Consider the following 247,958-nt stretch of genomic DNA (forward strand, 5'->3'; position numbering starts at 1 on the left):
TCCAATCTGGAGGGAAATAATCCTACCAACTGACACTTCTGTCTCACCAGGCAAGTCTAAGAACAAGTATGTGCCACTGAATATTCAAACTTGGAAATGTGGAGTGTTTCTAGTGCCAATGTTGTTATGACTCACAGTATGGGCAAGGCATAACAAGTGTGTACTTCCCAAACTATTGTATTTGCTCTAGGTGAAAGTGATATTAAGGATTGATCTTTTTTCAAAGCTTCATCCATGTTTTCAACATGCCTTGCTAAAATGAATTCATTACATATTGTAAAAAAACCTTACTTTGGAGATGCCTGTGATTCTTGGTGCTAACACTGATTTCCATATCTCTCTCCATCCATCACAACTGACACAACTGCCTTTGTGGTAACTCTAACAAAACATATTCAGTATGTAATTCAGTATACTATTAATTAACTTACACCACTTGAAAAACACAAGAGCAGAAGTGTTTAAGGACTGGTCAGCTCTAACATAAGCTGATCATTAGCGTGCCTGTCTAATTGGCATACCAACAGTTACCAAAATTACTTTCATGACCAATTAACTAAGTACATCAGTTTGTGGGGTAACAGATTACAGTGAAAAAAAAAGTCCTGATCATGACTCACGGACCCTCTGTGTTGTGTTTCTTCAATATGTACAAGCTGCTCATGGATGCAATTAGTTTAAGTTAACATTAGCTGCTCTGTCCTGCTCTTTATTGGATTTGGAGTGTCACACCGTGGTGAGGTTGTCTTGTCTTGGGTTTGTTTTGTCCTGTCATTTCCTGTTTTATTTTGAAAAATAATTCTCCTCTCGTTTCAGGTCACTTGCCCTTCCTCATGTGTCTCAGTCTGATTGCCCTAAGTGTTTCCACCTGTTCCCTATTTCCCTCCATGTGTTTAAATAGTCTGTGTTCCCCTTGTCTTGTGCCAGAGTGTCTTCGTCCTTGTCCTGCACCAGAGCCTTGATCCATGTTCACAGCCATCGCCATAGTAATCCGTATTCTCCTCGTGACGAGTGATTTTTTGTTTGTAAATTTTCCAATAGCTAAAGTTCATAGCCCTTTGTTTTTCCTCATTAACGAGTGATTTTTTGTTTGTTAATTCTTTCCATAGTTTAGAGTTCTAGTCCTTTGTTTTTCCTCATCAACGAGTGATTTTTTGTTTGTTAATTCTTTCCATAGTTTAGAGTTCTAGTCCTTTTGGTTTTTCCTCTTTAAGAGTGGATTTTTGTTTGTTAATTATTTCCATAGTTTAGATTTCTGGTCCTTTTGGTTTTTCCTCTTTAAGAGTGAATTTTTGTTTGTTAATTATTTCCATAGTTTAGATTTCTAGTCCTTTTGATTTTTCCTCGCTAAGAGTGATTTTTTGTTTGTTTGTTCTTCCATAGATTTGATTCATAGTCCTTCGGTTTTCCTCCATTCGGAGTGTTCTGTGTTTCTCGATTTGTTTCTTTTGATTAGAGTTTTTTCCTCCTCCTGGAGAGGTTTTGTTTCTCTGTTTTCAGAGTTAGTGTCTAGGATTTTATAGCCATTTGTTTATCACTCTGTCTGAGTTCTCAGGAGAATTCAATAAAAGCATCTTGTTATTCTAAATCTCTGCATCTGAGTCCTGTTTTGAGTCTCGGCCTGACATGGAGATGTTTACACGTCCAGCCAACACTCCCTGAGGTAGTGTTACAATTGTATATCCTATAAGCTTTTTCTCTTGTAACATCAAGAGTTTTAAGCTAACAGGCTTTTGTTAGAATTAAATAATTATAATACAATTTACTTAGTAGTGCTATAAGTCTACACTGCAATACAAAAACATTGATTTTCTTTCTTGTCTTCTCTGTGGATTATCAGCTTTAGCCTCAGTCTTTTTACGTTATTTTACATGTGTAAGACCCTTTTAGTGGGTTTTATATTTAAAACAGCTGGGATGTTATAGGTGAAGTCAGTTAAAATCAAATTAAAAAAGTCAGCTGGAGACAGCTTTTCAACCAAATGGTGCTAACGTTCGCTTAACCAACAACTGGCGACAGCTATCTTAGCTGGCAAAATTCATGATGGCCGGCTAGAAATATAAAGCTGTTTTTGTCTAACTGTCTGAAATCAAGGTCCCATCGTGTCACAATACTCATAATTTTTAAGTGTTAAATCTGCCTCTGTTATTATAAATTGCATATAGAACAGAAAGCTTCACAACAGTAGCTGGATTTAACTAACTATGCAAAAGTGAAACAAAGTTTGACAGAGTCTTAATGAATAGAATAGCTAAATAATGAAAAACATCAAGGTGGCAAATATGAATTTGTCACAACAAATATACATTTTATGTACCAGAAAATCTTCAATCAGCCCATGCTATCAATTTTACTGCTTGAAAATAGTAAATGAATGCAATAGAACATTTCCTGCCTTAAACTGCATCACTAAATTTGTTATATCTCTGAAAAATATTGATGCTTTACTTTGTAACGATGCCATATGTTTTGTTGAAGTGAGAAACATGTTTATGTTTTACTTGTTTCTGACAAAAGGACAGCAGCCTGTGAATTCAAGCATGTCAAAGTTTTTATTCATTTGCAGTTGAATAGGCAAAGAAAGTTTTAAGACTGAAAAGCTGTTTCCTCATTCAATATTACATCTTGTTGATGGAAAATATCTGTGAAATACATACATATATTATCTTCAGTTACAAGAGTGGCAAAGCCTCGGAGGCATGTGGTATAATGACACAGAACTTTTTTGGTGACAACCCCTTCTTCCACCGTTTATTCTCCCTGGAAATAAGGCTTATCTGGTTTCTCTCTGCTTACAGAACTGTAACTTTCCAACAGGAATTGAATTTCCATTGATTCTGCACCTCCTGTGACATGCTGGTGGTAATATGAATTTCAGGAAATCTATGTGGTGAGATATGAGTCAGGAATGATCATATGAGCCACTCTCTCATTTGGAATTCATAGGAAACGTTAACTCACATTGTCAGCACCCTCTTAATCCCTCTGGGGTTTGGCGTGTCAATACATAAATATTAGATTTAATGCCATACTTCCAAGTTGCTGTGGGATTAAATTATCAGTCTTTTTGGTAGATTGCAGGGAGGAAATTACATAACATTCATTAACATTTTGTGTGACTGATGTAGGATGTAAACCATGTAGGATTCAATTGTAATAAAACAGATACAAAGGAGATTTTATATAGATGAAACAGAAACAGAGCTCATTTCTGTGTAGCATTTTCAAATCAAGTCCATCTCCAATTCCTTTACATACAGGTAAGTCTCCTACTGCTTTTCAGACAAAAAGGATGTTATTTCAGTAGCAAATTTCTCAAAATCCTGCAGTCTTGCAGTTTGGTCTGCATTACGTCATGTTAGTCACTTTCAGCATGTGTGGCTTTTCATGTTAAGAAAGAGAACATTCATACGCTTCCCTACAGGTGCGCTGTCAAGAGTATAAACTTTGTCAGTTTATGAGAACATGTTTTATAGAGCTGGAAAGGGGACAATAATAACCATCGCAGTGCTGGAATGGGAATAAACAGCCCCACATACCACTTACTGTACCTAAATCACAACATACTTAGACTGGTCTGCTTTCGCTCTCGCTGTCAGTTTTTCTCTCTCTTTCTTCTCTCTCTGCTGTGTAGACAGTAAGTGGGATGTTTTTCTTGCAGCCCTGGGGTTACCTTGGCAACCCAGCAGAAGGAAAACGTGCTCGGAGGCTGTGCAAACTGAGGCGTAGGCCGAGTCATGTCTTTTACAAGCTGCAGGGTCCATCAATGAGCCAGCCGGCCAGTCAACCAGCCAGTCAGCCAGCCAGCCAGCCAGCCAGCCAGCCAGCCACATGTCAGGATACATGGGCACCAGCCAATATGTCTTTCCAGTAAGAGCTTTCAAAGAGAGACCTGCCACCGCTCAGGTCCTCAGACAGACTGTCAGTAGGTGCAGCTACAGAGAAAGCTAATATGAGGCTTCATATCTCAGGAGGACCCAGCTGCCTATACACTATGACGAATCCTTACGCCCCCGTGACTTTACAATTCTGATGTTATTTGACTTCCATTCAAAGCCAAAGGGAATAAGTGAAAACAGATCATGACAGCAACATTAAGTCATGACTTTCCCACCATAGACAGCATTCAAAGAAAGTGAAACATCTGCTGCCGAGGTTCTCCTTCAGCTACAGAGTAGCTGAACAAAAACGTTATCTGATCAACTTGTTGAGTGATGATGACTAAGGTAGTAGTTAGATCACTTTCTTTAGATTTTTAGTGCTTTTAAAATATGGCATGTCAATGGTCTTAGAAGATCTGTCCTCCCAGTTTCTCAACAAATCCCATCCCATGTTATCTCAAGCCAACAATGTATTGGTTAATCTCTCAGTTGTTTCTGATTTCCATTCCCTCCCTATGGTGCTCAACACCAAATCTATTCATACTGACTGAAGACCTTAATGTGTTTAAAAGCTTATCACATGCCAAAACACTGCACAACAGTTTGCAAGACTTATAAACAAGTTTTTGCCATGATTGTGAGGTAAACAGTAGAAATATGGCATTCAAATTATAAAGTAATCTACCTGAAATGTGTGCTTGAACCCATGTGACAGGCCAACACAGCACCTTGCTAGATGATGTTATGTTATAGCAAAAGTTGAGTCTGTATTTTTAATTTTTCTGTAGTGGCACCGCCTACTTCGCTGATGGACCAGCTCCATTCAAATGAATGAGAGGGCTACGTTTTTTCACACAGGGTTAAAGTCGATCTGTACATAGCCTAACTCTAAAACAGCCGTGAATAGGAAGACACTTGCCAACTTTAAGGCTACAAACAACCCATAATGCAACACATTCTGTAGGAGCTACAGATGTAATATATATTCGAGCCAATATGGACGTTTCTTGAACAACACTGAGGAGCTGAGGCCACAGAGGAATAAGCTTTATACTTACAGGGTGAAATCTAAGTTTGTTTTAGTCTTTTCATGCGATTTGCTGATAATAAAAATATAGTATATCACCAGCCTTATCCTTTAAGTACAATATTTATCACAGCTGAGCCTTGTCTGGCATGAACACTATCTGATCAATTCGCTGCAGTGTAATGAGAAGACTGGCAGTTTTTTTTTTGGCATTTATTGCTTCTGAAATAAGGCACTTGAGAAGTCTTTCACTGAGTTGTTTAGTCTATTGTTGTATTGAGATAAATTCCTCAGCACAGAGGGGTGAAATGACACCACCATGTTTTGTTGTCACACAACAACTGAGTCAACCAAAGGGCTGCAAAGTCTGTGAAATCTTTAATCGCATCACTGAACATTAAAGACACATTTCCTTTCAGGTTCCTTTTTGTGCCAGTAACTGCTGCTCAGTCGCTCGGCATGAAATCTCCACCAGCTTTAATTTATAATTCCTTGATCCGTCTCTGTCCCAGAAATCAACCTTCCATCCTGATTGGCTGCCGTTCTTTAACACTCCCTAACGATGTATTTTCACCTGTCACATTCGTCAATGATAATTGCATATATATTTTCATAGATGTTTTTCTTTTCTCCTCTGTTAAACAAGCCACTAAGGCGTTCTTTCGTCATGATCCTAATTTCATTTGATCCCCCTCAGAGCTATTTAGAAAGACGTTTGAAACCAACATGTTTTCTTGTACATCGCTTCACCCCTTCCCACCGCCGTGCCACTCTCTTTCCAACATCCAAATGGGACGCCAGTACTCATGCATTTTTAACAAGAGCGTAGGGACATGCTTGTTGGAATTTCTTCTGTGTCTGTGTGTGTGTGTGTGTAATGCGTATTCATGTGCATAAATGCTGCTCATACTTGTTTGTAGAAGGAGAAACACTGATGAAAGCAGCCACAGAGTGGTATCAACTCAGCTGAATGCAGGCTATTTTGGAGTCTTCGGATGGTAATGTTACCTTGCTGCTCTCTATTTAGTGTACATGTGAATGTGTGTATGTTTGCAATGTGGAATAGGCCTCTCATGACATTCATGCACCACAACATCCTGTGTGTCAGATCAACCTGCCCTCACCACTGTTATTAAATGTGTGTGTGTGTGTGTGTGTACCAAAAATACGCTTGATTGTTTGTGCTTGTAAGGTCATCTTGCCTTATGTCATCATCTCCTGAATCGTCACGGAAAAAATCACTGTGTACTGGAAATGGAGAGACAGGGTTGAGCTTTTAGCTGTCCCATCTCACAGAAGAAGAGAAGAGAACAGACCTGCCCCCCCTCCCCAAAAAAAGATCTCTTTATTCTGCTTTCAGTGTCATCATCACCCACAAAAGCTCATGGGAGCTGAGCTGCATCTTGGGAACAGCAGCGCAAAGTGGTTATGGGAAATTTCAGGGTGACACTTGAGGTTTTTAAGAGCTCAGTGTAGGAAATGTTTAGATTTAATATGAAAGGAAATGTTGAAGCCTTTACTGTGTGTTGTTATTTCTACAGAGCCCCCTAAGATCATATGGTAAAATAAAATATATGCAGAAACAATGCAAATGGGTGTGCATTTCTAAACCGTGTTTACATTTCCAGAACATGCATATCTGGCATTTGGAATTAAATATAATACAGTATGTCAAACCAGACCAATAACTGGTGTCATAAAATACAACAGTGCCCTGTATACACTTCCAGTTGACTGGAAATAAGTAAGCCACGGCATGATAGCCATTGTACAATTCCTCTGTGATTGTTAAAGCACAAGTTCTCCCTCAAAAAGCCTCTCCTGCTCCTTACTTTATTCTCACTAAAATAAAGTATTACCAGTTAAATAGGACTTTCACAGTGTCTGATTTATATGTACATTGCTCTGAATGGCTGATTAAAGACTACAATGGGTACAGTTCATACAGAACCCATTCTGACACCAATTACAAATCCTTGCTTTCATTTGGTGGGTAGAAAGATTAAGTAACAAATTACATTAGCTTAGAACTCTGTAACCCTCAATTTCACCCATTTTATTCTGAAGGTAGGAAGAGGTCCATATTAAAAGTCTCTAAGGTCCCATATTTTCACTTTTCCAGTGCTTCATTTGAAGTTTAAATATCCATAAGAAGATATATTTGTGGTTTGAAGAACCAAAAACCATCTCAATTAAGTTTTACATCTCCGCTCTCAGACCTCTCTCTGGAGCTCACAGCAGGTCGGTGAGACTGTCGGCTGACTGAGTGATTGAATGAAAATATAGCAGATGACTGCTTTATCGTTGTGACATCACAAAGTTACGAAAGTCCTGACGGCTCGTTTTAAGGCACAGTTCCTGAATACAGGCTGTGTGCATTTCTCTGTGGACTGAGCGCTTTGATACTTTCACACTATTAATATAGCACCTAAACCTGCTTCACAATCACAAAGACACATAAATCTCACTTTATACAATATGGGACCTTTAAGTTCTCAGTTCACCTCAGATAAAGTCCTCGTACTGGACTGTCTGATTCTTAATGTTTGAATAACAAACAGGCCAACAGTTTTGCTCACTTTACACAACCACTGGCCCGGGATGCAAAGGTGTGAAAGTAAGTAGGGTTTGAACTTCTCTCTTCAGCTCTTCCCTCATTCCTCACACAACTTCCATCTGTGTGTGTGTGTGTGTGTGTGTGTGTGTGTGTGTTGTGTGTGCAACCTAGTGCAACACATTGAATCCCTTTGAGGAGAGGCTGCTTCAAAGTGTAACATTATATATCTATTTGTACAATTTGTGGTGTTGAGACTAGAAAGACATGCAGAATTCTTGGAGAGAGATCAGGGAGACAGTGGGATGAAGTCAGGAGGAGGCTATGATAGCAGGCTTTCCAACCACCGTCGTGTGTGGCCTTTTGGTACAGGTGTAAGCATTTTTGCCTTTAAGCATGGATGACAACTTAGCCTACTTTATATAGGCTATTATCATTCCCATGAACACATCCTGATGGAGAGGTCTTTCAGATATTTCCTCTTTTTTTCTTTCTTACAGTACAGAGTACAAACAACACACAAAATTATACAAAAAAAACCCAAACACACACACACAACACAATACAAAACTACACGCAATAGGGCATCACAAATGTCGAAGACCATAAGATAGAATATCAAAGTCAGTGTGTGCAGAGCTGAGAAACTTTCAGCAGACTTTTTTTTTAAACTTGGTTTTGAAAGTGCTGATAGAGCTGCAGCCCTTCACGTCGCTGTGCAGGCTGTTCCATTGATTTGTGGCTGTTACACAGAAAGCTGATTGCCCAAATGCAGTGCAGTGAAATGTGTATGGGACAATCCCGTATAGGGGATCTAATAGAATTTACTGAGCGAGTGTACGCAAAGTCATGCAGTGGAGGAGGGGCCAAACCATTTAAAATTTCATAAACCAGGCACAAATTTGAAATGAATCTCAACTTCTCAAGGCTCAGTAAATTGTATTTCTCCAGCACCTGACAGTGATGGAAATGCATTGGCTTTTTGTCTAGAGTTTTTACAATTTGTTTCTGTAAGGACTGAAGAGGATTTATGGCTGTTTCACCAACATGTCATGCAACAAGACATATGGGAACACATCAGCATGCATAAATATCTTTAATACATCCAAAGAGAGACACTTTCCAATATGTCTAAAATAAAGTTGTACTTGTATTCAACCCCTGTGCCTTTGATGAGAATACCAGCGTTAGGAGGTTGTGCCATGGTTTTAGAGGAAAACATCCTTTTGTCTTGTTTATGTTTAGACTGAGACATGATTTATCGGGCCGATGTGTGATCCTTTCCAGTGCCATTGTTAGCTTGGCAGCTGCTTTACACCTTATTAATCTATCTGCACCTATTGCTGTCTGAATACTCTACAAGCATGAATTTTTATTAAACACTAATCCCTGCATAATAAATAGTGTTATATTATAAGCACCCAAACATACTGTCTTTCTGTCAAATATCTACAAGTGATATCACTATTAGTGAAGAGTTAACTTGAACTTTTTGCTGCCATTAAAAGGTGGTGGTCCACTGGGTTCATTGGGACCACGTCCATTATATCAAAGCCATTTATTCTGGCAGACAATTCATTAGATAGCAGAAAGCAATCAGACTGTGTATCCGTAATTACCAGTCATCTCTCCGATTGCCTCCACACCATTAAATACCACACCAATATCTGGGCCTTGTATCCCCATTATGCGCTGCTTAATTAAAAATGCTAATTAAGGTCCCTCTAATTACACATTAACTGACATGCAACTGGACAAAGCATTGTGTGTGTTCATGCAGGGGTGTGTGTGTGTGTGTTAATGTCTGTGTGTGGGGTGTGGTGTGGGCTGTATCAGAGGAAGGTGAGTAATCTAACTAATGGTTTGAGTGGTGAGTTGTGAGGTTTTATGAAAATTAAATTGCAATGAAGGACAATTAATGAAACTTTGTTAATGCCAGTCAAACTTTAAAGGATGAAATTAATCCCTGCACTGAGTCTGTCAGCAGCTGATATATCAAGTGCCTACAATTCTGTGGGGGCAGTCCATCCACTGTTATATGTCTTGAGGGAAATTGCCCTAAATGGATCTAATAAATCGGTCAGAATGCCCTGAAGTGCACCCTTCATCAGAGAGCTACAAATGCTTTAACCCTTGTATGTTTCTAGATTGTCTTATACAGTTATTAGAACCATTAAAAAACCAGTAACTCTGTCAAATTTGTTTCTCTGCCTACATAGAAATACCTGAAAACACAAAAATGGCTAAATCGCCTCCTCTTCACATATATCAGCTGGCTCCACACATAAACCCAAGTAGCAACCCTAACGCTGAAAAATGAGGCCAACATGGAAGTGCCAAAAATTGCAGTTCCTCAAATGACCACTTGAAGCTGGCTCCAAAAGTAGGTCAATCCCCATAGACTCGCATGTTAAAATGCCCAACTTTACATCAGAAATAAACATGTTTACAGCCTGGTACAAAAAAAGGTTTTGGCCTCCAATGCTAATTTCCCGCCTTTGTGGCAACTGTAAGAGGAGCGAATTTTTATATAACTCACCTGTTGAAATTTTACCAGGCCTAAAGTTCTGCATAATTGAGTGGCTGCTTTGAGTGACAGGTGGGTGAGTGTATTCTTGTCACAAACTGGCATGCACCAAAGTTTTGGCTCCACACACGTGCCACCTCTTTGCCCATTTTTCGATTAGCCGGGAGTCAGGCACTGCCAAGATGATGATGGCGGATCAGCTCTCTTCAGAAACCTATGGGCGACTTCACGGAGGCTACGTCCATCTTTATATATAGTCTATGGTTAAATATGGGTATAAATATGAGATGTGTGGTTAAAGATGATTTGGAGTTTAAAGTCACCTTTGACATAGCTGGGGAGCATAACGAAAGTCCAGTAATGAGAAAAGTAACTCATTGCTATTGCTGTAGAGTTAATTAGTGAAGTAAAGTAACATGTAGTAACTTACCTAGAACTAAAGAAGACAGATATTTGTTTAAGTTTTAATTGCTATGCACATCAAGTCCTAGAGCAGAAAGGGGGAAAAAAATCTCTTCAGTGGTAGTGATAAAACGGCATGTGACATATGGCAAAATATGAGAAAAAGACAACTCTACAGATGTAGTGATACGCCAAGCACTGGAGTTTAAAACACACAGTCTATCTGCTGCTTATTTATATGGAAATGATTTCAAGAGAAAGTCAAGCTTGTGGAAGCTCATCAAACCCAGCACAGCCAGTTGTAGTGAGAGATGTCTGTGCTGCCGAATCACTGTTTACTCCTGCTAAATATTACTTTTAGTGAAATAAATCGGAGGACGAAAGAGAGAATTGTGTGATCAAAAATAGAGAGTGAAGTAAAGAGAAGAAAAAAGGGAAAGAAACAAGAGGAAAGGAGGATTAGGACGAAGGTTTTTTACATAAAACATGAAAATATTAAAGGAAGACATGGGAGTTCATCTAGCGGTTAAAATTGATTTGGAGATGGACACGTGGAACCTTTAACTCACCCCACAGCCAGACTTCACCACCTTTCTTTCAAATCAAACATGACAGGCTCAACAGCCGTTACTGGAAAAATAAGTGACGCAAGGAAAGAAACAGAAAAGGTACATGGTGAAAAGGAGAGCTTTGTCCAATACTCAGCTGTCCGTACCAGTAAGAAAATGGCATGAGTGCACAAGTGTGTGACTGACCTTTAAAGACTGACACTTTACTCTGAAATGAGTGAAACAAAGGAGAAAAGAGAAGAAGAGAAGAACTCATATGAGGATACTTATATGTGTGCTGAGCTCTCAGTCAGAACTTGTCTCAGTTGGACGACCTCCAACTCACACAGGCCCGTGGGCTGCAGCGCTCTGCTGTATCTGCGTAGGCTCAGTTTCCTCTTTCTCATGGAAACAACAGGGTTCTAGTCTACCATGGGAATTTCCTTGGACTGCAAACATCTCCTATTGAACCTACACTGTGAGCAAGATGGTTTTCATTTTCTGAGAAAATCAAACCCTTTCATAGGTATTTGTGGAATTCCATTCTCTCGGCTATTCCCGCTTAGCCTCTCTGTCTTGTTATTGTTCAGGAGATTTTGCCAGCGTGTACACGGTTTACAATCATTGCTATTCTGTGTCATTTCATTTTAGGTTTTCAGATCCACACTGTCAAAATGTGTTTGCCTGATTTTCGCTTCTCATTCCTCTGCTATCTAAAAGCCATGCGGGAGAAAATTTTCATCTTTGTACTACAAATATTCATTTATTAAATCCTTATTTGTCTCTTATGTTGAAATGGAAATTATTCATCCAAGTGTTATAGCAGGATGGGGTCCTGTCACTTCAGCATGCATCATGTCCGTAATGAAGCTAAAATCTTGGATGTACTTTATAAGAGGCAGACGAAAAACGATCTACTTCAGGGACCATGACAAACTCAGCAAACACTCTTCTGACAAGGAAACTAATTGACAAGGCTTCAATGAGACACTACAAGCTGTAGATTTACATCAAGCAAAGCTTTTACTAGGTACAGCATCACATGTTTAACAACTACTGCATACCATGCTGCTGATATTAAACACAGCAGTGTTTTCAGTCTGTTTAACTAGCTTGAACTCATCAAGTAGCAAATTGTCTTTAAGGGAACCACACTGATATGGATTGTTTACCTACTTTGCAGTATTGCTCTCAAAGTAATGTCAATTAAAGTCAACTCACACTTGTACCTGCTGTCTTTTTAAATCACCAGTATTGTATTGAAAAAAAACTCAACCAAACTGAAATGCATTACAGCGCCTCATTACAGCAACGTATCAAACCACATTATCCTATACGGCACAGAATAGACTGTAAGGTAAAGAAACTGCAAAGATGTATCATAGTCTGGTCCAGCATTGGTCACTGTATATGGGAAAAGGCTGAAAGAAACTAGGCCACTCTTGGGTTATAATTTACAAAATGAAGTCTGGACTATTCCCCAGTTACTTTGAAGGAACCCACCTTCTCTGCTACCCACCAAATCTGTGAACCAGAAGACTTTGATCTCTGCCAGTCAACAAGTTGGGATAGCAGAAGTCCTGCGCCAGTGTGTGTGTGTGTATCTGTGATGGTGGGGAAGCCTCACTTCTCTCTCATGTGGCCATCTGCCCCTGACCCCAGTCTGTCTGTCTTAAAAAAAAAAAAAAAAAAAAAAAACCCCACCAGACACAAGACGGAGCGAGGCACAAGAGGCGCTCAGTGCAGCCTGTCTGAAAACCCATGCTCGGCACAGGCATCCTATCAAAGCTCAAGGAACGCAGTGCTCCAAGCTAAGTCAACCTGGCTGCATCTGAGCTCAAATATTTGAACAGTGCTCGGTGCCACTGGCAGAGCATCACAGGATCATACGTCCAAAACTAAAATGTTAGGAGCAGAGTCGAGCGGTGGAGAAGTGGGTGGAGAGGGGGTCTCAGTGTTGGGAATGTGCATAACAAATGTTTATACACAGGTCTTCAGTCTCCCTTCTCCCTATTCCAAAATTATTAGACAGACTTGAGAAAGTTTTCGGCAGACTGGATATACTCTAAGTTAAATGATGGTTTTTGATTGAAAGGTCTGTTTAGATGATCGTGACAAAGTTCTTTTCAGCATATTAAAACCATCTGCCTTAATGAATTACTGTCATACTCAGCAACAGGCTATATGCTTGAGTGAGTGAAGACCTTAATTTGACTTTCCAACATCTTTTTCAGTATATAAAGAATTATTAGGCCATAGGAAAGGATTATTTCTAACAGCTAAGCTCTGTTGCACATACTGGTCTTTCTGCCACAGAGAATCAGCTACTTAACAAACTAAAGCAAGAGAGCTGTATCAAGCAAAAGCTAGCCGGTGGGAATAGCCACTAAACTAAATTTACTTGTTAAATAATTTAACAAATAAATTTGCTGTTATTTGTAATTAAAAACTATCAATTGTGATGAACTTTGGTAATTCTATTAGTTATTTCACATAACTAAATCCAATTACGATGGAGAAAAGCTAAATGAATGCTATAGCTAACTAGCAAAGTAGCAGTGACTGACATCTCAGCTTTTGATTTTAGTGGAATTCATACAATGTGATACTTGATTTGATAAGCTGCCTTTAAATCATACACTTAAATGTATTAAATTGTAAATTAATTTATCATATTGATTTGATCATTAGTATTGGTTATTATTCATTTGGTTATTTTGTTCTTTGGTGATAATATTTGTGGTAAAAAAAAAAAAAGAAAAAAGACTGGAAACTCTAAACCTCCATTATATCTGTTAAGATAATTAGTTTTTTTTAGTTGCTTTGCCATATCGCCAAGCTCCAGCAACAACTCCAAAAACATGCTGTAAATCAAAATCACGACTGTCACTTTACTATGTCTCATACTGAAATATAAGGCCCATAGGGTGAGTGCATGCTGAAGCAATTCACACTAACTTTCACTCACCTATTCAGATATCAAGTTTCAGGTTTGGCATTTATAAAACCCATAACAGAAGAGGCCAAGGCCTCAGTACAGCAGAGTGTAACATTAGACTATTGTGTTCCTTCTCCTCTAAAATAGTAAAATAGCCGTTTTATTAACAGTCACATAGCTGGAGGGTGGGCATAGATTTATGCTCTCTCCCGTTGTGCCACAAAAAACAGGTAAATAAAATGCAACTCTCCTTCATGTATCTTTTCACCCACTCACCTTCCTTGATGCTCCCTTTGGAACATCAAACACACAAAAGCTTTTCATATGCAGATGCCTTGTACTATTATTCTGCATTTTAATATGATGTATGTCCTTCTCTAAAACTCAATACAATTTCAAAAACATCTGATGCCCACCATATTTGATATGACACTAAGATTAAACAGCAGACTTTCCATAGGTTGTCAACATCTTGAGATTATTGCTTTATATGTCCTTGTGTGGTGGATGTGCTGTTATCAACAGTAGGTGTGTATGGACAGAGATATACGGCATGTTTTTATGTAGAATACTCTACTGCCATCTAGTGGTTAAGAGGTATAATTCTATATATAATTCAATTGATTAAATCTTCTCTCTTAAAACAGACAGACAGACAAACAGACACACACGCATGCACGCACGCACGCGCATGCACGCGCGCGCGCGCGCACACACACACACACACACACACACACACACACACACACACACACAGAGAGTAAACCAACACTAGAAAAAGCTCTTCTTCACACATCCCCATTTGTTCCTACTCACAGTCTGGTTTGTGTCCAACAATCCAACAGGGGATATTTTGGGACATTCTGGGCCTTGGTTCCCCCCTTAAGGAAGGATAGACAGGACACAGGCAGCCTAAACACCAAACCTACCTCTTTGTGGTGCAGCCCACATGACTCTGGGACATAAAGAAATCCCTCAGGGGTGAAGTAAAACGCAGTTTCCTTCAATTCTGCTGGATACATGAGAGTGAAATGGGCACTGTGTGTGTGTGTGTGTGTGTGTGTGTGTGAGAGAGTGGGAGGGAGTGTATTTGGACTTGTTCTGCCAAGACCTACAAGATAAATCATTATTGGACTTACAAGAGACAACCTAATCCTCTGTCTCTACTCTGAACCTGGCACAGCAGCTTCTCTTTAGACACAGACACTGCATTTAAGAGTCTGTTAGTGCTGACCTTGGGTTAATTTTGGCTCTGTTCAAAATACAGAGAACCTAAAAACCCTGAATCTCATACTATTTCAAAATTACATGCACCTTAATTAGAAAATCAGACTGGTTTTCACAACATCTCACAGGGTTACTTGTTGATGGACAGAAAGATTTCATCTTTCATCAAAGATAATTATCACCCATTTTGCAGCTCCCCCTTTTTTTTAATAGAGTTTGAAGCTATTCTTTTGGTTTTTCAAATCTGCACCTTTATTGTTTTAGTTCAGTCTCATTGGCAGCTTCGCTAGCAGCTAGCTGATGAACAGCCACCCCACAATGGTCCTAAAATGAGTAAATATTGCTATGTCTTCATAGCCATATTGGGTAAACCATGTGGGATTTGGGAGATGTATAAAAACAGTTACAATTTTTTCAGATGCAGATGTATATACCCTGAAATTAGAGCAGAGAGTCAGCGCGTTAAACTCAAAGTGATGTTTCAATTTTAAATCCAGTGTGCTGGAATAAAAAAGCCAAAATAAACTGTCCTAACACTTATAAGCTACAGTGTAAGTAGATAGGATATTCATGAAGCAACGGTAAATCCCTCAATAATGCAGATGCTTCCTCTAATAAACAACATGAACTGTCGGTAGATACTTCCTGCCCTGCAGAGTGGCTGACAATGATCATATACTGAACATATAAAAACTAGTGTATACACACAGGTATATTTCATGTCATACAAGGCTTGAGTACAGTATATGGATGCATCTGTGCACAAGAACTGAAAACATAATGAATCATAAAACCCTAAGCAATGCAGCAATTTCCCATAATACCCAACACAGAGGACCACATACATACACACTTCCTACACACATGGACACACTCACTTGCACAAAAAGTTAAACCCCGTAATAGCCCCACATTTACAACACACACCCGGCAGCTTAGCCCCCTAGGCTGCTGAGTGATGAGCCCTCTTCCAGACAGTGTGTCTGGGATTTAACTCCCTCAGCTATGACATAGTTCAGAAATGTGTATGCGTATGTGTGTGTGTGTGTTAGTGTGTGTGAGTCTGTGTGTGTGTGTGATCATAAACTCACTTTATCAGTCAAACACACAGAAGGCACTCAGCCATTATACTGACCTTCAAAATATTGTGATTTTTTTTACAGATTTTACTGAACTTGGCGAGATGGAAAAATTGTTTATGTTTCCCATTTACTTATGTCAGTTTGACAAGACTCATGGAGGGATGTGGAGTGTGTTTGTTGAAAAAGCAAACCAAACTGTGGTGTGGCGAGTAGAGAGCTATTTAACAGTGATTTCAAGCTTTTTTTACTCGTGCTTTCTTCTGTCCAACAGGTGGCACTCATGCTTCATTGTGCCTTATATCCTTTTTTTTGATAAGTCTCCAAGAAACACTTGACCTACATTTACAGCAATTTGTCATGTGAAGAATGTAATTAAAATGGAAACACTCACACAGAAAAAAACAAGCAAAGATATGTATCATAATAAAAAATGAAATGTTATTCTAGTTTTGTGTTATATTTCTCATTTTGTTTTTGTATCCTTCTTGGCCACCACATATTCATTCATGGTTTCAAACTCACTCTTACCGCGCCAAGAGTTTATGTGTTTACTTTTTACACACAATTCTGTAACAGGCAAAATGATGCAGATGCAGAGTCCAACTACTGTTCATTACCTGAATGAAGAATATCTTCAACATAGGACTGATGTCGAATATTCCCCTGTCACAGCTCATATCTGTAATCTCTTCCACAGCTCTGATAAATCAATAAATCACTGCCTCGTCTGTGAATGTTGCATTCATACTGATACTATTCCCACTACAGCAATTTACAATTCACTTCACTCATCCATTTTTTATGATATATGTGGAATTCCCAAATAGACAAAAGATACAGGGAGGTAGAAAAAAAAAAAGAAAAAAAGATAAGGCATGCAGGTCGATGATTTATCGACTACTTTTACTGGCTCATTTAGCGCTGGTTGGCCGGCCATAACCCAGTTCCTGCAATAACTGAAAGAAATCATCTCTCTGTTATTCTGATTTTCACTGAGATCCCCCCTCATGGGTTATCCCCTCGCTATCAGCAGCACTCTCTTTTTGTCTCTTTGTGTAGATAATGTAGGTCTAATAAATACTTTCCATCCTCCTCAGTCCCGCCCCAGGGCAGTGGCTATCAGAGGCCTTCATGACCCAACTGCCCCGAGGGTTTGCTGGACCATAGCTGGAATACACACGCGCCTTTGATCACTGCTACACAGCACTCAGACACTGTGAACTTCAGATTAGATTCCCTCCCATTTGCATAATGCCTCCTTCAGTCATTTGTAGAACAGACTGCGACTCAGGGGTAAAGCAGATGCCAGGCTGCGCAGTAACTGCAAGATCTTTTAGAATGCATGAAGGACAGTCATGGTGTCATTTACAAACATAACTCGTGCTGTGTTTAATTAGTTTTTTTTATGTTTACTTGTTTTCATGTTTTCCCCTAAACTTTAGAGTGCCTCAGCGATCTCACATTGCTATGTTTTTATTTCCTTGAAATGATTCCATTTCTTTCCGCAGCTGTCAATAGTAATTGACATGTAATGGTCAAGAGAGGCACTAATTGTTGATGTGTGAGGAAGTGTGATGAATTATAATTTGATAGTGTGGTGGAGGCAGCTTTCCATCCTGAGCAAATGGCAGCTGGGAGGGAAAGGGACCTCGATTAAGACTGGAAGCAGAAGAAAGCAGCTCCAGCACGGAACTCGAACTCTTCACTAAAAGTGAATAAGCGTATTTCCCAAAATGTTGAACTATATTAAAATTGAAGAAAAGTTAAGGAGATACCAATCAAAGACAAGAGAGTTTCACCAGTGAAGTCAGACTACGTTCAGTCAGAATTTCAGACTGAATTTTCTAAAGAACAGTAACAATCATACTCATGTGTCTCTATCCACTCTGACATATCACAAGGATGATTTTCAGGGAGTTTGTCTCAGGCCAAGTGGCTCTGTGCCTATCACTCACGTAAACCGTGGTTCAGACTTAAAGCAGTCTCTGTCCGCTCTGTTGCCCTGTGCACCGCACTATTATCAGTTGTCTGGTCTGCTTCCTACACCATCCCATCTGACACACACACTGACACACACACACACACACACACACACACACACACACACACACACACACACGACCCTGTGACCTCCTCTCAGCCGCGTGCCTGGAAACTGGTGAATTAAAGGTTCTGGACACAGCAGGCTTCAGTTACCTCTGATGGTTCACTCTGGTTGTGGTGCCACTAAATTACACCCACAGCCGCGCCCATACACTCACATACAAACACAGGGCAGTGAAGATGAAGTATGATAGCTTGGCATTGCATCCATTACATCATTTGAAACAGAAATATTTCCTTTTCTCTGTGTTTCTCTAATTCTCTAATGAGTAATCTGTGGAGGGAGAGAACAGTGCTTCTAATCAGACTCAGGTTCATCGTCATACAACATATGGATGTGATCCACTATAGCTGACCTACTACAGCTGGTACTGTCCTTCTCAAGTGGCACAGTTTCTTTCACAAACAGCTTCCCATTGAAAACCACTGGCTGTGGTGACAGTGTGAACAAATCGGGTCAATCAACTGATCATAATCCCACTTGATAGGTGAATTGGTAAAATGGTTGTATAGATTGAATTAAAAAATTAATAGAAAAAAACGATTAACAATAAATCAACATTGAACTACTGTAACACTGTCAGAGATTATTGAGTCTTGACCATTGTCAATTCCGCCTATGCTTACAGGAATTAATGTAGCCTTGAGTTGCTAACCACATGCAGAGATGAGGGGCAAGCCAAGGACGGGGACCTCTGTATTTTGTGAAATACTGAAATAATTGCCTGACTTTAACTCTAGATGGTGCTGCAAAGATATCGTACAACGCCATGATAATTGACTTCATCTGATCACCTGCGTCATTTCTTTTGCCCTGTGGTGGTGAGTGGAGTGAATGATCTTGTCCTTAGGAAAAAATCTTTACTCACCACGGTGGTTGTTGTGTCAACAAACTGGACAGGCAGTTGAATCCATCGAAGCGTGATACAGGTAACTAGAGGACTTTACTGCTTATAGTTCAATGTTTGTCAGCCCCAGCCAGACCTCATCTGACAGAGAGCTCCTGTACGTCTCGATACGTTCAATAGTGACCGTCCATCATGATGCTAACTAGTGGGTGAATTGGCTAACTAGCTAAGAGTGAATTGGCTAGCTGGCTAACTAGCTAACACTTATTCCATCCATTTAATGTCAGACTGATAAACTTTAAATGATAGTTTAAATGCTGTTCTTCTTATATTTATTATTACTGCGAGATTATCTTAGCGAAGGCCTTTAACATTTACACAGGAATGTCAACTGACCCTTTGTTTACTTTCTTCACTGACGCACATGAAAATAAAAATACTGCATCAGTCAAAGCTCAAGCTTTGTGGAGTGACAATATGAGAAGACGGAGAAAAACAGGAGAGAATGGATTGAGATGACAGAGGAAGCGCAGGTACACAGAAAGTGTAAATCTACATAGCATTTCACTTGTTTCGAGCTTTTTTTTTTTTTTTTTTAACTTTTCAAAATCTTTGCAAGTGAAATTTTCCTGTTCTGTTTGCAGATAATTTTGCTTGTTTTAAGTAGTCGTTTCCTCCATTTTACATGGAGTTTGCAAGGCAACAATAAACAACTTACACAGTATATAACTAGCCTGCACTTTCAGACTTTTTTGCTTTTTTGCCAAGAGTAACATGGGAATATGGATACTACTTTATGTTTGCACTATGAAGCTAGAGCCAAGTATGGTTAGCTAACAGCTAGCCCGGCTGCAAAGGTAAAACAAAACACCAGCATCAGTGTCTTGCGTCTCGTTTGTTTAACCAAGGTGCTGGTAGGTGAATTTTTTTTTTAACCTGTGGACATAGCCAGGCTAGCTGTTTCCCCGTGTCCAGTCATAATGCTAAGCTAAGCTAACTGGTTGCCATCTCTGGCATCATATTTAGCAGACAATTGTGAAAAAAGTATCAATCTTCTCATCTAACTCTTAACAAAAAAGCAAACAAATTATGTTTTATCACTGTCAAGGCCACGTATTTTCCTGTTTCACAATTTTCTTTAGAACAGTATCAACAAGTTAATACAAGTTAAAGGTAAAATTCAGCAGTTTCAGTGTCTTTACCCCTAAAAACAATAGAACAGTATATGTTTTCCTTTCCTTTTATAATGGATTTATCAGCTATGTATATTTAACATGTAAACTCGATCTCAAGAGTTGAGGTTGGTGTGGTTCAGTGGTATTTTTGGATGCTGTGTTTTATAGCAGCTCTGTTTCCATCAGTGATGACAGATATGGGGTAAATGATTGAATGAGAACGAAACCTCCAGTTTCACCTCCCTCTCTCAAACACACACAGACACACAACAAACTTGTCAATGTTAATTTGACACGAGTGTTAAAAATATGCAATTTGCCAGTGTTTCTGTTGGTTCACACCCATCAGAGTTGATTTAACACGGTTGCTAGTTTTGGGCTGCTGCCTCAGACCCTCATCAGCTCTGTTAATGGACAAACAACCTTCCAATCAGCACTTGAAGTAATTGTCCTTAGAAATCAACACTTATTAAGAGCAGAAAACTTGCTGTGCACAGACCGCCTCACACATACTTAACACTGCACATCGCAAATCATTACCAGCTGATTATGAGCTGTTGAAATAATTCAGTATTATATTCCAAAACACTTAAGCATTGTTCAAAGAATCTTAAATCACAGACAGAAATTCTCTTGGACCTGTGAAGTTATGCTGCTCAGTAGGAAAACTTTCCTTCCCCAGAGGATGATGTAGATGACAGAAATGTGACTTTGTCCTTCCGCTCCTTATTGGGACACAAGGCAGCTTTTTCTTCAGGTGCTGCTATTTAGATGGAGCCCTTACAATGTCAAGTGGTGGTAGAGCGCCTGTAAAACGCACTGCTAATCCCTCTATCTGCCTCGGCATTCCTGTCACTGGGCTGAAAGTGAAGTTTAAAGTTGAATGTGATTGTCTGCTAAGATACTACCTTCAACAGTGAACTGAGTTGTGTGTGTGTTCATGTATTACTATCAACATGTTATATGGACCAAATGTCCCATTTGTCCTGGCAAAAATGTGAAAAAAATCCTTATTTTCCACTGTTCCACTTTTTTTAGTTTGAGTTTGGTTGGGTTAAGAATGAAGGTTTATTGAGGACCAGAAATAATACTTTTAACAGTGTTATTCTTTGTATCCGACAGAATAGGAGGCAATGGAAAGACAGGTAGGCCAAAAGAGACTCTCATGTGGGGGCTTTATTGATCTAGTGTTATTTCTTTAATGTACAGAGACGAGAGGAAAAAGGAGCGAGACTGGAGGTACATCCCGGAAAGAATTGAAGTTGACCTGGTGACTTCTGAGATGAGTCAGAGGCTGAGCTGCCACACAAACACAGGTACGTTGCTAGCTGACATACACCTAATGTCTGCACAGTTGTTACATTAGCTGTGCAAAGTGGTGAGGTTTACAAAAATTCTCTTCACTTTTACTTTCTGTGTGAACACACCCTATTCTTATGACAAAAACTCAATTCTGTTACACGAGATAAAAAAAAAAACTTTAAAAACTATTTCTAAGAATACTGAAAGCTGGCAAATAAAAAGACACCAACTGTATTATCAAAAAATTGGCCAATAAAATAGCTTGTGTTCTACAAAATCAGACTCATTCTGCCACCACTTGGTTGCAGTTGAATGTTCTGTTGCTATAACAACCACTAATTTTCACTGTTCCACAGCAGTGTAACTGACATTGTGACATCCACCATTTGGTCAGATCTCTAACCAAAAAAATACAGAAAGGCATCTTTTATCCTTCTTCCAAACGCCCTTGTTGCAAGATTATCAGTTGGTACTTATGCACCTTTTGATTTTAATTGTTGATTGTGATTTGTTGATTTAGTCAGTTTACTGCTTACCAAGCTAGCCGTTATACTGTGTCTGTGGCTAATATGTTGCTAATACGACATTCTCAGTGACTGATGGACTACTTTTTCATAATTGTTTCGTGTTTTATTGCTGTTACACTTGTACACTAATTAGGCCTAATATGTTGTACTTCTTAAAGGGACATACCCTTGGTTTTTAAATGTTGATAACCAATTTGACAGCTAATCTATACTTTATAAATCCAGTTTTCTTGTTACTGGACTAACTCAGTTTTACCTATGTTCTAATGATTGTTTATGGTATCTCATCTTTTTTTGTGATTTGCAATCACTATCTCTGAATTTATTTTGTTTCATCCAGTACTGTTTTCACTGCCTCCAGTAAAAATTTCAAGGGCCAACTTCTACCCTCAACCTGTACTGGATGTGTGTTTAGTTTTCTATGTATCTGTGCAGAAGACTGATGATGTACATGTATACTGTGCGTGTGTGAGTATGTCCTCACTAGGAACAGCCTCACCAAACAGAAGGTGATGGGAGACAAACAGCAGGACTCCCAGCAATGTATACCTCCTGGTGCTGACCAGCATATGACTGATGATATCTTTTTTTCAGTCTTTTATCTTTTATTATATAACTGTGGACAGGGATGCAAGATCCAGGGGCACACAGAGGACATGTCCTTAACAGTAGTTAACAACTCTATATTTAATTGTTCCCATGGGGAGAAAAAAAAGGTTTCTGTACTTGAACTGACTATACTGGATGAATGCTGGTTTAGAATGGGACTGTTTTTTTTTTTTTTTCCCTGAGATTTATTGCACATTTCAAATATGCTAGAAGGCAATAATATAATCAGCCGTAAATCTGTGAAACCAAAAACATGGACCAGTGTAAGAAAGGTGAAATAATGTGGACCTCTTCTGCCAGATTCGATGCATGAGGACAAAATCAATCATCTTCCAGCTGGAAACCAAGTGATGAATATATATAACAGGATCTATGAAGACTGTGTTATGAGTTTATTCATTCTCAGACAATCTCCTCAACAGTTATCTCAGCAAAAAGTAGATGGAAAACGCCCTGTAAAATAACCCAAATAGAAATTAAATGAAAGTTTTGAGGAAATATCTCCGCTAAGAATGACACCCTTTGATTATCATTACAGTGACAAGATTTACCTGTATACTCTTTTACAGTTGTGCAATTCCAAGTATTTTTCCGTACCTACTATGTGCTTATTGTGTGGAGGCTTGAATTCAAGTTTAGAGGGGCAAATAGAGGTGACATTGCTGTTGCTTCAGATTGGCTGCCAGTGCTGAGAAAAGGGATTAGAAAGGTTTATGCATGGACGAAAGCAGAATTCTTCAGTCTAATAAAAAGCTGAATTTCCAATGGAAGAAAAAAAGACAGTGAATTATTCCGTTGAATATTATGTGTATTCAAGAGGCCCTTAAAGTCCCTCGCTCCACCGGCTTTGAATTACGGAAAACACTACTTAAAGTTCTATCATTACAAGCCATCTGATTTTAAAGAAAACCAACACTAATGAAAACGTAATTTTCAGCTGTCCTCAGCCCTAACAGTGTGACTCACAATGACAATATTTTAAAACATGATGCCAGAATGTAAAAATGGCCTTCAAAGGGGTGACAAATCACCTACAAGATCTAAGATAGCACACTTTTTCCTCTTTTCCCTCTAAAAGTCTGGAACTCATTTCTGTCTGTTTTCAGATAAGGACATGAGTAGAACTTTTTCGTGACACTCTGCAGAATGCAGGTTTGAGCTGGTCACACAAAGAGTCCATTCAACTACCAGGGCAGAAATATCCTTTCAACACAGATGCCATCTCTCCAGCCACGTATAGGACACTCAGGAGAGACGTGGCAGTAATAAGCTTGGAAACTTTTTGGCAGCTCACAGCCAGACATGGCTCAGGTATGTGTGGTCAAGAGAAGAGGGAATAAAACAAAACACTAGAGTGAAATGAAGCGGCTCTCTGGACTAAACCGCTAAATTGAGGTCAGATTTATTAAGGGCCACTCATGGGAATGCGTTGGTTTTCAGATTAATCACATTTACTCACGGTTACATGCGCAGACACACACCATGTTGGCAGAGTCGAGAGACTGGTCTGTGATTAGACTGGAAATCTTTAGCTAAACCTCTTTTCATCGATCACGCTGACACTGAGTGAGCTTATTGGCACACGTTCAGTGATTCCCTTCACATTAGAGATGTCAAGTAGACAGTTGTGTGCATCCTGATGCCAAATCAAATACATCATATCATAGGTGGAGTGTGGCATGGTGCAGTGGGCTCCTATCAAGGCTTGTGCAACAAATTGACCATAATGCTGAGCAGCTGTGAAAGTGATTGTATAATTGCAGATAAACAGAGACATCTCGCACTCTGGATCTCCCAAAGCAACGCACACTGAAGGGTGGTCTGTTAACACAACGTGACTTCCTAGATAAATTAGGGTAAATTGGTCATTGAAGTCTATTATTTGGGAAATACAAAGGAAGCCCGTCCTAATGAAACACGATGGCTGATAGTGTGTTTTTTATTTACTTTATTTTATTGTAACCACTGAGAAATGAGCTCCCAAGTCCCGTGGGTGCAGTTTGAACTGATGAGGATGTTGTAGAGGAACTTCACTGGTCTCTGTTTTACACAAGGCATGAAAGCGGGACTATATCAATATTTGCAAATCAATTAATCTGCAGTGGTTGGATCAGAGCGGATAGGCGTCTGGCATTCGGTTGTTCACGACCTGCTGGAATAGATTCCATGTGCTGCACTGAACAGCTGTCTGTGGCTGGTAAAAATAGAGGGTGTAAGAGAATTTAAAGACACTCACGCCGCTCTGTCCTGACACCTTTCAGCAGATATGAAACCAAATTAATTGAGCGGTTCTTCCATACACACTTACATTAGAAGTATGTGGGTATAATCTCCTGACACCTCAGTGACACCAGGCCATGGGGATGGAGCTGCACAGTGGAACAGGCCACACACGTTTCCCATATGTCAGGTCTTGATTTATCTCATCAAACAGCTGCAGACATGCACAAATCAGTGCATGGACATGTACAGCCTCACCCTACACACTTCAGATCATATGAGTAGAGTAATGGAAAGCAATATTACTGTAATACATTATTTTGTAACATGCTTTTTTTCAGTAAGTATTAAGCAAGTATTGTAAAGGGTTACAATTTCAACTGTTACTAATCCCGGTAATGCTCTGTTGTTGGGGGTCAACTTGTTTGCTGTCTTGCTGGTAGTTAAATTGAAGGTTCATCAGTTTGGGCGTCCTGCATTGAGTGGACAGTCTGTTCTGGTATGTGCTAGCTTGGTGCTGGGGCTGGAGGTGTGAAAAAGAAGAGAAATGTGATTCCCAGTAACTCCGAAGTTCCCTTTTTTATGTGTTGTGTCTTCTTAGCAGCGTTGCTAACATCACCCACTGGTACATTCAGGAATTACCTGACTTTTGTTAGAGTTGCGGTTTGATCGTGAGGACGGGACTTCATGTAGTTATCGGGGCTAATGTTAAATAATCTGCAGATGGTCAGTTAATGACTCCAAACTGTAGCTGCTTGTTAAATCACAACATCTCGTTTTCTGCAGACGAGTAATGTAACTAATGATTTTTGCTTTTGAGTAATTCATGTATGGTAGTTACTTTCTTAATGATTAATATTTAATTGATTACATTTGCAGGATAACTTGCTCAATACTGGAGGAAAGTAAATTTGTGTTTAAGTTTGTTTTTTGTGTTCTATTTCCATTTTTTTCTGAAATAGTTACAAGTAACTATTCAAATTGTGTACTTGCAGTACATTTTGTTGTCAACACTTCTTGTACCTAAACTGGTAATGGAACACTTTTAGTGTGTTATTGCTACTTTTAAATGATCTGAATACCTTTTCCAACCACGAGAGTGTAGAGTAGAAACAACAAATCAAGCCAAAAGGTCCCTTATCTGAGACATGTATATTGCTTTTGAGATAAAGTTTGTTCACTCTATAATCACAGAGTTTGCCCACAGCGCCGTTTAGGCTGCACATTATCACCACAGCAACGACCAAATAGCTTGGCGGCAGTGCCAGTGTTGTATCACAGTTCTCAGTTTCCAGGCAGACGCTGGACTGCATCTGGCCGTTTATCCAGCTCCAAGGTGACAGAAAGACTGTGGTGATTTCACAAGAGGGTGCCAGTCACCACACACCACACAAGCATAACGCTGCATGTACTTTTAGGGAATTTAGTTACAGCTGCACTCACAGATACCCAGTCAGGCACAAAGGTGAGCATGATGATGAAAATTAGCCTGATATATTTCAGAATTCACTGTCAATTTCAGTGTCAATTTACTGCAAACTACATCTAACTTACATTTCATACATTATTTTCTCATATATTTTTTATTTTAAAGATGCAACAGCAGTAACAACAGTAATTTATAACAAGTTACTGCTGTATTTTATGATTATGTTATTTAATCTTTTATTTCTATTGATTTTAATTAATTTCTATACACATGCTACAGGCTAATGAATGAGCCCTGTAAAAATTTTTAAAATTTGATTTTTCTTGGTAAAAATGTGTTTTATGCATGTTGTATAATTTAGAAAGGGCCTCCACTTACTGCAAATGCATCTATGGTGACTAAGTGTTGTTGAGCACGCCACAGTATCTGTGACTCTGCTAACGTTAGCTGAATTGTTTTCATGGCTCATGTAGCTTCAAAAGAAGTCTCTATGGTGTATGTACGCTTGCTATCGAGCAGTTGGCTAAATCTTTAATGTTTTTTCTTTTACCACAAAGTTGGCTGTGGGAGACTTAACTTCATTCTGCTGTTAGCAGAGTAAATGGCTATTTGGAGCCAAAAGTGCTAGTTTTGACTGGGCTGCTACATTAGCACAAAGTTTACAAACAGAAGAAAAAAATCTTTTTATGTTTTGTCTAGGAAAGATTCAGGCTTACTTGGACGTCTTGGATTATTTTTAACCTTGTATTTGTGAAAGACACTCCCAGCGTTGATCCAAGGTTAAACTGTCCGTGACATGATGAATAAGTTAGCCATGTCCTTGCCGGTATTAATCGCTGGTTCTCTGCTGAAATCCAAGCCTTCGGGTTGGAGTGGAGCAGACTCATTTACCAAAGATGAAGATTTACTCCTGCTTCTTAACGTGAGTCAACATTAGCTTACTTTAGACTTTGTCCTTGGCAGGAACCTACTCTGTTTAACATCTGCAAGAGCATGATGCCAATTTCTTATGAATAACTTGAGGGCTTTGACCTGTTTGATTTGTGGAGAATTTGTCACACTTTCTTACTCAAGACAGTACCCAGATCAAAAAAATGATATTCATTTTCGGCCTTTATATAACATCCGTATATAAAACAACGTTATAGGCGTTTTTTGTTTTTTGAACACATGCAGCAGCACTGGTCGATTGGATTTCATAGCTTTGTTTTTAGATGTATTTTGTCTCTCTCACAATCACCATGGGGCCAAATCTTGGCTTTTCATGTTAAGCCCCAGCATGAGAGCTTATCCTCACGTCAGAAGTCTCCTGCAGCACCAAATGTGTGTAAAATGTGTGTGAGAGATACCAAAAATAACACACACATTAATGCTTTGCTCTTCCTCCATCTGCAAATTTGTTGCCTTGGGGCAGAGTTACTGAAACTCAACTGGTGCCCAACATGTTCCTCATCTTATTATTTATATCTCCAGAATCTTGGGGGGGCTTGGAGAAACAATTATGACCTCATGGAAAGTCTTGTTTGCATTTGCTTGGGCAGTTATAAACCTGGAGGATTTGCAATCGTAACAGAGTCCTTACCAAAGTCTATTGTTACTTTGCTTGTTTACAGGCTGATGTATATCAACAGTCATGGTTACAATAGACTTAACTATGAAAGAGGACAAAGCAAAGTTATGTAAGGTAATGTGGGACCACTGAGTCTATGGCATAATAGTTTTAACTACCTGAGAGACCACCAGTGTCTGGTTATATTCAGCAGACTTTGTGCCTTCTCACAACATAACGACTTCCCAGAGGACAGAATGAATGAGAATCTTGGCTACATACTGATTATTTGCAATCTCAATTCAATTTTTCGTCCAAATTTAGTGCAAATTTTTACTGAATTTCCAGAAAATCTGCAAAAGAAAATGCAAAGTAATCCTTGTTTCCACCCATTTCCATGGGTACATTGACAGCTGGTGATGGCACTAATTCTCCAGTCAGGTGCCATTACACCCTTGCAGAAACTTCCGTGATTAAGAGAACACCAGTCAACATCTGTCTTTAAATGCATCGAAAACAATGTGGAAATTGTCAAAGAAATATCGCATTTACATGTTTTTTGCTAACTTTTTTTCCATTGCACTTCTTGCATTTTGCACCACCGTTTCCAACTCAGCTAGGAAACTTTTTTTGCAGTTTTGACCTTTTTTTTTCTTTTAATTTACAGCATGTTCACTTTTCCTTTTTTCTAAACAAATTGAAAATACACAGTAAAAACAGATGGATGGTAATGTACTTTCAGTTAATTCAATTTTTAATTTGGTAAGTGGCACTTAACTGCAGATATATAGCCCCTCTCAGTAGAGAAACAAATATTCCATTTACTTAAGTAAAAGATACAATAACACACTATAAAAAATACTCCATATTAAAATTATGTCTTTAAGTTAATGGTGAACACAGACACACACAGTCACACACACAGTCACACACACACTCACACACGCACCTGCCCAATGCTCTTCTGGTATAATTTATAGGCCTGTGACCCTTGGCTACCCTTTAATACAGATTGGACACTGGTTGCTTTTTCCAGCACTGTGCTCCCTACATGCTATTAATCTGTTTGCCCTTCACCTTCACAAAAGGGGCTGTTTGTTTTAACTGAACCAAATCATTTACTTTTCTGTACATATTTGGCTATTTTTAAACAAACTGAATTTTGTTTTTGCATAGATATTCAAGCGATTAAAGTATGTATGTATATGTACTTGTGCAGCTAGAGTAAGACCAGTCAGCAGCAGAGATGCTCTGTGTGGATGTCCCTGTACCCTCCAATTTGTTGTGTCGCATGGACACCAACTGTGCATGCGCTTCTCCAAGCAGCAACGAGTCCCTGGTGTCCACAGCTATCTTATCGTATAATTGAGGCTTTAATGTTGTGGGTTTGAATCCAGCACATGATCCGTCATGCATTTTTGGTGTCTTGTCTTGTCTATTAATTGTCTGTCTATTGAGGCTCTCCTCTACACCCAGGTTGAATCATGATTGGTTGCTCCCCTGATTCAGTGAATAGGAATTTCGCCCAAAAGACAAGCGCAGAGAGAGGGTGGCAGACAGGGAGAAATAAAACTTAAATTGCCTAATTAGAGAATCATGTATTATGGCTATCTGTGGAATACAGCTGTGAACTGTGATCTGTCTGCAGTCTCATTTTAATGGGTCCAACCTGGTTTAAACGAGACCAATTTCATAAACGTCCCCTATATGAAAGAGCATTTTTTGCTCATATTACCTCAGCTATAATATAATATTCCACATGCTATAATATTCCAAGTGCTAATAGGAATAGTAGGAGGGAAACATTATGTACTTTTCTGCATTTTTCTGCATAGTATGTATTTGAGGCATGGACAGATGATTTTCCATTAAAGGAAAGCCATTGTGTAAGACTTCAAACTAACTCTATATATCTAATGAGTGAAATACTATAAAACCCAAAAAGGAATAATGGACAAAACCACAAAGATACGACACATTTATTTTCTCTCATGAAATGTCACTGAACAGAAAGAATAAAATATGTCAATATGATCAAACGGCTGAAAGTTGGACCCGAGCAGCAGTCACAGGGAAAGGTGAACAGTCATTGTTGGTAATGGCTACAGTTATAAGATATAACAAGAAGTAAAACAAGCAGCTCTACATTTGCACAGAAAACCCCCTCTGTACAGAATTTCCATGGCATATACTGAAAGTCAAAAATACAAATTCCAAGCGTGATCTAACATAGCTTTACACAATCCTTTCCAGAGAAAGCTTTTCACCTCTTTCTGTGAAATGAATGTTTAGCCTTTAATCATTTTAGATGTTTTTGTAACTTGCACAATACTAACTAAAGTGAGCCAATTTCCCACAAACTAACTTAAATTTTTGAGTGAAAAGCTGTGTTCTGAGCTTGTTGAGCCAAAATAGAGAGAACAAGGATCTGTCAGGCTGTTGTCTTTTTTTTTTTTTTTTATTTGGTTTTGCTCTTCTTAAATCACAATGATGACCACATACTTCTTCAGACGTCCAGAGGTCTACTGAAACCATATCTCTGCCCGGCCTTCCCTCTGGGCTGGATATAATCCCACAAAGGTACACACTGACTGACGAGTCATTCATTACAATTGCATCTTTAGATACTGTTGACAGCTTGCTCTGCAATTAAATTATTATTTCATGTTGAAATCCCCGGATGAACATCATATTACTGAGGTCAAAAGCATATTCTGTATCAAAGGTAGGAAGGACAGCTGTTTACGATATTACGAGATGTTCCTGGTGTGACGTTGCCAAAGAGCTGGGTCATCACCCTCTCTAATTGGCCCACCCTGCTGCAGTGTGAAGAGAAACGTACTCATCACTAGTAACACAGGGATTTACACCTTTCCTCTTCCTCTGTTTGGACATCCAGCAGAAAAGTGGCAAAAAAGTGGCATTGACGGGCCAACTTTTTAATAAGCCATAGAGAGGCCTAGGCCAGTCTCCATACGTGGAGAGCTTTTCTGGCAACCTGAACGCAGCATATGAAGGTGTTTAGCACAAAATGTCTCCCTCACCATGGCAGGGGAAGCAGTGGGGAGGAAGAAAGAAAGGAAAAAAAAAAAAAAAACCTAGCATGTTAAAAACAGCATGGGTGGGTGTAGTGTTGAAAGGCTGGCTGGTTTCCAGTGTCCTGTGCGGTGTCGTGTGATAGACAAGCCACGGATGATATAAAAGGTTCTGCCCTACACATTCGTTATTAATTATCTGCGCAGAGGGTCCGGGTGGATGCATATGTATTCTATGTTCTCGGATAGACCACAGAAATGGTGAAATATGGCATCATTAAGAAGACTTACGACAAATGTTGTATGGCCAAATAATGTGATAACTTTTAAGCGTAAGAATATTCATATATGTTTCACAATGTTCTATCAAAAAAGGTTGCCATCATAGTGATAGACTGATTAAACATGATGATAGCAAAGTATAGAAAGGCACTATCATTATAAAATTGTTAAAAGGTTATCTCAGGCTTTGGTTTTTAGAAAAGAACCAGTTGCATCCATTGACTTTGACAGATGCATTTTGGACATGCCAAAGCAGAGGAGCTGAACCTTACTTTTGCATCATATAAAACTTTGTGTGATTTTTCCTTTCAAACGTCATTTACGAAAACTAAGAGCTTTTGAGCATTTTATCAGTATTCACTTTTTGGAAGAAAACTCGTTGAACTTTCAACCTTCCAGGCAGCGATACAGTTGGATAACGACTAACACTACAACTTGATGCATCACTGTCAGTAAACTCGTTTTTTTTCTCCGAAAACATGACTCTAGTCCGTTTGATTATTAATTTAAAAAAAACAAAAAAACACAGTCAGCATTGACTTCTGCCACAGAGGCAACTCTACATCATAAAAAAAACAACTGTGGAATTTAATTTTGAGAGCAGAGAGTCATTTTTCCCATCTACACCCAACAACCTGGGGTGTGGTAGGTCAGAGGCTTCAAACAAGACATCTTCATAACCGCATTTTAAATGTGTTCCCAGCCATTTCTTTGGAAACCAGCTAATGTGCTTCACATCAATCTGTTGGCCTCTCACCAACAGTTCTGAAAATGTTGTTCCAGATAGGAATGATCTGTGGTCACAACTGTGACAGTAAGACATCACCAAACCACACCATTTATCACAAATTTATAGATGCCGTAGAATTTCACACTTAATCGCACACGATTTAAACATTTAAAATGTCCCTCTATCCAGATTTTAATTGGTACTGAACAAAAAATTCCACGTGGATTCAACTGTTTCTACTCTTCATATGTAGAAGAAAATTATTATTTGCTCTCTTGCCAAGAGTTTCACATCCGGCGCATAACCCCCCTGTGAAACAACTACATGTCGTCATTACATTTCAGCTTGTTTACATGTTGATTATTTAATGTTAGAGGTGCTGGTAGGTGGGTTTTGTTGTTGACACTAGACTGAATAGCTGCTTTCACCTGTTTCCAGTCTTTGTGCTGTGCTAAGCAAAGCTGCCGGTGGTAAGTCTACATAAACTTCTTGACTTCTCATCTACCTTTCAGCCAGAAAATGAATAAGCCTATTTCCTGAAATGTCTGTTCACTATTCTTTTAGCACATGAGTGTTATTTTATGCAAAATAATTACAGAATGATGCAGTTTGAATACATGTAAATAATGCAAAATATGTTGCATGGAAATAAAGGAATGACAAGCTGAATCCATGCTTTAGAAGCTCTTTAAGAAGTTAAGTTCGCCTCTAGTGATGAGCCCCAGAGGCTTTGGCAGTGTTAGCTGTTTTTATAACTTGTCCTTTTCTCAGTGCAGAGCATGGGGTGGCTCTCACTGGGACACGGTGGGGATATCAGGGAATGTGCCACAGCTGTCTGCCCATCTGTGAAAGGTGGGAAGCACTGTGAACCTCCAGGCCCCTGTTCTGTCAACTGTTAGCCCACTAGGAGCAACAAACAGAACCAGAGAGATCAGCGAGTTGGTCAAACCCCGGTGTCACAGGGGTCGTGTACCATGTGGTGGTGCTTTTGCTCCCCATTTGCTAAATTAGTTTCCATTTATTTTTACTTGGTAATAGCGGCTTTAGTGTGTGACAGGTTCATAGACACATACACATAATGGCGCTAAGGACCCTCACTGGTGTGTCCTGGAGGCGAGGCAAGAGGGCCAGTCATTGATTGTGTTTAGTGTTGGCCCCCTGACCCATACAACAAAGTGACATGATGTAAACCATTGGTGCACTTCTGGCTTTATTTGATGTGACAGACCTCTGGTAAACATATACAAAGCATGGCCACGTTTATACCACTGCTCCACCTTCCAGGTAATTTCCTGACATGAAATCAATATGGTCATATTATCAGTCGTGTGTGAGTGGAAATGACTTTGATTTAAGGGAATCAATTCATCAATCGTGGCAGTTTAATGAGTCGTTTGCATTTGATGAGCAGCTTAGGAATTCACCTCCAAGAAGCAACTCAAAGTTTTTTCTCCATGAAAAGTGTGGAGCGGGGGTGGGTGAAGATCTGGTTTGTAGCACAGTCAATGTTTCTGACAGATCAGTGAAACAAAACGGCCCAAATCACCAGGTGAATAACTGCCAGTTTGCTGTGAGACATGTTAGACACGCTCTTTTGCTATTTGAGTTTTAATAGGCAGCTAATAGCCCTGCTTTCTGTGAGGTGTTTAAGGTCCACGGTACACTCTGTCACTCACTCCCCTGACCTCATTGTGTTTCTAATGGTAGAGGCAAGCGTCGCCAGACACTGACGCAATGATGCCTCACAGGCCATTTCCATATTCAGAGAAACTAGAAAAGCATCTCCGCTTCTCTAGGTGGAAATTCTCATTTTTACATTTGGGTTACGTGTTTTCCTTTTTCTCTTTTTTTTTTTTTTCTTTTCCCCCCCTATCCTTGTCTTTATAATTTAAGTCTATAAATGTCTCCAGTTATCAGTGGGTCTTGTCAGGCACACCAAGAAGTGCTATCAACAATAGTGATATGTGTTATTTATTTATTCATATCACTTTGACGTTACACACGATCCCACGCACTTGCTAAATCTCAGAGAAGTACTGCATAAGATCAACTGTGTGGCAAGAGACAAAAATTTATTGCTTTGGCTCAGTGACATTTAACTTTATGAGTGTGCATAGGGATGTGGTCATATCTGTTGGGTGCTGTTTTCCATATGGTTGTCATAAAAACATGATCTTATAAGTTCAAAACATATCCTTTCAGAGTGTTATAAATCATATTTTGGCACAGTAGCAGGTTTGGCACCAGTCAGCAGAAAATCAATGCAGCGCTATCGCAGCTTAAATGGGTGGTCACCATCTGATATTTGTGCAAAAAGAAGATAACCACCCTAAATGGTTAAAGCATGTAATATCCCGCTATATTTTTAGTTTAATGTTTAGGTGCTGAACCTCAATCAATAGCTATGCTTAATGTCATTTTGGAGGCAGATCGGCCTGTGGATATCGACTCGTGACTCATGCGACTTAAACAGACCTAATAAATGCTTGACTTGATTTTAAAACTTTTCGGAACTTTATAGTCACCAGGTTCAATTGAGCAATGCCAGAAGATATGTATCACTGATCTATATTTTCCTTCAGTTTAGCTGCAGTGAACTTGTGTCATAGTCACAATACAGTCTGGAGACAAAAACAGAAAAAAAGGAAAAACCTTTGTGTTACATTTAAGGGTCATCATTGTGGTGAAAGGCAATGACAAAACAAAAGAAAAACAGCCTAATTCGTTCAAATTACAGCGGGAATGCATGGCTTGATGTGAAAATGAGGGAAAAGGTCAAAACATGGAATTATTCCACTGACAACAAACAGTTTTTTTAACCCAGTTCATTTTTGCTCCATTCTCCTTTTGTGTGGTGACATTTCTTCATGATGTGAACCAACACAAACACAGAAACATGATGAGACTTCCACAAATGAAAATATGGAAATATACATATCATATGAAAATATTTTCTTATTGCATTGCATTCATCAAACTTAGTGTAACTTAAACTACGGGAATGAGCCTGATGTGATGACAGCACATTGTGCAGCAGTTTACCTGTCCAGGTGATGACAGATATGCTTCACTTTTGATGAAAAATACTTCTCAATGGCCTTATTTTTGTGATCTCTCAACATTGACGGTAGATTTTTTATATGAAATAAGAAAATTTGCAAAAGCCTAAAAAATACAGGCTACTTTATTATCGCCTTTCACAAAACTATAAGTTAACAAAACCTCTATATATTTGTTGGCAGTGAAGACCACAACTAATTTGAAAGGTATAGACTTGACTACTACAACTGCTGTATAATCGATCAAGTTAACTGATGAACCAGCTAAACTGGCAACCCAACCCTGAGTGTTATCACCATCTACAATCAACAAGCTGCTGATTAATGTCAGGGGTGCAGAGATGGAAATATATGGGAGTCACTTTGTGTTGTCATCAGGTGATTTGAATGTAGAGGTGGAAATTGAAAACAGACCATTTTGTGGGTGTGTGAAAGAGAAAGAAAGAGGGTGGGAGAACAGTGGGAGACAAAAAAAGAGATAATTTCAAAGAGATGTTTTTTTTCAGAACAATTGTCCTGTTTTGTATAAGCCACCCACCTCTTCAAACGCTGACCAAATCCTGCACATGTTTGAAAACATAAAAATTAAAAAGTTTATTTTTATAGCAGTTTTCAAGACCAATGTTGCAAAGTGCTTTAATTTACATACACTATGAGAAAAAAAACATAGGAACAAAATCAACAAAATACTGTGTAAGTAAAACAGCCATAAAATTAAATCTGCGATGGGTGAGGGAACTGAACCTTTTCTCTTGCATCATCATTTCATTTCTGAACACACCCCTTAAGGTACATTACATTAGACAACTCTTAGCTTTGGTTTATGCAGATTGCAGTCAATCAGCTGCATAGGAATTAAGGCATATGTGATTATTGAAAATCAAAACTAATCTACTATAATCTGCGAATCAGAACTGGAAGAGCTGGTTAATATAGTTTTCAAAAGCAAAAATAACACAACAGGTTCTAATAAAAAAAATGCAGATTCATTTGACCAATGATAAGAATGAAGATTTTTTTCTTAGACATTTGTCAACATTCAATTTCTTTTCATATCAGTGTGTGTGTGTATGTGTGTATATATATATATATATATATATGGCACACAGTTGATGGGCTTCACTTGAGAATATATCAGTGTCATCTTAATAATAACTGAATGCAATGCCATTCCTATGTATAATGCAACAGAGGGGAACCATATGTAAAGAAAATATGATTGGTCCCAGAATTGAGCCCTGAGGCACTCCACATATTATAGGAGCAAACTTATGTGAGTATTGCATCACCAAAAACAGTTGAGGGCAGATGGTAAACAGATTCAGATGCTTCTGTTTGTGTCTGAGAACATGAAGGACAGATTAAATTTAACAAGATTTTTCCCATGGGTCTCTGGAGCCATGTGCAGTTCATTTCTTCTTTTTTTTTCTTTTTTTTTTTTAAAAGCAAATATTTACATCTTCTGCACATGAAACATGACAATCGCCCAAGTTTTTGAGTTGTGTATCTACTACTTTTTCTCACAATAGTCAACATATTTGTTTCTTATCACAAACAAAATACATTATTGGTACTGTATGTGTCTTCATTATGTCACTATACATGGTATGTGTGCTCTTCTGTGAGCTGAAGGCTTGCTTTGCCTTTGTGACTTACTGTAGCAGGCTAGCTAACATAAATTTCCCGCCTTGCACGTTTTTCTTGAGCATTATTTAAACAGTTGGTGATTGATTTCACAGACCTTCAGCAGCATTTAATCACCGTTTAAGGGAACCATAACCTGTTTTTTTCCTGAAATTTAATAAATCAAACCAATATTCTCCACTGTGTTTGCTGCAAGTAAGCTGCATTAAGTTTTTATCACTTCATCACTCGTAGATAACACAAGTTCGAAGATGGATGTTGCATCAAGAACAGTATCGCAACGATCCATCTTTTCTCAAGAGTTCTCATATTATACACCTACTGATACAGCAAAGACTTTGTGGACATTCTTTGGCTCTTTGCAAACTAACCTTCAGTCCATTAAAGGATTAGCATTGTGACAGAATCGACAAAACCCTGCTCTGTCTGCTGTTGGCTGTATTATACTTTATAATATTCACAAACAGAGCTGTGAGGAGGTGTCGGTGGGGTGGATAGGGAAACACAGAACAACCCTTGTTCACCAGACCTCTTATCAGATCCCTTACCCTCCATCCTTCATACAGAATGTTAGGAGTCAGTTTTGGGGAGTGGGCTCTGAGGTGAACCTGAAGCTTTAAGCAGCGCCTTCCCCATTCATCTCTGCCTGATAGACTGCCATGCATCATCCCAAAAGAAAGGGAGAGAGACAAAGACCCAGAGGACTATGAAACACAGGAAGTGGACGTGTGGCAAATTGTGTGTGACATCCCTTTTCAGCGCCGCTTTACTGCTTATGTGTGTGATGTCATTGAATGTGATAGGCGACGTGCAACTGAATAGACCAAAGGCGGCGGGTCTGTATTTATTGCTCTCACATGTATGATCTCACTCAAGTGCAACACACACCTACACACTGACTCAATATGTGTTGTTGATTCCACAGGCAGGTTAAGTCAAGAAAATAACCATACGCTGATGTCATGCTCTTTTCCCATGTTAGAAGGGTTGACTGGCCCCATTACTGCAGAAGAAAATACAACATGACAAATGGCAGCAAGCTGGCTGCGCATTAAGATGAAGAGAGCAAACAAGGCTTGCCAGCAATGAAATTAGCAGAGTAAGTAAGAAGATATAGCTCGGCTTACCGCGTCTCCTCTGATGTATGACACTGGACAATGTAGCCTATCTCAAGCCAACAAAAGGCGTCTCCATCAGCGTCTTCTTGATTGATGTCAAACAGTGGTCCAAGTAGCCAGGCTAAATTGGTTATCGCTAATTAAAGCTACATTTATGCCTCATACCCACAGCAGATCAGGTTGCATTGTTTCATAAGGTTATGGACCGCTGACAAACACCAAGGCCGTGCAATCGCGGCAGTAACCAGGCGAAGTGTTTTTGCCCAGACTGACAACGAAGCATGTTTCTGTTTATGACCAGTATCTGATTTTGTAACCTCACTCATATCGTGAAGGGAACATGGTGATATCAGCAGTCATCAGCTTGTATCAGGTGTCAGCTTGCTGTTGTCCAAAATGCTAAACTTCACTTTATCTGATGTGGCAGAAGAGGATGGAGAATGTACACAGAGAATATTAGCTAAAGGCAGAGGAATGTGATGGGTGAGGGTCCTATAGTTACTAATGCTGGAAACAGACCTTGAGAAACACTGGAAATCCCAATACAAAACAACTTGTTTCCACAACATCGTAAATATAAAGGATAGTACACAGGAAAATGAGTGGACTTTTTATTTTTAAACTCAAATCCTTTATTTAAACAGATCTGTGTACAGAAATAAACAGTTACAGTTAATACATAGACAGACACAGATGATTAAAATGTTCCAGTCCGTTTGTATGCAGAATAGTATTTGAACCTATGTTTTCCAAGTGTGAACAAGGGGTACAGCTAAAGTTAAAGTGTCCTGTGACCTGACATTGTAAGAACTGTATTTAAATGTAACCAGAGAGCAGAGGTAACTAGGCAGTTTGTACAGTAGAGCCTTATAAATAAACAACATACAATGCTGCTCCTTTCTGTTTGTTAAGGAGGACCGTTCCACCTTTTCTGATTCAGTGGCGATTAGAGTCACATTTCTAAGCAACCCAGGACGTGTTCCACAACACACATCCATCAAAACAGTTTGTTTTGCTAATTTGTACTAAAACGTGTGTGAGAAGGAAAAAAAATATAGTAAAAATGCTATGAGCGGGGGGCAACAAAGAGTGATGCAAGTGAGGTTCATAAGACTGCCACTCTGCACTAAACACTGCACTGTTTAATCCTTTGCTCTCCATTTTCTGATGCTTTTTAAAATAATTTTATCATCTGTTGATCTGATTTAGATCATCCTGACTCTGGTCAAGTACATTTAAATTAATCTTAATCATAAATATCTGGATCAGAAAATTTGGACACACATCCATCAAAAGCAGGGAACAGGAGTGCAGGAACACCTGATCCAACTTTGTTGTGAAACGGATATCCTGCTTGCCATCACCTCAGAGGTGGTAACATATATTGTATAGTGTATGTACCTACTGCCCAGACTTGAGTGTTATGCTTTGTGGGGATGGTTGTGGTTCTATGCACATGTTAACTGTAAACTAAAGTCTTTCTCATAAGTTACATGAATCTGTTCTCCCCAGGTAGTCGGTCAGAGACACTGATCAATAAGAGAAACTTCTGGTGCCTTGATTTTGAGGTTTAGCTAGTGACAATGTCTTGTGTATGTGTTGTGCATTTTGTGTCTGTGTATGTCTTTTGACTTTGTTATTTTTGCACGTCCCAGTGATTTTGTGTCCTGCTACAGACCCTACATTGTTCAGTGTTTACTAAGCTCACTAGATAAGTGGAAGAACAGAGAGTAGCATACCCAGAGTACCCAGAGGGTTTGGCTAGACTCTGGGTTTTGCAGATACCCAGAGTCTAGCCAAACCCTTGTCTGACCTTTGCAACAACCGAGCATTGCAGCAGCAAAGGTCATTCTTTGTTTCTGCATTTGTTTTCACATGGGGTTGGTCAACCTTATGATTGCGAATTGAAAACAGGGCCCAAGTGACATCATCTAAACTTGATTGTGTCAAATTTGAGCTTAGTGTGCAGAAAATTACAGCTCTGTACACAATAGAGACACAAACTAAAATACACAATGCATGGCAGTTCATGATAGGACTTTGGAAGAATTAGGGTGAGAAGTTGGAAAAGGGCACATCAGATGGGACTAGTAACATGTAGTACACAACACTATACAGATCGTCTTAAGAAATACACACTTCAACTTCAACTTGAAATTGATTTGCTGTAATGATAAATTGGTGAAGCACGGAGGGAAAACACATGGGGTCTACACCACAAACGCTTTTGTAAATGGACCCAAAGGCTTAATTTCTCTTTTTGTTTTTCTTCTTTCCTATTGTTTGCTGATGTTTTTTCATTTATTGTTTTGTAGTGCGACCATCGTGCCATATCCTCAACTGTTGGCCCGGCAGGAGAGTGATTACCTTGACCATGGATGCCCCCTTTTTTCGTAAGTTCTTGTTCCTTTTTGTTGAGAGAAAGAAATGAGCGTGAGAAAAACGGCCCTTGGGTTAAGAACTGAAATAAAAGATTTAACATCATAATGACAGACAGAAACCTCCTTACTTTCCGTTCACCTCGCTCTGAACTTTGCCTCGTGAGTCGAGGATGGAGGGATTGAGGTGGGACAGGGATTGGGCATGGCTGCTTTGACAGCAGATAGAGGCCATGCCTGTGGTGAGCACAGACTAAGAGCCTGGGGGGAAAAACCAAGAATGACAGCCACCTTGTGCTAATGGCCCCGCGGTGTCACTCTTCCAGCTCTCTCACCCTGATGACATCATTGCTCCAGGCAGACACGTGTCACAATGGGTTTTTAAGGAAATCCATCAAATCATCTGCTTCTGCAGCAGAAATGAGTTTGAGCCGTTAGTCTGAGCCAGTATTGATGGCAATGAAACACATTAATTTGCATGTTTAGAAGCCTCAAAGACTTTTCTAAGCATCTATATGAAAAAACAACTTGGGAAAAATCTTTTGTAATTCAGCAGCCAATATTTATATTCATACACGAAAGGTACAAACTGAACTGGGGCTTTATTGTCATTAACTGTTTGAGCTAAGAGAATAACAAGACTAAATGTCTATCACCATGCTAGTGGTGTTGTACTTAAAAATACTAATATCAGCAGGCTAACATGGACATAATGGCAATGCTAATATGCTCCACTAATTTAGCAGACAAGGTAAGATTTATCATCTTGGTTCAGCATAACATCAGCTACTTGGCACTAAACACAAAGGACACGGGACAAAATAATCTCTAGAAAAAAGGCCTGGAGTTCACCAAAATCATAATGATTCATCATTTCATCTTTTATATCTGTACCAAAATTCATGACATTCATCCGACAGTTGTCGAGTTATTTCATTAAAAGCCAAATTTATCAGCCTGCTGGTGGCACCATCATATTTGGTGCCTATCCGTCCAGTAGCCTAGACATTGACATGTTTCACAGCATAAGTTAAAACTTTGACAGGGGATGACCGAAGTCATTAAGATCTATCCTCTGGGTACCAAGAATATCTGTATTAAATTTCTTGGTAATCCATCCACTGGTCAATGACATATTCCGCTCTTGACCACAGTGGTAGACTAACTAAATGACTGAACAACCAAAAGACTGACATTGCCATCCCTAGAGCCATAGTAAAAAAAAAACACAGAACCAAAGAATCCTATTTCAGTAATATATTTTCTTCATTGGGGATAACTTTTGAGGATTTAAGGATTTAACTTTTAATTCCATTCTCCAGAGAGTGTAGCAAAACTTGTGTTCTTGCTGGGCCCCTGCTTAACTCTCTATCCAGCTGAGTACCTACTTTTCCTCTTAAATCCTTTTTTGTTTGTCTCTGTGAGGAAACCGTTGGAGGTTGAGCCTCAGTATTATTTTCCAAAAGGATTTCTGTAAGCAGACTTAAAAACCTGAGCCCATTCTCTACAGGCTTACTGCAAAGTTGTTGAAGCGGCTTCAGAGAGTAAGCCACTGGTGTAACCCTTAACTCCTTTACACGTGCATTTCAGCACATCCACTCAGAGAGTCCTTCACAAAACCCAAATCCACTTAAAGCACACACAAATGTATGATTCCTTCACTGTCACCTCTGAACGGCAGTGTGTGAAAAGCGAAGTCATCACTCAGCCAAATGCTAACGAGGCTATTGTGCATGAGATCAAACGAACCAGACCGGACTGTGGATCTTTCAGATGGAGCTCAGAATATGACAGGTCCACTCCGAAATCAAAGCAAGAGAATAAAACACTAGAGGGACCTGTAGGAGCTCTTTCAAATTGATCTCTTCACTGGTGTGGATGCTGGCACTGGTTCAGCATTACCATGACACTGTGTTTGAATTGTGTGTGCCTGTGTGTTTGCGTGTGTGTATGTGTTTGACTCTAATCACCATCACCATGACAAACTGTGAAGCTTATGGGCGAAAGAACCGTCATCAGTGTTTTGGCTGGGTTATGCAACCATCTAATCACATTCAAATTTTCCTAGTTGAAAGAAACTGGTAAACACTGAGCGCACCGAAGCTATTCAAGCACGTCTGAATGAGTTGCTGCGGTTTGTCTTCGGAGTCAGACGGAACGCGTTTGCCTTTCAAATCCAGTGGCGACTGCATTTATTAACTCACTGTGTGTTTTTGTTTTCTGTTCTGATCAAAGAGCCAAATGTATTAACGGTAAGTGTCAAACATTTTTGAGATGTCACACAGTGAATAATGAATAATTTAGTCAAATTTCTTTTTTTTTTAATTCAAAAATCAAATTCAAGGGTATAAGTTTGGTTTCTGAATTCAGGGAAACCATTAAATTAGGGGTCTTTCGACCAAACAATAAGACAGACATATATATGATGATTAAATTGGCTGTCATGCTCTCTACTGTCAGAAAATTTATCAGCAAATATTTTGATAATAACTCCACTGTTTGAGTAAAATTGCCAAACATTTGCTTTCTCCATTCCCTCTCGTGAGGATTTGCTGTTTCTCCCTTTGGGTTTTGGACTGTTGGTTGAAACAAAACAAGACATTTGAGCTCTGGGGTACTGTGATGAAGACCATGAAAAATAATCAGCAGGTTACTTGATAATGAAAATAATCAATCCAACCTGATGCCAATGAAAAATAACGTCACATTTACTAAAGAGAACATTGTCTCATCAATGAAAATTAAGATGAAATGATTTCTTTCCCTGAAAAGCATTCAATATTTTTTTCAGCTCTGAATCATTTCTGCAATCTTCTGTTATGCATGGCCACAACAAGCTCCACTGATCAGGCAGAATTCATGTAAAAACATGAACACATCAAAAACATCTTCTTAACAAGCTTTTTAAATTACGCTATTATCTCTATTTAGCGTATGCGTAGCCCTTCTAACTAAAAGGATGATTGCACTAGTCACAGCAGGAAGGACTGAAAAAGCTGTAAAAGCTGTGATCCTCTCATGTTCCCACATCATACATAAAATTTTACATTACATGCGGAAGGCCGTGTCAGTCGGATTGATGTCGAGTTATACAAAATGTCCTCCCAAACTTTTCACAAGCAAAACATGAGCCAGATTCCCATGAAGGGCCGCTGCCTCGAGGCCTCTCGCAACTGACGTGACCCGCGCTGAGCTTGACTGTCACCAGCAAAATGATTATTGCATTTTACTAAAGTGGGTGTGCATAGGATATGTATGTGTGACAGGCCTGAATAGAACAGCATTCCCCTCCCCCAGGGGTGAGTAAATGATTATACTCTTGTAGCTTTCAAAATCAGTTTTTGTTCTCTCAATAAGTTTACATTCCAGTGAGAATTCAGATCTGATATTAGAGCTTGTGTTTCCCCCCACAAGTTCTGCTGCTTGTTCCAGTACTGGCTGAAGTACAGCAAAATATGAGAATGTTGATTTTGAAGTTGCAAAATGGAGGTTTAGACAAATTTCACTGGAAAGCATATGTACACAATTTGGTTATAAACACTAACTGTAGTGTGTCCAGCACAGCATAGCACAGCGGAGCACAGCAGATACAGTAACACTGCGGTTAACAGTGATAGCGGCAGATTTACCACTCGAAGTTCATGTTATATTTTGAAAGAGTTGGTCTCAGATTTTATCAGTTGAAGCTAGCTAGCAATAATTAGCTCTCTGAGTTGGTTTGAAAACGGCTTACTCATTTTAAAACTTCACATACAGAAGACTAAACATAACACCTCCCCTCCTGATTTCTTTTCCGCATGAGTGTTTTTTTTGTGTGTGTAGCTGTTCATAGAAGTGATGTGTAGTTTTAATTTTGCACACTTAAAGTTGCCCAGAGGTAGCAATTATCTCCCACTTAGTTTCCCTTGGACATAGTAACTGGCGCCCAGATTTCAGGACACCAAAGACAAGCTCTCCAGCAGATATTTGCTCATGCTTTGTGTCTTGGCCAGTCTGGGTTATTCAAGGGGTTTGTTATCTTGGGTCTCCTTCTTGCATTCTCCCACACAGAGGGCCCAACTTTGTAGCCCCCTGCTATCACTGAATATACACACACTCTATCAAACACACACATATGCAGGATCACAGAGACATATACAGTATAATATGTAAGCTTGAGCAGGCAGATTGGGGGCAGTAAAACGCATGTGCAGACATACATCACATACAAATAATAGCATGAACATGCACGTGCCCTGTCGCACAGATTTGGATGTTTGGGACTACAGAAGAATGTTGAAGTCCAGCCAGAATTCAGACAGCTGTGTCTCCCCAAATAGGAGATTTTTAATGGACTGTCCATAACAAGGACTTGACCTTTGACCCCAGGCCTTTCAGCGCTGTGTTTCCTCACTCTGCTCCTTCCTCTGGCCTGATGATGAAGAGACATTCCATCTTCCAGCGCTCATTCTTGGATTTCACTTTTGTTTTCTTGAAAACATAACAGCCGAGAGTGAGTGTGAAAGAGACTGTACTGTATATAAAATGAATGAAGATAGCGACAGTGCAAGTAATGTAGATGTAGTGGGTGGATGAAAGACAGAAAATAAATCTTGCAGGCAGAGGTTTTTTGCAGTCTCACACTCAGATTGGTGCTGCTATTTCTGGGCTGCAGTGATGGAAAATGAATATTAACGTCATTCAATCCCAGCCAATACTGAAGTTAAAAAGCCTCAGAATAAGAAATGCTTCGGGGACACCTGTGGTAACACTAAAAAACAACTTAATACAAGCCCCAGTGTTCAGTTTGAAATTACATGATTATCAACCGCTGAGTCATATATTTGTTCAGGCTCGATAAAAGTTTTATGTCTTTTTCAGACATCGCTGTCAGTTTGCTTTTACTAACACGAACCTCTATAAAATGCCCATGATCAGCTGTTCTCTTCCGGATTACGTCACTATATGTCACATATTCATATGCACAATGTATGTTTGTCACGTGCTCCTGTCTTACAATTCTTGTCCAGTATTTGCAAATCAAACATATTATAATCTCGCATGGGAATGGGCAGACAGAGCACTGACAATGCAGACGACTATATAGAGAGGGTAATGAATATAAATACATTTAATGGCTATGATATAATAAATGGCAGCCATAAATAATATCAAGGATTAATATTGAGGGTGAAAACTTTAGGGCGCCATCAAAAAGACAAAAAGAGATTTCCTCTATAAAGATCTCATTTGCCTTGATGATGGGTCTATCTTGTCAAGAGAGAGGTAAAAAGAGAAGCTGAGAATTAGACTATAAAATCATCTGGAAATAAACCTCTCTCCTGCCTACATGTAACAAAGCACCTGTCATTGTATAGTGTGAGAGGGAGTAAAGAAGTATCTCAGGAGCAGATAAATTAAACGCATACGCTTAGACAAGTTTTCTGTATCAACACACAGGCAAGAAGGCAGGTCAACCACATGAGCCTGCAGTCAGAGAGCCTGTAAACTGATCCTCTCAGTCTAAGCACATCCTCTGTGCTCGGGTCCCCTTTCTGCCAGGATCACACACACACACACACACACACACACACACACACACACACACACACGGTCGCTCGTGCACATGCATTCCTCTGCAAGCTCTGCAAGGGGCAGGCGCAGAGTGTGCTGGAAGCTTGGAACTGCTCTTCAGAGTGAGCGTCTCTCTCACTCTCCCCAGTCGTGAAGTCAGAGAGCAGAGGAGGAAGGGAAGGCAGAGAGACCGAGGGAGGTCTGACGACACCATCCCAGCTTACCCGCGGCACCTACTTTAAATGCACAGACTGATAAATGCAAGCACACAGCCTGGTCACATCTGGCTTTGATTTTACTGGAGGAACATCAAGATTTATTACCAAGCTGTCATTCTGCAAGAGGTGTGTGCCAGGACAAAAACTTAAAGGAGCTTTGGAAACATAGCACGTGTAAGTGTCCATGGCAAAAGAGTCGGCAGTAGCTCTCAATGTTGGAGGTCCAGTGTGAGGATGGATGACACATGTTCCAGGCTAACGGTGTTCTTCACCGTTTTCTGATCCGGCTTCAAAGGGAACATCCAGCCAGAGGAAGAAAGGAGCAGCTAAATACGTAAGAACTTAATTCACCTGCACCACTTTTGAAATGATGCTGTGGTACAACTTTGGCCACCACTTGCTCTCGCTGGCGGCCCTTCTGGTGATTGTGAGCTGCGGAGGAGGGGAGCAAAGGAGAGGGACGGATAGCAGCACCAGCAGCACAGGTGGCAGCAGCAGCGGCAGCAGCAGCAGCAGTAGCAGCAGCAGTGGAGGAAGTAGTGGTAGTAGCGGTAGTAACTACAGCAACAGACGTTTTCATAAGATCCAGCACGGCCAGTGCACCTACACGTTCATCCTACCTGAGGGAGATGGAGCTGGAGGAGGCTCCTGCAGGGAGGCGAAAGCCGGTAGCCCGCAGTACAACGCCAACTCTCTCCAGAGGGACGCCCCACCACCTGAGCCAGAGTTTCCCAGCCAGAAGATCCAGCAGCTCGAGCACATTATGGAGAATTATACCCAGTGGCTACAGAAGGTAAGGAGCAGCTCAGGTGGTGTGTCATCCAAAACTTTCATGACTTTAATAAGGAGGATCTGTTGTTTTCTAAATGCAAGATGGAAATAGGAATTTTCCTGTTTTTAATTAGATCCATGCTAAAAGAAGTGGTCGTTGAATTGCGTCTATAACATCCCTGCATTACTGTATCCATTTCTTTTGAAGTGGTCGCGGTGTAGTGCATAGTTTATTGAGATATTTATGTTTCTGTGGGTGTGTGGTCTCCGCAGAGCGTCTGTTTGTGGCTTCACTAGATAACTTGTTTTGGTTTCTGGATGAGGCTCTCAGACCAAAACCGAGCAGTGTTTGCTGTTTTCTCATAGTCAACGTGTTGTTTGCCAAAGTGTCTGTCAGTAGGAGAGTTTATGTGCTTTAGGAGTTGAACATTCTCTGTCATGCTGTGTGACCAATTTCAAAATAAAATATCAGGGAGAGGACATGTTCGCACAAACGACAGTGACAAAAAAGTAGAACTGAAAAGATCACTGATCCGTGTTCTTAAATGAACTCAAAAACACATGGAGTTCAATTTGACAAAATGGCTTTATCAGACAGCAAAAAAATATGTAGTTGATAATGTAGAAGCCAGCCATCATCACAATTTATATTAACTCTGCTATGTTGTTATGTAACTGTGTACATTAACTGAGCTGAACTTTTTGTTCTGGATGTCACACAGCTGTCTGATTTTTTCCTGCCTTCATAGACATCGAGCACATTGTGTCTCTGTACCCGTCCACCAAAACCTATTTTTTCCTTCTTTCTCTCTATTTTTTCCTGAGTAAATTACCCTTTGAGTAAATTCCACAGATGTCCAGTTGAGTTGCACAGAGCGTCGGTCATAGAGCAGAGGTAGTTACATGTCAGTCACCCCCTGTTCTCCAGTGGGCTGTCTCTTTAATGGCAGGAAGTCAGAAAGAGCCCCCAGAGACACTCAGAGAAGGAAAAGACATAGAAAGAGAATGCTCCCTTTATTTATTCAAGTCAAGGATGTGTGAGTATAACTGCAAAATCCAGACTCACATGTAAAAAAAAAAAAAAAAAAATCCATAACCTGTTTGATTTCTCTATAAACACAATCCTCATTATATCTGAGCTGATATGATGATGTTTAATTATTTCTGAATGGCAAAATTCCAATTTATTTATAGTGCCATGATGTTTACTATGTTCAAATATGGTTCTACTGTAATGTTAATGAGATGTGAATTGTGAGGCCATCGCTGATATGGTTTGGCAGCCACCCTGCTTTTTTAAGCTTTGAGACTTTGTGTCTCCAAAAAGAGTGAGACTATCTCCCTGAAAATGAATACATGAATCAAATAAACAAACTTCCAAATTCGGCAGAACCGGCTCTCCTGCTCCTTGACTTTCCACAATATTGCCCTTCTCAAATAAGATCAGCAGGTCCAATCTGTGATTAATTGCTTAGAGCTAATGGTTTATTTTTTGTCTAAAGAACAAGGTGGTGTAACACGAAGCGACTGGATGCACAGATAACACCTGATGGGATTTGATGGATTACAGTGGAACTGGGGAGGGGGGGTCAAATCAATCTGAACTTCATCAATACCCAGAGACTGTTCATTAGCAATAAGCGTATCCTCCCAAATCTGTCTGGCCCACTCCGCTGTGTGCCTGTTTTTCATTTACTCTCATATAGTCAACTTTTCACTCCTCAGGTTGGAGGAAATAGTCATTCCTCATCAATTAACCAGGTGCTGGTCAAAGTAAGTTACAACAGGATGTTGATTGAGTTTGTGTTTAGGGAGGTGCAGCGTTGGCGGCTACTCCGCCCTCCTGCAAATTCAGGTCTTCTTCCTAAAGCATACATTTCCAAATCTAAATGAAATATTGTATGAGAGAGATTTTGAGATTACAGAACAGAATCTGTACAACATCAGCTCATCATTGTACTGTATATCACTGCCTTTATCTCAGTTTAGCAGAGGAATTTACTGTACATGGTGTATGTCATGGGTTTAAGAGCGCTTGGTGTACCGCATATTTTACATAGGTGTGTGTTGATTCACTTTTATACAGCTTTATAGGACTGAAAAGAGATATGCGTTACCCTGATTTAAAAAAAAAAAAAAAAAAATTGCCCTTTTGATTGATTACTTTTTTACTTTTTTCACTGTTCAAGTCTGAAAAACCTGTGTCTTTCTGTACGGCTCCCAAAAGCAATCCATGTGTCAAGAAAGGCCAGGGGGTGAAATAACACCAGCTTTATCTTTGCTCAATGAACCTCATCTGTCTGTGATAGTACAAGTGATACTATGAAAACACAACAGCAGCATCGGTAGACTGAAGGTTTGACTAATGAGACCAACTTTCTCCTCAGATGTAAAAATGGGAGCAAGTTACAACGTCTGCCATCACCACTAATACTGACATGGCCGGGCCACAAGTATTTTTCATTTGAAATAGAAAAATCCAATATCGACAAGATATAATATGTTAGATTATAGGATTATATTTTGTGGGTATGTGTATAAATTAAATTCCCTAGATGCATGTAATTGAGATAATAAATTAGATTATGGAAAAACATAAGAAAAACTTAGACTGGGGGCGTCGTGTAGCGTAGTGGTTTAAGCAGGCGCCCCATGTGTAGAGGCTACAGTCCTCGCTGCAGTCCTCGAATCCCGCATCGGACGGCCTTTCGCTGCATGTCATTCCCCCTCTCTCTGCCTCCCTGTTTCCTGTCACTCTCTACTGTGCTGTCCATTAAAGGCATAAAAGCCCAAAAAAAAAATATATACTTTAAAAACTTAGACTGCATACAGCATAAGACAGACAGATAAGCATAAGAAAGAAATTGGCACAGGCATTTCAGGGGACGCTTAAACACACAGTGGTAATTCAGGCTAATTACACTGCATGGGGGGGACATCAGGATGCAGTTAACATTTTTCATTGGACAGAAGATTAAGTGTCCTGGCCAGTCTATCTATCTTAATCACACCAGCGTTTTTACTGCTTGTCTAAGAGAAAGTTTGCCCTGATGTTGCTCCAGCCGGCTCTGATGAAAGAGAGGGACGGAGGAGACCATTCCAGATAGCAACCCTGTGTCTGGGTGCCCAGTCCAGTGTGGGGGGTGGTCAGTTAACAGTGATGCAGCAAACAGCTGTTGGGGAAGCATTTTAAGTCTGAGATCTTTCCTTCCTCAACCCAGGATAGAGTATATGGACCCTGATAACATTCCTGACCAGTCAAAGGTTGCTCGTGTTTGTCCAAGGATTACTTCCCTGGCCTGCCTGCAAGGCCGAGGAACCTCAGACATCTTTGGCTCTGATCTCAGAGAGAGAATGCAGCAGGAAACAATATATTTCACACATAAAATGATAATTACAATAAACTTTATTTTTGCAGCACCTTTATTAAATAGTGCTTATACTGTGCTTTGCAGTAATAGGGATAAGAAAGCTAACAGCGATAAAATATAAATCAGTAGATTGAGAGAACAGAGCATATAAAACAGCGGGCGAATTAATCATAGTGGTAAAACTATAATGGAAATATGGTTCAATTTTGGGCTGTCTCAGACAAAAGTTGATGACTCTAAACTGGGGGCTGCATCAAAATTCTGACAGTGGAAGAATTTTAAGACCAAATTCCCATCAAGTCCTTGCTGCTACAACCCATATTTACAAACCAACCAATCAGAATACGACCTGAAACACAGGAGACGCACAATGTTACTGCCAAAATCATCATATTCACCACAAACTCAATGAGCAAAAATCATATTTCACGTCGTCCTCTTTTTCTTGGCTGGCAGCTTATTTATGTGCTACCTTTGTAAAACATAAGAGTAGAGCAGATTGTTGATGATGAGATAGTTGTTAAGCTCTGAGACACTTAAACCAAACCTTAATGTACAAAACCCTTTTTGAAAAGCCAAATTTCTCTAATATGTTTTCTGAACACGGACCTGTAACACTGGAGCTCTCACTAAATAAATGTAGATCTAAAATGAGAAAAATAGAGTAAAGAGCAGGTAAAAATTCTAACCAGCTTTTAATACTTGAAAGGTTTTGACACATTGTGGTCAGTTCCAAAAAAGCATTGAGTTTATAACTCAGGTAGGGAGTAGGACTGGTGAACAGGTTGGTGTGGCAGGTCATTGTTTTCAGTAGCAGTTATTCTAGCCGCTGGGCTTTTGGTGGGCTGTATCTCTTTTTGGAAATATGAGAGTGGCGATGGGTTATATTAGAAAAAGAACACGTTGTGCTGGATAAAAAGTAGATATAGCACACATCTTACTGCATGTCCTGACAACATCCCTTCTACTTTTCTAATATTTCAAGGACAATGAAAATTTGGCACAGGCATGAGTTCAGCAAGCCAAATTTAGTTTCTTGTTCTCGGGAGTGAAAGTAATATATCTTCTCATGTCCCTCCTGGTGGAGACAATAGAAAGTGGTTGAGTGCAGTGTTTCTTGGGAAGGACAGCCTGTGCCAAACTAAGCTGTTGCACGAAGGGACTGGGAAAAAACTATCGTCGTCTTATCCCTGTGAAATTCCCATCATTCTGCCTCTCGACGAACAGGACTATGCTGCATAAACAGCGGTTTAAAAGGATGTACCGACATGTTGGCAGCAGCTTGTTTCCCTTCCATACTGGGTGTTCATACGAGAAAGGGTGAATATGGTTCTCTACTTAATGCTATGAGAGGGCCACACAGCATGCCTGAGGATCCAAGGAGAAACCTATCTATTTTAGGGGTGACTTCCTCTATGAGAGTTTATTTTCACTGATAATGTGGGCCAAGACTAACAATTGGATGATGCAGGAAAAACTAGGAGATGCTCCGAGGAATAAAAAGCTCTTCCTTCCTGACCCCAAAACTTGTAAAAAGGAAGCCATGGAAATTGCTTAAGGACGTTAGAATAACGGCTTCCAGAAAAGTTGTTGGTTGCATTTGTGTTATGACCGAAAGTGAAAAGGAAGTAGAGCTTTCTGCCAAGCATGTTGTGGGAATAGGGAAAAACATTACGGCAATACTACAGTATTTCCAAATTGGACACGAAAATGGAGCCGAACATAGTTAACGTTGATGACTTTCAGGTGAAAGGGCATTTAGTAGTTTTGTCACGCTCAATATGGCAAGCCACTTTGTTTTGAGACCCTCTCCCTTTTTTTCTCTCCCAGAAATTATATTTCAGTGTAACCAGTGGCCCCAAACATGCTGGTGGTTTGATACTGGGCAGATGAGTATTGTAGACCTACATATGCCTCTATAAACCTCAATGAATGAAGCAGTAACTTTTATGGTAATTTCACTATGTGTCTTGAATCTGTCTAGTTTACCTTATAGCAGCTATAAAGCAAGCATATAGTTCCTTTTCCATCACTCATTTTAGTGGATCACTCTCTGGTGGGTACTTCATCTGGGATTTATTTTGTTTTAATTACAGGGTTATACATTTGGCAGGATTTATGGCATCCCTGCTTAAAACAGTGTTGCTAGCTTGTAGCTTGGCACCTACTAATGCATCTGTGGAATAAATTGAGAGTTTCCCCTGATATGTTTGTGTTTCCATATACCCATGAGTATATTCACTCCAGTAATGGTGCTAATTTTTCTTCATTTGGTAGCCGGAGGTATTATGAATGGCAGTGCCATGCAGCATGATTCAGGTATGGAAGGGATCTGTTTAAACCTACACTCATTTTTTGGGCCACTTAAGAGACACGAAACAGGCTGTAAATACAAACCTGACACATTATAAAAGACAGAGCAACAATAGTATTAATTTCGAGTCTTGTCTCTGGCTACCTGATGAATGTGAGTCCAATATTTGTTCTCCTTTTAACTCTGGTATGGTCTCCACCAACTCCAGAGGGAAATATCTGACTCCTTAGCTGCTAAATGCTCCACTATGTTCACCAGATAGTTGCCTACTGTGTCTGTCTGTTGTTTGCTCATGGTATACCAGAGCTCAGCCGCATGCTCAGATGAAAACGACACTGATAAGAATAGTGTGGCTGAAAACCTATCTTTCCTGTCAATCCAAAACAATGAGCTAAAAGACACTAAAACGCTCAGTAGAGCTGAGGGGAACTGCAGAGTTGACTGATACACTACTGACCTCATCTACAAGCGACCCCTTTCACACACACATGGTCATTTGATCTATCGTAGCAGCTTTAAGGAATTACTAATGTGAGTGTTCTGCAGTGTGCTGTTAATATATGGAGTGATATTTAGATATATTTTTTCTTATAAAATGTTTGAAAAAAGAGCAAAGCTTTTTTTTTCAAAAGATTGAGTATTAATAATATTATTTTAGGCAGGCAAATGGAAGCCATTAGTACTGAGTGTGTAAGTTATGGTCAGAAGAGTTGCCAAAAGCACAAGGTTCAAGGCTGTATCTCTGCCACTGCTAAGGTTGAGTGATTATGAGCCAAATATGAGATAGCAATAGCTTAGATAGAACGAAACATTAGACATTATAGTCAATCTGAGTGTACAATTAGTGGGCAAGTAATGTGGTGTTATCACAGCCTGCAGCAAATCACGACTGTGTTTGAACTTAACTTCAGTCGCTGAGCCGGCTGCTATCTTTGTTATATTTTTGTTTTATAATGACTCTTGATAAACAGAGCAGATGATAATATTACTCACTCGTATCTGTTGCTATTTTTTTCCTCCAGACTTCTGGTTCATTTAGGTTGTGAGCTGTAAATCAAGGTTTGATGAAGGTCAAGGGAAGTGGATCAAGCCCCGTTTGAGAATTTGAGATGCTTGCAGTGAATACTGCAGGACGTCTACACAGTGTGAATTTATAATAATGTGTCAGTAATGTTTTTTGGGGGTTTTTTTTCAGCTGCTTTACTTCCAGGAAACGATAACACTGAGAAACATGCATGTTTTGTATTGCTGATTCTGGCAGCAAGCAGGAGAGTGAGAAATCAGAATAGACTAAGTTTTAATGCTCTCGCTAAATGCCTGATTTTATGTTCTGCCAAGTTTGAAATTTACTGTATGTTCCCTTGCATCTGAATCATTAATCCCAAAGTTAATTCTGTAAAATCTCTGAGGTGGGGAGAAAAATTCCTAAAGCCTCCCCACATGCTATCTCTGAGGGCCGACTCTCCCCACAGCATCTCTTTGACTCTCCCTTACAGATGTTGCGTTATGAGTGGACGTCTTTGTCCGACAGGGCCGGGGGAGCCTTCAAGAGGTTTCAGAGGACACAACCGTTTCACCTTTTTTTGGCAGTTCAGCCCCGCGGATCGAGTGGTGCAAGGATTTCAGATCAAAGCAACAAAAGAATCACAATCAGATGCTCCATTCTTAAGAAGCATAAGCTGTAGAATCTGCTAGAACTGTGGATGACAGGAAGCAAGTAAATGTGACAAGAGTGAAAGGAAGGAGATAAGTACAGAGTGCAAGATACTGGGTGAAAGATAAACAGTTTCACTCCCTTGCAGTTTGGGCTAGATAGATCTTCAAATGACTAATGGTTGGTTGGCTCCGTTGTTTTTGTTTTGTTCCTGTGGCGCTGGGATAGGAGCCACTTGTTCTTAAAGACTTCATCACATCCAGGAATTACCTCACTTATTTATTTAGTCTTTTCGTCCCTTGGTGTGGGTGAGAGAGGAGAGTTGCTGGGTGAACGTAGTGTCATGCATTCACTTACAATTTCAGACCCACACATCTTGATGGTAGACAGTCTGGAGCTATGCAGAACGGCAGGCTGATTATAGTACGTGTCTGTTTTCTGCGGGCGGTTTGGACACTTGGGCGTGTTAGGTTCTCGGTTTATTGGTTAAGAGCTGTGATTGGTGCGACACCTTCCTCAGTCAGCTCACAGACAGACACGCAAAAAGATATAGGCGCTCATGCACACACGTATACACCCACAAATCTGCATATAGCCTGTGTTTTGAAAACAGAAACACGCTCGTAACCCTGTCCAGAGCAGTGTTTGCCTTGCCTGGGACCCGAGCCAGGCTTCTCACATTCCCCACAATACCAGAGCTGGAGTTGGCACAGAGACTGCAGAAGTGGGTTAGCCCCTGACATTTCTCTTCTGTTTAAAAATAACACCCTCAAAACATTGTACAGTACTGGTCAGAAGTCCTCATAGTCGTCGTAGTTGTTGACCTTTCACCACATTTCTTCTCCATTTTTCTCTTGTAGCCTGTTGCGCTTATGGTGACACCCCAGTCAGTGATGTCAGAGCAGGTGATTAACTGATGGAAAACACCTGCTGGACAGTCTGTGTAGCAGACGGATAGATGGATCTTCAGTTCAAGGATCCACCAGTGCCACATTTTCCTCTACTAATACTGGTTTCTGTACCTAAACTCATGGCCTTGGCTGACACCGCTGATACTTTTTCAATTTCAAATGATAAGTTGATTTTAGTGTTAAATTTAAAGCCCCTATTTGCAAATTATTTTGGTGACTCTCAATTGCAGTATCAAAACAGAACTTATGATAGATACTAAGGCACAATGAAATGAAAAAAAAATGGACTATTTTATCTTAATAGAAAAAACATATGCCAGACAAACTTAAAAGAGGCCACAATCCTATAAAGATCTAACCATAGGGGCTTTAATTACTGTCTTAGATCACTCATAAAATCTCTCCTTTGCATTTTGATATACTGACAGTTATGAAAATAAATGTTATTTATTGTGGATTGGACCAGTACCTAATCTGTTTACGCCTGCATTAAGGGATCTTCAGGGTGCTTTGGAGCAGCGAAACAAGCTATAAACAAAATGTTGACATATTGTCCTATTGGCAACTGTGCGTGCTTATTTACATATCCGGCAGACTTACAGCAACATTAGTATTCACGTTGAGTCATATGTCTGGCCACCTGTTGAATGAAAGTCCATTATTCACTCTACTTTGAGTTCTGCTTCGGTCTCCACCCACTCCCGAGTGAAGTATCTGGCTCTTTACTAAATGCTGCAAAATGCACCACTCGCTTAGTTTAGCTAAGCAGTCAGCGTGAACCAAAACAGTAAAGTTGTGGGCTGTAAAACCAAAACAATGAGGTGAAAGACGATAAAATGCTCCATGAAGCTAAGGAGAGCTGGAAGTTGAGTGATAATCTTAAATGGGTTTGCAACTATGAGCGACCCGTTTCACAAACATCTGGTCTTCTGATCCATTCTTTATATAAAAATAGCAGATATAAGATCAATTTTGTTGACAATATTGATCGTCTATATCAAACCAATACATCGCTAATACTTAGCCACATAAATAACTCAAAATGAAATTGTATGGAACTTAGTTTCCTAGACTTAGCTTCAGGTTGCTTAACACCACTGCATTTAAAAAAGCCGTTTTCCCCATTTACTTACAAGGTAGAACCTTTTATAGCAGTAAATGTTAATACTGTTGTGTTTGGCATTCATGCCTAAGACACCGGTTAAACATGACTGGTGCAAATTTAGCAAGTGATCGTGTTATCAGTAGTAATCTATGTGACGTTGACTACCACACAAGTCAGACTAACAAACACGCACGTGAGTATGCATCTTCCAAGAAGTCATGAAAGCAATTCTCAACTCAAACTCTTAAGTTTTATTCCCGCTGTAGGTTTGAAAGCTGGCTGTTGAATTTGGCTTTGGGTTTTGGGCACCATTTAGGGATGGAAAAAACGTACCATGAGTACAGGCATTTCTTCCCAAAAGTAAGAATGTATCACAGTAATGGGCAGACTAACTCTAAATGTGCCGCTATATGGCGACCTAACAGGAACTCTCCCATAAATCTGTCATTGATCGAACAGATGAATATGCTTTTTGCTCTGGGTTTACAACTAAAATACAAATGGTTACAAATGGTTCTTGATGTTTATTTAAATCGACGTGTTTGAAGCAGTCCTGAGATGGAGAGGCTAATCCTCCCGAGACCCGTGTGTGTATATTTCTGCATCTGTGAGCCTACGGACGAATCTGTGTCACACTAATGTCCAATGCTGCATTTGTGTTTGTGCATGACATTGTTTGACGCGCACATGAGCCTGTGTTTGTCTTTGTTTGGATGACACGACCTTCAGCTTAATTGATGGCCTGTAAAGGATCAAATGTGAGGTTCTTTCCCTGGGCCCATACAGTGACAAGTTGAAGTTGAAGCTCGGACAGAAAAGAGCCTGTCACATTTTGTCAGTGGCTTTCAAACAGCACTTCCATTATGAGCATAGATGAATACATCCTAGTGATGCATTGTGTCTATGCTGTCTGCTCTGCACAGCACAGGACATAACATTAACAGTTATGTCAAACTGGGAAATCCTTCCTTCCTCCCTTCCTTCAGTAGTGAGTCCACTTATAGCTGAGTGTGAGCAGCTTGCATTATTCCCGGCAAGAGTTTTAACCAAGGAAGCTTCTAGATGGCTGGCAATTTCAAGCAATTTTCCTATGTATAATAGTATACAGGTCCCCTTTTTTGTTCAATTTTTTTCCATCAGAATAGATAACTTTATTTAACTTCACTGCTGAATAACTGACAAAACAATCTCACTCTCCCCTCTATCCCTTTCTATCATATCACATGATCTTCATCAGCAGATAGAGTCTGCTAAGTCGTCATTAAAATGTTTTTTTGAGTCACGTTGGCTCAAAAGTTGAGTATTGAGTTGAGCCTTTGACAGAAAAAAAAAACAACCCTAAAAATCTCACCTCAAGGTCCATTTAGTAGCCAGAACTTTCATTTTAGCCAAGAATTACAGGATGGACTACAGGATGAGATTACAAGGTTGTTTGAATTTGGCGTAGATATGGCAAGACCACTGATCTGAGCTCATTTGTATGGTTGATGGTTTAAGTGTGGTTGAAGGCCAGGAATTATACATACGGTACACTGTGTCTTCCAAGCTTTTTCAAAATCGTCTTCCTCTTTCCCTTGCACCCACATTTTTTCCCAATAGAAATCATCCAAAATAAGTTATGACAAACTGTACTGACAGGTTGCCATGTTTGTTTCAACAAATTATAGATTCATGACTCATGAGTTCATTTATCTTTCAGCTTCTCTAAAAAGAGCTGTATCCGAGTGAGTAACAGACAGTAAAGACGCAGAAACACAAACCTTATCATCATTTTCATCCATCATCAGCTGAGGGTCAGACAGCAGCAAATGCTTCTAATGCTGCAGCATGGCAGTGATACAAATAGTGGCTACGGATGAACTGCACATTATCATTAACAGCAGCATCTATTTTCCTCCTCTCCAACAGCCGTGATGAGGTCAGGTCAGACTGAAGCGGTTCCATGTGGAGATGTTAGTCGGGCTACTGCACCTCGTCTTCCTGTTCATGTCTCTTGTTTAGGTTGAATGTCGGTTCAGCATCACTTAAGGGAAATTTAGGCACATACGCAAAACATACACACTCCATACTGCCTTAAAGTACCACCATCAGTACTTAAAAGTGCCTCAAGCAGCCATTGATGTGATATATAGCCCAGCGTGTGTTAGCCACTAGCAAAAGCAACAGTGGGAGAGAAGAAAATGAGTCATGAGTAACATAATCTGGATGTGATGTGATAGCGTCAGCCCATCCTTAGTGATTGAAGCAAAGGAAAGCAGAGATTGTAAGAAAGAAGGAGGGAGGGGGAGGGCAAAACACAGGGAGATAGAGAGATATGGAGGGGGAGGCAGAGAGAGAAAGTGAGAAAAACTGTAAGCTTGTGGTTGTAACCCTGGACGACTACAGGGATGGTTTATAAACTGAGGAGTCCTTGCTTAATGTGATATGTGGGATGTTAGGGTGAAAGATAAACACGAATATGACGTTGAAGGAAACAACCCCTGTCATTAAACGCCCATTCATTTTGATTAGAAAAGACACTCGGCTTGATAGAGGTGCTGGCACTCAAACTGGAACACTGCATCCATTTTTTCCCCTTAAGTTTTGCCCGGCTGGGAGGTTTAACGTACAACAGCATGCGTAGTAATGTCTTCTTCATGGCTGAGCTTGAAACAAAACATGTCATTTTGCATCTATTTCCACAGCTTTTTTGGCAGAGGGATCCCCTGCTGTGATGTGTAGAGGGTCCACTGGAATCCTATCTCAAACATTTGAATGTAAACGGCTCCTCTGTGGGATGGTGGGTTTGTGGAATCTCTGTGTGCTTTGGTAAAAAGGGGCAGACTGACATGGCCTGTAGGACTGACACACAAAAAAAGCCATCATCACACACACACACACACATTCCTGTCTGGATGTGTCCCTGAGGAAAGATTCTTTGTTGGACACAATATCTGCAGACAGCCCCTCTGCTGGTACTCACTGTTGAAGACCGTCGGATGAATGACCAGGTCTGAGTTTGTTTGGTTGTTTGGTTTTTCGTTACGCATTCCCATGTCTTGGGTGAATGCAAGTACTTCCTCTCCCATATGTCCAGATACGCATAATTAATTGGAGTAATTTTGGGGGCCATTTTGACATTAGAGAGCGGGACTGAAACTGGAGGATTTGTGAAAATATACATTCATGCGTAAGCTCTACTTCACTGTATTTGTTTTCATTTAACATGGAAAGAAACCACGTGACGTCTCTGATAGTGATCATTGCATAGGTTTGAGGTATGAGAGACATGAAAGAAATATATAACTTAGTACAGTGTTTGAGCCAAGAATGTCTGGGAGGAGGTGAAATGGGTCCTTTAGAATTTTAATGGGACATCACTGCTCTATTCAAGGGCTACAATAAACAGTATACTGTGGCCAGTGAGTGCTACAAAATTATATTAAAATGATAAAAATGATTAGATATTACTTATGTAATTTTGTTTTCAATTACACTGAAGAAATGAGAATTTTGATAGAATGAGAATATGAGTGTTAAGCAGGATGAAGTACTCCTGCATTGTGATTAACATTTATCAGCATTTTTCTTGAACCCAACTTCAAAGTTCATCATTCAACATTCAACATTAGCTGTTGGTACCATGGTCCTCGACTGTTATCTAGCCACAAACACTGGGCTGGAAAATGACATAGATAGATAGATAGATAGATAGATAGATAGATAGATAGATAGATAGATAGATAGATACTGCTACATACATATTTATCCCCTAGGGGAAATTCATGTGTCCATTAGCTCATTGTTGATGATGATAATAATAAAAACGGTTAATAACAAATGAACAATAATAATTAGATTAGTCCACTTCCTTTGGCTGAGGTGTTGTATAGCCTGATGGCAGTGGGAACAAAGGATCTCCTGAACCTCTCTGTTCTGCAGCGCAGTGAGATGAGATGTTTGCTGCAGTTGTAGCTGCTTCTCTGTCCTCCCCGAATGTTGTGGAGCGGATAGTTGGTATTGTCCAAGATGGCAATCATCTTACATTGCATGCGTGCCAAATTACTTCCTTAAAAATACGATGCAGGTTCACCAGATAGCAGCCAATAATTTTTTTCTTTAATTTGGCTAGGTCACAAAATGTGTGTTGATACAGTAAATCTTAAAATGAGAAGCCTGCTAACAGCTTTGATTTTACCTTTTGAGTTTACTGGGTGCTGGGAGGTTGTGTGGAGGTTTGTTTTACAGGAGTCATAGTCACAACGGTGTGCTCTAGCTCAAACTCTGTATAATACATTTTCATGCTTTTATTTATTTATCTATTTCTATAATTTCTCTACAGAGATATTAGACGACTTTTCCCCGCATGCAATAAGTGATTTGAGTTATACGTGTTACAGCTGGAATATAGTCATACAGGAGAGCCAAATCTTCCTTGTCTAGACCAACTCTGAGGATTCATTTCCGGATTTAAATTTTTATCGTTAAAACAAGCAACTGTCCGACACCACTGTACCAATATCAACAGAAGTAAAGCAAACATTTCATTTGGATGTGCTCACACCATAGTTCTAAAGAGTTCAAGGCAAAACATTTTGGCCATCTCTTCTGTTTTTTTCTTTTTTTTGATGCTGAGAGAAAGTTCATGCTTTTCATAACACTCCTGTCAAAAATTAATTTGTATACCCCGTTTGACGTACTAAGTGAATTGGCTTTTATCTTACATATTACAGACATAGAGACTTTCTCCAATTCATCTTGCACAGGGCCTTGTAGTTAATCATGCAAAGTATGTCATGTAGACATAACACTGTCAGAGCTTTTGATTTAAAAAGGCCTCTCAAGCTAGAAGATTCACACTGTGCGGTTCCTGGTAGTGATGGTACATTGGTCTTCATGTGAGAGAAAGCTAAAAGTAGATCAGAAATATGACTTTCATGTCTGGGGGGGAAAAAATGACGGTAATAACAGTAAAAGCAGATTGCCATAACAATGTTTTGAAACATGTCATTTATTTTCCCAAAGGAAACTAAAAACCGCAACAGCACATCCAGTTTCTCTTCATTTCAGATATTTGACCTCATATATAATTTTTTATATCTCAAATTTGACTCAACTGAAGCCACATTTCTGCCACTTTGTGTTTGAAAAACAGGATTTAGCATCAAATTCTTAATAATTTACGCAGTCTTTCTCGTATTCAAACCTCTGTGGGTCTCTGTTGTTGTAACTTGAAGTAAATTAGCCGTATACAAAGCTCGTTAATCATTTGAAAGATTCAACACGTCAAAATTTAACATCATATTTTCCACTCAGTTTTTACAGTTTGTAGTTTATTTGGATTTTTAACACTGAATAATGATTTAGAAGGTCATATAGTTTGCACATATTTGACACAATGACTGGAAAATCAATTTGGCTAAAAACATTTACCCTCAGGTTAGAAATTATGATTTGTTTTTCCAAAGAAACAATCAACCAGCCTTGAAAACTCTACCATGAGCCAAATATTCTCACATTCTTTTATTTTCTGTCCTGTTGACAAACCATTGTGACGGAAAACCTTTGAAGGGTGGAAAATGGTTTGCTTTTTAACCTGCCAAATGATTTTGGGCACCTCAAATGAAGCACCATGATTTACTTAGTGATTTAAACAGAGGATCAGTTGGTTTATTTTCAAGTTGTGTACACAATCCTCATTATGTCCTTGGAAATGTGCAACCAAAACACAATTGACATCAACACAATAGCATCCTGACAAAAAGACAAAGGGAGGAAAAAAAGAGGAAAGAAAGATGCAAAGCAGAGCAAAAAAAGAGCTTTAGAACGGCGGGTTCTGGCAGTAGCAGGGTTGTTTTTCGGATGGCAGTCAGTCTTTTCTGGCTTAGGGGAGTCCTGGAATCAACAGTTCGGACAGAGATGAGGCAGGGGGCTGGACCACCCACCTCACTCCACAACCATGCTCTACCATATATGATGGGAATTGATCACTAAATAGACTGATCGCAAAGTTAAGCTCTCCATTCTTGCACGGCACATAAGCCATCTACACGGATGACGATGGCAGATTTATCACTCAAATTTTTTTATATGTAATTTTTGAAACAATGGGTTCTTGATTTCAGACAGAAGCAGAGAAAAGCTGGCTGCTCATTTCTAGCTGGCAGCCACTGATTTTTCCATTGGATACGAAAGCGGACACAAGTGAACGTAAGATACATGGCCTGGTTGAAAACACTGACCCTCTGACTTTTTAATCTTACGAGTTGACTTTTCAACAAGAACTTCATGGATACAACGACGCTAACAAGACTGAGGCTAACACTGCAAGTCCCAGGCAAAAGGTTAACGTGGAAAACATGGAAATAATCATGTATTGCAGTTCAGATCTAATCAATCCTTATAAGAAGGATAAAGAAACATATAACAAGAGAAAGGGTTTTGAGGATGAGGACTGACCAATGAGTTTGACAAACAAGTTAGTTAAGGATGTACCTTGGCCTTGGAAGTAGGCTAACACTCTTTTTCTGTAGGAAGTAAGCTAGTTAGCCAAATATGCTAATAATTGCATCTTATGTTCAAGCTTATAGTCACATTGTTGAATCCATTAATTACCATTTTGTTCTTGTTCTGGTTTTGGAAAGGCTTAAATTCAAACAAAAAACTCTTTAATTTATTTCCACACACACTGCTTCAGCGTATCAACAATGCTTGACAGGCATGGCATACCCAGTTATGTTAGCAATAGTATGACTAGAAAACCACAGCTCAGGGAAGGTGTCAATTGATCCAAACCCTCATTTCAGAGTCAAGTTTAAGATGCCTTTTTTGCCCACCAAACCAAGGGGGAATGTCTGTTTCTTATTTTTATATTTTCGTCAGCCCTGTTGGCCATTCTCTCTCTCCTGACATTCTATGAGGAGAAAAAAAAAATGTGGCAGCAATTGAATAAACACATGGATGTTGGCCACCAGGGCGAAAGGTCACAGAGGTCAACTGTGAGTTCAGCCTGAGTTGTTACTCACCTAATCTTGACAGAGTTTAAGACAAGGAGCCTTATAACTGTTTCAAGGTGGATTTGTTTTTTTGCTGACAAGCTTTCTAAGACTGCACACATTGCCTCAATCTATAGTACATAATGCTGGAGTGTGACTCCTAAAGCCGTACTAGAGTGAATTATATGCCCAGGTTTCAAAGAGGGGTGTCAGATTCAACTTTAATTGTCAGTGGGTGATAACAAGGTGTAAGTGTATTTGTTGGCGTCGGACCCAAGGTGGCTTGTGATACACCAGGAGGTGCTGATTTGGGGGGTGGGTAACAGCCCCCATGCTCTTGTCCATTAAAGTGGTCTGACATGGATCCAGGCCTGAGCGTAAGGGATGCATCCCAGAAGCCAGACCTCCCCAGTAACACCATCACCATCACCTCCCACCACACACACACACACACACACACACAGAGCCAGAGATAAGCAGGGATGTGACAGAGCTACAGCAGTAAGTGCTTTATACAGTCCAGGCCCACCGTTTTCTAACTCTCACAGTGTCTCTCAGGACTGTCACGGCTGCTGTTTAGAAAAAGATCAAGACCCCCTTTGGAATGGAAGTTACACTAAATGGGAAATGTCAGAAAAGTGGTAAACATTTGCACTAATCTGTTACAATGTTAGTGAGGAGTACCATCTTGAGGGATTATACTGTTCTTGGCTCTCAAGCGGTGGCAATTTAGCAGTTACACCATGGTAATTTATAGAATATGTGTGTTTGGGATTTCATGCCTTATGGACTGTAATGCTTTCCATGAAAACGGACACATGCAGTGCAGTTCATTCAGTAAGCTAAACATTTGTCCCTCTACATGATCAACAGTCCATTTGCTTTCAAAATCTGCATCCTGTGACATACTTAATGATGTAGAGCTTGCCATTTATGTCCTAGACAGCCCAAAGCAGCTTGTTTAGTGAGTAACACTCAATTGTACCTCATAAACTGTCTAGGTGGACCAGTCTGTACACGTAGGGGTGCAGTGAATGGTTCTCCATAGCGGGGATGGCAGACAGCATCATCAGTAAAGTCACAGGCCGTCCACATGTGGCCAGCCTTTGCCAAACACTGCACCTTTAAACCTTTATGCCTCAGTATAAAGAAGGACTGAGGGAAACATAAACTTGTGTTTATGTGACTCTCTCTTAGCAAACAGTGATTTTGTGAAACCAGGGACTAGATGTAGAAAATTCTAAAAGCAGAATCTATTTTTATTTGACCTTCTGGAATGTCTCTTATAAATCACTATAAAGCAGATTTATTTTTTTGAAAGTGGTGTTTTATTTGAATTCTTCTCTGTTTTAAAAGTGAAATGCTCACACACAGAGAGGAACTGACAGAGGTTTTATACGTTTTCATTGAAACTTTAAAATCAGTCTTTTTTTGAAAGATTCTTTCTTTTACAATTGAAAAGTTAAATTCAGACACAATAAAACACACCCTCTCTGCAGGACACTTGGTAGATTTGCAGCTAAAGCCGTACTTGGTCTGGTATGACATTGGCTTGTGGTGGATAATCTTAGCTAACCTTAGGTAAACATTGCTGTATAAGGGACTGAGTCAGTTTACTGCTTTTATGACTGTTTTCCACTTCTGCGACTTTTGCTGTAATAGTATTTAGCATCATATTATAATTTGCATTTTGGGCTGCTGTTCAGCAAAAGTTTCATTTTCTTGCTTTAAAGATGTTGTTTAAAGATAATGTGCCCCCATTTATGTCTGACCTCCATTTTTAGTTAAACCCAAACTTGGTGGGCTTCATGTAGAGGTTTATCAAACCGTAAATCCTTTAAGCCTCAAGGTTTACTGGCCCAAAACCTGTTTCTTGTCAAATTCCCATCTGTGAGAAGAATTTACGAGCATTAGCCAAAATTACCTCTTGTCATTTAATTGGCTTTTTGACTTGATTGAAATTAATTGGTTCCAGTTCAGCTCAACTAGAAATGGTTAAATTACAAAATATTCTGGCGAGAATCATTTGCTGGCATAAGAACCTCACATCGTCCTTTGCATTCTCATTATGCACTCATATTTATTTCACCATCCCAATCCCACTCCCACAAATTTGCATTTCAGTTCTGGCAATGGAAGCAAATATTTGCTTTCAGCGCTGATAATAGTTTCTATTGGTAGTCACTGACTGGAAAAGCAAAGCATTTAACTGGAGTCGAGGTTAGAAACCATCAAAATAACCCGACACCCACATAGACCTATTTTATGACTTCCCAAGTAGTGATTTTAAATGATTGGGCGTGTTTGTGTAATCTTGTTCCTCCTTGGTACTTTCCATTTATGACCCCACTAGATCCAGCCATGAGTCAGCCACATTCCGTAAGAGACAAAAGAAATGAGGGGATCACTGCGCTTAAGTTTCCTTCGGACATCTGTCCCTTCAGTGACTTTTCTCCCAAGGTGACTTCCACTGTGCAAAGCCTATCGATGTCCTCAAACAGTGGACACAATAATCTCAGCAGATGAGCAAACGGCAGTGCAAAGCCGCTGGTGTAAGCAGTGAGGTTTACATTGAGGTTTTGAGCTTAGGCCTAAAAGGGTGTAAAAACAACACACGCCATCCACAGATTTCAGAGATTTTACATTTCTGGATGGACTGAAAACCATTTCCAAACACAGTCATATTCTATGGTTCATTATCAGGCAGAGTAATCCATCATTACTTGAGCTTTGTGGATTCCAGACTCCTTGTTTTCTTTCCAATTCCTGGGGCCAGACCATTGGAGGTTATGTGGAAAGTGACACTTATATCAGCCTTATGTAGTTCACATTTAGGGGAAGCTGTATTATGTCTGAAATCCAGCCTGAAAAAATGTTACATTTTACTTTAGTACTCTTGCCAAGAAAGGATATTACATTGAAAAGTTAATTCCACTTGGCAGACCTGTGCAAATGGCTGAGAAGAGAAAAGCGAAGAGATCCATCTCTGTTCTGTTTTATTCTCTATCAGTCTTTGATTGATTGATTGACTCGATTTAATTAATCTATTATTCATAAAAGCAGAAAAAGGTTCTTCTTTTTCTGCAAATGAATGATCTAAATTTCAAAATTGTAAAGATTTTATCCCACATACAGATAGGAATGTTTTTCTGTTAGAAAATATGGCTCCAAAATCAATATTTATATTTACTATATACACTGTAGCTTTTAAATTGTTCGTGTATGTGCTGTGGCATTTTGTCACTGATGTAATCATTAGATCAAACGTGAACTGAAAGCACTCCAGCATACATCTGTTCAGATTGGGAAATAGTGGAAAGCCCTGAGAGAATCTTACCAACACTTTGCTGACTTCAGCACAAAGTATGGCAAGCATAAAAGACTGTCTGTGGTTTTGATTATTTTGTGTGATGTTTGTCCATTTTTCTCAATGCATATTCGTCCTTTCCACATGGAGGCCGAATAGCACTTCAAACAAATGTCATAATATCCCTTTGACTGGGCTGTGGAGAAGTGTATATCAGACATCAGGACTAACTTGATAATTGTTACAATTTGTACCGTCAGAGAGATGGAAAAGATGAATAGAGACTTGTGCTGTCACCAGCTGCTTTCTGGTGAAGTGTTGCTCTGGCCTGCAACAGCCTCCAATTTACAATGTAATTTTTGTACAGTCTGCAGTGCAGCAGGGACTGATGCATAGATGTAGATGCAAGAGAATTTAGGGAATAAGAGAGTAACAATCTACAAATTTAATTACACTGTAAATGTTTTTAACTAGCAGGTATCTTCACTAAAGAGAGGGAACTTCATATCTTGTCCCCTTGAACTTATGTTACTTATACACTGTACAAAAAGTTAAAATGTAAATTGGGAATCCGAAGCATTTCTGTAGTGTCTTCTCACTAAAACAGAAGGTGCGGTGTAGCTCAGTTTCTCAGTGTGTGTAGCCCACAGCTGCAGAAACTGAACCGTTGCTAAGGACACCAACACATGATGTTCTGTTTGACACAGATTTGTCTTGGCTGATACGTTCTCTAGAAATGGCTGTTACAGCCCACTGATGGGCCAAAGCAAAAACTCCGAAAACATCTTTTATAGATCAAGTGTTTGAGAATCTCCCCACTGGCAGATTATTGAATCATCTCAGTTTGTGTTCAGACTGCGAGCCACCAGATGGACAAGTGGACACTTAAAATCAAATCAAGTTATGTTTACTGTATTTTCAAAACAACTATGCACAGAAAAGCCTTCCTGTATTTATTACAGTAATCACTCGAGGCAACAATATGATGTAAGACACAAGGAAAAAAAGTACAAGAAAATAAATAGGATTTAGTTAGTTTACTTAAACCTACCAACCCGAGCCTGAGTAAAAGAAAGAAATTAACATTTCAGTGAGAGGACAATGAAATAATCCAAACACATTGCACAGATGGTCCATATACTGTAGTTAATCTATATGAAGAATCTTATCCAACCTCAACCTCTATCTCCATCTTGTCATTTGTTTGCGTTTGGAGATAAGGATGAAAGAGCTCTTTCCAGACGAGCTTCAGTGAATATCTGTTCATCTCTGCCTCTTCCATCCCGAGCTAACCACCGACATCTGGCTGGGCCTGTATTGACCAAACCCATGCTTCAATATCAAATGATGGAAAACTTTTGTTTGTTCTTTCTTTTTCTGATGTACGTAAGACACTTTTTCCAGTGAGTGACCTTAGGAATGCTGACTTTTGATGAATCATGATTAAGGTGCATAACAAGTTGTCCTTTAAACCTGCTGGTTTGGACTCTCAACATGAATCTTAACCATTTTGTGCAATCTTTTTTCTTTTTTTTTTTTTTGGTGCAGATTGAAAACTACATTAAAGAGAGCATGAAGACAGAGATGGCTCAACTGCAGCAGAGTGCTGTCCACAACCACACGGCAGCCATGTTGGAAATGGGCACCAATCTCCTCTCTCAGACAGCTGAACAGACACGCAAGCTAACTGACGTCGAGACGCAGGTAACCACTCAACAAACGCACTCATGATAATGCTCCTGAACACACTTGTCCCACTCGATTTTCTCTTGACTTTCTTTTTCTCACAGACTAACAGTGAGAGAGGATCCATCCTCTGCTCCATTAACCCAGCCATTCCACACTCAACTGCCCCAGAAAGATTACAGAGAACTGGCCACAGTCAATAGTGATGCCATATAAATGCAAATCCCTTCTTTGAGTTATTCGACTCAGTTTCCTTTTAGTGTTTATGTGGAGGAGTGTGAGGAGGAGGAGGTGATGGAAAGTTGTAAAGTTAGTGGTCACTAGATTTAGATAACTGTTTGCTATTTAAAGAAAAAAAAGATAATCATAACAGAGATGAATATCCCCTAAGTATTACCATGTGTTGGATGAACACTTGACAAAATGAAAACAAAGTTACTGGTTTATATGCACCTTGAATGTGCCGTGCGTTTTTTCCTCCTGTGTCTAGAAAACCTTAAATACAACCCTGTGTGTTTAGGTTTTCCTCTTTTCCTCATTGTTTTTGTTGCAGATGTGCATGGTATTAGCTGCAGCTTACATAGTATGTATAGAGGCATAATATCATCTTTCATTGTATTTGTATTCTTTACGTCTGTGTATTTCCTGTCATGGTAGGTCCTGAATCAGACGTCGAGGCTCGAGATCCAGCTGCTGGAAAATTCTCTCTCCACGAACAAGCTGGAGAAAGAGTTAATGGTCCAGACCAATGAGATCAGCAAACTGCATGACAAGAACAGGTAAACGGACAACACTTCAAGCAAACAAAACACGCACAAGCTGGCTACCATCCATACTGCAGCACATTGGACAAAGATATTATAGAGAAAATAAAGATGATGTATCATCTTTATTTCTGTGCAAAAACTACTGCTGCTCTCTGCGGGGTTGCGTAAATGAAATCAAAAGCTTGCTACCAGCTCTCATTGACTACCGCATAGTTTGTCCATTTTCCAAAACAATTTTCAGTTGTATAAACAACTGCATGATAGAAACTTGTATTCTCTATGATGCTCAGTAAATCACTCTCAAATCCATGAGGCTATGCTTTCCATGTTGGACCGCTGAGCAGCTGTTGCAAAATCAAGGAGTTAAAATGTGGCTTTTGGATACATTTTCATGTCTCCAAAGCTTGTTCTTTACAGTGATTGGTCCTGTGGGATTGTTGTAGATGATCTAGTGTTTAAAAGGGTTTGGTCCACATTTCTCGTTGCAGTATCCATAGAGACTCCTTGCAATCACTTTGACAAAAAAAGAACACCATTTGAAAGCAGAGTCTCTGGTGATTCTGACTTTTTAGTTTTTCTTTTAGGTTGATGGAGATAGATTTCTGAGAGCAATTTCCCTAAGCTTCAGCAATTATGACATTATTCCATCTTGTGCGTGTTGTCTTTTCTTTTTCCTTTACCAAATCTATAATCGAGGGAAAGGTATGATTAGTTAATGAATTTGATGTCAGCTCATATCATCTTTCAGGCATTAGATTGTATAATGGTAGAGCTCAGATGCTGTAAGGGCTTATTCATTTACCCCAGATGAGTCTGTTAAGTGCATGATGAAGGGTATGTTTATACTGTGTGGGGAACACATAGCAACCGAACCTACAGCCAGAAGTATATGTCCTTCTATCTTGCGGAAAGTTCCTGAATTTTGACTGTCATTACTCACAGTGTCAATCGGAAAGAAGCAGCAGGAGCAGATGCATGTTACATAATTGGAAAATCATTTATCATCACCATAATTGCAAAACAATATTCAATCTATTTAAATCCTGTGAAAACATATCTTATACCAGTGGATTTGGATGCCCTGAAGGATCATGATAATTACCACTTCTCCACGTCTTCCGTGACAAACTTTTCTTGACCTTTTTTTCGTTTCACCCCCCAGCCTCCTGGAGCAGAAGATGTTAGAGATGGAGATGCGACACCATGAAGAGCTTGAGACGCTGAAGCAGGAGAAGGGAAGCCTCCAGACCCTGGTAGGGAGGCAGAGCGGGGTCATCAGGGAGCTGGAAGCCCAGCTGAGCCGAGCCACAGGAAACAGCACAGCCCTGCAGAGACAGCAGCAGGAGATGATGGACACCGTCCACAACCTGCTCAACCTCTGCTCCAAAGATGGAGGTAAGCTAACTGGAATCCAAGTCTTACATGTTGAGAGGTTTGGAACTTTTTCAGCAGTCCAGAGTGCAACCACTGTCTTATTCAAGTTTTGACAGTTGCATGGCGAAAAAAGGATGGAGATGAAGAAAGTCATAACATATTAGAAATGTAAGTATATGTTTAACCCAGTGGAGAAGTCTGATAGCCTTGCTAAGCCACTGAGAATGGATCCAGCAGCTCAAAGCTGGACCAATCAGTGAAAAACCAAGAGCGGTTTAGATGATGACAACAACAAGAAAAGCTGTGTTTTGAAGTTTTTCAAGAGCCAAGAAATCATGGACGACAATGTGCATGATTCACCTTCTGGAAGGTCAACTTCTCACCTAAAAGTTATGTGTGTTTTATTACAGTGGTTAGTTTAGGTGTAAGTTGACATTGGCAAAATAGCAGCAATGTTTTTAGCCAAGCTAGCGGCATTGCTCTAAGGATGCTCTGTCGCTCTGTCTGTCAAAAACTATTGGATGGACCGCCATTCTTTTTTTTTTTTTTTAAAGACATTCATGATACTCAGGGGATGAACCATCCTGCCTTGGTTTCTTGCCCACAATGAGGTTGAAATTTTTGTTTTGTTTTGTTCATGTATCAACAATTACTGATATAGATATCCATGCTCCCCATCCATCATAAGTTTGATTTAAAAATAATAAAAACTATTTTAATTGTTCCAATACTTAATGACCAATTATTCACTGTTACGTGCTAATTACCTAACATTAGCATGCTAACACACTAAACAAACATGGTGAACTTGATAAACATTATACCTACTAAACATCAGCCTGTTAGCAGTTTCGCTAAGTGCACTCCATTTCCTAAACACAGCCTCGGAGAGCTGCTAGTGTGGCTGTGAGTCTTGTGATTTTCATCCAACATGCACTGGCTCGTCCCATCCAGGAGAAGGAAGGTTTATGTTTATGTTTCAGTGGAGGAGAGCACTTGTCAGTCATCTGTCGGTTGCTTATAAACTGATCCCAATTTTGTTCAGCCCCACTAGCGATAACTCCAATCCAAGAAAAATGCCTTGAAGACCCTTGCCAGACCATAATGTGCAAAGGAAAGTTTGTGGATTGGCTGTGCAAGGCTTGAACCATGAGGCAGCACTCAACTTGTTTTGGATTACTTACTTCCTCTGGTCAGATGTTACAGCTACAACATCTTTGATTTTACAATCGTCATGAAATTATGATGACACCAGTTCTATAAACCTTACCCCATGCTGAGAAAGGCAGGGATGCACTGGCTATAAAATTCTGCATCACCGAGAGCAGCATGAAGAAAGAAACAGTTCTTATCGTAACATGGCGTGCCCCTGTTAAAGAGGTTTGGTGCCTCTCATAAACCAGCGTGGTGTTCTTTTCTTGCAGCGATTGCTTTTCACGCTTTAATTTTATAACATCTGTGCACACAGCTTCACTAAAACGTCAAGCAGGGTTCTGGTTATGAAGTAATAGGCTTATTTTTATTCCTGAGTCTCTCCCTTCTGTTAAGAGACCACGGGTTTCCCTTTTGGCTCAACATTTGACCCGGCAGCAATGCAACCTTTCTTGTTCGGTCAAATGCATTGAACTCATTTACCCCTATCTCAGGCATTTAAACACGAAAACCCACTTGATCCTTCAATCCCAGTGGTCACAGGAGATTTGACATGAATGTCTGTGTTTGGGGGGGGGGGGGGGTTGGTTCCAGTCTCATTTCCATTTGTGGATTTCGTGCAGAGACGCCTCAAGACCCCACAGTGCTTCTTGAGGATTCCCATCAGACAGAAAACAACAAGGCCATGAAGGGATGTAGGAGTCATGCACATGATTAACACATACTTTGCATTTGTCATTCTACTGCCTTTTTGTAATTTTAATGTGCCATGCAATAAATGTCACGGGTGGCCTTTAGTCGCACTCTATCTGTTTAGTCTGGAGTTGAGTTAATTACCAGACATCTTTTGAGACATCTTGGCCTGACTGCTCTTAATGCATCATCTCAACAGTCATCATGTTGAGATTCAAATTATGCCCTGGTTCAACATGTTTGGGTCTCTCTTTTGCTGCCGTTGTTAATGTGTCAGGTTTGATTTAATTCACTGTAAATTAGCCTTTAATTTGGCACCATGTCTGCCAGTTTAAGTGTCAGAAAGTTCAGTAGAGCAGCCCATACCCCTTCTGGTAATTGGTGGCTGCCTTAACGAGAAGCGATAGAAATGGAACGTGACCGCTGCTGCTCTGTGGTTGGTCTTTTCCTCTTCCATAGTTGTGTTGAAGGTTGAGGCGGGTGTGCAGGTCAGAGGGCTCGCCTTTCTTCACCCCAGTGCGAATAAGTCAAACTGTAATAGCTCCTGGGGGAAGCCTTGTCCAAAGGAAGTGAAGGAGTAGGTAGATCTCACTGATCATCCGAAGCGCTGCCCCTGTTTTCTGACAGCATTTAACACACATAAGCAGAAAAGCTCTACTTTTTTTCTGTGTTCAGGGGGGTGGCTGTTGTTTGTTTGAGAAACGGATCAGTGTTTTCATTTGAGGAAAGGGTTAGCGTTTCATGCCATGGAGTGGCGTCTGCATGCGTCAGGCTTTGTTTTGAAAGCTGATCCTGGGCATTTCCTTTTTAAAGCATTGACTCAAATCATCTTTGACTTTGCTTTGGGGAAGATGACAGATACTTAGAAAAGGGAGTTATAACACTAAATCTCTTAAAACTTTCTTCTTATTTTCCGTGTCTCCATGTATGGCTTTTCCTACAATTAAGGTCTCCAGTGTGTTTTCAACCACTGCAGTGTAAACCAAGGGTTGGGAAGATGTTTTTGATGTGGCCAGATGAAGCAGTGGAGCTCTTGTTTAGGTTGTAATCATTACCTAAACCTCATTAGGGTGCAATGAGCCACGTACTGTTATTAACAGTAATTGACCTCAGCTTTAGAACGTCATGTAAAAATTTCTGGCTGCTAAATATGATTTTTGTTTTACAGTGTTCTATTATCCCACTAAATGAACGACATTCATCATTTTTACAGCTGCTCACTCAGACTCGAAGAGAGTGGGATTATTTTAAGGTTCCATGCAAAGCTTTACAAAAAAAACCAAGGCATTTGCAGTGTGTAGCCGCCCAATGACAGTATGGCAAACCACTTCATTAAACATAAATTTACAGTCCAGATTAAGTTTTTAAGTGCTTCACATGATTATTTTCATGCATCACTGACATGGAGAACGAACTGACACCTATTGTTGCAAAATGTGTGCAATTATTTGCTAGACACCTCCTAAAAGTGTGGGTACTTCTCACCTTTATTCTCGCAGAGGGACCCAGACTATCCAATTATACGTATCGTTTGCACACATGTTCTGTTAAAACTGTTAAATGGAGCAGCCTTTTAATAAGGCAGTAGATACCAATTATAGTCATCAGGGTTGGTAAGTTATTTCACCTGGCATTTTAAATCTAAATCAATCCACGAACACTACAGGGCTGCAGTATGTAAACTGTATGCAGTAGAACAGCTGGAGGCTACAGCCAGTCGCTATCAGAAAGTGGCGCAGCAGGCTGGGGCTAGCTGTTTAATATACCAACTTCAGTTGAAGAAAAGATGTGATAGAGACGAGAGTTAAGGTTGGCGTTGCTTTCCACTGCTGGAGACAGCTCTTGGTGAGTAAAGGAATGAAGTTTGATGTTGAACTTGCAACATTTCTTCTAGACTGGTGAGTAAACAACTGTTAATGGTAACGTTAGCTATGCAGCAATAGCAAAATGTACAAAGAAACATATTTGCTCCAATTCAGGAAGTCTAATGACCTTTTACTGCACAGAGGTCATAGGAGGGAGGTTAGGATGTATGGTTGGGTGAACAAAGCACAGGACTATGACCCAAGAGTTCAGGTTTGACCAGGTTTAGGCTACCAAAACACTTTAAGTATAGGGAAAGATTGTGGTCAATGCATGTTGACTTATTCAATGTTTATCCAAGATCTAATCCATAACTGTAATGAAGTGCACTGAGTAATAACCATAAAGACATCATTCTCACAGAAGTTGCAAGGAGCAGTTACTGCAGGGACACAACTAAAATACATTAACAGGTTTTACAGACACAGGTAACATTTGTATTTCCTTGTTATCTTGACGAAAATTTTTGCTGATGCGATCAGTGTCTGTTTTCTACAAAGCAGTATATGGAAAGAAAGTAGGATATACAATATTGAACAAATATAACTTCAACTAACTCATGAATCTTACCCAGAAATTTTCACACAACCATAATCCTCCTCAAATGTTCAGCAAGGGCTACACATCATTGTTGTAATGTGAAATATACTGTGGGAATGAGCTGGTATTATTTTATAGTACTTTGCATCCTTCATATAAGAATACACCAGAGAAATTAATTGGTTCTTTTATGAATCACTTCAACTCTCAGCAGTATTTAAAGACTGAATATAGTCACATGGGAGCTGTGATGTCCATGGCAGTCCATTTAGCTCCATTATTCACTCTCCTTAGCTCCAGTATTTTGGCTCATTTGGCAAGGGTACTGATTTATGCAAACACCCAAGCCCTGCTGGTCTTTTCACATGAACCCCCTACTGAATACAAGTCCCCAGTGAACCACAAAATATTTTTCTGTAAATAAATATTGGGACATAAATAATATTTGTAGAGCTGGGCAGCAAGCTGTTCAAGGGAGCCGCTCCTACACTGGAGGAGCATCTAGTCCCTCGGAAGACGGTCTTCTTCCACAAGTCTCCAAGGCGATTGTGAAATAATTATACACGCTGTTACAGATCGAATTCCAGAAACCTCCCCTCTGGCAGTGATCTCTCTGGCCTCTAAAACGTCCCCCTGCTGTATGCCGGCTTGGGGTAAATTACCACCTGACAGGGCCACCCTTTGTAGCATCAGAGTCTGGTGCGCAAGAGCCCACTCTGTCAACCTGTCACAGTAGGAGATTCTTGTCACTGACACTCAATACTTTGTCAAAACGCTCTCATAGTACACCCAAATAAGCGCCCTGCTTCCACGGGGAAGTTCTCTGCTTAGGAGGAGGGATCCGAGCAAAGGCTAAGGATTGCTGAAACATTTCACTCTCCACTGACATCTTCTTTGACTTAACAACTCCAACAATACAAACAATGGTGTGAAAACTGAGATGAACCCCTTACATGACAGGAGAAAGGGAGGAAGAATGAGGAGAGAGAGAGAAAAAAGGGAAAATCGGAAGGAATTTCCATCAATACAACAAGGGCTTGGAAGGTAAATATAAACCACTTGTTATAACAGGAACTTGAAATTTATAGCTTGTAGTATTTTGTCCTTAGCCCCTTGCTTGGTTTCAAAATAGTGCCGCCATAATTATCTACAGATGGAGATGAATGCAGCTGGTCTGTCAAAGTCTGAGGCCTTCTCTCGGAGTGAGAAATCATCCAGTCGATGAACTGCCTGTCTCTTGTTAATACGTTAGTCGCCCTCAGATTTTATCTGGTGGTTACAAGATACTCACAGTGAGACCTCAACGATCAGCTTCTGCCTCGGACTCCTTTTGTATTTTCTCCTCTGAGATATGCAGATGTGAAATTGTGATTTCGTAAAACATTATCGAACCGTGATTTCCATATTTGTCTGACGTGAGGTTGCAGGAAGGGTAACAGGTTTTAATAGCACATACTTTATTTACAGTGTTTATTTGATCCCTTCTTTTATCACATTATATTGTGGCAACAACACCTGAGCTTTGGCATCCTGACATTCAAAGTCCTCTTTCAAAATTGTTCCTCTCTTCTTTCTATCATATGGTTGGCATACAAGTAATTAACTGTGTGCCCAAAATGCAACATTTAAAGCCACTTTCAAGCCAATTTTCAGAACAAAAACTCAAAATATAGTTGTTCATTGCTCATTATGATCATTTAAAAAAACACGTAACATTTCACTCTTAGTGAGTGTGCGCTACATATGGAGCAAAGAACCAGGAGGTGGTTAGCTTAGCTTAGCATATAGACTGGAAGCATGGGGAAACAACTAGCCTAGCCCTTTAAAAGTTTCAAAATGACTTCCCCAAGTCTTGCTTCATCACTGAGTTTCCCAGAGAACCAGGGGAGACTCCAGGAAGTCACTGCACCAAGCTCCTGTTTGCCAAGAAACAGTTTAGGCTCATAACTTCCAGTAAAACCACAGCCTTTTTAGATTTCCTGTTTGTGCACGGACTAAACAAACAAGATACGTATGAATGGATGGGATTTATAGGTACTGGTTGTCAGGTTTTTTTTTTCAACCTTGAATAGAGCCAGGTTAGCTGTTTTCCCCCTGCTTCCAGTCATTATGCTAAGCTGAGCTAATAACCTTCTGACTCTAGCTCCAAACTTGACAGACATGAGATCAGTATCCATTTTCTCATTTCACTTGTGGCAAAAAGTGAATAAGCTTATTTCCTAGTTCCTGTACTAGTCCTTTAAGATGACGGCACAGTGAAGACCTAAAACCATTTTCTCATTAGCGAGACTGAGAGAGAGAGAGAGAATGAGCATGTGTTTCCAGTGAGTTGGAAACACATTATGCTCATTTTGATATCTACCACAAGTACATTGCCTGAGATAAATTTGTCCTTGAGATACAGTATTGTACAGAGAAAATAGTCTTACACTGTGCACGTTATTTTGTTGTGTATCTGCAGTTGTTCCGAACAGTACGAAAGTTGTGGAGGAAGAGAAGAAGTTCCGCGACTGTGCCGACCTCTACCAGGCTGGTTTCCATAAGAACGCCATCTACACCATCCAGATCAATTCCCAGGATACCAAAAAGGTGAGAAGCTACAGTATCTTCCAGCCGGCAGTCAATTGTGATGTGAAAATCTCTCTCTTCATCAAGTGTAGGAAGCTCTTTCATAGGTTTCACTTGTTCTCTTTGAGTTGGAGTGGAACTCAACATTCTCTATGTGAGCTAAAGACCCTGAGGCGCTGAGGGACGTCAGCCGCTTATGAGTGTGAATGATGGGTGCGAGCTGCTGCAGGAATATTGAAAGCTGAAAATACACTTGGCACTTGATGTGAAACAGGACACTGAGCTGATCAGGATGGTGACAATGGTTCAAGTATGTGTGTGTGTGTTCGTACGCTCTCCACTATGCTTACATACTCTTGATTGTTGGGAGTGATGATTTAACATGTCGGGAGGTTGGCAAAAGGTTTGTGTGTGTTGATTTCTGTCTCGCAAACTCAAGCATGGTGCTGCTGGGCTGTTCGCAGAGGATTTAAGTCAAACTGAAATTTGGATTTGCTATACTTTTATGTAAGGACATCTAAATTATAATTATTAAGCTGAGTGCATTTTTTTTTTTTAAATTTTCAAAAGATGATATGGGACTTTTTGGTAATAACCAAGTTGAAACACTGTCGACGTTTCAAGCTATTGGGTGGATGTTTCCTACAAAAGTGATCAGTAGACCTGATGTTTGGAGAGCATCATATGAGAGCGCTTTATAGAAATTTTTTTCTTTTCTTTTCTTATTCTTCTTCTTCAGTTTCAACAAGCCCACATACTGTAGCTGTAGTCTGTTCTTCAGCATTTGGACCCATTGTGCTGTCCACTCAGACAGGGGAAGCTAGCAAGGGAGCCAGTCTAGCTAACTAGCGTCAACTTGTTAACATTAACACTGATTCCCACCACACGTTCTGTTTTGGTCATGTTATTTCAGTACCTGCTGAGTGTGTTAAGTGTGTTTCCATCCACCTCTTTTTATGCCAATTTACAAGTAACGTAATGTGTAAAACACCCATACATGTGTCTACGCTTGACTGAGGTGAAAAACTTGATGTAAATGCCAATAGTTTTGTGTGTGTTTATGTGCATGTGTGTGTGTGTGTGTGTGTGTGTGTACTTTTTTTGTACATGTATACCGTGAATGATGAGCTAGTCTCGGGGAAAGTGATTCTGTCAGAGGTACTTCCTTAATTATACCCAGGCTGTGGTCATGTGTGTTCAGCTGTGTTGGCTGGCTGAGGTGAGAGACCTTCTCTGCTCCACCCTGGGGTCTCCTCCTCAAAACAAAGAGCAACACTGCAGACAGAGCACTGGCCCTGCCTTATCAGCTTACACACACTGAGGTCCAAGGTTAAGGGCCACATTACACCCAGGTGTCTGCTGGTATGTGTCCGGCTCGGACCTCCACTTTGATCCTGCAGAAACAAGGCCCTCTGATGAGGAACATCTCTGGGGACTTGGTGAGGGATAAGGAGACACTGATTATGTTTGAGAAGGACACAGATACATTGCATTCCCAAAGATGATTCATCATGAAAGCTGGGAAAAGGGAGCGTCTGAAATCACATCACTGTCCAATTGACCCTTCATTGTTTGTTAACTCCACCGAGAATTGCACTGAATATAAGCACTACTTTTGTGCTTATATTGAATGTACCAACAACTATATGACCTTCATACATGTGTGTTTTTCCCACCCTCCCTTTCTTTCTCTTGTCAATGGTGTAGGTTTATTGTAACATGGAAACAGCTGGTGGTGGATGGACTGTCATCCAGCGCAGAGAAGACGGCAGCGTGGACTTCCAGAGGACGTGGAAGGAGTACAAGATGGTGAGACATGACGAATACGCAAGACACAGACACTCTCCCAGCTTCCAGACACTCATCTTCATCCATTAGGAATAAATTACGAAATTGTGCAGTGAGCAAAACATCCTGTTTCAAAAATACACTTTTGCAAGGGGATTATGACAAACAATGTGCACTTTTTGGCCTTTGAGCATGTTGAGAACAGAGAGGCAGGATCCGCTGATCCAAGACCATTTGGAGCACTTCGGCCAGATGTAATTCCTCCAGCAGCAACTGCTCCCCTGTCGTTTTTTGTCTTAGTAATATCGTCCACAGGGAGACAATATTTGCTCTGAAGCGTCTGTGACATGCTGTTATTCTTCCTTCTTTCCAACAGGAAATTATTACCTAAATCTGAAAACAACACATTTGTTTAGTCTCTATATCCCGGTGCCTGGTGTTTCATCTGTTTGTCATCAAGGAAAAAATCTATGCATATTTGCATTAAGGGTGTTAACATTTCCAACCTAAGCTGGGTTTAGACGGTGAATTGGGTATATTATTGTAGCAGTTGTATTGCTGGCGTTTTCTATGGAAGTCACCTGTGTATACCTTCCTCTAGCATCCACAGTTTATTGTTCAGTGGACTTCAGTGTTCATTCTATCCCCTGTAATATGCTTTCTGTTTAATTATTTTCTCTCTCTCCACTGCTCTTGATGGATGTCATGTTTGTGGGCTATTACAACTTCCACAGTGAAACAAATTAAAGAGAGAACTAACATAATCATTTCAATAAGAAATCTCCAAATCGGCTGTATAAAAGAAATATTTGTACAGTTTTTTGGATGAAAATCAACTCAACCAGCATATCAGCAGGATGTGAAATGTTTGGAGGAAAAAAAAAGGAACAGACAGGGAAATTAATGAAAAAGGAAACGGAGCATAGAGGGAGAAAATAAAGATCATATAAAGATAGGAACAGGTGTACAGACAGAGAACATGAGGTGCATTCCAGGACATGGACTGACACTCACAGATCTTGACAGACGCTGCTGGTCTAAATGCTCTGTTGGTCTCGTTGAAAAGTGCAGAGGAGATCAATTGAGTTTTATTGTCTTATTAAATTTCTCATTCTCGGTCTCCAGAGGCTTGTGCTCACAGATTTAATGCACGTGGAGGATTTGTAAATCTTTCAGTCCAAACTGAGATGCTGTCTCTTTGTGGGGCCACAGAGAGAGTTTTGGCAACGGGGATGTAGTGCACATTTAAAAATGAGATCTGAAGACCAGCTCAATGTTTGTAATTACATTACTAGGAAACCACACATCACAGGAGACCTCGCAAATTAGATTCAACCACTCCCTCTTTCATCTTGTTAAAATGTGAAAATAGCCCCCAAACATTGCTCTAGAAGTACGTAAAGCTCATCTAATTAATTAGTACATTTACATTAACCAATAAACTGCCCCTCAACATCAGTCAACACATTCACATCAGGGGTAGCAATTGAAAACTTGTGTGAAAACTAGTTAACATTAGCGAGGGAAGAAGTTGAATAGTTAATTCAAAGTAATGGATAAGCAGTTAAAGTAGTTATAATTGTCAGCAATGAAAAACAGTAGAAATTTTTAGCTATTTAGCTTTATATAATTAATAGTGTTCAGATAACATACATCTCATATATCCGTTCACAAGAACAAGAACATGGCGAGTGGTACAGATGTCACGTCACATCAGATAATAAAGGATGGGAACCACTGTTGTTGCTGAGTATTGGACTCTCACTGTAATTCTAGTTTATCTTTGTGTTTGTGCAACAGTTTCTAAGATTTACAGTGATCTGTGTTTACGATGAGTTTGAAAACCAAGCGCTCGATCCAACAATATGACTAAACGTCTCCTTGTCATTTCTGAGCTGAATGATGTAGATCAGGTTTGCGTGTGAAGAATCGCGAAGCACCGGAACTATATAAGGGAAAACTGTCAACATAGCTCGACTCCAAGCTTTCTCTCCAGCCAGAGCTCTTGAGATAAACCGCGGTCACAGTAGGAGGCATTGGACTGAGCTGAAAGCCAGTCAGAAGGGAACATCTCATCAGTGAGTGAGATCAATTGTAGAGAAAGAGAAAGAGAGAGAGAAAGAAAGAGGAAAAAAAGGGGAGAAAGCTGTTATGGGCCCCAGTAACTTTCTCTTCCACCCACTCAGCAGGACATGCCTAAGGCCCGAGGAATGCCCCATATTTACTTTCCCTCCTTCCCATTCCACATCACCACACACGCTCAGCACAAACACAGACTTCTCTCTGACTTTGCCTCCACCCTCCCGCTTTCCCAGTCTTTAATGGAGCGGTCCAGACCATCCTGTCAGAGCTGTAATGTCATCCCGCTTCGTGATATTCCCCTCTGCAATCTGCCGCTCTTGCTGCTGTCAGAAGCACTTTGCCTGTGACCGGCAGCCACTCTGATCAAATACAAACTTTTGCAGTTGTTTGAAGTAGTGTCCCTGCATGCAGTATATATATTGAGAAAGAAGTATTTAAGTAATAATGAGTTTAGCATGTGTGACAGAGGTAGAGATGGAAAAAGGTGTGCGTCTGTTTCAGATGGTACCAATTTACATCCACGTGGACGATAAAGCCAAAAGTGTGCTTATAAAAACCTGCATAAAATACGTTAATATACATTTTGAGTAATGTGTTTGGCTGTTCCACTGCAGTCTGGAGAAATGAATTCAAAAATGCTATGACAGGACAGACACATTACTGCTGGTGGATAAACAGCCAGGGTATTTATTATCAGGAACCATTTGTTCTCATCTTCTTTCTGATTGACACAAAAAATAAATTAGTAAATAAATTAGAAAATTCCTTCACATCCATTCCACAATCCTCTAGTGTTGAGATTTTATCATTCTGGGAAAAGAGAGGAGATAACAATGAATGATCACCTAGTTTATGATTTAGAAAAAGGATTTTCAGTGGTATTTCCATGCTGATTATTGTGTTTCTCTTCTGTCACTGCAGGGCTTTGGGAGCGTGTCTGCAGAGCACTGGCTGGGGAACGAGTATGTTTACCAGTTGACTAGCCAGAGACAGTATGCTCTCCGTGTAGAGCTGACAGACTGGGACGGACACCAGGCCTTCTCTCTATATGACCGCTTCCAGATCGGCAGTGAGAAACAAAACTACAGGTAATACTACTTTTTTTTTTTTTTTTTTTTTCCAGGCTTTTTATTTTCTGTTTTTTTCTGGGTTTTTTCAGGCCAAGGAGCACACAGCCAGCTAAACAAAGAAGAAAATTCTTTCTTTATTACATCTTTTCATTGTAGCTGGTAAAATTAACTGTGATCAAAAACATCCTGGGGACAAGGATTGCAGGATATTTGCACGACATGCTCAAGTGAGAATTGACTTCAGAATAAAAAATGAATAAAATACTGACGCTGCAAATAACGGAACAAATTATTTTTACCCAAATTGGCTCCATTGATGGCAATTTAGGCCAACTTAGGTCCAGAGTGAATATCTCAACAACTACTAGATAGATTGCAAGAACATTTAGAATAGATATTCATGGTCTCCAGAGGCTGAATCTTAATGACTTTGGTGATCCCCTGACTGTTCCTGCACCACCATGTGACTGACATTTGTGGTTTTGACAGAAATTACTTGACAACTATTGAATGAATTTTCCATGTCATTTGATACAACCATTCATGCCCCCTTCAGGATGAATCCTAATAACTGGTGATCCTGTTTAATCTAGAACCATAGTCAGATCAAAACTTTTAATTTGTCCAGCACTTTGGATTACAGCTGAATACCTGCAAAACTAAGAATAATTAGCCTCAGTTGTACTTTGTGTTTAGTGCTAATTAGCTAGCATGCTAAACAAGCTCATTAAACATAATGCCTCTCAAACAACATCAAGCTAACACTTTCATTGTGACTTTAGCATGATGTCTTTGGCATTCTGCTCAAAGCACTGCTGTTCATAAATACAGCTTCACACCTTTGCTAATATGTAGACTCAGTGTCTGCACAGCCTGCATAGTGAAAGCAGCACATTAGCAGAGGAGTAGCACAAGCTGAATCCTCCATCGGTGTCTCCAGAGGATGCATTCAGTGCTCAGAGCTCAAAACACAATTGCTGTAGTTACACACATAAAATGGAAGGGAATAGTTAAAGAATATGCAGTTACATGCAGATAGTTTGAATAAGATAAACAACTGAAACATTTGACTGAAACGCCTCCTGTGTAGACGAGCCTGTAGTCTTGTTTTCACCTTTTCTCACCTTGATCACTTCAAACTGTGTCTTCTGCATATGTCATTAATGGAATGAAGGAAGGAAGAATGAAGGTAGGAGGAAAGAAAAAATACTACAATGGAAGGACATAAGATTATAAAAGATTATAAACATGGCGAGTAACTGTGAGCTCTCCAGACACTTAAATCATCGTCGATTCAGTTATGTAAGTGTGGTGAGACTTTTCTCATTGCGAATTCTTTCCAGTCCAAATGTATCCCCTGTCATCGTCTCCTCGTTGCAAACTTTCCTTTGATTGACGCTTTGTCCTTGCATGTTGCGGGGGCGAAGGTTTCTGTTTTCTTTTGAGGGGGTTAATGATAACAGGCCTCAAACTATGGCAGATGCTTGGCCCTCTCAGATGTGGAAAACTACTGCAAATTCCACAGAGTTCCAAGCATTCACTGGCTTCACAGGCGAAGGTCTGACATCTCCAATTCTGCCGTTTTCACTGGACCGTCGGTTCTCTCTGATAAGAAGTCCCTTTTAGTTGCGAAATGTCTCGTGTTCAGCTTGGAGCGACGAAATAAGGAACGAGATTGTGCCGCTTAAAAGCCTTTACCTCAACCCTTCCATTTATCGCACCCAAGCTCCAGAGAATACAGAAGAATACAGGTTTCAAGTGTTTCCCTGCAGCAGGGAGGCCGTTAAGCTTGCTGCCATGTCGAATTTTAAAAATCGTCTTGTGATGACAGGGGTTTCACTTTACGAGGTTTCCATGTTGAGGAGTTTGAACCTGGAGTGGACTCTGTGGTTTTCCCTGAGGACTGGAGAAATGGATTTCAATCAAGCGGAAGAGATCAGATGTTTTTTTGTTTTGAATTTCACGCAGAGTTGGAAGTTTTCGATTGAACTCCGTCTGTTGTTACCTAGTCTTTATTTCTGGCTCTGGTCTGACTGCACTGAGGAGCATATTTATAGTCCTAGTATTAAACCAACCTCTTTGAAACTTAACCTTTTGTTCTTTTAAATTAGGGAAGTAATTATTGTTTTTGTTCCACTGAAGCCACCAAAGGGCATCCCCGGCCATCCTGGCCTGTTTTGGATGCAGGTTCAGACTGTTTACGACTCCAATCTACATGCTGATCTCTATAAATAGATTTGTTCTTGAAAAATAGTTGCGGTATGATAATCACACATTGCTCCTCTGAAACACGGGCCAAAACAAACCAGATGGCCTGGCCCCAAACACACCGACGCTGCCACATTCTCTGTTCTTTCTGCTTTGGCACCTCCTGGTTTTTAAATGTCAAACAATCTGTGACAAGTTCTGCAGATTATATTTATTACCCTGAAACATTAGAGGTAGTTGTAAGTGATATGGCTTGTCTTTGAGTTAGTTTTGGATTGTTCTCTGTCATCCGTGGTGGTTTACTGGAATACAGTCTGCGTCAGCGCAAGTCAGACAAACATTTACAAAGACCTCATATGGTATAGTCAATCTGCCTCTTGCTCTCCGTGTGTGTGTGTGTGTGTGTGTTTCACACATATACACACACATACACACACACACACACCGTAAGCACATAAACAAAGTCACGAACAGACAAGCATACCACTTAGACACCAGGGAGAACAACTGAACAGTCCAACATTGAACATTTTATTGAGGGGAGCCAGGAAATGTTTGCGTTGCTGCCAGCTTCTTTGTTTCATCTACATACACTGTAAAACGGAAATGACTCGACTTGCAGAGAGGGAGGGAGGTGGGCAATTATTCCTCTGTGACATATAGGGTCCTAATCCTTTTAAAAATGAAATTATGTACACAGAATAAACGTCATATTTATTACCAGCATGCTTAAACTTTGGAGCTGCCATCAATCTTTATTCAGTCATCTATTTCTTGTTGGCTATTTCAACCATAGTGACGCTGTTATATCAATACCTAATTTAAAATCAGATGATTAAAATAGTTTTGAGTGATATTTTCAAAATAAGGTGATTCTGTTCACCCTTAGGTTCCATTTGGTTGATATTTTCATTTAAATTGTAAGAATGGAAACCCATTGAGACTATTTATACTCTCAAATTGCTTTTTTAGTGTCTGGCAATGGTGGAGTGGTAGTTAAGGGTAGAGATATTTCAGGGGTTATTATAGATATGTTTGTGCTCGGCTTCCCAGGAAACTTATTTAAGCATCTCATTTAACAGCACTGGGGAAAATCTTTTTTTTCCTCAGTCAATACCATTAGACTGTTAGAGTTTTTGCCTGTGTTGAAGGCCTTTTTCATGAAGGCCATCCTGCACACCGAGAGTTTACCTCCATGAATCATAACTGATGGTTGAAGGTGACAGAAGATTGCAGCTTGTTAACGCTGCTGAGTCCAGCACTGTTAAATTCAATGACTTGCAGCTCCAAGGTTTTCTGAATATGGGCTCTATCAATCTAAATAGAAAAAAAACATCTGCTATACCTATTTGTTCCGGTATTTATTAACAGTGCAGCTGTAAATTTGTTGATTGCTTTATTAGCTGAGCAGTGGAAAATTAGTCAAAAACAATTACTCTCAGGTTTTCAAAACTGATTAAAATTTGAATAATTGATTCAAATCTGAGCAGTTACTGGTTTTCCTTTCCTAAATAGCATTAGGTTTTAGACTGTATACCTCAACTTAGGCTTTGTAAAATTTTGATTGTATTTATAACAGTATAGTAGGAACTGCATCAATACAATAACCGCCAAATTAAAGAAAAAAATCTACACTGACTACATCTGCACAGTGTAAGCTGCCATCAGAAATGTTGCTTTAATGCAAACATATGAATCCTGATGACAACACTTTAAAGGGTAAATTTGTGTTGACCCGGTTTCCACTCAACCACAACCTCTTCCCAAAGCTTTTTTTTCTTCTTCTTTTTGTCACTGTGACTGAGGTCACCATAATTGCAGAGGTTACTGTCCCCTATCATCATAGATAATTTGGCTGCTGTGGTGCAACATGGGTTGCAGAAAAGAAAACAATAAAATCAAATATAATTTGATGACCTGCAAATATTGTTCTAACAGCAGCCATCAGATCAACACATTCAGCTAATCACCCTCATTTTTCAAAAGAAAGAAACAAAGTAAAACAGTGCTGAGTCAGAGGGAAAATTATGGTACAGAATGACAAAAATTGCATGTTACACAAAACTAAATTATGTAACCAGAAGACAGATCCACAAACTGAACTCCAAGAGTTGAATCAAGGGCAACTGGACTTGGTTGTAGAAACCTGAAGACATTTAACCTCACATCCCATGGGCTTCTTCGGTTCTGCCTCTTGGATCAGAGGTGAGAATGATCTTGAAGTTATTTAAGCATTTTGATGTTTAGATTTTGCACACTGCACAACTTTTGATACCTGGGTCCTGGCCATGTCTGTATAGTTAGAGGTAGAGTATTATTTTCTCTACAAATAAGAATATTAAGTTTCATGCATCCACATCCGTGGAGTGGAATTTGGTTCACTGAATGTCTGGGGGTGTTTAATGCATCTTAAAACACTAATGCCCATGTGAAGATGTAGTGAAGTATCCTGGGCACCTGAGAGAACCATAATTTCCAAAGTTATCCACAATACAAACATTCATTCGGTTGAATATATGCACGGACACAAGTTGAGGTTTACAGAGGAAAGTGTTTTGTACGTATGTTCAAAGCCTCCAAGCTGCAAGAAAAGACTTTGTTTATTTTTGAACGAGCCATTACATATTTATTCAATATCCCTCCTTGTTCGGACAGCCAAGTTCTTAAATGCAGTGATTTCTCCATACTGTGTGGTAATGGGCCGAGTTCCCCATGGGATTAGATAGATCTAGTTTAGATGTTTTTCATGTGGGGATTTAGGAAAGAAATTGGCAGAGGTTTGGGTTCCAAAACACGGTGACTTCTCTCGTTTCCAAGACTCACACTGAGATAATCTTAGATATCTCGAGTTATGTCTACTTGAACTGCATCCATACGAGTTTCAGGTTCCATAGTTTCCAATTACAAACAAATACTAATGATCAAAATAATAATACATTTCTGATCACGGACAAAAACATTCCCAACTCAAGGTCCACCTAGTAGCTTTTTTCTAGAGCTTTCGACCATACCGCACCGTATTCATCGGTTGATGGAGTTTGTTCAGTTGTCGTGGAGACGGATCTGTTGACTAAAAATGGTAAGCAAACATATCAGCTAATGAACTCCCAGATCAACGGATCAATCTCCATGACAACTGAACAAACTGCTGTAAGCAAGCCTTTAGTTGCAATGGTTTTTGTCAATTTACTATATTTAAGGTCAAAAATGAATTTTTATGCTTAACTGGACACATACAACAGATTTCCAGCTTTTTTCTATGGAAGGTGGCACTACAGCAAGTGGAGGGGTTATGAATAATTACTTCTCTAATAATAATTATAAGTTCTTTTAATGTCAAAGAAAATGCAGGCTTTAAAGTATGAATCTTAAAAAAACTGCTTAATTTTACAAAAATGAAATAGGCCTAAATATGGTAGCTTGGCAATTCCCTTTTTCCGCTTTTTCTTCACATCCTAACAGTCTCAACTTTTCTTATGATAAACTATCTCAACACATCTTAACAATAGAACAGCTTTAATACTTCTTTCCCTTTTATATCCCACCCCCACACTTTGCCCATTTGTTTCTTCAACGTCTATCGTCTTGTCGCTCCATGTGTGTGTGTATCTCACTCTCTGATTCGAGTCACAATGATTGGCTGAGTAGCATCACATGACCAGTGTCGTAGAGGCTAGAAAAGCTGCTCTGGTTAAAATAGAAATGCTCCATCAAAATGTAATAATTCTAAATAATTTAAACCTCTATGACCTCTGATGTACTGTCTCAATGGAGCTATATGTATATGACACCCGGTGGCAAGAGGGCAACCGAGCAGGTCTCAGTCAGCCAGACACCACTGTGGCCTCGCAGTAGGAAGCGAACCATTGGTCAGGGTGATTAACCTTTACAATGGGCCAATCAGACTGCAGTTCAGGAGACTAACGACTACCAGGTGTGTAAAGCATGCGCTGGACTCTCAGCTGACTGGGTTGTTGCCTTCATGTAGGGAGATGAAAGAAAACAAGCAGGCTAGGCTTGTCAGTCAAAAGATGAAAAGTGACATATTTTTTTAAAAAGGTGCGGCAGCTACTTTCATTTTAGAGTTTCAAGAAAGACTCTGTGCATATTATTGTGATCATTCACACCTCACATTGCCGACGTTCTCTTTGAAGAATCGCTTGAATAAAAGAGAGTCTGCAAACAGGCAACATGTCAGCAAATCTATGGCCCCACGCCAATCCTAGCCCGCTGAGCTATAATCCAACACATCTCGCCTGTGTGTGGGCAGAGGGGAACACTTGGGGGTGAACTTCAAGGAAGTACTATGGCTGCAGTCGAAAAAGTCTTGGAAGGATCTAAGGGGCAGCCATGATGAGAGCAATTCGAAATCTCTAAATTGTAAGGAAAGGTGCTTTGATGCTTCCTTTCTTATTTCCGAGGGTACACCGGAACATTCTTTACAAAATGAAGGGAGATAATGCTGTCAAACAGTTCCTTGCAGTAGCAACATCTAAAGCAAATTACCATTGCAGGTCAATAACATCTGCATAATTACATAGCCTAGTGTAAGTGCAGGCGGATTCTCTCAGAACTGCAGTTGTCCTTTCCTAAGTCCTTATGAATTCTCCTTCACATCTTTCCTTGATGTTGTCTTTCGACGGCAAGTGGAAAAGTGGTTAGGAAAAGACTTTTTTTTTATTTCTCTCATTATATTAAGGTAACTTCAGTGCATGTGTATTTTTACAAATGCCAAGGCTGATTTGTGTTTGCTAACCTTTTTATGGTGCTTTGGTGTAATGCTGTGCCCATGTTTTATGTGCAAACTATAACATTTTTTAAAAAACGAATCAATGGAATGAAGATTTAACCCTAACCCTTTAACTGGAAAGGATCCATTGCTCTGGTAAGTGTAAGTGTAGATAAGTGTTAAATATTTTGATGTTTGATAACAATGTTTTTAAGATTCCGTGATAAAATGCCACTGTAACCTAGTTGTACTTGGAAATGGTCTCAGATAAACATATCCCAGTCATCTGATTCCTCACCTAATCCTGCTACAATTCATTTCCCACGTACACAGCAGCTGTAATGCTCCGCAGCATAGACTCATTATGACTGTAACTGAATCTGTATCAAAGCTTTAAGGCATCGGTTCACCCAAATAACAAAAAAATATTTTCCCACTTACCCCTAGTGGTATTTAGTCATGCAAATAGTTTCAGTTTTATATGCCATGGTTTTGTACTGGAGGCATTTGCAGACACCACAACACAGCAAGGGTGAGTTGAATGTCATTCATGGTACCTGACACACTGGTTAATCACTCTTTGTAGAAGCAGTGTCCAAATTAGTAATTTTAAGTGTCCTGTGACCTGTTTTCACTGGAAACAATTTTATCCAGAAGAGAGTTCTTATTAATATTTTTTTTTAAAAATATTGTTAATGTGGATCTAAGATTTGAATTTCACTTTTTGTGTAAGGAAATATAAACTACAATGATACTACAGCTATTGTTTCCCTTTTTTTTTTGATATATTTGTAGAAATAGTGTCATATCTTATTATGCTATAGCCTATGACTGCTGATACTAGATGTTTAGTTCTCCATTTATACCAACCAATAATGATTCTACAGCATTCAACTTTTAGGCGGACCCATTAATTTTGTATTCCAGTCAGAAAGTGGAAGCTATTTAGCCTAGCTTGCTAAAATTAGAACCAAGTCTTATGAGGCATTACTTTTTGCTTACATTATGTCAACATTTATTGAGTGTCACTGTGAGGCCCCTGCACACTGATGGTCAGTGTTTGTCCTACATTATACAAAGCTAAAGTTATTAGCGAACTAGTTTTACTAGCTAGTCCTGTAAACTTAAACGTTGACTGGAGTACTATCTGTGATGAGCAGAAGACTCAGCTCAAAAACCTGGGAAATATAAGCAAGATCTGCAGGTATATGCATGGCAAAATGCCGTAAAAGGAAAAATATGTGTTTTGTGAGGTGACCCTTTAATGATGACATGCATAAATACGTTAAAAGATCACAAACATGTCAAGTAGATGTTAAAGGAATGAGATGACATGGCACCAACCTCCCTCCCCTAGAGGCATTGAGTAAAACCTAATTATTCCCCACACAGCTCAATATTTTGGTTACTAATGAGCCTTGACCAATCGCATCACTAAATGACTTTAACAGAAACAATCAGATTAGCATGCATTGCATGTGAAGTTCCTGTTCCATCTGACCAGATGTCTGTCCCCTGATACATTTCATTAACATAAATTTCAAGACGCCTTCTCGCTGTCAAGCTCTGTGTCTCTCTGTCTTTTTCTCTCTCATTCTTAGAAACAGTCCTCAGGAAGAGCGTCTCTTCCTCTTGAGCTCATTACTTGGCCCATCTTTGGATTACCCCACTTATCATTCGAGTGCATAATGGACCCTGACAGGAAAAAACTGCAGATGTCAGTTGGGTTGGGGATTGTAGGTCTGGTAAATAGGCAGCGCAGGCCGTAAACACAGCCACAGGCTATTTAAAGCAGCCTGTCATAAGTGTCATGCTGAAAATCTCTCTTGATGACGGGCCTTGGCGGCTTGTCAGTGCAACAGTGATCGTAAGAGCTTTGGAAAATGGAGAGTAAATGTACAGTTAGGTCTGGTCTTTATCAGCAGTAGCAGACCTCATCTTTGACAATGCATGTTCTAATCCTCAGAATTCGGGAATAAGCTGATAGAAGTCATGCTACCAGTAAGTCAGGCAGTGTCTTGGAATTATGAGTTTTCTTTTAAACTGCAAGATTTCTCAAGAGACAACTGTTGACTAGGAGACACCGAATAATACCTCAGCATGTGTCATAGATGACATACTGTTCACAGGAACCGGCGCATTTATACAATCACACACACACACACACACACACACACACACACACACACACACACACACACACACACACACACACACAGTGCTTATGATATACTCACAGGCCCTTATCCAAACTTGCCATGTCCACTGGTCATTTGGTGCCACTGATTAGACGCATGACTCATACATACTGGTTTAGTGGATTTAGTGAATTCCCCACTGAAAACCCTGCAGTCACACTTTTTACTCAGCCATTTACACAGCTGTCCAAATACAGGAGTCTTTCACGTTCAACGACTCTCTCTCCTGGGGAGTCTGCTGTCTCTTTCTTTGAGATGTTCAACCTGATGCCTCACGGCCACAAGCTTCACAAAGCGTGGAGGCTGGAGCTGCAGGCGGAGTCTAAGACATCTCCTGAACACATCAAATATTGTTTTTGTATTTGTTACTTTCTCATCGGAAAACCCGAACCGGGTGCAAGGTTCACTACACACCCATGGTCCCCTGATGTTGAGGAATGAACTCAGGATATTAGTTTGTCTGAGAGTGAACCGTACGTAATAATAGAGACCTCGTTGGCAGGGTGCTGCAGTCCTGCTTTTTGGATGTGCAATCTCTTCTATTGGGAGAGAGTGAAACTGAGAGAGTGTGAGAGAAGCAAAGAAAAAAAGAAAGAAGGGGGAAAAAAGTGGATGTGTGATACGGCAGCGTAAGGGACCGTGTGCTAGAGCTGTCAAAGGTCTGTGACAGGAGTGAGTTCACAGTGGGACACACCCTGGAGAAATCTTCTTCCCAATTCATATTAACTTTCAATTTGGGTGTTGAGCACTGAACGTGTGAAGGAATTCAGTTCGGGATTGACTCGTCATTATCAGCCGGGTAGACATGGCGTGTCTTTTAATAATCTATGGAATGAAAAGATCTCACTGACATTTACATCAGATGGATAATTATCAAATGATGGTTCTCAGCAGCTGCTGACTTTATAGCATGATGATAGAATCAGTCCCTTCACTCCTGTATGACTCCATCCACTATACCACGTTTCATCTCTGACATACACTTTACATTCATACACATCTTACCACAAACTTAACGTTTCTATATGTCAGTTTGCTAGATGATGTGCCAATTTGTTTATAAACTAATAGAAAAGTGCTCAACATGATGCCATTGTATGGTTTTTGAACATGTATTTTTATTGGAGACATTATTGAATGATAGAGCAGTCCATAATACGAATCCCTTATGTTTCTCTTATTTTCTATTTTATTTTTTTACCTACTGATGCAAAACAACAGAACCATTGGACCCACACGTTCAGTCACCGGCTGAACAATCACATTGAACCCTGCAGCTCAGTGATCCCCTCCTCACGACATAATGATAAGAATAATGGGATTTACTAAATAAGAATGAATAGATATGTAAAATAAATTAATCAATTTTAAAAAGTAATAAATTGAGTTTAATAACGATTGCTTGTCACTCAGTGAAATTGTAGGCCATGAAAATAGGTGGATTATTTGACTAATATTAGGATTAAGTTAAATTCAGGGAGGTACGAGACTCGATATAAGCAATTGCAGAATCCCATCTTTTGTAAAAGTCAAAGAGACAAAAATCAATGGGCCCCATTTTATTCTAGAGGACACACTGGCATAAACTAATATGCAGTAAATATTAAGGAATTGCAGTTATAAATTTAAGATGTTCAGTTTTGGTCAGAGGACTCACATATTGTAGATTCTGCACTGTATGCACTCATGCTTTTTAAATATAAAATCCTTTAGACTGGGTCTGATATAAAATATTTCTGTTGTGGCAACAGAAAAATAGAGTATTGTATATGCTTTCATGGAGGAAATGTACCATCATGAAAAGAGGAAGAGCATTAGGGTTTGTTTACTTAAACACACGAAGAGACGACAAGGAGAAATATTGCTCACTTGGATCCCGAAGACCCACTGAGAGTATGTGCTACCTATACGGCTGTGGATGGATGATTGGTTTAACAGGCTGCCTATTGTGTGTAGCTGTTATAAGTCGGGATTTAATGATTTAGTCTGTTGTCGTGGTGTAAATTAACATTCTGTGGCCCTGCACACGGAAATGTGATTCACAGAAAATTCCTCATACGACATGCTCCTTCCTCTGTCCCTCTGTCTCCCTCTCTTTCCATTTGTAACTCTTTCATGTGCTCTCTCTTTCATTCACTCTTTATTTTTTGTCTACCGGGGTAATATTGTTCCAGGTGTTCTATACGTACTCAATCACAACAAAAAATAAATACCTCTCTGGAGACATTTCTTGCAGCGTGTTATGTCTTCTTTCTGTCTTTATTGCTTACACTGCACACGCCACACTTACTCCGCTCCCCCCTTTTCCTCCCTTCCCTGATGTGTTTTCATGTCCTGACTGCCTCCTCTTCCTCCTCCTGATGTCTTTCAGGCTGTTCCTGAAAAGCCACAGTGGGACCGCCGGCAGACAGAGCAGTCTAGTAATCCACGGAGCAGACTTCAGCACCAAGGACATGGACAATGACAACTGCCTGTGCAAGTGCGCCCTCATGCTTACAGGGGGTAAGTGCAGCAAACAGTGTGTTGCAGCGAGGATAATCCTACATTCATGGCAAATCAGAGGACCTAAATTACCATTACCTCCTGGTTTATGGATAATTATTACAACTTGGGTCTTGATTTTGTTCTTCGGCTGTAATAACGCTGTAATCACCAATGTAATTACTCAGATTGCGTAATTTACATACTCTGATCCAACCGGACTGTTGTTTTCTGGCATATGTGCCACCACCAGACACAGCGACAATAGCAGCAATTTGTTGCGGCGCATTAAAAAACATGTCATGGAGAACTGTGAAGCCAGAGGCCAACGACAACCAGCTTTTTCTCCATTGTGTTTATGGTTCCTTCGCTAAGTGGAGTGTAGTAGTAAACAACTGGGTCTCTGTTTCTGCTGGAATCAAGATGACAGTTATTGGCTGTCGTTTGATTTGCATCAGACGTTTAAGTTTAGCCTTTGTCAACTTTCCCCTGTAGTGTTGCTGGCCACTTTGTGAATCTGTCAAGCACCACTTCACAGTTTCACCTTTTGTTTTTTCTCGCAGTAAGTTTGGCTAACCTGGTCTTGTACAGTCGTCTTTGTGTTTCTTGCCCTATCTGACTTCTTTTTTTTTTAGCAATGTTGTCACATACCCATATCCCAGCAATTTATTTGTTATGTACAATGTTATTGTAAAAATTACAAAAAAAGGTCCAAACAATTGTCTCCATATCACCATGGACACAATACAATTTCAGAGCCGTGGTATAACTATTCCAGCTGCCTTCCCAAAAGCAGTTTTCTCTGATTGACTTTTATGACCAAACCTCACAATGTTCACGGCCCAGTCATTAGTTCAGCTCGTTATGATCATAACCTGCTCTTGCAATGGGCTTAAGTGGCCACTTATACATCTATCTGCAGCTATTAGACCATATTCTGCATCCCCATCCCCAGTTGCATTGTGGTTTGAAACGAACATAATATAAAAATCCCTGGGCGCGGCACCAAGTGTCAGAGAGATTTAAAATGACTCTGCTTCTCCTGCTGTGTAAGTGAAACCCAGCGACCCTCGCTGTCACCTCATGGCAGCTCTGTTGCTGCAGAGTCCTGACCTGGTACTAATCAAGCATTTCCAAGAGCAGATTTAAGATCAGCATTACCTCTTAGGTCATTTTGAATGCAGCGGGTTAAAGGGAACTGGCATCTGATCAGTGATCAACACCCCTGCTCTTCTTGATTCACAGCCTGCCTATGGCCATACACATAGGAGAAGCATGACAACATGTAGCCTGAGTCGAGGCTGGTCCGAACCCAGGGCTGTTCTAGCTATAATATATACAGTACATCATCTGATTTATTTCCCGCATTTACAAGAGCAGGGCTGACATTAAATGACGTAAATGTCTGGAATATACAAGAGGAAAATACTTCTCTGCTACATTTATGAGGACAACCACAGCATACCGTGTTAAGAATACGGAGGAGGATATAAAGCGGACACACACATAATGTATATATTTACCAGGCAGCAGAACATACAGTAGGGATGAAACACAGTAGGAGGTAGGGGGGATCCCTTTATCTGTTTTTCTTCTTTTTTTTCTTTTTGTGGTAGAAACCGTCCCCACTGTTTTTACAAGTCATTAAAAATCTCTTGCCTGGAAATAGAGAGGACACTGATCATAAATCCCAAACGATTGCTGCTGTGCACACTAAATATTTATGTGTGTGACGGCGGTTGTCTGCTCTGTGGTTTATCAACAAGGAAGAGGTGGCAAGTAGAACACATAAGCTGTATTCAGTTGTATGTCTCAGTATAATAAAATGAAACAGCAGCTTGCAGGTTGCACAACACACACTTTGTGAAATGCTATCAACAAGAAGAGCACACTGTCTCAAGTCTCAATTCCAGACACTTTTAAAGCAAAGGTCATGTGCTCCCATCGGAGTATCAACAATACTCCTACCAGCTTTTCTATTTGCACTGTCAACTGTCTTTTCATTACAATTATGATTAGTGTTGTAAACTATTTCCTGGCTATGTAGTGTGAACCGCAGCCTCTCTGGGAATTAAGTGGCTCACTCCCATTCAAATTTTCAGTTTAAAGCCGCTTTAATGGTTATTTTTGGCCATAGGGACATGGCAGCAACAAGCTATATACACAGCATTGACATCAGATTATCTTTAAAGTTGGCATGGTAAACTTATTGGTTATTTACACATTGAGCAGATATCTATGCCTTGCTCTCATAGACTGTAAATAAAGATGGACGTAGCCTCCGTGACGTTACCCACAAGTTTCTGAAGAGCAGTTTTGAAGCTCAGAGTGAGCTGCCCTGCCATTGCCATCTTGGCAGTGTTTGACTCCGCCTTTTGGAGACAGTCTCAAGTGGCCATTAGAGGAACTGCAGTTTTTGGCACTTCCGTGTTGGCTTCATTTTTCAGCCTTGGAGGTTGCCTGAGGGAAATATCTTTCGCTACTAAATGCTAACTTTGTCTGTCTGTCATTTGGAATTTACTTAGTGAAAACAACTGCCTGTTGTGGCTGGAAATTGATGAAAGCAGCGTGCGTGATCAAAACAATGAACCTGTGGGCTCTGAAACCAAAACAATACACTAAAATATGCTAAAACAGGCCTTAGAGCTGAGGTACACTGCACAGTTGGGTAATAATTTCCCTTGAGGTTGGTCACTTTCAGCAACCCATTCATATTACCCACAATCCTTCATTCCATTGCTAATTAGACATATTGACTATAGCTGCTTTAACCTTTAGTCAGGTGCAACGTCTCTTCTGAAAGAGCTCTCCAGCCTTAGGGCCATTCCTCATTGAATTTCATGTCAAAAAATTAAAGCGGAGCAAGTGCAATTTCATATTCAATTCCCACTGGCGCCAGCATTCTGACATTATATGCAGTCGTGGAAATGTAAGGAGGTGTCCGGCAGTTTCTCTGCTATACTGCGTATGTGTCTTTTGATGAAGCAGCAATCAAATGTGAAATTTATATGTGTGTGATCCATGCCAGCAGCAAGGGCAGAGCATTGCCCCTGATGATTGCTGACAGGTCTAGTGAAATGTCATACTGTAGTCCACTGTGGTATTCAGGTCTGTCGGAGGGGTGAGGAGAAGTGCTGCCATTTGTCACTGTGTGACTGACACATGCCATGCCTCGCATATGTTCTATATCTGACTGTATCAGTGAGGGTGTGTTTACCAGAGCAGATTAGTCGGATTGAATAGATTTTATATCCAGTAAGTGTATGTGTGTCATTTGAAATATAATTGCTGCCTCTCGGGTAGAAGAGGGGGAGACCGTTGACTAAGCATGAAGGTGCTAAACCATTCAGATCCTTGTAAACGTTAAGCTGTGACATTTTAAAATCAATTCTAAAAGAGACAGGAAGCCAACGTGTGGCTTAAATTATGTAAAAAAAAAAAAAAAAGAAAAAGAAAAAAAAAGACCTGTCCCCTGAATCCAAGCACACTCACCCTTTCTCCAAATAACAGATGCTCTTCAGGGAAATCATGAAATGGGAGGAGAATAAAAGTTTCCCATGCCATCTACTTCTCTGATGTTCCACTGGAGCCAATACACATAACCTGCTTTAAATAGAACGAGGTACAAAACGTGTTCGGCAACAGGTACTGGCATGCCGATGAACCCGGTGACAGTAACACATTGAGCAGATAGCAGTGAAATGGTGTCTGAAGCGTTGCCATGGACCAGTGGGAGAGGCCATGGGAAACTTTCAACCTTTATCAAGGACAAACTTTATGATTGAGGTGACTTTATCAATACCTTGGCAAAACAGAGATACTAACTCAATGCTTTATTTATTATCTTTGATGACATACAACAGAATTGCTCCATTGTTTAATCAGACAGTATCACCTTACTCTGTATTGAACATAACATTGTGTTTCTCCTTGTCCTTCTTCTGTCTTCAGGTTGGTGGTTTGACGCTTGTGGCCCGTCCAACCTTAACGGCATGTACTTCACCCAAGGACAACACATAGGGAAGTTGAATGGTATCAAGTGGCACTACTTCAAGGGCCCCAGCTACTCTCTACGAGCCACGGCCATGATGATCCGCCCACTGGACTTTTCTTAGTCTTTTGAACTCGTGAACCTTCATCTTCTGAACGGCTACGTAGCACATTAGAGGGACGCTTCCTATTTTAACCTCTTGTCTCATCTCATTTCGCCGGCCGTTGGGAGTCATCCAGTAAATCTTTTATTCAACCTGGTCCTTCCCCAGAGCAGCTGATACTGCTGCGCTACTGTTGCTTCATAACCTTACCCCTCATTGAACTGAAAAGCAGCTGTGGGGAGGAAGATGCGGTTCACCTGAACTGATTTCTGTTCCAAAACAAGATTCACACTTTTTTTTTTTATGGACAAATGTGTTCAGGTGTGTTTTCTCACACCTGGGATTTGTGCACATTTTGAGCACCATATAGGGTGAAGCATGATGTCAAACCACAATTCTTCCATGTTCCTGGGGACCTGTGTTGTAATAATATGGAGGGCTTGAACTCTTCTGAATGCAAAGCAGCTATCACAGAGCAGCAGTGACTCTTAACCTGCAGGACAGAACATATCTGGAACGCTTTAAGAAGACAAATTAGAGATATGGCTTCTTTTTTTTTGTATTAAAACGTTGCCCACAGAATACGGCTCATAAATATTGCAACTGTGTTATATTTTGTGTTTTTAGTACTATTTTTGTTATTCCAACTGTATACAATATCCAAAGTGAGATAAAGTGTCTTTTGTACTGTACAGTGTATACTGAATTTCTATCTGCATCATGTATCAAACGCATGTTCAGTTTTTAAAGTGACCTTGAATTCAAGTGATGACGTGCAGTCAGTAATAGTTACGAGGGTCACTTGCAGTGTTTGCTGGCAGTTACGCGCTTGCTGTCTTGACAGAGTGTGATTATTTTTAGAGTTCAAGATGTGAGGTTATTATTGGATTAGATTCTGGACTCGGATCCTTTTGCCTTTATTATTGGCTGAGAAACATCTAATACCTGCCAAGGTTCAGACTGTGAGTGATCACCTCACCTCTGCGGAACAGGAAAAACAAGGACATTATTTCAGTGGAATTTAATTAGTGATGCGGTACAATTACAGCTGTGTGCGTATGGGGGGTAAGAAAATGCACCTTTGCATAAACAAGTGATGCGTGTTGTCAGAAATACACAGATATGCAGTATATTCCTGAGTGTAATGATGATGCACCACGTCGTGACCCTTCTATAATCACTAAGATGTAAATGCTTATATTAAGCTGTTGTCACTCACACAGACACTCACAGAGGATGAGGTTGGAGTTTTTAACTGCATCTCATTTCTTAACTGCAGAGGACTTTATAAAACATCTTAGGTCTGGTCCTTTCAGTTTCCTCATATCCTAACCTCTGACCTTCAGACAAACAGCAGATCATTAAGACAAGTTACATCCAAGATATTTTTCACACACATATTATTACATTACACGGTATCACACTCCAGCCAGGTTCTGTTTCTCATCAATGCAAGTTAGAAGAAGAAAAAAAAAAGGAGCTGGAGTTGGATATGAAGCATGAAATTAATGATTCCACCAAGTGATCCATGTGAACACATATTTCATAACTCCAGCTTATAACAACAGAATCTACTGTGGAGTATTTACTAAAGGTACATGTGGCGAGAAGATAAAGTGTATCTGGAACTTGTATAACTACAATTGACATGTTTATTAGCATACTAAAATTGTATAATTTAACGTGTGTACGTAAATCAGCTTTCCTGAGGAAAGCTATTCTTTTTTTTCTGTTTATACTCTGCCAGAAGTACAATGGTGTTTTTGAAGTTGAGCATAAAACATAGGAGTTAAGATAATAACCCTGGAGAAATGTGCCTTTGATAACTCTGCTTTTACCTCATTCAAATCTAGATTTGCAGATTTATTTAAACATCTTTTTGTAACATGTGGTCAGTGTTGTGTTGCTAGATTAAATAAAAGAGCATGTGATGCACTAATGTTTTCAATCTGCGTTAAGGCTTCACTCTTTGAGCCAAATTGATGCGATGATAGACGTGGGTTTAAAATCAGGGCTCCAAAATTTGTTACATCTTTCTTTAAGCAGACATACTATAGCTTTAAAAAAAAAAGAAGAAAAGAAAGTCCTTTCATGATAATATCTTCAACATCACTTTAAATCTTCCTGCACAGATGCTATACTGTACTGTGTGTCGCACAAAGCAAGCTTATTGGCACAGAAAGACATGAGATAAATCACGTAGATAAACAGACGTGCTCTCTTCCGTCTTTTTCAGGACCAAACCAGATGGTGCAAAGATTAGAACTCCCTCTCTTGCCCGGTCGGTGCAGTGACTATTGTCTGGAGTGGTGACTGGCTTCGCTTGCTTGCTAGTGGCAATGACAGATTGCCAAAGTGTCAAAGGATGCTGTCGGGACCTGTAGTGTCTCTTCATAGTTGACATTCCTGGGCCTAATCAAAGGTTAAACAAATTACCGCAGCCCACGAACCGCTGTCTGTCCTTCAGCGCCTGCACTGACCCGACACCCCCGCTGGAATGTGTTCTATAGAGAGTCCGAGGCAGCGGAGGGTGAAGTGGGTCTGCACAAGCTGGCAAACACCTATGTGGGTCTTAAGCTCGTTGTTGTTGGTTGTCAGGACAGGAGGTACTGAGAACCACTTCCAAACTCCGGGGAAGTTTTGTCTCCAGTGGACATTCCTGTCATCTCGACATACAGTACGCACGTATGCACACACACACACACACACACACACACACACACCACCACCAGCTCCTTACATCTACATCTACGTAGCTCCGCTGAAAATGGATCCTTTCCTGTTCACTGAGGAAGAGCTGAGGGCTGCTGAGCCGATGAGTCTCCCACTGGGAGCTGGGGGCCCGAGCTGCACGCAGACGGACGGCGTTGGACCCCGACCAAATCAGATATAAGAGAATACAGTACCTGCAGTATGAACAGTCAGGGCGCATGAATCCCCTAAAGAGACCACCTGCTCACATGGAAATTAATAAAATTATTGAGGAGACAAAGGGAAAGGAAACAAAAGTAAAAACAGAACATGTCCCTTGCTCATTCACATGTAATCACACAATTGTGCAAAGAGATTTGAACAAGCACAAACCATTACTATTTGATATCTGAGATCATTGAACTTCAGTTAAGTAGAAAAGTCAGCGAGACGGTGGAAGGATCTCCTGTGGTGAGCAGAGTTTAACACCAGAGCCAGCAGACGACAGAGAAAACAAGGAGTATCAAGACTGATGGAGGGACCTTTAACAGGTCACAATATAATCTTCTGTCATTGGCAAACCAGTTTTTTGACAGGCTTTGCAGTTGAATTATAATCAAATGTGCGGAGACTTGCTCAGGCACGCCTAGTTTTTCTGACATTAACTTCCAGAAGCTTTGTTGTAGCTGTATCCATTATTACAAAGTGTACACTGATTCAGTGATGTCAACTGATTTAATACACTTAAGCAGCTGTTTATCACTGGAAGATAAAAAGGGCAGCGTAGGTACAGTCTCATCAACACCACAGAGCGAAAAGGTTATTGTCAGGCTCTGTAAAAAAAAAAAAGAAAAAGAAAAGAGGTGTCAACGGATCAGTAAACTCCTGCATACACTCCAGGTTTGCTGGACTAAAGTCTGGGTTTTATAGACCAGAAATGTCAGTGCAGAGGTCCACATACTTCCGTTCATCCCTGGTAATGAACCAAATCCGGATGTAGGCAGGTTATGTAAATGTACAGTGCGTGAACAGCCAAACAAAGCTCCCCTGTGGTCTTCTGCCAGGAGGATTTTTTACCCCTTCGCCTTTTATATGTGACGCCTCCGTGGCAGTCTGCTTGGCCTCGCTATTGGTCACTAGAGGCAAACTTTTACGGGTTGGTTTTAGATCTTTTCCACCTTTTCAAGCCATGAAAATCTCCGCATGCGATGTCTTTCCTTAGAAGTAATTTGTATCTGCTAGTTAAGGAAAACAACTAGAGAAGTGTCAACAATCCTGAAGCAAAATTAAGGCACTGGCAGTTAAATCTAAATAAAATCCCGTATATATTAAATCAGGAGTTAGACAAATTTTATTTGAATGTGGTTTCACTAGCTGAAGAACTGGTTCAAATGTATAACACAGCAGAAGTAGCTAATTTTGGACGATTTGTGATGGGGTAACCATCTTGGAATAACATGTGAACTGTGAGAATAACGGGATGTTTTCCTTTCCTATCCTTGTTACTGTAGCCTGATTCATTTTATATGACCTTTTGTCTATTGTTCATGGTATCTAATATTTTTTTTATTTGCAATCATCTTTAAATTTGTTGTTTATCTTAAAGTGTCTCCAGTAAAGCCTTCAAAGGTCAACTGTTATCTTCAGCCTTTGCTGGACATGCGTTTGCTGCATAGCTGTACAATTACATGCATAGTTAGGATAGAAAGGAAAGCCCCATGTTTTGGCTTTCTGTGACAGTGACATCATTTTGCCTGTGTTAAAATTAATGACTCAGTCTTAAATGTTTTCATGTTGCGGGGCAATCACCAAGAGCAGCAACTAAAGGAACCACAGAACTGGCCCAGAATCAAGCAGTGATGATGCAAAGTGTTTTAAAAAGCTGCCACCACACAGAGTATGGTGGTTAAAGGGCACCGGGGAATGAACCCGTAAATTAATCAAATGCAAGTCGACCTGAAATCATTATATTAAATGCTGACATCAGTGCGTGCACTTCCAAGTCATTCGCTGTGGTAGACCTGTGGTTCCTTCAGGATTATTGAGACTTGAGGTTAGATTGCAAACTAGAAGAAGCACTGCTTTTCCTCAAAAGAACATTTTATTAAACTGAGACAATTTCCACATCTACAGCATGTTATCTGAACTCTGATTTCTCAAGACTACTAAAGGCCGACTTTTATCTATCGTCTTGATATTTATAATAGAAGTTGTTGCCACTGATTATCAAATTAACAGATATTCTGTCCAGCTATAGAGAGGAAAAATCATGAGATTATTTAACTTGCAATTATAAAGCAATTTTGGATTGTACAATGCCGGTTTTGAGTAGAAAGTCCTGTGGTTTAACAAAATAAATGGAGAAGGATAAGAATGTAAACGTGAGTTGAGGTGAGGGACTCCCTCATCTAGAAAAACTCAAAGGGAGCACGATATGATTGATGGTCTGTGGGAGTTAGAATGACACTTGGTGTACACAGAGGGTGTGAAGCAAAGAAAGGCTGCAGGCCCCGGCAAGAGCCATTCAAACTGATAATAATGTGAAGGCTGTTTGGTTGCATGGATTACCTAAGAGCTTAAAAGTATCAGCTGTAAATTTTGAGGATTTTAGTAAAAGGCTGAATCAGCTGATATGGATCCCAGAGAGACTATAAATCACATTTAGACATCCTGGGAAGTTAAGGCAAGAGAGTATTCTCTTGTTTTTTTTTAAAATTCATATAGTGAAGTGTTATTTTATTTGTCGTTTCCTCTGACATTTTATTATGTTATAAATTAGCCAAAAAAACATGGGAAACCGGTATGGATGTCAGAAAGTATGATATGTTGGAAAGAAACAAAGAACGAATGCACAGGTCCTATTTTGAGCTTTTGATTTCAGAGCTCAGTGTCCATGACATTATAAAAGTTAATGTTACAAGTGAGAAGTGTGTGGCCAGTTATTGCTCCAGAGGCTGCTGTGGTCAGAAGTAATGAAGTGTGATCGCTGACTGATGCAGTGCAAGCCAAAAGTAACATGTTTTTATTAGATCTCCGGTAACAAGATCATGTCGCAAAAACAAATAGCCTATATGTTTGACTAACACATTCAATATCTCTAAAATGCAGATGATCGCGCATGCAATTCATCAATATTTTATCAAAAAATTAGCCCGACTTGATTTTGTAATGTGGTATTTATTGTATTTATTTCACTTGATGGTTCTAGTTTTCCATAGAAACCAAATTTCCTATAAAAACTTGTCATAATTTACTTGCTTGCATTCACAGGCGGAGCAGGGGGTGGGGGGTGTCTTATGGGTCTCAAGCCCCGGATGTTTTCCCAAAAACCCAGAAACTTATATGAAGTTTAAGATATAACTTCAACTTGGTATCATTTCTGCTCAATCTCTCTGACTGGAAAAGCAAATCAATGGAGCTCTACTGTACTGGGAAAATAGCCACATATACAGTAGGTCACTCGACACACTTGACACAGGACTTTATTAAGATGATCATGCAAACTTGAAAATGTAATTCCATGATAGCAATGTAATTTTCCACACACTTGACTGGACTTGACTTTATGAATATGAGCAAAGCAGGAGACGAAGTCAGCTGGTTCCATTTGAAAGTATTTCATCTTTTGCTTGTCAGTCAGGTGTGACTGGTTAAAGCTCTACAAACTAAAGAAAGTGTACGCACAGGTCAATAATCTTATTATCTTGAATAAAACAACAAACAATTTTAAATCAAAATCAGTACATCGATACATTCTCACTTTAAATATATAACCATGTGAGAACCAAACCGAGGATATTAGATGTTCTACTTAAAAACAAAATAAACATGACTTGAGGAAATATGATGATATAAACTCATTCAACACACTCAGGAACAAAGGGGAAATGACAGAGGGAAGCAGCTTAGCTGAAGGGCAAACAGAGAATGAGCTCAGGACACAGAACAAAGAACATTCAAGGCACCTGTGTGAGCTGCCCAGTCAGCACACCTGTTCTCCTGCTGCTCTTCAGCCCAGCAGAGTAAAGACAATTAAAACGAAAATGCAGTAATCCAAGCTGCATTTTCATTTTCACATACTCATGTGGGCGTACAATTCTTTTAGCTCAAAGCACCAGAGCCAGTAGCATGGCTGTAGACCCTTGATGCTATTCAAAGCCATTAGCGGTTATCAATGACACACACAGTAAAACACATCTAACACTAAACAGGGCAGTTTAAAGTTTCTACAACTGTAAACACTTGCCACTTGAAAGAGCTCCTGTTTTTATCTTTTATCATATTCCTTCCTCTTCTGCTTCCATCCTCTTCATCATGTAAAACATTGTCGTGAAACCCGTCACATAAATCCAGACCAGTGACCTTTAACCCTCTGTCGGCCTCTGATGAGTTCGTCTGGCTCCAGCAGTGCTCTCTGTCATCCTGTCGCTCCCTCTGCAGGGGACCAGGTTTTCTCTCAGCCTCCTGGCCGGCCCTCACTGACCCTTCTTAACTTTAATTTACTGTCTTTCCCATCTTTATTTATCAGGGCCAAGTGGCACAGCCAAACAATAACATACAGCCTCTTCGGAAGGAAGTATTAGTGGATTACATAGTGGTTTACTTTTCATGGGCCAGGACAGATTTGTGCGGCTGGCTTCCTTGTTGAGGTCAGCATCGGGGAAAGGCAATAACCCTCTGCAGATGTATCAAAAGTGCAGTTCATTGTAGTTATTTCAGATGATTTGTCAACAGCAATGCTTTTGACAGTTAGAGATGTTATTGTTAATTTGTCCCGGCAAAGAAAACACGTTAAATCAACTCAACTCTAAAGACAAGAAGTGAAAAAAACATTCTCTGAATCCTGGTTACAGCTGGTTTATTTAGTCTTTTTTACTGTTCCTACAAATAAACTCTGTCCAAACTTATACTGCTGCAATCCAGATGACAGCTCTGACCATCTCTGTCAACGATTTCAATCTGCTCGTTGCAACAACATTCCGAGTATGTACGACAAACATCGCCCGGAGCACAGCACCAATCTGCATCACGCATAAAAGGTCAGCGAAACAGCTTGAGAGAACCTCGCAAGATGCATTCCTGCACAATTAATGCACAATAATATGGATGGCCAAAAACAACAATCCCAGAACAAGAAGCGAAAAGTAAACAAAGCAGCAGCAACAGTGCAGATGTTGATAAGCAACAGGAAACACAGGTGCACTCAGACCTCGGCTGCCTTCAGTAGAGTCGACCACCCGGTTTATTTGGCCCAAATCATCAGAGCAGCCCATAATTGAGGGAATGTTATGAACAATGTTTAAACACTTAGGCAGGATGGAAACTATCTGAAGACATTGTTCCATTGCAGTTTTCAAAGTCCAATTGAAATGAATGGCTCATTAATTGCATTTTAATGGGCATGATCATCATATTTGGCACCAATAGATCCTATGTGTGGTTTTTTTTTTGTTGTTGTTTTTTGGTATTTTGTGCTTAATATCATTAGCAGAAAATGCATGTCATAATCCTAAAGCAGCCAAATAAGCCAAATAATTAATTCCTATAATATCAGCACAATAAACTGAGTACTGTGCAATTTGCTGCGCTCAAATACGTCCCTGAATCACACTATTAAACGTTAAGAGCTTCAGGGTCCATATTTGCTTTAAATTGTAGAGCGCCATACTGCCTCAACACTGAAGTCATAGCGACCTCTACTGGTAGACTGCCAATCTTACATTTACTGTAAAATTTAAAATATAAATGCCTTTTATTGGTTCAGTCTGTAATGCTGTACAACTATTTAACAATTTATATAGAATGACCAAAAAAAATCAAACTCATTATTTTTAGTTAATGAAACTCCAGCTGTGATTTTTATTGTGTAAAAGAAGGATGGATGATCCTCCTGTTCCAGCAGCTTCAACTGCCATCAAAACTGTCCCAGGTCCCAGCAGATCTGCTGTCACATAAAGATACGAGCAGCCTCGGGGGTAATACCCAGCCATGCTTGAAAAAGACAAATTTAGGAAATCCTCCAGGCACTGAACCAGAAAAGCTTGTCATGGATGTGACAGACAGACTGTGTGCCCCTAATGTGACATGTGACTATTTTTCTTGAAATCAAAAATATCTGACAGAGAGGAAGTATTGAAAGTTACCAGGGGAAGCCCAGAAGCGTAAAAAAAAAAAAAAAGGAAACGAGAACGGTTAACAATTCAAGCATTGGAAGGAACGAACCCTAACGTTAACATTACAAGAGAAAGTTTACATGTAAGTAAACACACAGCTCACCGGTGATTCATAGCCACGACTGTGTGTAGCTGTTTGTCCTATGATGGCATTGGGCCTTTGTGCTATAAGCTAGTCTTGAATAAAGTACTCAGTGCTGTGACGTCCCGCCCTCTTTGGCTCATTCCTGTGTGGTTGGTTTGGCTTCCTGGCTCAGAGGCCAATGGACAGAGTTGGGAAGGACATCAGGAAATGGCCAACACCTGAGTAAACTGGGCCTGAGCCTCATTAAAGTGGCTTCATCTGTAACACGTCCAACATGTTGTCTTCCTCCGAGGCCTCCATCAGCCGGTCTGGTTTGTTTTTGGTGTGTTTGTTTGATTTGTTTCAACATTCTTCATGTGTGATTTCCCTTTGGCCAGTTTGAGGCAGTCTAAATGTTATGTAATGTCGATGATGAGCAGGAACAAACTGTCACAGACCATACAGTGTGTAATGAGGTGATTTTAAAGTGAGACTGAGGAACTTTTGAAAGCACAAATAACACAATCTTCCTCTTACAAATACAAAGTTGAATTCATGAGCAGTAAAACTCACCCTGGGCAACTCATTACACTCAAGGGTTTTGCAGCTTCAGTTTTATTTGGTCTTGATATGACCAGAGGCTTTTAGTGGCCAAAATGTTTGCAATTTTAAAAAGATATTGTTGTGTAAATCACATTACTGAGTCTGATTTATTGTCTATATTTATAAAGTTATACTATATTTAACTGTTTTTCTATCATCTCATCATCTCCGTTAAGACCTATAACCCAGTGGTTCCCAACCTTTTCCACTTGACCACAAATCTCAAAAATGTTGGCAGCCCACGTCCGACCCTGTAGCAATACAGAAGCAAAGTAATTCATTCTCTGATCACTTTTTTTTTTTAATAGTAACGATGGAACATTGAGGACTGAACTGAGAGCAGGGGAATCCTAATTTTCTTTATTGATTGATGGGGCACTTGTTGATTCACCACCTGTCTCTTGACTCGCTTTCCTTTAATTATTTCTTTTAATGCCTGTTTGCTAACCAGCTATGCATTTTGATACTCACAGTTTTTGCCATGGATGTGATCTTTTAGAGTGCAAACAGACTGAGATAGCAAACAAGTCCGATTTATTCCGGCTGGCAACAACATAAAAATTCATCATTGGCTTAAATATTTTTATTTTTTTTTTACATTTTTAAGGTCTTTTTTTTTTTAAACATTTAAAAACATTATTTACATTTTCATTTTTTATAACTACATCTTTTCACCAAAAATTGTATTGTGTTGCAAATGATTGGTTGGCCCACTTGCAATCCCTTCGCAGCTCACCAGTGGGCTCTGGCCCACAGGTTGGGAACCACTGCTTCAGCCTAAAGACTAAAACTTAAACACAATAAATAAAGTTTCACATTCAGCTTTAAAGTAGTTAAGGGTGAAAAAATGGGGAAAACTTTGCACTAACAGGAACTCAGTTGATGCTTTCTTGAAGCCTGTGTGATTTAAATCAAGGAAACCCTCTGACATGGTTACATGGACTTTTTCTTTTTTTATAGCAAGACGTTGTAATAGCATGTCAGCAGCAGCATCTTATGTGTACAGGGTTTTTCTTTCAACCAAAATCAACAAAAGGAAGCTGGCAGGAGGTTTTTTTTTTTTAAGTCACTGGCTGTTGACAGTCTGTAAACAAGACACTACACCACAGTCTCCAACCCATGTATTATATTTTCATCACCAAGCCTGAAACTGTAATGAACCTGTTTGTCCTTGTGGAGGGGCACTAACCTTCCTGTTTGAATCTGTACGTTTTGATCGGTCTGACTTGGCTTGAGAAGACGTCCTGTGCTGATGCTCGATGAGTCACTTCCACTCTCCATGATGGACTGCCAACAGCTGCAACTTCATGTCTGTGTGCATGCGTGAGTGCCAAGTTCTATTTATATACAACCACCCACCTGCACATATGGATATTGAAAATCAACACACATAAAATAACATTCTGTATGTTCACATAAAACGCAGCTCTTAAAAAACAGCACTAAACACCTCTGTCCAAACTGAATCCTGCAAAGCATAATGTTGATGTTGATGGTGCTAAATGACAGCACTCTGCTCTCTGCTCTCTTCAGTGAGTGAGGGAACTGTGATCTCACGGCCAGCTGCATTGCAAGACTAAACCGCTTCATGCGTAAGCAAGAGATATACGTCTCCTCCAAGTATCACATTCTTCCTTGGTCAGAAGTTGTGTTTCTTTTTTCTCACCTCGGATTAAGTGTCGCCTTGTATCTGTGATACCCTCTGTTTCTCTCTTGGCTGCAGCTCCTTCAAGCTTTATAAAACACACACAAAGAAAAACAAACTGGTGGTCTTTTTTTTTGTGTGTTTTTGAGATTATTAGAATCATCATTCCTTTTATTTCACTCACAAATCAGAAATAAAGAATAAAATACAAGTATACAAACATAATAGTAGCAATAGGTGAAAATGGGACAACCCCAATAAGCTTCAAAAGCTTTTATGTAGGTTGCCCAGTCACTGCATTTATAAAATATAATTTCAGCCATGAATCCATAAATAATAAAATTTAGAGTCTCATTTTGATTCTGTTTCTGGATTTTTCTTCAGTTTCATTCGTTTGCAATTTGATCTTTAAACTTGTATGGAGGATTTTTCTAAACAATATGTGTGAAATGATTTTAGTATTTAAACCCTATTTAGATTTAATTGTGGGATTTTAAATCTATATGGTGCTCCAGGTGACAGAGGAAGGATGTCTCTGTTTTATTTCAACTTTTGAGCATCTCTCTTTTCCTTCCCTGAAACACTGAGGGCAAAAGTATGTCATCTCATTAACCTCCTCACTTCTCCCCATGAAAGCGTTACTATTGCAGCTGTCAAACCTGACAACAGGAATGACCAGTGGTGGAATGTATTACTGACTCAAGTACCGTAAGGAAGTGCAGCTATAAAGCGCTTTCACTTCACTTGATTATTTCCATTTCATGTCACTTTGTATTTTATTGTACTTTTTTCTCCACTATCTGACAGCTATATTTACATTAAGATACATACAAAGCACATGACAAGCATATAAAACATGAAGCGCTGTTAAAACCATATAAAATAGATACAATTCCAAAAGCTAATTATACAAAAATGCATGACTTATAATACAATATATTATTTCATGCTTAAGTAACATTTTCATTTATACTTTCACAGTGTATTGTTAAGATTATGTAACTTGGTGGAAAGTAACTAAGTGTATTTACCCAAGTACTGGACTGAAGTTGAATATTGAAGTTCTGAGTGTTTCATTTTCCTGCCCTAAAAGAAGTAGTACTGCTCAGAGGGCGTATTCTAACCTCTTTTATTGTAAACACAGTGATGGTTGAAGTTTTTTTTAAGCAACCATCATCACCACCCGCTCCCTGAAAGAAACCACATTCAGCAGCAGAGAAAACTTAATACTGAGTAGTGTATGAGATTACTTCATTATCTCCCAGTGCACAAGGTCATCAAAGTTTGTGGGAGTCTTTTATGAGTCATTATCACCCTTGATTAGAACTTATTTAATTTTCTTTACATATAGTATATATGTATTTTACTTGAATAATATATCATAAAAAGATTCAATATAAAATTTGTATAAACTAGAAAGTTAATAGGGGACATTCAGAGCAAATATCAAGTGTTATGTCTTTGATGATCTTGCATGTATCTGTGCACTTACTAATTAAACTTAGCACTCACAGATCAACTGCCCTGATTACCTCTAGTTACAAGCTCCAGAATCTGTGGTGAAACACGAGTACGTAGGGGTGACCAGTGTCAGGGAAACACGATCAGGTCTGTAGCCTGGGATGACTCGAATACTTTCCACTGTCATGTTAGGGTTTGCCCTCCCCATTTTAGAGCCGTAGCTGCAAGCGTAAGGGTAGACAGCAGTCGAGGGAGAAAAAAGTTACAATAAAAAAGAAATTCAAGCGGAGAGGAGATGAGTTTATTGTAGCGAATCTGACAGCTCACTTAGTTGTGCCTAAATTGACACATTGATTATGTCTGACAAACAGAGCAGCCAGGCATCCCAGAGGAAACCATCGACCAACAAGAACATCAAGAAGCTCCGCACAATTAGCATGGTGTGCGGCCTGACGAGCAGCTGGCAGCAGTGGGTGACGGCGAACAAGACAAAGCAGGCAAGCGAACCAACTGGCTGGGCCCCATCTTCACTGGGAAGACTAACAGAGGAACCCAAGAAGACATGGGTCCCCAAGAAACCTCCTACCTCTAAAACCCAGCCTACAGAAATTCCTCAAAATAATGCAACTACTTCTGGAGAAGCTCAAAAGACATCAACTCCTCACAGGAAGGTGCAGGAGGTTATGACCTCGGCTGAGCCACCAGTGGAGTCTCGTATCAAGACGAAGCAGGTGGTGAAGACGGTGACCAGCGGGGTTCAGGAGAAAAGTGCAGCCATCGAGCTCCTGACCGAGAAGATCAAGGGTGAGGCTCTGCCATCAGGAGAGGAGATTGACAGGCTGCTGAAGAAGAAAAGCTCACCCACGCGCCGCAGGAAGTGCTCCAACATGGTTTCATCACTGACCAAAAGCTGGAAGCAGGTGGAGAATGAGCAGAAGTTCGGGGAAGAAGGAGGAGGACCAGAAGAGGCAGACACCAGTAGTACAGATAAGGAGGAGAGTGGACATCCTGAGACAGAGGAGGAGAGACTGGACATAATGGACACTGAAACACAAACTGAAAACTTTTTAGAAGAAACAGAGCAAAAAGACTGTGAAGGAGACTCCGAATCAGCAGTGAAGATTAAAAGACCTGCAGTCCCAACGTGAGTATCAGTGAGCTTTAGTTTGTATTTTTAGTAAAGAGAGAAGTTTTTTTCTGAACCAAATAATATAACATTTTCTTCCATCTGGTAAATTCTTAAAGGTCAGAACTCATTATACAGTTTCATGATACCTTTTAAATGAACATGTTCAGCTCTTGGAAATGAAGCCACTTGTTGGAAACAAGTAAAATTACTGTTTAGAGATCAGTGTGGCACTCCACTTTGCCACATTATGATGGATGTCTGCCACCTTTCCACGATCCCAGCGAGACACAGCAGCTATAGCTGTGAGAATGCTATCACAGTCCTCACAAAGGCTGTGTCTGAAATCACCACCTATTTACTGTATAGTGCGCTCTATCCCCTATATAGTGCCCTCAAAAAATTCTGCTAGAAGTCACACAAGGCAATACGTTGCCATTTATAGCTCCAAAATTACAGTTGTGTGACTCTACAGCTGTCAGTGATGACACTTTGTCCAAAATCTCAACTTACTGCTTACTGCTAAAGTACACTAAAAAAGTACCTCCCTTACTCATGTTAACGTTAGCAAGTATGATATTCCTGCTGTTTGCCTTCTCCTCAACACCTGGAAAATACTAATACTAGAGAGTAAAGTACTATTTATCAGCCACAAAGGATCATAAAAATAAACTCTGCACATCTGATTTTATTTTCTTTGAAACATAATGCATAATGACATGATGCGTTTTCAGCACGTCTATCAGCTGTCACTAAGTCCCACACTGAAACACTAAATGGCATTAACATGATCGCCAAAGCGCTGAGCACAGAGCCCTTTGCAATATGTTACACAGCCACAAACAGGCACAAAGTTCGATGTCAGGACAACATCTAATATTAACATCAACTTGACACAGAACACTGATGACAGCTGACATTGATATTTTCTTGGTTTTAAGTTGTATTGTTAAGTAACCAAAATCCAACATCTTCCAAACATCTAATGAGTCGTTAGAGTCCAATGTCTTTCTGACATTACAATGACAACCGGTACCAGCTGGTTCCTCTCCATTTTTGGTGCAAAACTCGCTTACTGTTGCATATTGCAACTGTTGGAACTTCCCTTACTCCCTGTAGGCTCAAGAGATTGAGTGTATTGTACATTTATATTTATTTGTAAAGTAATCCGACATCCCTTCCAGGTACAAAAAGGAAGCTGAAGATGCCAACAAGATCAATGCTCTCTCCAAGAAATACAGTGCTGTGGGAAATCTCAAAAGTCGCTGGCAGAACTGGGCATCAGAGCACACCGTCAACCAGAGACTAAACCCCTTCAGTGAATACTTTGACTATGATTACTCCATGTCTCTCCGCCTCCAGAAGGGTCAGGAAGGTTACGGACGCCCCAAGGAAGGTACTAAAACAGCGGAGAGAGCCAAACGTGCCGAGCAACACATCCACCGTGAGATCGCTGACATGTGTTACGTGATCAGGACTATGGCTGATCCGGACCCAGACGGAAAGACCCGCATCACGTTCGGACAGCTGTTTGACAGATACGTCCGGATCTCTGATAAGGTGGTGGGGATTCTGATGAGAGCCAGGAAACATGGGAAGGTTGCGTTCGAAGGGGAGATGCTGTGGCAGGGCCAGGATGATGGAGTGATCATTACTCTGCTGGTGTGATATTAACACCTGGGTCAATGTTGTACTGGAAATCCTCTTAACACTTAATTGGCTGGCACAGTGGAACTTGTGAAATAACCTCAGGCATTATCAGACAGCTAAGAGGAGGATTAAAAATACAATTTGGCCTGGATCTGTTCAGCGGACACTTGCAGAACAATAACATGGGGATACAGAGACTACAAAGTTTAGTGGATAAGTTGATGTGGATTATGCAAAGAATTTTTTACTGCTATTTTTGTAGATACTTGAAAACTCTTCCTGTCAGTGTTGTGGATGTGTGAGTTGTAGCTGTCATGCACATATTTTGGGAAATCTCCAAAGACTTTGAAGTTCTAATTCACAAGCTCTGGAAGCTCCAGAGAGATAACATCCTAGCTTTTGGCTTCTTATGCTTCCATTCATACATGCCTCTTTTGCACTTTCTTTATGGCTTATGTTAATGAGATATTTAAGGATGTGTTAATATAACACATAACAAGCAGCTTTGCAGTATACTGTAGCACAGTAATTCAAACAGGCATTGGGTTTCATTGCCTGAATTCCTGCAGCTCAGCATTCATTACACTGTACCAGGCACAATGCAGGGGAACAGAGCAGACCACAGCACTTTTACATCTCATGGCCTGTTATACTGAGGTTCTTATAATTAATGTAAAGGATGATTGTGACTGTCTTTGGATAAGGAAAAACTTGCCTTTTCTCTGTCAGTTATTGAATTTTTGAGGAATGTATCGGGGTTTGTAAAATCATACATACAGAACACCCCTAATGTTGGGAGTTACTGTTAGTATTAAACTGGAGACAAATTGAAGATGATATTTGTTTTCTATTTTGAAACAGTTTCAGTAAAAGGCATGTCATATTAAGGCATACTGTACTTTTTAGGTATTCACTAGCATTAATTAACTTGCATTAAAGAGTCTAATCATAGGCTATAGTGAAAACTAGCTGTGATCATGACATTCACATATAGCAAACAGTTGCTTATTTACGCATCCAGCAGTTACAGAACAGGAATATATATATATATATATATATATATACATTGCTCAAACAAATTAAGGGAACACGTAAATCACACATCAGATCTTTGAGTGAAACCAAAATCATCAACCCATTGAGGGCTGGATTCACCATCACACTGAAAATCAAAGTAAAAAAATTTAAATCACAGGCTGATCCAACTTGTGTGAATTTCATCATGGCAACTCATAATGTGACTCAGTAGTGTGTATGGCCCCTGCGTGCCTGTATGCACTCCCGAAAATGTCTGGGCATGCTCTTGATGAATCGGCGGATGGCGTCCTGGGGAATTTCCTCCCAGACCTGGATCAGAGGATCAGTGAGCTCCTGGACAGTCTATGGCATCAATGCCTTCATCATCCAGGAACTGCCTACACACTCTGGCTTGAGAATCGCTCTGAGGATTTCGTCCTGGTACCTAACAGCAGTCAGGGTACTGTTGGCTATGACATGGATATCCTTGGACCCTCCAAGGTTATGCCTCCCCAGACAATCACTGACCCACCGCTAAACCGGTCATGCTGGATGATGTTACAGGCAGGATAACGCTCACCACGGCGTCTCCAGACTCCTTCACGCCTGTCACGCGCTCAGTGTGAACCTGCTCTCATCTGTAAAGAGAACAGGTTGCCAATGACAGACCTGCCAATTCTGGTGTTCTTGACCTGCACAGTGCTGGGCTGCGAGCACAGGTCCCACTAGAGGACGTCGGGCCTTCATGCCACCCTCATGGGGCCTGTTTCTGACAGTTTGGTCAGAAATATGCACACCAGTAGCCTGCTGGGGGTCATTTTGTAGGGCTCTGGCAGTGCTCCTTCTATTCCTCCTCGTACAAAGGAGCAGGTACCGGTCCTGCTGCTGGGTCGATGCCCTTCTACGGCCCTGTCCAGCTCTCCTCATGTAACGGCCGGTATCCTGTTGTCTCCTCCATGCTCTTGAGACTGTGCTGGGAGACACAGGAAACCTTCTTGCGACTGCACGTATGGATGTGCCATCTTTGAGGAGCTTGACTACATATCCAACCTGATTGGGCTGCAGGTACCGCCTCATGCTACCAGTAGTGACAAGGACACTATCCAAACACAAAACAAGAGAAAAATCAGTCAGGAAGGAGAAGGAGAGAGCAACTGTCTGTCGCCACCACATGCAAAACCATTTCCTTTTTAGCGGTTGTCTTGCTTTTGCCTCTGCATTGCACCTGTTGTCACTTTTATTTGAACCAAAGCAGGTAAAATTGATTCACAATCACTTGTGCTTCGTAAATGGACAGATTGATATCCCGGATGTTTAACTGACTTGGTGTTATACTGTGATGATTAAGTGTTCCCTTAATTTTTTTATACCATGCTCATATGTGCACCATGAATGACAGGCATACAGAGAGGGCCCGTAAAGAAACACACAGGGCCAGTAAATGGACTTTATTTTCTTTATAAAACAAAAAGAAAACTCATCAATTTAAAAAAGCTTTATGTGTTCCTGGATAAGCGGGCCAAGCGTGGATTATCTACCAGGCCGATATTGGGCCGGTGCCCAGGGGCCTCTGACCTTTAGAAGGCCTCCAAACCCCCAACAACTGTGCCTCATCTTGACATTTTTTTTTCTTTCAATCAGATTTGATCAATTCTGAGTGTTTTTGTTGAAATACAAACAAATGAATACAGAGTTACTTTATTTGCAAATAAGAATTTAGCTGACCAGCTGGGTGAGAAACTGTGCTTCTTAAAACATCATGGAAAACAAAGGTTGGAGCAGTGGAGCAGCAAAGAGAGAGATGAAAGAAAGAAAATGATATCAGAGAGACTGAAATTCAGAAAAACAGATATACATCTACCTCCACTTTTTTCAAAAGTCGGCTTGCTAGCATTAGCAAAGAGCCTAGAGGGGACGATGCTATTTTTGGACGCTGTTGCTGAAAAACATTGTATGTCAACCTACACAGTGTGTGTGTGTGTGTGTGTGTGTGTGTGTGTGTGTGTGTGTGTGTGTGTGTGTGTGTGTGTGTGTGTGTGTGTGTGTGTGTGTGTGAGTGAGTTAGTGATTGATGGAGGAATCTGAATTTAATAATACTCAACAACAACACAACCCAACATTGTCAATGGTCATGGAAAATCGTATCACATGATAGTGTAGTTACTGTATGTTTTATTTTATTATTACAGATAGATGGTTAGAGAGTTTTGATGAATTCCAGCCTCAAGAACTGGTTTCCAGGACGTTTCTTTACAGAAACATTGATCCGTGAAGTAAAAAGAGATGAGGTATGTGCAGATTAAATTTCTCATGAGGTGGTAGCGCCAGTCACACGTAATGTTATAAATAAAGGTCATGACATGAAAAGTAAAAAGGCTGTCACTTCCTGCAAGAATGCTGAGCACATGAATCAGTCTACGACAAGTGATGATGCATTTGTTTCCTTGTAGACAGATGTTTTGCAGGAATCAAATCTGATCAATGGAACGCTTCAGTATGACCCTCCCATTGACTGAACATCCATACCAAACTGAATAGTCTGCATGTTTCCAGTTTTCTTAAGGAGAGAGGTTAAGACAAGTCCCATCAAGGCTAAAGTAGCTTGGTGCTAGCTAAAGCAAAACTTGGGGTATTCAGTTTCTTATTTGTGAAGGAACATGTTATTTGTCAGTTTCACATGTTAGTTATCTACACAGGTTTATCATACACACAAACATACATACTCACAAAGCTTACACACAGTACAGTAAAATTTATTATATATATTTCAGTAAAAGTAGGATGACATAAACATACTGCTGATTGTTCACTGGGGTGTTGTATATCCAGCTGTAAACATCACTGCTAGCATCAGAAGACTGTTGACATGTTGACGCAGAAAAAAATTCCTGCCATACCATCAATAATAAAAGACCAAAAACACACCCACATCTTTCTGTCTGATTACCCGGCAGTTATTGCATCCGCTTATAGGAAGGACCGTTAAAGTTTTTTTTTTTTCCGGTTACTCGTACTATAAGTACAGTACTACCAGAGTGTTTTGCTACACATTGATGCTTTAGCTTCACTCTAATGCACACTTGAACTGTGAGTATTACTTTTTGATTTCCATTGATTTTACCAGTTGTTGAACCTAAGTCATCTCTTTTCCAAGATAATGATATAGGCAACCAAAAGTAGACAAAGTTAGAAACTGTTATTCTGAAATGCTGAATTTAGAACAAACAAAACCCTGATTATTAACATGCTTACATTTTCTGTCTGGTTTGCTTAAGGTTTATTCTTATCACAGAGGAAACTACAAATCAGACAGGTGAGAAGTCATTGTTTTTATCCTTCCAACAGTAGACAATAATCGCTCACAAATGAGATGCAGAGTTAAATAATCTTATCTTTTTTTCACAGAATGTTCTTTGTTGCCATCTTTGCTCTTCTTGTAGCCTCTGCTTTAACTGACGGTAAGTATCCATTTATTCATGTTTATTTCTTATCAGTCATATGGGTGTTAAAATTCAACAAGCAACAGAGATACTGCATCAGTAAACATGATTTGGAAATAGTATAATTCTAAGGCAACTTGCCCTGTGCAGTATTTGTAATATTTATCAGATATTTGTAATTATGAGAATGAACATGTAGAACCAGTATGAATATTAGGAATGGGTCGACCAAAATCCATAGTATTTTACAATGTGTTATTCTTTTGTTTATAAAGTTTATTGGGGCATAAATATAGAGTAGGATAGCAGAGGAGTGTTTGCAACCTTAAACATTGTTCCTTTTAGGCATGCTCATACAATCAATGTATGTATCTTGTAAGTATGCTTAGAAGATTTCATTTAAAAATAAAGTATATCCTTGCTCCTGCTTTTTTTTTTTTTTTTTTTATGACACTGCTGTTTAAAAGTTTTACTCATGTTAACTGATTCATGATATATTTGTATCTCTTCCTCTTCCAGCCCAGGCTCAGTACTATTCCTTCTCCACACCAGTGGGCTCAGGACGCGGCAACCCGTACACTATCACTGGAGAGGGAGGAATCACAGCTGTAAGAGTTTGGGAATCGTACTCTAACTACATAAGAGGGTGAATATCAAATACTTATATTTAATACAGTGACTTGCTTCACTCGATGATGATCTGTAAATGCATCTACTGTTTTTTTCTTAATGCAACATTATGAGCAGCAATTATCGGAAATGCCCTCTTACATTGAATTTGTCTATTTTCCCCTTCATTCATCAGGATCCAATTCCGCTACGGCTTCTTGTGGTCTCCTGTTGTTGGCTACAAATACGGCCAGCCCCAAGAGATGGAGCTGTTTGAAGGCGAGGCCATCATCCAGGTTTCTGGAAAATACGCTCACTACCTGCAGTCAGTGGTGTTCACCACTAACAGGGGTCGCACGCTGAGTGCAGGCCAGCCCTCAGGCCACTCCTTCAACATGTACCCCACCCACAGCCAAGCCGAGCTGCGCTTCATCAGTGGCCGGGTCCATGGAGCCATCACCTCCATCGGAGCACACTGGGCCATTGTAGCTCCAGCTGTGAACAGCACTGCTGGACACTGAGGAGGAGAACAAATAGGAGTTTGTTGCCAACATTTGGCCATTAATGAGAGAGCAAAGCTTTCAAAATTTCTAAACATAAAAATCTAATTTAATCAAATGTACAACAGTGTATACTCTGTAGTAGTATTTTCATACATAAGTCTCTGAAATGATAATGTACAACCATACACATAGTTAATCATTCCTGATATTGCCTTGTGTTTTTTCTTTGTTCTTCTGTTGGAAAATTGTCATTTTAATTTATAATGTGTCTTTATCTTATGTCTTTATCAGGCCAGTGCATTGTATGAAACATACAAACTATTAAATAAAGGAATAATGTACAAGATAGTAATGTATCTTTATACAGTAATAAAAAGCTGAAGGTGACATTTTGCTCCCTGTTTTTGTTGAAGATCTGTGGTCTCTGAACTGGAGCTAAAACTTCTTTAAAAAGTGAATTTAATTAAAGTAGTTGGGAGACATTCACTTTCTATATGAATGTATTTTCTTCAGTGGAGACGAAATAATAGGTGGATGTCCTGGCCTCTTGACACTGTCGTAATTTGACTAAAAGTCTATAGGCTTCGGTTTACACAGTAGCAACATTATATTTAGCTAGCTGTCATACAAAGAATGTAACACTCTCTTAAAGCACAGGCTGCACTGCAGGAACACAACCATTAAATGTCAGGTGATGGTGTTTTGTGTCAAACAGTTATTGTTCAGGGATGTTTTTTGTTGCTGTTACCTTCCATTTTTGGCTGAAACAGCCAAAAAGTACAGAAGGTAACAGGCCTTAAGGCAGGCTTTTATTAGAGACAAGCCTTTACTTCTAATTCCCTCTGTTTGATATCTATAATTGGTCATACCAGTACTTCAGTATAATGTCTTGTTTTGATTCTCACGGTGCCCCCGATGGACAGTCCGACGATGGAACAGTTTATAATGCGAACAATAAAATCAGAAATGGACTTTCATTGTCAGTTCTCGTGCTTGTCTGACAAGCTTGTCCGTGCTGTTGCTTTTCAGATTATTTTCTATTAAATTGAAGTTGATAAATAATGCGTGCCACCTGGCCAAGTGGCGTTATCCATTGTACTGAAGGGGGGATTTAATTCTGGCATGTTAAATTATTATTATTACCGTTTGTTGTGTATGATTGAATACCCCAAGTGTCCACATGCAGAATGGATGAGTCACATGGTCGGACAGGGAAACAAGTTCTGCCCGGGACTTATCTGGGTGCAGCCATGTACGAGGTTTATGCTTCTTACTTGAGTTGTGGCTGTTAGTATGGAGACATTTAGCAGAAAAGATGTGAAAAATGTATTGCTTCAAAACTTCAGTTGCCCCAAGCTTGCATTTCCTCCATCACCTCGTCACGATCAACTGATCATGCCACATTTTTTCCGATCACTCAAACACACTTTGAAGTTTACAGTCAGATAAGAGGGAAGCACAATGTTTATTCATGTATTTCTTTGAATCCATGTTAACCAGGAAGTAGATCTGTGTCTGCTTGCAGTGCAGACAATTAAGCATGTGCTCAGGAATGCCTCAGAAACTGATATAAAAGCAATGGTTTCTGCACAGGTAGACACAGAACGCTGAGAGGAGGTGAAGCTGCACACACAGATGTTGAAGCCCAGACAACATTACGGCACATTTAGAAACCTGATCTGTAAGTATGTGTTTATTTTGATCCTCAGACTTCAAACTGTGAATGTATTACATTCTGATTTTTTTCATTTCATCGTCACCAGGTATCTCTTGATCATCTTGCAAGGAATAAATTAAACAGGTAAAAATTCAGATCCACCCTGTGTTCAATATAAACTCAATAATTGCTGGGTAAAAATCATTCCTGGTTCAATAATTCTGCCTCATTATCAATTTGTTTGACAGAATGTACCACGTTGTCCTCTTCGCTCTGCTCACAGCTTGTGTGTTAGCTGATGGTAAGTTTCATTTATCACATTAATCACAGTTTAATAGTCTGTTGACATGTAATATGCTCATAAAAAATAGCTTATGCTTGTTTAACAGTTCAGTTTAAGGCACGTAGTCTTTTGCAGATAATCAGATATGTTTGAAAACACTTTACTGAGCAAACACTACACATAATAATTTACTGTAATTAAATTTGATTTATACATATTTGTACCAGACAAACAAAATTAAACATAAGATCAAATAAAATGAAATAAAAGAGAATTTTCTGTCATTTAATGTTTGCATCTCTTTGTCTTTGCAGTCCAACCTCAGTACTACTCCTTCTCCCCAGCCGTGGGGTCAGGGAGTGGCACCTCTTACAGTCTGACTGGAGAGGGCCGTATCACGGCTGTCCGAGTGTGGGAGGCAAACAACAACTACATCTATGGGTGAATATTAAATATTTTTAATTTGGTTTTGCAGTTTTCATTATACACATATTGGTGTCATTCTATGTTCTTCTTATTGTCAACAAATCTCATTAAGAGGCCAAAAACAAATATGTCAGTAATAAATAGTTGATTTGTCAAGGACTACTGTCAGTTGTGGATTAACATGGACTAGTGAGCAGTAAAGTCAGAAGGGGGATGTGTGAGGGATTGACTTAAAACATATATGTAATATTGATATGCTGTAAAGTTTTTTTGTTAACAAGGGCCATATGGATTAAAGTAGTATGGATACATTACTTCTCCATTGTGATACATTTGTCTATTTTTCCTTCTTCAGCTTCCAGTTCCGCTACGGCTTCATCTGGTCTTCTGTTGTCGGCTCCAAATCCGGCAATCCTCTGGTGATGGAGTTGTACGACGACGAAGCCATCATCCAGGTTTCTGGAAAATACGCTCACTACCTGCAGTCAGTGGTGTTCACCACTAACAGGGGTCGCACGCTGCGTGCAGGCCAGCCTTCAGGCCACTCCTTCAACATGTACCCCACCCACAGCCAAGCTGAGCTGCGCTTCATCAGCGGCCGGGTCCATGGAGCCATCACCTCCATCGGAGCTCACTGGGGTGTCGTAGATCCAGCTGTAAACGGCACTGCTGGACACTGAGGAGGAGAGCAGGAGTTAGGAGTTAGTCGCCAATATTTGGCCATTAATGTGAAGGAAAAGTTTCCAAACTTTAATCTGATTGAATAATCAAGTACACCTATGTATGTTCTGTAGTAGTATTTCCATTTCCAAGTACCATCATACACATAATCAGTGATTTCTGATATTTCCTCTTGTTTTTTCTTTGTGCTTCTGTTGGTAAATTGTCATTTTTATTTTTATTGTGTCTTTATTTTATGTCCTTATCAGGCAAGTAAACTGTAATTAACATTTCCAGTATGACAAACATACAAACCATTTAATAAAGTCAAATTAAATGTCTATCGTCACTTGTTTATTCATTATGTGTCAGTAAAAAGAGGGAAGTCTGGAGGAATAATGTACAGGATAGTAATGTATTTTCATACAGTAATGTATGAATAGCTGAAGGTGATATTTTGCTCCCTGTGGGCTCTCAGCTGGAGTTAAGACCCTTTGTAATGAACTTAATAAAAGGTAATACGTTAGTCAATTATTCCCATTTGATAGTTAATTTCTTATTTAAAGCACTGGGAGACATTCACTCTCTGTATGAATGTAATATATTTTCTACAGTAGAGGCAAAACAAAAGGTAAGTGCACTGACTACTTGCAGCACACACATGATATCATTAAAAGTCTACAGACATCGGTTTACACGGCAGCAACCAGTAGCAACAGCATACTTTAGCTAGCTGTCACACAAAAAACTGTAACCCTGTCTCAAAGCACAGGCTGCCCTGCAGGACCACAACCATTAAATGTCAGGTGATGGTGTTTTGTGTGAGACAGTTATTGTTCAGGAACTTTGTTGAGATGTTTTATGTTGCTTTTACCTCCCATTTCTGCAAGATCAGCCACAGGCCACATAATGTCCATGGCTGAGGGAACAATAGAGCTGAGAGATGAAGTTACTGTTAGGATTACGACCTCGTGGTCCTTTTTCTCTCCCTCTTGTGTTCTGCTGTTTTCCCCTCCCTCATGTGTTTGTTTGTCCTTAGTTTGTCCTCTGTGTCTATATTTCTGTGTGTGTGTGTGTGTGTGTGTGTGTGTGTGTGTGTGTGTGTGTGTCAGCTGAGCGTGGTTTCCTTGTTCCTGCTCCCTCCAGTCTCCATACCCACCTGCTTCTCATCATGCAATCAACTCCACAACCCGCTGCAGTACAAAGAAGCCGGTCAGCTCACCATTCTTCGCCAGATCGTTCTGTCACATGCACATCCTTACGTCGTCAACCCTGCCGCCTGCCACGACCCGGCCTAGTCTAGTCTGTTTGGGTCTTTCCATGTGTCCACTCTGGTTTCAAAATAAAGCTTTAAAAAAAAAAAAAAGCACTGAGATTTTACCATGCTAGATAAAAAGCCTATATAATAACTATTATAGCTTAATTTTAATTGAACAAATATTCTTTAATCAGACAGGATTTCTGACAGCGGCGATGCTTTTACGCTACTTGAACTTGCTTCGTAGTCCAGGCCTCTGCTTGGTTTCATGTCTGTTTGCCTCACCTGCCTTCCCAGCTCTAAGGGAGTCATGTCTGTGTGCCCAACCTCTGCCATCCGCCACAATCTACATAATTTACAATTTAAGATTAGCTTTACCACCATTCTGTGTTCTTTTCTGTGGGTTCAGCTCTATACTAAAACCTCACAGTTACACCATTGGTTGGACGAGTGATGGACTTTTCTTATTGGCCGTTGCTCTTCCAAAATGATTTGGCATGAACTGTCCAAAACAGTTTTATAGCATTTCTTCAAATTATGACCAGGGCCTTCATTTACCTCAACTGCAGAAGCTAACAGGCCTTTATTTAAGGCCTGATAGTATTAGAGGCAGACCTTTTATTCTAATTCCTTTCATTTTAATGTCTGATATCTATAATTGGTCAGTACTTTAGTACAATGCCTCGTATTGATCCACTCCCATTTGCCTTATTATAGTTACTGCATTATGCATCAATACAAATATTTTCTCATTTCCAGCAGTTTACAGTGCAAACAATAAAATTAGAAATGGACTTTCACCTTCAGTGCTCATGCTTGTGTGACAACACCCCATTTATTTTTATGTTTACAGCACATTGTGCTATTGCTTTTTGAGATTATTTTCTATTAAACTGAAGTTTATAAAAAAGTGTTTTGGCACACCTGGCCGAGTGGCGCCATCCATTGTACTGAACGGGGGATTTAATTCTGGCATGTTAAATTATTATTACCGTTGGTTGTGAAAGTGAAACAAGTTCTGCCCGGGACTTATCTGGGTGCAGCCATGTACGAGGTTTATGCTTGTTACTTGAGTTTTGGCTGTTAGTATGGAGACATTTAGCAGGTCATACTTTATATTATTGTATAGAACTTCGGAAAAGATGTGAAAAATGTATTGATGCATCAGGTTTGTCACTTGTAGTGACTTTGTTGTTGCAAATATTGCTAATGTATGTGATGTGAAGATTGGCCAGTGGCCTTTCTTTAAATTAAATTCTACTGTTGAGAAATGATAATGAGAGTTTGGATTGTGGGGTTCCATTTTATTTACATATTATGCATTAATCTGTATTTCACAGTCTTCCTATGAGGGAAATTTTCCCCAATTATTTCTGTATTCCAGTATTTCTGTAGTAGTTTTATCTTTGTTTATGACACAATGTTATTTCATATGTTTCCCAGATTATCCCTCTCTCCCCAAATTCTTTATTCATGAGAAAAACACTTGTATGTTAATAAACCTACATCTAAAAAGAATTCCTATAGGGTAACTTTCCTTAACCTTGTTATATGCTCCTGTAACCCAGTTCTGTCTTTTTACCCAAGAACAATATTATTGTGCACCATAATTCTAAAATATATATTGGATAATTAAAAACAAACTATAACAAAAGTCAACATGTTTAAGGCAATATGCCTTTGAGCATGGTGTATTTTTGCAGGGAATGATATGTTGAGAAACAAAGTCACTTAAGATGAAAACTGTACACACTGCCAGTCATTGCCATGAATCATTTAGTGTATAGCTATACCTGTTTAGAAAGGCTTTTGGTTTTGATCCTATAATTCAATTAGGAATTTATTAATAGAACAAGAATAGAATCATGCTTCAGTTGGCACAGGTTCACATTCCCTCTCTCGTCACGATCAACTGATCTTACCACATTTTTCTGATCATTCAAACACACTGTGACGTTTACTGTGAAATAACAGGAAGGCATCGTGTTTATTCATGTATTTCTTTGAATTCATGTCAACCAGGAAATCTGTATGTGTTTATGGTAAAGACAATTAAATACATGTTCATTAATGAATCACAATGCTATAAAAACAAGAGCTTCTGCACAGGTAGACACAGAACTCTGAGAGGAGGTGAAGCTGCACACACTGATGTTGAAGCCCTGACTACATTACAGCACACTTGAAAACTTGATCTGTAAGTATATGTTTATTTTGATCTTCTGCTGTTTATTGATATCAATTAATAGATCATTTGTTGATTGTCAAATTGTTATCTCAAAAATATGTAAAATATGAAAAAAAGTGAAAAAAATGATGTTACAAATACTGAACGTTACATTAAATTCTCATTTTTTTAAATTTAATTCTCTACAGGTATCTCTTGATCATCTTGCAAGGAATAAATTAGACAGGTAAAAATCCAGATCCACCCTGTGTTCAATATAAAATCAATAATTGCTGGGTAAAAATCATTCCTGGTTCAATAATTCTGCCTCATTATCAATTTGTTTGACAGAATGTACCACGTCGTCCTCTTCGCTCTGCTCACAGCTTGTGTGTTAGCTGATGGTAAGTTTCATTTATCACATTAATCACAGTTTAATAGTCTGTTGACATGTAATATGCTCATAAAAAATAGCTTATGCTTGATTAACAGTTCAGTTTAAGGCACGTAGTATTTTGCAGATAATCAGATATGTTTGAAAACACTTTACTGAGCAAACACTACACATAATAATTTACTGTAATTAAATTTGATTTATACATATTTGTACCAGACAAACAAAATTAAACATAAGATCAAATAAAATGAAATAAAAGAGAATTTTCTGTCAGTTAATGTTTGCATCTATTTGTCTTTGCAGTCCAACCTCAGTACTACTCCTTCTCCCCAGCCGTGGGGTCAGGGAGTGGCACCTCTTACAGTCTGACTGGAGAGGGCCGTATCACGGCTGTCCGAGTGTGGGAGGCATACAACAACTACATCTATGGGTGAATATTAAATATTTTTAATTTGGTGTTGTAGTTTCTGGATAATGATAACAAATAAAGTAATGATTCAGTCTTGTATAGTATTTTTTGTTGTAGGGCAAATGATATGCGAAAGGACAAGGCCGGTGTTATTTTATATTTCCTTATTGTCAATAAATCTCATTAAGAGGCCGAAATCAACAATATGTATGTCGATGATATACTGATATGCTGTAAAGTTCACCTGCAGTTTTTTTGTTAACAAGGGCCATATGAATTAAAGTAGTATGGATACATTACTTCTCCATTGTGATACATTTGTCTATTTTTGCTTCTTCAGCTTCCAGTTCCGCTACGGCTTCATCTGGTCTTCTGTTGTCGGCTCCAAATCCGGCAATCCTCTGGTGATGGAGTTGTATGACGACGAAGCCATCATCCAGGTTTCTGGAAAATACGCTCACTACCTGCAGTCAGTGGTGTTCACCACTAACAGGGGTCGCACGCTGCGTGCAGGCCAGCCTTCAGGCCACTCCTTCAACATGTACCCCACCCACAGCCAAGCTGAGCTGCGCTTCATCAGCGGCCGGGTCCATGGAGCCATCACCTCCATCGGAGCTCACTGGGGTGTCGTAGATCCAGCTGTAAACGGCACTGCTGGACACTGAGGAGGAGAGCAGGAGTTAGGAGTTAGTCGCCAATATTTGGCCATTAATGTGAAGGAAAAGTTTCCAAACTTTAATCTGATTGAATAATCAAGTACACCTATGTATGTTCTGTAGTAGTATTTCCATTTCCAAGTACCATCATACACATAATCAGTGATTTCTGATATTTCCTCTTGTTTTTTCTTTGTGCTCCTGTTGGTAAATTGTCATTTTTATTTTTATTGTGTCTTTATCTTATGTCCTTATCACTCAAGTAAACTGTAATTAACATTTCCAGTATGACAAACATACAAACCATTAAATAAAGTCAAATTAAATGTCTATCGTCACTTGTTTATTCATTATGTGTCAGTAAAAAGAGGGAAGTCTGGAGGAATAATGTACAGGATAGTAATGTATTTTCATACAGTAATGTATGAATAGCTGAAGGTGATATTTTGCTCCCTGTGGGCTCTCAGCTGGAGTTAAGACCCTTTGTAATGAACTTAATAAAAGGTAATACGTTAGTCAATTATTCCCATTTGATAGTTAATTTCTTATTTAAAGCACTGGGAGACATTCACTCTCTGTATGAATGTAATATATTTTCTACAGTAGAGGCAAAACACAAGGTAAGTGCACTGACTACTTGCAGCACACACATGATATCATTAAAAGTCTACAGACATCGTTTACACGGCAGCAACCAGTAGCAACAGCATACTTTAGCTAGCTGTCACACAAAAAACTGTAACCCTGTCTCAAAGCACAGGCTGCCCTGCAGGACCACAACCATTAAATGTCAGGTGATGGTGTTTTGTGTGAGACAGTTATTGTTCAGGAACTTTGTTGAGATGTTTTATGTTGCTTTTACCTCCCATTTCTGCAGGATCAGCCACAGGCCACATAATGTCCATGGCTGAGGGAACAATAGAGCTGAGAGATGAAGTTACTGTTAGGATTACGACCTCGTGGTCCTTTTTCTCTCCCTCTTGTGTTCTGCTGTTTTCCCCTCCCTCATGTGTTTGTTTGTCCTTAGTTTGTCCTCTGTGTCTATATTTCTGTGTGTGTGTGTGTGTGTGTGTGTGTGTGTCAGCTGAGCGTGGTTTCCTTGTTCCTGCTCCCTCCAGTCTCCATACCCACCTGCTTCTCATCATGCAATCAACTCCACAACCCACTGCAGTACAAAGAAGCCGGTCAGCTCACCATTCTTCGCCAGATCGTTCTGTCACATGCACATCCTTACGTCGTCAACCCTGCCGCCTGCCACAACCCGGCCTAGTCTAGTCTGTTTGGGTCTTTCCATGTGTCCACTCTGGTTTCAAAATAAAGCTTTAAAAACAAAAAAAAGCACTGAGATTTTATCATGCTAGATAAAAAGCCTATATAATAACTATTATAGCTTAATTTTAATTGAACAAATATTCTTTAATCAGACAGGATTTCTGACAGCGGCGATGCTTTTACGCTACTTGAACTTGCTTCGTAGTCCAGGCCTCTGCTTGGTTTCATGTCTGTTTGCCTCACCTGCCTTCCCAGCTCTAAGGGAGTCATGTCTGTGTGCCCAACCTCTGCCATCCGCCACAATCTACATAATTTACAATTTAAGATTAGCTTTACCACCATTCTGTGTTCTTTTCTGTGGGTTCAGCTCTATACTAAAACCTCACAGTTACACCATTGGTTGGACGAGTGATGGACTTTTCTTATTGGCCGTTGCTCTTCCAAAATGATTTGGCATGAACTGTCCAAAACAGTTTTATAGCATTTCTTCAAATTATGACCAGGGCCTTCATTTACCTCAACTGCAGAAGCTAACAGGCCTTTATTTAAGGCCTGATAGTATTAGAGGCAGACCTTTTATTCTAATTCCTTTCATTTTAATGTCTGATATCTATAATTGGTCAGTACTTTAGTACAATGCCTCGTATTGATCCACTCCCATTTGCCTTATTATAGTTACTGCATTATGCATCAATACAAATATTTTCTCATTTCCAGCAGTTTACAGTGCAAACAATAAAATTAGAAATGGACTTTCACCGTCAGTGCTCATGCTTGTGTGACAACACCCCATTTATTTTTATGTTGACAGCACATTGTGCTATTGCTTTTTGAGATTATTTTCTATTAAACTGAAGTTTATAAAAAAGTGTTTTGGCACACCTGGCCGAGTGGCGCCATCCATTGTACTGAACGGGGGATTTAATTCTGGCATGTTAAATTATTATTACCGTTGGTTGTGAAAGTGAAACAAGTTCTGCCCGGGACTTATCTGGGTGCAGCCATGTACGAGGTTTATGCTTGTTACTTGAGTTTTGGCTGTTAGTATGGAGACATTTAGCAGGTCATACTTTATATTATTGTATAGAACTTCGGAAAAGATGTGAAAAATGTATTGATGCATCAGGTTTGTCACTTGTAGTGACTTTGTTGTTGCAAATATTGCTAATGTATGTGATGTGAAGATTGGCCAGTGGCCTTTCTTTAAATTAAATTCTACTGTTGAGAAATGATAATGAGGGTTTGGATTGTGGGGTTCCATTTTATTTACATATTATGCATTAGTCTGTATTTCACAGTCTTCCTATGAGGGAAATTTTCCCCAATTATTTCTGTATTCCAGTATTTCTGTAGTAGTTTTATCTTTGTTTATGACACAATGTTATTTCATATGTTTCCCAGATTATCCCTCTCTCCCCAAATTCTTTATTCATGAGAAAAACACTTGTATGTTAATAAACCTACATCTAAAAAGAATTCCTATAGGGTAACTTTCCTTAACCTTGTTATATGCTCCTGTAACCCAGTTCTGTCTTTTTACCCAAGAACAATATTATTGTGCACCATAATTCTAAAATATATATTGGATAATTAAAAACAAACTATAAAAAAAGTCAACATGTTTAAGGCAATATGCCTTTGAGCATGGTGTATATTTGCAGGGAATGATATGTTGAGAAACAAAGTCACTTAAGATGAAAACTGTACACACTGCCAGTCATTGCCATGAATCATTTAGTGTATAGCTATACCTGTTTAGAAAGGCTTTTGGTTTTTGATCCTATAATTCAATTAGGAATTTATTAATAGAACAAGAATAGAATCATGCTTCAGTTGGCACAGGTTCACATTCCCTCTCTCGTCACGATCAACTGATCTTACCACATTTTTCTGATCATTCAAACACACTGTGACGTTTACTGTGAAATAACAGGAAGGCATCGTGTTTATTCATGTATTTCTTTGAATTCATGTCAACCAGGAAATCTGTATGTGTTTATGGTAAAGACAATTAAATACATGTTCATTAATGAATCACAATGCTATAAAAACAAGAGCTTCTGCACAGGTAGACACAGAACTCTGAGAGGAGGTGAAGCTGCACACACTGATGTTGAAGCCCTGACTACATTACAGCACACTTGAAAACTTGATCTGTAAGTATATGTTTATTTTGATCTTCTGCTGTTTATTGATATCAATTAATAGATCATTTGTTGATTGTCAAATTGTTATCTCAAAAATATGTAAAATATGAAAAAAAAGTGAAAAAAATGATGTTACAAATACTGAACGTTACATTAAATTCTCTTTTTTTTAATTTAATTCTCTACAGGTATCTCTTGATCATCTTGCAAGGAATAAATTAGACAGGTAAAAATCCAGATCCACCCTGTGTTCAATATAAAATCAATAATTGCTGGGTAAAAATCATTCCTGGTTCAATAATTCTGCCTCATTATCAATTTGTTTGACAGAATGTACCACGTCGTCCTCTTCGCTCTGCTCACAGCTTGTGTGTTAGCTGATGGTAAGTTTCATTTATCACATTAATCACAGTTTAATAGTCTGTTGACATGTAATATGCTCATAAAAAATAGCTTATGCTTGATTAACAGTTCAGTTTAAGGCACGTAGTATTTTGCAGATAATCAGATATGTTTGAAAACACTTTACTGAGCAAACACTACACATAATAATTTACCGTAATTAAATTTGATTTATACATATTTGTACCAGACAAACAAAATTAAACATAAGATCAAATAAAATGAAATAAAAGAGAATTTTCTGTCAGTTAATGTTTGCATCTCTTTGTCTTTGCAGTCCAACCTCAGTACTACTCCTTCTCCCCAGCCGTGGGGTCAGGGAGTGGCACCTCTTACAGTCTGACTGGAGAGGGCCGTATCACGGCTGTCCGAGTGTGGGAGGCATACAACAACTACATCTATGGGTGAATATTAAATATTTTTAATTTGGTGTTGTAGTTTCTGGATAATGATAACAAATAAAGTAATAAAGTAAATGCATAGTATTTTTTGTTGTAGGGTAAATGATATGCGAAAGGACAAGGCTGGTGTTATTCTATATTTCCTTATTGTCAACAAATCTCATTAAGAGGCCGAAATCAACAATATGTATGTCGATGATATACTGATATGCTGTAAAGTTCACCTGCAGTTTTTTTGTTAACAAGGGCCATATGAATTAAAGTAGTATGGATACATTACTTCTCCATTGTGATACATTTGTCTATTTTTGCTTCTTCAGCTTCCAGTTCCGCTACGGCTTCATCTGGTCTTCTTTTGTTGGCTACCAGTTTGGCAATCCTCTGGTGATGGAGTTGTACGACGACGAAGCCATCATCCAGGTTTCTGGAAAATACGCTCACTACCTGCAGTCAGTGGTGTTCACCACTAACAGGGGTCGCACGCTGCGTGCAGGCCAGCCTTCAGGCCACTCCTTCAACATGTACCCCACCCACAGCCAAGCTGAGCTGCGCTTCATCAGCGGCCGGGTCCATGGAGCCATCACCTCCATCGGAGCTCACTGGGGTGTCGTAGATCCAGCTGTAAACGGCACTGCTGGACACTGAGGAGGAGAGCAGGAGTTAGGAGTTAGTCGCCAACATTTGGCCATTAATTAAAGAATGAAGTTATTGTCCTTCCAAACACATAATTAGTCATTTCTAATATAACATTTTTTTTTCTACTACTTCTGTTTGTGAATTGTCATTTTAGTGTATTTAGTGGAGTAATATTATATTAACTTATGTCCTTATCAGGTCAGTAAACTGTAATTAACTGTTATTAACATTTCCATTGTGACAGACATATAAATCATTAAATAAAGTAAAATTAAATGTCTATCGTCTCTTGTTGATTTATTGTGTGTTAGCAAAACGTTCTGTGGGCTTTGAACTTTGAATATCCCTCTTTCTCAGATTTCTAAAACACTTACATCTAAAAAAGTTACTACAGGGTAATTTTCCAGAAGTATTTTTTACTTATCTTCCTGTGACCCAGTTATTATGCGTATAGATACTGATAAACACAGAAATCGCAGTCTGTATAGGTTGAGAGGATTTATTTAAAACACACATTTCAGCAACCACAAAGTACCAGAGTGCATTCTGTTGTTGTAGCCTACATCAGCTGACCTTATTCTTGCTTTCATGATTTATTTTGTGTCTTTTAAAAGAACAACCAAGAAAATAAAATACCTCCACATGTGTATTTTATCTTTACATTTGTGCACATTATTCACTTTTACATATTTAATATATATAAGATATGTTGAATAAAAATAAAAAATCAAAACATCATCATTGTGCATTTGTTTTTTATTTTGTAAACATGAAGTTAAAGTACCTTCCGGCTTCTTGGATTCAACCAGGAAACACAAACTATAATTACTGCTGGTATTTCTGAGAGGCGTCACCAGGCATTCTCCAGGCATTAACGCAATAGTGTGACATTTTGGGAAATACTGCTTTTTTTTTTTTTTTCTTTTTTGCCATGGGTTAAATGAGAAAATTAATACCACCTTCATACCTGTCCATTAAATAGGAAGCTGGCTTCAAGATTAGTTTGGCTTTGCAATAAGACTTGAGGCACGGGGAAACAAAAACAAGTTTTGATTTCATGGGGAGTTATTTGCAGGTGTTGAATATCTGTGGTTAGTATTTCTTGGCATGGTTGATGGTGTGCTGACTTATTTCCTTTGAACAGAGCGACACTAGGAATTTCCCACTGCGTCCATTCTATATGACAAGCTAAACTAACTGTGTCACGGCCCTAACTCTAACCCTAACTTAGACCGTAATGGTGAGGTTCTATTATTTAGTTTTTGCCAAGAAGGCTGCCAATAAAAACTCTTTAAAAAAAAGATTTGATTATGATTATTCTGATCAATATGTCAAGTTGTAAGAGTAATGCTTTGATTTTAGTGTAGGGAGCTGTCAGTGTGACAATCTGAGGTCACAGAGGTCATTGCCTGAAGAAAGTAAAACGTTTTCTCCTTTCCATCGTTGCACTAAATGTAGCTATCATCAGGGACTCCATTATTATAGTCGTCATTTATTTGTCAGGCTTGTCTTAAGTCTTTCCTGAATGAGCCCTCCATGTTGGCATTTGATAATTATGTTCATGCCAATTTCCTGGAGTTCCACATTGTTGTGTTGGACAAATTGCTCAATAAGGTTTTAAAATAGCCAAAGAAGATCATTAATTGCAGAGATGTGAGTGTGTTTCACTGCCCTCCTCGACACAGTAGGCGCTATGATTACACTTTTTCACAAGAAATGTTCTTGTTGCAATTTCTTTTCAGTTTCTGTCCTTTGTTTTTAATTATTATTTTTTGCATACCAATCTAAGAACTCACGAGTCACCCAATTTCCTTCTTCATCCACTATGACAGGCAGGAAGACGAAGCTCAACCACGCATGCACCAACTTACATATTCACATTAACTGTAACTTACACGGAAAACTCAAACATGCTGAACATACTTTAAAACAAAAGAGGAATTCAGGAAGAAGTTAGAAAAACACTCCAACGTACCGGCAGCCGCACCTGTGTGTGAGCTGGTGCGTGTTACGGTTCGCTCCATACACAAAAAATAGGCTGAAAAAGACGGACAGACTTCCTCGTACTGTTACATAAATATTAGTGACAACACAAGAATGAGGCAGACTGTAACAGATGGACAGACAGTGGGTCGAGCATAACAATTGGTTTTGTTTATCTGCTTCCTACTTGCAATACCTGTAACACTGGTCTCACTGTGGAGATACCACAGCCTTACACTTTCACTTAAACTTACTCACTTTAATGACTACATGACCTCAGTTGGTGGATTTTATTTATGTCTCATACTGTCTCTACCCTCAGTCTCCAACATTATTCAAAGACAGATATCACACAATAAAGAAGAAATGTTGCACGCTCCATTAACACATTGAATAAGTAATAACACACTGCACAATCTACTGCTCTTCTCCTTTCTTTGGACAGCAGGGTGTGTCATGTTGAAATTGTTCTATTTAATTTGTGCACCGAAGAGGATTTACTGTAGCTGTCCCGTCATAGATAATTACGGTGTGCACACTTAGACACCGTCACTGTAAAAATAAGCTACTGTTTTACTGCCTTTGCCAGCTGAGTGCGAAAAGAACATCCACGAAGCTGAATCTATGGATGTAGAGGATAATTCAGACGCACAAAGTGATGATTATGTTACATAACACTTCGCCGTAGCCTCATTGTGCTCGGCCCCAGCAAAACAGGATAGAAGAATAAACAAAACCTTAAACTCACTGCCTATATGCTATGTACATGGTATAGACATTGATTTATAGGATTATTGGCAGATTACCTCTAGCTATTATCTAGTCAGTTTTCCTGAGGTCACCTGATGGTGGTTTTGTAACTGTGCCCAGATTATGATCCTGATCTGGTGAAAATGCTTATAGTTAGTTTGGACCTGTTCCATTCAGCAAACTGCATGATGACCTGTTTTATGTTCCTGGTGAACACCACTGTCTGCAAGTAGTTCCTGGTTCCTGTATGCATTTTAAGTACACTGAGTTTTCTGGGAAATACACTTATTTGCTTTCTTGCAAAGCATTAGTTGCGAGGAGGAAGCTGGAGCCGTGAGACAGTTAGCCTAGCCTAACTTAAAGGCTTGCGGTTGTATTCCTCCGCCACTCAGACTAGTTTCAGGTTATATCCCTATTTATCCAGACTCATATAAAATATGAACCGCTTGTGTGAAATTTTGTCATAATTGCTGTGTGAAGTCTTCAGTTATGGCTAAAAAGTGTTTTGAGCGGTCACACTGACTTTGACCTTTGACCACCAAAATCTAATCAGTTCATCCTTGAGTCCCAGGGGAAATTTTTTGCCAAATGTGAAGGGATTCCCTTTAAGATTTCCAGAGATATTGTGTTCTCAAGGCCAAGACCATGTTTTATGAGGTCATCATGACCTTAACCTTTGACCACCAAAATCTAATCAATTCATCCTTGAGTCCAAGTGAATTTTTCTGCTAAATTTGGATAAGTTCTCTCAAGGCTTTACTGAGATATCGTGTTCTCAAGAATGGGATGGATGGACAACCTGAAAACAAATATAACTAAATATAACCTAATGAGGGCGCTTTTGTTTACCTTGGACCACTTGTAGGGAAGAAACTAGTTGATGACCAGATCTATCACAATTGTGTCCATGTGCAAAAGTGAACTGAAAACTTTTCTATTCTCTCAGGCTCAGGGTTATTAACTGTGGGTGTGTGTATCTGTGTGTGGTTTTGTTGCATTGCCTTGTAATACAAAAGAAAATACAGCGTACCTTTGCTTCCTACTTGTTGCTGCAGGCTATGTATTTAATCTGCAGCATTTTTGAGTTTAACTGTAGCCTAATTGAATGTGCTCATGCCGTGCATTACCCTACCTATGAGAATATTTGTGGGCTTTACTATAGTGATTTCAGCACGTAAATGCACCACGCACAAACAGGGAGAGCGTGGAGGAGATTGGGGGGGGGGGGGGTCTTCCTTCAAACTGCCTTCTACTCCCCCGTAGCCCCAATAAAGCGGCGAGCCTACACTTCCCAGGATCCTTTGAGGCGCGGCAGCAGCTGTGCGCTCCGGCTTGCCCGCAGCAAAGTGATGATAACACGCCAAACAAGGTACAATGAGAGAGCGTTGAGTTTTACATTTCGCCTGCTCCCTTGCGAGTGATGCCCAAATCTGTGGAGCAGCACAATGGCTGTTGAAGGTAAGGCGCGTAACCCTGCGCTGTCCACGGTGGCGTTTCCGTGTTGTTTTATTTTCGCTTTAGCAGAAAGATAAAAGATAGCCACTAGTTTCAGTTACCATGATGACTGGAGCTGTGAGCTGTGTGGTGAGAACTGACTCAACCCAGACACAGTCGGGTCAACTGTGCGAGCCTGTGACTGGGTGATGTTGCAGCCTCTCTGCATTACGTGCACTGTCCTGGTCATCTCCTCGTTCCTAACCCCACTGTACATGTGAAATGATAAACCGCTGGTATTCACTGCGCTGGTTCATGGTCACAAACCATAAAGACTCGTGTTAACGCGCAGCCTCTTTCTGTGTCTATGTTGTTACTGTGTGCGCGCGCCTGGTCGTGAGCTCTGCGATTGGAGACAGCACTGGTTAACAGGTCTGCGACCGAGGAGCGTCCAGTTCTTCTTTTTTTTTTCTTTTTTTTCTCTCTCTTTGCATAACCATCTCCGCTGTGCCGGGTACTGTGTGTCCTCTGGGTGGGTGGGTCGGTGGGGGGTGATACAGGAGCCGCGCAGCGCTGAGATTCATATCAGGGACTAATCCTCAGAGAAATTGTTATTGTCTTCTGGATTCTGTTCTGTGTTGTGATGCAACAGAGCGCCGAGTGTGCGCTCATCCTGTTCCACAAGACCGGTCTGGTTTGAGATTGCTCATCTGGCAGCAGGTGGAGTGACATGTGGACCGGGGAAGAAGTCACCCGCTCCTCCCCGTGATTGGCAGCTAAACAGTTAGTTAAGGTGCTCGCTCCGGACATTAGAGGCGAGGAAAAGTGACAAGGGACAAGCCGGTGACACGGGATGCTCGGCCAATCTCCTCACCTTATCGGGGGCATCTTGTGGATCCAGAATCCAATGAGAGGTATGTTGGAGGGAGGGAAAAAGGAGGAGGACGTGGAGGGGGTGTCACATGCATACATGTGGGACTAGCTGTCTCCCTCAAAGGATTTTTCAAGACGGTTTTTTTTTTTCCTGTGCTGTTTGCCCATGCAGGTGTGATTGGTGTGAGACTGTGGCACTCCTACATTCCTACCCTAGATCAGGTTATTCATCTCTGACAGCCATTATACAGCTCATTTTATGCAAACACCAGTGTCCGCTTGACCCGAACCTGTCTCTCCTGTTCCTCCTTTGAGATTCATAGAAGTGGGCTTGTGTATGTGTGTGTGTGTGTGTGTGTGTGTGGGGTGTTGTGTTTACCAGTCAAATATTTATTTAGTGTGCCTACATTTAATAGCAAAGATTAAACAGCTAGAAGATCTGCATGCAGAGCGTTATTGTTGTTCTGCAGCATGCTTCTCATATTTTCCCATATTGAGGACCCAAAATAGACACATGTGAAGCTGCAAACATTTTTTTTTTTTTTTTTTTTTCCAGGGACCCCTTCTCCTGATATGTTTTGCTGATTCTAGTGAACTGTTGATACGCTGGGGTTGGAAATCTTTGATCACAGCAGTCCTTTTTCTCTCATCAGGCTAACTCATCAAGTAAATATTTAACTTGTGGAGAACCTCCCAAGCAACAGCTGCTCGGCATATCAAGAAATGCAAATTGCACCTTTCTCGCTCTGATGTTGTAGCGTCTTTATGATGCTGACAGCTGACCTACAGGTGTAAAGAAATTGCCACATGTTTCAAAGCTTGAAATATGTCTTCAATGATTTGCAGTGAGCACAGCAGCATCTATAACACTGCCAACCCCTCCAGCATATCCCCTCGTATAGTTTCATTCATGCATCTCTTGAGATACATCTTTTAAAGCGAAGCTGCCTGCAGATGCACACTTTGTTCCAGAGCTGAATACTTTATCCGTTATCCAGTTTCATCCATCTCTTCCTCACTTTCTCGATTTTTATACAGTATCTCTTCTTTTTAAATAAAATTGTCAGGTAGAAACATACTTTATCCTCTCTATAACCATGAAATTTCAAACTTATGCTACCACTTTATCAATGTCATCTAACCCTTTCACATAGACTCGCATTTAGAGCTTACAGAGTTATCACCTCTCACAACTGTTACTATAGGATGCCAGAGATAGTGTAATGCACTTACACCCTCTTACAGGTAAAACACAATCTCTGAAAGCAGGACACTTTTTTTTGTTTCTTTTTGTCACTGCTGCATAAATGCAAATGCAGAGTGTGAAATGCAGCGTCGATACAATTTGAGACTTTTCAAGCAGTTCAAGCATCTGTGGGGCAACTCGGTGCAGTCGGCCGTGATTCACCGACTTGTGTCACTGAGAGAGATGAATTATGAGTCACGTCCCTATCCAATGAAGCTGCAATAACTAATACGTTTGCCAGAATTAGTGAAAAAAAAAAAAGAAAAAGAAAAGCTGCACCTCTAAACACACAAGGTCAGATTTTGCAAGAGCAGCCAAAACATCCTTCGCAGCCCTATACTGCAGCGTGGCTTAAATACAATACTTTGACATACTTTCTCCTTTAAGACAGTGATGATAGTCCTTTGCCTTTTCTGCTACTTTATACTTAACTTCAGAGGGAAATATTATATTATTTACTCTTCTGTCCTGTCCTTTTCTTTGACAGCTATTGTTGCTTGTCAGATTTAGATATTACATTAAAAAAAAAAAAGAAAACATACAGTTACAAGCTTATACAGTAAACTACACTGGCACCTTACAAAAATGCACTGTCTAGTCAGGGCCCTCTGTCACATTTCAGATAAGAAGATATATCCTTCTTTCCCCATTAATCATCTCACGACCTCCCGGATTAAGCTTGCGCCCCTATGTGAGGGGGCCTGACCCCGAGGTTAGGAGCAACTGGGCGACATCACCTGACAGGACAGGAGCTCCATCTCCACCAGCTACGGTGTCATAGTGCTCACACGGTGATGCTTGAGTGTTAACAATCTAATAATGTACATTTTGATAATATGTCGCTCACAGAGGACACTTTTCTGCAGAGTGAGTGCAATTACTTTTAATACGTCAAATACATTTTGCTACTAATATATATGTACTAAAGCAGCATGTAAGTAAAGCATGAAAAAAGAATGTCAAGAATCATCCCTTCATTTTTGCATTTCTATCCTCTTCCCTCTAAGATGATACTTCCTGACCGGAGACAAAGCTGGACAGAGGACACTGATCTCCATTTCTAAGTTTGCCAGTGTTAGCTAAAAAATTCCTGTGATGTAATTAGAAGAGTTTTTGTTCATTTCTCTGTGGTAAAAGCAAAGGTGTCCATGTGGATGGACAAAGCTCGCTGCAGCATCATATCTCTTTTTAATATGGGACAGATATGACGTTTGAGAGAAATCCCAACTCTGCAGTGTCACTGTTTTCTGTTCCAGTGCTCCACCAACCCCTATAAGAGAGGATATAGGTCAGCTATTTAATAATTTATAACACATGAGAAGACAATAAGCTCTTTGAGACATTTTCATTTACTAAGTTTTATGTGTTTGGCAAATTCAGTCTCTGTGCAAGACAACAAAAAAACGGCACAAATTTCTGCAGAACTCTGTGCTGGTGATACTTTAAGCTGGCAAAGACTTTGGAGCGAGGTTTAATCAGGGTCTGTAATGGTGTGAAAATTTATAATCGCTGCTTTTAGTTCAAATTCTACAACATAATCTGTCTAAGGAGCGTTCCCTCTTGTGGAAGCAGGTTTTCTTTGTGTTTGTAAAACTGAATAGTCCTTGCAAGAGAAGAGGATGATGTATATGTGTGTCAGTGATTGTGTGGCTTTCCTTGACACAACTATTTTTACCTGCTAGAGATGAAACACAAGAGTGTTGAGGGTAGTTACATCATCATGTCGGACAGTGTTGGGCTCTCATGGTGAAACTCTGTGGCTTCTGTTACACATTCATGTGCAGGGACAGTAGATGTTCACATGCGGTCACAAAAACACAGCTAATCTCAGATAAAAAAAAATACAGATTCATATCACTTTTGATTGTAGTAATTGGGCATTGTGATCGCCGTTCATCAGTGACAAAGGCTCCTGATGACGGAAGATTTAGATCACTCTGCTGCCAGACCTCAGCACGGCTGGAGACATCATTGTCACAAGTACTGTTGCCTCATAACAGATGATGTGGACAAAGCCATGGCATATTGACTGAGGGCTGCATTATGCTGGAGAAGAACTGGTCCGTATGTGTTTATAGTTGATCCGACTGGTCTCGCTTGAAGGCTGAGTGAAAAGCTGGCCATCCCAGAGATACGGTACTGTCCAAATATGGGGATAATGGCAAACATTTACTAGCAGGCTGCTCTCTCTTCATAGCGTTGCACATGGTTGTACACGTGAAATGTGATGTAAGGAATGAAAAGAGAACTTGGGAGAGAGACGTTCAAATCCTTTATCGCCTCCGCACAGCTGTGTGTGAAGTGGATGTTAATGTCAGATTGCCAGTTTCGGAAAGTTACAGAAATGGTCTGACACAGACCCCTAATCCGTTGTCAGAGATGTGTTTGGAGAGGTGTTTCAGCATTTATATTATATTTGATTATCCAACACCAGCTCTGATGAAGACCAACAACAGCTTTGTGTCCAAAATGCAAACCACTGCGTTGGAACAGCAAGGGTCAAATTTAATATCGCTATAGGCAGGCTATGAAAAAAAGCCTCCATGACCTTAGGGTAACTGTGAACAGCTATGGTTTCCTATAGGCACAAACTAACATGTGAGAGAAGCATGTACCGAATGTAGACACACACACACACTTAGAAAAGAGCCAAGACCTGGAGCTCCTGTCCAGCCACAGCAGTGTTTACCCCCGTGGCTGAGGTTGTTCATTCACTCCTTCTTTCTTGCCTCTGTGCATCAAGCCCCCTTGATATGTCCTGCCCTGCTCTGCCTGGCTGTGCACCCATTCAGAAAACTCATTCCACATCCATCCCCAGGATCTAGCCCAGGAATAGAGTTAGTAGAATAAACATGTTTATTTCAGTCGGTGGAATAGGATTACATCGTTGTCAAGTTAATCAGGAGTTGCTGCCGTGAAGGAGCATCTTCTCAACCTCACTCAGCAGGAATGGGATTGAGATGACAGAAGATGTTGTAAATGTCACAGGAGAGCAGTGTTGTGTAATCATCCCTTGGGTGGACCTACGGCCATCTTTGATGTACCGTACTAAAGTGCTGCTGCCTGGAATTTAGAATGAGAGCTGGGCAGAAAATGAAAATAAAAATAGAAGTTGTGGGCACAGACTTGTCCTCTAGCCATCATGTCAACATTCACCTATGAGACCCCCCCCCCCCCCTTCAACAGACTTGAAGAGATTTTCTTGTACGATTGATAACCTGCAAGCACCTGGATGAATCTGCCTAACAAATGCCAGGGGTTTACTCATTACAATTCTATGGGCTCCGTCTCTGGACTGAGTGCTTTCAGCTCACGCAGCTTGCATCACTCTGTCTGACTGTCAGCTTGAGAGAAAAGCATCCGAGGGAAGGTAATTCAGCTGGGCCTTGTGCTCTGCCGGATACACCTGACAGACACTTTGTTTTGATGCAACATTGCCTTTTTTTCCCTCTTGGTTTCACACAGAATTTGTGGGCATAGACTCTTATAGTTCCACTTGCACAAGTGAAACACCAAAAAAAAGTTGACACCAAATCAAAACCGGCCAAAAAAAGGCACAAGAAATTTAATGCTGTAAACCTGAAACAATAAGTCTTTTTCACAGCAGACATTTTTGAACATGTCAGTAGAAAAAGCACAGACGTAACTAATAAAAGCTCCATTGTATTCAAATGCTTCAATCGATGCAGCTAAATGGAATTCAGTCTTCATTCATTTAATTGTTTGTGCCTGTACTTTTCCTATTAAAAAAGACCCATTAAATAATTACTCAACTGACAGAAAATGTTTATGCAAGAATAAATGGTTTATGTCTTTTTGTGCAAATATTGCCAAAAATCTCTGGTTCCAGCTTCTCAAATGAGAATATTTGCTGGTTTTCATAGTCTTGTGTTTTACACATTATATGTATTAGTCTTGTGATGGGTTTTTATTATTATTTTATTAATTATTCATCAAGAAAATTATCTGCAGATTAATCAAGAATGGAAATGGAAAGTATTTTTAACCATAAATAAAATTCTGTCGTCATGACGACACTTGTGTGATGTAGGATGTTGACATTTGGGAAGAGTACGTGTGCTGTCTTTCTTTTTGAAAGTCTCATATCTGTCTGTTAGATATGAAGCTACAGCAGGCAGCTAGCGAGCTTAACTCAGCACTCAGCCTTTTGTGCAGACAAAGCAGCTGAAACCTGTTGTTAGGTGGATTTTCTTACCTTTGGACAGAGCCATGCTGTTACAACCTAGCTGTTTCCCTGTCTCTAGTCATTACGCTAACCGTGTCCCAGCTGTAGCTTTGTATTTAACCAACAGACATGACAACTGTAGGCCTATAGAATAAAGAGTTGTCCGAATAAACATATTTACCGCCTGTTCTGAAATCTTTCCATTTGCTTCAACAGAGAACAACAGTAATGCTAATACTATACCATAACCTAACAAAGAGTAAGCCTCTCTCATTTAATTTACAACTATATTCTGGAGATGTCTGAATACTGAATGCAGCCCAGTGGAGAAGTCGAAATTAAAATTTAAAAGCACCTTTTTTCTTGTGAATTGTAGTTATTTCCCTATTCATGTCACACCTGCGCTGAGACTTCTGCCTCACTGTGTTGAAGTGTCACCTGTAGCCTCGGGATGCTTGTGCTCAATCGACTTGAATTCTGCGACACACTGTCTGCCATTTTTGCACTTGACACACTGTGTCAGATTCACTGCGATGAAAGAGAGAATAAGTGTAGATTTCCACATTCAGATCCGATGAATATGCAGATGAGGGAAGGCATAATGGTTAGAAGAGTGCAGCTTTGTGTTGTCTTGGCAAATTCACAGCAGCATCTGGCCTCTATTTAAGAGTTTTTTATTTTTTTTAATGCACTGCAACATTAACCTGGCTGACATCGTGGGTTCTTGTCTGTGTCACCAAACAGGGCAGAACAAAACCTACTGTACACAGTAGCTTTATCGACCTTCATGAAGTATGAACATCAGACAAATTAAACCCGAGGGAGGAGATATACAGTATATATTGCTGAATGTTCCAGTCATTCGTCGCTCTTTCCACCACAAAGCACTTCCACGCTTTTGTGCGCCTCTCTTCTCTCTCTCAAATGTCAACCTTTGTGCTTTTTGTGAATACTCTGCAACATTTGGCACCCCGCTGTGTTGAGTGCAGAAACTTGGCAGTGTGTCAGCCCCGGTCCCTGATGACCATGAAGTTCTCTGGTCTCCATTCCGCTGACTGATTGAAGCTGCAGATCTGAGACAGTTTGTGTTACAGTGGGCACAGATGGAGGGAGTCAGTGTCAGGTGAAGACTGTCATTACGATGTAGAAGCACTGCAGAGGTGATTCTGTGACGTCTTTGAAGGTGGAATTGGAGATTAGTTCCAACAGAAAATGTGCTGTATCAAAGGGTGTTCAGATGTGAAGCAAGGCCATTCAAGTGGAAACTTTTCGAGTAGTCCTACTTGACTTACTAGGCTGAACCAGGGTGCAATAATTGATATAAATCAGATACTAATAAGTGTATTCCTCCACTTCCAGCACTGTGGTCTGAAAGCAGCAGGATAGCGGTCTGGAATCACTTAAATGAAACCACCAAAATCAGTCAAACTGTTCATTATATTATTATCATTATATTGTCGTATATGGAGTATATTATTTGTGGTGCTGAGATGCTGAGAACCTTGTAATGCATCAGTGAAATAGGTAGAGTGCTCAAAGGCATGACTCAGAAACAAAAAGTTAAGGTAAAAGCAAAGGTTTGCAATGTGTCAATGCAAACATTGGCTATGTAGCAAAACTTAAATGGCTCCTTTTACAATGGATTGGTCACATCATGGCTGCTAAATAAGGTACTATCAGCCCCTCGGCGCCTGCACAGAGGAGAACACGAACATTTTTGCAGCAGTGTTTGTACTGTACCTTCATGCTGACACTGTAGTTGCTTTTCATTGGGGCTGACATTGAGAAACTTTGGTCCAATCATGACCCTGCACCATAAACGTATCTAAGCTAAAAATAGACAGTGAAAAGTATTTGCTTATTCCAGTTAATGGATTCCAGTTATGGAAAAACTTCAGGTCTGTAGTTGCTGTTGTTGCTATTTGGTTGCAGGAAATATATTAGATACGTACAGCATACTGCCTTACTAACGATACCCAGCGAAATCAGAAACTGTCCCTCTTTGTCTGCTATAGTTCCTGGTGTGGTGGCCAAATAGAGGAAGTTTGTGTCCCTAATCAAATATTAATAGATGTTAGTCTGAATTAAGACCATCTATTTTTGTCATCCTTTTACTGTGTGCCTTTGAAGCAGAGCACGTTAACAACTTTATGCCAAGGATACATGCTTCACGGCGAACCGAAGTGAGCAGCGGTTATATTTAGCCCCTATGTGTTTGTGCTGTAAAAGTGGGTCATTTCCCTCTGTCTTTTTCTTTCGAGCTCTGTCTCACTGACTCATTTAATCTATCTTTCTTATTCTCACTTTCTATCTCTCTCTACAACTTTCTCTTTTTTTTTTTTTTCTCTCATCCCCTTTAACTTCGTCTCTCTTGCCCCTTTTTTAAAATTTTTTTGGTCTGTTGTTTTTACCCTCCCTCGCTCTCTCTGCAGCTGAGAAACGTTCAGAGCTGAGCACATCTGCGCCTGCTTGACACAGGACCAACCAATCACAGTTGATCGAGCCCCGGGCTTGTAGAGGGCAGTCTGTGAAGTTTGAGCACAGTTAACTTTTGATAGGATGTCAGGGTGAATTAAGAGCCCCACAGAGAGTCTAGCTGGCCCGCTAACTCGTTACATGACTTCACTTTGATAGTTAGCCATGCAGTCACTCCTCATTGTCTCAACAGCGGACATATGAACACAAGCAGATTTAATGCGTATATATGAGGAAAAAGGGGAAATATTTTAAGTGAACACTTGCTTGCATGTTTCATGTTAATTATATGCTGCCCCCAACGTTTTCAATGTACCCAATAATTGCGATTGTATCCCTGAATCTCTTGTCCCAGTCAGTTCAGTCTAGCAAGATTCTTGTGTTGGCATTGTATGCATTAATGAATGTACTAAGGCCACAGAGCCTAAGAGGACCCTGACAAGAATTCCTGCAGATGTCACATCTTGTTAGTAATGGGTCATGACCAGGCTAAGCTTATGCAACAGCCTTGAATTTAACGCTTGTTTCAGTAACCTGCTAAGCCTGCATATAGTGGAGCAAGATAGCGGTTAAATGAAAACACATTAAATTGACAGAAAATAAGCTCAAGCACTAATAATCTGTTTGAACCTATCCCGCTAATGAAGCACGCAGTGGCAACAAATTTGTTCAGGTTTGTGCTTTTCAATCCAGTGACAACAACAAGAGTTGACCCACTGAAAGCTCTGCTCGGTGAGTGCTACCCGAGATCACCTGAGCATCTTCAATCAGATTGCGGAGACGGCTTATGAATTTTAATCGTTGCAGGAGAAAGCCATAAGCGGCAGGTCTATTAATGAATCACGGATCAGTCAAGGTAGCAGAGTGATGCCCTACTTATTTCAGTGTTTGAAGCAGAAATACCTAAACCATGTGCGGCGGGAGGAGGAATACCTAGTTGGCTTACATAACCTTGTGCTCTTATTCCTCTGAAAGCAGCAACATCCATTCTGTCTGACACCTACTGTAAAAAAAAAAAAAAAAGTCCAAGTAAGCTTCTGTGTAACATGTTGTTAAAATAATGACAGTTACAGTTCACATCCTTTCTCACTGAGCGGAACATAACATAACATTGTTTTAATCTTTGTTTTTGCAGCTCCACTTCAACTCAAGGGCTTTTCTACCTCAAAGGCTTTTGCTGAGGCGCCCTTAAGCGACATGATTAACTCTTCATTGCTCCAGTGGAGCTGTTCATTGGCCAATACTAGAATGTTGTATATAAAGGGATCAACTTTAAAGCAACAATGAAAAACTAAATTGGCATTTGTGACACAAACAGTCCTTATTAATGATGTTCAGGACTCTCACTGTGTGGCAATTTCCACTGCTGATGCTGCTACGACACCAGAGTTTGACAACAATCTTTTTTTAATAGCTACTTCGAGGAATGAAAAAGGTATTTCTACAAAGTCCCTTTTCATTTAGCAAAAGAAGCCAGATTTCCCTAATGTGGTCTCCAAACACAAGCAGCCTAGTTTATAAAACTGTGTGAAATTGAAAACATTTTTTTATTTAAAGCTGGAACTGATTAAAGAAGAAGTAAACAAGATTAACACACTTCCCATCCCAGCTTTTGGCACTTGACCGTTTTCTTGACCAAAACTAATTGAGATTTGATACCCAGCCATAATAATGTCATTGTTCTGCTATTAAAGATGCAATATTTAATTTTTAAGTAGCATGGGATCGTGGGAGTTGTTGTCTTTCCCACCATTGCTGTCATTGCAGTCAGCTTCTCCTGGTTAGGATTCCTTCAGTGTGAGTCGTTCAGGAGGTTTTTACCAGGAGCCAAATTATCTGCAGAGGTCTCCTCCTGTCCAAAACAAATGGACCCGGCGATAAAATAAATAAATAATAATTACAGCAGTTTCACCTTAAAAACCTGTTTCTCTGATGTTTTTGGCAGACAGAGGGGCTGCTAACTGAGCTGCCGCTAAAGTTTCCTCAGCTTGTTTCTCTGATAAGTTAAGATCCAGACGTCTGATGACAAAAATCCTTCATTCATCCAGTTAATAACGACCAAGATCCAAAAAGTCGATCATAAAAATGTGGCTTGAAAATCGACCGCTTCTAGAAGATGCGCAAAGAGGATGAATTAAATCAAATGTTTGAAAATTGCTGGTAACATTTGGGATAATGTAAGTGCACAGCTCAAGAAGATATACGACACAGGTGATTTTTAGACATTTCAGTGCAGAAAAGTTACATATTATATCTTTGATGGTCACATCAGTGTGCCCTTTAGTAAATTCATCATTAGATTCAAACTAAGACCCCGTGAGAGATTTTTGTTGTGAAGGGCTTTAAAAAAGAATAAACGAGAACGAAGAGATCATCCATACATGCACGTCTCCTCTGTCTCTTGAACTTAATCTCACTGAGCAGCAAGCTCTTCCTACAGGCTCCTGTCCAAAACATCCTATACTCCAGGCGATGTGCTCCTCTCGCTGTCTCTTTCTACCCTTCAAAGATATTCTAATTAGTACTTTAGTAAGCGTGTAACAAGGATCTGACTGTGTCTTCTGTCCCCCCACTGATGGAGATACTCTTTCCAAGGTCCTCAGGGTAGACAGCTGAGCGGGCGCAATCTCCTCACATATTCACACACTCTTCTCACATTCGTTCTAATTTGGAGAACAGTGGATGGACTCGGTTGACAGTTGATTTGCTAGGTTTTGCTGCTTTCCTCAGAGCAGACTGGGTGAGAATCAGCAATGCATGCAGTGTTAGGGAGGCTTTTTCGCAGTTTGTGCGTGCGTCTTTATCCGTGTACGTACGCTCTGTGTTGTGTAGGACTCTGTGTTCGCCGTTGTGGATGCATACAAATTTTTTGCATGTGTATATAGCTGTGCATGCACGACAGATGGAGGGAGCTGACTAGCACTGTGAAAAATGTGTACCAATCCACATATTTATACCTGCACTTCTTGGTTATTTTCAGTGTTGGAGTTTTATTCTTTTTTTTTTTTTTTTTTTCTCAGCCGTGTGACAGGGGCTGATTTCTGATTCAGCTCTAAGACACTGTTAACATATAAAAAGAGTAACAGCTGCGTGGATGACTGAAATGTCATTATGCTAAGATCCTGCCAGTTTTGGTGCCAGGCCACCTCTTCAAATTCCCAAGAGCTTCTGTTGGCACTGCTGGTTTGGTTCGGGAATGAATGCGCCCACGTCCGTCTTGTCCTGTGAACATGACTCTTAGCGGATGGTGATTAGCCTTGTAAATTTTTTTGGTGAATGTCCCGGAAGCAGGTAAAAGACCAAAGGTCTCATGGCTGCAGTGCAGAGTTTGTACATCCTTCACTTTTATCTGGCCTGGCTCACTCTGCCCTCTTTCTCTCGCCTTTTTTTCTGGGTCATACAGTTGATTCTACTCACAAACAATTCATTCTGCTCCACTTTGAGAGTCAGCCAAAGAGAAGAAGATCACTATGAGCCTGAGCGCCCACACAGAGCAAACTTCACTTTTGATTATGGACCCACTGCTGGTTTCACTTTGAACCAGCTTGTGCTGTGAAACACAAGCTCTGGCGTTAAAACAGAGCTTCTCCCATTGCTCCCTTTTGAAACATGCATTTCTTTTAACTGGATTTCTGCCATGGATGCAATTTTATGGGACAACGAGGAGACATGTCGGCCCCAGTACCTTTTTATACACATAATTTCCACCCCTCTATTAACTCTTGAGTGTTCAGTTGGATAAATCCACTTGGCCATTCAGTAATATGACTTAGGCTACTGAAACTGAGCAAACATACAGTATGTGTTACACATCTGATACAGTGGAGCATAGAATCTGTGGATCCTTTAAATTCCACTGTAACCACATGCGACCTTAACTTAAATGTTTCTTATTAATATAATCCTGTGATACTGTGATATTGTCCACGGCATTGCATGTTGATTCAAAAATCAGTGATTTGCTTGGTGTAACATGCAGACTAAGGCAATGCAGATTGCATAGATTGTCTTCATGTTTATTACTAGTATTCTGACGAACATATATAGATACAGCAGATTCTCTAATGTGAACACCATATTCACTCTCTGGGTGAGAGCTGTTGGAGCAAAGTAATTACAGCTGGGGCAGTGGTAGCTGAAAGGTAGACCGGGATGTCGCAGTTTTGATCCACAAACTGGCAGGATAACTGAAAGAGCTCAACTTTCCCCTTCCACTGAGGAGCTCTTGAGCAAAGGCCTGTAATATTATTGAAATTCCAATACGGCCAAGTGCAATATCACAATCACAGGAGCTGCATTTTTGTTTGACAAAGTATTGTGTCACAACATACCATTATAAATGAAGCATCATGGTGCTACACAGATTCCCTGGCCTATAAAATCATCGTCCAGACATAAGGGAACATATTTCTTAGCCCCAGCAAAATTCAATCAGCATATTTTTTAATATTATTTCAGTGAAAAATAAATTCAGAAATTGTGACTAGCATTGCAAGATAATTGCAAATTTTTTTTCATTAATTTTTTCAATCAGCTCGACCACCAACTGGTTCTGTGAGAGTTCAGTGGCCAACAGATCAGACTGCGCAGTTCGCAGATGCGAGTGTATGTGTGAACAGGTTCCTTTTGAATATGAGAGCATTGAACATGTCAGCGAAAACAACAACAACAAAAAAAAATACAAAAAGCAACAGCTCCATTTTCAGTATTCTGCGGGTGAGAGCTCAGTAAATCCTGATAGCTGGTAAAATTCAGACTCGGTAACAGAGACGCTGAAGGTTCTAATCCTGTCTGGCTATGTTTTATTTCTCTTCTTCTTCTTCAGCAGCAGCAGCAGCACTCATCTGGTCCCCACTCCCTGTGTAATGATAAAAGACAAAAATGATTAAGCTGTATATCCTGATTACCTGCTCCTTCATATGCAGACACACACAGTGTTCCTGTCAGCTGGTATTTTTCAAATTCAATTGGTCGGTAATGGCCTCTTGTTTGAAACCATGTAGAGTAATTAACAGAGACAGAGTTATGTAAGACTAATCCAATTCTTTATAAATCTTCATCGCAATAATAGGAACGCATTTGGCTGTGCAGGGATGGTGCTATTCTTTAACATCTCCGTGTGTGCTCCATTCATTTTCTCCCCTCATTTCCCCCTGTTCTCATTGAGAAAAAAAAAAAGGAGTAGTGAAATGAAGTAGACATCCTCCCTCATCTATATCTTCCCTCACGATGCTTCCACGGCGCATGTCAGAGAGGAGGGAGGGATGAATGTAATGGTGCTATTTATAGTAACTGTTGCAGTTTAAAAAAAAAAAAGAAAAAGAAAAATCTCCATTTCCAAGCCCCCCATCGACCCACCCTTCTTCCCTTTAAAGGATAGAGAGCAATGCAACTGTCCTTCCTGTCTGTGCTGTGTGTTCCCACCACTTCCCTAACCCCTCACATCATCTTGTCATCCATCTATCCGTCCATCCCTTTAGTCTGTTTTGTACCAGTGTTGAAATGCTCTCAGCAAAGGATGTATAATTCATCTCTCCTCCAGAGTGGTTGCACACCAGTCATGAATTGAGTCGGGGCGAGGAGGAGAAGGGGAAAAGAGTGAGCTGAGAGGAGAAGGGAGGAGAGGAGAGGAGAGGTATAAAGAGGCAGTGAGAGGGAGCAATGCTTCGTGCTATGCATCTCAAGTTGGCTTTGTTTTAAACAAGGACCACTCGTGTATATTCTCTGCGTGGTTTAAATGGGGCATATCAGGGTCTCTATTTCTTATCAGGTATCAAAACAGAGCAGGTCTGCAGCTGTGCCATATTTGTGATATTCTTTTATAATAGCAAACTGTCATCCGTCTACAGTTAAACCTTGTTAGTCATTATCCTGCTAAATACTCTTCTGACTTTAAGGGTTTGACGTTTTCATCAATTCCGTGCATCCTTTCCACCTCTCAAAGAAAAGTGCATAAGTGAGAAAACGGTTGTTCTGTGGTGGAAGAAGTATTCAGATATTTTACTCAAGTTGTCTTGCTTTGAAAACCTGAAGTGGCAAAATGTACTTGAAGTAAGAGTACTCATGTAGAATAATGTCCCCTGAGACGGCTAATGTTACCTATTGCATTAATAGTGATTAATCAGTGAATAAGAAGCATTTTGCTGTTGTAGCTGGTAGAGGTGGAGCTAGTTTTCCCATAACTACTGCGTATACAGTTAGGTTGTGGATCCCAACCAAGGTGTTAAGTGATTATGAGATGAAAGAAAAACCACATTGTATTCATGCCAGTACTACTTCTTTTTTTTCTGTTTTGAATTATTGAGTTTTATCTCTTTGATCCTTAAACAGAATTAAATTGAAACCATCTGAGAACATCAGAGGGGAAATCTTTCTTTGATGGAACAACTGTGGCCCAACAGGCGCCGCTTTTTCGCTGCTTATAATTAAAATCTTGATCTGAAAAGTAACAAGTAATCGTATCGCTCAAATAATTACAGTTGAATAGTTTGCCTTTTGAAATGTATTGGAGTGAAAGTAACACAAACTAGAAATACTCTAGTAAAGTAGTATCTCAAATTGTACCTGAGTACAGGTCGACTCTCCGGCCTTTTGACAGTGGGAGTTAAAGTGAATTCAGAAGCACGAATTCCTACACCTCCAAGTTGAATCATCCAAGCATATACAACAAATACTACAACAAATACTGTGTTCTCCATCATAATCAATGAAAGCAAAGAGAAGTGTTTTTTGGTTGGACTTCAACAGCAGGGCCAGTCCTATAAATGTGAATGTCTCGCGCTGACTGACTGACTGAGTGTTGAAGTTACACCATTGGTTAGCAAGTCGTTGTTGTCGCTTTTTCGAAATGATTTTTTGCAAATGAGCAGTGTTACCAACTTAACGCCTTTGTTTGTTCACTACTTTCACCAGTATTGCCTTGTGAATGTGCGGTTGGGCTTTCCCTCCGCTGGTACACTTCTCTATGCTGACCGCACAGCAGCTAACATGAATAAGCCTCTAACTTTTTGTCTGAGTGATCATTTGACAAGTAAATGCAGCCAAAATCAAAGCACAGCTATTGTCTTTAATTTGTGTGAACGGTGATTTTGTCAAACGACATTGTGGTTATAAAGTCAGGATTTTAGCAGCAGAGCAGCAGCTTGGAAAAGGCTTGACAGGTGGTTAACATGTAGTATTTTAATGGGCCACGTTTGAGTCACTATTTCATACTTGTTCTGTTGTCTGACAACAGAAACAGAAAAACATGTAAATGAGAACAGCTCTATTGGTAATTCGGCTGTGTTAAAGTGCTGTATATGTGAGCACAGAGAGTCGGAGAGAAGCAAGCAGATAAAGGGCTGAAACCGGCTGACTCTAGGCAGGATGCAAATAGCCTACGATGTGGTCCAGCCATATTCTTGGTTTTGACCTTTGTCTTGTTAAAATTGAGGCTGAAACCTTTGCAGTGGAATTTCTGAGAAGAAGGTGTGATTTAAGGTCATGGGGCAGCATGTTTCTCTGAGAGGTTTTCTTTGACAAACAGTGCATTTGTCCACTGAATGATATTGAGTTCCCACTCTGTCTCCCAGGTGTACAGCATGTCATTGTCAGAGGAGGAGGACAGGACCACCTACAGTAGCTTTCACACTCCTGCTCCTGTTATATGGAATGACGGCACAGATGTTGTACCTCTGGTTGTTGTCTTGTTTCAATTCATTCTGAGCTGCGTCAGAGTTGTTGTAATTGCTTGGTGACAGTGGCCTGAAATAAGCCACTAATTGGCCGTTTTCCTGGGCTTGCTGCTCCGCCAGCAAAACAGACTGAGATCAGGGACCTTCAAACATTTATTTATCATACACATTTATGAGTCACTGCCTGCAGTGGCGTGTGTTTCCGTCATGTTCAGCTTCACTCAAAGTGTTCCGTTATAGGCCGCTAATGTCGCGCCTTCATCCGTGCATGTGTTGATGTGCTTTTCTTTTAAATCGTTTCTCTATTGTGTTTTCAAGTTCAGTCATTCTTAAGCAAAGCAGAATGTGCAGCCTTTGAAAATCATTGCTTTGACATGGAATGAGCAGCTGCAGTAGAAACCAAAGCAGCCTTCAGGTGTGATGAAAAAAGTCTTTGGTTTGCCGTTCCACATAAATGAGCCGACTGTGTTTTTTGAACAAGTGGGCAGATTGCATGATGACAAATGGCCCAATTCAGTGACACCTCACAACTCACTGCTAGCTGTCGCTTCTGCGCCTGCATCACTGCCTGATGAGACTAAAATAGTGCCTGAGCCCAACACTTCCTGTGAAAAACAAAACTAAAAATAATCGCTTCATGGCTTAGTAGTACGATGCAAGTTTATAAGTAATACAAGTCTTCTGCCTTCCTCTAAACATTCACTCTAACACGGGTACAGTATGAATTGTTTCAGTAGATTTAAAGCCTGTCATCATTTTCAAATGGTTCGCCTCAGACTTGAACTTCAGTTTTACCTGGATTTATTGTTGTAAACATGTTGCTCTTTCATCAAGGCCCAGGTTTTTCCTAAACGCAACATTAATCAAACTCACCAAATGAGGTTTTTTTTTCACAGGCTGCAGATGTAACCTGCTGCTGAAGTGCTCGGCTATCATTCTTGGGTTATGATGGCACAAGGTCGAGAGCTCTCTCGATGTAAAGGGACATCTTGAAAGCTGTAGAATAAGATACAGTAGCTCTGTCTTTTGTGAAAGGTTAAACTTGCAAACTTAGTGCAAGTTAAACATCAACAAAATCTACGCAAACATACTTTAATGGATTTGATACACGTCTAACACGATGTGTCTTAGTTGCTGAATCTGGCTTTTGAATAAATTATGTGTTGACACCAGAAAAGTAACAAAATACTTGATTTTTGTGTGAGATGTGTGTGGACATAATTGTCTCGCACTGGAATACACAGAAGAAATGGAGAAATAGTAGACGTTGAAATATCTCTGACAGTGGAAATAAAAGCTTTGTTAAGTTATGTCACATAACCTTTGCTTAAGCGCTGCCTCTTTGGCTACAAGGCCCATTGGCAAGATAATGATAAATGCTAAAATGAAGCGTAACACTAGCACAAGGAGAGAGTCATGAAGTCAACTATCTGACTTATTGGTGTCAGTTACACAGTAGTATCTATTATATCTAATATCTAATTAATCTAATAATATATCTATCGAAAGCAGCAAAACCCCTGAGTGTGTTAAACAGAGCAGGGGTGTGTTGTTTAATTGAGTTCATCTCTCAGCGCACGACTTGTGTCTTTATTATTATTATTTGCTGTTGTCATATGGTGGTTGGATACATTGATTTCTTATATATTATATACAAAAACGGTATACTTCATTACACACTGCACTGAGTTAGTATGTAGTGTTGAACTGACACAAGGCTTTGATGGTAGCTCACCCACCATATATCATTATTTGCCGCCATCTGGTGGAATCTTTGTAGTATAGCATTCAGTGTGGAGAACTTGGGGTTGATTCAATATGCATTCCTCAAAAATGGAAATTTCATCAGTGGAACCAGTAATATGAAAATATGAAGCAGTTGGAAAGCATGTGAAATAAGAGATAATTTAAAAGTCTCTATGGGATACCATTAGTCAGATCATATAGAGCTATTTTGGAGGCCAAATATACTGAAAAGCATTTTAATTTACGCATTTCTACAGTGAAATGCAACTTAAATACATTTAACTACAATCTAAGTGGTTAGAATTTGATGTAATTTTGAATTTATACTTACTTAATACTAATTTATTACTCATCTATGCCTTCTTGCCCACACAGCTGTTCACTGCAACCTGAGCCAGAATGGCATCGACCACCAGATGTGCCCGGAGGACGTGACATCACAGCTGGAGGAAGAGGAGGAGTCTGTGGATGCGGGGACTGTTCTGCTGGACGACGACAGCCCGAGCTACCAGGATGTCAGCCCCCCGATGTACCAGCGCCGCTCCCCGCCACACCGCTCCGTCTCTGAGTCTGAGCTGACACGGGTAAGAGCTGATCTGAAAGCACCCTGCACAGTATAAGTGTTGGCATCAGTGTTAATTTGACCCAGAGAGCATGGAGATCAACTTTATGCCTGTGCTGTTCATACTTTTCACAAATGATTTAACATCTTCGGATTTCCAGTGTAGACTCCTTAACTTGAAATAATTGTTTGTGAAAATCAGCACTTGTAATTTGGGAAATTGCCACCTGATGCCATGATCTTCCAGATTATTCTGATTTCAGTGTTGGTAGGAGGAATATAATCCTGGTGGAAAAATGGTCTCCCTCTGCGATTGTTTCTTTTGTGATACTACTGGTTCATGTATGTCTTAAATTAATATCATGGAATTCTATAGTCTACTTTAAGTAATATAAACTTATATGTCTTTGGAAATAAGCACCCCAGGCATAAAGTATGAGACACCTGCAAGTTTCAGTCAAATGAAAACAGTAAAAACTTAACTGAACGGATTATTTAAATTCCATCTGACATGATTTCCTGACTTTTTGCACATTCTGTTTTAAAATCTGTCATTAGTATCTGTAGTCTGGATTTAAAATCATGAGTTGTTTTTTGGCCACTTGGGGGCAGCAGAGCAAGCCGTTAACATTGTTGGTAACAGTTGCCTATTTACATGTCCAGCAAATATGCAGCAAAGCTAGCATTCATTTTGAGTCATGTTTCTGGACATCAGACAAATATAATTAAGCTTACTTTTTAGCTCTTTGAGAAATATCTGGTTCTTTAAGTTAATAAATGCTTGTCTATAGATATACTTTTCGTTTGATGCTGGTAAGGTAACATACATTAGTTTAATAGTATTTGGGTGGTGAGACTAAAGCAAAACAGGGTAGTTGCTCGCTGTAAACTCAAAACAATCAGCTGAAAGGCGTCAAAATTTCAACTGAAATACTTAGTTTTATGACCTATATCTGCTAAATTCTGTCATCCTCCATTGTACTTTGTGTTCACAGCTAACTAACGAATGTTAGCATGCTGACATTTTCAACTAGGATGGTTATGTTAAACCTTATACCTGCTAAACATCGACATGTGAAGCATTTGTCATTGTGAGAATGTTAGCATGCTGGACTTAGCATTTAGCACAGCCTCACAAAGCCACTGGCTATAGACTCTTCGTCATGTTTCTGAATTGATCTCATTCAGACAAAATATTTATAGTGAAAGTCTTGTTACGCTGGTGTGGTTTCATCGCTTTCATAACACCGTTAATTAGTGCTAATTTCCTTGTGTCTGTGGTCAAATTACAATATGTCTACAAAAACATCGTTGGTGCTGCTTTGCACCGACAAAAACAAATCAACCGCCCACTTAAATACAATAATCCCCTATGTTCTGCACATCTACCTCTTCAGTTCAAACAAAGAGTTTAACAGGGAATAAACAAGGAAATACGAGCTGTTGTTCCAGGCTGCGACTCAACTCTTCCTCAGTGTTTCTGATAATAGATCAAAGGAGCCATCATCAGCAACGCAGAATAAATTCCTCTCTTCCACTCCAGAAATAGACCGTGGTTGGGACAGTGGGAGGAGACAGGAGTGATAGCTCCTGATGCACACACTCTCATATTCTCTTTTCGCTGTGTAAAATCTGTGGTAATCACCTGTCAATCAGTGCGAGTGGAAGTACTTTGAGTCAGACACAGTCCTCTGTGAAAAACCCTGAATCCTTAGCCTTTTGAAGAAGAGGAAAACCAGGCCTGGGTTCAGTTAGTGCAGACACACACACATACAATACTTATAAACACACATTTAAAAGATAGTGGAGATGCTCGGTTCCTTCTGGATTGTGCTGTACCTGTAAGTTAATATGTGGTGATTCTGAGGTAGCAGTATCTGTAACATGCTATCAGTGCTGTGTGGTTTATACAGGCATCATCATGTAACTCTGTATCTCAGCATTATTCTGTTTGAAGCAGAAGCTAAGTCTGAATTGCATTAGAGACCTGGAGGAAGTAGTGTATTAGCTTTCAGTCTCAGTGTTGTGTGTGTGGATTGCAGTTAAGAGATTTTCTCTTTGAGAGAAACTCAATAGATCAAGCGCATAAAGACTATAATTACATAGAATGGCAAACTATTCTCTCATGCAATACAGCCATGGGCCAGATAATATTTATGAATGATACTGGGATCAGAGCTTAATTAAGTACTAAAAGAGAGGTTTTGCCGACATATTAACTTTACTGTTAAATATGAAAGTCTGAGTGAAACAGCACTTACAGCGTCTATAGCTTCAGTAATGTGATGTTATTTCTGAGTGAAAGGGAGTATGTGGGGAGGGTGTCATTTTTAGAGGACTTAGAATCAAATTTTTCCAGATCTGATCGGATCGCTCGAAAATGAGTTTGCCATATTGAACCCAAACACACACCACCTCCAATAATATAGTTCTACTAGCTAAGCTTGATCTTATTACATTTGATAGGAAAAATGTATGTATAAAAATGAGCGCCTGAGCTCAAGAGGAATCATGAGAAATACTGTAATATTTTACTGGAGGACAAAAGAGAGGGATTTTAAATCTTTTTTTTTTTTTTACAAATATTTGGCATATGCCTAAAGCAAAACTTAAACTGTGTCTGTAAACATGATTTTGACAATATATCGTGGTGCAGCTTGTAGATACTGTTTACTGGGTATGCCGGAGGGTAAAATGGTTCAAAGACTTTTCAAAGACATAAAGAACAGATTTATTTATCTTGCACATTGAGACCTATATTAAATTATTTTTCACTGGTCGATTTGAAATGAAGCAGTGTCAGTAAAATTGCAACCGATGAAATGAGAGCTGAGTATAGGTATATTGTGCCAGTATCATATACAAATATGCTTATCTACTAAACAGTAGAAATAAAATGCAAAGTTTTGTAAATACTTCGAATGAAATGAGGAGTTTTCTGATGAAGTAGTAACTAAACAAGTCTTGATACACACCCCTGTAAAATTCAAAACATCTCCTCAGCTTCCTTGTGGGAAACTCAACATCTAGTCAGGATCGCTGACTGAGACAAAGATTTGGTTTTCATGTCGAGCGTATAAGTACCCATTTTAATGCTTCCTCAATTAGCTCTTAATAAATGTGAAGATTCAATAAAACTCCAGACCTCAGTGCCAACCTGTGGGAAGGCTTACTGTAGGTCATTTCAGTTCATCACGTCAGCAGTTAGTGTTAATTTTTAAATATTGGATTAAAGCTGACTCCTGCGCATGGCTGGATTTGTAATTGAGCCAAGGCTTAGCCATAGATTAAACATGAAGCATAAAACAGCCATTTAGACTCAGCGGATGACTAAAACATCCGTAGCAAATCAGCTCATCTCCGTCATAATCAATATCAAGTCCAAGGTGAATATATTTTGTTTGGTGTTAACACGCCCTGCAATGCTTTATGGACCCTGCCGAATCCCAAGGTCAGGCGCTGTGAAGAGGTCTTGTCTACTTTCTTTGATGTGCCTGAGTAAAGTTGGCACGGCCTGTAAATCCAATTTCAAACAGAGGCTCCTTATGAAGGCTTATTAATTTATCCACCATAGTGTGTTATTCTCAGTCAGCCATCCACAGCTCTCTGGACTCCACTCCACCCCGTCCACACACACACACACACGCACACACACGCACACACATAGACATATCTCGGTTTCATCCCCACTCCTGTATGTAACAGATTAATTAATACAGGGAATTTTCATCTCCTGCCAGCTCTGGCTGAGAGAAATGGAGCGAGGCAGAGAGAAAAGAAAGTGAGGGAGAGCATGCCAGAGCTGTTAATTAGCTGTGCAGTGGAGATAGGGCAGACGACACAGGGCTCCGTGTCTCAAACAGCCATTCACTCAGTCAATATGACACTAATGGCAGTGGCCCTCCTCCTCTCAGCGCTTTTCTGCCCAGTCACATTCAGAAGTGGCAGCAAGTGTTTAGTTGTGACACTAGAGGGCGGTATGTAACAGTGAATCATACTGGCGTACCATAAACAGGTTCAATATACAAGGAAAGAATCACAGTCTCATGCAACCTTGCAGTTTCTCTGGTGCTCTTGAAAATTGATGGAATAAATGGCGGAAAAGAATTCACTAGAATCAGAACTGAATTTCTGTGCAATACTTTAAATTTGCATATACTGACAGGTCCAAACGAAATAGCATACACAGTGCAAGATATACTGTGGTAACACTTCACTTTAGCTCCCTTTGTTTAGCATTCACAGTGTACACTCAGTTGCCAGTTTATTAGGTACACCTGGTTAAAAACGAATGCAGTCTAATACAACAGCCCCAGTTATCACGTTCTGCTTTTGTTCAGAGAGACGTTGGTTCAACTGTATCATCATTTGTGCTGTTGAACTGTTTAGCATTCAGCCTACCCTCACTGGTATAAACCTGTGGGTATATAACGCAATACATTTCCTGTTGTATTAGACTGCATTAGTTTTAGCTCAGTGGAACAAATAAACTGGTGTGTATGGACATTTAATTTAAGGTTTTTACCGCACTGTAAGGTCACTGTAAGCAGATGTAAGGTCCTTTTTTAAAAGCGTTTTATTGCTGTAGTTATCAACACTTCTTCCTGTGAAGCATCTATGACTGGATACTGGCATATGAACAGATGATGAATGACAATGACTATAACAGTTATATAAAATATACCTTCATATGGGAAGTTATAATTGTTGAAAATTCTGCACTAAAGAGAATCTTAAAAGAACTTAAAAGTCCTTATATCTGCATATTATAATTATCACAATGTTGATGTGAACAATATATTTTGGTGGGGGTTAAAGTGAAGTGTTACCTCTGTATGCTACAGTTTGTTTGTCTATATGGCTTCAACAGTCTCATAGTGATATGTTTTATGGTTAAACTTTGAAAGCTGGGTCAACAAAACACAGGACTTCTACATTGTCCGATCGAACGTGAACATTGTTCCTCATTGCGTCGTCTCAACTGCATGTTTATCAATGTAACCATGACGATGAAGGTGCGGCACGCCTGCCATCATACGTGTGAGATTTCAGGTTGGAGGCATTTTTCCTGCGTTCCCAGTGTGACTGTTCTGATACAGGTCTTTCTCAGAGGTTCACTATTTTGGAAGTCTCTTCCTTTTCCAGCTTGTTTCCTAAAAGATTTCCTGAAAAATAACTTTTCTTCTCGGCTGAGGTGGTCGAAACATGACTAACAAGGAAATTCGATTTGAAAATCATTAAAAAAAAAGAAAAAAATAGCAGCTAATTAAAAGTTCACAATGTTTCTTTTAATGGAATTCCCCTCATTTTTTCTCATAAACTAATAGAAAATATAAGTCTATAGAATGCCTGAAGTTACTTCCTTTCTTTATATACCAGGCTTTATCATGCTCACCTCTCTTGTCTTTGAAAAAATTCTGAAAAGCAAAGTAAAAAAAAAAAGTACTTCACAAACTGGATGGTCTCATAAAAGATACATTACACCTCTAGTCTTTGAAATCTAGTTAACTTTGTTATATATGTAGGAACTCGGCTTATTTCCCCCCACCCCCACCCCCACCCCCCCACCCCCGATGCACTCTGCAGTGTGACATCTCCTATTGTTTTGGATTTTTTTTTTTTTCTTAAGCTGATTGTACAATGAAACGGGATTGTTTTGTTCTGAACACAGCCACTTTTTATCCAACAAACAATAATGCTCCTAATGAAGGCTGCTCGACAGCTGTAATGGTTCTGCACAAAAGCTGCGGCTCTTGTGCTGCCAGATAGCCCCTGTACACATTTGCACAATAAATGAACTCTGCCCACTTCTATTGTCTTGGGAAATATCTAGGGCTGAGGTTCAACTTGAATTATTTCTGGGAAGTAAACAAAACTGAAAAACTCTGAAATCTATTTGATGTTATGAGGTCTTTGTGGCCGGTTTAATTTTGAGTAGAGTCAATTATTGACAAAACAATGTCATTATATGTGCTAATTGCTGCTGCAGTTAACATTTTTAATTGAGTGTAGAGCCACTTGACCCTACAATCAGCCTAACAGAATGAAAATCGCGGCACAAGGGGGTTGCAGTTCTGCTTGGAAACGACTACATGCTGTACACAACACCACTGCCAAATTCACACTGTCGGACACATGGTGTTTGTGTCTGGAATGCTTTTCAGTGCTTTTAATTCCCAGCTCCTTTTCCATTCCAACGCTGTCTTTACAAAGGGGCCATGTTATTGCCTCTTGATTAATTTAGCTCAGCACATTCATATTGGATCTTTAAATGCTTATCAGTGTTGGTGCAATTACATGCTTCATTATGTATGTAATAGTTCTCCACTGTGGCCGTTAATGTGTGCATGTTTATTTCAGACTCTGGTTCATGTTAGGGTTGTGCGTTTTTCCCCAAAGGCTTTATTCTTTGTCTTTTAATTTTTGAGGTTGTCCTTGCTCTGTTGCTAAGGTAACATGAAGAATACTGGGAGCTGTAGTGGGCTTTCAGATATCAATTAAACCCAAGGACAGTGCAGCACTGAACGCACATTGGCATATATGGCAAATGGATGGTTTGCGTGTGGGTGTGCATGTGTGTATTCGTTGCATTCATGGGTTTTTCTTTCGTAGGTGTTTTGCATGCCTGGGCTGCACGTGTGTGTGTGTGTGTGTCTGTGTGTGTGTGTGTGTGTGTGTGTGTGTGTGTGTGTGGATGTGGATGTGTGTGCGGATGTGTGTGCGTGCCTGTTCCCAGATGTATTCCACTTAGAAATAAAGCAAGCTTTTCCTCTCACCCCTGTGCTGTCACTCAAATCTCTAATTGGCCCACAGTCTCTTGAACACAGCTCTTTGAGCATGATTGTACTCCTGTTTTCTTCTCTCTGCTGTTTTCACTCCACCCTTTGGCTCTGCAGGCTGGCAGGCAGGCAGGAAGGCACCAGCTCACCTATTGTACCGGCCTCCAGGAACACAGCTATGGGCTAAATCAGTGCAGAATGTAAAACACAGATGGCCATTGACTCACAAATGGGTTCATGGAAAATGAGAGAGTCTCCTGTGTCAGACTCTGCTGAATCCACTCTGTAGCAGTAGCTTTTTTTTTTTTTTTTTCCCTAATCTCCTCCTTTATTCCTGTGTCTCATCTGTCACTCCAGCCATCCCTCACACTCCCAGCATCCTCTCCTCTCTCACTCCTGCTAGTTGTACTCTCCCAGCCTCTCCTTTCTCACATGCTCTCAGTGCACACACTTCCTCTCCCTCTTCTCTCCACTCTGTCCCTCACTCTTTCTCCATCCTGGCCTCCCTCTCTCTTTTGTCGCCTCAGGCTTCTAGTCGGGGTTAATTAGCATTGAGTTGAGATGTGTTTAATGGTTAATGCGGTTTCTTCCTGCCATACCACTCCCTCCCCTCCCTGCAGATTTAGCATCTATCCACACAGTCTGCCAAGCAACTGCATTAAGACCAAAGCCTCATCTACCTGCCTACCTGCGTACCTGCCTACCTGCCTACCTGCCTACCTGCTTGCTTTTGCAGTCTGTCACTTTCTCTTATCTGCAAAGGATATAGAGCCCCTCCCCAATTTCTCTGTCTCTCTAGGATGCTAGATATAGAGTGAGTGGGAAGGAGCGGTGGAGAGGCTCAGAGAAGGAGAGAGTGAGGTAGTACCATATAATAAGAAACAGGTGAGAGAGAGAGACAGAGGGATATGGGCGAGATGAGAACCACAATATATGGGGAGAGGAGGTGAGAAAGACAATGTGATAGATCTGACAGGAACAGAGCGAGATTGAATACGGGGAAGAGATGAGAGGAGGGGGGGGTTGGGAAGGGAAGGAGCCAGAAGGCAAAGCATAGGAAATGCTGCCAGTACCTGTTATTCGGCTTTCTTTGGGGTGGGGAAGAGAGGGGCCTTCCATTGCTATGCCACACCACACTGCAGCCAGAGAACAGGCTGAAGTGGAGGGGAGTGGATGTGAAATTTTAATCACCTCTCTCTGTTTGTAATTTTAGTAGCCCCTCAATCAAAATCAAAAAGCACTGCCAGCACTTTCAAGAGCGTTTCTTTGGCAGCCTTTCGCCCTGCCTGCTGTTGAAGTATTTAAACTAGAATGGCATCTTGCAACCGGAGCGCAGTGTGAGACACACGTGCATGTGAGTGCGGGTACGTACTATTACATGCATTCTAATATAAACTGCTTGTTAGATGTCGTACGTTTGTGCAGTTGGATTTGAGCGTTACTCTCTCCACATTGTGACAACTACATAAGCAGAGTTTTTACAGATCAATGCTCGGATCAGCCCCCTTATGTATTGTTTCCACCTCTTCCTCTACTGCCATCTGCAGAGGGCAGTAATGCACACGACAGACGTTTGGTGGTGTTTTTTAGTGACGCTAGAGGTGCGGCTCTGGTTGGTTGGTCCATGAAATTTTGTACAGGCATTATTGGTGCCCAGGGGGTTAAAACCTAACTGACTTTAGTGATCCCCTGACTTTTTTTTTTTTTTGGTTTTATTTTTCGTTTTGAGTGAAAAGTTTTCCTCATTTTGTAATTGTCAAATTTCTTTGCAAAGTCACCATTTCAGGTTTTCCCATTTTTATGTTATGTTGTTTTGTACTAGTTGTTCTGGTTCATCTGGTAGAGTGCATACCACTTAGGCTGAGTCCTTTCTGCAGCTAGCGGTCCAGGTCTGAGACCAGCCTGGGCCCTTTGCTGCATGTCATCCCTTCTCTCTCTCTTTCTCTCTCTCCCAATCCTTTCCTTTCAATCTTTCACTATCTCTATCACATTAAAAGCAAAAAATTGGCAGAACTTGTGGAAAAGTTGTGCAACACAACATAACATTTGCTGGTAATAATGAGCGGTTAAAGGTAGCAGTCTGCCAATGAAAGGACTACACTACTAAAAGGACTTTGCTCATACACTTGTCAGGCCTTAAGGATATTTACAATGCAGTTTAGGGAGATAAACTAAATGTAAACAAAATCTGATTTATTCATACTTAAAGCTTCCCATGATACTTTAATGCCAGGCTGTGCAGATTTGCCTGATTAGAAACCCAATTTGATCGTACCAACAAATTTTAGAACTGGGCCAAATTTGAACATATTGTCCGCATCCTCCCAGCCATCTGGACGGGTCCATATTCTTTTGTCCTCCTCGCTTTCCATTCAAAGTAGAATTATAGAAAGTAACTGCCTCTCTCTTTCTGCCAAGGGGATTGGAGAATGTCGGTCAGGGGTTCAATATTTACATTTTATATGAGCGATTGTGATCAGTTGAACCTTGAAGTGCGAGCTAGGGGTTAACTCAACATACAAGATTAATACAGTCGTACAGCACAGTGTCTCTTTATTGACTATCCTGGAGTTATATGTCTTGTTTTTACTTTTAAAAGATTAATACTTTATTGATCCTTGAGGGAAAATGTCAGACAGCAGCTAGTAAATATTTTATGACTACATCAGCTGGAAGGCCATCTCCATAAAGATGTCACATGGTTGCATTAAGGCCAATCAGTGGAAAAACAAGAACAGTATTTTATTAGGTGGTTGCTGCAGTTTCTAAATCCAAATGTGAAAGTGGTAGTCCATCCACAGTGTCTTCATATTTTACCAATAGTCGTACATAAAGCACGTAAAACAGCAGTAACTGTGCAGCACGTTTGTAAAAGAGCGGTCTCTAAATGTTTTGTGTGGTTTTGTCTGTTTAACAGCCAGGGTACGTGAAGCTGTCCAAGCCAGTGGCCCTGTGGACCCAACAGGACGTGTGCAAGTGGCTGAAGAAACACTGTCCTAATCAGCACCAGATCTACAGCGACTCCTTCAAACAGCACGATATCACAGGTACTTTTTGGCACCCTGCACTTACCTGTGCAGCGGCTGTCATGTATTATGCAGTAGAACAACCAGATCTGCTCTATTACAGCATAGCAAACCTGGTTTTTGTGTTGTAGCTGCTGCAAGGTGATTAGAGGTTGATGCTTGAAGTTGTGTTTGTTTATTTTTGAACAATATTATGCGGAACTGTTCATGATAAAGAATCTCTCTCTTATCAGGTCCAGTAATTTGCTTTGTCATGACTTTGTCTGGTCTATTTAGAGGAATTCATATCGGTGACATTGGTGCAGTGTCATCAACAACTTTTTTCAGCTGGAGTTTACAGTGACACTGGTCGTCTCTTTCTTAGAACTCTGCTGCATTTGCCGTTTCTTGTCTTGATCTCATTCATAACATCCCCGGTGCACCCTGCAACCACTGTCTGCCCCCCTGCGGTCCTGCCACCCGGCCTACCCGTCTGTCCATCCGCTCCTTCGCCGCTAGTCAGCATCACCACTGACAACGGTTGCCACGTCAATCACTCCTCTAACGAGGCTCCTCAAGGTCACCTCGGCGCTAACGACACTCTGGTCCGCATAGCAACAGACGACCATTAATTGCCGTGCACTCTTCCTCTTTGAGCACAACCGATCACATTAATATGTTTATTTGTTGCTGTCGAGGACCTCCTCGATTCAGTGACTGGCTGGCAGGATAAATCGCTTTGGCGGTCATGATGAGTGAATGATGATAATGACTCACGCTCCCGTTTTACCCTTTGATGCATTTTGACTGATGTTTGCATGGTGGGTTTTGAGATTTAGCATCCTCTGTTTAATGGTCTGAAAATATGAATCTTGCTGCTCTGCAGTTCAAGTTTCACACATATCTCATCAGCGGCGCAGAGGTCCAGGAGATAATCCACAGTTCATTGCATGCTCGCTGAACCCTTGCTACACTGTGGATCTATTTTCAAGTCGAACCAATTTGAAAGATTTTATTTTGTTTTCTTTTCATTCGAAGTACAGAACAAGCACCGCTGTGTGTAACACAAGTTGAAGCGTTCTTTTTTTTTTTTTTTTTCTATTGCCGTTTATTAAATTGAGTCTTATGTGCAGAATTAAAAAGGACTCATAGAGGCTACAACTGAAGACGCTCCTCTTATCATATCCGTGCAGTATTTGTTATCACAGAGAAGAGGAATCAAGTCAAGTGCGGCCATCCAGTCATTCATGTGGTGGAAATTTCTCTTGAGGTCCATATCTAATTAAAGAAAATTAATCTAACTTTAGGATTAAATGCCTCAGTGTTCCTGACAAGCGTGATGCATTCAGTTATAGTCGGTAAATAAATTATATTTTCTCTTATTAGTCTTTCAGTGATTAAAACATTAGAACTCAGCTTCCTAATGGTGTATTAACTTAATGGCCTGTGTTTGTTATGAAGGTGTAATGTTTTTTTTTTGTTTTTTACCAGGATCACACGAGAGGAAAGGGTTAACCAAATGATGCATGCACACTCATGTGCGTACAGTACTCAGCACACATGCTTTCCTACTGGCACAATTAGGAGATAATGACATGCACAAAACCTGCAAGTAATTCAGTTTGTCTTCACATCGAGCATTAATTAACAGAACCCAATTAAAACAGGCCAAGCCACACCAATTGGGCTCACAAGGCAATTTGCATCCCAATCAATCTTTGAAATATTATGCAGATATATATTTTTTTTCTGTTCCTACACCGTGTTAGAATAAACAAGCGGGGAAACAAATGATGAATGGAATATTGTTGTGGAACACAATCAAGCGTAGACAAACAAAACGGTGAGAGAATGAATACATTTACACATGCGTGCAAACATGCATCTGAGGATATCTGTTTGTTCCGTGTGCTTGTCGTACATTAGCTGTGACTCTTGAAAATTGGAGAGGTACGTGTACGTTCATGTGTGTCTGCATGAATGGGTCCGATTTTTGCTTTCTTTCGCATTCGATTCTCCAGACTGGTTGACTGTATTTTCCGTCCGTTCCATCCATAACAGAATATTCAGCCCTCTTTTCGGCTGCCAGCGGTACTCAATTTCACTTGTCTTGGCAATGTAGTCATCCCTTCATAAAGTAGCAAATCAATAAACGGTCTCTATTCCAGATCATAATTCAAACAGGCATTTGTGTCCTCCCTCCTTTGACATAAAACAGTGGTGAGGGAAATGCATTTTTACTGCGTATCAGGGCTGGTGCAACATTTTAACGTCGAGTGACTTCAGTATGCAGCAGCTGCCTCCCTGCTAGGGCTCCTGTAACCTCAGCCAAAGAAATCAATGTTTCCCATCCTCCCTCCAGCGCCTACTGCCAAGAAACCCTTTCCTCCTTTCAATCTTCACCTCCCGCCCCCCAACAGAGACAACGCCGAGTTTGACTTTAACACCCAGTTGTCATTAAAAATGCATTAAAGCATATTAAGGCATAATTAGATATTAGTCCCTAATCCGTTGTAATTACAAGGACAAAGCTCTTTTGGTGAGAGAATAGCTTGGCACGATAAATGAGTTAAACACACAATTTCTGATACCTTAGATGTAATCAGCTCAAAAGGTGTGATGACAAAGGTAATCAAAAGCAAGAGGGTGGAAAAAAGGAGGGAAAGAGGTTGAGTCGAGATGAAGTTATATTTCTGAGAGTCAGAGAAGACCATTACATCACACTGTGGAAATTCAGAGCCTCTCTGAAGGCATACAACAGCAGAATTAGATGCAGCTGTAGAGGTTGGCTGCAGGGATGAGTTTAGGAACTTTTGTGTGTTTTGTGTGTGTGTGGGGTGGGGGGTGGGGGGGGGGGGCAGTATTAAAGAAGTGGGGAACACTAGTAAAATTAGTAAAAATGTGTGAAGACTCGCACTGATAATTGTCAATAGATATCAACAGATAGCTACTATATATCCCAGAGAAGGTCCCCCACCCCTTCTACACTGGAACAAGACACCCACAATGTCTTTTTGCATCTGTCTCTGTAGTTTTTTTCTTTCACTTTGTGGTTGTTTGATTGACTTCCCAACAAGAAATGTCAACAGTCAACTCATCCAGATGCTCCTGTGCCACCCCTCGGCCCCACCCTTGGCTGACTAGGTAACCAGTCATCCAGCCAGCCAGCTGCCTAATTTGGAAATACTGTGGGTTTGATAAAAAACAGAGACATCTGTGCAGTGTGAATTGAGGCCTGAAAATGCATGGAAACTACTCCCACCATGCATCAGTTAGACTGTTTTGTTTTTTTTCTTCTCACACAGGAATACTCAGATAAATGAATAACCAGCCTCATAATATCCACTGATGTATGGTGTCATAAGGCCTGTATTCTGAATAATTAATAGCCTGTAATATTAGTGGTTTAATGAAGGGTGGCCTGTCTCCAGCAGCTCACACTATAGCACCTCAGTTCTTGTAAAGGTCTGTTCGCTCCCACCACCACCACCACCCTCGCCCCATCCACCACCACCACCCCCCCCCCCCCCCCCACCCCCCACCCCCCCCACCAGCTCCGGTCGCGATGTCCTCATCCACTGGAAGGTCTCACACTGGGTACAAAATGTATATTTGATGAGCCTAAAAAAAGGATGAAAGGTGACAAATGCTATTTTAAAAAAACCCAAACGAGGCCGCCCAGCAACAGGCCTAAACAGCACTTGAGTGATGAGACAATGAATTCTGCGGGCACCAGACTGCTGTCATAAAAGTGCTGCTGTGTAATAGAGGAACAGACATATATTGTAAACGAGTCAAAGGGACTTACATGGCTCCATATCAGCTCTCGAGCCACATAACAGCTCCACTGGTGGCCATTGTTTTGTGTAATTTCCAAAAGGGGAAATTTAAACAGCTCGTTGCTGATGAGTTGTTTGGGGGACAATTTGATCCACAGACAGAGGGAATTGTGGTTAATGATGCCACTGGCAAGGTGATTATATAGCAACGTGTAACATAAAATTAATTACTGTTCTTCCAATTGGATTTTTTCAAAATGTCGTCCTTGTTTCTCCATATGGAGGGTTTGGAAATTAGTCTTCAGAGATTGTGAATGACACGCAGTAGGGCCGTTAAGTGTGTAGTTATGACTCGTTATATAGAATACATCCATCGTGAACAAATAAAGATACTGTATTCCCATCTTTTATGTTACTCAACTACTGTCTGCCTTTGTCATCACACGAAAAAATAAGAAAAGCCTGAACCTGCCAGTAAGATGACTCTTGATATTCAAGACATTACAGGCCATGTCCCCCAGTGAGCCAGTCGTAATGATGATGGAAAGGAAATTTGAGATTTAGTAGAAATCAACCTGTCTCATCCCCATCATGTCTTCAATATGATTCAGCTGAAAGCGTCTAAAAGATCTCACATGTATTACTAGTGAGGGTCAGCCTCAGTGTTTGCGCATTAGATTATCGTGATCTCTTCCACCTATGACAGGATATTAACTATCTGCAGTCAGTCAGTAGTAGTTAACTCAGGACGGCTAGTTAGCTCCATGAACCTGATAGTGATTTCAGTAGTCTGTACTGATACTACAGTGTTAGAGTCCCAGTGAGCTGTCGACAGGTTGTTAGCTGTGGCTAACCAACAGAGGTGCAGTATAATGATCAGCAAACTGAAATAGATCAGTAGTGATGAAATCAGCGTGAGGCTACTGCTGCTGTGACAAGTGGAGGGTTTAGGCAGCTTATTATCTGTGTGGGTGTGTATATTTGTGTGTGTGTGTGTTTCTCTCTCTCTCCCTCTATGGCTGCCTGGACTAGCTTTATTACTAAGACTGAACCGTGTTCTCTACCCTATAGGATCATAACTGGCCTCTTCTGCTACAGTGTGGAATAGCATTAGCACACAGGTGCTCAGTGGCTGCAGTAGCCATTTAGCTGGATGGCTACGAGCAACTGGGACAATCAGTCCCATTTACTTTAAGGACTCCAAACTGTGCCATATCACAGTAAATACCTGTGAAGGATACGCCCGGTGCCACTATTTGCTGTGTTTTGTCGTCGTCAGCTAGTTGAATCCAATGCTGTTATCCCGCGTTCTTTCTTGAAGGGGATGCTATTGCATATGGCAGCAAGAAGTACACTCACTATCCAGCGCTCAACACTTACTTCACTTGTTATTCTGTGCTTGACAGAGTGTAGTGCAGGTTTGTGGAGTGCAGTTCGCCAGATGCAGCTCGGTGACATTTATCCCCAGAAGACACACATATGGGCGCACAGCTGTGCGGGAGATTTGAGAATTATGTGTGACTGGTATGGAAGATTTACCTGAGGAGGAGTAATCGTAGAATACATTCTTGCACTGTATCGTCGGCTTCCAGCACAGCTGCCAAAACATGTCAGGGCTGAAAAGAACCATTTTAGAAGTTGTAGGGAGTGGAGGGTTAACTCTCTGGCTTTTTTTTTTTTTTACCCATAGCTGCCCCACACACAGTGAAAATTAGCCGTTTTAGCCCCCGAACCTGCTAAATGAAATGGACTCTTGCAGGATCTGTGTCCATGGGTGTATACTTTTGTGTCAGATGGGTCTGCATACTATACAGTATGTGTGTGTGTGTGTGTGTGTGTGTGTGTGTGTGTGTGTGTGTGTGTGTGTGTGTGTGTGTGTGTGCATACAGATACACTTTAAGCTCCCATTCATCAAAGCTGTGGTAGCCTGTGCCAGGCTATAGCTGGAGATTAATCTGCCTCAGCCCAACGCTGCTGCTCACCCCCCACTCATTAATCTAATTCCCAGCGACAATGTGTTTGTGTGCACATCAGTGTGTTTCTGTAAAGCACGCGTGTATAAAGTGTACCCATATTTGGTTTGTGTGTAAAAATGCATTCAGAACAATATAGCTTGTCATACATTATTTAGTATAGCAACAATAGAACTCTGCTAAAATACAGACTCGTGGATATGAAGAGCAAAGAGATGGAGGAAGCCCGTGCTGTATGTGAAGTAGAGAAATATTCAGTGAACAGAGAAAGCAGGAGCAGCTCATCTTCCTGGCATTTTGGATCCACTCACCCCCCCGTCCCCACCCTTACAGAAAGAGGGGAGGAAATTATTTACCTCACTCCAGGAGGGCAGATAAGTATGGTAGTCAACAAGCTGAGTGGAGAAGCAGTGAGATAGGAGAGAGAGAGAAGGAAGCAGGGGAGGCTTGAGAGACAGAGGGAGGGTGTATTCTGGTGTGTACAGGGGAAAACAGACAAGCGTGTAGGTTGGTTTGCTATAGGAAGAACAGTAGATTATTACCCGCTTGTTTTTAGTCACATTTTCAATTTGTGCGTAAAAAAAAAATATCTACAAAATTAGAAAGAACATTTTTGGGAGAGTTGACACACATGGTCATTCTACCTTAAAACCCCCAGAATAATGTATAAAAAGAGCAGAGGTCAGGGGTATACATATCCAGTCCAGATGGTGGCCTTGAACCATATCACTCTTTCCTCTTTCACCATAGTTTAGCGATATGCAAAAAAAACCAAAACATATTGCAATTATTTTGACGGATATTGCGATATGAGTCGTGATTTTAGTGGGAATGGTAATTTTTCCATTTCTTTTTTCTTGAAAAAAAATATATATAAATGATGATAATGTGACTTTTTCTGGGGTCTGCACAAAACAACATCTATAGAATATGATTTGTAGGCTGAGGCATCTCTGTAGCACCACAATGCTTCATTTACGGTATGTTGAGACACATGACACTTGGCCACATTGCGATTTCATTAATATTGGGATTATATGTTCAGCCATTGTTAATAGCAGGAAGTATAGAAACTTTAAACGCAGACTTGCCTAAATTTAAGATCCTGAGGCTGTTGCATGCTTCTCACTCAAGGCTCGACAAATACACCAACCCAGCACATTTGAAAACCTCTTGAAATGTGAAACATCGCAGTCTGCAGCCGCACCGACATCCTTATTGATGATTGGTTCGTTGGTTTGTGGGACTCCCTCTCTACCATCTCCTTCCAAAACTCAGGATAACCAATGTAGTTATAAAGACAAGATACATAGGGAGAATATCAAGTTTTCCTTCTTTTTTCTTCTCGTGTGCTTTTTGTAGATTCGTCCACAGCACCCACTGCAGTGTCCGGGAGCAACGGCAGCTCCCACACAAACGTGTGCGCAGCTTACACGCATGTATTTACAAAGGAGATCGCACGCAGGTTTCCACTGGGAGCTTAAGTTTCCTGTAGGGGAACAATCTTCTTCTTCAATCTTGGTTTGCCTCTGTATAAATAAAATCAATGTTGGCACCAGCACTAAGCTTATCGTCCAAGATGGTTACCAAATATTTATACTGCTGGACTGCAGTCACGGGCCCCCTTTTAAATGACTGTAGGAGCAAGAGAATCATGTAATCCTGTCACGCTTTGGTGAACTGTTCACACGTAGGTTGTTGATGGAAACACATACTGATTCACATTTTATTTTGCAGAGGTATCAGAAATTTGCTTAAATTTGTCAAGCATGATGAGGAAGAGGAGAGGAGAGGAGAGGATGATGAATCCAACCACTCCTCTGGTAAAAGAAGCTGTTATGGCAGAACCACAGATAGAGTAAGTGAATAGAGTTGAAAAAAGCCAGTAATTATACACATGCCCACATTAAGTTCCCTGTTGCTAAGTGAGAAAGTGACAACGCTGTCGCTGTGAGTGTGTGCAGTATATGTTTTGGGTCAGGAGTTAATGATTTTCTGCTATGTCTCCTTTGTATAATTTTGCATTGACCTGCCAAATGAGGCTGTGCACTATCATAGTGCTGTAAGTGTATAGAATTAGCCATGCAGCAAAAGACCAAGCTGACATTGTTTGCGGTGCCTTCTTCCAGCAAATTCACTATTTTTCACACTTTGAGATGTTTCAACTTTTATGCAAGTGTCTCTCCCTCACTTACCTCATGTATTTCCCCTTGATCAATTTCTGTCTGTCCTGTCCTCCTCCTCCTCTCCTCCTCCTCATCATCCTCCTCCTCTCCTCATGGCCATGGTACACTGCTCAGTGTATTAATTGTGGTTTGAAAAATTCCCAGCTGAGGCTTGGTGGGATTGTCGATGCCAATGACTCAGAACTGCAGGGCAAGAGAGTGAAAGCTTGGACTCCTTACAGAAGCTGTTCCACCCTGCTGATACTGCCTCGCCGAGCGGAAGAAGCGGCACGTTGGCACCCACCACCGAGAACTGGCAGTTTGTTCGGAGCCAGATATCAGACCTGATTTATTAAAATCTCAATGGCAACTTTAGTGAATTAAACATTCACGCTAAATGGTTTTCATGACCAGTCCTTAATCGTAACCGGAAGGTTTCATGAACCCTAATTTTCTGTTTGGGGTCCTGGAGAGTCATTAAAGACTCCAAAAACATACCCAACATTGTTTTTATCACCTTTATACCTCATGACTTTTATTCTAGATGCATATACATTTAAAAGAGCTGTTTGTAAGTTTCAGCTATTCCTACATAGCCAGCGTTAGCATTAACAGCTGTTTACTTACCAGACGTCGCAAGTTCAACATCAAACTTTATTCCGTTATTTACCGGGAGCTGTCTCCAGCAGTTGAAAACGACGCCAGTGTTAACTCTTGTCCCCGTCGCGTCTTTCTTAGCTGGTTAGCATGCGCTGGTCCGTCTCGTCACTTTCCAAATGCGACTCACTGTTGCCTCCGGTCTTCCATGAAGACGTAGTGCTCAGAGGGCGCATTCTTGTCTTGTAAACGCAACCATGGCCGAAGCTCTTGTCGAGCAACAGTCTCCACCACCCACTCCCGTCAACAAACCACTTTCGGCGGCAGATAAAATGTACAATTAGCCCCCTTAAGTCCATTTGACATTTGAATTCTCCATTTTTCAAAACAGGATACAACTCCCTTTGGATATGTTTGTGGGAACAGTGTCTAAGCTTCAGGCCTCTGGCGGGGTGTTTCCCATCGCAGTGTTTGACTGACATTTGAGGGAGGATTGTTTGGAGACTTGCTGTCAAACCACTGATGTATGTCATAGCCCTGTACAGCCTGCAAATGTTCATATAAGACATTTTTTCCCCTTTTTCAACAAGCCCACATACCTTTGGTTATTATATTTAGTTATTTAAGACATCTGTTACAACACTCATCATTTTGGAAGGACCCATTGTGCTGTCAAGTTTGTGTCAAGTGGAGGCCTGCAAGCTACAAGCTTCAACTAGGACAGTGGAAGCTAGTTAGCCTAGCTTGCAAACGTTAGTAGTGATTCCTGTTGAAACCCTATGGTTCATTTTTTTTCAGTACCTGCTGAGGCGTTAACAGCTCCTGTGCTCTCAGTGTCGTGTTCCTCACAGCAACACATTAGTCCATGATTTGTAGCGTGTCATGGAGTAACTAACTTGTGAAGTCACAGAGTATACATGAGTCAAAACAAACACCAAGGATTTATTCACTGAGCTAATGACACGTTTCAGTTTGTATAGAAAATTACACATTATTTCTTCTTGGATTCTCAGGAACACCAGCTGTAAAACATGGTTAAGTAAACAAAGAATTTAATATGCTTTACATGTGTCATTGGTGTTGACAGTACTTTTCACACAGCACTACCCCTCCCAAACCCAGAATAAGCTGATTTACATTTCTATTATTGAGGTTAAAACATTTTTTTTCTTAAGTACAAACATAAGTGTCTCTGTGCAGGAGAACATACTGTACATTTATTTGTCTGTGAATTACTTATTAGCAAACAAAGGTCATTCACAGTTTCACAAATAACACATCATAATGATGAATGGGCTGCTCTAACTTAATTTTACTCCACTAAAACTTTTGAAATACTATGTGCACTGTGTTCACTAATGCCAATTAGGAGAGACCTCCATACATTTGTATTTATATATTTTCTACAAAGAGCACTGTCCTTTACTGCCATGTGTTAGCCTGAGATGCAAAACCCAGGGCTGAAAGAAGCCATCAAACACTTGGTGCAGGAAAGAGTTAATTTATGTGAACGCATGGTTAAAACTAAAAGCGACCGAGAGCCCCCAACACCTAACGTCACCACTTTATCAGCTCATCACTGCATTGTTCAGAGAGAGTTTAAGGTCAGGGAAAGGTCAGAAGAAAAGAAAAAAAAATATCTGAAGGAAAAAAATTGGTAGTTTTTGCAATTATGATTAAAGCCAAAGTCAACACAACACACCGATTGAAAGAAATGCTCTCCCTCCGTGTCAACATGTGAACATCTCAATAAAAAATCTCAAAAAACTTTGTTGTCATTCTTGTTTTTTGTAATATACACATTAGCAAAGATGCTGTGTGAATCATCTGTTAATCTGGTTAGAGAGCTGTGTTCTGTCTCTTGTATCTGCTGTTATTTAAGATAGACATCACTGAAGCAGAGAAAGAGTGAACCTCTGTTTCCATGCCGATCTATCTTTGGTTACACGATGAGGTGCCAAGTGATGGTTGGTCAATATTTATAGACTCATGACAGCATGCTTTATGTGCATGTCAGTTTTCTGTCAATTCTGTATGTCCCCCATCTTCTCCCCAACTTTCCGCCCTCTGGCCCGCCTTTTATTCATCAGTCCACTTTCTCTCTCCACCTCGCTAATCTTTGTCTTTCCCTCTTGCCATTTAATACGCTTCCCTCACTTCTGAGCCTTTATGACTCTACTTAGCTCTCCAGTGTTTATGTAATGCATTTTGAGCGCCATTTTGCGTCGAAGCATCTTAACTATGTTTGGCATTTTACCCCCATCTGGCCGCAGCACCGAGCAAAGAGCTTCTATTGTTAAGGCAGGAGAAACTGGCACAACACAGTCAACGTTACAACACTAGCACTTAAGGGTACTTAGCTTTCCCAACTACTCCCTTTTGTGCCGTGGTAGCAAAGTGGTAGTGTGGGGCTCGGCATGTCCTAACCATTTAAAATAGATCATCCCAACAAGTGAAGAGACATGAAATTATGAAGTCTGCCTTACTCTCGATTGTTGTTTTTCTAAAAGAGGCATTAAATAAGAGCAAGAGAACCCATTTAATGTATGGAAATTCAATTTCAGTCTTGCATCATAATGAATGAAGCTTCATGTTTGTTCATTTTAATGATCTGACCGTAAACAGACACAGATGAGACGGAAAAAAGGAGGAAAAATAAGAGGGAGAAGAATGCGACAGGCTTCTTCGGCTGTCAACCAATCAGAACCCGTTTCTGCCATCAGGGCAAGGCAGCGAAGGGAGCTGTCGGGGTCCAACCCAATGCCTAGTAATTACCCTGAATTATCATCCTATCTGCTTACCATCCCACGTTACAAAGGCACTCATAACAAGCATTAATAATTACGCCATACTCTACTCATGTTTTATCAGTAGCCCAAATCCCCTTCATAGAAACTGATTGAATGATTAAATTATGGATTTTACACAAGGATTTGCAATTAAGGAAGCTGTGGGGGAATTTGCTCAAGGGATATACAGTACTGATATTCCTGTGAAACATGCTGTGTTTTTAGAGCACTATGCTTCACACTGAGTTGTGCTTAGCTTAATAGAAGTTTCAGAGTAGTTGGTTGTCACATAATGGTGAAAGACACATAAAACAGTTTGATTTTATGTAGCTTTAATCTTCTGGCATTTTATTTGGGTGCATGTTTCCTCACCCTGCTCCTCCACTGACGTGAATGCTTTATCTGCACCCTTTTAGAGTGTCTCCAGCAGAGCATGCTGAATTCCCACTGGCCTCCTGTTCCTTCTGTCCCTTAACCTTCAACCTTGTTTTTTTTTTTTGTTTGTTTTTATTTTTCATGCAGGGCGGGCTCTGATGAGATTGACAGACAGAAAGCTGGAAAGAATGGGTATCATGCAGGAAGCCCAGAGGCAGCACATCCTGCAGCAGGTCCTGCAGCTTCGTGTCCGGGAGGAAGTCAGGACCCTTCAACTTCTCACACAAGGTAAGACTTTTTTCAGCCTTGAAACTTTGTCCAGCATAAAAATGTACTCACATTCTGCACATATTTCACCCTAATACTGTGAATCATATCTGGCATATAATTTGTTCACACAAGCTTCACAACACTCCAGATTTTCAGAGCACATACTGTATCTGTATCTCTCCCGGGTAAAGATTATTTACAAGGAGACTGACATCTTGCATTCTGATAAATATTCAAATCATTTACTGTCAAGTATTTATGCACATACTATCTGTAGTCATGGCCATCACTGCATGTTTTAAAGCCTGCAGCCTGGTAAACATGATGACTTCTCATTATCGAAGGCCACATTTACTTCTCAGTGTGATATAGAGCCATCGTGTTAGAATAGCCTGCATAATTAACTGGCGCAGCTTTAAGGCCTGGTTGCAGCAGAGGTTAAAAAGGCAAAAAATTGAAAAGGTGAAATTGGTGACCTATGACATGTAAATTTGTGCCATTGACCAATACCACGCTGTTTTCACAGCGAGGGGACGGAGAGCAACAGAGGGAGCTATTGTAGCTTATTATCTGTGTTGCACCATCAACTTCCATTTAGTAACTTGTATTTTCTGTCAGAGTAAAAGATGTCCCAAGAAAAGTTTTTGAAAAAATGTTGTCAACTCACCGCTTACTGTCTCATTAGAGACCGAGCTATGCTATCTAGCTGACAAGTGTGCTGAGAAACCATTGACAAGCTTGTTAGCTTAGCGAACTTTAGTTTTCTTCGTTGATAACAATTTATTGAATGAAATGGTTTGAGTGAGAGTGAACAAAATGCCAGATGGAATTAAACAGTACTGTAGAGGGAAAACCAAGAGAATCTTTGTGACTGATTAGTGCCAGCTTGTCAGGGCCGGCTGGCAAATTGATGGTTTGCTCACATGGCTACAGCATTTCACCATAGCTTTACCAGCAGTCACCAAACATCCAGCCTCACCTATTTTGTGTGAGCAAGCAAATGTATCTTTCTGCTGCTTTAAAGGTTGCCTGTTTTTGTAAGTTATGCTTACAGTCACTGTTATTTACCAGAATGCATTCTGGGAGCTCTGTGCATGCTGAATGCATTTCTTCCCTCATAGAACATTTGCAGAGCTGATATTTGGAAAAACAAATTTGAAGCCTACACCATTTCCATTTTCATCCTCGCCTTTGCTTGTTCATTGCAACTGTGCTTGTGATGTCAGTGGAATAGTGCGAAACCAGCACTGTGTAGCCCGTGGTGTCACATGCATGGAAATTTGTGTGTGTGTGTATGTGTGTGTGTGTGTGTGTGTTTATGTGCATTGTCGTGCAAAACATTGCACCATACTGCAAGTAGTGGTCAGGAAACTCCCCAGGCTACTTTTAAGATTGACAGCTTTGCTTACCTGCACAGGTTGGGCAGTGATAAGCTTCGGGTAAAGTTGTTTCATATCACATTTTAGGATAACTGTAGAGTGTTTACAGTCTACCTGATGTATGCAAGGCACTTACCTCAACCATATGCGTTGGTTGTCCATTCACTCCAACACATGCACCAGAATAATCAGGGCTGATGCGCTGACAGAAGAACAAATACCTTCGCTATTGCAAGCAATATGTTGACACTGTTAATAGTCTAAAAACGGAAACACAGTCAGTTTAATTATAAGCAGATATTAATACTTTAGCACGCTTGGGAGAAAGATCTCCACAGAAATACTGTAGAGTTCTCTCAATTCACAATGCATTATTAAGATATGACTTTCCAGCAAAAAATTAGCTTTGAAAGTATTAGACTAACTGTTGAAACCACCATCTATTACACTAATAAAGTCTGTCCAATATCAACAGAGGATTTTCCGCACAGTCTTCATAATTCACTCAGGTTAACGTCCTCTAGTTGCAAGAAATCAATAATAACCTCAACTGTTACCTCAGAAATATTCAGCAGAGAAACACAAAGGGTATTAGATAGTAAATATTTGTAGCTATTGGTAGCTCAAGTATTCTTATCACGAACCCACTCTAATAACTATGGCAAATAAGTTTAATATTGCAAGAATATCAAGAATGTATAGAATAGTTCTAAACTGTAATGCAAGTTATAATAACCAAATAATTTGACTCTAATTAATACATTTATCATTTTCAGTGTAATCTAAGAATACATGAATGTGCTTATTACAGTCAGGTACAGTAAGTATAAATCCACACGATTCATACATGATACTACACAGTCATGTAACTGGTTAACATTATTGCCCCTATTTAATTTGACCTTTCGCCAAAGACACATGTAACGTGCTCCCACTACATTCACCTATCCACTATCCATGATGTATGTAATTTATATATACAACCACACACACACATACACATTCACTTTCTCTCTTTATTAGCTTTTCCTATGGACTCCATGGCACCCTGCAGTTTCCCACTTTAACCTCATTTCTTTGCTTTCTCCACAAAGCACTTCTCACTTTTGCACAATGCATCATCTTGTTTCATAACAACAACCAGACGCTGTTATTTTCCATCCTCTGCCTGGCTTGCTCCTCACGCCATGATTCTCAGCTTCCCTTGTCTCTTCCTCATCAATTCCAGCAGCTGCCCTCCTCCATCACCGCCACACCAGCAGCACTCCGCATCACCACCGCCGCCGCCATCAGCACCCGTCTGCCCACAGACTCTCAAACAGGGCTCTGCCGCAGGGGCCGAGAAACTAAATTCTAGGAATCTTTGTCACTCCTTGAAGTTCTTGGAAAACATTTTGAGTGTAATAAAGCAGCTTCTATCACCCGCCGCTGTTTTGGTATCTTAGCAAGTGGAAAATAGAGAGTGAAAGGCACCGAGAGTTTAGCTGAGTGATGACACTTCGCTAAGGGCTACTCTCAGCCTCCCATCCCTTTTCTTCATCATGTTTTTGTCACATCTTCCACACCTCCTCTCCTCTCCTCCCCTTTCCTCCCCTCTCCTCTCCTCTCCTCCCCTCTCCTCTCCTCTCCTCTCCTCTCCTCTCCTCTCCTCTCCTCTCCTCTCCTCTCCTCTCCTCTGTATTGATGGGAAGCGACAGCCCACCAACCTCAGCAGGATGCAGCCTGTTAGTGGAGCCTCTGTGGGCATCAGGGAGGAAGGACAGTGGGACAGAAAAAAATGAAATATGGTGGATGTGAGGAAATACATGAAAAAATTCATGAGAATCGTCACAGGAAGTAAATAACAAATTTATAGGAGTAAAGATAGGAATAATTAACATACGTTTTTATTTGATATTGGTGATTATTATTATTATTATTGTTGTTGTTGTTATTATTATCATAACCATTGTTTATAGTTTCTTGTATGAACCGTATCCGTGGAATGAATGCATGTGATGGAATGGTGAGGAAGTGGGATAGTTCAGGGGGAGAAGGAAACAGAAGTATTTTAAGTCTCCTAAGCTGTCGCTCCTGGAGATGCTTTTGGCAGGGAGAGAAAACATTGGAAGGTGAAGACATGGTGGAGTATTTCTAGGCCCAGGGCGCACTTCCTTGAGCTGCTGCTATAGATGAATACAGCTGTAACCAGTAGGAAGTTGAGCCACAGAGAGAGAGAGAGAGAGACAGGGAGAGGGAGAGAGAGAAATGAAGTGAGAAGGTGGCGGTGAGTGGTGATGAGATGATGAAGAGAAAAAAAGAGGAGGAGGAAGAATGGTGAGAAGAGTAGGGAGAGAGGGAGACATTAGGTGACAAGAAGGTAGGATAGAGAGAGAGAGAGAGAGAGAGAGAGAGAGAGGTGGTGATAAGATAGAGAAAAGGGAGAGTGAGAAGTGTGAGAAAGAGAGGAGGTGAGAAAAGGAAACCCTCCCTCCAAATTCTGATGGAAGACAAATACAACTCTATATCTATAAAAAATCTATATGTAGATTATCTATATATATATATATATATATATATATATATATATATATATATATATATATATATATATATATATATATATATATATATATATATATACACGTATCGATATATAAATTAATAAAAGCCAAATGAGTTGGAAGAGCGTTTCTGGTAAGGTGTGAAACTGAGGAGCAAAGTGGGGAATATGACATGAGTTGTTTTACTGAGAGAATAAGTGATGTGGAAATGTAGATTATCCTATATTTAGCATGACAGCAGATAATCACACCTCTGAATTACTGCACACTGATTGTTATAGGTCTAACGTTGTGTTTGTTGACGACCATTTACACCAGTTGAAGAGACAGTCGATCGGATCAGATCAGAGCTTCAAAGACCGGATACAGAGCGGTGATGTTGTCTTCCTTCACAGCTGGGAAGCCACCGCGCTCCATGAAAAAAAAAAAAGGCAAAAAAAAAAAAAAGAATGGCAGGAAAAAAAAGAAAAGAATAGAAAAGTAGTTGAAATCGGCACAGCTTGACAGGTTGTTGTTGTAAGTTTCACTAAAAATAACGATTTTAGCAGAGGGTTGCAGGACTCACAACTGTAAGGGAGAAATTAAATAACCCACCCTACCAACAGGAAATCGGCTAACATGAACACAAAGAGGCAATTCAGTCTGATTTTCAGGATGGTGCGTTCACACTAACAGAAAACAGCAAATTCAAGTTGTAGGGGAATGGAAAACAAGCAGATATCTTAGTAAAATAATAAAGAATATACTTATACTGTTTATACTAAAACCTGTTAGTAAGCCAGTTTGAAATAAAGACCTGGTGCTTCCTGCAGTTAAAGTAAAAGCCCTGGACACTACTTCAAATTTACAGTGTATAAGTCTTTGTTAGACAGAGAGAGATAGAGAGAGAGAGAGAGAGAGAGAGAGAGATCCACTATCTATAAAGAGAGAGGTTGCAGGAGAGAGCACTAGAGCGAGCAAGGTTCACAATAGAGAAAAAGGCGAGAGAGCAGACAAGAGGGAGCGAGGTGTTGTAATTACTGCAGTGCACCCAGACAGAATTAGCTAGACGGACAGTGATTAACCTTTAAGGCTTGCTGGGCCATGGGAGGGAAATAATTAGATTTCCTCTCTCTCTCTCTCTCTCTCTCTCTCTCTCTCTCTCTCTCTCTCTCTCTCTGTCTCTCTCTCCCTCTCCCTTTGCCACGGGGACGGTGGAGAGTGGAGACTCATTGCTTACAGTCAACAGAAACAGAATGAGGCACTCCAAATAGAAAGCGATACCCAACACCGGCCTAAGAGTGTCAAGAGTGCAGCCTGTGCAGCTAACGCCAGGTTTAGACTGCACGACATAAGCCCGTGTATATAGTATACATGAGCGGACGACAACCAATGCCGCATCTGGGAGGCCTCATGACGTCCCAACACAAAGACGAACGTGTCGGAATTACAACAACTTCCACGAACTTGACGCTTGACAACTTGAGTGATGGTGACCAGTGGGAACACAGAGCGCTCAACTGTAAGCATGGTGAAGCAAATGAGGAATGATGATGTTATCTGTGTTTACATCCTTCTCATGACATAACGCAAGTGGTGAAAGACAGCGAGTACCAACGTATCATTTGCAGAGTTAAGACGGCAAGAATTCATGACTCAATAATCGTCTAATTTGACGCAGACATAAATCTGACAAAAATATTGTGTCGCCGGGCCCGGCATAACGTGGTTTCGGGCGACAGGGCTGGTTTCACGTGACTCAGGTTTAGTAAGATTTGACAGGGATAAAACAGGTGATCCTGAAAGGTTCAAACACCGGGTCAAACTGAGTAATGACGCTCTCAAGACGAGACTACTCTGGCAGGTACTAGACAACAGAACATTTGTAATGAGGTTCAAGGATATTGAAAAGCAGCAGCGAAAGAAAATGATGCATTCATGACGTTCTCAAAGCCGCAGAATTTTACCAAAAAGACAAATGTGTCTTTTCGTGTCAATAATGGCACAAAGTGAATGAGCTGAATAAATGTGCCAAGCAGTCCAGCAAATAAGGGTCACTCAAAGGTGAAATCATGAAATATGATAAAGCTGAACTCCCTTGCTGGGGTGTAAACACCTTGGCAGTGAGAGTTGAAGGTTAAGTTTAATTTCTTTTGCACAACAGTAACTCATTGAATGTGAAGGTGAAAGGAAAAAAAAATGGTACATGTTCCTTATAATATTATTATAATAAACTGGCATTCAACTTGGCTTATTTTGTTACAAATTCCACCGACATTATAAAGGATTTGGAAGAATTTAATTGGTTCACACAGGTTAGGGGGCTTGATATGACATTTATTGTCTAATGAAAGTAAATGGAAAGTACCCCTAAGGCAAGGTTAGTTAAGTGCATGTTACTTTTAATTATCTGTATTACAAAAGACAGGTACAATGTATTCATGTAGGAATTTCATGCACCCATACATCAAGTTGAGCCTTTTTTTTTTTTTTTTTTTATTCACTCCGCTGCGTTCATACATATATAAATGTCATTGCTGTCAGGTGAAAACACTTTTTTTCTCCTAAATGGCATGGAATGAAAAATGGAGTCAAATATAAATCTGTTCTCTCTACAATGGTGAAATGTCTCGACAACCTCAACTTTCCAAATTCCAACGAAATACAACAGAAGTATAGCCTTGCATTCTGCTTCATTACCATACATATATCTAACTGACATCTAAAAAGTCCGATTCACTCTCTTAAAATGAGAGAATCAGCAGAACTGGAGTCGTATGGTTCTCATTTGAAAACAGTATGGACATCATGTGATTAAAAAGAAATTGTCAGTTGGACTGCATTTGTCAAGTACAGCTGTCCTGCTGCCCGGTTCAGTCAGGAGGAAATGAAAACAAAAGATAAAATCAACAGAAAAAAAAGCTTTTATAAAATGTCAACACATTAAAAAAAAAAAATATGAAAAGTACATAGAAGAAAACCAATAAAACAGAGTTTTATGAGGTGATCTTGAATGCGGTAGAGGTTTCGTTGGACTGACAGCTCTTCAGTTCTCTGTTTTTCTTGTAAATGTCTTCGTCTGAGACAGAGGAGCTCATTGTACAGTTTATATTTAGCCTTCATATTTGTATCCATAGAAACAAACGAAGACCTCTCTGTACCTGAGACAAAATGTAGAGGGCAGGGTGGAAAAAGAAAAGCATCTGTCTTTCATCCGGCAAATTAAAGTGAGTAATGGCTTCATATTAACCCCCTCTGACATCTTAAAAAGTCATACCCCGACAAAATGGAGAACAGGGAATGAGAATGTTGTGATTAATCAGGTTGTTTTCTTGATAATGGCATTTAACCGTCCAAATAGTTGTGAGTAAAAGCCTCTAGTGACTGCACTGAATCTCTCTGAATTAACTCTAATACAAAGATTGGAAGCCTTTGAGCTGTCACGTTTCTCCTCTCCTCAAAAAAAAAAAAAAAAAAAAAACCTCTTCTTCTGTATTCAATTTCATGCTTATAACCATTTCAGAATTTTCAATAACAGCCCTATGCCAGTAAATATGCTATTACTGGCTTGTGAAATCATCACTCTTAAAAGAAACTTGAATTACACAGCTGACAGAGCTCTATGAAAGTGGTTTTCTGAGTACATAGTGCTAATCTGTGAATGTAGACACAGGCTCGCTGTTTATGCTTCATTTGCTGTAACAGAGTCTCATTTAAATGAGAAGATGAAGACAACTTTGAAGGAAATTAGACATAGTTGCTTCGCAGTTACATTTCCCTTCGATTTGTCCACTTGTGCTTGTTATTGTCCACCAGAATTAGAACATTTGTTATAAGTTGTTGTGAAGTTTATTAGCCTTTTTTTTCTTTTCTTACTATGTTAACATTAAAGGTTGGCTGGTTTTCATGTAAATTCATGCGACCTGTGGCCACTCAATCACAGCGATTATACAGGGAAATTTAAAAGTAAGTCAATGATTTCTCGACATAGTGTAGGTGTGATTCTGGATTTTAAATTTGCTTCTAGATAACAAGATCTGCTGTCACTTCTCTGAGCCAGAATCTCAGACGCAATAGTCTTCATTTCTTATAGTTCTAGGGTGAAAAAGTTCAGTGACAGCTTTTGTAGACAACTGTGGCCCCAGGGCAGTAAATGAAGGAAGCTTTCTCGTTGCGCTTTAGTAGACCTTGGTTCCCTTGCTCCAGGCACCTTAATGAATTATCTCTCTCTGCTTCATTGCTTGGTAGAGGAAATCTCTTTCAGTCAGAGATCTTCACTGAGCAGGATGTCCTCTGTGGTTTTTTAACTAGTTCAACATGTTAAACTTTGCTGACATGAAGATCTTGACCGACTGAAGAGAAACTTTACTGAGCTAAGCACAAATAAAAGCTAGAATTGCACACTCATGGGTTCCACGTTTTCCCCAGGTAGGAGATTAACACTTCATTTTACAGTCTAATGATTTTGGGATAACAAGCAGCTGGATCAATAACTTTTAATGCTAACAGGCTTGAAGAGAGAACAGTGTTAGTTTGCCTCAGATGTAAGAAGACACCCTGTGTTTGTTGAAGCATCTCACCAGGTCTGCTAAAAGGGTTAGGGTTAGGATAAACCATTAACCTCTTTTTTTTATTTTTTATTTCCAAACTATACTCACACTTTACTCTGGTGATCTAACAACACTGTGGTGTCAGGTCTTCATTTATGGCTATAGGAGTAACTTAAAAACAAGGCTGAAAAGGTGATGGAGTCTCAGGTTAAAAGTTTGTCGCACCTCGGACCAAACGCAAAAGTGATGTCACAGTGCACTGAACAAGCAAACATTAAACCGCTGTAGGTCAACAAAAAAGATTTTTAGCTTCTGTTAATTTGAAAGTTAGATTCGGGATAGGGGCTTGGAGACCTGGGTTTGGGCCAGACTGTTGGCAAGGGCAGCAACATTGGCAGATACCTGGTTCATATCCAGTTTATCCACTTTATTTTCACCTCTGAATGTGGCCTTTAGTAGATGTGAAAATCTATCCGATCAGGTCTCATTTACCATTAATGCTTAAATTTCCAGAGCAAAAACTGCACCTGTGCTGCTCTCAGTAGCGTCTTATTAGCTTCAAAAGCAGATGTATTGCACATTTTCTTTTTCCAGATAACCAAGAAGATTTTTTTTAAAAAACGAGGAAATATTGCACTCAAATAATAAATATTGATGACAAATTATTCATACCTACGTTATGTTCGCCTTTCTCTTACAAAATGCAATTCAGTAGAATTCTGAAGATGCAAAATGTGATATCTTATTACAGAGGAAAAATCCAGCTACTCAGTGAAGTCTGAGAGGGTTTTAGGTGAACCTGAAAGCAGCAACGTCATAACCACTAACTAACAGGCGAAAATCAGTGAAATACAACAACCAACCTTTACTCCAAGTGGCTTAATGCCAAGTCAAACCATGTCGCCAACATTTCTGACTTCATTACACCACGTAAGAATGAATAAGCAGTCATGTTAACAATGGAACGTTATAGCTTAAGTGGCTCGAGAGCTGTTGTTTTTAGCTATATTTGCTGACGAGAAACACCAATTGATTTTTGAGTAAGCCTGGAAAAAAGTGGCAACGGGTTAAACTGTTGAAACCTTTATAACACACGCTGTATCTGAGCTGTCACTCAACTGAACAAAAGAGCTGAATTCATTCACTTTGTCCACGCAGAGTCAACATCGCCAAGGTCTGTAGTGAAGGGAGGCCGACAGGACGCATTTTCTGAGTGTGTCCTGCTGGCCATCATGAGTGAATTGAGTATCGTTACTCTAAAGTCTTCATTGAATCTGTTCACTCTGAAGACTTAGGGAGCTCAGGGTGACTACTGTCCTTCCTTTGGGCTTTTCAGTGAATCAGATCTCTTGCTCCAGTGTGCGGGGAGCTGAGAGCTCTCATTATCCGAGTTCTCTCCTCAGGATCCTGCCCTCTGTGGAGGCACTTCCTCCTTAAGCCTCCCTTGACTCCATCTATCCACCCCTCCCCTGTATCTCCTCCCTTTTCTTTCTGTGCCTCATCTTTTTTCTTGCTGCAAGCAAAGGTCAGATTAATTCTTTTTTCATAATTTCCTGTCGGTGAGATTCCTCCCTCTGAGACTCCCATCCATGGCTCAGTGTCTGAAAGATGTGATTAAGGTGAAGACAAAGTGAGTACCTCTGTCTGACAAACTGAATAATGTTTTTTTCCTTATCCATATAGATATATAAGATGTATGGTAATATCACGCTTAATAAAGTCTCCCAGTTTCATTTATATTCTTCTTAGAATATGAATTCAGTGTGGATGCTTTGGGTGACACTCCACATTAGGAACTAATATGAGCTCATACTCACAAAGGAAATGTCATTTAGGAGCAAATGGCTTCACTGCTCAGATGACATGGTGTGCCCTAACCTTGCTCATTAACGTCTTGGGTCTCTGAGGGCCTCAAAGCCTAAACGCAGACTTCCACAATATAGCTACGTACCTCAGATGGTAATAATGTTATGAGATACAGGGAGTAATTAGATCCCCAGTTGTGAAAGCAAAAGCTCCTTTCATTAAGGAATGAATTGAAACCACCACCCCTCCCTCCAACCCCCACAAAAAGAAATACTTTTTTTTATAACCTCTAGCTATAATTCTCCTTGACATGCAGTGAAGACTCCCCGCTCAGGGCCCCCAATTACAGACTTTCGCCTCACTTCCAAAGGCTTCCACACTGGACTGCCTGTGTCGGCCATTTTCTTTTTTTCTTTTTTTTTCTCCGGTAAAAAGAGCAGAGAGGGAGTTGAGCAGCGTCAAGGTTAGGCGAAGCACATTTCATCTAGTTTTACCCAGGGAGAAGCAAAGGGTGCACGAATACAACAAACCCACTCCTACCTCCAACTCTGCCTCTCAAGGACACGAGAGCAGGACGCAGCCGAGTATGAACAACATGTGCAGATCTCTTAATGAAGCTGAAGGAAAGAGAGGGCACCAGCAGAATTCAAAAATGATGTGAGGAAACTGAAGACGGGGAGAAAAATGTCCGTGAATAAAGAGCGATAATCAAGAAAGATGAACAGAGAGGCAGGGGAAGAAATATAGAAAGGTGTGCAGGTGGGATACCCCGAGGCACTCCTGTCATACGTGACATGTTGTGTGTGTGTGTGTGTGTGTGTGTGTGTGTATATACACTCAGTGTTCTGGCCCCTGACCCATGGCGGAAGAAAAACAGATTGCTTTGACAGGTCCACTGACATCACATGAGATGTTCTGCTCTTTTGCCAGAGTCTCCGGAGAGTCCTTGGCTACCAGATGTCCAGAAGGGTTTGAAGCATTACTGTAGCTTGTGCCCTATAATATGATGGCTGTAAAGGGAAATTGGCAGAGAGCTTAGGCGTCAATATACTATTTGTATAGACGTGATCTTGTACCACAAAGGCCACGTCTCGGCAGAGTCTGGATGCCGACAGTCATGTAAACTTAATGGAGTTCATGATTCCTGCAGAAGTGAACTCTGTAAATGGTGTGTTGGTGTGAAATCACAAGCTGAACTCTATATAACAAAAATGACCCCGCTGGTCAATGAAACCTGAACGCTCAGTAGTTTGCTCTTTTATGCCTTTTTAAACCAGAAGCGGCGGGTTAGGTTTCACTGCGCACAGCCGCATTCATTAGTTTATAGTGAAATGAGAAGCCATTAAAAAGTCATTGTATCGGTCGCCGGGCAGCACGGCTGGTTCCACTCTGTCTGCTGCTCTCTCCAGCCTCCCTGACCACCTCCGGACATCCAGGAGCCCAGACAGCGTGGACGGACCAGACTCCTGAGCGCACGCCTTCAGCTTCCCAGCACTCGCTCATGAGCTTACCAACTTGGATCAATAGCCATAGGATACTTACTGTACTCTCAGACTAGCCATTAGCCCATAAACATGCCCAGGCACTGGCACCAGATTTACTGTACATATGTGTAATGGAGAAGATAAAGATGGCAATCAAGAAGTTGTTTTGCCAGTTGTTTGTTGCCAGGGCGACCATTATGCAGTTTTGAGGTAACATTGTAGGTACGTCTATCAGTTAATGCATTATCAGCACAGATACCATAATATGGTATCTGGTTCTTTTTTTACAGTTATATAACACCACCATACAACACCACACAATCAAACTTAAATGAAAACATGAAAACAAATGTAAACACGTGAGAACCTTAAATTAGTGTAGTTTATCTATATTTTTAATTTTCGCCTCTGAATAACAAAACTTTTATTTTCCACATTAATGTTTATGTACTTGAATAAGGCTTTTGTAGAGAAACAATAGAACAGCAACATTGTATAGGATAATTAGCCTATATTTATAGATTGCACAAAAATAACAGGCAAACTCGAGTATAACACTGCAGCTAAAGCAAAGATACAAGAGCTTCCTGTTTCTGTACTTCATGCCTTTAACGTTTCAACATGCATGTAAACTTTTACAGTTGTCAAAATATACCCCTAACAAATTGAATTTTGAGGTCTCCTGTTCAGGGTACAAGATGTGAAACAGTCAAAGACCCTCTGTGACCGTCTGTATTTCACAAACTGGTTTATGGTTCATCTGTTGTGTAAATACTATAATTCAACGTCAGTGTTCTGCTCATTCAGAAGATCTTCCTTGATACAGTTGAGATAGACATGAAGGAGACCACTTTACATATGAATTATTGTAATTACGCTGAAAATGTTTCTAATACACGACTCAACAGGTATATCCACAATGTAGAGCCTCCAGTTAAAAGTTCAATATTCAGGTGCTTAACTATTATTCCCCTACATGTTATTGCTGTCTGTTTACGAGAGCATCAAGCAGACATAACCAACTAAGCCAGGAGCAAGACTGACAGACATAAAAAAAAAGAATGTTTATTCACAAAATCACCTCAGAACTCTCAGCACCACAGATGCATAAAGACGAGCATAAAGGAGTGCGGGAGTAAAAAGGAAGAGGGATACCAAGGACGTTTTGAGGGAAATGGGGTGCAACGAGTAGGTACATAAAAGGAAATGATGTATATTACGCCGGTGCGGGATCATGGTTTGTGTATTGAGGATTTATGGCGGCGTACTTTGCAGCAGCGCAGCACCACACCTGATCATCCATTATTATTGTAACATCTCTCACTTTGGGGGCAGACATGATTGATGGGGAGCTGCTAATGACTTTGGGTTGAAATTGTTATTACCACAAAAGTGACACGCAGTATTTAAAAAGGTGGTGTTTGCAATTGGGCATCGCCTGAAAAGGAACACAGTCATTTGTCAACTGATTACTGTTGAAAATGCATCAAGGTGTCATGGAAAATTAGCCTTGAATATTTCACAGCTGGAATAGCAACATTTGAGCAAATAAGAAACATGTATCTTGTATCCCACTTGTATTGTGTGCTCTTTAAACAAATCTTCCAACTAAATATGCATTGCTGTGTTCAACTTTACCTCATCGTTTGCTTTGAGCCTGCAAACAGTGTATAGTACATTTTTTAGGATAAAAGCTTCCAAGTACTTTGTGCCCTTATTTGTTTCCATATGGTCAAATTATAAGCAAAAACGGCTCGCTGCTGTTGCACCAGCAGAGTGCTTTTATTCTGATTGTGTTCTTGTACAGACTAATAGCTCTCCCCTTTCACAATCACCGAAAAGGCATACATGGCAGTGACTCACTGTAAAACACAATTTGGGGGGAAAAAAAATTAAAAAATCAAAAGCAAGCCTTGCATAAGAAACACTGATCAACCCACCCCACATCAGTTGTAATTGGTGCCATTAGTCTTTTTATGCTTGATTGCTTGCCAAAATGTCAGCCTATCTTGTTCCCTCGTGTTGCGCACCCCCCCCCCACTCCCCCACCCCAAACTATCAGTAATTAAAAGTGACTGTCTACTTGTCTTTGTGCCAAATGGGAGAATTCAAAACATAGAAACTTAAAACAGTTTTTTGATCAGTTGTTTTTTAACCGGTGGGGAAGGTTCGGGTAAACAGTGCTTGTAAAGCACATGGACTCCTTCCTGTGCAATGCACAGTCCTGTGTCCGCCGTGTGTCAGGTTATGATGAAAGCAATTAAACATGACAGAGAAATAACACTATGTCCTGGATGACTCATGCTCAACGTTTTATTGACCCTGGTGGAAAATTAGCCCTTCAGCAAAGCACACAGAGTGGTCTGAAACAAAATATAAAGCATTATTCATGACAAATTAAAATTAACAGATGAAAAGAGCAGATAATTGAATAAGTAAAGACAATGTTACTTGTCATAGGCCAATGGGTTCTTGATATATGAGGGTAGTGGCTCTTGGCAGATTGACGGTTAGGCATAAACCTTCTTTGCACACGGGCATCTCAACAGGCAAATATATATTCATGGATTAATTTGGCTGCCACTGCGCACGTTCCAGCCCTTAGGCTCCTGCTGATCCTGGTCTAGACACTATTCTAACAGTTTATGACATGTCATTTTAGTCATGCTAGCAGCATAGCTCTAAGGGAGTGCAATGTCAGTCGCTTGAGAGCTAATGGATTGATTGCCATAACATTTCATGTAGACATTCATGTTCTCCAGAGGATGAATTGTAATTCCTCTTGTGCCAAGATCAGGTCAGAATTTCAATTTGCCCCATACTTTGGTTTATGACCGAGTACCTGCACAACTACTGACATTCCCATCATTGTCAGCTGTACTTTGTGTTCAATGCTAATTCGCAAATGTTAGCATGTAAAAATGCTAAACTAAGACATTGCGAGCATTGCGAGCACTCTGATACAGTAGGTGGCGGTATGCACCTGGTTGTTTTGCAATTTGCCAATAAACACAAAGGAAACAAAGAGTGCACTTGCATCATCAACTACGCATCATTGCATTATGTTCTCGCCCCGGTGCAGAAAGGGGGTATTGGTCTGTTGTTCTATTGCACCAATAAGCATTTAAATACTATTGAATTATTATAAATGATTCCATAACTCTCAGCATTTTGTGTGTAGCGTCCAGCAGGTGCTTGTATGTTTTTCATCTGCTCAGATTAGGGGCAAGCATTTAATTGCTTCATTAGACCAGAGTGATCTTTTCACGGCCATGTATTAATGTGACAGTTGTAAAACGTTACAATGTCACATTCCTCAATAGCAGTCGACTTGAACCTCACTTAAGACCAACTTTTCAAGTGGATTCAGGAATGGTTTATTGATCCGTGCTGGAGTATCGTACACAGTGTTCACACTCATCAAACAAACTGGGCTCAGGTTTGGTATTCTGATCCGGGGCCCGTGGGTTCCATGATGTGAAAGCACCGTTAGTCTTGTCCTTTGTTGCTCTTGGACATATACAAAGGCTGCTTCAAAGGATCTCTACCTGTCAGTACGTCAGGCAGGTTCCTCTATAATTAAATACATAGGAGTAAAATTAGTGTTTGACTTTGAAGGTCATGATCTTATAGGTTATTTATATGTGCAAGGTGCCTTCTAGTAGCAACAGTAGCATTTAGTAAAGCGTCCATTGACCTCATTATAGGTAGCTCATTTTCAAAAGACCTTTACTACCCAAATGTATTTGAAACGGCAGCGGTTTAAGCTTCGGGTTTAAAACAGAATTAATTGTAACTGAGTGTTGCTTTTTATCCACAACAACACCACAAGACCTCAAGCTTCAGAGGCTTTTTAACTTCATTTTAATTACTTAATAAATATTTAGAGGCAAGGGTTGCCGGAGGGATGAAATATAAATCAGCCTTTTTTTTTTTTTGTAAATAGCTCATGATATAATTCTCTGCACATACCCATTTTTTTTTTCTCTGTGTTGATGATACTTGTGAGTGTCTGTGTGTGTACAGGTAGGTGAAGCATGTGCTGTAAGTACAGAATCATATCTGAAATGACACACACTTGCACACTGTAAACATTTTCCTGCTAAGCTGTCTTCAGAACAGGTAGCGTTTTCTTTTAACTCTCCCATGCCTCTTACGTGTTAGGTGTGTTTCAGGAGAGGAGTTTTAGGCTGACTTGCCCTCCATTAAAGATTTAGCTTGTTCACAGAGGGGAGTTATTAGAGGCAGGGGCCCCTGCTCCTCAGGAAGAAGTTTCACATCAGGAGCAGTTTGTTGCTTTGTCAGAAGATTAAAGCCAGTTTGTTGAAAGGTCTTTTTGTTATTCCACATGATTGATCTTTTTCCACCCCAACCCCCACCCCCACCACTCTTTCATACGCCAGCTATGAATGCCAAGCCGGTCTCCTTGTCTCTCTTTCTCCCGCTTGATTTTCTTTTCACAGTTTCTGTCTGTTTTATCTATTTGCATGTCAGTGTTTCATGTCTTTCATTGTCTCTCCACTTTTGTCCCTCTGTTCCTCCTACATTTCTGTTTCAATATTACAAGAGCAGCGCTTTCCTCCAGCAGCCACTCAAGGATCTGTGCTTTCTCAAAACCGTTTTTCTGTTTCATGTTTACTTTGTTCCCTTCATTTTTTTCTCTCATTTTCTCTTATCCTCTTTCTCATTGTCTCTATCTATATATATATATCTTCCATGTTCAGTGGTGCAGTGATACTGGCAATCCTTTGCCCCTTTCAGTCCCTGTGCTTGAGGGACATTGCTGATATAATTATAGCTTTTGATTATCCTCCAGACTGACCCTACGATGGCCTGGCCCCGATGCAGCACCAGACTGCCAGCCGTTACTACTGCTGCATCTAATGAGGGACGCCTAGTGTTTCCCACTGCCGGCTGACTCCTTGATTTATTGTTTCACTCAGTTCATACCTGCGGCTACATTCCTGTATATTAGGAAACATTAAATAATGAAGTTTACCCTACGACTGATGTAGCTATCCTGTGGTCTTTTGCACACAAGCATGCCGATGCTAAACAGCAGCCTGCATCCAGCAGTGATGTAGTGTAATAGGTGTAATAATCCCTCAAGTGAAAACTCGGTTTTTACCGCGGCATCACATGCGGCATGACACTACATAACTCTGACGTGACATTAAAGCCTGACATATAACACATTCTGAAAATAAAAATGCTAACATGGTTCCACTACATCAGAGTTACACTTAATGTTGAGATGCACAGATGGTAAGATACACTCCAGAGGACTGTGGTAGATCTGGAGGGGCATAAGTACCCTGCATTTAGTCCCGCTCTTACTGTAGCTTTAGAGGACTGTCACTAAAAGGGTTTTTGTACATAAAATGTTCTCTGCTCTTATATCAGAGCATGTTTTGACGGTCTGACTATAAAAAGCCAACTATGGACAGGTTCAAAACATCAGCCATCCCTTAGTCTGATGCACCAGGATATTGCTGTTAATCAAAGCACTTTCCATTGGAATGATTGACTTGAGATGTCAGACCAGTGCAGCATTAAGTTGTCAGTGCAGCGGAAGAAGGGAAAAATGTATGCTCCTACCAATGTAAAGTAGTATTGATATACAGATATTGGTCTGGTGTTCCAATACTATGGGCTCATATACGCTGCAGCTTTGTCTCAGTCGTGTTTGTTTGTCGGTGTATGTTTGCTTTGGCATACGGCAAACTCTGTATATCCGCATACTACACCCTCTCATGCACTCATTTACTTCCGTGAGTATTCTTCCATGTAGTACACTCTGTACACTTTGCGCTTGCATAGTGCGTGAGTTTCGATTGGGTAGTCCTGTCTCAAGTCGAACACAGCCATTGCGCACTTACCCAAAATGCCGATCGGCGCTGTTAAGTAGCTAGCTAGTGTTCACGTTCCTTCACAAATAAACATACTGATGGCCTCTATCAAACAACAGTATAGTTGTACTTTACTGTACTGCAAAACAAACAACTTGTGTTGATGCAACCATCACGAAAGCTGCAGCTTCCTCGGCCAGTCTGAAAATAGGTTGGTGGCCCCTCCCTTTCTGCTACATAGACAAGATGGCGACCGTTGAGGGTGAGAAGTGTCCAACTTTTTGACAGGTTATGAGTGCGCCATCTGGGTACTTATAGTGTACTGCATGTTGCTATAATTGTCCATGTCAACACACAAAATAGCGTACGAACACAAAATGAGACCTGCTGATAGCTGAGCACATTTTTATTATTCTTCACATTCCCTATAGAACACATTTCATCCTGCTTCGTGTCCTGCTTCACAGTATCTTGCAGAATATCGAATCATGTAGTGTCCAAGTGTAGTGTATTAACCTTTTAGGAATTAAGGTGAGGGCGATTGGAGGTCACTTTGACTCCCTGAGACAAGAAAGAGACTCATTTAACATTGATTTAACTCAGCACGGCCGTGCACAAACACACTGCAGACCTGAGCACACACAGCAATATAGAAACAAATTCATATTTACATACCCAGTGACTCTTTAATGAGCCACCATCTAATGATACAGCCACCTGTGACAGTTTTAGTGCAGTTGTTATTTCCAGCTTAAATACGGTCACTGCATTTAGTTCAGTGGCTCTGCGTGCGTGTGTGCGTGTGTGTGTGTGTGTGTGTGAAATGAGCACAACATTAAACAGTATGGACCGCCTTGTGTAGACATACCAGACTCCCTCCTTTGCTCATCTGTCATGTACACAAGCTCTTTGTAATTAAAACAGCTCATAGTGTGTATGCTGATTATGGGGGGAAATGTGGTTGGTGTTTATAACCTTGGCAGATCAAAGGAATCTCTGTGACCTCTGATATTTAGTCAGATGTACACATACACCCCCAGATCCATAGACACGCACACAGACACACGCACACGCACGCACACACACACACACAAGTGCTTGGTGTCCTAACTGTAATTACGCAGATGGATAGAAAGTAAACACTTTAATTTGAATTCCTCCTTTCACCCTCCGTGTTTCACTAATAATTCCATTTACAGTAATTTGTTCTGCCTCAGGCAATGACTCATAACAAAGGCATTTGAACGTAAAACAAATGTACAACACACATGTTCGTTCGTACGCACACACACACACACACACACACACACCCTTTTTGTCCCTTCTTTGATTCTTCACACATTTTACTTCCCCTCCTTCCACTTTTCTCAGCTCCATCTCCACCACCACCTTTTCTCCACTATCAATGTTACAGCTTTTGGCCGCAGAAACTGTGGAATTATGGCATGTCAGTGTTTTAAGTGCTGCCACTATAAAATGGGCACAGAGAAACCATAAGAAGTAGAATGAGGCAGGCAGGCTATGCTCTGCTATGCCAGCCATTTACTACCCTGGCACGGCAATATCATGATACAGTGCACACTTGGGGCACATGACACCAAATCTACCCAGCAGATATTTATGAGGGATATATTATTTTTCATTATGCACACATTAAATCATCAGTTGAAATATTAGTTGAGTTTTCACTATTTTTTTTTCTTTTCTTTTTTTTTTTTTCCATGAGTGTGATTCCACCCTGGAGCTGAAAACACTCACAAGAATTCATGTTTTTTCTTTTTGCTTTAGAGTTTTATTTGCCCATTACCACAGTGCCATGGAAGTAGTTCACTTTTGAGTGCCTCTAATTCAAACACTGTCTGTTTGACTCTGACAGACACAGTACAAATTGGTACTTAACCACTTCCCAGTAGAGAATGGGCTGCTCTTTTGAGGATATAACCACTGTGTGATCTTTGATGGGACATTCGGGTTCATGTAGCTGACTACAGCAGTAATACTTGAGAGGGCAATAGGAACAGGAACAACATCAGCGTCATCAAAGTACCTATAATCACAGTAAAGACCATCCAGGAGGATATTATGGCTTTCATCCAATAGTTAACACATCACACACACTGGATATAGCTTCCTGGTTCCCACCAGATGATGCCATAGCCATGTTTTTATGGGGATTAACAGCACAGGTCGAGCGTTTCTCTGCTGATTTGATTGCATAAATATCTCCTGACAACAGTTTGACCTGTGAAAGTTTCATATTGATCGCGATGTTAGATGCACTGTTTGCTAAATGTTTTACACAAACTTCACCGCTGCATCTCATCTGTTTTTACGCCTACAGCACACGGGCAAACCCTTCTGGAGTTAAAGGTTGTTCTGCAGCAACGTTACCCTGTTTCCCTGTCACACATGAGCTGCATTAAATGTGTCAGAACGGAGGTATAACTGACATGTGGGAGTGAGTGAGTGAGTCACTCACTGTTTGCTCTGTTGAACACATTGTTGATCCGTGCATGCTCATTTTGACTGTGGACCCACAGGACTATGCATTCAGTTTCCCAGAATAAGAATGATAATCCTGGATCGCTGGCCTGGTTTCCATCAGCATCTTATTCATGCAGTGATATCAAGGCTCGCAGGGGGGGGGGGGGACTAATGATTTACATTTTGTCTAAAGTCAGATTTAGTTTAAAGGTCCCTGAAGTATTTTTGGCTAAATAAATTCTAGTGATATTCTAGGTATATTCAAAGCCCTTTACTTATGGATGAGGAATACCCATCTCTGTGTTTCACAACCAGTCCTAATTAAGCAAATAGATCTGGCAGGTTCCAATCCTGCTTTATGGCAAACAATTGCTTACTTACACATTCAGCAGACATGAAGCAACATTAGCACTAACTTGCAATACGACACCCATTAACTTTAAGTCAAATATTTACTTGTTTTAGCCCTCTTTTTCACTCCCCAATTCTCAGGGAAATATTCAGCTCTTTAGCAGCTATATGTTCAGTAGCTAGTTGCTAACGCTGTTTGACTTTGGTGCTGGGCAGGTAGTGTGCAGCTACAGATTTTCAACTGAAAAAAGTGGCACAAGGTGAGCATGATGACAGTGAACCAAAACAGTAAAGTTGCAAACATGTTACATTCATATTGCACACAGTCATTTGATGCAGTGTTATTATAGAAATATCAATTAAAGCAGCTTTAAATTAAGATTTTGCCTTTTGACTGCTCCATGTTCTCAGTAGTCGAGTTAAGGTTAAGGTGGCTCTGAAGTTTCTCGTTGTAGTCACCTTGGATTTATAGCGGTCTATATCAACTCCAAGTGAAAACTTTTTAAACCCTTAAAGAATAAGCCACTTTCCTGTCCATTCATGTCCTTAGTATGTTCCAAACTGTCATATTTTCACCTGGTGATGTTTTTATCTGGTTGTTGCACAGTTTCAAAAGATATGTAAAAAGTGATACAGGAGGGGATTACTGAAACATTTTTTGTCTGTAAATGACTAAATCAATGTAAAGGGTTTAGAGAAATATTGTGTGGGTCTACCCTCTCATGCATTGCTAAATGGGAACATCGCACGATTTAAATCATCATATTGCTTCTGGTTTGCTTCTGTGATGGTGCACCTTCTTCCTCTGAGTGAATTTTATGTTCCTGACAGTTGGCAGTGAATTTATGTAAAATACTTAGATTTAATGACATTCACATCTGATAAACAAGGGCCCTACGTTCCACCATATTTTACATCACCACTGCTATTCTTAGACACTTCAAACACACCAGCTAAGTCCCGTCTAGTCGTAGGCTTCATTTTCCCTCTCATGTGTGTGTCTTCTGGGAGTGTTTTTCGAACAGACGATGGAAAAGCAAGGCTGGTGTAATTAAGGTATTGGACTGAGGAGCTGGTTATAATTCTCTCAGTCATAATTTGCCAGGTTATTAAAAGGTGATAGTTACAGGCAGGTTTATTGTAACTCAAAATTAAAATGTGCAGTGTCAGTACAATTGCTTATCAAATGATGGTAGCTACATGGGATGTTATCATTGCCCAGCTGTACACACCCCTCTGACAGAGGCCTCAAGCTTGAGGAAGACACACACCACACCCCCCACCCCCATCAGGGGCGGGTGAGAGGGGGAATCTTTATATATATATACAGTGTATGGAGAGAGAGAGAGAGAGAGAGAGTAATAAAAGAAGTAAGAAGGAAGCAGAGGAAGATTGGACTGAGTTACATCCCATTAACATATTAGTCGCTGAAAGCATTGAAGGATAAGGAAGTAGAAGCCCTCATGAATATCAGATGCAAGAATCAATTTGAAGAACTGTAGTGATCGCTGACAGCCTGAATACACCCTTATTGATAACTGACAAAAAAATCACATCTTTAGTAACACAGATGCCTGTTTATTATTTAATTTTTATTTGGATGAGTGAGTAGCTGATTTGTTAACTAAAGAAAATACAATTATTGTTTTTAGCTGTCATTTTGATTATTTTTATACTTGAATGGATATTTTTAATGAAGCTCTCAGCATTTAATGATATCACCTCTCTTTTCAATTTGGAAACAATGTCAGCCAAAGACAGTTTACAGACAAAGACATTTTTTAGGAGGATTTTTTCCCATTATTGATGAGTTATACTGAACTGTTTCTGTGCTCTTTCCCTGAAAGGGAACACAATAGTGTGACAAATAACACAACATGAAGACACATCTTTCACACAACACAAATAAGATTATAGTCATCAGCTGTTATTATGTTCAGCTCTGGATGCTATCCATCCTAGTTTACTATCACATGGGAACACTGGGCAAATGTCAGACAGATGCTTCAAAGTTCATCACAATGGACCACTTTATGACAGGAGGAGGCCGTCATTTATACACACATGTGCACACACGGCCCTTTCTGGAAAGACCTCAAAGTACAACCATCATCCACAACCTTTCATAGAAGCCGTAAAGATGCACAAGCTAGATTTTCCTTACTGGCAGCTCTTTGTAAATTAGCCCTTTGTCAATTGAAACCCAAGGTCCATCAAGTGACCTTTTCAAATATCTCGCCTCTGTCAAAATGGAGTTATGCAGCTGCATAGTTTAATTCTGACTAGCAGCCAGCAACACTGACTTATTCATCAACTCCATATTTACAGCCCAGACTGTATACAGAGAAGGCACTTAAAGCCAATCTGTCTGACTCTCCCATCTTTGCACAACATTTTTCACCTTCTGCAAAAGAACACGAGATGACGTGTCAGACTCCTTTCCACACACTCCATCTCTTTTTCATAATCCCTTCTCTGTGCTTTCTGTCACTCACTGTCTTATTCCTCTCCTGTACTTTTGAACTTTTTCCCCCGTTAATCCTATTTCCCGAAATGGCCCTGTGTCTCTGGCCAGCTCGCCCGGGCTGCAGCAGGAGAATTAAGGGCCCAGCCGTTTGCTTTCCAGCCAAGTGTAAATGAACAGAAAGAGAGGAGAGAGAAGCAGGAAGGGAGACAGAGAGAAGGCAAAAGAACCACTGGCAAACAGGCAAAGAAAGTGAGATTGGAAAGAGTGAGAAGAGACTGATTAAAGTGATTACAGTGCTGACATTGTCGTCCCTGAATTTACCACTGCCTGCTTCATAACCTTCGCACATTGAACATCTTCGCGTTTTCTTCTTTTGACCTTGTTGTTTGTTGATCTCTGCCATTACTGTCTCTCCTCTCGTTCTATTTCATGTTGCCATGGGTTCTAATGCACTGGCATAATCTGTTATGTGATAACAGGTCTGTAATAAGGAGGAGAGGGGGATTTGTCTGATGTGTGCAATGCAAGACTGTCCTTATTAGAGAAAAGACAGCATCGGCCATTTGTTCAAATGTTTACATTTTTCGGAGAAGCAACCTCTTATGTTGATGTGAATAATCTCCTCTCTCAAAGGGAAAGGCAACATTAGTGTGACATTGTTATCACTCCACAAAATCTTTTGAGGAGGAGGTAAGGTGGATGGCGAGGTTAGAGACGGCAACCCGCATTCCATCTCCCACCTGCAACACTGGTTTGATTATACCACAGCCTTTTTTTTGCTTATTCACTTTCTTGCTGACATTTAGATGAAGAAAAATGATACCACTCTCATGTCTGTGCAGTGAAGTTGAAGCTACAGCCAGCAAATGGTTATCTTAGCTTTGCATAAAGACTGTAAACATAGGGAAACAGCTAGCTTGGTTCCACTCAAATGTAAGAAAATCCATCAGCATCTCTAAATCTCATGAATTTGTCTTTGTTGTCATTTGTTTTACAAAAAAAAAGTTTAAGAAAAACATGCTGTGGGATTAAGTGCTGGAATATTCTTGACTTGTACAGTGACTTCCTTGACTCCTGACATCACCATGAGGTTGCTAGGCAGTCTTAAAGTTTTTGTGCTACTTAAACAAACAAGATATAACAAGTTAATTTGTGAGCTTTCAGGGTAGTGGTCAGTGGATTTTGCTTCCTGCTTTGGACGGAACCAGGTTCTCTGATTCCTCCTGTTTCCAGTCTTCATGCTAAGCTAAGCTAACGGCTGCTGTCTCTAGCTTCACATTTAGTGAGCAGACATGAGAGTTGAATCAATCCTCTCATCCTACTCTTGGCAAGAAAGCAAATAAGCATATTCCCCCAAATTTCAAACTATTCTTGTTATAGCTTTTTCCAGAGCTTTCAATTGAATCCCATGGTCTTCCTCAGTAGATAAAATTTGCTTTGTCATGATGGCTCAGTTGTCAACAAGAGACTTAGATATGAAAGTTTCAAATGAATGTTTATGAATTAATATTTAGATGAATATTTTATTTATATTAATTAAACCGTTTGTTTATACACAGTAGTTTTTTTGTAGGTGAGAGAGTCAGAAATGCTCATGACTCATTTTTGCTATGGATACGTCTTTTGTAAAGAAAACAACATATTTTGTTGTGGAATGAGGACTTGTTATCTAATGCTTGCATGTTTGTGTGATGAAGCATAAATTGGTGAATGTGTTTCCTGTATATCCTCCAGATGTGTGCACATAGATCCATTCATTTTCTTTTGTTGAAAATGTTCAATCTGATGTATGAGAGATTGGGGCATGCAGGACTTGTTTTTCTGCCTCTGTGCAGCAAAAAAAAAAAAAAACGAGTCAGAGAGACAGATGAAGAGCAAGGAGGGGACAGACAGATGTGAGAGAGAAAGACCTAGAGAGACTACTTACACTGCAACAGGCTCAAGGGAAATCTAACCAGGCAATATCCAAACCGAGTCACTCGGCTCCTGCCACCTTAGCCCCACACAATTACAATACTATCTGACAAAGATATTGAGCGCAGATCCCTTGCTATTTCTGTAGATGCGTGTACCCAGCCAGAGCCTGATTTTATATAAAAGTACCAAAAATGGCATTAACACTGACTTATTGAAAAGAGAGGCCATGCAGCCAGGCAGAGCGAGCAAACACAGTAAGAATATGCTGACTCTCCTGAGTCCAGCAGAGACAACACAGAAGGTGACTGAAGTGCTCATTGCCTTGTCTGAGGTGGAGGGTGTGTTTTTGTATAGGTGACCTTTTCCTCCACACCACCTCTGAAAGGCTGAATGGTGGCCTTATACAGGGTGGAGTCTCAGAGAGATATAGCCTACATCAATGAGGTCTGGAGGAGGAACGAGAGAAAGCACAGTGACAAATTGCTGTCTTGTCCAGCAATGAGAAACAGGAAGGATTCAGGTTTAAGTTCGATAACCTAAATGCATGAAGAAAAATGTTGCTTCAGAAGATTTTGTTCATTTATACCTGAGCCCAAAGAGAGAATTGTCGTTTCTGCTGATAGCGATATACTGACTCCCATACACACAATTACCAATGTGGCCCACTAGCCACGCACTAAATACCAAGGTACCTCAGGAGATTTTTTTTTTTCATTTTCGTCCTTTAATAATAAATCATTACAAAATGGCAAACAACTTATTACACTGAAAAAGACAAGAAGAAAGCTTTAGGAAAAAGACAGTAAACGGACCATGAGTTAAGATTTTCTTTTTCAAAATTACATTTTTGTATTAATTTGGACACTTCTCGTGTGGTTTTCATCATGTTGCGAATCCCCTGTTTCAAACACATTAGTTTGCAGAGAGACAATGCAGAGGTATTTTTCAGTTCACTCTTACTTTTTTAACAACCTTATTTGCATTTGATTCATACTTGAATTGTTACTTATTTTTTTCCAAAAATAATAGCAATAGCGAGCAGCGTAAAAAATGTAGTATCTATAGGTTCAACTCATAAACAAAGCCACTATTTCTAGTATCAGTTGTTGAGTTTGATTGTTAAAACTCTGCTGTCGCTGCTCTATATCAAAGCAAAACTGTGCACACCCAAAATCATTTTCACTTGCGCTGCCTCCTGTATCAGTCATGTCAGGATGGAGGTAGTTCAGATTCCCCATTTTACTGATGATAAAAACCAATGAGACATAGTTGCAATTTCAAAAAACTTATGTTAAATGTAGCATGTTATCTTACATGCTGCATAGTAATGACGTTTTTCTCTTGCGGATGAAGTATCCATTGGTGGTAAGAGTACTTTTGTGCTAAGGCTGTGAGAAAGATGAATCAGGTTCAAGAAGCACTGGGGAGAATACCTGCAGAATTTAGGTGGTGTCAGCATTCCTGGTGATGGAAAGTAAGAATAAAATGTTCCATATAGGAACTTCAGTTTTTCTGAAATATCATGTCATTCATCTATGATGCTCTGTCTTTTATCATATAGCCTGTGGTTTTAAGGGAGGTTTTTTTTACCCTTCGGTTTTGGGGGAAGAAGGGAGATTTTCAGGCATAATGTTGGCATCAGCATAAGCCTAACACTGGCATGAGCAGAACATATGTGGTTCTTTTAGTTACGTTTGCATGCAGACCATTCTTTTCACACTTTCTATGAAGCTGTTTTTTCTGTTGGTTAAACCTTTTCAATGAACCCTTTTCTAAATATATTCCTATTTGAAGCCAACCCAATGCTTTGAAAACAACCTTTTTCTGCCTGTGAGTCATATCAATTACCTTGTTCTTTTGACATTGCTCTCATTTTAATGAATGTCCACAGCCCATGTTAAATTAAAGACTCTTACTTTTACTTTTCTGTCATATATCTCCAGAGGGCTCCTGGAGGATTTGTGGTCCAATATCACTCGCACTTTATCTTTCTACAATCATTGCAATCAAGCACCGGTGGACATTAGCAGAGAGTGAATCTTTTCCCTATCACAGGTCTATTCTTCTCTATCACTCTTTCCTAATGAGAATCACTTAAATTACAAAGTGTAGTAATGTTCGAAAATGGTTTCAAGTTGTGGTATGTAGTCATTTTTTGGCATCAATGGGGAAAAAATTCTGTGATCACCTTGCAGCATATTGTAATGCAAGTGGTCTGAGAGCAAACCGGACGTCTGCACCTCCTCTTGGCTCTGTTTTCAGACTTTAGAAAATATGACTTGTGAAGAGAGACCTTGGCCAATCACAGGTCTTTTCAGAGACGAGCCTTCCAATAGATATGTGACAATATTGGTGAAGTGTTTCAGAGATGGAGAGAACTTGTGCTTCCCCTGGACAGGTACAGGCGGCTAATTTAATTTTCCTATAATATCTAAAGGTGTTGTAGTGGCTGATTGAGTAGGTAGATTTACCATGAAAGCAAGTGATGTGGCTATGTTGAATGTTGCTAATAGTTTAGCCTTCTGCTAACTGTAGGCTCACAGCTGTGGCTGTGTTACAACTTGTGTTGCGTGCGTGTAAACACATGCGTTTGCCCATGAAGTTAGAGCTGCAGGAGCATTGCTGTATTTTCAAATTGTGGTGTTTTTGTTTGTTTTTCCTTCTTTTGTAGATTTGAGCTTATCACAGCTTTAAGGAGCACTGGTATAAAGACATTTTTACAGCCTCACGCAGTCCAAAGAGACTGCGACCCCTTCATATATTCAACACTATAACATATATAACACATAACATCTCTGCCTCAGTCTCTTTTGCTATTTGTTTTTTTCACTGTCTCTCCCTGTCTTCCTGTGCTTCATGCTAAATACTAAGGGTGCAAATTCACTGTTTGCTGAGCCCTGTTTGCTAGTTTCCGCATATAGCACATACACAGTTTACTAACAGGCTGATTTACACCTCAAACATTTACATTTTTTAAACAATAATTTCAAACAGAAGTAGACAAACACTGACCACTCATCTCTGGCCAGCGTCTGTCAGTTTTGCTGGCTGAAATCTTCACTGTCGCTAGCATATTTTATCAGCTGTAGCAAGCTAGCTACTTACGCAAACATTAGCTCCATGACTTGTTTTTTTATTTTTCAGTATGTTTTAAAACGAGAATCTTGTGAATGGGGTCTCAAATATGCATTTAATGGTTACATACATGTACATTATATCATGAAGACTGAAGCTAAAGCCACAAGTCCCAGGTAAAAAGCGAGCACCCACCAGTTGATGATGTAGTATTGACATGTAGTAGCTACAGCATTGCAGTGTAGAGACGCTTTTAGGATGAGAACTAGTCAATGAAAATTTAACACAATGTAATGTACAGGTTTTGTTTTTGTTTTATTTTTTTTAAAAACCTAACCACTTAGTTAATGATGCTTAATGATGTGTTTGTTGGCCTTGGCAGTAACGCTAGGTTACTGCAGAAGGTAGTATGCTAATTAGCCGGACAGGCCAATGATTACCTTTTACAAAGTACATAAACACACTATTTAATCTGTTCTTCTTTTGAAATGAACTAATCTCACAAATGAAATTGCAAATAATAAAGTAATAACTTCATAAATTCCACGATAACAAACGCTTTCAGAAGCAGAGGGGCTGAGTTAAATCAACAGAAATGCGACCATACTGAAAAGAAATACAGCGCCAAACATCCAGTTGCCCTAGAAGTTACAGTGTGCATAATAATGTTTTGATATTTTATTCATTCCTGCAACGAACAGGGTCACATAGAGAATAGCAACTTTAAGGATTCACTGTTTTGCTCAAGGGCACTTCAGCACAGTGAATGCTCACAAACACCTGGGCTTCAACCTTGGTGGTCTAATTGAAGTGCGGTATTCTTGCTTGTTGCGCGACCTTCCTTCCCACTTGCACTGGACACCGTGGATTTCAAAGTGATTTGTGACATCTCTTCACAGTTCAAATTCTTCCTTTATTCTATCCACCACTTACTGTAAATCAAAGCTAAAAGACCTTGTTCATAAAAATACTTAGGCAGCAGAGTCACTTTGACATCTCAATCTATGAAATACAGTAAATCTATCTCCAATGTAGTCTATAAAAGTGTTATGTTACCCAATAACCATTAAAAAAAAGCATTTGTAAAGATTTCTTTGCCTTATTCTGGGGAAAATGTTTTGAATAATAGTGAGGACACATTCAAAATAATTTACTGCATGATATTAAAAAATGACACAAAATAGTGACGAGATTTTTATTTGCTGTTATCTTTCCTTGCTTTAACAGGGCAATAAAATTTGAGATGAGCCACTTATTAACATGGATATTATAATGACATTTTACAGTCTTCCCATCATAACCACCTTAAAGAGACTATAAGAATCTCTAGTTGATCGAAAACGTGAACACACTGTCTGTAAAAATAATATAGCGTTTTAGGGCAATGGCATCAGCAACAGCGCTGGAACTTCATGTTCTCGTAGAGATAATATTATGGGCCTTATGGCTGCACTGCAAGCCTCGGATCAACTCTTTTCCCACTCAATGAATTCATAATGTAAGCCTCCTGCATGATCAGTAAATGGAATGTGCAAATGTAAGACTAATATATGATTTAAGGCGAGGATGTTATATACATTCACAATCAATAATTTACAAATGTGGATGCAGCTGCAAAGTACTTCATTTGAATATATCTTGGTTTTAATCTCCTCCAGAGTACTGACTCCACAATTAGTGTAATTATATTAGGGAAAATAGTGTATTATTGTTTTTAATTACCTAAGCATAAATAGCGTGTGGATACAAAAGGCTTGGAGATTGGTGTACGTGTAAGTGCAGACTTTTTGCTTGATGACCTATCCAGGATGGATGGATGGATGGATGGATGGATGGATGGATGGATGGATAACCAATTGATGAAAACCTCACTGTGTAAATATATAGAGAACTTAGTCATGCATTAAAGACTTTTACTTATGGATAAGCAAAAAAGACTTCCAGCAAGTATCAAAGGGGCAAATGCCAATAATACAGAATATATACATTATTGAATTATTATTATTGTTTAATGGAAGCAACATTTTAATGTTGTAGCTTGTGAATGTGCAGCAATTTTAACTGTTGTACATAATGGGTATTTTAATCTATAACAGTGCATTATATATATGAGATGATGATATGAGATGTTTTGTACAATAAGTGCAATATTTACTTCTGATCTGACAAAGCTGTGAAGTCTGGAGAGGTTAAGGCACAAACCGTGTATATCATGGTTTGGGTTAAAGTATCTATAACAACATCTATCTATAACACAATTATATGGCTTACCCTGACCATGTTTGCCCTTTCACCACCATCATCTTCACTCCTCCAATCCACCCACTCCTCTACACACCCACCTGCCTTCATAACCCCCATCAGAGAGGCAGTCCCGGGTGAGGAGGTCGGTGGAGGGGTTTGAATCTAGAGGCGCAACTTCCTCTGGCCTCTGAGAAACTCACTGAGAGCAGGGAGCTCAGCGTGTGTTTAAGTGAAAGTCCTGTTAACCCCCATTACCCTCTGCAACGCTGTACTGGAGGATTAGCAGAATACAAATAGCCCCTTTTGCTCCCCCCTCACCCCACCCCCGTCCTCTACACTGCAACTCTTACACCACCCACTACAAGAGTTGCTGACGACGAGAAAGAGTGAAATATGATTTGGGGGCCAAGCAGGTGTTTACTGCATGCTAAACAGTGTCCTGCTGCTCATTATGCCAGCCTTAATGGTGAGAATACATTAGCAAACGATGTGAAGTTTTAAATTGGCAGGAGGGCGATGAAGAGGCACGCTATCATAATGCTACTATTGCTTGGTACCATGTGACCTTGGCTTGCAGAAGCTCAGATCATGGTGTGCAACAAGGGAAATGCCAGAGGGTTTGGAGGCTAATTAATAATTGATAATTCAATGCTTCTTTGTATTGCATTTGGTAGTGTGAAATCAAAAGGCATTACAAATCAGCTGGAGCTGGTCTACTATGAGCCAAAATCTGCCCACACTGCTGAACCTCCTGAAACATTTGGAGATTGTGTTGATATCAGTGGATAACAATGTAGTGGGCTCAGCTTTTGTCAAAGAAAAATATTTACTGCATAAGAAAAGCCACCTTTCATCCACATACTCTTCGATAGATCAAGGGATTTGAGTATGATCTAGGCCTACGAGTAACATTCTTTTTTTTTTTGATTCATTGTTTCATCATTTATTCTAGATGTGAGAAAAATGGTAAAAATCCTCATCACAATTTCTCAGAGCCCAAAGTGATGTCTTCAGATTGTCTGTTTTGTCAAACCAATTAAGGTTTAAGCTTTTTTTCCTGACAGTACACTGGCTTATTTCCGCTGTGTGAGAAAGGATCATGCCATGCTTTCATGGTTAACAGATTAAAACAACGATTAGCTCTTAACCTTCGGCGTTAACCCAGTTTGAACACAGAAGTAGAGTGAAAACCACAAAAAAGGGTGGTAACTATTAATTTTCCGTCCACACACCCGCCCTCTGCTCCTGTTCGCTTCATCTCTACCTTCCTCGACGTGCCTCTCCTTGTCCTCTGCCAAATGTTCTTTTTTATTTTTTTCCTCCTCCACTTCTGCTCTCCTCTCTCATTCTCATCACTCACTCTGCCTCCATTGATCCTCCCATTTTCCATCGCCTCCTTCTCTCTCTACCTCTCTGTCTTTCTCTCCTTCGCAGTTGCTCGGGACAATATAAAGCAGACCAATATGAGATTTCTTGGTTGATGGAGAGCCACAGCCACTCTATCACACTGTCTTTGTGTGTGCATTTGTGTGTGCGTGTGTGTGTCTGTGCCATAGCACTCTTGTCTCCGCTACTGTGTATATGCTGTTTTGTGTGTGTATTTATTTGTTTATAAGTGTGTGTATGTGTGTACATCTATGTCTTTGTGTGTGTGTTTGTCATACTGCAGCTCTAGAGGCATGTGGCTGTCAGTCTAATTCTATTTCTATGGGAGACAGAGATGCTGGAGATAGCAGTGTTGTGCGAGCTAGTGTACTGCCCGGGCTTGTGTTTCAGTGGAGCATCAATTAAAGTGAACTGGCTCCTGGGAGAGGAGTGGTGGCCATACGCCATGCTGCAGACACACACTCTATTCCCTTAGACAGATCGAATGGTTCCACGCTATACAACACTGCCTGACAGCACACAGCCTGTTGGAACACAAACACACACACACACACACTCATAGGCCTGCAAATAGATGCACTCACACAAACACTGACTCACTTGCACACATTTCTGAATCCACTCTGATTGCACTTGTATTTTGGAAGAGGGTCTACATGATTACTGGAACTCTAGGTATATACCTATATATGCTCCTGCTGAAAATTACATTTTCTAGAAAATGGCCACCCCAGAATGTGCATGAGTGCACCTTCGGAGCAGAAATTGATAAACTTTGTCATTGTTCGCTCCATGGCATCCATATTGTTGCCACCTCGAGTCGAATGTGAACACATATTTTTATGGTTATTAATCATAGTGGCATCTCATTTTTACGGGCTTATTCCTCAGAGAGTGTGCAGAATGTCACTGTCGTGCAGTAGCAGCTCAGCACCGCCCGGGGAATAAATGTACTTAGGCTGAGAGCTTGTATGACTCTTGCATGGCAGCAGCACTGAGTCTATTTCTCTCCTGAGGTCATGAACTAAATCTAAATGTTTACAGCTGTGCACAGAGACAAAAGTGGAATAAGTCTCAGCGGGCTGCAATTTTAACCCAGGTTTAGAGGGTTTTCTTGAAAGGGAAAGCAATCATCAGCCATTGTAATGATTTATGGATGTAATAATAGAATTTACACATATTTCTGAGCCTGAATTTGTACTGTCTGGCAATAAAGCAGCTAACTGGCTTATTTTTACTTATAATACATGTTAGCATAATACAAGTATGACAGTATTATAGACAATGTTACAGCGTCTGTATTCATTTCATAATAACAATGGATCAACTGACTGTGTGTAAACATCAAAGGGGTCACTCATAGTGATGAACCCATAAGGACTTATCACCAAACTCTGCAGTCCTGCTTTGAATTTGTCTGGTTTTGTCTTTCTAGTCTACAACTTAACTGTTTTGGTTCACTCTCACTGCTGTCATGACATCATTTCTGGCAGCAGCAGGAAGCTGTTTTCAGTGAAAACTCTCTAAATGCTCAGCAGCAAGACAAACTCAGCAGCTAGCTGGTGAACATAGTGGAGCATTTAGCAGCTAAAGACTCAGATATTTCCCTCAGTAATTCATGGAGGCCGACAAAAGAGCATGGATATGGGAATTACATTTGTTAGGTGGGTCAAAACGAAAGCTAATAGCTAATATAAAAGCTAATCGCTAGAAATAGGCAACTATTTGCTAATATTACCTTTAAATGGGATCATATGTCCATGTTGTGCTCACAGCTTTTGTCCACTGCCCCCAAGTGGCCAGAGATCAGTTATTGCTTAACAATTACAGAGTGCTGTGCAGATTATAAGTGAAGAGAAATTGACAGAAAAGATACAATAATATCTTACTCACCTCAGGGTTCTTTGGGTGGAAGCGTTGAAGAGTTTGGAGTTTGCTTATCTGTCATGTCAATTATAGATTTTCAAAGTTTCGTTTTTTTGTCCAAATACATTAGTGACTTCTCACCTACGAGTTAGCTTACAGTGCTTGGCAATTCCATAGACTCCCATCTGCTCATCAGATCTATTTGCCATCAGTTAGACAGTACTCACAGGATTACAGCTGTTAATAAAACTAGGGTGGTGACAGCAATGCACTGCCAGTTTTCTGAAAAGCAAGACAAAAAATTCAAAGCGTTGTTCAATCAAGCATGGTACCTCGTAATTGCCTCACATTTTGCAACTAAGCATAAAACATCTTACAGCGCGTTCTTGCAATGCCACAGTGTTGTTTGTAGCAAGTTTCAGGTGATGTAAAGCCGAACATAGAATAATCCACAGTTTGTCTGGTCTACTTTTCCACGCTGCTGCACAGAAGTTGCTCATTTTGCTTTTCCGCTCCATCCCCTCTGCTGAGATGTCATGTAAAACAAACCAAAACCCCACAGCTTTTTCCTTAGCACACATTTACAGAGTATTCCCCCACTTCACTTGTTTACACATGATAGCGTGCCTCAAGTAAACATTAGGAAGGGCTCCATCAGTATCACATGAAAAGATGGAGTTTACTCAAGTCAGTGCTTCTTAATCTTGACATGTGACGAATGACACTAATTTCCTCTTCTTCTTCTTTTCTCCTGCGAGTGCAGCAACGTTTTGATGATGTAAACACCTTAGTTTATCATGGCTGTTTCCAAAGTGCCTGAAGTGGCTGCTTCTGTAATTGCGGGTTGTAGCAGAGTGCACATGATTGTGGGTGTATGCGTTAAAGACTGTGCTTGTCTGCGCAAAAAAAAAAAAAAAAAAAGCATACACAAATTTATGTGCATTATCTTATGAGTGTTCGCAGTCAGTTCTGAAGTGACGTGGTGAGAAGCGGGACGAAAATTATCCTTTACCAGTCACCCAGGCTTGTGATTCCATCACATCTACACCTTGATTAAGATCTTTAGGCTGTGACAGTAATTACCTGCCAAATACTCGTCTTAAGCACACTGCAGACCCCAGGGAAGGAAAGGGGGGAAGCTTGAGGAGGAAACAAGAGGCAACAGAGAGAGAGGGAAAGGAAATAAGATGATGACATAGCAGCTAAAGTGTGGGTAAAACCAAGAGCTGGGGGAAATTGGAAGAAATTTTTTATTTATTTTTTTTAAAATGGAGTGTTTAGTGAAGGGGGAAAGGAGGAAGTACAAACAGAATTTGAGGGAAGTTAAGAGGGGATGGAGGAGGAGGCCTGAGAGCGAAGATGGCAACGATACCACTGAACAGGGAGTTTCCTCTGACAAGTTTATTTCTCCATTTTAGGAGTTATAAGACTTTTATCTCTTAGGGCAGTTACACTTGTTTCATTTATGGCAGGGAAAAGCCATAAACTTCATTGCAAAAAACCAACCATTCTTCTTCTATGCTGTTCTATTCACCCATATCTTCCATATCAGCTCCTTGCTCACAAAGCAAAACCAGGTCAACATATCTGCATGCTTGACTCCTTACAAAATGTCTAGCTGTCCAGACACAATTTTTCAAAACAAAAGGAAGTGATTACCACGGCAACAGATGAAGCTTCAAGGCATTTGATCATTTGGGTCAGCCATGTAAAGCTGTATTCATTTTAAACATCAGCTGCTCTTGACAGACTAATATAATGAGTAACTTTGCAATTGGAGGAATGGCACTGACCAAGCTGTACAAACACAGTATTTGTACAGTAGTATTCAACTGCACATCTGTGTCTGCAGCACCAACAAATGTCAGCTTGTCTCCTCTGAGTTTTAACAATGGGTCTTCACATCTCCATTTTCCTCCGGTATTCTATCTATACCTCCTCTTCCATTGTTAGGCATTGTCAGGCATTGTAACTCCCATCTTTTCACCTCCTACAAATTAAGGCCTGCATTCAGCCATCAATCACACTAGTGCAGTCTTCAACAGAACAAGGAGATAAGGAGGCGAGGGCTGTAATGCTTATTTGTCCATCAACTCTCTCTAACTGACTAACAGGCTGAATCACAGTTAGCTTGCCAGCGACGGCCTTGTGCTGTGTAGGATCGGCATGTTATTTGGTTTGATTTCTGTTCTGGTTATTTGGTTGTCAGCAGAGAGAGTGAGGCGCGAGGTGGGTTTGCGCGCTACCTGTTTGCCTCGCGACCGCTGATCCATGAAGACAAACTCATTTTCTCCTCCGCTGGTAATGAAGAATGAAATCCTTTTTGTTTAACGGCAGTGGGTTTAGCACACAATTGTCTTTACTTCTGTCTGCGCTTAGAGCAGGTCAAGTAGATTTTGCTTAAGTGCCTCGTGCTCTCTCGGTAAGACAGATGATTCATTTAAAGAGGCATTCAAGCGTACACTGTTTAGCTTGCTGCCTTTGATGCGCTCCCTCGCGGCTCCCAGTCACACACACACATGAACACTTATGTTTTCAAGGGCCTATTAACACACTTAAACATACAAACTCACACACATACACATGGGTAGCTGCATGAATGTATATGCATAGGGCCACAATTGCAACAATTTTCCAGTTCCTGGTAATTAGCATTGCAAATCTCAAGGTGTAATTATATTTCTGCTTTTTGAATTAAATCATAATTCCTCAACAGACAATTAAAATTCTCTTGTTAATTCATTGTTTATTTCCTTCATCCTAGTGGAATTTTTCAGAAAGCAGTAACATATATTTATTTCATTTGGATTTACATTTATACATTTATTTATCAACCCTGCAGTAAAGTATTCCATATTTCAGTTTTTCCATCTTAACATAACACCAAAAAGAGAGAGAAATACAAATTAAAGGTACACTAGTCGGAAATTTTTATTTTAATAGTCGGTCAAATAACTATGTGTAATTTGCGTGTAGTTACAAAGCTACACAGAAATATCACCAGCTCTGCAGTAGACAGAGCAAGGGACAAGTATTTTAGTGTCTTTCGGTTCATTCTTTTGGTCTCATGGCCTGCGGCTTTAATGTTTTGCTTCAGTCACAACGCTTTCATTAATCATGTTTCCAGCAGCAGGCAACAGTTTTCGGCAACTCTACGCTACCTGTCTAGCAGGTAACCTGTCTGTTAACAACTAACTAGTGAACATAGTGAAGCATTTAGCAGCTAGAGAGCTAGATATTTCCCACAGGTGTTGGTGGAGAGCTAAACAGAGAGTCAACACAGACTTATAGCATATGTCAGACAGCCTGGAACTTGTCTTCGAAGGAATGCTAATGCTATTCTGTTGTTTAGATGTGTAAATATGGAACTGTCTGCTAGCGCCATTGCTGAATCAACTTTATAAAGTGACTATATGTCAATGTTGCATTTGTAGCTGGTTCCACTAGCCCTAAGTAGCCAAAAAAAATCAGTTAATTTAAAGTGCTAATGCTAATAAAATAAAATAACCATTTCATCCGCAACCTGTTTCAATTCTATTTCTTCATACCCTTATACTTTCGGCCACTGTAATTTAGTTATCTGTCTGCTCAGGTTTAGCAATTAAGCAGCCTCAGGTTTTCCAAAACCATCCTATTTCTTGTGGAGAGAGTGATTATCATGTATTGGGTGCTTCAGAAAAAACTGATTTGCATTTCTGTCAGTACTTCAGTCAGTTTCCCCCAGACTCACCCTTACACTTGGAGAAGCAGGAAAGCCAGGGTTGTTAACAGAAGGATATATAATAGCCCTTCATTAGAGTACTGGCTCATATCCAGCGTACCTGAATTTCATCCAATCCAATTGATATAGCTTACTCTCCTGCAACCCCGGGTCAAATAGCACTTGTAAATTATTCAGTGTTTATTTTAACTGACATAGAGAGTACTAGATGGTTGCGGATTTAACTCCAACAAGACACAGAAACATGCACAAAGTAGATGGAAATACTTTTTTTACTTTTTCTGTTTGTTGTTTGATTTTATAACCTAACCATCTGGCACACACATTTACTCAACTAATTTTCAAATGCTATACTGAGTCTGCTGTCTTGCTCTAATGCTTTATATGCCTCCCACTTTGCCTCAGTCCTCTAATACTTTGTTCCATCCATACTTTCTTTCACGTCCCCACCCTCCCCCCCATCTGTAGCACTGTTATGCACTGTTTCTTTGTGCTGATGTTGTTTTTCTCTCCACAGCCCCCTCTCACTCTTTCTTCCTCCACCTACTTGGCAAACGGTTGGCATATTATTTGTGCCCATAGCAGGTGAACTCCTGTTTGACTGCAAGGGCTTGTATCTGACATTTTACTACAACAATCACAGCAAAGACGAGGTATATTATTTGGGATAACATTGCTTCTTTTGCCTCTTAATGCAGTGAAATAAAGAAAAATGGATCACTGATATCTCGAGAATCAGCTACTGAGACACAGTATCATCATTTGTTCGGCTGTTTGCATAAAAAAGCTCTCTGCAACATCTGATGCTTCCCGCAGTGTTAAAGGGGTCAGTCCTAATCCCTCAGCACTTCCTGTGGCACTCATCTTCTCCCTCCCAATTGGCTGGGATGCACGTAGGAGGCAACGCTGCCATCCAGTAACATGGCAGATGTCCCTCACTGTGTGATTGCTCAGTGTCAAGTAGGCGGTGAAAACAGGTGACACGTTTATTTGCAGGGCGTTTGCAAAGAAGGCTTCGACGATTAGTCATCATTTGTGCAAATGTTCCCTCTCTTCACTTTCACTTCCCAAAGAGACCGGTCTTGGTTTAAAATTTAAAAAAAACGGTCGCCACACTTTGCATTCAAGTGCTTTGGCAAACGCAGTCAATTTTACTCCTACACCAGTAGACTGCACCATGCAACTTGACAGCAGTTATCTATTTACATAAAAAGCCTACCTGTCTCATGGAAGGACAGATGAATGTGATAGCTATTTCACTGGTTCTTCAGTGTAACAGCAGCCAGAATAATGCTGGAGCACTTCAGTTCTGTCTGCGTGTAGTATCCTCATGCAACACTTACTGCTCACTACAGTCATCTGTCCTGCTACAGTGATGCAGAGAGCAGCTTCTGCAGCCTTCCTCTAACCCCATTTAAGAGGGAATATCTCTACATTTAATAGGTCAAATGTGTTTTTTAGGGCATCGGCCCATGAAGCATGTATGAACATGTGCAGCTCTTTACTGAAGCTAAAAAACTCCTTCTACTAGTCCACCTGCTAAACTGCTCTTGCAGCAGTGCACACACAGTGAACTGTAACTTGGATGTATACATAGACATTCCAGTTATTCCAAACATCAGTGGATGCCTGACACAACGCCTTAAACAAGAGTTGTTGTCTTACTGAATGTATGGACTACAGATTACACACATGCATTCTACTTCAAATTTCCAGATCATCAAATATGTTATAATATATTTTAAAATGTAACATCTTTTGAACTGTTGGTCGGACGAAGACATTTGAAGATGTCACTTTGGGCTCTGAGAAGGTGTGTCACAATTTTCTGACATTTCATAGGCAAAAAAATCAATGATAAGCAATAACATGTGACAACATTTTCTGTTCATCTTCGCCGTTATTTGTTTGGGAGAGGCTGTTATTTTGCCTTAAATCAGTAGTGAGTCATGTACTGTATCAGTCCATATCAGTGCTGAAAAAATATGAGATCTCGTCCACTTATCACCGTGTTTTGTTGCAGTTTTTCTGTTGCCATTTTCTTGGCCCTTGCACAAAAAGACAACATTCCCCCACATTAATTGCAAAGCTTGGTCAGTTCTTTTCCTAAACTGGGCAACAGCGGTCAATGAGTGCAACACCAGGTCTAAACCTACACTCTGAAACCAGAGGGAAGTGGCAGGATGATAAATTAAGATTCAGGAATAACTGCTCTCACATTTGAAAAAAAAAACAAAAGAGTGCTTGATTACAAGAGGCAATATTGAGGCTCTTCAGGTTTCAGGCAATCCAAACAGATCACATCTCAAGTGTGTCAGATGTCTGAAAACAACCTCCAAATGGATACATTTCTGCAGTTCTTTCAGCTGGCGACATTCACCGACTGTGTGTCTAATGCATCTGGTAAACAACGCCGATGCTTGCCAGCAGTGAGGCAGATACACTATCTGCTTCACATTAACCTCCCTCTGTGTTCCCGATGTCTGTTGACCCAGACGTATTATAAACCTACAGGTAGGCACTGGAGAGTGTGTTATCGAGAGACGAGGGTGTCGTGCAAAGACATACACCAGAGAGCACCATTATCCTGTCTCGCAGTAGGGGCGCTATTGTCACATGCGGTGTAATGTGCGTATAATTTGAACACACATGGACACACACACACACATACTGCTCTGACTACTCTGCTCTGACTGGAGGGCATGCTGGGACACGCCACCCTGGAGCAGCAGCGGCAGATATAAGAGTATTGATGGCTAATGAATGTATATAGTAGATTCCCTCCAGGTAATACTTCACTACAATCTCTACAGTTTCTCCCCAGATCTGCAGCACATATGATGATTAATATTCATCATATGGCTCCTCCACTGCCTGCAGATGCCCCCTCCGTATCCACTGGGACCTACACACCCTGACTCTAACATTAAATCCATTTACACACAGTCGGCTTGATGCGATGCGTACTCGACTGTGTGCGCTGTGCTAAGGTTAAGGTGTCTAGCTCAAGGGCGATGTGGTGTAGCGGTGGCAGGTATGGTCCCGCTGGGAATCCAGGAGCCTCGTCGTGTATTCAGACCCCCAGCTGGTAAATACACGTTTAATGCTACCGAGTCAGCAGGGGCAGGCGGCACGCACCGAATACACGATCACTTTAGGTGATTTACTTTGAAGCAGCGAAGGTGTGAGGGACCGGTGGGAAGATTTTCAGCGTCAGCACATGAAGACTGTGCACAGATTTACACTATGTGAAATCTAACAATGAAGACCTGTCAGGTGTTCAGAGTTGGCATCAGATTTTTCAGTAGTTTTTCTGGCAGATTCTGTAGAGAAAAAAAAAACAATAAATTTGCTGAACACACTCTTTTGTCATTGTTTACCACAGTTTTTCTACTTAATGTTAAGCTGATTTCATTTCACACAATCCAGTCAGTGGGTTTGTCAAAAAGGAACAATTATAACTATTGTAACTAACATAAATGGTGTTATTTGGCACCGTGAAATATGATATATGGTAACTGTATTAATAAGATGTGTGTGTGATATCAACATACATCACAACATGTAAGGAAAACATGAGAAAAATTACAAATGAATCAATGTTCAATGTTTACTTTCTTCAGCAGCTAACTATGAATGTCTGCTGTTTGGTGTACAGTGGGTTTTTAGAGCCTTTCTGCCTTCCAACCAAAACAGTGAAGTTAGGGGTGGTAAAACCAAATTAGCCAAAAGATGCCAAAGCTCGCCTTAGAGAAGAGGGGAACAACAGTCAAGTGATAATTCTCAAAGGGTTGATCCCCTTAAGTAACCCCTTTACATTATACATAGCGTATGTGACCCATATTCTTGTTAAAAAAAAAAAATATTGATGAAGCTAGAGCATTTCTGTAGACCATTTTGTGCTGGGAGAACTCCACAAGAAAGCACAGAAACTAATTTCACCACCGACAACAGACAACATTGTGGCAGTTCAGCCACAAAACATCATGTCTATTGAGTAAGGGAAATAATGCTCCCCTTTTTTTGCCTGGAGATACTCGCTCTATTGCCGTTACTATGCTGTTGCCATCATTATCTGTATTGCAGTCTCTTCCCACACAAATTGAATGCAACAGGTTCACTCCTATTCTCTGGGGAATGTTCTGATGCAGCGTTGGAAATCTATGGAAAAGCCAAAGCAGACGGTTTGGGGGGAGGGGATACGTCAAAATGTTCTTTGCACAAAATAAACCAACAGAAAGCACTAACAATCACAGACATTGGGTTTATCTCCGCCTCATATCAGGAAAAAATGCAGATTCAGGTCCTCAGCTTTCTAGCTTTATGAGATGTTTTCAAGTTGCTTATAATAATGTTTAAACAGCAGTGTGAATAATGTGAATTATTTGTATAAAGTGGTGTTCAGTAGCTTTAGGTCTTCAGTTTATCTATGTAATTATTAGCACATGTTTCTGCAGTATTCCCACTTTATGTAAGAAATGTCTTGTTTTGCGTATTTTTGATGGCTCTAAACATGGACCACAACGTGTGGTGTGAAGGTGCGCCTACATTTTCTGCTTTCTGATTACCAGAAAAGGAAAAAGAAAAAGTTTGCAATCAATCTCAAAGAAAGTGATCCTTCTCACAACACCCACGCAGGCAACACACTCGGAAATGTGCCTGAACACATGCAGATACTGAGCTCTGAGAGCTCTTCTACACTTAAAGTCACATTCACAAACACTTAAACAGCCACTTCTAGCTTGCGTGCACCAGCAGAACTAATTGTTTATAGAATTGATTTCTTATTTAATTAACAGACAAGCAAATTAGTTTAAACTAGAAATCCAAGAGCCACTCAAGGGGAATTAGAGTGTTTCCAAAAGTTTGGAGTAGAGAGGAAAATGAAATTTTCGTCATGGTGATTGGTTATGTCGCTGAGAGGAAGGCTGTATCGCAGTCCCACCCAGATTTATCTACTGAGTATTCACAACGTCTCCCCAGAGACAATGATGAGAGCTTCATCACTTCTTCAATGCATCTCTTACACTGGTTAGATTTAGAATAGAATATATATTTCTAATAGTGTACCTTTGGTAACAGCATCCAGACGCTGGAAGCTGCTTCTTTAAGTTGTCACTGTATGAAAGAGGATAATGATGCCATCAGTGGCAATGGTGCCTTCAGGGACAGAGTGGATGTGCATGAGTCAGATTAAATGGAAATTGAGAAAAACAAAGAAACTGTCTTGGGTTTTGTTTCTCAGCACTTTGCTTATGATAATTCCACACAAGCGAGTTTTATTGTTTCATAAAAGTGACACAATGCTTTCAACTGTAAATGTCTGCAGTCACATTAAATAAAGATGGTTACATTACAAAATATATTTTAAAGAAGTATTGGTTTTTCTAGACGTTTCATTTGGTTCTGGCCCTCAAAATAACCCAGGTAAGTTTAGACTACCAGGATACTGAAGTGATAAAAAAATATTTAGTTCATTAGTTTAAAAAGAGACACTCATTTAGTTACCTGTCTGAAATGAAGCAGCTTTTGCATCACTCCACAGTCCATTGTCTATTCTTACAGCTTTTCCTTGTAAGAAGACAACACCCTCATTTTCACTTTTTAATTTTCCTCAGGCTTAAAAGAAAAAAACAATAATCTTCTGAGGCTTGTACAACTGGTCCGACCGGCCTTCATGGCAGGGTGTGCTGTACTGTGATGAATAAAATAGCTTATTTTGGTCTGTCAAGCTTCGCCTTTCTCCACACACCAAAGTGTGCATGAGGCTCTAGAGCAAGACAGATATTCTGCATCTAAAGAGTTTTGATGGTTGTGTGGTTCTTTTTAGCCTTTCAAAACACAAAAAGAAGAGCAAAGGTGTAAGGATTACACACTATGTTTATCTACTCAAATGTAAGCTTCAATTTTTAGCATGTCCAGCTAACTATCCACCTACAGTAGTTAGCAACTCAAACTTCCAGGAACATATCATTAACTACATCAGAGAGCTGAAGTCATGGCATCACATCCAGGCTACCAGCTACTAGCTAGCTTCTATAACTCAGTGCAGTCTCCCACTTAGCATTTCTTAGCATTTCATTAGCATTCATAGCGCCCTTTGAAAACATGAAGGACAAAACAGCAGCCATGACACTTGCTATACGAAACTGAAACCTTCAAGATTTTACCCAAATAAAGAAAAATTAGTTTGTGAGAACAGAAAAAACCATAAATCCCATAAAAAAAAATAATAAGCGCAGCAGTCCAGGTACTTCATCATGACTTGGTTTCGTCCATATCAAAACTTACCAACGCTTCGAAAGTCTTTTCTTTTCAGCTTTCCAGTTGTAATCTCTGCAATCTAAAACTTGTACACTGTTCTCTTTGTCCTGCTGTTATTACAGGCATGTCTGAACTAGTCGTGAACCCCTCAACTCGCCTCTTCAGTCGAGCTGTGACATTTAGCCCTTGAAAATCTCTGGATTATGGAAAAATCGTGTTTGTCAAACGGCCCTCAAAAAAATGACTTGTGCTTATTTAAACACATAAAGCGAGCCAACAACATAGTGTTGAGGCTATGTTCCAAGACTGGATATTTATTAAAGTAGTAACAATTGTCACTGGGATTTTGAATGAGGTTTTCTTACTTCTGGAGCAGAAACCGGACATTCCAGTTTCACTGTGGGGTTACAGGCTACTGAAAAAGTCCTCAACATATCATACTTGACTAAGTAGTTCTACAAGAATATTGTTCCTTTACTGAGCATGATACGTATTTAACCCTTTTTACAAGAAAAAGTAATTCAGAGCATGTTTTCAACTAACTTAAAGAGCTAATGTTAGCTTAATTAGCTAGCCACAGCTCATAAATCTGACACCAACAGATGTCATTTTAGCAGGAAAAATGGACAGTTGCTGGCAAAAAAGTGAGCCTGCTTTGGTTACCTCTGTCTGAAACCAAGGAGCATTTGTTTCAAAAATAGCAAGTTTTATCTTCCAACATTATCATTGCAAACTGCCATGCAGGAACTGAAAGCTTGACAACACTGCAACAAGTAGTAGCAAGTAAATAAGGAATGTACTATTCTAAACATATAAAAATCATATATATACTGTATATATGGCCTAATAAAAACAAAACAAAAAGTAGTGTAGTGCCACCTCCTCACCACAGAACTCCTCACTGTGGCAGAAGAACAGGAATCTGATAGAGAGAAATACGATCCCATAACGACACGAACGTAGGGAAATAGGAGTTGTCAGTGTTTCTGAGCCATGGTGCCATGTGAGGTCATCGCTATTCACCAACAGCTGTCAGGGTTTCCGTAGTGAGAGACACAGGAGGGGAGACGGAAAGCCAGACGGGCAAGCGAAAACGCTGAGTGGAATACATCGCGATCCTTTCCTTACTGTGAGCCCCACTTCCCCGATTCCACCGTCTACATCACTGTTGTCCTCCCTGTTGTTGAGTCATCACATTTCTGCGGAAAAAGAGATTCGCTGTGCCACGACGACTGATGATCCCCTTTAACCTCAGCTACAGAGGCACTTTTCCAGATCCAAAATAGCAACCAAGCGTTTCTCCCTCTACTCTTTGAAGGCCTCTCATATCTTATGTTTAAGTGCTGTTGACTTTGAACGTGCCCTGTTTGAGTCTTGATAGGCTGCTGTATCAGCTGAGTGACTTGAGGGAGATTCAAGTACGCTCAAAGAACACTCAACAGGCATATCCCAAGGGCGAATTGGATAGTGCTGTGGTAATAGACTTGTTTTCTTCACTTTAGCAGTATGTCATTGGCTTAGGAAGTTGTCCTAGAGTCGGGAGTGTCATGGTCATGCCAATTTCACTCGTGTCGGGTGGCTTCGGTTACATTTCCTTAGAGAATTTCAAAGTAACGACATATCTAAATATGATAACATGGTTGGAATAAGTGGGTTAAATGTGCACTGTGACACTGAGAAGCCAGGGGCCACGTTGAATATGCTACAAAAAACATACATAGGTCATTACACACTCAAGGAGGTATTTATAAAGGAAGAATGCTCACACATCATGCTATTTCTACAGCAAACCAAGTTTTAGATATGCATATATGTAGTGGAAATTAAATAATTAAATATATTGAATATAATTTGAATATATGGGGTTGTATATTGGGTTATTAGTTAATATCACTGAATAGTTGTACTTTTGCAGTCTACATAGGGATCTATAATATTCCAATCAAAGCTACATTCATGAAATTAATTAATTACGTTTGTTTAATCAATTATGCTTTTGTTTTTATTAACATTGGAGGCATCTTTTTATTTTTTTACCAAGTGTTTATGTATTTAATTGTGAGGCACATTTGAAAGTCAGTTTAGTGCAATAAACAATTATAATGTCTGCTACTGACTGAGAGCTCGCTGCTGATCATGGTTTACAGGCACATGTGATAAGTTAATGATGATAATACGGGAGCTAAAATAGCCAGAGTTCCCCAATGTAATGATGACCGCTCTGACATTGTTTGAGGAATCTGCCAATATAATACAGACAGTGCTTCTTCTTTACTCTTCTTTTAATTGACAAGGCTACAGACTGGTGGAGCAGAAGGAGGCATTGATAGGCAGATGATTATGGTCATAGCAGTAGTGCATGACTTCCTTTTCTAGATTTTTGCATACCTCTATTCAGACAGGATCTGTAGGAGATTAAAGTGATGAGTCCGAGAAAAAAAAATCAACTCTTACACATCATTAACACTTATTGAAGAGCTTTGGTCCATTTCAGCGACCTTCACCACACAATTTCATATGGCTGTGCATGTACTGTATATAGTATGTGCTATGCAAAAGTTTAAAGCACTTTAGATGCGTATCCATCATACAATACCATCAGGGGAGATTGCGATCGGTCACACATTCATTCTGCAGCGTGACAGCCAGAGTAATAAAGGACTTTCTTCAGTGTCAAGAAGAACAAGGAGTCAGTCGGTCTGGGATTACATGAAGAGACAGAAGACACTGAGACACTGAACCTAAATCAACAGAAGAGCTGTGGCAAATTCTCCAAGATGTTCAGAACAACCTACCTGCCGAGTACCTTTAGAAACTGTGCACAAGTGAACCTCGGAGAATTGTAGGTCACTTTTATTTGCTCCCTGGCCAAACTTCAATTCACAAAAATGGGTTCACATCAATACCAGTAACATTACAACAGAATATTTCAGGAATTTCTTTGATTAATGTTTTTTTGTTTTTTTTTGGGGGGAGTATTTTTTCCTCTTTTTGTTTTGACAACTGATTAATTCACAGCAATTCAAAGGGTAGCAGAGGTTCATGTAACTGAACAAATGAGATTATAACTGGAACATAACCAGTAGCAAGGTTTCTGCCGGTAAACATAGACACTGTGTTTATTTGTGATTTTTTTGAGGGACTATGAGTTTCTTAGGGAATGGGCAATTAAGAGAAAGAGATATGAGGAGGGAGAAAATATCGCAGCTAAGACGGGGGGGAGGAAGTGAGAGAGAGAGGAAGAATCTCATAGAGAGACACAAAAAAAAAAAAAAAAACTATTCTCTGGGAACACAATGCCGGATGGCGTGCTCCAGCTAAATAAATTATCACGGGGGCTATTTTTAAGCTGAAGTGTAAATGCAGTAATCCTTGGAGCAGGAGCTGCGAAGAGCCAACACACAGAAGCCACATCAGGGAATACAGCTCTGCCTTTATCTTCCCCTCCTGCTCACCCAGCTCTCTCTCCTCTCTCTGTCTTTTCCTCTCTCTCTCTTTCTTTCTCTCTCTCACACACACACACACACACACACCCTCCACTCCCCACATCTCCACCCCATCCCAGCACCTCTATCTTTTCTCACTTTATCCGTTTCCCGTTTTTCTCTTTCGTTTCTCTCTTTCTTTTCTCCCCTGCCTTTCATATGGTAAAAGCCTCCTTTCTGTGTCAAAGTATTTTGCTTATCACTGAGCCCTCTATGGGGACTCCACTGAGTTCTATTGTAATAAACAATAACAGACCTTTGAACAAGACAGGGAGGGGAAACATGTAAGTGGCACGCAAAGAAGCGGCAGTCAGAGGATATTAGGCCACAGTGGGTCATTCTGCAACCTGCAAACAAATCTTTCTTAGCCGATGTATAATGTTAAGGACTGAATTTTTTATAGTCGGGTCCCTGCGGGAAGATGTTGTCAAGCTCAGGGAAAGTTTCTCTAAGACGCTGTAGCTCCTTGGCAGTATTGTGCTGTTTTGCTACAGGAAAGGAGACACTCCTCTGCTGCTGTTTAATAGCACATAATGGGGTGTCGTTAATCACCAGCACAGGCTGAGGTTTCACAAGGTTAATGACGGCGTAGCCAAGCTCTCAACTGTGTCCCATTCCTAAGGTATTTATCAGTGTCAGCAAGAACCTGAGAGCTGACTTCAGTTCATAGTTCTCTCTCTCTCTCGCTGTGTCCACACGTCTTTACCTTTTCTTCTTTCTTTCTCGTCTTTCTACCTCCGTCCTACTCCACCCCTCCCCCTTTCTCACTCCTTTGCTCACTGGCTGTATCATGTGTGATACACACGAGAAAACAAAAATAAACCAGGTGTTAAAAGTGCAGCCTAGAGGTGGGCAATATGGATAAAATCTTCTATCTTCTATATTATATATGGGCGCCGGTGGCACAGGAGGTCAGGTGGGTCGTCCAGTAATCGGAAGGTCGGTGGTTCGATCCCTGGCTCCTCCAGTCTGCATGTTGAAGTGTCCCAAGGCAAGATACTGAACCTTGAATTGCCTTCGATCTATCATTGGTGTGTGTGTGTGTGTAAGTGAAAAGCACAGTATGCATAGAAAATGTACATGACTGTATGCTTGTGTGAATGAATGGGTGAAAAGCACTTTGAGTGGATGATATGACTACAAAAGTGCAGTCCATTTAATTTTATGTTGCAATATCTAGGGCTGCAGCTAATGTTGAATTCTGTCAAGGGTTAATCTGCTTATCTCGATTAATTGATTATCCATTTGCTGTATAAGATGTCAGAAAATAGTGAAAACTGTTCATGCCTGTTTGTAGCAATAGCAGTGACATCTTTAAATGTCTTGCTTTGTCTGACAGAAGCACAAAAAACACAAAGATATCTAGTTTACATTTACATTACATAAAACATACAAACCTTGGAGAAGCTGCAACAAGGGAAAAGTGACTTAAATGGTTAATCTGCATCAATATGATAGTGTTTCTGTCAGTTGACTTTAATCAACTAAATGTTATCAATACTTATTACGATGGAGCAAATGGTCTGGAAACAGTGGAGAAAGCACACATCTTATAAGCTTCAACAGCAGATGAAGTTTGCTCAGTTGTCAAGGAGACAAGGCTTCAGCTGTAATCATGTGACCTAAGTAATGAATCAAATGAACTCCATCTGCTGAGGAGGGCAGCATGATATGACCGAAATCGCTGCAAATTTTACAGTAATGAGACCTTGTGCTAAGAATTTTTAGTCAAACTAATAATTCCAAGGTCGGTAATGGACCATGGAGCTCAGCCGAGAAACAGTTTACAAGTAGAATAATGTTTTTGAATGAAATACCTGAAATCAAGGTGCTTCATTACAATAGTGCAACAATCCCATGAACCAATGTAATCCAGAACGAAGTCCTGATTGTGCGATGTTGCCTGCAATGGCCTAATGCAACTAGAGACACTGAGGAGTATAGGAGGTGTGGCAACATTACTGAAATTATCTTCTCTAAATATATTGTCGGTTGCAAAAGAAACAGGGGGAAACAGCATCCTTGAAACTGTCCAAAGGTAACAAAATCCACAAGAACCAGAACCTCTAATGTCTTTAATTTAATCTGTACAAAACCAGAAGTGTAAAAACAACATGCTGTGTTTTTTTTTTTTTTTAAATGAGCCAAACTATTCCTAGATGCAGTGATTTACTGGAGTCACTTCCCCAGTCTTCTCATCTAACTCTCAGCAAGGAAGCAAATATGTGTGATTCCCTGTTCCTTTAACTTTCAGATATCAGTATTTCTACAAAAGGTAATAGGCTGTTCGGCTTTGCTGCATTCAGTCAAAAGAAAGTCCTAATTTCAGGAGCTGGAATATCAAATGCAGTATCATATTTATTCCTTGTTTTTCATCCTGATAAAATGCTCTAACCACAGTCAGTTTTACACCAGTAACCACCCATGATGTTGTGTAAGCCTCAGGCTAATCGCACCACTAATGTCATCAAAGTAGAACTTGGGGGGATTGTGCTTTCCTGTTTAACACCATGATTCATCTAAAGGCATTTCATCAATCAAGAGAGACGAACAGAGAGAGGAGCTGAGCTGTACAGGAAAATCCCCCACCGGGGTTTAGACAGTGTTGGTGGGAGGGGAGAGGTGAAGAGATATGGCTGAAGATCTTGGGTGGATGTGATGGATGTGCAGTGGAGTTTCTGATGAGGTGAATCGGGGGGGGTTGCATCAATCTCGACATGGCAGCTGACAGCAGCAGAGAGAGGAACAGTTTTGAATTCTGACAGCAACAAGATGATTGGCTCGCAGAGGCCATCACACAATCTGATTGGTTTAACTGAAAGAGTGACTGCGCTCAGTTGAGTTTGGAAAGCGGGGAAACCGAAGAGAGAGAAGGTAAATAAAGTAAACCTGAACTTTCACCAAGCTTCATATCTACACAAATGTGCTCCCACGCAGCCATGCTTTCACTGACATAAACATGCACATAAATATAGAAACGTGGCGACATCAGCATACATGCACTGAAATAAATGAAGGGCTTGTTTTTACTGTTCCACTTTTTTGGCTCCTTTGCATCGCCATCTTTAAGCCCTGAAGGCCATGACAGCTCTGTGTCAGGAGAGATATCCTGCATGATAGAGCAGCACAGTAAAGAAATGGTACTGAGCTCAGTTTGACAGTCCCCTGCTGAGCAACTAAAGGAAGCTGAAGCATGGAGGCAAAATCTGTGTGTGTGTGTGTGTGTGTGTTTGTGTGTGTGTGTGTCAGTGTATGTGTTGGCAGGTGGCACTGGAAAAGGCACAGTGGCAAACAAATCCAACTTGACACAAGTTAGAATACCAAAATACAAGCACTTTGAGAACTACTATCCCTCTGTCTCTTGCTCTTGCATAAAATAGACTTATTTACTTAACCTCACTGGGTTCCGCTGATGAGGAGCTCTACTTTAAAGAGATAGATGGAGAACGGAGGGAGGTGGGGGGTGGGGGGGGGGTGACTTCCCATCAGTTGTTTATGTTGTTGAAATCAGGGCAGGAAAAGAAGCAGGCATGCTCGCTGAGAGTCACAGAATAAGATGACCTATTTTGAACACACGCTGGGAGACGAGGCTCTCTAAACCTTATCTGAGCACCACAGAGGCTCAGAACTCTACATATATAAATATATATCGACATGTATGCATCTCCGTGCGCATATATGTATCTGTGGCTCTTCTTCACTTGTCTAAACTTTCACTCGGATTAATCATCTAAGCCTGTGGCAGATGTGATATAGGTGGATGACCTGTCACTTTCAACAACTATACCTTCTGGTGGAAGCCCTTGAGTCAGACAAACAGTAGACTTAACATAAATCAATATATAAATCAATAGCACACATTCTTCTGTAAGTGCAAAGAGTTTACCTCCTGGCCCTCTGTGTTATGGTATGTTGGTAAGGTCATGGTAGTCCAGACCACACGTTTACTGTACTTTTGTTGAGTGTGAGGCTTACAGAAGACGAATTATTGAACCATGCAAGAACATGTGATAACAATGTGTCAGACTTGTACCAGTTAACCTTCAGCAGCCAAGCTGATCATTACCCAGCGACTCCCAGAAAGTGTCTTGTAGGTCATAGATGTTCAGTTTTTGGTTTGTATTTCTATTATAATTGCTTTTATTACAGTTTCTAATGTTGAGGCTTACACTAAATACATTGGACTGTGGGTGCCTTTGTATCTCTACATTCAGTATAGAATTATGTCCATATTGGACCATTCCTAACCTAACCATGATCTTTCAGTTCCCTAACCATTAAAAGTACCTTGAAAATAGATTATTTGCTGTAGCCATGATCTTTCCCTAACTTTGCTATACTGTCATTCCCTTGCACAAATATTGCAGAAAGCAAGAATTTTAAAAACATCACTGAATGTAGCCTGGTGTTTTGCAGAATCAGCCAATACCAACATTCTTGATTGGCAGCAAGTACAACATAACTGTGACACCCTCAAGGATATTCAATATGTCAAATGAAATGAACCATCCTATCTTTTTTCTTTGCTTTTGTCTTGTGAAATCTTTTACCTCTCCAGGCCTCTGAAAATCCCTCAGATGAAACAATCTGAGAAGTAAAAAATCAATCTTTCTTTGAACTGCTGACAGCTCATGTCCACACTAAGGACGTAACAATTGATAAGAGGTCACATGCTTCATTTGAAATGGTCACAAGCCCAAAAGTTTGCAAACCACTGCTCTAAGGAAGTGTTGGTGGAGCTGCTTTTTTGTTTAAAGGTTCTGTAAATGAGAGTTTAAACATTAATATAGCAGCCAACAACTATTTTCTATGTAAAGATATAGTGGACTAATGGTGTCTTGAGCAAAAAATGAAGTCACACCCCCACTAAATGAGCTGTAGTCTAAGTTTCTCTGTTCTATGTTTTGGTATCCGAGATGGCTACACGTGCATGTTAGTGCACGTATGTGTGCATGAGTTGTTAAACCACTGGGCTGCCCACACGGCACTGTCAGTGTGATTCATATGGCCGGACCTAGCTGATAAGTCCAAGGATGAATTTCTTTCCCCATCTGACCGTGGAGCCAATACTGGTATGGCTTTTCTGAGATGGAGAATCTGCTGTGGCAGTGACAATCGTTTACAGAACCTTTAATCATCTATTTAATACATTTCTTATTTGTAATTAATGATGGTTAGGCTCATTAAATCTTGCTTTGACACAACCAACTAAGAGTTAGAGACACTGTCCTTAACAGGGTTTTCTTCTTATAATGTAGAATTGCATGACGGACTCAGTACCACACAGACAAGACTCATTATTCTCTATTCTCATACTAATTAGATGACAAAATTTACTATTCATTTTTTTTTGTCTCATAAGCAATTGTACCACTCAGCTCCATGCTCAGTGTTTCTACCAGTGTTTTTTAACCAGTGTTCCATAAAACAGCAGTAGATTTTTTCTTTTCTTTCTTGGGTTTTGTTGACAAAAAAATAAAAATATAGAAGATCCTCCAGCCTCATCCTTTAAATCCACATCTCAAGGTTTCCCCAACAACAGGGAAGCACCACCAGGTAAAGCCTGGATCTAGCCTACAGAACAAATACTTCAAAGCCGGATGGAAAGAATCAGTGCAAATATGTCCTCATTCACGTTTTCGGTGTGAGACATGGCGCACAGCAGAGAGAGGCTGCACGGTGAGGTGTGCTCTGATTAAACAATCGAGACAGGTCTCATTACAAATGAATGGGTGAGCCCCGTAGAGAAAGAGAGGCAAAGAGAGATGAGATGAATCCAGGGGAGAGAGAGAGAAAGAGATTTTGATGATCCAGACATTTGACTACCTGTCTCTTAAAAGCTGCTCATCTGTTAATACTAGCATATCACATTCATCATTTGTACTTGCAGCGCAAGAGAGTACGCTACTGCAGGCTACAGGAGCTGAATTTCTCTGTGTGTTAGTGTGATGTGCGTGCAAGCAGCCATGTGTGAACGTATGGGTGTGAGATCGAATCTGTGTGTGAATTACACTGCGGAGCAGTACATTAATAATAGATCAACTCTCCCTTTGTTTGGGACATAAACGTGATGAGTGGGCTTTGTAATTGGTTGGTTTAATAACTGCAGACTAACCAAGTGTTCTCTGCCTCTCTTTCTCAAACACACACACACACACACACACGCAATTACACACCACAGAAACATGTCGAAATTGTAATTCTCTGTCAGATGCTGGAGCACACGCTCTCCACACTCATGTCAGGGAGGCATTCACATGCTGGTCTGTTTAATTTAGGTTTGGCAGATTATAGTAATTATGTTAAAGAAAAGATTTTCCAGAGTAATTTGCCCTTTTCCGTCCTTGAAGACTGAATCAGCAGGGCTGAAGCATCATACTCTCCCTTTCTTTCTTACTCTAACTCTAACCAGGTTGGAAAATATGTTCACATAAAGGTTGTGAAAGCATCCAGGGTTTTATTGTTTTGCATGGTTTTATGACAACAGTAATCTCTTTGATCATCTGAAAATGTTTTCCTATCGATGTAACCACAGCCGGAACAGCAAAAAATCCCATATATTAAAATGCAGAGCATGTGTTTTATGTCTGTTTATGTGTTTGTTTGTGTGTGTGCAAGAGAGAGAGAAGGGGGGGGGTTGTGTGTGTGTATACTAGCAGCCAAGAGAAGCATAGTGACGCCAACATAAATTGGAAATGTGGAGTATGTCATTGAACTGCACCTCTGGACCTGCTCTCCATTCAGCACTAACTCAGAACAGTGTGAGTGTGTGTATGTGTGTGTGTGTGTGTGTGTGTGTGTGTGTGTGTGTGTGTGTGTGTGTGTGATGGTGTATCAATGTAAACAACACATAAAATTAAGATTCAGAGCAGGTTTCTCTGTGTTTGTATGATTTGTAAATAAGGTGGCTGTTTGCATCTGCATGTGACAATGCAAACTATCCTTGAAATTAAGATGTAGACTGGGAGAGAGAGGAGAGGTTGGTGGTGGTGGGGTGAGGTTGGGGGGGGGGGGGGGGTTGAAGAATCTTTCGAACATGCTGACAGCTTGTCAAGGCCCTCCTACGACTGTAATGAATTTCAGCCTTTTGTGGTGTGTGGTCCCACAGCACAGATAAGCCCTGGCACTAATACAGTTAATAAGGAGGGTGTGTGTGTGTGTGTGTGTGCGTGCGTGCGTGTGTGTGAGCATGTGTGTGTGCGTGTGTGTGTGTGTGTGTGTGGGCTGACACGGTGTTTACATGCTGTGTTTGTCAGTAATGATAATGAATATTACATGGATGAATTTGAATGGCTGTTCATGTGCATATGTGTAATAGAACCCCTGCCAGGGTGGAATGTAACTCATTACATTTTAGTAAGCTACAGTACAGTTTTTTGTGTTTTCTCATTTATTGCTGCTTGACACTTCACGGAAACCTTTTACTTTACTCTAGGGTGACCAGATTTTCACCATTTTCAGGGGACGTTCCCCGTTTTTGGTGGCTTGTCCCCGGTTGGACCTGTCCCCAGAAATATCCTCGTTTTTAATGTTTGTGATTAAAAACAGACATCCGGCAATGTGCTTGTTTTTGCCAACAGATGGGTAAGGCTGCTAGCTATGGCAGCTTCAGAAGTGAACCATCAAAATAGAGGTATCTAATCAGATTTTTCTTTTTTTGTTGTTGTCTCTAGGCATAGAAAAGGTTGGTGGGCTAACTCATTGGTTAAGAGTTCATAACCTGGCAGTAAACTGACAAAAAAATAAACATACTTCAAACAAACCTCACGACCGCTTCAAAGGTAGGGAGTCGTCATTTTATCAGCCGGCCTTCACAATAATTTTTTACAATACAAATGGTCAAACAGTGGTCAAAATACATGACTGTCCCCCATTTTATTTCAAAGGTAAAAACCGTACTTACCTCACTTTATTCCACTACATTTATTTAACAGCTATCGCAAACCGCTAACTTCAGCAAAATAGTAATTTGGCCTTTAATGGACGAGACCACTGTTCATTTCCTGTTTCCAATTGACCACCAACATTTTTTTTTTAAATATAAGCACAATTCCTCCTGAAACGTAGCTATGTGTTTATTGTTGCAACCATGTCAACGAAGCTCAGCTAACCTCAGTGAAGTAGTAATTCAACTGATGTTTTGCTGAACCTAACCAAACTTTAAGCTTTGCATTCTCATTTTATTGTAGAGGGGCATTGACATATGAAATATTGTGTGTTTTTTTTTTTTTGTTTGTTTTTTTGGAAGATGTGCTTGAATAAATCATGTGATGAGTTTGTAAAATACAGATGAAACCAGTGGTTCCCGCTCTTTTTTGCTTGTGACCCCATACACAACACATTTCAGATGTATCTAAATTGTTAGTAATTAGAAATTAAGTCAAGATTAAGATTGATTACACCAATTTTCTCTTTAAACATCTCATATGGTTTTATATAAGAATTATAGCACTGAAGTCAAAGGAATACAACTTCCACCACTAGAAAACTGTATCTGGAGACTTTTACTACTACACTTCTTTTACTATACCCTCAAGTCTTAAAATGCTAACATGAATTCTCAAGTCTGTGTTGGCTCTCTGGCCTGAGTTTCAGCTCCCACAGGTGAAGAGAAAAATATATAAAATCACAAATGTGTTCCCTTGCATGCACACACACACACACACACACACACACACACACACACACACACAAGCTGTTGTCAGAGTCAGGGCTGGCATGTATCTTTGTGCCTTGTCATCACATGCTCTGACTGAGCTCTAAATGTCACTTGTCTCTCTCCGCTTCATCTGCCTGACTCATCCTCCTTGTCTTCACTCTGCATTTGAAATGCTTCTCTGTGTGTGTGTGTGTGTGTGTGTGTGTGTGTGTGTGTGTGTGTGAGGCTGACATGTGCTGGTGGTGTGTATGCGTTTGATGGACACACTGCTGCTTTCCACCTCCTTTTGTACGGCGCCTGCAAGCACAATGATGCCCACTGCATTGATTTTCTTGTGCCATTTTATAATTATGTCTCCTCTCTTTTTATTCGTCCTCCCCCTCTCTCTCTCCCTCTTTCTCTCTTTTATCCTGTCTCTCTTATCTCCCTCCTCTCTCGTCTATTTTTCTAATTCCATCCCCCTGATCCATTTTTATGCCTCACTGTGCCCATGCTTGTTATCTCGGCCCTTTCTCTTTTTTTTGCTGTTTGATCTCAACTTCTTAATTTCCTCTCGGTTTCGTTTTACACCCCCCCTTCCCCGCTTTTCCTGTGATGGTCGTCATCGTTTCTCTTTTTGTTCTTCTGTTTTCGTCTTATTTTTCTCTTTCTTGCCATTTGTGATTTTTCTCAACCTCTTCCTCTTTCCAACGAGAGCACTCTTCTCTCCTTCTCACACCCCCGACCATCTTTTCTGTGATTTTCACATGAACTTTTTTTCAATCTTGTCTGTCTTCTGTCTTTTTTTTTTTTTTGCAGCCTCTCTGGAGTGCACTCCATCTTCACCATAGCCTGACGGAGCAGGATACCCAGTCACGAAAGGACACAGACGGCCAACACCTAGCCAACATCCACCCAGTATGTGATCCTCAGACTTCTCCCTGGAACCAATCACAGCTCTCCGCTTCACACCTTTTGGTTTCTGTCCTCGACTTCTCCAAAGACTGATTTGGAAAAATACCCATGCCTTCTTTTCTTCCTAGCCACTCCTCAGCAGCTCCCACGAGTTCTGACTCGTTGTTTCCTCGCAGTCCAAACAATTCCTCACAGCTTCCTGGAGTCTGACCAATAGTTTCCATTACAGATGTCCCATCTCCAGTCATTTCTGACCTTTGCTGCCAAACCTCCACCAGACTTCAAACGCTATAACTCCTCCACTCCTTTCATACATCCCTTTCCCCCCCTTTCCTCAAGAACAACACCCAACAGCCAAGCCCCCCCACCCTCAGCCACCATTTACCCAGAATCCAATGTTTGCTTGGCTGGGTTTCCTGAAAGCATTTAAACACGGTGAAACCATTGCCTTGTGGTTGGACCATGTTTTTGTGCTACTTTGCTTTTACGGAACTGATCCCAAATCATTACCCCCCACTCTTCCAGTAAAGAGTGACACCTACAGTATTATTCACAGTCTCTTTGTGGCATGTTAGCTCCTTCATCGTAGCACTTTAATGTGTATTTTCTCCCATGCGTACCTTTGTGGTACGATGCTGAGCCTGCGACTGCCCTACTAAGGACTTTTGGTAATGAAGAAGAAAATAAAAGTCTGTCCACAAGACTGCTCCTATACACCTCTCCTTCCCACACTCTTTCTCCTTATCTCCTCACAGACTATACTGCAACAACCGCAAGAGGGTGACACATTTTACACAACCATGCGTGTGTGTTTTTGTGCTTTTTCTCTCTCTCTCTCTCTCTCTCTCATTCTGTGCATAGATCCTGTAAACGGTGTTCGGCAAAGCCTGGTGAAGTCTCCGTATCTCTTCCCCTCTCCATATTGTGGATCGCTCTACTAATGTAGACAGTAAGCCTGAGAGAACTTCACTGTGAAAACAGTTAGCAGGGGAATAAACACTTGAACCTGGCATCACATTAGGGACGGTTAAGTTGGCTCCCCGAAAAAAATACAACGTTGTTCTGAAAAGCAATCTGAAGGCGATCAAGCAGAACCTGGACAAAAAAAAAAGAAAAAAAAAAGGGGGGGGTGAGCCGCGAGAAGGAAATTCCCTGTGAGTCCCTAAAAGCACTGTGCTAGTAGGTAAACTGATTTGGCAACCCCAGAAGGGAGGGGTTGAATGGAAAAAAAAAAAAAAGGAGCAAGTAAAGGAAAAGGGCTCAGTGAACCAAGAGATGCTATAACTTGAAATTCTTTACTGCTAATGAGGAGAGCAAAAGAAGAAAAGACATCACAGATAACAAAAGAGGAGCCTTTTTCATTTCCTCACCTCCGTATCTCCAACTCTTTATTGCTTTGTCTGCTTTCCATTTCACTGCTTGAAACTATTTTTAGATGCGATATATTGAAACTTGTGCAGAAAGGAGCCGTGCTGTGTGCAAAAGCTCATCATGGAAGTGTTGTATGTCAGTCTGTTAGGAAGATACCACTGTATCCTATTTATGTCTGATGAGGAAACTCAAATCTCTGCTGTCAATGTGAATAATGGCCACTCACTGTTGATATTATAGGTATATTAACTGCACTTAAAAGCACATGTGTCTGTCATGAAACAAAACAGCTGTTACTTAGATCACTGTCATCGTCTCCACTATGTCTATGAGTGTAAATACATTATAAAATCCTGTAGCCAGTATAATGACCTCTAAATATCACCTGCTGATTTCAGTGTACTGGAGTGATATTTATCAAAAGCTTGTATCCACACCGGTGTAGCATGAGCTGTTGTCACGGTAACAACATCTTTCCTTTCCTGGAAGGGAGCTGTCAATCAGAGGAGCATAAAATAGCCGCTGCGGTTGGCGGAGAGGGAATAAAAAAGGGGGTCAACGTCGGCCCCTGAGAGCCATTGCGTTGTAATGGGATTCCATTTGTACACGGGTCCCTCTGTGTCCAGCCATTCATTGTTTGGATAGCGGCCGTCGCCTAATGCGGCAAAGGACCTGCAAGCAGATTGAATAGTATTGATCAGATCTTTGGGACGTACAGTCAGTCCTCCCAGATTACAAAAGCCTCAAGCCCTGTGTGTGTGTGTGTGTGTGTGTGTGTATGTGTGTGTGTGAGAGAGAGAGAGAGAGAGAGACAGTCACATAGGAATGGAGTTGTTCAGGCTAAAACACAAGTGGCTATTTCACGGTTGGGTGGAGATGCCGTGTCCATGTCTGTCAAGGCCACGGGAGGAAGGGGAGGGCTGAAGCTTCCGTTAAGTTTGGAATTTCTCCACTCCTCAATTTCAGATTGGAAAGTGTCAACAACTAAACTGGAAGAAATGGTTTGCATTGGCAAAAGTGTGAGACCCAGTTTTACACTTTATAATACAGGCTAACCATTTTCATCAATTAAATGAATTGAGTATGATGTCGTTCAAACAACTTAGTCAGTCTAGCTGCGTGGTGGTGTTAAACAAATAGTTCAACATTATGCGAAAATACACTTATTAACTTCCTTGTAAAGAATTAGATAAGAAGATTGATGCCACTCTCATATCTACTTGCTAAATATGAATCTACAGCCAGCTGCCTATTAGCTTAGCTTTTCATAAAGACTGAGGGAAACAGCTGACCTGGCTCTAGGCAATAAAACCTTTTGTTTTTCAAAGCTCTTATGTTCAAATGCTTCTGACCATATCTGATTAAAATGTAATATGTTTATTTGCTTTCTTGCCAAGAGATGATTGGATTGAAACCACTGTCATGTCTGTCCAATAAACACAAAGCTTCAGTCAGCAGACAGTTAGCTTAGCCTAGCATTAAGACAGGTTTTGTCCAATGGTAACAAAATGTACCTACCAGCACAATTAGTGAGCTTTAAAGGTGTTTTAGTAACCCCTCAGAGCCAGTTACTAGCTGTTTACCTCCCTTTGCCGCGCTTTCTTTTTATGCTAGGCTAAGCTAACCGACTAGCGGACCCATATGAGAGTAACATTGACTGAATGACATTTAAGTGAAATTCTACAGTTTGCTTGGATATGGTCAGAAGTATTAAAATTTACACATAAGAGCCTGACCAAAACCAACATCCATGCGTTCCCTAAATCTGATGGGAAAAGAGCATAAGGCTGCCTTCTCGTGTCTCACAGTATATGAACCACTTGCATTGAATTTCATCATATTTTGTGATGGTAGCCCTGTAAAGAAAGTACTCTGTATTCTAACTCAATTGCAATTCTGGACTTCAATGTGGCTATAAAGGATTATTGAAAGTGTTTGCATCAAAATATATTCCTTTGTTCTCAAAGGGGCTTTGAAATTAATTTGGACAAATTTAGTACAGACAGTCTAAACTTTGGGTGAAGACATACAGTTGCTTGCAGGCTCTCTCCATCACATAATAAATGTACAGTAGCAGTGTGTTTTAGTTATCCATATCCTAGGCTGCAGCACTGTAATAACCCTGAGTGTAAAGAAATATTGATTCTTTTGTTGTTACTCTCCAGAGTGTATGTTCCGTACTTGCAGGGAGGGAAGCAAGGGAATACATTTTCCTCCAGAGGCATGAGGGGAAACTTCCCACAGTGTTTCTGGCACAGATATCCAGGTATAACCAGCTTGACATCTGGCAACTGTGCCAAGGTGTCCGAGGACTTGCCTGAACTGGTTCAGCCCATAGTCTCCCAGTACCTGTAAGAGGTTTGGCATGTACTCATAGACACTGATACACAGTGCACTGTTACACAAAAGAATGCCAGACTAAACCTCACACAGCGTTATTGCACAAGAACTTTTTCACATGCTGACACGCAAGTAAAAGGCACACAAACCCAGACTTTGCGTATAAAATACACGTACAAAAGCACACACATACACACACTCAGAATTCTCAACAAATTAGCTGTAAACACAGTCACAGCCGTTCACACACTTCACATAAGTTGTGCATAAACACAAACATGGCAGACATATTAAGCAACAACTCAAACACAATCTAAACAGAAAGACAAACAAGACTTTTCTTTTCCTCCCATGTTGACAGCATGTTTCGATTTAGTTTTTGTAACCAACAGGCATGCAGAGAAAGTCTCTACTCCCAATCTATCTACATATAAGGTGCCTAATGATGGATATTAATGATGATATTGATATCACCATGAGTATATAATAAACAGATTAATCTTCATGTATAGTGTGTTCTGTGTTTATTCTATGTGTGTGTGTGTGTGTGTGGCGGCCCAATAAGGGTGTTACAACTCTTTCTAAATCTGCTCACACAGTGCAATTCTGTGTGTGTATGTACATCTACTTACACGCAGCAGATGTAGATGCCTACTGAGTTTGCAAAAAAGATTTCCTGACAGATGTTGTGGCTGGAGCGGGATGACGTTGGCAGATCGGGCAGCATCCACCATCCAACAGGCCCCTGGACCCTGCAGGAGAAGCTGTGGATAACAACTGCACACATGACTCTGAGTACTTACATGCTTATTTTTAATATTCTGCCACTTCTATTGTGCACATAAACAATTTATGCATCCACATTGATATACATGATCCGTACAAAGTTATGTGCTGCTCATTTTCCACTTCTCAGAGACGGCAACAGCAGCAAAAGCAATTGTCCTCTATAAAATACTTGTGAGTTGTAATAAATAAAACCTAAACGTGTCTTTCTTTACTTTGATTTTTGCTTATTAACTTGTATACATTTCATATCTTAGTGAAAAACTGAACAGTGAAGCCGAGTTTTCAGGAGCTTTAAGAAACACATTACAGTACATTATAGACACTACTTTCTACTAAGAAGTACTTTTTCTCATCTTAAAGGGTTTAAGGTTAAAAGCTTAATCATCAATAATGATTAAGCTTTTAACCATTTATAATAGTTAATAATTTAATCATTTAAAGTGCATTCTAGATAGTCAAAATGACCCTTTAAAGTACTCAGACTCAGTATTAGGCTCAAGATGAAAGCTAATACATTTAAAAGCAACAGATACGGAAATTTATATATCTAAATATTTGTCATCTCCCTCTACGTCTTTGGTTCAATGAATGATTTATTCGAAAGTATAGATTTTGGGAGTATACAAAATGCACTGTTCTTCCAGCTCAGCACAGACCCAGAGCTTTCAGATGTAATAGCTGCAATAGGAAAAGGGACGAGGAAAGAGCAGGTGGCATTAGAAACATGGTCTTAATTTTGAGAAACTAATTATACCCAGGTATCACGATGAATCCCACAGTGAAATCGATCTTTGGATGAATTGAAATTGATGCCCTACAAACGCTACGCACGGCGTAGTACTTTTTAAGCGGGGCTGTTCCGCAGTGGCGAGGGTGAGGTGAAGGGGAGGAGGAGGAGGTGGATAACAGGCGTGAGGGATGAAGAGAAAGAGAGATATGACAGAAAATCACTAGCGCTCAGTCCCCTGCCTGCCTCTCCCGAGACCTGCAACACACACCCTCAGCACTCTGGGCTCTCACCGCCTGCCTGGATGAAATCTCCACAGTTTTTGTCCAAGTGTGTGTGTGTGTGTGTCTGAAATTTCCCTCCACAGTTTTTTGACTTTTCCCTGTCCATCTTTTCTCTCTCTCAGTTTTACTGCTCTAATTCTATCCATTACTCATTCTGTGTGAATCTGAGAATCCATCTCAAACATGTGCTCTATCATCTATTCACCCCCCCCCCCCCCCCCACCCACCCCCTATGGTATTATTGTAATGCTTCACACTTTTCAGCTGTGTCTATTTCTATATCCTTGTTTTTCTATGTCACTGTGGATACTCCTACATCACTTTCCTTTACTTGTTTCTCCTTCATACATTCTCTCTCTCTCTCTCTCTCTCTCTCTCTCTTTCTCTCTATTTATGTAGCCTCCCTCTCTCTGCATCACCCTCTGCCTGGCTCTTGCGCATAACACTCTGCATTCCCATCTTCCTCCGTCACACATTCATGTCGAGCACAAGCAGGCGGCTGTATGAATTAAACATCTTAGACAGTGCGCACGCTGAGCCCCTTTGGAGTGTCATGATGAGCACTGGTACCCAGATAGGGGGCTCTGGCCACACACCGTTAGTGTTTGTCAGGGTCTGTGTGCGTGTTACTCGGCACTTGACACAGTATCACACTGAGCAGCGAGGGTTATCACATCTGTTTTCCTTCATGTTTTACCGTCAAAGGGGGGGAGGATGGAGGGGGGTGGGGTGGGGGAGACGTTTAATGTGCTAAAGCTTTACTACTTTGACAAGAAAAAAAAAAAAGTTTTTTTTCACACTCTTTTTCATGCTTTCCTTGTCTCATCCTGTGTCTTATCTCTCCTCTCTCCTCTTATCTTGTTTGACTTCTCAGTACATGTTGTTTTCAGCTAGTGGTTTCTACCCACCCCAGCCCCCTCTTGTTTTACTCACTTGCTTACATTTTTCAACTTTTATACAACTTTTTTTTCTTCTATTCTTTTTTTTTTTTTTTTATCTATTTGCTTTTTGTCCTTCTGCTGTTTCCACCCCACCCCACCCCCTCTCTATTTAACCCATAACCTCTCTCCCACTTCATCCTGTTCCCACTGGCCCTGTCAATGTGACATGATATGAAAACCTTTCAAAGCAATTGATGTTGCTTATTTTGCCGAGGATCATCTGATCTGTGTTCATCATTATCTCTACATGTGGAAACGTCAGTGTGCCTGTTGTGTGCGTACGAAACTGCGCACACATGTAAGTGGGCATCAGGAGATTTCCTTCACCGGCCGAGGAGGTTAAGCCTTCTTATCAACCTTCGCGGTGCGGTGATTGAGTATAGATCAAGCTGACATCCATCCGTTCGTGAACTCCCCCGGTCCTCGCACTCCGCTGCCTGGCTATGCTCTCGTCACCAACAGCCACTTTTCATGGGGTTTTATCTTGCCAGCTTTGTCACGACCAGTGTCATCGCTGCAGAGGATAAGTCGCACTTCCGTTACACAGATTTACTGTGGCAACCTTTCACAGTTTAAGGGTTCTTTTTCAGGTCAAACTAAAGGGCTGCAAAATCTATTCCAACTGGAAGACCACAGCATAGAGGGGGGAAATAATTGGTGCTAAAAAATGGGAAGGTCCCATTTGAAAACCTTTACCTTTGGTTCAGCTTCCTCCTAAAGTAATACAAGTAGCAGTTCTTCAAGGTACAAGTAGTGTGTGTACCTTAAAGCTGCATAAATGATTCTTGAATGGATTCACTCATAGTGACAACGGCCGTCTCCGCTCTAAGGAGCATTTTAGTGTTTTTCAGTTCATTGTTTTGGTTTTGTGACATGCATATGTACTGTTTTGGTTCACTCTCATCGCCCTCATTGGGTTTTTTTTGTCAGAGCAAAATATCTATGATAAATCCACCATATGCTACCTGCCCAGAGCCAGAACATGGTGGAGCATTTAGCTCCTAAAGAGCAGGACTTTTTTCTCAGAAGTTGGTGGAGACGGAAACAAAACTAAAAGTGGAGCAGAAATTGAATGTGCAACCAGGCAACTGTTTGAAATGTTTTCCATATGCCATATATAAACGTTGTGTTTACAGCTTTTTACAGGTTACAGTTTACACAAAAATGCACTTTTAAAAGAGGTTTAGCGACGTTCGAGAGAACAGTTGATGGGCACTGTAGTTTTTAGCAACCTCACTCTAACAGGAGCAGCCTCGTGTGTTGGGGAGTATTTTCAGCTGTGAATTTGGTGCTCTGATGAGTATGTGCAGAAGCAGGACAGTGTATGTTTGACTGACTCAAATTATTCAGAAAGGAGGAATATGTGAAACAGTGTGGCTGCTCTTCATTCATTCTCTTTTGGTCTGTGACACTGAGGAATAAAGACAACTTGTTTGTAGGATCAATTTTTGTTGATTTGAGTCTTTTCATGTGATTTGTTGAGAACTAGTGAAATGATAATAAGCAGCGTTATTCACATCAGAGCAATCAATTAAACTAAGTGTCACAGTTTTGTAAAGCTTGATATCTTTGATATATTTCTGTGGTGCAGGCACTAACATGGTGTTTTATTCATCTTCACAGCTATTATTCCTTCTGTAATTCTCCACTCTTCCCTGTTCTTTTTGCCTCTATCTCATGTAACCTCTCAGCCTTGTGATTGTAATCTGTCTCCCCTTCCTTCAACTGATGTATTCAAATAAAAAATGGCTCTCCTTCCAAGTCTGCAGGGAAATGTCTTCTGGCCCAGCCTCCCATGGCGACAGTGCAGTCACACAGTTGAACAGGCGACGGCGGGGATGCTACAAGCCCTCAGACGCCCGCTGCCCGGTGACTTTTCCCCAGCACCTCGCACAGCTGTATGCTCCGTCGTTCAAAATCAAGGGGAAGCCGGGGTTATTACCACTATGTTTATGTGTCAGGCAGAGTCAATTATACCTCTGACAGGAGATGGGGGGGGGGGGGCACGCGCTAAACCTTTCCTCCTCGAGGCTGTGTGTGTGTATGTGTGTGTTTGCGTGTGTGAGTGAGATCCTGAGTTAATGTTTCTTGGGTTTTTTTTTTTAAAGCTTATGCATGTTTCTGGGCAAATGCGCTCCACAGGTGGGGAGAGAAAAAAAAATCTCCACCCTCTACTCCCCCCGTACGTTCAGCCCTGATGGAACAGGCCAGAGCTCATACTGGGGAGCCAGAACCTGGGGGCCTCCAGCCAGAAGGCGCCACTGAGGATGGAGGGGTGCTGTGAGCTTGCTCGTTAAACAGCCCTGCACCCGACCCTAATGATATCTGCCGGCAGGTTCGCTCGCTCTCCAGCCCTCGCTCCCTCCACCTCTCTCACACTGTATCTCTTCCTCACTCCCACCTCTCACCTCTTTTTCACTTTCACTCTCCCTCCGGCCTTCCTCCCTCTCCTGCTTTCTCTCCTCTTTCTTTCGCAGTCGCCATCTGCCTCTCTCTCTCTCTCTCTCTCTCTCTCTCTCTCTCTCACCGCTCTCCCCCTCCTGTTTGGGTGAGGAAGTCGAACCCGTCTGGTGGAGGGGACAGAGGCTCTGTCACACTTGCCTTCTAATGAGCAGTTGCTCGACGTGCCACCAGCTCTGACAGAGCCAAAATGGCCGACACATTTCACACCACTGGGCCTTGATCTGTCGGGTCTGTGAGTGACTGGCTTGATGGCTTCACTGTGAATGATACTACGTAGAAAAAAAGAAAGAAAAACAAAAAAAAAAGAACAAAAACAGAACAAAAGAAATGATGTAACATGGTGCCTTTGGTGAGAAATCGTCTATTCTTGTTTTCACTGTTGCGCAGAACTGGGACAGTGAAACGTGTGGTGGTGCTGGTGTCCTAAGGGGTTTAAAGTACAGGCGTGTTTGATGGCCTCCTCACTTTCATCCACTGTGTGTATGAGTCACTATTCATTTAGAGCCTTTTCATTCTCCATTTTCTCCACCTGGACAGGAGCTATTTAATGTCAGGGTATTTCCACCAGTGAATGATTAACATCAGTGTCCTAAATTGCTCCCTTACTAGAATTGTTATGAGACAGAAGCAGTTTGTTTGTCAGGGTCATATTTGTCTTACAGGTTGATGATCAATAGAAAAGAGGGACATTTATGGTCAGCAACCTCAACCCACGTAAACCAGTACGTGAGGAAAATTTTAATCCACTGCCTCGGACATTCATTGAGTTTCGGTGCCCTCCTTTCTCTGATCTGCAGTCGCATGCTATTCTCAAAGAAAATTGGACCATTTCACAATATCTTTATGCCAAATTCATGACAGCTGCAGGTAATAGATGGGTGGTTTGAACAAACAGAAACTCTCCTCCTACCTTGTTGTGCAACTTTGTATGTGGGTTCTGGTTAACCATAGATGTTCTGATCAAAATCTCCAAGTTTCCAAGGCAATCATCTCCACAGTATCATAAAAATCTGATTACCCATCAGGCTGTTGTTTCTTTTTTAGTTTGTTTTGATGAGTCAGGCATCTCTAAATGTTGGAATCAGACTACACAAGATTTATGTCTTGAAAATGAGATGGTCACTCAGTCAGATTAGGTGATTGTGGTGCCTTAAAATCCTGTTGTTACCTTGCCATCAAATGTAAGTTACGTGTGGAACGTCAACCAATCATAGCTGGAGGAGGCTCTGTCTTTTTGCCAAAATCGCATTGACTGTTGTCACTGAACATTTTGTGATGTTTTCAGAACTAGATAAAAGATAACCTCACCTCACCTGGAAAACTCCACAACTGGTTAATTTGTTCAAATACGAAAAAAAAAACAGCCCGTGTCTGCATTTCCCTGACTTGTGAACACTTGTGGTCCTGCAGATAATAATTGTTCTCTCTCAGTGAATCTCTAAGAAGCAGGTAGCGTTGTGTTTCTATGGCACTAAAATCGTTCTGGGAGCATATCCAGCTTGATTTTTGGGTGTGTATGACTTTGAAACCAGAGATCAAATATTAGTTGCTTAAACATTAAATTACATTAAATGTGGTACAGACATTCATGTCCTCCACAGGATGAATTTTACTTAACTTTCCATCTAGTGCTGTCATCAGGTCAAACTTCCAGTCTGTCCAGTACTTTGATTTATAAGCAGGTACCTGAAAACACCTCCCATTAGACTCAGCTGTACTTTGTGTTTTTTTTTTGCAAACATGCTATAATAACCTTTACCACCAACATGTTAGCATTGTCATATTGAGCATGTTAGTATGTTTATGTTAGCATTTAGCTTATAGCACCACTTCGCCTCAGAGTCAACAGCAGGGTTGTGGACTCTTTGTATTTATCTGAATTTGCACTGACAAATGATGCTGTCCTTCTGATCAGGGGTCACCAGATCAAAAAACACTCACCTGACAAGATGGGCCGGTTTGGAAAGCAGTCGTAGATGACTTATTTTGTTGTTCAGGATGGTAGACTTGGGTGTGTTAGCAGAAACACTCTGACATTTACCGCTTTAAGACTTTGTCCGCATCAGTTTTCCTCCAGCTCATGAGAAAAATGTGTACAATAAAAAAAAAGGCAGAACTCAACTGATCTTAATTCACTATTGAAAAGCACCTACAAGACAGTCTTGGGTACATTAAATACTTCCCCTGAAAATGTTGAGAATTGTAAAATCTTGTTTGTACCAGATGTTTGTATTCAGTCATTTAAATTTGTATTTTATGTTTTTGTGTTGTTATCCTCAAGTCCATAAATTCCAGCACAACTAGTGCAGCAAGGGACAGGGTTTGTTTTACCACCTCTTTGTGTGTGTATGCATGTGTGTGTGTGTGTGTGTGTGTGTGTGTGTGTGTTCACTTGTCTGTCTTTTTTAATTTTTGTGGCTTTTACGCTGGTGTGTGGGTGAGGTAGGAGTATCTGTCTTCCCATCATGTGTGCAGTGTGCATATTTGAATTTGTGTGTGTGTGTGCGTGTGTGTGTGCATGTGCGTGTGTGTGCGTGTGTGTGTGTGTGTGTGTGTGTGTGTGTGTGTGTGTGTGTGTGTTATAATCCCGTGACCTCTTGCAATCATACACTGGCACAAACTGGCATCCGTTCCTCGCAGTCAAAGCAGCAAAGGAGATGACATCCTGTCCACACCTCTGAGGATGAACTCGCCGCAAACAAACAGCGAGACACATCGAGTTTTTCTCAGTACCATCCAGCACAATAACCTATGATGACAAGTATTCTTCTATTTCTAAGAACCAGCAATGTGGAGCTTTTGCAGCTGATTGGCTTGGATGAGATTTGCATAATGCGTGGGCTGAAAAAAACGATGAACAATAACCGTTTCAATATGAATGGGCAGTTTAAGATCTATGGCAACAAAACAGTGAATAAACAGCAATTCAAAGAACAAAAGTCACTCTCAGCTCTTATCCCTCCACCACAGCTCAGTGTCTTGATTGTCTCTTTGGCCTACATTCTCTCTCGAACATTACACTCTCACATTTATCTCAAAATCGGCCTCTTAATCTAAGCCATTATGATCTTGCATTACCATAATAAATAGTCCACCAAAATTAAAGATGACATCACTTTCTGTCCCAGCAGCAATTACTTGAACGCTCCACCCTGCCTCTTCTTCCTTCAGACATGTCGAGCGAGGGGACTGATTTATTGATTGAGGCTGTGTGTCTGCTCTGCGTTGCTCAGGGGGATGAGGAGGATTATGTAGCAGCAGTGTGATGTTGTTGACACTCCTGTCGCCTTTACAGCTCCGACATGCCAAGATTTGGGCGTGTGCCCACCCTGAGCGTGTCTAAATGTGTGTATTGAGGAGGACGGGGGGCAAGCGAGTATGAGAGGTCAATGGAGGAGTTTTTGGGTGTGAGATAGAGGGGAGATTGTGTGTGTGTGTCTCTTTGTGTGTGTGTCTCTCATCGAGAGGTCGGGGGGAATGACTGTTGGGCCAGCTGGCAGCCTCTGGCTCCAGTGGGCCCTGTGGGTATCCGGTTTGGCGCAAATTCTCTCTACTGCGACAGCTGGGACCTGGGTGCCAACCAAGACAGAACTCACACACACACACACACACACACACACTCACAAGCACACACAGCAGGAGGCCACACAGGATTGGACTGAAGGCAAAACATGGGATGTAGTGTCAGAGAACCTGTCACAGGGTGGAAGTTGAGTAGTTGTGTGCATTGTTAAATTAGGCAGGAAGTAGCTGTAGCTGAGCTGCACCTTTTAAAGGGTCAGTTCTGCCAAATTACAAAAAAGTGTTTGAGTTGGCTAATCTTAAAGCACCTATAGTAACAATGGATCAAATCATGATGTGAAATGTGCTTGTAGGGCACTTGTAGTGATCAGCCATCTCTACATTTCCCCTCATCTCTACAGAGCTTTTCTTTTAGCTCACTGTTTTGGTTTTGAGTCCCACGACTTAGTGCACTCGTTTCGGCCGCAGCAGATAGCAGAGTGTTCTGGGAAAATTTAGCTCTAGAAACCAACTGTAGCCTTTACTACCGGCCCAACAGCAGACAGCAGACACACACAGTTAGCAACTAGCTAAATCATGTAGGCATATTGGACCAGGTGGCAAGAAACACGAGTCCAAATGAATGTTTATGTTTCTCTGTATCTGTTGAATGTTTAAATAGGAAACTGTATGCTAAAAAACTCTGCCATATCAACTTAAAAGTTAATAATGTAGCATGTTTCTGCCGTCTCCAAGACGCCAAAAAAGTGTTATTGCTGTTCTAAATATATACCAAAACTAACTAACTAACTAACCTTGACCATCCTGTATTTGTGCACGGATATTGTAGAAAGTGAGAATTTTTAAAACATTTGTTTAAACACAGAAAAATTAAACCATGGTTCTGCATGAGTGGATACCGAATCTTTTACTGTAATACAAGTGGGAGCAGTTGGAGCTTTTGTGGTTTGCACTTCTCTTACATGATAATCAGACATTTCATGTCTATTAAAAAATTTAATCAGCTAGTATTCCTAATTTTTCATACCAGAGTTTAACCAGCTGTTGAATTTCTGTCAGTGTGTGGTGGAATAAGTACACAGATAAGAGGAGAAATTAATGCTGCAATTCGCTTTGGTAAAAGGACAATTTTCTTATTATAAGGATGGAAAATGTATTCATTATTAAATATGCTTAAAGAGGAAAGGCAGAGATTAATGTTTAATGTTATGTTCTTGCATTTCATGGCTATAAAGTTTTGCATTTTCAGTTCATTTAACACCAAATGATAGCTTTCTCAAAACCAAAACTCTATAATCACATTATTCTCTTAATGTAAAACTTTTGATCATCAAAGTAATTGTCACAGACTCACAAAGGGAAGGTACAGGGCCATTTAGGTACCAGTTTCCCAGGTTGCTAGTTCCACGCGTCAGGGAGCCAGAAACGAGGACATGGCTTTTGGAAAGCGGGAGGCTGAAGTCGTGGAGGTCGAAGGCAGCCGCGAGCCTCTCAGGGAGGGAGGGAGGTTAATGGGAGTAAATCAGAGAACCGCAGAGGTGAGGTGGAACCTTTGAGTTTTTATATGCTGACTGTCCGACCTGCCTCATTTGTCAGTGTACTCTGTAACGGCTGACTACCAAGCAACGGTTCAAAACAGAAAGAACCGCCTCATGATCCACATTAGTTTTCCACTTTATTACTCCATTGTGATTTGAACATTTTCCATTAGTTATACAGTGTTGACTTTACATTTAGGACTGAAACCTTCTTCTCTGCAGTTAGCTCATTGTGTTAATATTTCACAACCTGACATTTTATACATCAAAGTGTGTTTACACTTCTGGGGGGGTAGAAGTGATGTGACTGACAACGTTGGCTGGAACTACAAACTAGTTTCCAACTTGAGTTTGGAAAAAAAAAAAAAATTCTGGTGGTTAGAAAGAAATGAGCTTATTAGATCTCGGTACCCTGCTCCTCATCTCTGCTTGGGGCTACATTGGCCGCAGGTAGTGGTGGTCGAGATGCATTGTGGGTTGTGTAGCCACCAGGTTTTGACAGGGAAGCGTTAAATTCTTCTTAATGTGATGCTAAATTGTTGATGTACTTTTTGAAGTTTAGCGATGAAGCAACATGCCTCACAGTTTTTGAACTGGGTGAACGAGAAAGGAAAACAACAGGAAAAAAAGAGGAGGAAACAAATAGTGACCATGTGTGCAGTTAGATAAGAACAGACCTCTGATCCGTCTCCCCATCCGTCCAGTGTGAGAGATATTACCACCATCACGTCTCTCAGCATAGAAAAAGTCATTGCCTGACTCACCAGGCAACCAAGCACATTGTAGCACAATATGCGTTATCGCTCTGATATGTTTTGACAGCTCAGAGTCCCTCAATATTAAACTCCACTGAATAGGGAAGGAAAACAGCTGGGGCACAAGGTTAGATCAACATTTCAGGCTTTCCCCTCTTGATGATACATACTCACACTCAACGGCATTCATGCATTCAAAATGGCATTCATTTTTCACACGCCCACCCACACATTCACTTTGAGTAACCCTCATACGTTGTGACAACACTTGTGCAAATGCACCATTGCATATCAAGCCTAAAAAATAATTAAAAAAACAGTATAGTGAAACAATAACACAACAAAGAGCCCGGAACAGAGTAAATGTGCAGTGACATAAGTCCAGTGTGGGTGAAATGAATTTATTTCAAATGCTGAAGAGAGTAAATCCTGTTTAAACCGAGCCAGGAAAAAGGGACCGAGCCAGGTGGGTCAGCTGGTTGACAGACAGGTGTAGTCGACTGAGTGGCTTATTGATACCATATCAATACAGACAGGCAGGCAGTTAGGGATGGAGCATCATTTATGAACCAGCCTCTTTATGTTTCCATTGAGCTGTAATGCACAGAGAAAGGTGAGGGCCCTCCCACCCTTCGCAGACACAGAAATCCTCAGTGGGAATATAAAGCTGGTATGATGCATACAGTACCTATCATAACTGCTTGTGCCCTCCCTTATCTACCTACCTGGGACTGCAGCAATTTGTTA

The 247,958-nt window shown here is 40.4% G+C and overlaps 7 protein-coding genes and 2 long non-coding RNA genes across 16 annotated transcripts; 8 read left to right on the forward strand and 1 right to left on the reverse strand.

The window, feature by feature from the left end:
* The first annotated feature begins 19,093 nt into the window (after window positions 1-19,093).
* On the forward strand, window positions 19,094-40,346 carry LOC130184034 (uncharacterized). Of its 3 annotated transcripts, XR_008829913.1 has the most exons (4): window positions 19,094-19,219; window positions 19,586-19,670; window positions 21,522-21,628; window positions 40,132-40,346. It is a non-coding gene; the product is annotated as an uncharacterized LOC130184034 (long non-coding RNA). The 3 variants fall into 3 exon arrangements; XR_008829914.1 differs by lacking the exon at window positions 19,586-19,670 and having other exon boundaries at window positions 19,099-19,219; XR_008829912.1 differs by lacking the exon at window positions 19,094-19,219 and having other exon boundaries at window positions 19,287-19,670.
* A 5,080-nt stretch (window positions 40,347-45,426) lies between these two features.
* angpt1 (angiopoietin 1) lies at window positions 45,427-99,613 on the forward strand. Of its 2 annotated transcripts, XM_056400038.1 has the most exons (9): window positions 45,440-46,758; window positions 67,921-68,076; window positions 68,716-68,837; window positions 69,988-70,220; window positions 76,909-77,036; window positions 78,723-78,824; window positions 81,807-81,973; window positions 93,462-93,592; window positions 97,523-99,613. In XM_056400038.1, exons 1-9 carry the CDS (start codon window positions 46,333-46,335, stop codon window positions 97,684-97,686), a joined length of 1,629 nt encoding a protein of 542 aa, XP_056256013.1. In that variant the 5' UTR covers window positions 45,440-46,332; the 3' UTR covers window positions 97,687-99,613. The 2 variants fall into 2 exon arrangements, with proteins under 2 accessions (XP_056256014.1, XP_056256013.1); XM_056400039.1 differs by lacking the exons at window positions 93,462-93,592; window positions 97,523-99,613 and adding an exon at window positions 82,045-82,495 and having other exon boundaries at window positions 45,427-46,758.
* A 10,919-nt stretch (window positions 99,614-110,532) lies between these two features.
* Window positions 110,533-117,408, forward strand: abrab (actin binding Rho activating protein b). Its single transcript, XM_056400263.1, has 3 exons — window positions 110,533-111,446; window positions 112,613-117,182; window positions 117,371-117,408. The coding sequence occupies exons 1-2, from the start codon at window positions 110,659-110,661 to the stop codon at window positions 113,094-113,096; spliced, it is 1,272 nt and encodes a 423-aa protein (XP_056256238.1). The 5' UTR covers window positions 110,533-110,658; the 3' UTR covers window positions 113,097-117,182; window positions 117,371-117,408.
* A 93-nt stretch (window positions 117,409-117,501) lies between these two features.
* On the forward strand, window positions 117,502-118,665 carry LOC130183968 (zymogen granule membrane protein 16-like). The gene is made up of 3 exons (XM_056399679.1): window positions 117,502-117,553; window positions 118,055-118,181; window positions 118,341-118,665. Exons 1-3 carry the CDS (start codon window positions 117,502-117,504, stop codon window positions 118,663-118,665), a joined length of 504 nt encoding a protein of 167 aa, XP_056255654.1.
* A 1,561-nt stretch (window positions 118,666-120,226) lies between these two features.
* On the forward strand, window positions 120,227-122,014 carry LOC130184326 (zymogen granule membrane protein 16-like). Its single transcript, XM_056400264.1, has 5 exons — window positions 120,227-120,328; window positions 120,411-120,448; window positions 120,553-120,605; window positions 120,902-121,028; window positions 121,369-122,014. The coding sequence occupies exons 3-5, from the start codon at window positions 120,554-120,556 to the stop codon at window positions 121,691-121,693; spliced, it is 504 nt and encodes a 167-aa protein (XP_056256239.1). The 5' UTR covers window positions 120,227-120,328; window positions 120,411-120,448; window position 120,553; the 3' UTR covers window positions 121,694-122,014.
* Window positions 122,015-124,988: 2,974 nt separating this feature from the next.
* Window positions 124,989-126,890, forward strand: LOC130184003 (zymogen granule membrane protein 16-like). Its single transcript, XM_056399739.1, has 5 exons — window positions 124,989-125,128; window positions 125,308-125,345; window positions 125,450-125,502; window positions 125,799-125,925; window positions 126,245-126,890. The coding sequence occupies exons 3-5, from the start codon at window positions 125,451-125,453 to the stop codon at window positions 126,567-126,569; spliced, it is 504 nt and encodes a 167-aa protein (XP_056255714.1). The 5' UTR covers window positions 124,989-125,128; window positions 125,308-125,345; window position 125,450; the 3' UTR covers window positions 126,570-126,890.
* A 2,949-nt stretch (window positions 126,891-129,839) lies between these two features.
* On the forward strand, window positions 129,840-131,668 carry LOC130184020 (zymogen granule membrane protein 16-like). Its single transcript, XM_056399775.1, has 5 exons — window positions 129,840-129,988; window positions 130,168-130,205; window positions 130,310-130,362; window positions 130,659-130,785; window positions 131,103-131,668. Exons 3-5 carry the CDS (start codon window positions 130,311-130,313, stop codon window positions 131,425-131,427), a joined length of 504 nt encoding a protein of 167 aa, XP_056255750.1. The 5' UTR covers window positions 129,840-129,988; window positions 130,168-130,205; window position 130,310; the 3' UTR covers window positions 131,428-131,668.
* A 3,782-nt stretch (window positions 131,669-135,450) lies between these two features.
* Window positions 135,451-236,697, forward strand: samd12 (sterile alpha motif domain containing 12). 5 transcript variants are annotated; one of them, XM_056399527.1, is made up of 5 exons: window positions 135,451-135,609; window positions 154,160-154,368; window positions 164,043-164,172; window positions 175,956-176,096; window positions 178,686-179,056. In XM_056399527.1, exons 1-5 carry the CDS (start codon window positions 135,597-135,599, stop codon window positions 178,805-178,807), a joined length of 615 nt encoding a protein of 204 aa, XP_056255502.1. In that variant the 5' UTR covers window positions 135,451-135,596; the 3' UTR covers window positions 178,808-179,056. The 5 variants fall into 5 exon arrangements, with proteins under 5 accessions (XP_056255502.1, XP_056255501.1, XP_056255500.1 ...); XM_056399526.1 differs by lacking the exon at window positions 135,451-135,609 and adding an exon at window positions 136,119-136,499 and having other exon boundaries at window positions 178,689-179,057; XM_056399525.1 differs by lacking the exon at window positions 135,451-135,609 and adding an exon at window positions 136,119-136,499.
* Window positions 233,664-242,523, reverse strand: LOC130183810 (uncharacterized). Its single transcript, XR_008829882.1, has 3 exons — window positions 242,307-242,523; window positions 236,825-236,956; window positions 233,664-234,524 (listed from the first exon to the last, which is right to left on the reverse strand). It is a non-coding gene; the product is annotated as an uncharacterized LOC130183810 (long non-coding RNA).
* Window positions 242,524-247,958: the final 5,435 nt, after the last annotated feature.

This window comes from Seriola aureovittata, chromosome 16 (genome assembly GCF_021018895.1).
Source record: "Seriola aureovittata isolate HTS-2021-v1 ecotype China chromosome 16, ASM2101889v1, whole genome shotgun sequence".
Lineage (NCBI taxonomy): Eukaryota > Metazoa > Chordata > Actinopteri > Carangiformes > Carangidae > Seriola > Seriola aureovittata.

Coding starts and splice junctions, on each gene's coding strand:
- angpt1 (XM_056400038.1), top strand. CDS start 46,333: ATGATGCTGTGGTACAACTTTGGCCACCACTTGCTCTCGCTGGCGGCC. Junction 68,077..68,715: donor TAACTGACGTCGAGACGCAG/GTAACCACTCAA, acceptor CTGTCATGGTAG/GTCCTGAATCAGACGTCGAG. Junction 77,037..78,722: donor ATTCCCAGGATACCAAAAAG/GTGAGAAGCTAC, acceptor TCAATGGTGTAG/GTTTATTGTAACATGGAAAC.
- abrab (XM_056400263.1), top strand. CDS start 110,659: ATGTCTGACAAACAGAGCAGCCAGGCATCCCAGAGGAAACCATCGACC. Junction 111,447..112,612: donor AAAAGACCTGCAGTCCCAAC/GTGAGTATCAGT, acceptor CATCCCTTCCAG/GTACAAAAAGGAAGCTGAAG.
- LOC130183968 (XM_056399679.1), top strand. CDS start 117,502: ATGTTCTTTGTTGCCATCTTTGCTCTTCTTGTAGCCTCTGCTTTAACT. Junction 117,554..118,054: donor AGCCTCTGCTTTAACTGACG/GTAAGTATCCAT, acceptor TTCCTCTTCCAG/CCCAGGCTCAGTACTATTCC. Junction 118,182..118,340: donor TACTCTAACTACATAAGAGG/GTGAATATCAAA, acceptor TTCATTCATCAG/GATCCAATTCCGCTACGGCT.
- LOC130184326 (XM_056400264.1), top strand. CDS start 120,554: ATGTACCACGTTGTCCTCTTCGCTCTGCTCACAGCTTGTGTGTTAGCT. Junction 120,606..120,901: donor AGCTTGTGTGTTAGCTGATG/GTAAGTTTCATT, acceptor TTGTCTTTGCAG/TCCAACCTCAGTACTACTCC. Junction 121,029..121,368: donor AACAACAACTACATCTATGG/GTGAATATTAAA, acceptor TTCCTTCTTCAG/CTTCCAGTTCCGCTACGGCT.
- LOC130184003 (XM_056399739.1), top strand. CDS start 125,451: ATGTACCACGTCGTCCTCTTCGCTCTGCTCACAGCTTGTGTGTTAGCT. Junction 125,503..125,798: donor AGCTTGTGTGTTAGCTGATG/GTAAGTTTCATT, acceptor TTGTCTTTGCAG/TCCAACCTCAGTACTACTCC. Junction 125,926..126,244: donor TACAACAACTACATCTATGG/GTGAATATTAAA, acceptor TTGCTTCTTCAG/CTTCCAGTTCCGCTACGGCT.
- LOC130184020 (XM_056399775.1), top strand. CDS start 130,311: ATGTACCACGTCGTCCTCTTCGCTCTGCTCACAGCTTGTGTGTTAGCT. Junction 130,363..130,658: donor AGCTTGTGTGTTAGCTGATG/GTAAGTTTCATT, acceptor TTGTCTTTGCAG/TCCAACCTCAGTACTACTCC. Junction 130,786..131,102: donor TACAACAACTACATCTATGG/GTGAATATTAAA, acceptor TTGCTTCTTCAG/CTTCCAGTTCCGCTACGGCT.
- samd12 (XM_056399525.1), top strand. CDS start 136,439: ATGCTCGGCCAATCTCCTCACCTTATCGGGGGCATCTTGTGGATCCAG. Junction 136,500..154,159: donor GATCCAGAATCCAATGAGAG/GTATGTTGGAGG, acceptor TTGCCCACACAG/CTGTTCACTGCAACCTGAGC. Junction 154,369..164,042: donor CTGAGTCTGAGCTGACACGG/GTAAGAGCTGAT, acceptor TCTGTTTAACAG/CCAGGGTACGTGAAGCTGTC.